This window comes from Rhamphochromis longiceps, linkage group LG13 (genome assembly GCF_057381845.1).
Source record: "Rhamphochromis longiceps isolate RC_006_pf linkage group LG13, R_longiceps_female_GT1.1, whole genome shotgun sequence".
Classification (NCBI taxonomy): domain Eukaryota; kingdom Metazoa; phylum Chordata; class Actinopteri; order Cichliformes; family Cichlidae; genus Rhamphochromis; species Rhamphochromis longiceps.
This window is the reverse complement of record NC_140569.1, coordinates 27,051,137-27,322,777: the sequence shown is the minus strand read 5'-3', so window position 1 is coordinate 27,322,777 and position 271,641 is coordinate 27,051,137. Positions and strand designations below refer to the sequence as shown.

At 40.4% G+C, this 271,641-nt stretch overlaps 8 protein-coding genes across 11 annotated transcripts; 4 read left to right on the top strand and 4 right to left on the bottom strand.

Annotated features, from left to right (window-relative positions):
* Positions 1 to 2,569: 2,569 nt before the first annotated feature.
* vox (ventral homeobox) lies at positions 2,570 to 3,925 on the top strand. Its single transcript, XM_085428835.1, has 3 exons — positions 2,570 to 3,067; positions 3,153 to 3,388; positions 3,503 to 3,925. Exons 1-3 carry the CDS (start codon positions 2,800 to 2,802, stop codon positions 3,755 to 3,757), a joined length of 759 nt encoding a protein of 252 aa, XP_085284961.1. The 5' UTR covers positions 2,570 to 2,799; the 3' UTR covers positions 3,758 to 3,925.
* A 1,235-nt stretch (positions 3,926 to 5,160) lies between these two features.
* On the top strand, positions 5,161 to 6,598 carry ventx (VENT homeobox). Its single transcript, XM_085428049.1, has 3 exons — positions 5,161 to 5,598; positions 5,708 to 5,907; positions 6,134 to 6,598. The coding sequence occupies exons 1-3, from the start codon at positions 5,445 to 5,447 to the stop codon at positions 6,368 to 6,370; spliced, it is 591 nt and encodes a 196-aa protein (XP_085284175.1). The 5' UTR covers positions 5,161 to 5,444; the 3' UTR covers positions 6,371 to 6,598.
* Positions 6,599 to 39,976: 33,378 nt separating this feature from the next.
* hs3st1l1 (heparan sulfate (glucosamine) 3-O-sulfotransferase 1-like1) lies at positions 39,977 to 66,602 on the bottom strand. The gene is made up of 2 exons (XM_085427612.1): positions 66,311 to 66,602; positions 39,977 to 41,438 (listed from the first exon to the last, which is right to left on the bottom strand). Exon 2 carries the CDS (start codon positions 41,270 to 41,272, stop codon positions 40,340 to 40,342), a length of 933 nt encoding a protein of 310 aa, XP_085283738.1. The 5' UTR covers positions 41,273 to 41,438; positions 66,311 to 66,602; the 3' UTR covers positions 39,977 to 40,339.
* A 46,221-nt stretch (positions 66,603 to 112,823) lies between these two features.
* Positions 112,824 to 116,189, bottom strand: LOC146656017 (uncharacterized). Of its 2 annotated transcripts, XM_085427609.1 has the most exons (5): positions 116,066 to 116,189; positions 115,723 to 115,899; positions 113,985 to 114,092; positions 113,659 to 113,866; positions 112,824 to 113,469 (listed from the first exon to the last, which is right to left on the bottom strand). In XM_085427609.1, exons 2-5 carry the CDS (start codon positions 115,896 to 115,898, stop codon positions 113,005 to 113,007), a joined length of 957 nt encoding a protein of 318 aa, XP_085283735.1. In that variant the 5' UTR covers position 115,899; positions 116,066 to 116,189; the 3' UTR covers positions 112,824 to 113,004. The 2 variants fall into 2 exon arrangements, with proteins under 2 accessions (XP_085283735.1, XP_085283734.1); XM_085427608.1 differs by lacking the exons at positions 115,723 to 115,899; positions 116,066 to 116,189 and having other exon boundaries at positions 113,985 to 114,111.
* On the top strand, positions 116,139 to 121,617 carry LOC146656016 (coiled-coil domain-containing protein 106-like). The gene is made up of 5 exons (XM_085427610.1): positions 116,139 to 116,460; positions 116,843 to 117,001; positions 119,176 to 119,376; positions 119,659 to 119,667; positions 120,691 to 121,617. Exons 1-5 carry the CDS (start codon positions 116,325 to 116,327, stop codon positions 121,002 to 121,004), a joined length of 819 nt encoding a protein of 272 aa, XP_085283736.1. The 5' UTR covers positions 116,139 to 116,324; the 3' UTR covers positions 121,005 to 121,617.
* A 9,663-nt stretch (positions 121,618 to 131,280) lies between these two features.
* On the bottom strand, positions 131,281 to 236,364 carry dntt (deoxynucleotidyltransferase, terminal). Its single transcript, XM_085428828.1, has 11 exons — positions 236,171 to 236,364; positions 229,015 to 229,189; positions 225,699 to 225,809; positions 205,175 to 205,345; positions 200,689 to 200,760; positions 200,363 to 200,486; positions 197,669 to 197,801; positions 187,695 to 187,797; positions 170,965 to 171,213; positions 170,537 to 170,620; positions 131,281 to 135,369 (listed from the first exon to the last, which is right to left on the bottom strand). The coding sequence occupies exons 1-11, from the start codon at positions 236,362 to 236,364 to the stop codon at positions 135,283 to 135,285; spliced, it is 1,503 nt and encodes a 500-aa protein (XP_085284954.1). The 3' UTR covers positions 131,281 to 135,282.
* Positions 236,365 to 239,429: 3,065 nt separating this feature from the next.
* blnk (B cell linker) lies at positions 239,430 to 264,382 on the top strand. Of its 3 annotated transcripts, XM_085428823.1 has the most exons (24): positions 239,430 to 239,580; positions 239,809 to 239,871; positions 246,093 to 246,139; positions 251,839 to 251,904; positions 252,454 to 252,500; positions 253,481 to 253,524; positions 253,603 to 253,714; positions 253,983 to 254,074; positions 254,172 to 254,232; positions 254,393 to 254,455; positions 256,509 to 256,534; positions 256,631 to 256,659; positions 257,232 to 257,288; positions 257,406 to 257,433; positions 257,518 to 257,569; positions 260,062 to 260,110; positions 260,204 to 260,231; positions 260,392 to 260,422; positions 260,837 to 260,912; positions 260,998 to 261,026; positions 261,117 to 261,151; positions 261,232 to 261,315; positions 261,401 to 261,556; positions 263,394 to 264,382. In XM_085428823.1, the coding sequence occupies exons 1-24, from the start codon at positions 239,512 to 239,514 to the stop codon at positions 263,508 to 263,510; spliced, it is 1,461 nt and encodes a 486-aa protein (XP_085284949.1). In that variant the 5' UTR covers positions 239,430 to 239,511; the 3' UTR covers positions 263,511 to 264,382. The 3 variants fall into 3 exon arrangements, with proteins under 3 accessions (XP_085284949.1, XP_085284950.1, XP_085284951.1); XM_085428824.1 differs by lacking the exons at positions 239,430 to 239,580; positions 239,809 to 239,871 and adding an exon at positions 245,319 to 245,401; XM_085428825.1 differs by lacking the exons at positions 239,430 to 239,580; positions 239,809 to 239,871; positions 246,093 to 246,139 and adding an exon at positions 251,282 to 251,442.
* znf518a (zinc finger protein 518A) lies at positions 264,332 to 270,116 on the bottom strand. Its single transcript, XM_085428821.1, has 3 exons — positions 269,781 to 270,116; positions 266,765 to 268,988; positions 264,332 to 266,630 (listed from the first exon to the last, which is right to left on the bottom strand). Exons 2-3 carry the CDS (start codon positions 268,959 to 268,961, stop codon positions 265,966 to 265,968), a joined length of 2,862 nt encoding a protein of 953 aa, XP_085284947.1. The 5' UTR covers positions 268,962 to 268,988; positions 269,781 to 270,116; the 3' UTR covers positions 264,332 to 265,965.
* Between the last annotated feature and the right edge of the window lie 1,525 nt (positions 270,117 to 271,641).

Sequence of the window (271,641 nt, the reverse complement as noted above, 5' to 3'; positions counted from 1 at the left end):
ACTCACCAAGCAAGCGTGCCTATCTGCACTGCACATACTGTAAATCATACTGATAACAGCCGTCATTTCAGCCATTTTTTGATCTTAGTAAAAGCTAATATGTGAGATGAATGTGCAGAAATCAGACGACTGTAGAAGTAAAGCTCAGTTTTCCCTCCAACTAGGTGTTTCATATAAATATGAAATGACTGTACACAGCACTGAAATAACTCCTAAAAAACGAAATGTTTCATGTTTTGTGCTCCATTAATTTTGGCAGAAAGTCATTCACTGGCAAATCAGTTTTTAGTATGCTATCCTGCAAACCGGAGGGCACTGAAATTCCATTTTAATCCTTTTGTTAGGCACAAATATTCAGATATTTATGAGCATCCTTTGTGATGAACTGTGTCCTACAGCTGTTGTCTCTGACATCTCGTATGGACGTCTGGGGATATCGGAAACATGTCATCCGTTCAAAGCAAATCTAATATAAGCTCAGTGGGATTTTAAGCATGCAAGAGACTGTGGTGGAGTGTAAGACTGAGGCATAATTTAGGGGTGCTCAGACTTCATACATCTGCTTTACATTTAACTGAAAAAAAAATCTCACTTTTTACTCTATTTAGGATTTTCCAGTAAAAAAAAATCCCAGTAATAGGATATATGGTTCAGTAACACACTGCAGCCCACCTATTACCCACTGGGTAATTGGGCAATAGAGTGTGTCATGGGTAGTTAAACAGTTATCCCACCAGTGATCCAGGGTCTGATGACTAAAGGCTTCATTTAAACCAGAAAGTCCTAAATGCCTTTATTTCCTGTGTGAGTTTTTTTAAACAAAGATTGATGCTCCAGCTGCTCAAGAATAAACTAAACCAGCTGAGTGACTTTATCCAAGCTAGTGACCCACTAAGAAAAAAAAATGAATACAGTCAGTGCGGCTGTTGCTCTGGGACACACAGACACAGAGCTGAGGAAACAGGCTCAGCGTGCAGGCGAGGTCCCGGGCCTTTTTCATTGTTATCTGACGCGATCGGGGCGCATCTTCAAAGCTGAGGAGATAAAGAGACCGCAAAGACTGAATGGACTCCTGCCTTCACAACGACAGATTGCCGATAAAGGAGACAACTAGGACCAGCCTCTTATCTGCTTTGTTATATAACTAAACGATCAGTTTAGCGGCATTGTCACCGAGCTGCTGCCTGTGGAGATATCTCAGCAGAGAGCCAGTCCCACAGGTTTGGCGCTTTCTCTCGGAAAGCTGTCTGTCTGGTTATTTGGCACCTAGCTGACATGACGCAGGACTGTCATTCTTCAACTACTAGATAGTAGACTACACCAGCGAGTAAAAGCGTATCCTACTGGAAAGCGTTTGGATAGTAAACACCCTTTAGAAGTACTTATTTTTATATTTAATATCTATGTGTGGGGATCAGTTGAATTCTTTTCTCTGGGCCTGTTCGCCCTCTCCACAGCTTCCTCGCAGCTTGTTTTGGCATATTTGCATGTGAACGAGGCGACAATCGGCCTTAATTGTGTTGCTACTGTAATGCCTTTGATCTGTAATGTTTGAAGTGCCTGTGCCAAGCGCTGGTTCTTGGGTAACTGGCGCCAGCGCTGGCCGGGGTATCAAACACATGTCAATATGAAACCACTGGAGACCATTGTGTTCTCCATCTGATTGCAGTGGGAGCTTGAGGGTTACAGGCACAAATGTGACGAGAGCGTTAGAAATGGCTCCCCAAATTTAGGTGCTGCCCACACCATCTTGTTTGTTAAATGTTGCTTTCTGCCTGGTTACTATCAGACGTCTCTTAGGGAATTATTGTTTACGCTTCCATCGTGTTAGCAAACTGGATAAGCAGGGAGCTCAGAGGCCCAGCCTGTGATTTCAAATGGAACTGTCATGAGAAATTGAGCAAATACACCTTTCCTCCTTAACAAAGCACCATAACTGTTTATGTTTTGCGCATAAAATTGTCAGAAACAGCTACTAAGTATAACTGAAAATGTACACAATTTGTTTTAACAGTCTTTCCATTTTTATTACTTTATATCGTTTATATTCATGTTTTCATTTTCTTCAGAAACTACTTAACTGAAAGTAATAAAGACCCACTTACACAAATATCAGTATCGAAATATACTTTAGTGCAGAATAATTATAATGTGCGTAATATAATTATCACTAAAGTGTGGGAAGCGGTTTGGGTTAACTGTCATAATTTAAAGAGAATTGGGCAACTTCAGATTCCATGTGCTGTAAAAGTAATAAAAAAGGGTTCCAAAATGTAACAATGTTTAATCACCTAAAGTGAAAGTTGCTAAAGCTCATACACTGTGAATCCTGACTTAATGAATCTAATGGTATTATCTAAAAGGAAAACTGAGCTGTAGCTTAGTCTACTGTCTTCACGCGCAGCAACCTGATTTAGCGCCAAAATGCCTGTTAGAAACAACATGGGTCCTTTAATGTTTGTTTTTTTCAGCTGAAATATTAACAAAATATCATCCATGTAAGCAACTATATTTATACAAGTAGCAAATGCTGAAATATCATTTTGAGTGAGGCTCCTAATTTCACTTTGAGTTCAGAGAAATGCAAGGACTCAAAACAGACTAGACGGCGCCAGGTCTTGACACACTCACAGGATATGTAAAGTCATTATCCCACAATCATCGGAATCGATCAGGCATTAACAAGGGTCCCTACATATGCAAATACGATTAGGGGCTGACCCCCAATAAAAGCCGACCGTGGCCAGCACAGGCCCTCTCAAACTTGGCGGATTTACATGTCACAGCTCCACTGTGAACATGGTGAAATACTTTTCTGTGGACTGGCTGGCCCAGAACCATCACAATAACATTCAGGGGCACTGTGCTGACATGGACACGACCCTTACCTGCAAACCTCACATTCCCTGCATGGTGCAGCCAAGCCCACCGCCCACTGGCAAAGGTTACCTGCAGATAAAGTCCAAAGCAGTTAAACGCTTCGAACACTCGGGGCCAGCGGAGAGCTGCGGGGCCGAGGACTCAACACTGTGCTCGCCACTGGATTCATCAAGCTGCACCCCACCGAGTAAGTACCCAACATCTCCAGGCTTTAAACAGCATAGTCGAGCTTTACGCAGAAGATGAGTTTGTAACGGTTTTCCTTCTTTTAGTTTGTGACGTCAGCGAGTACCTCTGCGGGTATGAGAGCGACCGGGTTTCCCCGGATAGACTCTCCGTGGACGAGGGGAACGAGGGGAGAAAAGACGCGGGACCCCAACGCCGAGTTCGCACAAAGTTTTCGTCCGAGCAGATCAAAAAACTGGAACGGATATTCATCAAACAGAAATATTTGGATTCCGGGGAGAGAGAGAAGACGGCACAAAAGCTGAACCTCACAGAAACTCAGGTGAGACGCGCCAGTAAACTCTTTGACATTTTGGATTTATGAAGACGCAGACATCTCCAATTTGCTCAGTGCTGCGGATGCTGACTGAACTGTTTTTGTTTTTTGTTGTGTCAGGTGAGGACCTGGTTTCAGAACCGAAGGATGAAGCTGAAACGGGAATTCCAAGACTATTTCACTCCCCCAGTCCCGCCGGTCATTTTTCAGCCTCTGTCTCCGGTTCAGTACCACAGCATGGCTGGACATCTACCCCATTACTCTCCTACGGGCCATCCCTTTTACTCATTACCTGTCCCGCAGTTGCTCCACCATCAGCACATGCCTCCTCACTACCCTCATCGAACAATGATACACCACCCACATTTCTACTGAGGAACTGTCACTTTAGAGACTTCTCTTTACACAAATGAGCCGAAGATGCGCAATCAAAGTTGTTTTTTTTATTTGTGTGATTTTAAATATCTGTATACAATGAAAAGTTTTTGTATGTAATTAAAGAAACATCTATTTATTTTTAATAAATTTATCCTTTAAGCTTCAGCAGTTGACTTCTTTGTTTTTTCTATCTCTGTCCAGATTATAAGGATTGAGCTGATGATACATCTTTATTGCAGTATTAGTTCCACATAAATAGCTCATCCTGTCTTTCATCATAAAGGAGGGCGGGTCTGGAAGGACTCAATGACAAAAGGGGGCTAAAGGTCACATCGCATCACTGTATCTCCTCTGATTTGACCATATACACAAATAACAATAGATTAAATCAGGATTCCACAACGTGTCCTGGAAACCCTAAATGACGTCACTTTCTTCTTGTTTTTGTTGCTACAAAGGTCAAATTTATAACAAAAGACCCCCCCCCCCCATTCATACTGACTTTAACCCTCCTCTGTAATTAAAGACTGAACATGTTTGTCCCCACTACTGCACTTCAAATGCAAGGTAACGGGGAGATCATGGTTAACAATTAGTCCTAATTAGGCCTCTCATTGAAGAGTTTACACTTACCACTGGGGCTCCGACCTGGCTCCAGAGAGTCTGGAGCTTTGTGTGGCCAAGGAATCTAGAGGTTAAAACCTGATTGTGTGATGACATCTGGAGATAGTGAGCTCGATTCGAAACTAGTCTGAGATAATTCAATGAGGGGGTCGAGGGCTCCTCTTTAAACTCGTAAATTTACGACAGTTTTTTTTTCTCTTTTTGACATTTCAATTCATAACCCATGTTGTGTAAGAACGAAGGAATTCACTGGTTGATATAAACGTGCTATAAATGCTCAAATGTTTTGAATTAAGCTCGGCAAAAATGCAAAACAACAACCTGCAGGTTCCCTGCTGTGTGAGGTTTCAAGCTGGCCCGAGGCAAACATCTCAGTCAGCAAAGATCAAAGAAACTTTCTCACTTTCTGTCGATGTTCTCTGACTACAGTCACACACACACTCACCCGGTCCCACCCTGACAAAGGCATCATCACCAGGTTGCTCAATGCGCATACAACATGCGCTAAAGAGCCACCTACACCCTTGATCACCTGAAAAAATATAACAATATATATGTGTGTGTGTGTGTGTGTGTGTGTGTGTGTGTGTGTGTGTGTGTGTGTGTGTGTGTGTGTGTGTGTGTGTGTGTGTGTGTGTGTGTGTTTTGATGGTTGATAAGTTGATGGTGGTGGTGGTGGGTAGTTGATGGAAACATTGCGTAACTGTATGTATTTTTCTTCTTGACCGAAGGCGGTTAAACAAGTCACACCTCCCACATTTATAGTTATTCTCATCGCATTTAGTGGCGGATACAGACATGATACTCTTTATGCAGACATCATTCAGTTTGAAATGCCAGGTAAATGAGAGTCAGACTCAGTGGCGCCAGGGCATCCCAGCACGACCTGAGAAAAAGTAGAATCCTGCCTCTATTAACCTCAATTACAACCGCCATCAAGTCCCCATTGTTCCTGTGAGATCGCTTTGCATATGCAAACAAAGAAGTGTGCCCCTCCTATATAGCGGCCAAGAGTCATCCATACAAACACATACTGCTTCAACCGCTGCTTCTATCCACTATGGCTAACTTTTCTGTTGAGTGCCTTGCCAGGAGTTATTATGAGGAGATGACTCCACGGACAAAGGATGCCGCGCTTCATTCGCGAGATCTCAGTGAAATCGTGGAATTTACAAAGGAATCAAGAAGTCGATACTCTGCAACATCGCCAAACAGTAAGTTCACAGATAAACCTTTTGTTTTAAGAGCTGCTGTTGATAGGGCCTTTGTGTGCGTATTGATTTTTGACTAAATGAATTCAACTTCTCATCTTTCTCCCCCCAGACAGATGCGACAACTCTTCTGGGTCCGAGAGTGAAGTGGGAGATGACAGCGAGGGGGAGGCCACCCAGCAGAGGAGACTCAGGACCAAGTTCACATCCGAACAAGTTAGCAAACTGGAGCATACTTTCAGCAAGCAGAAATACCTGGGTGCTACGCAGCGGAGGAAAATCGCCGAGGAGCTGAATCTTTCTGAAACCCAAGTATGTTACATGCATGCTTTCCTCAAGGCCTCCTCGGTGGCACTGCAAAGCTTTCCACAAGCACAAGCTGACAAAGACTTTTATTACTATGTTGCCATCTAGTTACCCGATGTAATTCAGTAAATGTAAATCTGTTTCAAAGACTATATAAACATCATAAAAAGTCCCTTTGCTTTGTGTTTGTGCGTAAAGGATAGTACCTTATGGCCTTTTTTGCATCTCACAGGTGAAAACGTGGTTCCAGAACAGGAGGATGAAACTAAAAAGGGAGGTCCAGGACAGAAGGACGGAGTTCCTGACAGTGCAGACCTCTCTTCTGCCTCCGATGCTGTTTCAGCACCCATTCCTCACCGGACAGCTCCCCGCCAGCTGCGGCTTCTACCCGCAACTGCACCCGCTCCCCGCACCTCTGCACCATCACCCCTCCCACCCCGTTCTTCTGCCGCCGCCAAACTACTTCTGAGCTCCCAGAACTTTTATCCCCCAAATTCCTGTCTAGAATCTAGATATTCCTCCCCTCATTGCTCTCTCTAAAAGAGAGATTTTAAAAGTTGTGAATATAATTGTTTTTATTATGTCTGAAGCACTGCACTGGGTATGTTTTGATGTTGTAAGTATCATTCAAATAATGGAAATAAACTTGCTGCAAGTTTTTATGGTTTATGGCAAAAATAAAACAGAATTAAAGTCTTTAAACTGCTTGTGATGGGTTTTTTTCTGTTTTCGACTTCAGGTTCATAGATCGTCATTTTACATGCGCACACTTAAACAAGTAAAACACAAACCACGACCTTAAAAATTCACATAGATTTTGAGCACATTTATGTAACATTTTAGAAGAATGTAAAATCATGAATAAAAGTTTGTAAATGAGAAGAGAGGTTAAAGGTTTGGCTAAACCCTGATAGATATCCGGGGGAGGGGTGAGACAGTGTGTCGTGTAGAAGCTGTTGTTTTCAGTTTGGATGAAAAGCACACAATAACAAAATGGTTGAATGTCACACAATTCAACCATCCTGTGTGTTGGCATTTATTTCAACAGGAACAAAGTGTGCAGTTCAGTGCGCTTCTCCTCATCATACTGCAGTGTTTCTATCAGTGCCCCTCTCTCACTCCCCTTCTCTCCTGGTTTCCCAGCCTTGACAAGCAGCTGGGCAGTTTTCTAACATCCTCGTTGATACAGAACATGTAGCGACAATGACAGGCCCGTCTGTCTTCTCCGTCTTGTAAATGCAACGACGTGAAGTTGTTGTCCCCTGCTTTTGCCGCTGGCATTGCTCCACGCTGAGCCTGTCCTCCGCTGGTTGTAGATTTTACTTGTTCAAAGGGATATCAGAGCGGATCTAACCGCGAGATCATTGAGCTTCATTGAGATCTATTGTATGACCATTCAGCTGTTCGCACTTACTTGAAAGACAGAGGGAAGGCGCCACTGAGTCTGCCAAAGGTGTATATTGGCTCACCTTAAAGTCATTAGTTGGCTCCAGCTAAATACAGTTAGGTCCATAAGTATTTGGACAGGGGCAGTTTTTTGCAGTTTGGCCTCTGTACGTCACCACAGCGGATTTGAAATCAGGCAACCAAAATGTGATTGAAGGGCAGACTTTGAGCTTTAAGGCAGAACTGTTCAAGAAAGACGTAGTTTTTTTGTCCACAGGACCCCATTTCTAGAGGTTCAGAACTCATGGGACCAACTAGCATTATTTTAAATATGTGACGATGTGTTTCATACATGGATGAAGATGCTTTGGAGTCTGTAACTGCCTGAAGTCTGTCCATGGAACTCACTGAATGCTGTTTTTTCTTCCTTCATATGCTCGGCAATAGGCCTTTGCTGCAGTTGTTTCTGTGGCTTCAGTTTTGTCTTCAGTAACTAAAAAGCATGATCTGTTAGACTGAGATCAGGTGGCTGACTTAATTGTTGGAGAATATCAAATATTTATTTGCATTAAGAAACTCGTGAGTTGCTTTTGCAGTAATCTTTGGGTTTTTATCCATTTACTGCTGTCTGATTCGTTTAGCAGTATTTGCTTGTATCTGAGCAGAGACTATAGCCATTCAGAATAAACACCAGTGGCAGCCCTATGTCATAACAATGTGTCCACCATGTTGAACAGATGGTGTGCTTCCAATCATGAGCCACGTTTTCTTCTCTATACTTTGCTAATAATGGGAAGTTAATCTCTCCTGATCTGAACTCTTTGAGATGTTTTCTGGTAAACTAATCTATAATCTATCATCTGAACTCTAGAATCTACTCCTCATATTTAAAAGAAACTCCTGGTGATCAGACTCGTGATGTATGTGGATTATTGGTTGGCTCTACATTCAGCAGCACACAGGATTTTCTTAGTTATTTGGCAGGGCCTAAAGCCAGCGCACACAAACAATCACCAAAGAAAATAAATGCTGTCATTCCGCACCAGGAGGCACAATTATGAAAAAAGAGATGATTAGACCTGCAAGCATCAGTAACTAGAATAATGAGAAGGACACATTCATTTAAAGGCTTACTGGACCGCTATTTATGCTGTGCCTCTGTTCAGTCCTCCAGACAGAGGAACGCCTCAGTCTGCAGCATTAGCAGGGATAGTTCCTAGTTGAGACATCGACATCAATCAATGATCCATTGTGAGAGGGCAAAGATGTGGTGAATTAAATGACAATGAGTGTTTCCCTGATACCTTTTGAAAAAGGTGAGTAAATAGGTGAAGAGGTGTCAACAGTGGCTGCAGATAGACTGATAGGAGTCCTATTAATGCATTTATCCAAGAACTCCAGCTAATTTTACCCGCTTCCCTAAACCTACACAAGAAACAGCTACTTTTACACTAAAAGAACAACTTTTTACTAATGAAATGTGCTTGACACACGATTTAAAAATGGGAGATCAGTAGTTATCAACCTTTCTGGTTTGTAACCCCTTTGAAAAATACCAAGGGTTCATAATTATTAGTTTTTAAGTAAAGCTTTAAAAAAAGGTCAAAATGTTTCATTTAATTTTCTTTAAGTTTGAGGCCAAGGAGGTGAAGCCTATCATTATTACAGTGCTTCACAGCTTAACACATTCCAAAATAAAAGCAAAAACGTTTGATGCACATACTTAAAAAAAAACCCTCTTATATGCTTAATTATGTCATGACCCAGATTTTGACTCTCATGAATGGCACCAGCCCCTAGAAATCATATTTTTTGCCTTTTAAAGTTCACTACATTTACAGTGAAGTGTCCATGTGATGCTGTGGGTGGCATTTAGATGGCATGGTCTGGCTCTAGCAGCCCCAGCACTTTACAGGGCAGCACTACAGCGAATCGATTCAGTGCCACTATGCTATGAGCAAACATTCCTCTCTGATGGACGAGCTTGCTTCCATCCACTGAGTAAGAAGGGCCGTTCAGCAGTTTGATTAGCATGAATTGGTTGTGGCCTTCACATTCTACAAATCTCCACTGCGGCGAGCGCCTATAGGAGATTTTTGATTGACACATTAGACAGTTCTCTCCACTGCCAGCATCAATACATGCAATGACAGAAAATATTTTGGAATAATCAATGCCTTGGAGCACTAAAACTATGCTGTTACCACTTGGTCAAATGACACTTTCAGCCCTTTTTGGCTTGTGACCTCTTACAAAAAAGTAATAAAAAGCACTATAGTTATAGATATAGTAAAGAGCAACCCTCCTCCATCAAAATCTTTCAGGTTATTTTATTAAAATATCCACTTTCTCGTGTCTCTGAGGAAATCCCCGTATGAGTGTCTTCTTTTTCTCCCTGCTCATTTGATCTATCTCAGACTTGGTAGGTATATTGTTAAAGACCGGACTGTTAATTATTTTACGGCCCCTTTGATTTTTATGACCCTTTTAGTGGGCCTGTGAACCACTGCACAACACCACCTAATTGTATTTATAGTCAAAACAAGTTCCACCTCAACCAGAGAAATGCTATTTAGCTTTTTTTGCTACCTTTTAATGTTTTGAAGAGTGAAAATGTAACTTTAAAAAAGCAAAAATGATGGAAAGATTTATAAAAAGCACAAAAAGGTCCTCTTTTATCGCATGAAATCAGCAATACTGAGATTTTATGAGCTCATGTCATTTGTGCCACAAAAAACATGACTAGTTATTATTATGTAAAATTCTGTACTGTATGATTTAAGTGTCCAATACCACAAAAACGTACAGTGCATGCAAATACTTCAAATCCAATGATTAATGGCCCAACTTTCTTTATTCAGCAAATATTCAGGGCAAACACACATGAACAATAATGTCACAGAAATGCAATAAAACACATATGATTAAGATCAAATTTGCGCTTTAATAAATAAATCAATAATAATCAGAGGGGCATAAAAATACCTGAATCCAGTGTATCACAGTCTGTGCTTTGCAGATTTTCTTTGTAAGCCCAAGACAGGCTGGAATTCCAATGTATGTGTGTGTGTGAGAGTGAGTGTGCGAATGCACACTTTGAGGTCAGCTGTCATGCGGAGAAGATGATGAAATGGCTGTCTGCCTGGTGGAATACCTCTGCAGCCCCATTTTCCCATGCCTTATGCCTCTTTAAAGTTAAATCTCAAAGAAGTATGTGCATAGGAAAAAGGAACAGCGAGTGCAACTAGCCCCACTGCCCCGATTCTGGACACTGGAACCTGGAGGGCAGGGATGACAAAAGGCATAAAGATGCATGACTGGATGCACAACACAAGAAATGACTCTTATATTCTTCTCCTGTCTGACTGGCTAAAATTGCATTACGTCCAGGTATTAAAAATACTGTAATATCAAAATAAAATGCACATACAGCAGTCATACGCTTTATAGTTGCCAAGATGTAGTTTTAATTAAAGGATTAAGTTTATAAAATGCGTGGAAGGCGTGAAGAGGACTTACCCCGTATAGATCTCCATGCATGTCTCCCAGGAAAGCACCTCCTGTTGGCCATTTATCCCTCCACAGGGACCTTGAAGATGTTTAACAAAGACAGAGTAGCTGTTGTGCATGCTCACTCAGCACTTCTCCTCCCTCTTTGGTTTCAAGCCATGGCGACACATCTGGGAAGATGCCTGTAGACACTGAAAAACAAACAAACAAACAAATTCTACAGTACAGTGGCATACAAAGGTTGGTTTCTTCTGCAAAAATACTTTGTCTTGTTTTGCTCCAAATCTTTCAGCTACGAGTGAACTTGTTACAGTTATTATCTCCTATCTGACACAAGCTGGAAGAAGGGAAATATTCAGGACGCCCTGTTCCTGATGGTGGAAAAGTTTCTTATCTGTTCAGGGGTTTTTTTTTCGTTCTCTTTCCCTCTCCCAGAAGAGAGGCCCCCGTGCTTTTTAGAACTCAAGGTCTCTAGACAAGGACTCTCAGGGTGTGCTGAAAGTGAGACACTGACGCACACACACACGTGCACAGGTTGTGTGGTGTGTAGCTGAGGGAGTGTTATGGCATGTCAAGGCCGGTGCACCGGGCTGAAGATGAAACTGCTCTCTTTTCTCTGAACCACTGTGTTTGCAGCGCTTGTGGGCAGCAGTCGTATATCACATGTTTTGGTAAAGAAAGATCTATCTTTAAATGAGCACCCTGGACCAGCTGAGGTCACCTCACATCCCAACGTAGCTGAAAAAAAAATGTCTGGCAAAAATGCCGCTAATGAGCACTGAAAGTTACTTAGAAGCATCTCAGTGTTGAGTCTCAGCCTTGTTGTGTGTGTATGACGTTTTTAATAGAGCATACATTTGTGTTGACCCAACTCAGTGTTTGAGGAAGCTGATATGCCGCATAGCGACAGGAGTCATTTATCTTGCAGCATTAAATCCACTCTTTTTCTTTCATGGCTCTGAATCACGTCTTCAAATCATCAGCTATGTTCTGATGTGGAGAGGATTCTTTTTTCTCTTTCTCTCTCTCTCTCTTTATATTTTATGTATTTAAGTTGTATAAATTTGATGTCATGAGAAGTTAATGAGTCCACAGTGCCATGCACATCAAAGGTCTGGACATTTGATTGAGACTAACCAATTACTTTGCTTCTTGTTTTCTTGGTAGCAGCTGAGGAATCTATATTCATCAAAATGGATATAGATAAATCATTAAGAAATACATTAGTACAACAATAAATCAATGGCTTTTTCTGATGAAAGGGTTTGCATGGCGGGGCATTTGGTTAGCACCGTTGCGTCACAGCTCCTGGAGTGAAGCGAAGCTTTCAATGGGTTGGCTCTTCAGTCTAGAGATATAGCAGTTAGATTCTAAACTCACCATAAGTTTGGGTGTGAGTTTGAATGATTATCTGTATCTCTGTGTTGACTCTGTGATTGGCTGATGACCCTTTTCAGGCTGTACCCTGCCCCAGCACAGATAGGCCCTAGTAGGATAAGCAGTTAAGAAAAACAGATTAATGATATTTGGTGTTTTATCAACTAGTGTTCACAAAAAACAAAAACAACAAAAACATTTTGATCATCTTTACTTGAACTGTGCAGCTATTATGTTCTAATGTGTTTTTGCCACAAGAAAACAGACTGATGACCCGTCCAGGGTGTACCCCACCGCTAACCCTATAGTGGATGGGACAGGCTGAACCCCACCCATGACCCTGATAAGGATAAGTGGAAGTAACACACATTTCTGGCACAACTTCACCGACTTCCAAGGTGCATGGAGAAGATAAGGATCTAACTACACAGAGACTCCAGCAACACTTAAAAGTAATGAGAAAAAACTTTGTTAAGTGACCTTTTTCACTTTTTTTGTCACTTAATAAAGTTGCTTCTCATTATTTTTCAGGATAAGTGGAAGAGAATGAAAGGATGGATGGATGTTTTAGCCACATCCAAGTTCTGAAACTGTTTCTAACTGGTCAGACACATTAATCCTCCACACCACCACTTGGTGGCAGCAGTCTCAAACGTTGACTGGCAGCAGCCTGAGGTCACTGTAAGTATATAATGTAATAGTGTCTATTTGTTTTAAAGCAAATAACTTATAGGTAAGGGTTACAGTATATACAGTGCAAGGAGTCATACTGCACTGAGGTGAACTGAGAGGTTCTGGTAGCTCAGCATTTTTTGTCTGTTTTTTTGGGGGGGGTGAGATAACCACACCAGCATTCAGTCAAGGTCGGACGGGCTGTGGAGTATTAGTGCTCTGATTGTCAAATATGCAGTTATCAGTTTCTCTTATCAATATGTGCCTTACTTGCAGTGATTTAAGGTACAGGATCCTCTACTTAAAAGGCTTTTCAAACAAGGCAAACAAGTGTACTCTATACTCCAGCAGTTCCCTCTACATCAACATGTCAAACTCATTCCCACCATGTCTCACGAGGGCCTGCATGCTTTTAATTGGGTGTACTTTAACATGCGGCTTTTAAAATCCACTCTTGTTTTCTTCGTCTTCTTTTTTCCCCTTTCTTGCAGAGTGTTCTGTTTGAGAAGAGCGAATTTGCAGAGTTAAGCAGAAATGTCTCACTCTGCAGAAAAAAGGCAACAAAAGCTGCTTGTTCATCTAAACAGATCTGCCGCGGAGCAGGAGCGGGTTCTCTCAGAAGGCGAAACGAGGTTTTACATTTTGACACTTTGACAGGGTGAGAGTATGATGTTTCCAGAATCACAACACAACAAACACCTGTAGTTGTCTTTAAGCTTAAATTAGCAATTTGGGAAATCCATCATGTTCATTAGGAGAAAACAGAGGTTAGGTGCACTCTGTAAACACAGTGCTTGTCTCAAAAATACTACCTACTGTGCAGTTTTTATGTCTTTGTAGGAAAAAATGCAAATTACCTCTAGATGTACACTACTGTAAGCATGTGCATCATAAAATAAACTATCATCATGCTTTAGTCAGGTGTCTCTAGTCAGATGGGAAAGTTGTCTTTAAGCAAGATTCAAGTGATTACTTTATAACAGGATCTGTGACTAAGGGCCCAATTCCCCTGCCATTATATTGAATTTCATTGTATTTTATGTGAAATTACAATGTAATTTTACATTCTGTAAGTAATTTTCAGTACTGCATATGTAATTGTAATTCCCACTTAATTTCATGCTAATTTTGTGGAAAAACAAGAAATACAGTGGGGCAAAAAAAGTATTTAGTCAGCCACCGATTGTGCAAGTTCCCCCACCTAAAATGATGACAGAGGTCAGTAATTTGCACCAGAGGTACACTTCAACTGTGAGAGACAGAATGTGAAAAAAAAATCCATGAATCCACATGGTAGGATTTGTAAAGAATTTATTCGTAAATCAGGGTGGAAAATAAGTATTTGGTCAATAACAGAAATACAACTCAATACTTTGTAACATAACCTTTGTTGGCAATAACAGAGGTCAAACGTTTACTATAGGTCTTTACCAGGTTTGCACACACAGTAGCTGGTATTTTGGCCCATTCCTCCATGCAGATCTTCTCGAGAGCAGTGATGTTTTGGGGCTGTCGCCGAGCAACACGGACTTTCAACTCCCGCCACAGATTTTCTATGGGGTTGAGGTCTGGAGACTGGCTAGGCCACTCCAGGACTTTCAAATGCTTCTTACGGAGCCACTCCTTTGTTGCCCGGGCGGTGTGTTTTGGATCATTGTCATGTTGGAAGACCCAGCCTCGTTTCATCTTCAAAGTTCTCACTGATGGAAGGAGGTTTTGGCTCAAAATCTCACGATACATGGCCCCATTCATTCTGTCCTTAACACGGATCAGTCGTCCTGTCCCCTTGGCAGAAAAACAGCCCCATAGCATGATGTTTCCACCCCCATGCTTCACAGTAGGTATGGTGTTCTTGGGATGCAACTCAGTATTCTTCTTCCTCCAAACACGACGAGTTGAGTTTATACCAAAAAGTTCTACTTTGGTTTCATCTGACCACATGACATTCTCCCAATCCTCTGCTGTATCATCCATGTGCTCTCTGGCAAACTTCAGACGGGCCTGGACATGCACTGGCTTCAGCAGCGGAACACGTCTGGCACTGCGGGATTTGATTCCCTGCCGTTGTAGTGTGTTACTGATGGTGACCTTTGTTACTTTGGTCCCAGCTCTCTGCAGGTCATTCACCAGGTCCCCCCGTGTGGTTCTGGGATCTTTGCTCACCGTTCTCATGATCATTTTGACCCCACGGGATGAGATCTTGCGTGGAGCCCCAGATCGAGGGAGATTATCAGTGGTCTTGTATGTCTTCCATTTTCTGATGATTGCTCCCACAGTTGATTTTTTCACACCAAGCTGCTTGCCTATTGTAGATTCACTCTTCCCAGTCTGGTGCAGGTCTACAATACTTTTCCTGGTGTCCTTCGAAAGCTCTTTGGTCTTGGCCATGGCGGAGTTTGGAGTCTGACTGTTTGAGGCTGTGGACAGGTGTCTTTTATACAGATGATGAGTTCAAACAGGTGCCATTCATACAGGTAACGAGTGGGGGACAGAAAAGCTTCTTACAGAAGACGTTACAGGTCTGTGAGAGCCAGAGATTTTCCTTGTCTGAGGTGACCAAATACTTATTTTCCACCCTGATTTACGAATAAATTCTTTACAAATCCTACCATGTGGATTCATGGATTTTTTTTTCACATTCTGTCTCTCACAGTTGAAGTGTACCTCTGGTGCAAATTACTGACCTCTGTCATCATTTTAAGTGGGGGAACTTGCACAATCGGTGGCTGACTAAATACTTTTTTGCCCCACTGTACTTCCCCTTGTTACATCCTAGGTAGACTGTACTTTCTGAGGCAAGGGCAGTATTATGGAGTGACTTAGCCTTGTCTAACTTCCAGCTTTTTAATAGGGAAGGAGAAACTCCTTTCTTCTATTTCGTTTTCAAAGTTATGTTTGAACAGTGATTGTGAAAGAAAGAAAATACGTTAGATTTCACTCCGTCATTATAAGCTCACATAAGCCTGCAGCCTTTGACTGTATTTTGTTTTTTTCTTTTATTTGGTGAGGGACAACAGCCTGCTTTTACGTTGCTAAAATAAAGGGATGAGTAGAACAGCCATCATAATGAACATAATGAGTATAAAAATGTTTTAGCTACCCTCTCCAGTGCAAACATTCCTCCGTCTAACCTCACAATACAAGAAAAGAAGGCCGTCGCTTCCCTGAGCAAAGACCAAAACATCACCATATTACTAGCTGTCAAGGAGAGGTGCACTGTTGTTCTAAACACAACAGATTATCACACAAAAATGACTACATTCCTCAGGGACAACTATACCTATGAAGCCTTAAAACGAGACCCCACAAGCATCTACAAAAACAAAGTCATCAGTTACCTACAACAGCTTGTAAAGGATAAAATCACTGACCGCCCTGTATACCACCATCTGCCCAGGGGATGCTATACCCTGTATGTATGGTGTTCCAAAGAACTGCAAAGAAGGACCCCCATTCATACCCATTGTAAGCAGTATAAAGTCAGCCACCTACAATGCTACTGCCCCTTGTGGGGAATGCACCACATCATATCAAAAACCCCACCGACTTCACCAACATGGTCCAGAGACTTACACTGGATCCATAGTGTCCAGAGTGCATACCTACAGCTGAGGCTGCCTTACCACCACATATTTTAAATGCAAAGAGGATTTCTACAGACAAAAACCATGGATGAGCCATTGGCTCCCAGGTGTCACCTATTGTGGCCAACCTTTAGATGGAAGAAGTGGAAAGTTAAGGACTTGGCTCTTTTAAAGGGGCAGCACCTAGCCACTGGTACAGATACGTGGCTACAAGGATTTCACATCAAAATCCAAACCCAAGAAGGAGAAGCCTTCACTGCTCACATCAACTCAGTGGATAGAAACATAAATTCACCAGGGAAGACACAAAGGATAATAGTTTGCTGTTTCCGGACTGAGCTGTGCACACTGAGGGAAATGGAAACCTTAACACTGAAGTTTACCGGAAGCCCACACACATGGACCAGTACCCACTCTTTGATTCCCACCACCCTGTGGAACACAAACTTGGGGTATCAGGACCCTGCAACACTGGGCAGAAAACACTCCTTCTAAGCCAGAGCGGGAAAGAAATGAAACACACACACACACACGTAAAGAAAGCTCTTTTGGGCTTTCATCAAATCAGCAAAGATGCACAGTTCAGGTCAGACGAAGAATCCAGAGTCCAGCTGATTTTGGAGAACCCCTGACTTTTAAATTTGCACAACCACTAAGTCAGCATGGTAAGAGATTCATCTAATAAAGTGAGACAATAGCTTCACTGAAACAAAACAAAAAGTGTACATTTCAACTATCTTAAGTAGATATGATATCACATCAACTCTGGGCACATTAAGGCTCCTTTTTCAATCAAAAAAAGCATGGTTGACTGGAAACTCCAGCAGATGTTTGCCTGCTGGAAGAATTCAAAAGTTACAGGAACATTTTACTGGGAGAATGCAACAGAGTGTAGCAATATATATAAGAAAAGGTCCATTAGTGTAAAAATCAGTGCGGTACACATCAGCATCGGAGTTGAGACGCTTCTCTGAGCCGCCCAGTAATTCTAATAGCTTGTCAGTCCGACTCAGGATTTTCTTTGGACAAATAAAATTGACAGAGTGCTCATTTCAGTTTATTTTCAGGTTACTGCACTCTCTGAAAACTCATTACCATCTCATGACTCACTTGACAATATTGTTCTAAAACTGCAATTTTAGAGAGGTTCGTTACTCTTTTGTGTGTGTGCGTTGTTATGTCATTTGTCAGAATTAGTTCAGAGTTAGCCTTGGGCTATGCTACTTTTTTCTTTTCTCTCTCTTTCTTTTATTTTTAATACATCATTTTTAACTTGGGGAAAATGTTCTCTGTAATTTGGCCCTGTAGTCAAGGATATTAACACAAAACAGATGAAAAATACTGTATAATGTGACAAAAACATGCCAATGGAAGGAGAAAAAGATATATAAAAATTGAAAGGAATAAAACTAAAAAGGCTGTGAAGTATTTAAAGGTGTTTAGATATTTTTACATTGGAAAGCATTGCTCTTGTTTTTTTCTTCTCCGGTATTCTAATTCTGATTCTGATGAAATTTAAAACAAAAAAAGTTGTTTTTAAACAGAATGAAGGCCATCTTTCAGCTGCTCCCTTAGTTCAGAGGTCACCACACCAACTGTGGATCTGCATCTTTTTGATTGGGTGCAGATTTTGACACCAGATTCTCTTCACGAGGCAACCTTCACAATCACTTGGGCTTGCAATGCCCTTTGACTGGGTATGTGTCTCCTCGCAGGCCTACACCACAGAGTCACCAGCAAACCACCAAACATTTATGGTTACTGAATGAATATCTACAAATAACAAACCCCACTTAAAATCCCCTTTTTACTAAACATACACATTTCTGCTAAATATAATCATAAAAACAACCATTAAGAAAACATTTTCCTCTCTAACTGCGAGTGTGTGAGTTTTACTGCAAATGCTGATTAAAAGAAAATCCAATCTTTAGGGGAAAAGGATATTTTGTTCGAACGAAACAAAATTTAATTAAATCAAAAGCAAAGGAAATGTCTGTAGTCCCAGTTACCGACAATTTGGTCACCTTTCCCCCTAGTACATGGATGAGGAAGTGGGCAAAATTTTTTTCGATTAATAACGGCAAAACAAAAAACTAAAACTAACTAACTAACTAAGAGGAATTCTTTTGAAGAAAAAATGAAGTGAAACAAATAAAATCACCATGGCAACTGTTAAACTGAAGTCAATTCAACCCTATTTTATGCAAAAATTCAACCCTATTACAAAAGGTGATTATCTAACTTTTACACAACAGGATTTGCTTTACTAGCAGCAAAACATTAAAAAAAATGATTTAAAAATTAAATATCTGAGACTTTTTTTCAGCCAGGACACAGATACTTGCTGGACCTCTCCTGTTGCCTGTCAACTTCAAAACAAGTGTAATAACCTCATACACTCTCCTGGACAAACACTTGCTTGCCTTGTTTTTGGTTAAAGCCCAGAAGCTTTGTTGTAATTAAGTAGCACCATGCTGAATTAATTCACAGTGATGTCTGTGTTGAAGCGCACTTGTTCAAGGTCGGAGTGCTTTCAGTAGTGAAGCCCAAAAATCTGCTTCGGTCTGAAAATGCGTGATTTTCGTGAGACTGATACTCCCTCTTCCCTTTGCATCTCTCAACAGTTAGCAAATTTTAACTTCTCCTCCCATCATTTCCCCGTGCTGTGCTTTGGTGCATGATGCTGGAGACACAGTGAAACAGATGGGGACAGGGAGGGTGGGGGGGACTTAGTGCCCCCCCCAAATGGGGCCCAATCTGCATCAGGAGCAGGGACTGACAGAATAAGGCCACAGGGTGGAGAGACAAGCACTGCAACCAGATCCTCCCGGGAGTTAGGCCACCACGAAGCCACCTGGTTCCCAATAGGGGGCTTGTGAGTTCAAGCATCCATGGCCAAAAGTTCTCCACGCCAGCTCTTCTCTTCTGTTCTGCATAGGTGTGTTTGTGCCTGCGGAGGAGGAGGAGGAGGAAATCGATGAAGGATGAAGAGGGGAGGGAAGGAATGGTCAAGGATAAGAATGAGCAGGAGGCAAAATGCACTTCTGAGCCCTGGCTGTGAACATTTTCACTGCAGACCCTAATCTGACATTTAAATAAGTGTCTCCTGCTTAATTTTACTGCTTCTATGTTTTGTAAATTGCCTCTGCAGGTGTCTGTTTGTAGTAGGTAATGGAAACCAGATGCTGTTTGACCACTAGCCCTTTTTCCCCTCTACGATTCCTAATTCATAAGTTAATGCCATTGGCTGGAGATAACGCTGCCTACCACACCATCACCCCCCCCCCTCTCCCTCTCTCTCTCTCTGGCTGTTTACTGGCTCTGACAGGGTTGCTGACAGAGAGAGCAGAACTCTAAACATGAGCTCTGTTTGGTGGAGGCTTTTTCTTCCTTTTGTTCTCTCCATTCATGAGCCGTTCATTCCCCCATTTCTCCTGGAAATATTGGTGTAAAAAGCTAGACATTTTACATCAGTGGACATGATGCAATTAAAAAGTTAGACAAGCAGTAAAAAGGGACACTGATAGTGCTTCATGTCACCACTGTGATACCTTTGGGCTCACTGCCACCAATAACAGTGATTCCTATGAAATTAAATTCAACTATCAATTTGAAATGACGTCCTCTTTGTGTCCTTGTGACTTGCACTTTTCTCTCCCAGTCTCTTCCTGCCTGTCTTCCTCTCTTTCTCTCTCCCTGAAGGTGGCTCAATCAGATGACAACAGTGGCTGTCTGCCATTGTCAAAAGACATTTCAATTTGGCGGCCCTCCCACGAGTCCGGGCACATTACCACTTCAAAAGGCTGCAAGTCCCCAGGTCGCTCCCAGTGAGGCTGGCCTAGTACACGCCCCAACCACCACCACCCCCACCCCACTCCAACCTGCTGTTCAGCAATGCTGATGAGGGCCCAGGCCCCGCTGAGCACGCTTGTCTCTCCAATCTAAACAAGATTCTGTGAAGGAGGAGCGGGAGGATGCTTTGTTATTCCTCAGAATAGAACGATGTCTTTATTCAGGTTAGGCGGGTGCTTAACAGTTCAGCCAAAGACACATTAACTTTTAGGCCAACAAACAAATTTATTATATGTTGACTTGAGTTGTAACTCATGTAGCATTTTCATATATGTTTTTTTAAACTCACTGAACCTTAAAGGAGGGAGGCGAAGAAAAACTCAAAAGATAAAAAAGGGTGAATCTGGTGAGCAGTGGAAGCAAAATGATTTTTGCTAACTAAAATCAGGCTCTCATTCAGGAGACTTTCACAAAACCAGCTCCCCAGGTCCACAGACCAGTGATCACACGAACTCCACCTGCCCTTCAGGATGGTTTTGTTGTTCTGCTTCAGCTGCGGCACCTTGTCTGTGTATTCAGAGATGATTAAAGACCCACAGTCACTGACAACCAGTGCTGGAAGGAGATCCCTAAGACAGCTGGCAAAAATTGACAGCTTTTCTCAGAGTCAAAAACAAAAGTTCAAATTAAAATCACCTAAAAACTACATTAAGCTTTGGGCTCCACACCCTGATAAAATATGTACCCATCATATTGTATGGCTGCTTGTTTCTCTAAACACAGAGGTAAGAAGTGCAAAGTTAACATATTACTGTTTTTTCTATTAGTGTCATATAGAAATGACAAACGTTATACATTTCCACATCCTGTTCATGTACCTTAAAAGGAATGGAGTAGATTTTTACTTTTTTTAAAAATATATATTTAAAGATTGAAAATTTCTGTAGGAGTTTACACACTTCTCTTGATTTAATCATTAGTTATTATTCATCTCTTCCTCTGTTTCACAGTGTGTCTTCTCTTCTGTCTTCCTCCCATCACCCTCAACCGGTCACAGCAGACAGCCGCCCATCAGTTCTGCTGTTAAAAGGGAGTTTTTTCCTTCCCACTGTTGCCAAGTGCTGGCTGATAGGGGGTGGTCTGCATTTTTGTAGGCTTTTTACCTTACAATATAAAGTGCCTTAAAGCGACTGTTGTTGTGATTTGGTGTTATATAAACTGAACTAAATTAAATTGATTTCGCAATTAAATTCATTTCCACAAGGGCTGGTAGGGGATGGTCACCGATCCAATACAGGCCCGGTTAGATGGATAAGGCAGGCTACAAGAGGTGTGCAAACATTCCCTGTAAGTTATATGAATATCTTACTATTGCTTTTAAATGTGAATGCTTTAATATAACCAGGATACTGGAAGACTGAGGTTTTGGGGGTTGTTGACAAAAGCAACTACAGTCATCTGAATAGTCTTGCAGATTAATTGCAGGGCTATTTTTGCACCGTTGATGTTCTCTAACCATCTGTCACCTTGTTTTTAATTAAAATTTGAGACACAGATCTTTGTCTCTTTGTCAGTGCAGGTTGTATCATCTGTTGTTATCATTTTGCATTTTCTTTAAACCATACAGTGATTTTTCTCTTTGCCTCGTGTTTCTTAATGAACGCACATTCAGAATCTGTTTAACCGCTGACAACAGCCATTAACTGGCATTCTGTCTAATAGCATCCATAATGGATCAAGCTCATGTTTTTTAAGTTATCGTACGCAGCTCTCCATTTACACGTCAAAGTGAGATTCTTTTTTGATGAGTTGTTTATTTAGTCAAGCCCATTTAGTGGCACGGACACACTAAGCACTGCTAAGGGTCTCACTTATGTAATGGTCTTGTTGTTTTGGAGACAGGATATCAGAATCTATTTTGCCATATTCCCCTTTTTGCCTTTGTCAACATACTGTCGGTGTTAATCTGGATCAGCGAAAGTCACACTGGCACATTTGCGTGCATGAGTCCTCACTTGAGTTGTTTTTCTCAAAGGTGAGCCTGCAGGCCATAACAGTCCCCGTACTGAAACTGAAGACATCAGCCAAGACCCTAAAGTGTAATATAAGATATAAATGACTGGAGGTATTACCTGTAGCACAAAGACATGAAGTGAAGAAGTAGCTCCCTCAACGCAGTGAGAAGACTGATTTGAGTGATACTTCTGTTGTTCCACTCTGTACGTTTTTGTTTTGCTCTTTAGATGAGCACGTGCAGCTTCTCTTGTAATGTTGCAGAGAGGGTAATAAAGCTTCGCAGTGACTAAATCAGACAGAGCTTGGCAGGGAGCTGACAGTGAGTGAAACGGCACTATTGTCTGAGCTGACTGGCACTCGGCGCTGCCATGCAGCACCACCACTTTAATGTCGCGCACTGCTGTTGAACGGGGTTAATGGCACGTTAATATGGCAATGAAAGATCAACCTCTGCTGAATGAAATATTTAGTGTTGACACGTCCTTCAACCGTGCCCTCTCTGGGCTTTTGACTTGGCCGCTGCAGGTCTTCTAAATCAGTGAGTGAACTGGGTTCTTTTCCTCCAGGTGTAGGCGTGTGAACTGAAATGCAGCATAACACTGTTAAGAAAGCCTGACAACGGAGATTAGTTGTTATTTGACTTGTGTGTATAAAAAAGAAAAACATGCTTCAACATAAATTGGATTAAAATGGGATTTCAGCCAAAATGGTGAAAGCTCATTTACATCCTGCTACAGAAGGCCTGCAGGTAAAACTATGCTGTGTGACCATATTCAGGAACAATGTTGCCTTTGCAACAATAATACAAGTCTGACAAGTCATTTCTGGAAGGTGGGGCATTTGCTGTTTTCATGAGTGCGTGGCCCACCGTGGGCAGCTGTGTAGCCCAGCCATGCTTCCAGGAAATTTGCTTTATCCCCCCAAAATAGCAGTAACTCTCTTATTTGTCATATATTTTACATGTTGACAGCTTTCGTCCCATATGGGGCATTTTCTGTTGATGCACTCTAAGATCAAAACATGACTAATTAATTGTGTAGCTGTACAGCTGATGAATTATCTTCTCATATGCTAGTTGTCATTTCAACATCACAAAGATGATAATTTAAACGATTAAAATGCCTCAAACAAAGCACACACAGTCCCTGCGTCGGTGCTGATCAGCATGTGTTTGGTATAAATCACATGAGTGTAAATCAGGAAGGACAAACATTTTGTTCTCTTTTCACTGATGATCATGGGACAGAAAGGCAAAGTTGTACCACATTACTGATAATTTTGATTCATAGCATTCTAATTTTTTCCACCTTTGCATCACTGAATGCTAAAAATATCAACATTGCTTCTTTTGTCGAACGTTCCTCTGGTCCACCGTGTGTGTAACTCCTGTTGCAAGAAAACTGTATGTTCACACAAACCTGTTTATATATCCCCACTGAGTCCCCACTTATTGACCTAATGCATTCAGTGCCAGTGCCCTCACAGCTTAATCATTAACCGAACCTTAGCCCCTGACCTAATTCCCAAAAAGCGGTCTAGACTCACAAGGACCTCAACTTGTGTCCCCACAGTATTCCAGCTAGTGCTGTAAAATCAACGACAACTAAATGTGCTGACTTTAGGTAAACTAGGAATAAAACTAGGAACCAACCTAGAGCTGTGATAGAAATGGAAATGTGAAGCTCTGCAGGGCTTTGCCTTTCTATATCCAGCTTTATGCAGTGCCCGTGCTGTGCAGGGGTTGCAAAGGGGAGATGTGAGGGTCGTCGGGTTGTTTCTAGTTTTAGACATGTCTCCTGCTTCCTCTCTCTCCCTCCCTCCCTCCCTCCCTCGCCTCCTCTATATGTGAATGTCTCACTCCAAGTGAGGTGTGATCTCTCTCCCTCTCTTTCTCGCTCGGTTTTTGTACGGTGCTCCCTGGCAGGACTGACGATCAGACGCGGGCATGGGAAAGCAGGTTTGTGGCCTTGCGCCGTGGGGGCTCTCACCTCCTAGCTCTCCCTTCCTTTTCCTCCCACCTCCTTCTCTACCCTCTGGTTGACTGATAAGAGTCACATGAAAGACCTTCCTTTCCTCGGGTGGTGGGAACTCTGATGATAAGGTGGGTGATGTGGCAACTGCTGGGCCTTCTCCAGGGAACAGGGAGTTCTCAGACTCCTCTGATACTGTTGTGCAGAGGGAATGAAGGTTGCAGGGCATGCGTTTGCGTGTGTTCACTGAGCATTTGTGTGCGTGCGTTAGTTTGAAACCCTGAATAAATGTGGCATTTTTCTCATGCAGCAATGTCACAGCTTGTCAGACAAAAAAAAAACTTCCCTCAAGTTTCATTCAAACAAATGTTAGCTCCCAAAATACTTTAACCTCAGACTGCCTGCTGCATCCTTGAGTATCTTACAGTGGCAGCACAACACTGTGTATCTGATGAAGGTTAACCAAAACAGAGTTCACGATGGCCCTTCATGCCTCGACCTTGACTTGCTGTAGCCCTCAGTGGTTCCGGGAAGAGCGCTGAAATGCACTGTGAAGGAAAACGAGTGCTTAGCTCACGTATATTTTTCTCAAGTCATACAAACAGTCAGAGTAATTACTCAAGTCAGAGTGAGTGATAAATCACTTTCAGACATATTCTGCCTCAAAGATTTGCCCTTGAATAACTGTGTGGCTTTGGGGGCTAAGAATTAATTTTTTTTAAGTTGTCAGTGATTCTTTTTATAGTCTTATTAACAAAAATATAGACCGTGTCATGGGAGGCTACTCATTAATCTGATCTCTTATCTTGAGAAAATTAAAGTCGCAGAATACAAAAGCTGAGAAGAACAGAGAAGTGAGAGAACACATATCGTCAACCTCTGTGCTCGCGTCCCCGAGTGCGTCTCAGCCTAGCTGGAATACCAAATTTAACGTGATTCTGCCGGCTTTACCTCTATTTTCCAAGGTTGTTGTCTGTATTAAAGGGAGGGTAATGAGCTGTCAATCAAATGACCAGGGTTTGATTCATGGGTTCCTTCCATGGAGGACAGAGTTATTTCTCCAGTGAAACCTGAAATGCACTGACAGCTGATGAAAGAAACAAACAGCCACATTTGCATCACTGTATTGTTTTGAGTGTGTGTGTGTGTGTGTGTGTGTGTGTGTGTGTGTGTGTGTGTGTGTGTGTGTGTGTGTGTGTGTGTGTGTGTGTGTGTGTGTGTGAGCTGCCATCACCTATTCAGTTTGGCAGAAAATGTGATTATCGCTTCCTCTCCTGTGGTTTACCGTAGGGAAAGAGAGACGAGATGTGCGTGCACGGTTGGGCGGCGGCTCACGCAAAGTCTGTGGTCATCTTCATACCCTGCTCTCAGCTGGATGCGCCTTATGTGTCCCTGACACTTTCTCTCATTATTAGATACACCGCTTCCTGCTGGGGGAGGCCAGGTGTTGGTGATGCTGTCACGCACAAACCTCCTGTCAAGGTGCCTCGTGCTCATGTTCTCACAGCGCACAGCCACACACACACGCAGGTAGTTTTAGAGGCGGACAGATGTAATATATTTATCAGCTCCTCACTGCTACACGGAGGAGGTGTTAGATTGCGGTCTGGAGAACAGGAACTCAAAACTTCAGGATCCACTTTTCAGCTAATAGCTGTCCGGTCTGTGTGAAATATCAAGATGTTGACGACAGGCTGTTCGCTTTTCCTAGACCAGCACAATAAAGAGTGCTGCACATAGAGAAAGTCCCTCTGCAGTGTCATCTAATGCTCCTGCCTTTCACCAGAAAAAAAAGTGCTCCTTTCCACTTGAGTAAAAAAAAAATTGAAGTAAAGGCTCAAATTCAATTACATTAAAACAATCTTAGCTTTCATCTTGCATTTTAATTCAACTTGTGTAGTTAATAAAGATAACCAATTACAGCAAGTAATGTCAAAACAATTATGCAGATAAACAGAAACAAAAATGATTAATAGCAGAAGTAATGACCTGTCACCTGCCTGCAACATCATTATAAATGAGATCTTCTAGCTGCATAACATATTCAGGGCCCTGTTGCTGCTGTTAAGTGGATACCATATCTGTGATCACAAATATTTGATATTCTGTTATTCTACCCTGTGGAAGCATGAGTCTGACTCTTCTGAATTCATCATTACCAACTTGCGAAGCAGAAAATAATAAAAATGACAAAGACATTTTATTAGAATATTCAAAGTATGTTGCTCAGAAAAAACTGGAGCTTACACTGGCTGTATACTATACTTTAAGCTCCTTTTCTGAGCATTTATAGTTTTCAGTAGTTCTGGTATCGGTCCACAAAAAAGCACAAATTTACTGCTGATAATATTGTAGGTGTAAGTGCTCTACCCTTATGTTATAGTCAAGCCCCAATACTTTTTCACTTAGGCTACGACCACACTAATGCGTTTTCGTTTGAAAACACATCGTTTTCTCTCCGTGTTGGCCTCCCGTCCACACTGAGACGGCGTTTTCCTCAAGGAAAAATGCAGCGCTTTGAAAACGCTCTTGAAAACGAATACATTTCAAAACGGAGCTGTCCCGTCTCAGTGTGGACACTCGAAAACGCAGACTTTCTAAAACGATGAGCATTTTAGTCATGTGATGCAGTCATGTGACGAATTAAATAAGATAGCAGAGGGCATTATACAGCAGTTGTTTTGATTGCTCTCAATTTTGGCAGACCTAAAAAAGATTAATATCAGTTTGTACATGCTCCAGATAGCTTTTCTTCAAATTCTTTAATTCTCACTCACTTTTGCGCATGTGCAGGACTGGAAGTAAGCGTTTTGGGCCGTTTCAATGCGGACGCACAACTCTGTGAAAACGACTGAAAGCGCTAGTGTGGACGCAGAGCGTTTTCAGACGAAAACGCCGTTTTCAAATCTATCCGGGCTAGTGTGGACGTTGCCTAGAGGTGGGCAGATTGATCCAAATGTCGACAGTATCGATACCAACACTGGTATTGGTGGTGGATCGATACTAGTGTGAAAGGATCAATAGTTTGTTTCTGTCCTCTATGTTCAGTACATAGCCTACTGAATTGTTATTTACTTATTTACTGGAAATGAAAAAAAATCTACCTCAAACATGAACCTTTTTGTGTTGACTGTCGCATCTATTTTAGTGATCACCTTTAGAACATTTAAACAGAAGTTGATGTAAAGTCCTTTAAAGACAGGCACATTTAGATTCCAGCCCACAACCCCCCCCCCCCCCCCCCCCAAAAAAAAACCCAACTAAAAGATGTGTTTTTCATTGTGCTAACTGATTATTGTTGATTTAGTGGTCTTTAAAACGTGTTCAGAATTTGCAAATTGATCATGACTCATGTCACATGTCATGACACACTGCTTTCACTGAAGTATCAGCATTGATATCGGGCCTGTATTTACTTGGTATAAGATCGATACCAAAAGCATCGCACTGCACTAACACAAACTGAGGAAGTTTTGCGGTCTAAGAACAGTTGTTGCCTTTAATTCCTGTTCACTCTTTTCTCTGGCTGTTATTATTTAGATTAAATACTAGTACTATCATTACTACTGCTGGTGTCATAAGTAGTAGTGTATGTGTTTTTTCACAATTTTTATATATTTTTTGAGGTTGATCTTAAAAGAGAAGTGACTGCACTGAGCTGTTGTAGGTTTTTGCTGTTCTACCTCTTTGACATGGACCAATCAGATCTTTGTGTATAGTTTGTCGGCTAGTTTTTACTCAACCATGCTAACCATGAAACTCACAGGTGTTGTCCTATCGGCTTGACTGAAATCCTTAAATATAATAACTAAAATCATGTTTTGATTACATAAAATAATTAGAGGACTTTTAACTGAAGCAAAACCAATCAGGAAAAGTGCTGTTAGAACATAATTCAGTTAATTCATGGTATAATACTTGAAAATATAGGTTTCTGTGCTGTCCAAGTATTTAATCAAACCTGTCCATGGAATGAGTAAAAAACTCCAGAGGAAAAGTTGGCAGCTTAGATTTAGAAGCTCTACAATCCACTAATTTCATTAAAGTCGCTCTCTATTATCTTTTTTCAGTATTTCACCTCAAATTTGCATATCTCTTCTTCAAGACTCATTCTCAACCTTTTCCCATTAACCTTTTTCAAGTTATTTTCCACCAAGGTTCAGGTTAATGCTTATCCTGTTTAATTATTTCAAATTGTGGGCCAAAATCTGAGATTGTAATTATAGTTCATCGATTATCTCATATTTATTAATTGCACAGCTCCCCAATGCCAAAAAGCCTTTCTAATTATAAAAATTCTGGTGAAAATCCTCTCCTCTATTTAGAAAAGGCAACATATCTGAATTACTGTGAGCCAAGGTGATCTTTGGAGAGAGCATCCAGATAGGAAAATAACTAATTTTTGTTTTCTCCATTAGAGTGCTTTTACGTGATCGATTTATTAAAAACACACACATGTGAAAAGCAGTTTGGGCATAATGCACGGTAGGAACAAACAGGCAAAATAAACCACCAAGTAACAAACCTTTTTAATCTGAAGTGCTTGCAAACACCTAAATGTGGACAGATGTCCGCACAGGCTGTGCTCTGTTTCTAGAATCAGACAAGCCGAGTCACCTGATTAACTTTGATAGGAAAAAGGCATAACAGTTTTTACAGCTTGTTTTCCAGAGGATAGTCATTCATAATTTCGATCAATGAAAATCACCTTTATTTTTGGTTGTGCTTTCCCACTGCAAACATCTTTCTCCGTCTAATTCCCAGGATGTGAGCCGCATATTTAGTTGAACGTTTGGCAGCTGACATAGCAATAAAAGAGCTTCCAAAAAAGAAAAAAGAAATCACAGTTTATAATTCTTTATTAGCATTAGTATTCTATTCCATCTTATTTTTATCTGAATTCAAAAAATAAGAATCTCATTAATTCACCTGCATGTTTAATAAAACATGTGCATGAGACAAATGAAGCATCGTGAATCCAGAGTAATAGCTTTAAAATGGCTCATAAGTGAGTGCTGTCAAACATTTATTGTTACGGGCAACATTTCTTTCATTACTTCTGCTCCTACTACAATAACAAATAAACTGTATGAATGTGCTAATTAGAGTACGATATCATCTCGCAAGATTTAGTGAATTTCGAGTAACCTTTGGCTACTTTCTGTTGAACGGATTGTAAGTGATGCATTCTTGTAAAACGCGTCCTGAGATGACCTTGGTTGTCTTCATAAAAGTTCAAATCCAGACATATATGTGGCTTTTAAGGTTAGAGCGTGCTTTTTAATGACAGTTGTTTATGGCCTATTTAATTACAATCGGGTTAACAGTGGATTTGAAGCCAGAGACTGACTCATCTAATCACAACTTCAAAGCAGAATAATTTAGCAGTGGTCACTGAGGACTGGGCGCTGAGCAGTGGTGTGATAAATAAAAGGGGCTCGCCGGTGCCCTCTGTGCCCTTAAAGAGAAGCTGTCTCCCTGTGGACATCCACAGGCCAGCAATTACAGTTGACTGTTAGCTGCTTCTCTTTTTCTGCTCTATCGACATGTCAGCGCCCAACTCTGGGAGGACTGAGGATGAAAGAAGAGGCAGTGGAGACAGCAGCAGGAAATAGTAGCAGAGTTGGGATGAATTCACTTTTGTGCAGTCACAAGGGATGTGGATATTTTGCACTATTTACCACTTACTGCACAGGATGTTCACAGAGACAAATATGGCCAGCCCATCCAATATATTGCCAAATACTTTATAAATGATAGCTTTACAGTTAGAATTATAATTTAGAAGAATACACAATGGACAAAAAAATAAAAAATAAAAAGTCCTTTTCCCCTCACAGATCACTTGCATCTACCAACTGAGGTGAACACTTGACAGATTTATGAGCGCTCTGTTCAAGCTGCCCTTTTTACTAGCAGCTCTGTCCCTGAAAGTGTCTGTGGATGCTTCTGGTCGATTGAATTTAAAGTGTAGTATACACAGCTTTATCATCTAAAGTGTGTGTTTGTTTTCGATTATCTCCACAGCCATTCATTGTAAAAACCTGTCACAGTTTAGGAATCTCAAGACAAACTTTTTTTTCTTCTTATGATGACTGGAGAAGACTGGAGAGTAAGTGTGAAATTGCACGTTGCAACAATTGGGTTTTATGTCGAATTCCACAGAAAAGAAGGTCATAATCTTGGACTCAGACTTCTTTCCCTTCACAGAGAGCCGGGCTTTGCCTATAAATAATCCTCGCTTCCCATTCGCTAAGACTGCTCGACGCCTTGTGATTGAAAAACAGCTGCGAGGAGAAACAATTCTTTCTCCTCATTTCCTTTTTGTTTCTCTTTAATTGACTTTTTAACAAGGCTGTGTTCAAGTTGACCAGCTACACGCCTCCGTTCCAAACTACCACTCACACACACATATATACACTTCTCTTATTGGCTGTGGTTGGAAACTCATTAAAACCCTTTGTGTATGCGTGTGCAAAATGCTCCCAATTTCTGAATCAATGAGCTATGTGCAGAGGAGCATAAATGAACAACATGGTTATATGCATGATAATGGCAACCCCTCGCTTTCTGTCAGGGGAGGTCAAACTGAATAATGCATCTGACTGAAATGAAAACACCCTCTAGGGTGTATGTGGAGTAAATTATTTCAAGCTATTGTTATTAAGTCCTAGTGAGAACCTGTACGAGGACCATCATTTGGAACGGTAATCAACCAATCACTGATTTGTTTGAACGTCCACACTAAGGTTTTCACTTACCGGGTCCAGGCCGGATCACTACTTTATTATACCACAAGGACAACAACAACATAAAGTCACGTGTTTCCATGGGACTCTATGCCATCCTTGCAATAACTTCATGTAATCGTTTTCTAAATGACTTTATCAGTGTCTCACGTGGTTGTGGAGGAATTTGGCCCATTGCTTTACAGTGTGACCTCAGTGCATTGGTGTTTGTGGGCATTCATTTTTGTACAGCTCTCTTAAGCATTCTTGATTCTTCTCTTTTTCAGCCATTCCTTTGCAGATTTACTGCCGTGCTTTGGATTGTTTTGCTGTTACCATGACCGAATGACCCAACATTTATCGCTAGAATATTTTGGTATACAAATATATGCACATGCAGGGTGCCGGGGTCCTGTGGCTGCACCCAGCCTAAATCATCTCCCCTCCATGTCTGCACTTGACAAATAGTATGAGGTGTTTATGCTGATATGCTGTGTTTGGTTTTCACCGAAAATGGCACTGTGCACCAGGGCCAGACATCTTTGCTTTGGTGTCGTCTGTCCACACGACATTCCTCCAGAAGTCTTGTAGCGTGTTCATATTCAACTGTGGAAACCTGAGCTTTGCTGACATTTTCTTTTAAGAGGCTTTCTGTTGTCCAAAAAAAAGCCATACTTGTTTTCTAATCATGCTGTCATAAACTTTAACGTGCTAGCTGAGGCCTGCAGAGTGAGATGCAGGTTTTCTGCAGGTTCTCTGAGCATTGCAGTCTGATTTCAGGGGTGAATTTGCCGGGATGACTCCTGGGAAAACCAGGAGATTATGTAACACAGGAATGCTCCAGACCAGCAAACTGCAAACGCTTTTTTAAAAGTGTTTACACTTGTTGATGATTAATCAACCAAGTGCATTTGATTAGCAGTGATTGGCTGCTACTTACCCTCTTAATATGTATGGAAATTGTAAGGGTGTATTTAGTTTTTCACGTGATCTGTATAAATCTTATGAAAACTTTCGTTTTCACATGACTGTGTATGGCAGAGACTACTGGTTTGAAATACGGTTTTAAATATATCTTAATATGTATCCACTATATGTTTATCTTCTAAATTAATATGAAAGATACATAAAAAAAAAAAACAATGCTACAAACATCTGTTATCAAGTAATGTTGTGACTACATAAAAGATTTATTTTTCCTCAAAAAGTATCTTTGACTGACCACAAATGTAATTTTTTTTTCTAATAAAGCGGCTACATATTAGAAACAAGGCTAAAAAGTTTAGCTTCTTAACTTGAAGTTTTTCTCTTAATCTAAAATGAACCATTTGCCAGTGTAACTTCTTGCTCATACCAAACAATGCTACACTAAAGCGTATTTTCTGATGTATTTAATTTGATTTCAGCCAGTTTTTAAAAGATGCATAAGAAACAAAACAATAGCAGCTTTTCTGTTAGTTTGGTGTCACCAAAAAGAATCAGCAGATAAAAAAACAAACAAAGAAAAACAAATGTTCAAAATTCTAACAAGCCAGAAATCCGACCAGCACCAGCTAACTGGACGCAGTATGTGGCTGCTCTGATACCGAGTGACGCCAAAGGCACCCGAGAGGCGAAAGCTCAAACGTTTGCCAATCCAACCGTCTGTAGATCACTCGCTCGCTGCTTTCGAGGAGACAGTTTTATATTGCACAGCAGGAAGAGAAGATTTCACACCAGTCGCCAAAATGAACAGCAATTTTGAATATCATAAATGTGACCCAGCCGCAGAGGAGCGACGGAAGTTTCGTCCCTGCTGTAGCTGCACTTTGTGGTGTTGTCTGATAAGAGAAGGCTAAGTATTGTGCCTGCTGGAGGTTCCATTAAGTAGAAACTTCAAACTACATTTGAATGACCGTTTATTGCTTTAATTATGCTGGAGTTACATGTCATTTTGAATTGTTTATATGTTTTTTTTTCTTTTTTAAATGCAGCCAGATTAACCGGTAGAACAAAAGTATCATAATGGAAACACACTAATGATGAATTAGCTGAAAGCGTTGCACCTCTGTGTCCCTCAGATGTTTAGCAAGTGCTGCTAGGTTTGATGCCAGCTTTATAAATAAAAATAATTTTGGGAATCATTCTCAAGTAGTGAAAATAAGGTTGATTATATCCTTTTAGCTTCCCTCTCCTTCCATTTGGCTTATTTACCTGTTTGAGCTGCCACAAGGCTGCTGGATTAGCAACCGCCCCAAGGGGTAGGCTGTTCACTTTATATGGTTTCCTCTCAAGTCTGTGCTATGCCTTTGAACACTCTTTATCTTCACATCTCTGCACTTGCCTGCAAATGGAGCACCACACAGGGGCTTCTTTGATATGAATTAGCAATAGGAAGGTGCCCGAGTCACTTGCGAAGCATACTTAATTTGTACAACACAAATTAATGTTCTAAAAATAATACTCTCGCACACCCTTTAAGGGGGCTCAAGGAGAGCTTGAAACAATAAGACTCAGACAGTGATGAGGTGCGACATTGAAAAATTAGCAGAGTCAAAATGTCACCTTCCCCCCTGAAGTGCCACAGCCAGGCAACCAAAAGAACAGAGGAAGAAGATGAATGAACGAGAGAGCCGCTGAGCATCTAACGTTAGCTGGAATCCCAGCTGACCAAAAAAAGGGAGTCAAAAGAAAAAAGACTGACAGACTTCAAGGGAACTCGGGAGACCTTGCTGTTTTAGTGGGTCCCTCTTGCCCACTAAAGCAGGATGGCTAGAAATAGCAATTGTGTGACACTTGGCTCCTGCGGGCCCCGGGTGCTGTGAGCCAGCAGTGAAATGTGATGCTCGCTGCCGTGCCTTTGCACTCCAACTGTTGTTGTTGTTTGGCTGCGGCGGAATCAGAGCGGGGACTCGGGGTTCTACTGTACACCCAAAGGAGAGTAGATGTCATATTCCAGAGTGAAATGCCTTCTGGCACTGTTCCGCCAGCCCTTGATTTGAATAGACAAGAGCTTCTGGGGAGGATTGAGGGATAAAAGAGGCTGAGGGAGGAAAGTGACTGGAGCCTCAAGAACAGACGCACAGTCTATACGCTGCATCAGCAGTCAGACGTATGGAGAAACGGAGCGCTGAGTGTGAAGTGACACTAAAAGAGACTCTGTCTTATTAAGTTAGCTAGAAAACTGAAAATACAATGTTAAGGGAGTTTGTTTACAGCTTTATGGAGTTTTTTCTACTCTATCTCTCTATATAATACTTACTTCTCCTGAATGATAAAATAACTTTATGTTTATATTACAGCTTTATTTTTGTGTCCATCCTGCATGGCTATAGGCTATAATGCATACTGCAACACCCATCGCTAGACTAAAGAGGCCAGTTAGGTATCAAATTGAATGAATTTAGCATAAAATACTTTGGATGCTAAAAATGCTAAAAACTAGACATGTGACACGACTCGGTCACAGTTGATATGTTACATGCAGTTGGGAAAGATTCCTACCTGTTTATCACTCTGTTGCTCCATTTCCTGTTTTTGTTTTTTTAATCTCATTTGTCATTACTGGCATTAGCAAATTTAAATACTGAGAAAATAAAACATTAGTGAAACATACTTGGGCTTTTTCTAGATTAAACTGGTTTATTATGTATACAGAGACAAAACTAATATAGCTCATACAATATTCTAATAATAAATTCTAACTCATGGCTCTGTGAAGGTCCCACGGACGGCTTTGCAGACCATCGTCTAGATGTTGTAGCTGTTAGCGGTCACCAGGGGGCAGTCTCACAAATAGCTGGTTTATGGGCAACTCTCGCTTGTGCTCCAGCCATCGGAAAAGACTGTTGTTGCCATGTAGTATTTTTGTTACTTTCTTCTTTTAAATCACTGATATTTCTTTGTGCTTCTCCCGTTAATGGTAAGCTTTGCTGTTGCTCTCTTCTATGTTACGGTGTTGTGCCAAAAAGAGATTTCTAGTAGTAGTTACAAGATTGCCTGAATTTGAACATATCTCTAATGAGTGATATCAAGTCATGACTTATATCTCCTTTGTTTATCCAGGTAAAACGTGTTAACTACAGTTTTATCAAGATAAGTGGCCAAAAAGACCAAAATACTTGAGAAACAGGGCATCTCTTGATTTGAGATAAAACCCCTTTATCTAAAATCCTGTTGAGTACTGCTTATTTATCGATATTAGCAAAGATATTGCCAAAGAAAACACATAAACATTGGAAATCACTTTTTATGAGTGTTACTTTGTGTCACGACACCAGCTCACTTTTCGAACAATCAACATTCAACCTACGCATAGCCGTCCACATCAAGCTGTAGTCCTCCAAGTACCCAGCGTGTTTGCATTGTTGCATACCTCTTTGTGTAGACAAATGCCTATGCAAAAAGGACACAAACTCATAACACTTCACACTGCTTCTTCTTTATGCTTGCAGATGTGTTGCTATTAGCTGCAGCAACAAGTACGAACGGTACCTCCAGCAATAATATATGGAAGAAGGTAGGGATACTCTTAGAAATGTAATGTTACATAAATGTAGCAGGAACGCTACCAGAGCTCAAAGAGTAAGGAGACACTGTTCTGGCAGGTTAGCAGTGCTGGCAGAAGTCTTCTTTTCTCACAGGAATATAATGATGCAGATCTGTTGTCGTTATATGTCAGCCTACGCATTGAACAGAATTTTAATTTGATGCCACAGTGGGTTAGTTGTACCGATCACTTTCTGTCGTACATCAATGCGACAGAAATATCTGTTTATATCTGACTCCATAACCTAAAGCTATTGGTTTAACTAACTAGTAAGCTACCTGAGTATGTTTAACTATGTTGAGGGTGTATGGGACCTGATTCACATGAACAGAGACTGTTTTAATGGCAAAGCTGGAAAAAATCTGGTGCAAAAGGATGCCAGTCAAGAGTAACAGTGAAACATTGCACCAGTGACTCATCTGTCTCCTCCAAACCAGGAAGAGGTCAACTTTCACAACACTGGAAGGAACATCGGTGTGTGCGGACTTGGCATGTGTGCTTCTCTTGCCACCTCACGCGCTTGCACTGGCAGTATTTACAATGCGATGTGCACTCTTAGACCTGAACACACTTAAGTTGTTTTTTTTTTTTAGTATCCTTTTCATTCTATCGCCTCAAAGGATTAATCAGAGGCTTTTAAAATCCAGCTGCAAATAAGCAGACATGTCTCCTTCTCCTCCCTTTGACCTGTATGCAGCAGAAACCTTCCTTCCCCTTTAGTAAAGACTGCCATGGGAGCACATCAAACACATGCCCTCTGCACCCGAGGCAATGAAAAACAAATCAGCAAACAAATGAATAAGTAATCACAAGGTGTGTGTGTGTGTGTGTGTGTGTGGGGGGGGGGGGGGGGGGGGGGGGGGGGATTTATGGGGATAAAAAACACAAGAAACCTTTAAAATATGTGTGAAAAAATGCATTTTTCTGCACAGTTCTTCTGTTTCTGAGCCTTTTGTGTTTGCGGTATTTTGGGAAACATGCTGGCTCCCTGATCTCATTAGATTTATGTTCATTGTTCTTTTCCTGATCTAAGAAGATGTAAAAAGGCTTTAGTGGGTTGATTTTATGTACGGCAATGTTGGATGCACAGTGTTCGTCATTCCCCACAGGCTTTTTGCATTTGAGCCAGCAATATAGGAGTGAAAACACCTTTTTTTGATGTTGGGTTATGTCTTTGCATGAACAGTTGAATATAGTAGAGGGTTTCTTTCATCCTGCGAAAGAGCTCCGTACCTTGATGTTTTCGAAATAGCTTCGCTGTGATAAGATTTCAGAGGGATCATCCAGATGGTCACACCTATGCGAACGCTGTAATATCATTAAGACTGTAAACCATTCAGTGTGCATTTAATTATTTCTAGAGATACTTCAAATGGCACAGTGTTCAAAAGTTAAAAAAAAGAAGAAACCAACTCTGCTTGTTACTGAGCTGCAGCCAGATTTACTGACCCATGCTGTTTGTAGCTTGTGCATATCTGCTGAGCCATGTCAATCAACTCCTAATGTGCATTAGGTTCTGCTTCTAATGTAAACATGGAGGTCATTAATTCACATCAAGGACACCTCTGTAATAGACTTTTATCAAGCAAATACAGCGGCTGCTAGTTTGCAAACAGCTTAGCAAGCTACAAGCGTTCCTTGTGCTTTGATTTGATGCTAAGTGCTTCATCAATCACAATCCCAGACAGATCATTAGAGGCTTCTAGGATGACAAGACCAGCCAAAACATCTACAGCAGATTGCCCCAGACCAACCCTCAAACCTTTAATTACGCCCGAGGTTGGCAGATATCAAAGACATGCAGTGATAAGTGACTCACTCAATAGTAGCCATTACTTAAAGAAACTTGTTAGTGTCAGAGTTTTAAATGACTTGCACTATGTCGGCGTCCGCCAAAAAACCTGTGTGTTTCTGTATAACAGAAAAGGTAATGCTCGAAGTGGCTCATCGAGGCGATTACTTGCTCCACAGCACAGTGCCGTTTTTAATAACAGAGCTCCAGCTCAATTGTTTCGGGCTTCAGATTTAAGTGGTGGACTTTGCATCCAGATGGTTGCCGCGCTGACGCCCCTGTCAGCGTGGGTTAGAGCCACAAAGATAATGCCGACTTCGGTTTAGCTGATAAAAACCAAGAGTTGCATCGCAGCTTGTTAAAGGTAAATTTCTTAGCATAGCTCACCCTGACATTTGGCACAGATGTTTAATTTCCCTCAGAGTGAGCTGCTGCAGCTTTCATGATTGGCTAACCTTTTATCTACTGCAACGCTCGTTTCAAACTTTGAGCTTTTCAAATTCTCAGCTGTAGTTTGTGTTTAGTGCTAATTAGGAAATATTTTCATGCTAAAATACTAGCATCCGATTGGCTGTGACACAAGTATCATGCTCTTAACATGATTTAATACCTCAGTAACAGTTATTATAGTTTTCTATGTTCATGTTATTATTATATAGAGAGTATTTGTCTTTGAGAGTATATGTTCTTTTAACCGTTAGTCAAATTTTTATTTTTATTTTAGTTAAGTAAAATGTGTTTCCACAGCTTGTTTGAGTTTTTAGCTTAGCTTTAGTTTAACTTTCAGCATGTAAGCATTTAATGAGTTGCCGGTTTCTTATAACACATATAGTAGAGCTTATTCGTGTTTATGTTGTTCATTTATATACATATGTATATTTACTTATCTAAAATTTTCATCTCACTTACCATATTTGCTTTCAAAAAACCAACATGGCTGAAGCCGAGTGCTCCATACACCTTTTTGGGGTATAATTTTGCCTGTGATCATATTTTATGTGGTTAATATGCTGCACAAAGATGAGTACCAGGTAATCATCATACTCAAGCCAGTGGTAAAGGGCTCAAGGATAATATATTCTGTTCAAGGTTAACATAATGAATGCTAGCAGGTCAGTGGTGGTTTCTACCATTTCTACAGTAAGAATGATCAAAAATGATAAATTTGACACGTCAGTACTATTTTCTAATTTTCCTAACATCTACACGCCCCATGATATAACCAAGACAAGATGAAAACTGGATTCTCCTACACAAAAAATGTGCACTCACAGCTTAAAAATATTGTAAGCTCATTCTTACAGGACTCGATGTAAGAGTCACATTTTTACATTTGTTGAAAAAACATGAAAAAAAAGAAAATCTTTTCCTTAAACAACCTCCTCTGCTTCGGGGTCTGAGAATTTGACAGCTACAGATGCACTATGCAGCTCCCAGCAAGCACACTAAGTAAACTTTGCCTCAAACAAATAAAGGGTATAAAAGGACTTTGTTCAGTATGCACTCACATTGCGAGCAAAGCATGCCCTTTTGTCCTTCTTGCCCAACTGTCTAATGGAAACACTGCACTGCGCCAGTGTAACACCTTGGGAATGATTGCTTATGTGCGCGCTTGTGTTTGTGTGTGCCAGGCTGCTTGTGCTGTAGGACAGTTCGTTATCTCTCAGATGAGCGGCTGGGTGATACATACCCAAGCAGACAGGCGTCGGCCAGGGTCACGGGGTGACTGTCACCTGCGTGTGTGCCGAGAGACTAGATCCTAAAGAGATCATGTCCAGACACATTTCCTTCCACCGGGTCCTCCGTCAGTTACTCTGGGGTCCAAGTGCCCCCTGGCGAGCAGAAGCGAGAAAAGTCCCTGAGCGAGATGAGCTAGGGCTGATTTTTATTTAGCACTTTGTCATCAAACCAAACTTGGCTATACACAGAATTTTCCTGCCTAATTATAATTTAAAACCCCAGATGGCCCACGAACTACACTACTAATATAAATATTCAGCATATTTCTATATAGCCCACAGCTTCACACCCCCACCCCTGCTCCGTTCTGGATATAGATCCAGCATAGCATCAATGACTTGTTTGCCTCGGGAGAGTTGTAGTGCTTATTCCAGCAGACAGAGCAAGGAGATCACATGAATATCAGATCCCGGCGGAGCTGTAGCTTTGGCTGCTGTTTAAAGCCCAATCAATGAAAGAAACATGACCCGTGTCTGTCTGTTGTGCATAGGACGACAAGCTGTTTCTTGGAAGACCGCATGATGTGCATGATTCAGGAAAGGGAGAAAATAGGAAAAGGATCCGCAATGGATACAGTATCCTTCGTAAAAGATTTACAGCACTGTTAGGCATATAATTTAATGACTACACTTTACACCTGAGCAAATTGTTGAACAGCGGCAAAACGCAACAGAAGCTCTGTGGATTTTAGCTTGCTGACTATGAAGATCCGACTTATTTAGCTGCAGGCACAGGCTGCATTCAATGTCCAGAGCTATTAGTGATTCTTGTACTACTAAAGCGCTGCTCCGGGGTACCCATTTCCTTGCATTAATGTCTACCTTCCACCACAGCAAATCAAAGGCTTATCTAATGCCTTTGCCTATCTTAGCATACTCTCTAAATATCACAGGTTAGAAGGCTGAGGGGCTATACTATACGATGGTCAGAATGAAACGGAGAACATGCCATTTTTTGTACATTTCAAAGCAGAACAATTTATTATCAAGAACAAGAATATCAAAGGAGAGGGGGAAAAAAACTTCATCAGTTTCATAAACTTGTTTTCACTGAAATTTCACCACTTAACACTTCCAGCACAGAGAGAATGACTTATTAAGCTTGAAGGTTCTTCTTTTTAATCTTACGCCTGTAGTTACAGTTTTTCACATTTTTTGCCGTTATCGTGTAAATATAGAACTCCTCTGCTGAAACCAGAGATTACAACAGTAGTTATTAAGAGGCTATTCAAAAGTTTTTAAACGTCCTTAAAGTGCTTCATAGCCTCCCGCATTTTTTAAAATGTTTTATCCTCGTCACAGACAAGATAGTGGCTCTGTTAAGAATGCAAACTGGGGTTTTTATTGCCAGTCGAAGGTGCGCTTCACCAGCCTGAAGAAGGTGCGGTTGTGTTCTTGAAGGTAGGAGCGGAGCTGCTGGAGCACAGTGCTGTTAACAGCAGGATGAGGTCGTCCCTTAGACTCGTGCAGACAGCGCTCTCGGCCATCACTGCGGATGCAGTAAAACCCTTTGGTCTGATTGAAGTAGAAGTTGGTGGATACTATCCTGGGTGGCAAGTTAAGGAAGCGCTCCACCCTCTGAAGCTCTGGGAGGGGATCACGGATCAGAGCGTCACCGTCTACTATGTGTATCTGTTCTAAGGGAAAGTGGCGCAGCCAGTTGCGCATGTGGACGTCGTACAGGCTCCTCTGAATGGCCTTGTACCTCATATTCAGCGCTCCGTTGCGCACTAGCAGGTTTTCAATGGCCTGAACCGGCTTGTGGTTCTCCAGCCGGTTAAAGTACACCTGGGTGTAGTCGGAGATGACCCGCTCAGCTGGGTCTCGCAAGATCAGCAGCAGCTTAATGGAAGAGTTCATGGCACAGATACGTTCGGGTGCAAGGGCTGAAGTGAAATAGCCTGGAGTTTTCTCTATTGTGATCTGGTGTGGGTAAGAGTAGGGCATTAACTCACGGTACCACTCAAAGCCCTTGGCGTAGTTCTCATCCCAGTCAAAGAAGTGCACCTCGGTGGCGGCGGCAGCCACTTCAGGGTGTATGTCCAGCATCTCCAACAGCGCTCTTGTGCCACCTTTGCGTACCCCAATAATAATACTATGTGGGGCTCGTTTGCTTGTTCCCGGGGGTGGAGATGTGGTTACATCTCCAGAGACATTCGCTAGTAGGCCGGTGTCAAGGTCCACGGTGTCCAGTGTAATCCCAAATCCTGCCTCAGGTGGGGCAGCGTATGTCTGAAGAACCAGGAGAAAGGCCGATGTCAGAAAACAGGCCATGGTGATGGACTGAAGTGGAGACTTGCAAAGAGTCAGTAAGAAAGAAGGCTGTGGCTTAGCTGTGGACCAAAGCTGACTTTCCGAACTCAGTGGTGCTAAGAAATGCAGTCTTTGTCTGCCATTGAATATGAACTGGAGACGGAGGACGAATCAGTCTGCGGTACATCTGCAGGGAAGAACAAAGAAAAAAAAGAGAGAGGAGAAAGGGCTTTTAGGTTTCAGGCATATAATGAAGAATGAATGTCTGTATTATACTGAAATGGCACCTTTCTCATTCCCATGAAAAAGCAATCCAGCCATAAATACAATCCGCGTCTGTTATAAGTGTATGATCTCAAAAGGATAATCTCAATTCATCTTTCTTTGAGTCTCTTTTAATTCTCCCTCTTCCCATCTGCTTTCTCTTCTCACTCTATAAAGTCACTTTCAATTGATACTGTAATTTCTCGGTGCGAAAAACATTTAGCCAGACAGCTCATCAGAAAATGTGTCTGAAATATGCAATTGAGTCTGAAGGCCAAAAGATGAGACCAGAGTTCTTTGTCTTCCTTCAGCAGGTCAAAATCCACACCTGTATCAATACGCACCTACCCACAGCGCTGAAACCAAGAGACTGTAAAGACAAATTTATTGCCGGAAATCAGATGACTTCCCACTCTAAGTGGCTTTGATTTTCTATACGAGCCGAGAAAGATCGATACCAGAGCAGTGAAATCCAGCAAACAACAAGGAGAAGGATTTAGGGTGTTAGGTTTGACTTATAATCTTGCCGAGGAGCCCTTCAAAAGCATGGGAAAATTGAATGTCGCTGCCTCGTCTTTTTTAACTTTTGATCCTTTCTATAAGGCCTTTTAAATATTTTAATATTCGCTTTGTTTTTCTTGCCTTCAACAAGCACTAGTCAAATGGTGCGCCTCAACTTCAGCACGAAAAAAGGGAAAAAAACATCTCTGTAGCAATAAATGTATACATATATGTATATATTTAACGCCATGGAATTAATTGAAATGGCAAAAGTCTTCAGATATTTTTCACGAGGAAAGGCAGCCGAGAGAGCTGCTGCTTACTCTGTGCTAGTCAAAACAACAGGGATGGGCTATGCAAACATCCAGATTCAACAGCAAAGGTCACGGTAAGGCAATCCAAACAAGCACACATATTCCCATCCTGGGAACACATGGCTGCACACACACACGTGTGCGCACACACACACACACACACATTATTTCAAATGCCTACTGTAGACAATTTTTTCCCTACCTCGTCCCTCATAATGTAGACCACAAATGGGTTTCTTTCAAATGCAATTTAAAAACTGGGTGTTTCTGTGGAAGTAACTTCGTCACCTTTTGCACGTTTCAGCACACTGGGGATAATTTCCCTCCCAACTAAGACGCTGAATTCCTGGCTCACAGTCTGTAGATGCCATTTACTGTAATTACATCTATTGGGGTTTTCAAGGAGGAAAGGATATTTTTTAAAATAAATTTGATCTTTCATTTCTTTGATAACAGCAGGGAGGCTGCCTGTTTCGGCAGTTATTTTTCTCAGCAATGTTTTCCTTCCAAGCCCCCCACCCCCACCACCAATGTATATATATATATATATATATGTATGTATATGTATATGTATGTATATATATATATATATATATATATGTATATACATATACATATATATATATATATTTATTTTTTTTTTTTAGAGAAAATCACACACTCAGTAATTTATTTTATGTTTAACGAAAGGCTGAAAAAAGTCCCTTCCCTACCTAATTTATGCACCAAGCCAGCAGTGTGAAACAACAATCAGCTTGACTCCAGAATGATCAGCCATTACAATAATTTAAGATAAGTTTGTGGGACACGCTCATTCCGGACTGATGAAAGTATGAAAGTGTAATCTTTGCATAGAAACTGTCAACACATTGTGAGGGGATCATAGATTTGTGAGGCGCGCATAGACGATCTAAATCTGCGCACTTGAGTTGTTTTTAGCGGGCCAACTGTTATCATTAATCCTCTGCTTGCAGAAATGCTCAGCCTTCAGCACAATTTAATCACAGAAGCCGTCTCTTAATTAAGTGAAGAGTGTAACTACCAACGCGCAGAGCACATTTCTGCGGTGTCACCAGTGGCTTTCTCTCACCTTACAGAGTCTTTCAACCATATAAAGCCTGTGACACATGCCTCCCCCTCCCCAGTTACACATTATGATCTGTGGTCTGAGTGTGGGACTGGGCCCGTGTTCTGAACGCGGGAGAGCTGACCTGCCCTACAGGAGCGGGGATGGTGCGAGGAGGCACTTATGTGCTGTGACAGCCTCGCCTGCCTGTCAGCGTTTCCCTGGCAGAGAGCTGCCAAGTCCAATGCTAACAGCCAGGCAGCCAGACGAGCTTTCTGTCTCATCCAATTCCCCCCACACCTCTCACAGTACAGCACCACCTGGAAGGAGCCATTGTTTCGCATTCCACCGGGCCTTATTGCTTTATTCTGCACTTGATGTGTATCTTTCCAGCTTTTCAATCGGCACATGGCAACCACAATATCTGGCAGACCACTTAACCAAGAATATATCCGCTGAAGACTGCAGGAACCAGTGGAAGGTTATACAGGCTGGCAGGGGATAACTATGGCCACACTGAGTTTTGTGTGCAGGATATAGCATCTGTTTGGTGTCTCATTGCTGCGTCACAGCATCAGAACCTAGATTCAGATTGTAGAACTGGACACATTTTTTCTTGAACACTCAAAAAACAAATTCTGCCTAAATTGCTGACTTTAAATAATTTAATTGCATATAGATTTTTTGTAACTTTGTTCTATAATGTAAAATGTTAAACTGAACAGAATATGCTCAAATGCACAGTCACCCCAAGGTGCTTTATTTTGTAAGGTAAAGACCCTACAATAACTGGAATAAAAATACACCCCAGCAACCACATGACCCCCTATGAGCAAGTACTTGATGACAGTGGGAAGGAAAAACTCCCTTTCAACAGGAAAAAACCTCCATGAGAGGATCAGGGATGGGCAACCATCTGCCACAACAAAAATAAATGTTTCATCTTTTACATTTTAGTTACATTTTACTCAAACTCACTGCTTCATTTTTATTGAGGGTGAAAAATCCAATTTTTTTCAGTGTAGGGTTTTAATGTTTTCCTCTGGCTACCTTTCTTCAGGCACTCTAAAGGCATAACAGTGCCGCAAGGCCATGAATGCCAAGGCGGTGGAAATGCTTTTAAACCTGTTCTGTTGTTTGCATTTTTCATCTTGAACCAGACATATCCTGATTTGCTGTGCTAAATAGACACTGGCACCATTCTGACCTAAGCCATGACGTGACCATCTTTAATCCTTTAGCACTGCAGCGCTACTCCTTAACCTGATGATACCATACATAAGAACGATCCCAGTGGCAATGAGGCATAATAAATTTCCAGAAAAGAAAAAAGTAACATTTAATACTTAATATTCCCAGATAGCCAGAATTAAGGTATCGCAGTATCAGTGCATTACTAATATGAACCATTAATACCTCATGAATTAGAGTCAATCCCTCCCTCTCTTTCAAAATGGTGAGACTTTTTTAATTAGATTGGGGTGGGGGTGGGGGGCAGCTTTGGACGGGAAGCAACGACCACACTTTTACTGAATTAGTTTTACATGCATTAGCTCTGTGAGTGTCCACTCGTGCTGAAGATGTCTCCCTGCCCCGCACACTGGGATATTCTCCATCCTCTTTTTGACCCTGATTATGTATAAGTGGGTATGGAAATTGAACTCGGTAAAGTCGGAGGCACAGTTGCTGAGATAACAAAAATCTAAAACTCTGCACCACACTCGCCACTCGAACCCATAATTCTGAGCCTCCGCACACACGCGTACACACACACACGTACGAGAGCTGCCCTTCGCTGACCATTATCCAGACTTTAAAACTATTCTGGCACCGGAGCAAAAGTGCAGCGTACCACCTGAGCAGACAGCTTCGCCAACAGTTCTGCACTATTCATTATATCCCACCAGGCTAAGAGGAGGGCTCCACAGGTTCCAGGCACCACGGGAAGCCAGGTTCCCACTAATTATCCCAAACAGCCGCCTCTATACATCTACAGCGAAAAAAAAAAGCCTCATTCATATTCAACAGGCCCCCCTGCCATTAACTGTGGCAGGCAGCAGGTATTGCACAGGGTGCTTTGTTTTTTTAACGGCTGCTCATTAGAGACGTTAGTACAAAATAATTATTACTGCAATAAAGCTTGATTACAAAGGGTGGCTTTTGCTATTAAACGGATTCAAGTGAGGAAGTCAAAATTAATCAATATTACTATCCATTTTTCTTGTGTGGTCACACATTTTAAATCATTTAGCACCACAAGTAAACATAAACACACACAGATTGTTTTACTTGTTTGATCTAAGCATAAGAATCTGCCGTTGCTCTTATCTACCGCTTGTTTATTTGACTTCATTCCATCCCACACTCTTGCATCTCCACTTCGCTGTCGTCCAGCGTTGTTAGACGATCCCGTGTGAGAGGCTCTGACCCGTCCGTCCAGTCACTTTGGACACAGAAACACATGCACTTTCACTCTGTTTTTGTTTTGCACTTTCCCACTTCCTTTCCTCGCCCATCCTCTCCAGTAGGCCTTCAGAAACCACTACAATATATTTTTTCCCACCCACCCACATCAAAACTGGAACTCTGAAACTTCACTCCCACATGCAGGACTGATTTTAAATTATGGATGCATTTTGGTTCGCAGTGGGATTCCTGGCTCACTTGATTAATTTCTATTGCAACAACTTCAGGCTTCAGCTACGTACCGAGGACAAAGACAGAGCTTTTCTTTCTTTCTTAACCTAAACTACATAGATGCAGTATAAACAGACGGCATGAAAGCCAGCAGAGCTTTAAGAAACTCACACATTTAGTTTCTCAGATGTAAAATCCTTAACTTCCAACCCTGTGCTGCATCAGCATGCAAAAGGGTTTTGAAGGGACACCTTGAGTCCTGTGAAGCATTCCAATCCCTGTTCAAAGCTAGCTTCATCATGATGTGAACAAATAATGAGTGAGTATTCCCCCTCTGTTTACAGTATATTACAGCTGTTAACTGGTGAGTATAAGAGAAGAAGGCTGTGGGGTAGCTTGAGAACACAGTGTTGCCACTTTTAATCTCCAGGCTGGTAAAGAAAATATAATCGGGGAAGAGCAATGCTTTCTTCTCATTAGAAAGCCAACAGATGTGCCCTACGCAAGGCATTTAACCCCTGACTAGGAGAGAGAGTTTGAGCCTATTGTGATGTTGGCATTATCCAAGGTTAATGTGGAGGCGTGTTCACACGGAGCTGTTAGTATTGGGCGATTGTTGTCATATGTGCTCTTTTCCACAGCTCATTCAATAACTCGAATAGAAGAAGAAGAGGATGATGAATCTGTTTTCATCAGGTCTTTCTGAGAAGACAGTTTGTGGTGATTATGACAGTTTCAACAGAAGCTTTCAAAAAGGAGGATTTGTTGCAGCACTGCTTTACATATAACATATATGCATTAATTTGGGCTAGATGTACCTATCAAAGTGACATTTGGCAGTGGCAAAAGCATCGGAGTAATCCTCTCCTTTGGGGCCACCTGCTGGTAAAGTATCTCTAAGTTATATCATAAGAACTGAGCACTTCCTGTGTTCCAAAGGATCAACACAAGAAAAAAGAAGAAAGAAACTTTCACTGATCATGGTCAAGGAAAGACTTCAACACCCTCTCCAAGCCTTTACTCCTGTAGCCACAGCTGCTGATATAATGAGAAAATCTAATGTCCATTTGGGCTGTGACCAACCTTCCCTCGAAAACTAACCCTACACTGAACAGTAGGAGAGTTTGAAACACTAAGCTAACCTTCGTGATTGTGTCTGCTCGTTGCATGCATCCCTTTCATAATGAAAGTGGTTTCGATGAAATAAGACCCTGGAAGAGTACACTTTTTGAAAGACAAACATAAAAAAGCCTGACTGGTGTTTGGTAGAAATGCATGTTTACAAGCCCCAATGCTTGTGAAAGGATGTACTTTGGACACATGAAACCAAATTAAAGCTTTTTTGTTTCTTTTTCCTTCTGGTAAAACATATCAGCTCTGTATTCTCAGAGGGAAAATTAAGCTCTGTAAATCAGCTTACAAAAGTACTCTTTGGTTCTTTTTTTTTTTTACCTTTTCTTCAGTCTCTCTTCACATTCAGGAACAAAGAGCACACGGTGCTCTCATTATTTTTCCCATGCCAGCCTATGTAGGTGTGTTTTAAACCCTTTTTCTCTCTGATTTCTGTGCCAGCCTTGACTTGTTTTCTGAGTGAACTCACAGGGTTTCTGCCTGGTTTAGTGTTGATGCAGGGCAACTGCCTGATTCAACAGTGTTTCAAACTTAAGTGTAATGTATTCAGTTCATAAAAAATGCACGTTTTAAAGCTATCCGGTTGTTCAGTGATGACGCGACGAATCCTACTTCCGGGTCTAAAGTAGTCTGCGTTTAATATGGCATTTGTGTTGTTAACATGTTTAATGTTATGTATTTTCTTCTATTTGATCTCAAAAAGCTCCTAAAACAGTCAGCGATCACTGTTGACCTCCCTCGGCTTTTATTACCGCTAATCATTTATTTAAGCTCAGTTTTTAAAACCTTAGGATGTAACTACAGCCCAGCCCATGCAGCAGTATATGAATGACTAACCTCGTATTGTGGATGGATTATCTCAGTTGTTCTCCTGGCTGAAGTTTGGTCCGTTTACAGCATCCTGCCATGCGATTACATTTGTTCCTGACCACCGAGAACACTCACGGTAACTTTTATCAAGTGGAAAAAAAGTTAGCTTGTTTATATTATGCTAACATAGCTGTGTCGCTAGCGGTCACGTAGCACATCATTATATACCAGCTAGCCAAACTTCAGTAACCCTACAAACGTCACTGCTGTTTAGTTTTCTGTCTTCATTTATGTTGGAAGTGATAACAGAGCTGTACGTTTTAATTTGTTTCCAAAACCCCGCAGTCAGGACATGCTATATTGTATTTAGATAGAAGCTAGCGAGCTAACTCCCTGCTAACTTCTAACTCCGTTAAATGTCATAAATTCCGTTTTCATGGATGCCTGGATGTTAAACTCAATTGTTACACCTGGTAGAGCAGAACACTGATCATTTTTATTAAAGATGAAAGACTTTAGACAGTTTTTCAACTCTCAGTAATGCCATAGTGATCGTTTGATATATGGACCTGCAGCGGAGTTTAGACCCAGACACGGCTAGTGACGTCAGACTGAACAACCGGATATTAATGGCAGCCTTGGAATGCCATGTTAATTTAATCCTTGCTTAACTTTCAATCTTTAAATCAGGCCCTGGAAGTGTGATAAAATGCCATAACTATGACAAACTATTGATGCAGACAACTCAGCAGCATTTTACAAACACTGATGCTGGAGAAACAATATTTCCCTGTTTTGAGAGGACTGCAGCTCTGATGGGAAGCAGTATCGAGCTATTTTTGGAGCGCATGAGTAAGACAATGACCTAATCCACACCCACATGTCAGCAAAGGCATTCATTAACAGAGGATGTAATCTGTCATTTGCTTTTACACTCAAACGCATGTGGCCTCGGGCCCTAATTACAGTCTTTTATCTGTGATTTTCTATAAGTTGAGTTAAACTTTCTCTGTATAGCAGTCGTTTCAGCTTTTTTTTCCCACCCATTGAGTTGTTCAGTGTGCAACGTAAGCTCTTCCAATTACCAATCCTTCTGCCCACTGCCATCTGTGCACACGAACATGAGCCACCCAACTCGACGAAGGCCTGCGCCACATAAACAAATGTATGTTTCTGCTAGATTGGCAACGTTTGAATAAGGATCTTTATCGACAAACAACGCATCGTAGCATTTTATATAAAATGCTGTTGCTTTTCCCCGATTGCCCGGGTCAAACAATGCCGTGGAGCACTGTCATTTCGCCATGGCAACACCCCTCCAGTTACCCAGCCTAAATGCGCCATTGTTCAACTGCCACGGGATTGCTCTCGCAGTCCCGCAGTCTTCGGCCCAGGCCTCCTCCAGTTTAGCCCTGACATTTGTCAATGCGCTGAGATTTATTTCAAGCACCAACTGACATTGTCTGGATTCCCAGAAGGCATTTTCACAGATAAAATAGGCTGACTTGTTCATCACCCTTGGATGAGTGGAGGCAACCAATCCCAGGGACACTGACTCACTCAGGAAAGTGTTCCGCGGCCCGTCAGAAACAACAACAGACTATGAGAAGGAATTCAATCAGAGTGTGGCCTGATGATCCTCATTCAGCCTGCCACTTCTGATAAAGCACCTATGCTTTCCACAAAATCAAGCTCCCCGCTCCGCAATAGCCTCCTCATCTCACGAAGATAAAGCTAATTTTGCTGTGCCCAAATTTAATGCTGCTGTAATTCTTTTCCCATCACACCTTTTCCTGCTTCTCACAATGAGTCTGATCTTCTCTGTGTAAAGTAATTGATCTGCGGTTCATCGCGGAGGGAACACTGCGAAATGCCGACTTAATCAAAACAAACGCACCGGCTTCGTGCTCCCTTCGTGGGTCTAAGTCTGCGGAATGCCAGCACTTTCGCCCCCAGTCACGCAGGCATCCTGCAAACACCAATATACACATACATTATGGATGAATTACTTCATCAAATAAAAAGCAGGCCATCTTGTAATGAACAGCGAGGATACTCTTAATCTTTGATGAGGCCGATGTGATGAATAGTTTAATGAAAGAAAACTATGGAAGGCCTGCCGGGTACTGACGATGATATCAAAGCTCTGATGAGTAAAGTGAGAAAAATGTGCAACGTTTAGAGAATTTTATGATTATTTTTCTGTACCGTTGTTTATTAAATGGCATCAATCTTACAGCTCATACACAGCATTACAGAATACACTGAACGTAATCCTACCTTGCCAAGTGTTGAGTTATGCAGAGAGTAAACTGTACTCGAGGGCAAAGCGCGTAATACATATTAACTAAGCTGTACACGCACACACACACACACACTAGGGGCATGCTGTTTTCCTCCAAGAGGTCAACTTATATCTTGTGTTTATTTTCCCACACTACAGCTGGTGTGTGCAGTTGGAAAACCTTTCAAGATCTGGCACAGCAGCGTTCTATTGGAAGGCACACGCCACGGATCTGCCAGTGTTTTCCCGCCATCACAAATATGTATTCAGTACTGCAGAACTCGAGGTTTAGTATTTGGACCTTCTGTGATTTGCTGTTGGCTGCCAAGCGCTGGAGTGATTCAACACCAGGCGGCAGTTAGCAAGCTAATAATAACACATTCATCTTAAAACCATTTAGCACAGAGGTGTCCTGCATTCACTTGCATCCAAGCATTATGCAGTTAGATGTGTCAGTAGTGGTTACACTGGGATATCACTGGCGTATGTGCAGTAAATAAACAAGCAGAAGCGCACTCTGGAAACACAGTGAGCACAAATAAAGCATGCTCAGGTAGGAATTCAATGTATCCCATAAGAGGCAATAAAAATAGACACCTGACAATTAGCAAACTGTGATGGTGTTCAGCAAAGTCAGGGAGCAGCGGTCAGCTCGACTGGCTCGGCTATCATATTAGCGCAAAGCCAGGATTGTCTTGATTTGTTTGTGCAGTACGTGTGAATGACGAATCAGTCAAGCGTGACTGAGAGATACGGAGATGGGAAATACAAGGAGCATCAGATTGGCGGTGACAGACGCCCATTTCTGGGATGTCGCTTTAGCCGCAGCGAAGGACCTTGAACTTGAACTTTCACGGTATCGAGCTACCTCATCTGCATAAGTAATTCAAGTTGTCGCCTCAAATGCGGCTCACGGATCGTAACACAATCGGATGGATCAGACGGTGTGGGCTGAGACAGTGCTAAGTTTAAAACCTGCTAAGTCATCCTTTTTACCGACTCTATCAGACACAAAACCTTTAAGAGAGGCAAAATCAACTCATTTTAATGTTGACTTGATGTAGTCATTCCTTCTGTTCATACTGCACACTAAGTGTTTCTTCAGTCTATTTTCTGTGTACAGGCATATTCTAGTTTTTGCTTTTTTAATTAATGATAGGCATAAAAAAAATACTCTCCCCTCCTCCCCCAAGAATACAAAACAAATATTTTTCAAAGGTGCATCGTTCATCACTTTGAGTTCATTTGAAGTGCAGTGGAGAGGCATCTCTTAACTTCCAGAATAAACAGGACGACTGGTTAGAGCAACTCTGTTGTAATCTTCAGTATCATTTAAAATGTGGCATGCCTAGTTCATATTGCATTTAAATATTTATATTAAGATTCAGGCAAGATTTTGTTTATTAACTGCAAAATAACGTATGCTCTTGGATTAAGGCACAAGGTTTCGACTAACCGTTGGTTTTATAATGAGTCATTTGGTTAAATGTGTTATCTCAGTAGACATCATCATGTCAATACCTTATGTTTATGCGAACCCCTGAATGCTTTATTTAATAGAACAGAATGCAAATCTTCATATTTAAACACATGGTATATAGCAAATTATACTGCAGTTGTTCATTAATTAAGCAACTGAAAGGCATCAGTTAAACAAACAACCCCCAGTTACTTTTCTATCAATAAACATCATCCATATATACAAATTTATAAAAGTACTATAAAAAGACCATCAATTTCCCACATGTGACTCAGCATCATTTATTGAGCGCAGTTTGTGACTGTGCATACTGGCACCTCAGAGGCAAATAAAACCAGTTGCCTCTGCGCTCAACTTTGAGCAACATCCTTGTAATTTCCTGGTTGCAGGGCAAACTAGATCGTAAGAGAAGTGTTTATCTATAATAACAATCTCCAGCTCCATTTCCCCGTGCACTGCCCCCTGCTTCTCTGGCAGGGGTGTGCTTCAGAGGCCCGACTGGGCAGAGGTGAGGGAGGACATAAACCACCATAGCTCCGCGCGGCTGTCGTTCGTTCTATCATTACATTGTTTACTGCGTTTGCCTTCGCACCGCTCCACACCGTTGCCCGTGAAGCACCGAGCTGCTTTTTTAGCGTAACCTCTGCAAAATCTTCCCCGTGCATGAGAGCAGACGATAACTCCAGCGCCAGTTGGGCTCCACACGCGCTTTTAAGCTGAGATTCCTCCACCAGTGAGGCACCATTTACAGACATTTTCAAGGAAGGCTAACCACAAGTATTGGCAGCCTCTGTTACTTTATACTCTTTCTGCTCTTGTTCTTTTTTGAGAACACAACACTGGCAGCGGTTTGAATGCAATCTCACCGTACACTTTCTTGTGTTCAGCCTGCATAGCAGGAAGGGATCCACCATCGGTTCAAATCACCAGAGCATGCGCACACTGAAATGAGGTGTGGGTTAAAAAGAAAAGAAAACAAAAAAAAATATGCTATTGAAAAAAAAACACTCTTTGCTTTAACTGAATTTAATGTGTGTGGAAAGAAAACCAGAGTAGGTGACGTACAAGACTTCAGGCTCATTTTAATGGCTGTAAGAAACCTGTCTGCAACTTAATGAAAATATCTGTGCATGTGTAGTCCTGGGTGGGTGACAGAATCAGGTTAAGAAGATAGAGGGAATAAAACGTGTCACTTCAGCAGGGTGACTTTCATAGGAGAGCAGAGCTTTGTCTTCTGCTGGTGTGTCGCTAAACCCACAAGCTACTGTAAGAACCCCCGGTAAAGCTAATGAGTGTGCAATATTATTTTTTATTTCCCTCCCAAAAGAGCTTAAGCACTCTGTATTTTACCGCTTTAAAAATCACCACGGCACACGGTGAAATGAAGCCCGGCGCAAAGATTAATCAACTTCAACTACAAGACGGGTCTTATCGGAGCCACATTACCGCCTGTAGTATGATGACGATGACTTCTCGCTGTCAATTTCATCTGCGCCCCCTTGTTGAGCCGTTCTTCATGAATAAGACATCATCACCACCCCCCACCACCCCAGCCTTTTGGCCATTCCCCTTTGGCTTATTGCTCGTACCACCGCCTCCACAGTCCTGTAAAAACCAACTGAAGTGTTTATGGGAGATAAGAGGCAAAGGAGGTCGCAGGCCCAATAACTCCTTTTATCACCCCACGTTCTGCAGCAAGGCCCGTTTTATGGGCGAATGTGCTGAAGACGAATTCTTAATTAGAGAAGTTTGTGGACCCAGCATCAGAGGCCTAATGGGGGAATAAAAAGAATCAGAGAAAGGGCATCTGCAAGATTACTTGTTGGCTTGCTTTGTTACTGTGTCATGTAGCGAAGATTGGAAAACAGCCTCGGTTTGTTCTCTAAGCAATAGCAATGAAAAAGGCCTTTTAAAAATGTTTGCTTGGGTGCGAATGTTATGTTCGTCTGAGTCCATTCGAAATTAGTTCAGGTTATTGATTTTCTTCAGGGCTTATCTTTATTAAAGGAGCCTGCCTTGTCAATGGAATTATGCCTCTGCCATTAAGGTGAGCTGATTCTATTTCCCATTATTGTAAATTCCTGCCCAGACTTGAAATGGCTTAGGTTAATGGGAAACACAATGTTTTGTCCTAAGCTTATCTCGCTAGTCAAGAAGTTTGAAAGAAATAACATATAGAACTTTACTTCCTGTGCATTTAAAAGTCGATGCCACCCGGGGTTATCATGAATATTTTAGTTTTATTTTACTTTACCATAATTCCTGTTAAATGTTGTCCCCTTGAATTCCGTAGATTAGGCCCATAAAACGATCGGTTCAGTTAGATGTTATATGGGACATATAGATATTTTAAAAATACAAGGTTTTATTAAACAGATATTTTTTGGGTGTTCCTAGTGATTCTTTCACGCGGTGATTATACATCGACTACATCGTTATGAATAGTACATGTAATGCCACCAGCATGATGTAATCAATAAGGTCTCCACATATCCCTTGGCCTTTAACTTAATGAGGACCGGCTAGCTGCAAGGCTGCCTTTAATCTGTGTGTGAATGTGCCGCTTTTTCTTTTCCCTCTGTTTAACTTCCGCACACCTGCATGTGAGGATGAGCTTTTAAAAATCTTTAGTCATTTTATTCTAATATCATGAAGTGCCACTTTTGACTAATGTGAACAGCCTGCAATGGAAGGAAACTCAAATTTTAATTAGCCAACTTGGCAGACACGTTTCACCAGAGCAGACCAGACCAGATAATGACTAGGACCCTGTGATCCCAGTCGTCTGTGTATTAACTGAGGAAAAAAGGAAAAATTTAATTAATCATTTTCCCAGAATAGGGAAAAGGGATTGCATAATTTTAAAACTCCATAATTATCTCAACTCCACAGCAACAATGAAGCAAGGATAAATACACAAGAATTACGATCTCTGAGCAGGATGGGGGTGAAATGAAATGCCTCAGTTGGAAAGTGGCATTAGTTTTATTGGGGGTCTCTTTCTATTGGACTCTATTCTAAGTAAATACGAGAATTGGGAGCATTTCTGTGGTTCGCCCCATAGAATTGACAACTAAATTTAGCAAACAGTGGAACATTAGTTCAGAGTTGTGGTGCAATCCTCCGCCGTATTCGCTCATCAACTTGTGCCGTACAGCCTAGATTAACCATCTTTCACTTCATTTAGATGGAGGATTGTTTGGGGGTTTGCCTGATTATATCTGTCTCGAGCACAGACCAAGCTTCTATTGGTATTTAACAAAGATTAGCTTTAAATTGATGATTAACCTTTGTAATCCTGTGTGCATATTGGAAATGGCTTGCTTGTCTTTACCACAGCCACACAAAAGAGATGCTGCATTATCATTCAGGGAAAATTGAGGCTGGGAAAGCAAATGAGGCAGAGTGTTATCTGCCTGGTGTTTGGCTGGATAATGAAGACAAATCTTCAGACTAGAGAGCCATCTTATAATGAATCCAAACAGATGAATTCTTTTGACTTCTTAGCATGCATCTTTTAATAAAACTTCACTCTGACCCTGACAAGCAATTGCCACCCGTATGCTGCAGAGAAGCAGGATTTACTTGTGGGAATGTGTGGATACCATTGTTTAGATGGCTCTATTAGGGAGTAATCAGACATTAAATGAGTAATTTCTCCATATTTAACTCCAACCGGGGAGGTAATGGTTTAATTTGCTGGGCAATGAGTTTTCCTATGTGGAGTACTTCTTGCATTAAATTACACTGCAATACAACTGCATCTGTTGCTCTGGAAATTATCAATGCACAGATACACCCCTACAGACTTCTCTAACCCACAAAACAAATTTAATCTCCAGTGACTTCAGCCATCCAAAGATATAAAAATCAAACCCAAGCTAGTGGTTTTCTGCAGGAGCTCTCAAACCTTCTTGGGGTCAAGGAGCCCTCACAGGGCACATAAACCTTACATAATCCTAATGTCAATTTAATGAGATTGGGCTTAACGTCACTTGTTGATGTGAACTTACTCAAATAATCTTTCTACGCTTGCTAGCTAGCTTCCAAATAAGCCAAGCTATGCAGCTTTGTAGCATCCTTACAGAGGTTGGTAATTTCATGACACACTGACATGATTTGTCACAATCGTATTAGTCTATATTGCGCGAGAGGGAGTTTTCTTAGCTTGGTATAAATGTTCCCTTACAGCATATATGCACTAGGGTTGTAAAAAAAAAACTCAGATACTAATCCAGACTAAAAATTAATATCATATTAGAAGCTCATTTGCTACAGCATCATCTGCACCTCCTCCAGTTTACACATTATTTCAACCCCACCGACCACTAGGAGCTGAACATAGTATATTCACAATATGGAGCAAACCTCTGTGAGGAATTTCAAGAGGTCAGCAGAGCCCCCACTTTAAATACACTTAAGTATTTAACATGTTAGCCTGGCCAGCTCACACATTAACATTAGCCATTTAACTATTAACAATTACCTGATGACCACATCAGCCTACTGTTAACATTAAGGCTAACAGCCAAATGATAACATTGGAGCTAATCTAAGCAAAGGTTTTCAGTCTTTCCTTACTATAACATTAATAAAGAGTGTTTATTTAACAGTATGATGCGTTTTTTGTGGCTAAAATGTTTTATATTGCACTATTTAGTATAACACCAAAAAACAAGCAGATTGTTCAAAACTCAAAAGATGGATCCCAGTGACGTCTGTCAATTTATTCGACTATTGCTAATTAATTTAATTTCAGATTTTCAACTCTCCCACAAAGCTGAACCAAAAGAATTCATCCTCAGATTGAGTGCCATTTCAGACAATGACTGAAACCACCAGCTCTGTATTCTGACACATGCAGAATGAGAATTGGTAAGTTCTTTGAAACCCTGAATGCCAACATCAAATGCCCTCGCTAATCCTCGCAGTATTCCACAACTGTGGACCCTGCTGCAGTTAACTGAAGAGGATATGATGTAAAGAAGAAGCCATGCGCTGAAAAGTCGTTCTCAAGGTGAGAGACAAACTCTGTCCAGTTTTTATCGAGTCGAGATAGCCTCGAGTTAAATCCTGTTAAATGGCACAGTCTTTATCACACGCTCACTCTTTAAACCAAAGAATAGATCTGCTTTGAAATGAAAAAAAAAATAAAAAATACCCTCCATGTGCACTGTATAATAAATGCTCCACTCTACAAATTTGTACAAATCTGTTTGGCAGCTACTAAAATGTGAGTGACTGTGTAGAAAAATGCCAGGAGCCAAAGTATGCATACAAAATGAACATATGTTTAGCATACATGCCATTAAATATTTACCTGACACTAAAGCGAAGCCTTTTTTAGTGGGTTAATTTACAGTGATGCATGAATATTGATTACAATATACAATTTCAGTGACATGCATTGCAAATCGTCCTCTTTACATAAACACACTGGTAACAAAAACAAAAATAAAGCTTTTTCAAGCATTTCAGGCTGCATGTAATTATTTTTAATCCCATTTTATATAATATTTTGGCTTGTCTATCTAGATGGGAAAAAACTGAAAGCAAATGTAAAAATAATCACCATTATCCTCTTACGCCCTAAGTTATCGCTGACTGATCAAACAATCAAAACATAATGAACATCTGTTACACACATACTGTAGATTTGTGGGAAATAAGCAAATGCTGTAATTACAAGATTAGAAGGAGTGTACAAATGTGCTGTGAAGTGAAATGGAAAATCTGAAAAAGAATATGGATAAATTAAGAAGAAGCTCATGTGAATCTCTCCAATAGTTGAGTGAAATTAGAATTATCCATACAGATTACATCTTTATATCCCCAGATAATGATACGGCACATTCACTAGTCACTGTGGATTTTCATTTCAGGGTTGGAGAGCACTCTGACACTGAAATGTTACCGTGGCAGTGTTACAGAAAAGGGGCTATGGCCTTAGGGTTCAGAAACTAATGCCGAGCCAATTACCAAACACACAACATACACAGCGCATAAGTAAGAATACATGAGTACATTTAGGACAATCAATAGTCAAACATTAGCAGTTTTTAATGGAATTTCTGCTCTTAGAAAACAATGAAATTCTTTCAGCTTCTACAGTGACTGACCCCAAAGATAGAAATGTAAGTCTGTTCAATAGTCCTGTTTTATATGCATTGTTCTGGATACTTAACCTGTTCCACTCTTGAGTTTCCTGTAGTGAAACCAGGTCACATCTTTATTTAAAATGCACTAGCTGCCATTTTTTAAGGTTGTATGGCACCATCAATAAAAGGGCTGCATAGCAATGCTATGATAAAAAATAAATAGAATAGAATAGAATAGCCTTTATTGTCATTGTACAGAGTACAACGAAACTGGAGTGCCACTCCCTTGGTGCAAGTTTCAATAATAAATATAAATGTAAAATATAAAAGGTACAAAAAAAACAATCGTAAGTACTCAAACAATAGTATGTACAATATATACAGGATAGCAGCATTAATATAATGACAGTGACGGTATGGAATAGGTTCAATTGTTTTTGTGCTTATTTACTACGGTGATAGCTCTGGGAAAGAAGCTATCCCTGAATCTGTTTGTCCTGGTTTTATGTGACCTGTACCGTCGGCCTGACGGTAATAGTTCAAACAGTTGGTTGCTGGGGTGAGAGTGGTCCTTGATGATATTGCCAGCTCTGCTGAGGTACCGAGAGTTTGCAGTGACCTCCAGGCTGGATGGATGTAGCATTGTTGTGTTTTATATTGGTTGAGTCACATTTGGGAATTTGTACTGGCAGGTTGTTCTCCTATTTTAGAGTTGTGATCAGGAATGAACATTTGGCGTAAGCAATGTAAAAACCTTCATTATATGTTTCTAATTAATTCATCTATCCATTCTCTTCGGCTTCTGTCAGGGTCACGGGGGGGCCGGAGCCTATCTCCACTAACTGCATGTATTTGGACTTGCAGTACTTAAAATCTCTCTGAAAAAAGTCATTTAAAAATGTTAGCATTATGTTGTCACTGAAATGTTAGATTTGGTGCTGAGTTGTCTACAGCTGTTACATTAGCTTATGCATCTATGTAGCATTTTCCACTGCAAACATTTCAGCCTGTGGAACATTCATTTCACAGCAGCATTGCTAGCTTTTTCAAACAAAATGGTAATGTTTATTTCAGATTAACAGTACAAAGTACCTCCATACTGCCTTTCTTATCAATTATTTGGAGCGACACTATTGTAGCAGCTAATACGCTAATACGCTGTGCTTTTCGAGTTTTGGTAGCAAATAGCTTATATGTAGTGACATCCTTATTCTCACCATAGCCACAAATAGTGCATCACAGAACCAACACTGAAAAACTTTGTGCATATATCTGAAAATTCAGCTGCTTCAAGTCAGCTACAGTACTTTTGTGCCAGTGTCATCAAAGTGTAATCCTTGTCAACTGCTATCAGCTACTTACAGCACTATAAATTGTACTATACAGAGTTCAACAAATATCTTTTTTTAATATTTTTGTAGACGTATTATTCACATACAGACACATAAATCTAAACCTTAAAGTTACGTGTTTACTAAGGTGTAATTAACTAGGAATTTCCAATTTATTAACACATTTTAAATATATTTCATTCTGAAATACGTAATAAGCCTGGTAAGTTTTTGTTTGTTTTTCTGTTGGTTAAGTGTTAGGGTGTTTGATTAACTATGTTTTCTTATAAAACTGGAGCTAGTTATCAATGATTAAGTTGCACTGTAGTAGAATAATTGTGCTGCAACTAATAACCACTTTTAAAAGGTCAATGTATTGCCTATTTATTTATAATTACAGTATTTATACATTCCATTTACAAAAATATTCACCTCAAGAGTTTTTATATTTTAAGCAATGTTAGAGCAATTGATTCATTATTGATTAGTATTAAAAATCTGTTAATTGTTAATTAAACATAATAGTGAAAAAGCACAAATATTTTTTCTAGGGTGGAAAAATAAAAAGACCATGTTACCTTTTACCTTTTGCCTGTAAAATAATAATAATAATAAAAACCCGAAACACTTTATTATCTTTCCTTTGTGACATGGCTTTTATTATTAGCCTTTCAGATTTGTGTTGCACAATAGACTGTGAGTTGCTCGTTTTGAAAGGTTCACAGTCCCCAGCCCCATTATATTCAATTAACCATCCAATAAAGGACAGAGAATGAACCAGATATGGGAGCAATATTTATTTGGCTAAAAAAGGTACTCCAAAACCACACATAAATGATATTGAAAATTAAAAAGCAGGCTTTCAGTACAAGTACAAATGCAAGTTGCATTACACTGCAATGTGTTTCACCCTGGTGATATAAGACTACAAATCACAATAAATAATTGTTTTTAAATGTACAAGCACTGAATCCTCGCTTTTGAATTGTGTCATAATTGTGACTATTTTGAGATTCAGCTTCATATAGCTCAGTAACTACACCTCGTGTCACCCCTTTGCCTTTAAGTCAGAAAAAGAGAAACAGAATCTTTCAAGGTTCAATTTCAAGTTTGAGATGAGCAGTGTTCCCTCTGGAGGTGGAAAAAAACGAGAGGTACTCATCTGGGCTTTCTCTTTTCCAGAACACAAGATGAACAGTCTCATTCAGCACCATGGACAGCTCCCCACATTACCTCGAGAGATTGCTGCTAAACTCTTCGCCAATAAGCACAAGTGAGACATTATTAATACTGGTCAGATAGCTTTCTACTGGGCCATGCTGTGCCGAGCCACTGTTAAATACTCAACAGTGTGTCATTATTTTCATCTCCTCTCCGCTTAACTTTGAAAACATCCTCTGAGCTGCCTTCGTTAGGTGTTTGACCTTCCAACAATAAATCTAAATCGGTGTCTCTAAAGATCAAATTTCATATTTAGACTAACCCAGATCTTCGCCTTTGGAACAAATGTCAAGTGTTGCTTCTGGTGGTGACAAGAGCGCAAGTCAGTAGGACCGACCAATGCTTGACATTTTGTTCTCATGAGTATTCATTTGTTCCTTTAAAATTACAACCAGTGATGTGAAAAGAAAAGGAAACGTGGACAAATGCAGAAAATGTATTCCTTAGAAGTAATGATGTTGTCCACACTGACAGATGACTAACAGCTCAGCAGACTTCTTTGAAAATGTGAACCATAAGGTCGTCTTTGTGTGAATTCCTTCGTTAGCTCCCCAGATTACTTTAAAATCTCTAAATTAATGGTAAAACGTTGTGATGCAGGAAATCGTTTCATTGAAATGTGAAATAATCTGCACTCAGGTCACCAGACGCACACTGGAACCGTGTCACAAACAGAAAATCTCCCTACTACACAGCCACAGGTGCACACACCCACACGTCGACGCGTCCACACAAAATAAATTGATACGTATGGAAAAGGCATCTGAATCAAAGCAAGACTCACTCTACATCACAGGGTTGTGCTCCCTCCAAAGCAACGCAAGACTGACAAATATGACAAGATATTCAAACTATGAGTGCGCGCACACACACACACACACACACACACACACATATATATATATGTGTGTGTGTGTGTGTGTATGCAAGAAAAAGAGCAAAAACTTAATGAATAAATGACTTGTCCCATCATCAAGTGGAATGATAAATCTGCTTCATAACACTCGCCATTGATGAGGGTGTCTGGCTTTCTTGAACCCCTTGATGAAAAAGTGGCTCGTGAAATCTGTTCACTACAAGGTGTCGCTGCCCTCTGCTGTCTCTTCTTTCATCCGCTCTCACCCTGTCCTATTATTTCAGAATTGCAGTAAATTAAGCGGGAGAAAGCCTGTTGTCTGATTCTCTCATCTGCATGCCTTTAATAAGGCTTCCCCAAAGGCAGAGTTCAGACTCTGAAGCTTTTGATGATGAAGACAAAGCTCTCATGTGCCTGGAAAAGACAGCTTCTGTACACCCTTTTAATGTTGTTGGTACGCATGTTGGATATGTTGGATAGATATATATGGTGCTCATCATGTGGACCAAGGTTTGCAGCATGGATCTCTGCCTGCTGCACGCTCATGAATTATGAAATCCGGCACAAATATGCAAATCTAAGCATTAGCCTAGTTATGGCCCTGTACTGTAAGTTACAGTGACTTATCTATTATGTATGAACCAAGGATTGGAGTGAAGAGGTCCTGGCAGCCAGCTTCATGGCCCTCTCTCAGTTACTCATTTTCACATCATGAAAGAACATGAATAGCAGGGGAAGTAGCTCCAAAATGTTAACTTTCTGCAGCTCAGCATCTCCAAAGACTTGGGAGAATTAGAACTTGCTTCCATGCTCAATTGCCAAGCTACTTAAAATAACAATGGCTTCCAGAGGATTTGGAGGCCTGGAAGATATGTAGGGAATAAGCATGAAGTTGTTGCTAATCCTCTAATTTCCCCCCACAAGGCTGATATGAAATGCTAGTCTGATCAGTAATCAGTCCACGGGGGAGGCAGACAGGGGATCCAGCCAATTCTACAGACACACACACACATAAATCAGCCTCTGTATGACATTACCATCACAATGCTGGATGAGTGATTGTACTTGGGTGACCTAATCACAGGGGTGTAAATATCCAAAATCAAAAAGCCAGCAGAACTGAGAATTCACTAGGTCAAGAGGCTCAGTTTTGAAATCATGTGCATATTATATCAGGCTGAGAGCATGACGAGCGATGTCCTACGGCTCCGAGATGAACACAGTGATCATTAGGCAGGATCAAAGTCAATCACAAAGCACATGACAGCTGACAACTTCTATTTAACTGGGTGCAGGGAAATAATGATGCCTGGGTCTTGTAAATCTTATCACTAGCAAGTCACTCCATTCACAATGCTAACAAGAATAAACCACTCCTTCACTGCCCCATATCAGTCAGGAAAACAGCCTTCAATATTTATTAAAAAATAAAGTTATACCTCAGTTTAATTTATGTATTTTATATTATATTCTTTTTCACAACAACACAACTTTTTGGGCCTAATTGGAGACAGAGAGCTTCAGGCCCCTGGGTAGGAAGAAAGCAGGCTAACTGATGACTAAGAGCAACCACTGACAGGAGATGGCCTTATGAACTCTTAGCTGCACTACATAGATAAAAGATTGTTTCTTACTCTTTCCACATTGGGAACTTTAGAAGATTCATTGTGCCTTGGAGTCTGTATTTCACTTTGAAAGTAGCAACCACCGAGCTCGGCTGGCTAGCTTGCTATAGCTAGCTCAGCATGCTAACAATCGCAGCAATTCTCTCTAGAAATGTCTTTTCATGCATGTTATGTTCACACCTTCAGAGTTTCTGGTGACTCCTTATCACTCTGTGATGTTTTTCTCACATTGTACCAAGGAGACTAGTTAGCACCTGTCATAACTGTGCAGTGGGGAGTTCTGCAACCTCTTAACTCAGCCTGTAATTCCAGGATGCAAATCACAGGAAGTAGCTAATATGCAAATGTATTCAGCAGTGCTGAGAGTGCTCAAATCACAGGTGCTACAAAGCAATGGCCAACAATACCTCCAATCTGGTTACCTGCCTGTGCAATATGATAGGGCTATCACCTTTCATAGTGGATACAGAGCCACATATGTCAGTGTGTGTCTCGACAGCTATGTATCCATTCTGCTCCACACGGAACGGGTACACTGCTGGGGACTGAAGGAAGTGCAGCTTTAAATCTGAAGTTATTTAGATGGGCAGTATCTATTGTGGCTAAAAACGGTTGCTGTTACACTTAGTGTTGAAGCGACATAGTTACAGAAAATAATCTGAATTACACTCTCCACTAACAGTCATTGCTGTATAATTAGCACACCAATTCAGGCATATTTCTGACAGAGCGGCATTTTGAAGCCCTTTTCAAGCCATTTTATGACAATTGAAACAGTTAAGACTTTGGGTCACGGTCAAGGTTAACGGTGCGATCGTGGCTCAAGAGTTGGCAGTTCGTCTTGTAATCGGAAGGTTGCCAGTTCGAGCCCCGGCTCCGACAGTCTCGGTCGTTGTGTCCTTGGGCAAGACACTCCACCTGTTGCCTACTGGTGGTGATCAGAGGCCCAGAGGGCCCGGTGGCGCCAGTGTCTGGCAGCCTCGCCTCTGTCAGTGCGCCCCAGGGGAGCTATGGTTACAATGTAGCTTGCCGTCGCCAGTGTGTGTGAATGACTGAATGTAGTGTAAAGCGCTTTGCGGTCCTTAGAGACTAAGTAAAGCGCAATACAAATACAGGCCATTTAACAAACATGCATTTCATACATTTCATGATATTGTCCTGGCCAGTCTGACCATTACACAAGCATAAATTCCATGACTTAAAAATAGAGGCTGTACAGTACAAGAAATGTCGATTAAAAATATTGTTTTGGTCACAATTGTTCACAAATAAAAATAAACAATATGGATAAATAGTTTAATAGTTTCATTGACATTTGACTTTGATACAGAGTTTAGAGCCTTCAGGCTGAATTGTGCCAATTTAAAAGCATTTTAAAAAAATGTGTTTCATAAAAGTTGGATCTCTTGAGGGAAAACCTACATCCTCCCACAACCACACACACACATAAAAGCCAAACACTCGATTTCATTTGCATTTTTAACAAAAGTCTCATATGCCTCAGCTAATAGTTTTCATCCTTTAATTCAGCAAACATAACCTCATCAAATATTAACTCTACGCTCGTGTTATTTTTTATTGCTCTTGATTAGCAAAACTTGAGGAGGAGAAAATTCACTTCTGTTTTATTGTTCTTCTCTTCCTCCACCCCACCCCACCCCTCGTCCCCCGCTTTGCTCAAGTGGAGCCAACTGGATAAACTCCATCAAACACAAAAAAGAAAAAAAAATGTAATAACAGGCAATTGAAACTGTTTCTCTCCCACCTCCTCCTCCTTCTTCTATGCTTACCACACGAACCCCTCATGGTGTGGTGTAAAAAACAACTGACCCTGCGTGTTTGTCCACTCCTACACCACAGAGACACCTTTTGTTTTCTCTGTGGATTTAGAAATCATAACCGCCTCCCTATCTCACCATTGTCTTTACAACCTAACTCGTACACGCTTACTGTCAAGATGATCTCATAGACCGCCCGGCTTCACTGCTTTCTGCAATACTTACACGTTTGGTTCGAGCATAGGATGAAGCAAACAAAATATCCGTTCTGGCTTAGCAACAGATGCACAGTCACCACATTCATGTTGATTAGTCGGGTATGAAAATAATGAGGGTGACCCCTTTTTCATGTCGACCTTTTGGCCTTTAATTCCAATTTTCTAACCAGCTTGCAGAGAACTCATTGTGTAGCCTTTTCACCATTTGCCTCTTGATTAATAAGTGTCCATCTAGAAAGTTTTTTTGCACGCGCTCACTATGTATTTCAAATAAAATCTTTAAAAGGGGGATTTTCAGTGGGAAAAAAATAACAAAAAGACTACAGCACATCTCAATATAATGAGCAGTCTACACCCAAAAAGTAATTGTTAGAACATTAACACCACCACATTACTTTCCAGAGCATGGTTATGCAGCCTAAAGATTGAACCTATTTTAAATACAGAGCAATTAAAGCCCACTTGAAGCAAAAGAGATAGGACAGGGTTTCAGCTGGGGGAAAAAAGCCATTATGTTTCATTTGAATTTCATCACAGAACTTATTCCACTCAAACAACGGTTTATGCCTTGGAGGAAATCCTGCTGCTGGAAGAACCAGCTCACATAAGCCAACACCCACATGCTCATAATCAAAGGTGAATTGCACAGCCCATGGCAATTTGCATCCTGTGACGTTATAGTATGTGGCTGCTGGAATTTCACTTGCTTTGGTTGTGATAGCAGATACAGGAGATGAAATGATGCCGAGGAAAGAAACAATGCCACATCAAGGCTACGTTTCCCCTAGTACAGGAGAGGGGTAATTATCATTAGCTGCTCTTGTCTGATTGAGTTTACACGGCGACTCTTTAAAATGGAATATAAGAGCTTTCAGTTTCAATCTGGAGCTGGGGGGGGGGGGAGTTCTGCAAACGTCTCTGTTTAAGTTCGCATTTTAATCCCTTAAAAAGAAAAAAAAAACACTAACTTCGCAAATTTTGCCCCAAACTTTTAATGTGTTAGAGGTGTTATTGGAAAGCTTACTTTAAATGTCAAAGCCCACAGGGTTTAGAAAAGACGGTGCTCCCGTGAGAGCCTAAAGTTAATTTATTGGATGCAGCGTTTATTTTTTAATTAGTTTGATCAATACTCTATTAAAAAGAATTTAAATGTGAGGTCCAGAAAAACGACGAGGCACCTATTTCACATGAGTGACTAATCATATTTCAAAATGTCAGAGGATCGGCTCGCTGCGAGGCGATAACTGGATTTGTTCGAGCTTGACAACTGAGAAATGAATCACCCGTGAATTGAAAAGAATAAAAATTCAATTTAAAAAACAGCATCCTTTTCTCAGACGCTAGGAGATTCAAGTTTTGCATGAAAGCGTAACGCATGTGTGTGAGCTGCTGAGAAGCAGTGTGTCCTCAAAGTAAGGGGAAAGCTTGAGAGAAAATCCGGTTACCTCGCACGAGGGGGGTTCGTGGGGGATCTCAGCGCGCCTCTTTGGATTTGGGTTGATCTCAGGAGCGGAGGATGGAGACGAAGCCGAACCGGGGCGCGCACTTTTGCGCTCTGCAGGTCCGCACGGGAGAAAAGCGTCCGCCTGTGCTCTCGGCCACTCTCATCACTGATTCACTGGAAAGCCGACACCAGTGCAGGAACGCAGTCCTTGTTTATTCAAAGTGGAGAACTCGACTCCGGTCTCCTGCTCACGTAGACGAACCCCGTGGATAGAAACGCGGGCAGAGTTGTGCCCGAGCCACTGCTTTGCGTAGCAGACAGGAGGGAGCGGGGAGGAGCCGTCTGCCGTCAGATGATCAGGGAAAGGTGCTCTCCTCACTGATGCTCTGCAATCCTGAGCTTTAAGGGAGAGCTCCAGCTCAGACCCGAACACAATAGCCTCCCACCCTAATCGTATTTATTATCTATTATTCGTTTTATTCTTTCTGTTTTGTCAGACTTGTGCCTTTCTGTGACTATAGAAGATTGGGTTTGCCTAATAAACAATAGGCTTTACCATTATACATGCCTAAAGAAGACAGAGCAGTGATATTAAACAGTTATATGACTCTATATTAGTACCTTGAAAAAACAGCAGATGTGCTGGAAAATGCGTAACTTCAGTTTCAAACAGACATATTATACTTCCGACAGAAAAATTCGACCAATGCCATCACACTATTCGCCCTATCACATTATTATGAGAAATGTGCCCAAGACAAAGCACTAAAGGAGCGTTTCGTGAAAGCCTTGGCACCAGACTTAACAGTAGACTGATTTACAATCTATACATGAGGCCTTTTCTTTCTTTTCTTGATTAAAGTCTTGGTTCTGTTAGAAAAGAAGGGTGATGAGTTGTCTAGTCACACTGGAAATCAGACGTGTTTATAGCCGCTCCAAATGGCCATCCTGGCACAGGGAGAAGCCAGATTTCATGGGTGATCATTTAAATATGGAGATGAAGGCGCACATTTTCAGACAGTGTCTCTTGGAAGACAGTCAAAGTGCTGGATTTCATTGTTCAAATTAAAACTACCCTAAATATGAGTGAAATTGTAAAAAGGGGGGAGGGGTAATGTTGTTGCCTTTGGAAATTTAAAGAAACAGATCTTCTTATCTAGAGTTTAAAAGAAGGAGAAAATAAGCTTGCCCCTTACTTGAACCTAAGTGTTCATATTTATTATTAAGTATAACATTTAGATGTCTCATGGTGGATGTACAGTACTGTGCAAAAAGCACCACTAATTTTTTTTTTTTTTTTTTTTTTGCTAGGAAAATAGAATATAGGTGCAGCAATTTACTGAAAAATGTAAAAAATGTACAAACATAAATTACAAAAAGAGATTCTAACAAGTTTGAAAGTCAATATTTGACATGGTTACAATCATTCCTCAACACAGCCTGAACTCTCTTAGGCAATTTCTTTAAAAACGTCTTCAGGAATAGCTCTCCAGGCTTCCTGAAGTACATTTAAATCTCTTCTTTGGATTGTGGCTTTGGATGTTGGCTGTTCTCTAACCACATGACCATTGACTGCTTCAATTATGTCGAGGTGACTGACTGGACATGTTCCATTGTGTGTTTCTATCCAAGTATGGATTTACTGCATTGGCACTGTGCTTGGGATCATTGTCATGCTGAAAAATGAAGCTCTTGCCAATCAGACTCTTTCCAGATGGTTCTGAATGGTGGATAAGAATCCGACAGTGTATTTCTACATTTATAATTCCATCAATTTTGACAAGATCCCCAAATCCACTGGCAAATCATGACATAGTTTCCACTGTGTTTTTACAGATGGTTGTAGATATGTACATTTTTTCTGACCTCCTGAATGCATGTTGACAACAATTTGAACCCAAATTTCGCATTTGGTTTCATCACTCCATAAGACCTATCACCACTTTGACAGTCCAGTTCTTGTGTAATTTGGCATAGCTCAGCCTTTTCTTCCTGTTTCCCTTCTTTAGGAACGTCTTCCTGACGACCACCCTTCCTCTGAATCCATTTCTAACAAGGCTTTCTGCAAACAGTTGATGGATCAACTGAAGGCTCGGGTGCATCTCTCAGGTCCTGTGTCAGGTCTTTAGTGGACTTTGTTTCTATTTTCTATTGTTTCTTCCTTCCTATTGTTCCTACTTCTTAAAGACATGACTTCCAGATACTATCCATCTGCTCCAGATAGTTTGCCACTTCTTCTTTTGTCCACCACCATTTCTTTTGTGAGTTAGGTGTCTCTTTCATGCATGAATGATTCATAGATCAGTGTTAAGTGGTTCAACAAACAATGTCCAAAAAAAGAAAGAAAAACTTTTAAAGACTTTAAGAAACAGAGGAGAACTATTGCTCAAGACAACATAAAAAATTACAAGAAAGTCTGGCTCACTGGAAGCTAATTACAGTAATGAAGACTCAAGACTTTTGCACAATGCTGTATACTTCTGCAGAGATGAACATAGAAAATTCTGCAGATCTGCACATTAAGAAAAATGATTGGTTGATTAAGCTTTTGCTGCACCTTGGCTTTCAAGCTACTGCACATATTCTTTTCAATGACCAGCAGTCCTCATGTCGTCAGTAAAAACATGCAAACGTATAATCCCAGCCTATGAATAAGAGGAAAAAATAAACAATCGGTGCCTAATAATAAGACAACGGGTCACCAGAGTGTTAGTTTAGTGTTTGCTTGTTTTTTTCTGATTTGAGAAAGCCCCGCCTAACACGTCACTCCAAAAACTCATGAGTGCTCAAATGGGTCGCGACTCGAGTCATTGTCGCACTCTATGGAGTGCGAAAATGACTCATGTATGCCCATCCCTATGGATAGGCATACATGCAGAAACCACTCACTTCAGTAAATGTTGAATGCTTCATTATAGACACCTGAGTGTGCGGAAGAAATGTGAAAAGGAAGCAAATGTGTTCATCCTTTGCTTTTCTACATTATTGTTATTATCAGACACCATAGGCGACTCAAAATATACCATCTTTTTTTCCCACCAGTAATTCATTCAGGCTTTTCCCTATAAGACGTCATACATAACAGCATTAGAATGTCTGTGCTGTTGTGGTTACTGCTATTCTCTTGCTCTTCATGAAATATTTCCACATGTTACGGATGTCTCATATTACTGATATTTCCCTTTACAGGAAACATTTAGCCCGCCCTCCCCATCCCTTGTTTTAAAGCATCTGATTTTAACCTAAAACCTTTTCTAACCTCATTTACATGAGAACATAGCCAAATCAAAATCAAACCCTCTTTTTAACATCTGCACGAACAAGTCTAAAAACAGGCTCGCCATTTCACAGCTGGGACATAATGTCTGCAAAAGACAAAGCTCTTTTTACAAAGAAAGGGTCAGATATGCCCGGGAGCATCATGAGAATCCAAAATCCCCATCCATAATTGAAGTGTATGTGTGTGTCTAACATCCCCATTTACTACACTTCCTACAGGAGGCTGTCTCAGAATCCTGGCTGTTGTAGCTGGATTCCTAAAATGAGAGCCAATGCCCTGGCAAGTGAAGGGCGCATTTATATTTCAATAGCTCAGTCAACCTTTAGGGAGAGGGGGAGCGAGGGGAAGACAGAGATCATATTTGAGTGCTTAAAAATGTATGGTGTTTGTAGGACAAAGGATGGCGACTGTATGTAGATTTTAATACAGAGAAATGGGGACGCTGAACAAGTCGCAGCCTAGTCAGCACCAATGAAGCTGACGTGGGAGTCTGACTCGGAAAAAAAGTCACTTTTAGCTCTAATTGAGCACAAGAGAGAGAACTTTCAAGTGATGGGGTAACAGTTTGGAGGAGTAGAAACTAAAATTCTGTCCTTCTTAATAAAATATAGTGCTGTGCTAGATAAAAAAAAATGTTGGGAAATGGGAAATCTAGGACCCCCCCAAGGGGTTCTGACCCTACTTTGAGGAGTACTGGAGTGTAAAAGATGGGAATAGTTGCAGGCTGCACTTTCTGGAGTGCCGATGTATTTGATAATTTATCAGGTGCCTGAGCAGAGCTGCAGTGATTACCTACAGTCCACAGCCAGCCAGACACCTTAAGTCACGAGGTCTCAAGTTCAAAATGAACTTTTCACGCTGACTCAATAATATTTTGGTAGATAAAGGCAATATTTCAACGTCATATTTAACTTTAAATCTTTAGAGGAGACTCGCACATTAAATTTGTAGAGCAAGCTATTATTTATTGAAAGGGGATTTTGTAATGGTTGTAGTAGTTTCACTGGTATTTTAACCACTTTCCCATGCTGGATGGATTATATGTGACACCTCTGTATATGTAGCTCCTCTGCTGCTCCTGTGTTTTTATGTCATTTGAATGCGCAGCGTTTGTCATTGTTGTCTGTTGTGTAATCTCTTTTTTTTCTTCTCCATTTCACAGCCAGAGAGCTGCATTGGTGCTGTTCAGACTTGTCCCATCATGGCCTGGAAAAGGCTCCCGCTGATGAAATTTTCATTGAGCAGATGAAGCGTGAGCGTAGTTTCATAATTCCCCAGTGAGTTGCATCAGCTCGTACTGATATCGTTCTATCAAGACCCACTAAAACCAGATCTGATGTCTTGATAGCCAGGGGAACTTATTCTGTTTGAGAGGGGGGGATCCTTCACATTGCTGGGGATTTGGACACATGATTGAGATGTTATTTTTGTTAGAAGTGACAGTTTCTCGTTCAGATCATTTCATTGTGCCTCAACCACCAACACAACGACGCTTTCTGGTTGATGTGACTAACTCATGACCAACTTTGAAGACGCAACAGGCTGGTATCTGTCAATAGCAGGTGCATATTTTAATAGCAATTGTTTCTTTAAAAAGAGCATAATGGTGGGATCCATCTTCTGCTACTTCAGGGTTTTTAATCCCCCGCTGCTCCTTTATGTATAGTATTTACTTGTGAAATCCTCGAGCAGTGTGTTTAAAATTTAATGCTGATTCAAACCTGCAGAGATGCTTGAGATTTATAGTTGGCTCGGGCACACATCAAGATGTTAGTTTGTTTACGGACGCGATAGAGATACCAATGACTCGTTTTGCCCTATTTCCTATTTTTTTTTAAACTATTTTGAAAATTAAAGTATCTTTTTACAACACTTTGAACATGTTCAGTAAATTAAACAGTGGAGTAAAAACAATGCTGTGTTTTTAGTGCTTTCGGCATCATGTGCCTTTCCAAACTGTTACCAGTGTTGATTTAAAACTCTGGATGTCAATGGAAGCGCTTGGTCGACACTGAGCCAGTCTTATTTTTCTTTGCATTTCATGTTTATGAAAGCTGGAGCGTCATTCTTCCTCAGTATTTGGACAAAAAGGCTTCAGATTATTTTTTTTACCTTAGTGGCAACAAGGACCCGATCAGTAGACCACAGATTTTCCTTTTTATTCCTCTACATTTTTTATACAGTATGTATAAAAACTTTAAAAATAAAAACAACACTAATAAAAATGTAATTAAAATGATGTATCTCAGTTTAATTCTACAGTCAAAATCACGGAATTACACTTTACTATATTTATTTGCTCCGAATAACCCATGGCCCAACTGCACACAAGATAGCTGTCACTGGCAAAGATGTCTCAGCATATTGACAGTATGCTGAGATATCAACAAAAGGGCAAAAACAGAGCTGTTTTCAGAAAATGTCTTCTTTTTTTTGGTACTACACTGGTTATGAAAATTTTATTTAGTGTTATCTCATTTGGAGAATGTACTGCAGTGTCATACGGTTGACTTTTAACCATGTATGTCCACTGGCACTGCTGACAAGCACAAAAGACTGTGAAGGCTCAGTGAGAAACTGAAACACCTAGGTCATCTATGTTCATTAAAAAAAAACAACAACAACAAAAAAGCATGTAATCAGCTACTTCTTGACATGGCACGTTATCTTTCTGGAAGCAACCGTCAGAAGATAGATACACGGACATGGTCAGCAACAATACTAAGGTTCCCCCACACCACTATAACACCACCACCCTGAACCATTTCTATAACAAAGGATGCATCCATAGTTTTATGTTCTTTATACCTAATTCTGGCCTGATGTCACAGCAGAAATCAAGACTCATCAGACCAGGCAACATTTTTCCAGCCCTCTACCGTCCAATTTTGGTAAATTTGTGTAAGTTTATTTTCCATAGTTCATTTATGAGGGGAAAATAACTTGTGAGAATGCATCTTAACTTTGGGGCATCAGTCATAGGATCACATTATGCATTAAGGTCATGTCGCTAACTTGTTTGGCAGAACTCCAACACAAATAAAGAATTTCATTCTGTCTCCTATTTTTCTGATACTAAAAGTGAAGTAGCAAGAAAGAAAACCAAACTTTGATTAGTATAGCTTTAATCTATGACTCCTGGGATTACTTTGCATCTGTCAGCATTTATTGCTTTTTTATGGAAATGAACTCGCGCTAAACCTTGGTTAATGCTTATCTTGAACCCAAAGAGCTTGGATATTTTGAAATAACTCACACCTCCATTATGAGTCCAACTCCAGTCTTGGGTCTTACTATGAATTTCTACGAGAGAAAAAAGTCAACTCTCCAGGTCAGTCATTGTGATTGCTCACTGCTACACACTGAGTATGAAGGGAACAACTCTGTGAGCTGGAGCCACCTCCTAGCGTGAGGTGACTCAATCACCATGGTGACAGGGGAGGCCAAACCATCAATCCCTTGCTTGGTGCTGAAATGTTTTATTTGCCTGGCAAAGAATGGGATGGAGAGCTTTGACCTCCCACCTGGCTTTTCATTCACCCACGACTGATGATTCAAAATGCACAGAGCCCTGATTATCCAGCGAACAAAGCCAAATCACGTAGGAGACTGAAGTGTTGACCTATGCACGAGGTATATTTGAAGCCACGTGTTTCACCGGAGGAGCTGAAGATGCATCAAAATTGATTACAGAGCTGTGACTATGACTTCAAAATAACTGGGCAATAGGTTTGAACTGGTTAGAAGCTCTTAAAAGCTATTTAAAAATAAACACTTAGCTTGAAGAGAAGATGCCACTTTCACATCAGTGAAGATAAAGAAATTGCTTAGCCTTAGCATAAATCCTGGAGACAGTTGGCAAACAACAAAAAACGCAAAACAAATGAAGTGTTGTTTTTACTTTTTTGTGTATTAACTATGAAGATTTGGAGTTACCTGTAGATTCTGTTGGCTTTATATGGAGTAAAGCCAACATTCAGCATGATCCCATCTCCCTATTTCAATGCAAGTTAACAAGTTGCTTGCTATAGCTTCATATTTACCATCCAGACATGGCATTTAGTCATCTCGCTTTACTCTCGGCAAGCAGGCAAAGGGATGCATGTACAACCTACTTTCAAAAATGTCAGTAGCACAAAGTATAGTTTTTAACACTCATCTGTATAATAAAAAATACCACTTATATGTCCAGACTAAAAATACAGAGGGTGGTTACTTTAGGGCCCAGTCACATAGGGCTAGAGACCAATTGGCAACAGCCTGTTGAAATGGAAAATAATGTGTATTCCCAGCTGATCGGAAAGGGGTTGAAGGAAGTTTCTTGTTGTTGCAAGGTTAAATCAATCACCTTGAGGGATACCGTGCGGTACTGAACACCTGCTTGTGATTTACCTTGATTGCCAGTAGATGGGCGTGGTAAGTGGTAGTAGTTTGTACTGAAGATGCAGACTTGTGAGCAAATACTCGCTAACTACTGGCTAAGCAATTTTTAAACTGTGAAAAGTGAGCAAACTGACACATTTTGCCTTCAAAGTAGTTTGTAGTACCTTTTCACATGTTGGTTTCAGCGATGAAGCACTTTTAATCTGGAGGTGAATAGACCATGTTTCTGGTTTGTGTAGCACTTTTTCAAGTTTAGTTTGGCTAGTTAGCTAGTGTCCACACTAATCTGCTAGCAAGCAAAGCATAACAAGGAGGCTTTGGGAGCAGCCCCATCTTTACAACTAGAAACAAATGGAAACTTCTAGTCAGGGAATAGAAGTGACCAGGGGCTACTGACTGACCTTTAGATCTGTGTGACTGAGGCCTTAGCCTAGCAAAACACTGTAACTTACTCAAACCCCATCATAAGTAATACTTTGTAGGATTGTTGTTGTTTTATAACTGTTTTCTGTCTGAATTAAACAGTATAAAATTATTAAATAGGGAGTTTTTGGCTGCTGTTTTGTTTTGTGAATAGAGATAGCTTAGCTTTCTTGTTGCTAACCAGTTCGTACTGTAGTTTGATATTTGCTCCACAGATATAGCAGTGGTGCATCTAAGCTAGCAGTTAAAATGAGCATATTTCCTAAAATGTCTAATAACTCCTAACAATTGCAAATACTTGTTTTTTTGTAGTAAATAAGTATCTGAAAGGTCGAAGTTAACATTTTTATATATTACTACTGAGGAACATCTCAGTGTTCAGACTGTGCAGATTTGTTTTGCTACTTAAGGATAAACAACATTATAAACAAGTCTTTGTTTTGGAAAAAGAAGAGATGTCTGGCTTTAAATGATTCACTTTTTGTGTGACAGAAACAATTTCCAAGCTGTCATTTTCTCTTTGTGTCCAGCAGCAAGGATAAATCCGAGGATCAGCCAAGCTAATTTGGAGCAGGTGATGTGGGAAAGTTATAATTGTGCTTTTGTTCACACATTCACAGCTGACAATGTACCACCTGCCACTGTGTGAATCGCACGCTGATAATACACTGCCTGTACTTGCCATGTAGTTTTCACCTAGAATTAGTTACACATTACATATATGGTACTACTAATATAACAATTCAGAAATACTTTCCAAATAGACTCATTAGACGTTAGGAACTCGATCTTTGCTAATAGTGGCATATTAAATGTCTTGGGACTAAGCATATTTAAATATCAGACTGTAAATTCAAGCTATCAAGATATTTGAAATCTGAAATTACAGCCTTCACGGTGTAGAAGTGTATCATTTCACTATAATATGAAATGTGGCCTAGCTACTGGAGTTTGTTATCCTTGGCTTGGTGCCGTTTAGAGAGTCAACCTCTGGGAAGGTTTTAGCTCACTTTCAGATGAGCATGAGCTTTCCACACAGTGGCAGGCAGTGAGATCAGATGACCACACATCTCCACACAAGTTTAACTAATTTACAGCAGCATATTCAGCTTCTCCATGAGCCCCAGTTTGTGTGCTATTTTTAGACATGTTATTTGGAAGTGACTAAAGTGAACAGCTTCCCTGTCAATCAAGCCTTAAAAAAACACACAAAAAAACATAAAATGTCTTCCCTGATTGAAACTGATTAGGCCTACAACTTGAATTAAACAGAGCTGCACGTTCCTGAACTTATCACCTGCGCAGCTTCTTGACAAAAGCAGCGGCGCCAAAAGGTATTTTGTTTCTCATCTTAAAAACATACATCCTTCAGCATATTTCCGTTTCACACCTTGGCTCCTTGGGGAAAAAAAGGACACTTCATCAACAATAAACAGGCTGACAGGAGTGTGATGTAGGCCCACTGAGAGCAAATTCGACAGGGCTACACCAAACATTTCCCTCCTGACTTATTAGCATCCTGAAAAGTAGGTCAATCAAAGGAGGAGGGGAGAGGCATGTTAAGAAAAGCACATAGTGCTGGGAATGCTTGCGGGCAACATAATAATGAAATCGCGAAACAAAACAAGAAAAAAAAACAAAAAACATTTGCATTTCAGAAGCACTTTTATCATGATAACAAAATTCTAAATGATCAGAAATGTTGTATTTGTGGAACAGTTTGATAGACGAGCTGCAGGGGCGTTTTCACCTTTACATTAGTAATTTCTCATTAGTGTAACGTCTTCTTTGCTTTTAACTCACTGAGGTTTTTTACATGCTAATTGCTAATTAATTCATGTAGGAGCCTTCCAAAAGACTCATTCCCTACAGAGTCTATACTTTGGGTTTTTTTGGTTTTTCACAGTTGTTGCCAAGCACTCAGTAGGGCATGGTACATCCGCCTTAAAGCCAACCAGGCATTATTGCTTAGATTTGTTTCGTTATTTCATTACATGATGACATTTAAACAGCTATTTTTGCAATCAGGCGAAAAAGTGTAAATTTACAGAGAAAATTCAACATTAGGAAAAGCAAATTGATAATAAATGAGTCGGAGCTGAAAGATGTCATATGTTTACAGTATAAGAAAAGAATAAGGGATCAGGTGTGCTATTTAAAAGGAAAGAGCATCATTAAAGAGAGCTAATGCTGTACATTGTGACATTTTGCTAACGGTGACAGTACTGTCGCTTCCGTTTGATTAGAAGCCCGTTTGAAGTTTGACGCCCATAAAAGTTTTCTGCATTAATAACGGTAAACATCATGTCAGCTGCCGCAAATGACAAATGGTACAGATAAAGAGAAAGGAAGCGGGAGAGTGGATAAAAGGCCTAAATACACATAAAAAAAGACCCAGTGAATACATTTACTGCAGGAAGTTGGAACTGAGAGTACAGCAGATTGCATGTGTAAGCACTTGCTCACATTTGTCTTTTGTTTACATAGTGTATAACTATTTTATGCAGAGGATCTAAATATTTAATGGTATGTAAAGGCTTCTTTCTGGATATGATGTGTTTGCATATTTATTTGCTTTTAAGGCTCAGCAAACAACTGTGTTGATGGCTCACAGATTCAGTAAAGTTGTGATTATGGGAAAGTATTGGCCTCTGCAAATGCACTAGTTGTACATTTATCACTCATTTCACTGGGTCTATAACTCACTCTGTGGCCCGTAATTTGACAACACAATGCACAACACCATAATGCAAATGCGCGTATGCAAAGGCTTTTGATGGATTTGTCTTATAATATGCATACAATATCCTAATTATTCTGGCTGCTGGAAGGGCAGGATTGCCAGAGAAATGCAAAGCTAAGTCATATCGATAGTAAAGCTTTGCCTCGGGTTAACTTTTTTCCTCCTTGTCTTTTGTGGTCAAATTGTTCTCGTGCTGGAGCTTCGAGCTGTCCACGCTCACTTTGATCACTTCTATAATCACCAAATCACCAAACATGATAGGTTTGTCCTGCATTCAGCTCTGGAAATAAAAGAAGCACAAAAAGAGGTAGGGTAGTACATTTAAGAGGGGGGAAAATCACATCTTTGCCTTTTCTCTGACAGATCTTTGAAGTTATTTGTGTCCTCAGGCAAAGCAAAAGTACCAAGTGTGATAGCTTTTTATTCGTTGTAAGATTTCGTTTTTGTTTTGTTTCTTTTCGCAACTTTTTTATGCAGCACAGCATATTTTAGATACACTGATGGCAGCTGAGCCTCAGGGAGTTAGAGCTCGTCTGCGTGCCAAGTGCATCCTTTAGGGTCTCTAGGTTATACCAGTAAAGATCAAAATAGCACTGAGCAAAAAGCCAGTGAAGGGATGAAAGAACATGGCAAAGCCTCTTGACTGTCCTGCTCACAGGGTTCATTTTTTTGTTTATTCTTTGTAGACTTATTTTCTCTCTAAAGTCTATCAACTTTAGACACAGGTTTCTTGACTATTTGTTGTAGAAAACCTCCAAACCTTTTGTTAGGCTTGACTAATATCATTGAACTTTGCACTGGAAGCTTTAAGCTGTTTGTTCTCTCTGCATTGCATGAGTTTTTCTTTTAGAAATATCCACACCAGTGCTTAATATCAGACAATCATGACGACGAAGCAAGATAATGTAGTAATCAGATAACAAATCAGTTAGTCAGGTTGCCAAGATAGAGTGGGAATTACTTGGTGTCCATGTAAAACTTTGACATTCAGCTGGTAATCTATAAATAGATAAAACATTTGTTTTCACTCTGGTTTTTGTTTACCTCTGCAACATATTTGGCTAAATTCCGCCATCAATGTGCTGACTTTCTTAACATGGCAGTGCTTAGCTGGTAATGTTAAAACGTTCACCATCAGACCAATAATATACTAACAATTCCAAGGGGTTTCATATTTTACATTGGGTTTCACACTTTAGGTACCATGGACAGCGATAGAATTTGATCTAATGGTGGTGAAAATCTTTCATTAAAAACCAAAAATTGTTTGGCAATTACAAGAAAGGTCACAAGAACACCAAGTTCAGGAATGTTCAAGAATGTCAAACTCATTTTTACATTGTGGGCCACATATTGATCTCCAATGAAACAACCTTTTCTGATAGTTTTACTACACATTTAGCTGAGATGTCTTAATACTGTTAGTATTTTTTAGTTTTTCTGCATGCTAAGGAAGTGCTCCTTGGGCATAAACTGTAAGGAATAAATTTACATTTATTTATTGATTTATTTTTAATTGATATTGAGTTAATCTAGCATTAACTATGAACAGTTAATTGACTTATTTTGTCCAGGAATGATATGCACACAGTAATCTGTTGTCCTGATGGATTGGTAAAATAAAAAACTGTACATATCTGTGAATGTGAACGAAGAAACATTGACATTTGTATGTTTGTGAATGATCATGATTGAACTAGCAGGGATTTTAGATCAAATGTCTCATAATTAGCTTGTAAACACAGTTTTGGTTAAATATCATCTCAGCAGGGGGACTCACAACAAATACAGTTTTAATCAGCGGATCAGTTATAATCGAACCCATCCTGTGCTATCAACTTAAGAACGCGCTTCATACTCTACAAACCTTCCAATCTAGGTTGTTTACAGCAGTTTGATCAACTATTTCCCGAGTCTGAAAAAAAAAAACCCTTCAGAGCTTTAAAGCGTATTGAGATTTTGGCTTTTATGTGTCTCAGTGGGTTATTTATAATCAAAGTTCAAAGGCATTTATTGAACATACTAGTATAAATTCCATCTTCATCAAGGTTGAGTGCAGTTCTGATCAGCACTGAGATTGTGTATAGAGAAGATTTTTAAATGAATGTTAAATATGCCACTTTATAATGCCTGAAACGAACCTGTAACCTATGACATAACCGCAAACCCCTGTGAACCCTACACCGTAACCTACCGCATAACCTGACCTGCACCTCCTGAGATATTTAACTACATATCGGGTTGATGCAGCCCACATATGTTGTGATTGTTCAGTTCAGCACTGTAATGCACTTCTGGGTATTTTTTCACCACAGTTTTTGAATTTATCAGTGAGAGAATAATGATCATCGCCTCAGTATAAGGACTTATAATCACAGCATTAATATAAGGATTAGCAAATGGTAGCAAATTCCTAGAGTGAGATTGCTGAAACTATAATGTACAAAGCAGTATAAATACTAGAGGGACAAATATACGTATCCCCTAAACAAACTCACCACAACAAAGAGCAGGACCCAGGAGTTTATTTTTTTCTTTTGGCTGACACAGTCAATCATGTGACCAGCACAAGCATAAATGCTGGCTATGATTTCGGCCACTTACGTAGGTTACTTCATAGGCATACACAGAGATTCTCCACAGAAGAGGGGAGCCTTTGCACAGACCCCTAAACAGCTCAGTGATGTTGCACTTTAAAGTGCCTTTAGTAGAAGTTTAAAGTGTTTTGCAGGTGTTTTTGTGTCACTGAGAATCTTTTTTGGGTGTCGGCTGTGCAAGCATTTGCTTGGCTCTGGATGACCCAGCCCTTCTTTAAACAGCCAAGCGTGGATTACTGAAAAGGCCTGTATGTGTAAAGTGACAGTTAGAGAGCAATCATATTCTTTTGTGGTCACAGACAGCTGAAGATATCACAGTGAAGTATTCATTCTTCTTAGACATCTTTGAAGTGCGCTTGAGGGGTGCAAGTATAGTTGGTGCAGAACGCTGCCGCTCGCCTGTTGACCGGTTCAAAAAAAAGAGACCACATCACTCCGGTTCTCTGCTCTCTCCACTGGCTCCCAGTTGCCTTTAGGATTGATTTTAAAATCTTATTGCTGGCTTTTAAGGTTTTAAATGGCACTGCACCTTCTTACCTGTCAGAACTCCTTAGTACTTATCGCCCCAGGAGATCTTTGAGGTCAGCCGACCTGATGCTTTTAGATGTTCCCAGGTATAAATTAAAGACAAAGGGAGAGAGGGCGTTTGCTGTGGCTGCACCCAGACTGTGGAACAGTTTACCTCCTCACGTCAGACTCTCCAAAAGCCTAGAAACTTTTAAAACCGCTCTTAAAACTCACCTCTTTTCATTGGCTTTTAGAAAGGTTTAATTTATTTGTTTTATATATTTTTATTTTATTTTTATCAGCGAGGTGTTATTACGAAATTGTGTTCTATTGTATTTTTATCTGTATTTACTGTACAGCACTTTGGTCAGCCTTGGTTGTTTTTAAATGTGCTCTATAAATAAACTTGACTTGACTTGACTTGACTTGGTACATTTTGATGTGAGGTCACAGGTACGCTCCCAGACTGAAGACAAAATTCAGACCCAAGCCGACTGTAATAAACTCAGAGACACAGGAACTCTACAGCTTAATTAAAAGAGCAGATAAAATGAGAGGCATCCTGAATATGCTTTTTTTTTCATTTTTAATATTAATCAATATTTAACACTGAAGATCTGCCAAAGTGTGTCTTTAATTTCAATGTTGCATAGCAACCCTGAACTACAAAGGGGCACAAATGGCCAAATCATCTTCAGAGACATGTAAGACACTGCAAAACACAAACAACTATATAAGGTGACCATATCTCAGAGACAAGAAGCACACAAATTTCAATATTAAAATTGTATATTTACAATAAAAAACACAATTTTGCAAATGAAAACGTCTCAAGTCACAGATTCAAGAGATTTTGTTTTCCTGTCAAAGCACAACATGTTTCACTTTGTACTTTGATCTATCAAACCAATGTGCATGTGGTGGAAAACTTCAGCCTGCTTTGCAACCAGATCTCATAAAAAAGAAATCATGACGCTATTAGAATGGCTCTGGAGGAAAAGTGTCATTGTGTTCTAAAAACTAAATGTGATGCACCATGTTCAGTTAAGAATAAGATTGACGGCATGCGTCATGATATTCATGATATACAGTCAGATTGAGAGGGCAACTGGAATCTACCAGTTGTTTTGTGCCTGCTAAAACGCTGAGTCTCCTTTCCCACAAAACCGACTCCCACAGTTTATAATCCACTTGATTAGAGAGTGATTGTTGCCTGAACTACAAAAAAATCAAAAACAATCTCAGTTACCACCCTGTTGTATAACTGTAAGTGCTATTGACTTAGCTATTTCAGTGATGCGTTTATTACTAAAATTAGACTCAAAAAGCCTCAGTCAACTGCTTTTCTTCTTCCTTCAACTTCATCCTCTTGTAATCATGTACTCCTTCACATTAGAAGAAATATAGCATTTTAACAATTTCTTTACCTCACTCCAGTCCACTGCCATTCAGGCTTCTTCCCACAGCTGGCTGAGGCCAAGTTCCACAAAGATGAAACTTTGAATCAATGAAAAAAAGAAATCATGTTCAGTATACCTTCCCCCAGCTTATCACGTCATTAATTAATGGGGAACTTAACAAAGAAACACTGTAATGAAGTTACAGAAAATAATTAATGCTCGCTTAAGCCTTCATTCATTTTTAGCAATTAGGATTCTTTGATTAAAAAGTGGTGTGGCTTGTCATTCACTGTGCAAAGAAGTTGGGCAATAAATTTTTTTAAATATCAAAAATATAGACGTTCTAGTGCGCGTGTCAAACAGCATTAATATTATGAACGTTATTACTGTTGTTGTTGTTGCCGTTTCCTTTTCAAAGAATGCTTCTAATACAGCCACAGAAAAGCTCGCCGTAAGCGTAAGGAAGGACATCAAAGAGGATGTAGCAATCATGCAGATAGGCTAGAAACATGTTTCAAGCTCAGTGCGCTTCTTCAGGCACCAGGGGCGATGAAAAGGGACGCTATGAATATGTAACGAAGAAGAAGAAAATGGGCGAATGTGACGTAAACTGACCAGGAACAGATCACATGAAAATATAATTTATGTACATTCATATGATTGTGTGATATTACTTATCGTCTAACACAATGTTTTTGAGGCTCTGGAGGAAAATGGCTAACAGCAGAAAAAGGTGAAAGACATATACAATACCAAGAAAAGAAGATGCGTCTGCCATTTTGGTGCTTAACATCAAAAATCCGTTCAGCTCATTCCCTACAGCAGATCACGGTTGTAGGGGTTTGTTTATGAGCAGAATTTCAATTCTGCAAACACAAGTAGGTATTCTAGGAAGTGATTCACAAGGGTATTATTAATACTACTCTAATATTCAACAGTGCATGTTTTCAGGGCAAACATTGAATTTTACCCATAAATTGTAGGTAAGGACACTGAATAGCATGACAACACTCTTTTCCGCCTTAAGGAGGGAAGTAAAAGGCTGGTATAACATGGTGTTACAATGCTTACAAATCACTTGTAAGCTGTAAGTTTTTACTCATAAAAGCCACTGCTGAGCAATCCCTGATGTTTATGAAGCCAGTGTCATTTACAGTTCATAGTTTTATAAAATGTAAATACAGTACATTAACTAGTTTTTGTCAAACAGCACTTTGTTGTGTCCGATTTAGGGCTTGAGTTTATGAAAATAAGAAAGTAAAAAATGTAGGAGGAACAGCATCTATTTGATTCAAAGCTTATGTATGTATGTGTCCTTCCACCAAAATGTCATTACTGCTCGATGTGTGAAAGAAACGCAAGCAAATGCGCTGCACACTGCACTGCATACTTTCTGGTGTACTCGTGAACAAAAGGCTTATTCAAACAGCAAAGATTCAAAAGCCTGTTCACTTTGACCGCAAACAATTTGATGCTGCTCATGCAAACACCCACACAGTCAAATTCTAATTAACAGGTGCCAATAGCCCCTCAGGCTATCTGCGGGCGTTTCAGAGTCCACCTGTGCAGAGCAGCTAGGTTGTGAACTCTACGTGACACCAACGTGTGAATGCGCCGCGGCATTCATCCCTGAATAATTTGTGGGCTGCCAGCTCAACTGGGCTAAATAGTCTCCTAGCCCTTCAGAGAGGCACTTTGCTCTGCAATCTCAACTGGTCCACATTTCATGCATCTGGGGCTGCTATGATGAAAGAAAAAAGACAGTGCATGTGTTTAATAAATTATACGCCGCTCTTCGGGTGTTTTCCAAACCATTTGGTTTGACTGATTTATACACATATGCTGGGCTTATTCAAATATTGGTCATTGTAAACATTGCACGTATCATCAGCAGCAGGAACATCATCTGTTTATGCTCCCACTGAAAGAAAAACTTCTCTGAGTGGAATAAATGATATGCCGTTTGTAAATATTAGTCTTTGGATCCTGTATTTTGTGATTCAGACTAATAGTACATGCCTTAGGAAAAAAGACTAATATCTTGACATATACACCTCGGCTCTAAAAATTGGACTTGCTAAGGAATGTCTTTGTTTTTGAAAGAAAAAACTTTTTTTTTTAATGAAAATAATCAGAAATTTCAATACCAATTCATATTTAATTGAACTGGTCAATCAGAAATTACTTGATATTTTTAATGGAATGTCAGCATAGTAATATAAAGGCCAAAATTAAGGACTCGTTCCTGTGTTCCAGTGGCACATTACATCAAACATTACATTTTGATTGTAGTCTCAAAGTCCCCCCGAAATCTATCTATAGAGTGTCCATTCAGCAAAGATACAAGCTGCATATTGTAGAACATCTTTGGATCTTTGACAACTGCTGGTCTGGAATAGCAGCAAAACAGAAAGCATTATCAAACAATTATTTTGCCTAATGAGATATTACTACACAAGGAAGTCTTAGTTAGAGCTTTGTGTTGCTCTGCAGAGAAAGCGATGCACACTGCTTTATAATACCTCTAGTACTTGGGTAACTTCTTGCATGGAATACCATTCATTTCTTATAGCAGCACAAGATGAACCATTACCAAAAGATTAAGGTGCCTAATGAGATATTACTCCATAGTAAAGTATAATCAGAGCTGAGTTCATTTCCACCACGTAAGCCTATACATCACAAAGATGTAAAGTGTTGTTGCTTTTATACTTTGTGAATTGTAGCACATCCATTGCCGGTGTTTTCTCCACTGATATTACTGATCCATGCTTGACTAAGTAGGAACAATGGGATTATCAATTAAAAAGGGTCTCACCCACCTGTCTGGATGCCTGATCAGCCTGGGCCATCTGCAGGCTTAAGCAGTCTCACAGATAGATCTTCTGGTGAGCCAAAGCTTAGAGAAAAATGTTGGGTTTACAGCCCATTTAACCCAATATTAACATAAATCATTGTGGGATAAACACCTCTACTAGGCAGAATTGCAATAGAGCTCACCAGTCTGTGGTTTCCCACTTTGCTACTTCCATATGTTTTTTCATTTTTCTGTATTATTGATGCATTTCTGTAATTCAGAAGAAACTTTTAGTCTTTTTTTTAGTTAATGAGCAACAATGGAGCTCAAAGGTTTACACAACTTTTGTCTAGAACTTAACATCCAATAGAATCCACTGTTTCATTTCTTTGAGGCTTAAACAAGTCGTTTATATCGCTCGGTCGCTTTCCTTTTTAGATAGCATATATAACACACATACACTTGAGCAAATGAGCACCAGTTTAATTGCTTTGAACATTACAATCAGCATTCACTATGAATGCATTTCAAAAAAATGAATTTAGGAAACAGGGATCTCTTGCTAACATCATAGCAAATGAAATTTGATGCTGTATGACCTCAAGGAATGTTAGAGATAGATGGTTTAAATACCAGGCATATATTGTGCATTTACTCCCCATAGTGTTCGAGATATTACGCATACCAAATGCCCATCATGCTCAGCAGATACTGTGACATTCACTTCAGTTCATTTCAATTCTATTTTATTTCTATAGTGCCAAATCACAACAACAGTCACCTCAAGATGTTTTGTTTTGTAAGGTAAAGACGAAACAGTAAAAGAGAGACAATCAGACAACCCCCTATAAGCAAGCATTTAGTGACAGTGGGAAGGAAAGACTCCCTTTTAACCCTTTAACGCACAGGTGTCGAACTCCAGGCCTCGAGGGTCGGTGTCCTGCAGGTTTTAGATGTGTCCTTGATCCAACACGACTGTCTTGAAGTTCTCCAGGCCTGGTAATGAACTAATCATGTGATTCAGGTGTGTTGACCCAGTGTGAGATCTAAAACCTGCAGGACACCGGCCCTTGAGGCCTGGAGTTCAACACCCCTGCTTTAATGCGACCTGGATTAAGGACAAAAGACACACTGTGGAAGAGAGCCAGAGATTAAGAAAAAATAATGAATAAATGCAGAGCGGTGTTTAAAATTACATAATGGGAAGCCCCCAGCAACCTAGACCTATTGTAGCATAACTAAGGTGGGGTTCAGGGTCACCTGGTCCAGCCCTAACTATAAGCTTTAACACACTTGTGTTTTATAGAAAAAAAAAATAAAAATAGCCTGTAAAATGTGTTTCTTAGGTGAGTGCATTTTTCCAATTATGAGTGTCACAGTGCCTATAAGTCAGAAACACCATAATCGCATCTTATCCGTCTTGTTTTTCGAGATGTAAACTTTTACATCACTCAGACTTTTACATAACTTCACTCAGATAACGGAAATGATTTTTCTGTTATCTGAGTGAAGTGTTGAATTATTCATGTAGATATTGTAAATGACAATAGATTCCATAAAAGCTTGCAGGCTTGTATTGTCTTTCCAAGAAGCAAGAATAACCAAGGACAAGTCGTGCTTTTGCAGCCACTGGGCAGTCTGTGTCACGGGTGTGACAGCTACAGTGACACAGGAATGGTTTGTCCTTTCTTCCTGAGTGACAAACATGATTTGGGTTTGAATTGCAAACATGTGTGTCCTGAGGTTTGTTCTAGGCTGTTTCAGCAAGTGCTACAGAGATATACTGTTTGCATGTGGTTGGAATAAAATGGATTTGTGCATCACAGGTGTATGACATGTTTACATTTATTGAAACCATTCAACCATCCATAAATCTTCTTTGTCATTCATCCAAGTTTGCACGGAGGCTTGATCCTGTCCCAGCTGACACAAAAACATGGTGTACACCTTCTTCAATCCAGTTTTGAACATAAAGATTTAATAATATAAATTTGCGTTCTTCTTCCTGTTTTTGCGGAAGCTTTTTCCAGGAGTTCCTTCCACATTACTGGCTCAGATCTGGAGGGGGCTTGTCTATTTAAAAAAAAATCTATAAAAATACCAGATTCTGTTATAGATCACACATTGCTGACTTATTCCAACAGTCCTATATTAACAGAAAGATGGATAGTGAAATACCTAGTGAGGCTAGCCTTAGCCAAAGCTACTTGTAGCTTCTCCTTCCAAATTCATGCAAGCCAATGCTGTTGTGATAGGTAAGCCAACAAAATGTGTACCTTGCCTTGCACCTAATGATCCATGACATTTAAAAACGCACTATGAACAAAATTGGGTCACGCCTTGAATTCTGTGTCATGCAGTCTCCTTTTACACAATTCTAAAGAGGTCACTGAATGTGGTACTGCAATAGCATGGCACCATTGCAACAAGTTTGTGAAATTACTTGCCTACTACAGATTCTATGGAAGCATTTAGGAACCGCACCAAAAAAGCCACAGAGTGGCACATCACATAAAGTTACACCGAGAGTTGAAATCCTGAAGTGCATAGTGCTTAAGAGTCACCCTCTCAGTAATTCCTAAGCTTTTTAAACCTCCTCTGTCATTAACATCAGCACAAAAACTGTGCACCAGGAAATTAATGGCATGACTTTCCAAGGACAAGCAGCTCTTGTAGGTTTCCATGTAGGCATGTAGATATAGCTAATGCGTATACATATGCATATACATATAGATTGAGAATGTAGTTCTTATTGGCTATGTACAAATGGCATACATACTAAATAAACATATCCTAAAAATAACGCAAAGATCCTTTGTCATAATATTTTAAATTCAAACGAAATGGGTTTATTACTGTAAACCAAAACAATTTCATCCTCCAGTTCAAAACAGAAAGTTTAGAGAAGGCTTCTCTTTCTTCGGTGGGAGTCAGCGTTATCAACAATAGGCAAGATGCCTGCAGGGTGAATTATAGTCTGTGAAACACCTTCATTGAAGCACACATGCTGTTAAAGTCTCTGAGCTGTTCAATCTAGAGAATTAATCACTGTTGTTGTACAACATAATACAGCTCATTCTGATGATCCCCGGCATATTTCCTCACATCATCTTCTGGACCCACCAGCTGGCCATCTATAGCTCGGTGGATCTGCCTGCCTTGCTCTAAAACACAAAAGGGGTCAATGCATTCAACTCCACAGTTTTCTTATTGCTCTACCCTAAAAAAAACTTCAAATCCTGAAGCTAATTTATTCATATTCTCAATTTCTTCCTGGCCTCCCTTTGAAAACGGAGAAGGGGGCGACGACAGAACTGCCGTATTCTCCTCTTTGAAAATCTTCCATTAAAAATGAATGGTCCTCTGATTTGGTGAAAAGGAGGCTGGGATTGGGATCGTCTCCCAGACACAGATGGGCAGAGTGAATCCATAATGGGTCCAAGTTAAATATCTGCTACTCCCCCTTTTTTCTATTTTAGGCATTTCTTAGAAAGAGCATATATACTCAGCAAAGCCTCAGTGGTTAATGGTTTAAAAACGTGGTTGCTTAGCTTTAATTGTGGTTGGCATGTAATAGATGAGACTGCAACAGCTTATTCTTCTGTGTCCCTTCAATATTAAAAAAAATGTCCCATGACTGAGTTAACGTCAGTCAGATTAAAATCTTTTAACAACGCTTCATTTCAGCACTGTGTGACAAGCCAGCAGATCAGAGAGTTAGAATTGTCACAAGATTGTGCTTTGATTAATTCTGCTTTGTTCAAAGAGTCACATAAAAAAAAGTTTATACTCGTTCCAAATGCAGTTTTATCTCGTGGTGTGGGGGGGATGCTGGATGTGGTCAATAAAAACCAACCCTAGTAAGTTTTATTTGTGCAGTGTTTCAACTTGGCTGTAGAACTTTGGTTGTGTGTAACCTGGAGAAGATAGAATAGAATAGAATAATTTTTTAATTGTGCCACAAGGGGTAATTTGGTTGTAACAGCAGCAAGAAAAACACATATACAAACAAACAGGACACAGAGCAGAAACACACAAAAAATATTTTTACATATTTACATCAAGGACAATAGTTACCAAAAACAGAGTACTGTAAAGTTATTAAAATTAAATAAAATTAAATACAGATAAGAGGCAAACCCAGGTTGTAGTGTGTTGACATAGTGCATTGTTAAAAGTTCCTCCACAGTATAAGGTAACAAGTAACCTGCTTCAAGTAGGTTTTTATTCACCAGTTTCCTTTCCTCCATTCGAAAGAGGCAGCACAAGTAAAAGTAAAACATCTGCTGCAAGTCACAAATTCTTAAAAGCATTTGACACCCTTAAAATTAATTATATAAAAAACATAGTCTATGTTTAGATGATGACAGTGCTTTATATTGTTTCCTCGAGTCCCTTTTTAAGAGAACTCATTGTGATTGCAAGGCAGACATCACCAATAATGGTGTTCCACAGGGATCTCTCCTTGTTCCATTACTTTTTATACGAGTGATGAATAACATAAAAATTGATGACATCCTTGGTCATTAATTTTAATGCAGATAATTTTATGTGCTGCTTGTTCAAGCTCAGGCTCCTTAATATAAGGAATTAATGATTTCCAGATACCTCTTTCTAACCATATACCTATTGTTCCATATTAACAAAATTGTATTTTCTACAGCTTTAGGTAGGAAAAAAAACCAACAATAACTATTGTTGGTTTGTAAACTGGGCTCTCATTTATGTATTTATCTCTGTGTTCCTCTCACTGATTTCCACCAATTAAGATCCAGGTTAATCTTAAATCCAAATCTGATGATGCAGCAAACCACTGTCAGTCACATGTAGTCACACCACAGACCACAGGGTTTGTTTGTTTTTTCAAAACTATATCTCCATCGATTATTTAGGAGATAAATATGTATTGATGGCACTTTTCTGTCACAGGTAGTCTGACTATAACTATGACAGTCTTGTAGCCATGGGCACTCAAATCTATGGTGTCTCTGCAAAAGAAAAAAAAAAAACACTGTAAGAGTTCCTCAGTATGATTATGAATGTATAGGATGTTCTTCCTACCATGTGCACTCACCGAGCATAGAGACATAATGACAATGACATCAGGCTAAAGTGTATTTATAGGTGTGAATAAGTAATAAATTCTGAAGATTTAATGATGTGTGCATTGTAATGGATGGAGGATTCCTGGTCAGTAAAGGTCCAAACCCCTGCCTGCATCAGGACTAGAGCAGAATGCCAAACAAGAATGGTAGACTGAGGATGCTGGTGTTTTGATCAGTGTGTTTGAGTGTATATGTGTGTGCGTGTGGCACTTGGGAGTGGTCCTAAGATCACAAGCTGAAGGATGCAAGCAAAACACATCTTTAATTCCAACACTGTTTATCTTTCCTCCTTTTAGAAGTGCAAAAATCTGAAAAATGTAAAGCGATTCAGCAATAATTTTGCTGAGATTCAGTTGATACTCGGTGGAAAAGGCTTTCGGTAAATCCTGAAAACAATTTTCAACACCCTCAGAGAAGAGTATTTACATCAAAGCGGTATCAATAAATCCTCACTGAGACTAATTTCCTACAGGTTAAGCTTGTGTTTGTCCCTGGCAAGCTTTGTAAAGAAGGCACAAGGGTAAATCACACAGAGAAGTAAACCATGTCCAAGTGTTTTAGATATTAAGCAATTTTTAGAATCTATTTACTTCATGCTGGGGAAACATACATACAATGCAGCAGCAGAATAAACATAACAATCCTTGTTCTTTTTCTATACAGCCAGCAATAAGTAGGGAATCCAAGGGAGGAAGCCTCTGTGCCTGTAACTGGATTTACTCTGCATTTGCATGAGCCTTTTCCACACTACATTAGGCAGAAAGTGGAGATAGGCCTAATAATGTGAGCCCCTTCTTTTACTACAGTGATGAGCTAATTTCAGCCATTACCCTTGAGAAATCTTTTTTTATTACCTTTAGGGAGAGTTTGCTGAGCAGGCATGCTCTTATTCACATTCAGCGTTCTGTTGAAGGATTCAAACACTTTGACTCCTGGCAACTAACCAGTGAAACCACAATGTGGTGACTAACAGAGGGCTGAACTCTTTCCTAGTATTTAAAAATAATATCTTACATCGCTAATATTTGAGCTACAGCTACATTTATAATACAGTAAATTATAATTACAATGCAGTAAAATTGCTTTTCATATAAAATTTGAATGATATTTGTTACATCTGTTGTTTTGAGTCTTTTGAGACCTTATAAGCATCATTTTGGATTATTTGGTTTATTTTGGTTTTATTTCATTCTCCAATTTAAATGATAAATTATAACAAATGGTTTCTATATTCTGAATATTAGAGTAGACCATGTTATTGCCATAGCTGGACTTTACTTTTTTCTTGTTTTGGATGGTCCCTTTCCGTGTCCATCTGCCTGCCTCCATCTCACCCTATATTCCTTGCATCCTCCTCTCTCCCAACAACCCCCTGCATGTCCTCTTCCACTACATCCATGAATCTTCTCCTTGGTCTTCCTCTTTTCCTCCTGCCTGGCAGCTCTGTGTTCCACAGGAGGCTATATCTACTATTCCCTCCACTGCACATATCCATTATCTCTAACTTCGTTTTTAAACCACTCAACCTGAGCTGTCCTTCTAATGTACACATTTCTCTCCAGAGTGTACCTCCACTTCCCGAGGCTCTTTTCCACTGTTCCACAGGTTTGTTTTGTTTTTGCAGTTTCTCCAGTTATTGCATAGTCTGACCTTGCAGTAAATTTTATGGGATCTCCACTTGTGGTAAAATTGTGGTATTTTGTTAGCACATATCTAAAGCAGTGAACTACCAAAACTTATGCTCACACTTAATCAGATGTATTTGATTACCTGCCTGCTACTTACCCTCTTCCTATGAATGCAGTAAGGGCGCACTTTCTTCTTAAATGTATCTAAACCTCCAAACTTCCCACAGAAATTACAGGAACATGAAAGGATTAACGGAGAGATGGATCTTTATGATTCAAATTCAATCTTTGATCATGAATGGTTTCAAAAACTGACTATGGCTATTGTATACACATGTCCCACAGAAAAGTGCTGCACAGAAAACAGCCTAAAACTGCATGTTCTGAGTGATATTAGGTTCAGATCACAGGTTCGGTGATACCTTAGTGACAGCATTATTTGTCAGCTCATTGCATGCGTAGCTGAGATATAATATATTGAGTGTGAACTCAGTATATAATGAGATCCTGAGACATACTTATCTTTATTCACTGTGTGCAACGTTAAGCTAATGTTTAATAATAACGTCATTAAATACCATCTGTTACAGCTAATGGAAATCAATAGTTTTGGAGTTTTTATAGTTGAAATCCTTCATCTATCACTAACCACCCTGTGAAAGTCTTCACTTGATACAGCTCTATTTTGGCAGCATTAGTTTTAGGACGTAGAGGTGGGGGTGATGTAATCATTACCAGAGCATGTCGGCAATTTTAGTCCCGTCTGAATCTGCCATGACAGTAATTTTTATGGACTGCTAATGCTCTCACCAGTAGAAATTCTGCCCACTTAACCTGCTATACGATACCCAGTGAAGAATTACCTGAGGAAATACAGCCCAGTTCAACGTGACATCTCTGAGATTGTTGCCAAATATTGGGTCATTTCCTTTGGGAAGGCACTTCTTGTGTATGGTAGTGGACCATCTGCTCAAATTGCATGTGGCAGCAGGGTTTTTCCTAAAAGTAGCATTGACCCAGGGTCTCAAATCTACTCAGTCTGTGACTTTTTCTGCTTGTCGTTCTCTTCAAATTGCACATCTGATGATTTAGTGGCCATTGTCCTGCAAACAGACTTTAAACCTTTAGTATGTTTAAACAGCTAACACAATTGCATATCAGAGCCCAAATGTGCTCTATGAGTCTCTGTGATAAAGCACATAAAAGTGGAACTTAATATTCCTTAGGCCTATTAGTTTTTTTCACTTTTCACATTTTTTTGTTATTATTATTCTCTGAAGAAAAAGACTAACTTGAGAAATTTTAATGACTCTAGACAGCAATTTCATCAAGATGAAGTCAAAGCAGGCAGGGGACTTCTAACAGGTTTGAAGCTGTTTAATCTCACAATGCGTGCCACAGAAAGTACTGCAGTAAACAGATATCCTTGTTAGTGAAAATTCCATTACTTTCCATTTTCTCACCTTAATTTTATGTGTCACTAAAAGGCCCAGAAGAGGCCTCACAAATAGTGAGGACAGCTTAATGCCGGTCAAATTGAGAGACAAAGATGTAATTATTCCACCTAAACTGCAAACTGCCGTTGAATTAAAGTCATAATAGGCAATAGCTGTTGAAGAAGCCTTCATGTCACACATTTATATCAGATAAACACAGCATGAAACAGTTCTGGAGAGGCTGGTGTTGTTTATCGGTATCTCTTCTGGAAGGCTGTGTGTCTGCAGCAATAGAATTATAGCCATTCTTCTTATTTCAGTCAATAAAACACATTCACTTGGTGATCAGGTTTATAACACTCTAATAAAATGGCATCACGTGGACATTTTTACGGGTTTGAATCTTTTGTATAGATCTCTGCCTCAGTGGCATCGGTTCTCTTTATCCTGTATGTGCAATGGGATATTTTATTTTGCACATGTTAATGTATTGATGATGCATAAAGCAACGCAACAAAATTCCAATAAACAATCTTTCCTACATTAACAGTCGCACGAGTCTGCTTGTTTTCCACTGTTCGATTTGTGCAAGAACAGCATAACAGAAAACAGGAAATTACTTTTTCTCCCATTGCATAAAATGTCCAAAGTTGTCAGAGTTTCTCGGGGTGCTGTGCAGTGGCTGCAAAATTCACTTTCTTTATATCTTATATATTTTCTTTATATTACTTTCTTTTATAAAGAACATACATATGTATACATAAAGCAAATTCCACAGAGGAAACTGAGCTGGTGACAATTTTCTCTGTGGTGTTTTTACTAGAGCAGGTTCACCAATACCACTGAAAAGAGATTACTATGAAAACTACACTATTATCAAAACAGCACCAATAATATTTAATCAAACTGCCATAATTCATATTTAAACATGTCGAGAGTAATGGTTTGTTTTTATTACCTAGGAGGTTAGTTATCCTTTTTTGGGGTAGATTTTGAGTGCGGGCGTGTCATTCTGCTTGAAAACTTTTGAATGAATTCTCATCAAACTTTGTAGGGGTAGAGCGAGGTCGCGTTAACGATCCATTAAAATTTGGCTTACATCCACCGTGCTCTGCAAGGTCAACTTAATGATTTGTTGGTCAAAAATGGGCAAAAAGCCTTATAACTTATAACCGTGTCAAGATTTTAAATATCATGTCACATTTGACCTCTGACCTCTCCTTCAATGTCAATAGATTGATATGAAGGTTACGTGATAATCGTAATAATAATGCTATACAGAGTTATTTTAAGAAAATATTGTCCAGAGAAAGGGAGTGAGCATGACGGTTAGTTAGAAATATACTGTATTAATATAATAATATATAATAAATTCGAGTTATGCATGTCCAGTTATTTACAAATCAGTCACTATCATCCATGATCTACTCCTACATAATGTTTGTGTAGTCAGAGTAAACATCTGTCATGCACACTCTTATCTGATCTTATCTTTACTGCACTGCAAACATCAAGTATATTTATAAAGACCAAACAAAACTAAATGAATATATATATATCAAATACATTACTATTAACTTAAAAGTAAATACTGCCCACAGAGTTAGCTTGGCTTGTGCTCTCTGAGCATCTCTTATTTTCATTTCTTATTTTCATCGGCTTGTCTTTAAGTGTGTGTGTGTGTGTGTGTGTGTGCGCGCGCGCGCGCGTGTGCGTGCGTGCGTGTGTGTGTGTGTGTGTGTGCGACTTTAACATTGAACTGCTGTCAATGACGAGTTGAATTTTAATGTTGAATGTTAGATTTTGGCTGCTATGTGATTCCTGGTAAACCATTTTACAAGTAATCACACACCAGTCAAATAAATCATTTCTTTATTTACTTCAGTTTCTTGTGTTATTTATTCATTCTGGGTTCTGTGAAACTGCATTGCTCATTGGTGGGATAAATCAAGTTTTCGGAATCTAAAATGTATTTTCCCATTATTGCAGCTTTATGGGCCATGCTGAATTCTCTACCTTTGTTGTTAAGATTGCAGAAGTCACACACAACATGACATTTAGACATACTGATGGATATAGTGAAACATTTACAAAAACATCGTTCTTTTCAGGAATCACAGTCAAACTTCCAGGACTGGATTCTAAACACAGAAATTAGTTTCCTGCAATACGGATCTCTACACCTGGAACACTTGTTCAGTCATGCAGTGGCACAGAAATCTAATTCTTATGCGAGGATGGTGGCTAATTTTCTAATTGGCATTTTTTTCCTCATAGTTTCTGCAATGATCTGCAAATGATTTTTTGGATGGGGGGGGGGCTTTTCGTGTGGACATTGCAGTCGGTCAGACAGAGACCAGGATGTACTGGACGATTCGAGCTCTCATGCGTCATTAGCTCCTCTCCTGATCAAACAGAGCTCTACCCAGCCCTTTTTTGTGTGTATCAAAACAGTTACACCCGTTTATCTAACACGGGTCGGGTTTGGTTTGACGACTGTAATGACCAAACTGAATGTGTGACCCCATCAGGACCCATAATGTTTTGTATTCTTCTCCCTTATTCCTCTTATTTGCTCTTTTATATTAGCATTCCCCCTTTTCTTTCATTCCAGGTCCTTCACTTCCTCTCCCTCCTGTGCTTCCTGCCTGTGTGATTACCTGCCCTAATGTGCTGCACCTGTGTCTAATTGTCTCCCCTCCTCTGTGTATATAAGCTGTGTGTGTGTGTGCATTCCCCTTATCCTCTGCCAGATCATCTTTGTCATGTACTTAGCTTTCCAGCACTGGTTTTCTTGTGTTAGGATTCCCATGTGCTCGACCTTAATGTGTTTACTAGCTTTTGTCTCAGCCTGTTCCATCTGGTTGTATTTGCCCAGCTGGATTGACTTTGTGTGTATTGCTGTCCTTCAGGAAAAACTGCCAATTTTCACCTGGTCTTAAAAAGTTTTGCATTCAGGTTCTTTCTTTCACTTTCTCTCAGGTTGTCGTGCTGAGATTTGATTAGGTTTTATCGTCCCTGTGACAATGGCGCTTTTTAAAGCAAGAGAGTAAGCTGGTTTAACTATAGGGAAGCTGTGCTTTTTAGTAATTGTGCTGTGGACCAAATCTGTCGGTCTTACATTTTTAGGCAACAGCTGTACTTTCAGTATTCTGACGGTGAAAGATAGTGGTGCACCATAATTCAGAGTAATTTGATCTGATTACAGTTTTTAGACGCTTGCAGGCGGCTGTCTGCTCTCATGCAGCAATTCCATTTCACTCAAAACTTCCTGGGCAAAATTAAATAAATAAGTAATAGGCTTATAATAGTTCAGGTTTGATTCCTAACAACACAAGACTGCTACTGTGCATGCTGTCCTTTTATTCTGGGTGTTTACATGAGATGCCACGCTGTATGTGTAGGAGAAAACCTGAAACGTCCTGTTTTACTGCCAGTTATCTCTGAGCCTAATGTATTCTCAGCAGCCATCCAGTTACGTAACTGACAAGCAGATCATGATTGATGTATTTTCACCTCTACCTAATATGCCAAGTCATACTGAAACCCCGAATCTCCCCTGAGTTTAAACATGCTGAGCGCTGCAGTCTGAGTTTATTCAAAGCGAGTCAGGCGTCTTGTTTTATCAGTTGATAATTGGCATAGAGATGGCATCATTTGGTTTTCTAAATGCAAATATATATGTATATATACTTATATTAGGCACTATAGCAGCAGGGCGGCAAACACAGTGGGCTTCAGCCATTTGAATATTAAAAACAAAAACATGATCAGAGTTGAGCGTTAGGAGCTTTAGATTCTAAATGCAATTACAAGATGAAATGCGGCCAGGACAGGACGCCTCGTTGCCTAAAACACGGGACAAGACAAAACATGATCAGAACAGCAGATGCTAAATTGGACTCCAATCCCCACTGAGCATAACAGCTCTGCACCGCAGTACAATTAGAGTTATCCCAAGACCACTGGGAGGTAAAAGGCAATTCCATACTTTTATTCCGTCCTGTGCTATAAGGGTGGTAGATTTTTATTAGATCCAGATTATGAAGCGACACTCGTGTTATTAAACCTTATCGACAGTTCTCCCTGGTAATATGAGAGCTTATTTATCCACAGCAGCATGCACTGGAGGAGGACCAGAAGCACGGGGGTATACGGGATAAATATTTGGCTTTCTGAGTTTACACTGTTTATTGAAGATTATGAGTTTGAGAGAGCAAACACTTTGTATGTGAGGTTATGTCTTACGCCATCCTCCTGATTAAACTTGTCACCCACCCCCACCGATCCACCTCTCAGTGGCCACAAGTGCACACACGTGGTGTGAATTCCTGTGATGTCATAATTACTCTGTACGACTCCAAATACGTTTCGCCAGCGGTGTATACGTGCAGATAATCCTGTAGTATTTGACTAATATATGAGGAGAATAAATTTGTCATTCATTAGCACAAACACTCCAGCAGTATTAACTGGATACACACACATCCTCAAAGGAATCAGGCTGCAGCAACTCAGATGATGTAAATTGAATTTTTTTTTTTTCGCTCCGTAGAAAATAAACCTTAGGTTGTTTTAACCCCATAAGTAACAGGCACCATTCATCTGTGTCACTTATATTCCCACTGAATTACTGACACGATTATCTCCACTGCTCAGATTGCCAACGTTATCTGTTAAAGGTCTCTCACAGCCAGAGCGATTGACTCATGATGTGATGAGGGCGCTAATCTATTACAGGCTTCTAGGTTATAAAGGTATTTTTCCTTTTTTAAAAAAATGTTGAGATATTTTATTCACAAATCTTTCCTTATTTTGGCAAACAAACACGTAAATAGATCAGCTCTACTGTCCTACTTGTGCTCCATCTATATTTGAAGTCACAGCGGAGACTTCAAAACTCCATCAGTCATAAATTTCCACAGTTCACTTAAGTGGCCCAAAGAAGTCAGAGGTCACGCTCGTTTGTGAATATTTAACAACATATTTAAAAAGAGGAGCTGAGCAGGAGTGCCATGCAGAAACAGTTACTCCTAATTACTGAGGCATTTCTTGCCTCATTTTCATTTTATGGGTATTTTCTGAACCCGACCAAACTGCCCATTAACTTTTGACCCTGGTCACTGGTCATAAAATATTTTTTTTGTTCTTCCAAGATTTCAAAAACAATAATAAACCAATCAGCTGAGTGACCTTTAAAAGAGTCTTATCATTAAGAAGTAATACATTTAAAAAGATAATTACTGTCTGTCTACTATGTTGAAGAAAGCCATTAAAAAGAGTCTAAAAAGAATCTATTGCACATTAGCACAGGTAGGTTTGTCATATTTTAGCTTGTTTGTTTTGAGTTTTTATTTGCTCACAGCTTTGTGATTTTGATTTGTTCTCATAGTTTCCGTTAAATACAATGCCAACAGCAAGAGGCAGTTGCTTTCATCTATACGATTTTAATAACCCCGCTGCACAGAAGCTTTCCAACACCAAACAGCAGATAGAATTTAACACTTTGCTGGTGAACATACACACAGCAGCCACAGAGAGCCTTTTAGTGCTCTCATTGGTGATGTTGTTGATGTTAATGTTCATCTGTGCCAGCTACCAGTGTTAACAGGCAACAAATAACATATTTCTGAACAGGGATGTCCATCCTAGGACAGGATGATTATGGGGTTTAAATTCTGGTCAGCCACATCAGGGGAATAGATCGGGAATGGCGACACCTCCAGATTAAAGTGATCAGGGAAATGGTGATGTGATTAGCTGCAAACTGGACACTTTTGAAGCTCTGAGGAAGAAAACGGTTCCTGGTCAAACTGTGATCCATCATTGATAATCCTGACCACCTTCTGCACCACTTGCTGGATATGCAGAGAAGCAAATTCTCTAATGGTTCGGTCACACTACAGTAAAAATATGAATCTATCTTTAACTAGGAACCATTGTGGTTGCTCAGTGATTTTACTTATTTAGTTTTTGGGAGATTATTTCAAGTAGTCAGTTTTACCGCCCAAAATCTGAGCATGCAAATCTCATATCCTCTAGGAGGTTGCCAGACATGGGCCATGTTGCCATTTTGCAGTTAAATCTAACTGCATTTGTAGATGAATTTCAGTTTCAAAGCCACGAGGTTGTGATTGGACTCCTTAAGTATACTAGTAGGGCTGCATGAAACTTGGTGCAGCTGAGAATTTTAAGGAAGACACATTTAACTACTAACAATTTAAAACCATTAGGAATAGTGAATTCTAACACAGTCTTCAGCTATTTATGTTGATCATTATACATAAATTTTCTGTTAATTTTATAACGTAGAAATTAAGGTGGAAATGCCTCAAAAGGCAACACTTTACCTCTAAGGAATGAACAGCCACACCTGCCGTTCACAGCTCCTTTTATGTCCATCGTTTTTCTTTGGATGTAGCATGCAAATGTCCAGAAAGACTCACCACTCCCTCTATCATCTGTTGCGACCGTCTTTCACCTTCAGCCAACAAGATCACTGCGCATGGTCACAACACCAACCAACATTTTTTATTTGTGTGTTTTTGTTAATAGCATTACAGAATGATTCAGCTCTGCTGCCACCAGCACAGACACAGGAAATCTTTTACACCACATGCTATCACTGTCTGTAATACAATATATTTCTCTAGCAGAGACCCATCTGCCAGATGATGTTATTATTATGATTATTATTATCATCATTTCAACTGCTGAAACAAAAGAAATTTCCCAAATATGAGATACAAAAACTGTTTTTTTTTTTTGTCTTAATGTGTTTACTTACTGCAAAATAAGACCTCTCCTCTTAACCATAAATCCGCTTGATCTTTATTTATTGTCAACCCACTGAAGGGACTCTGTATACAGTGCATAGTGATATATCCCCTCAGATCAACATTATCATTCCATACAACTGCTACTCCTACCGACTTGCCTATGAACTCATTAATATTTATGTCAGCAAGACTCTAAGCACCGTGTCAAATCCTGCCAGATATCACAGGCAGAAGAATGAAGAAGTCCTGCTGCTTTCAGTATCTCATGATTTTACCTTGTAAAGACACTGATTAGGAGAGATACGGGGGAGATGAGCCTTTGATGCCACTACTCTACAAATGCATCATAAGCTGTAGAATTTGGAGGACCTGAGCAGGAATGCAGAGGATATTTACAAGGGGAATGAAAAAGCTAAGCATAAAGGAAATCCAATTGTTTTGTGTAACTGTATGTGGGTTTTCTATTGCCAGGGCAAAATAGTTTCCTCCCATTCTGTGCTGTTCTGTTACAGCAAATAATAACTGTCAAGAAAGTCTCATTATTTTTCTGTCTTGCCTTGATCTTATAGATTTGAGGCAAATTAGGTCTGGAAATGTGTCTCATTGAAACCAAGACTGGCTTTTATAACATTATACTTTAGTAGCATTGGGCCAATTTGATTCCCTTTATAATGTGTTTAACTGGCAGGTGTGTTATATTTAGGGTGATAAATGCAGGAATAAAGGATTAAAACCTGGATCGTCTTGTGCAAGTTAGTCGCACATATCAACATTTGATCCTGCAAGAAATTAAGCATTTTTAAAGTTATACAAATACATTTTATACAAACAAAATGCATCATTTAGTTTGCTAAAATATAGCATTATTTACCTTTCATTTAAATGTGAAGCGTTACAGATATTATGCGCACTAACCTTTGCAGGAGCTATCTGTCCACTCTCGTCCTCATTTTACCCTTCTTACAGTTGAGGAAACAAAAGATTTGATCCCCTATTGAATTGTAACTTTGGGGTCATGTCATGACCTTAATGTGCTTCTTCTTTAGCCACTCCTTCATTGCCTTAGAGGTCTGTTTTGGATCATGTCATGCTTGAAGACCCATCTGTGACCCATCTTCAATGTTCTGACTGAGGGATGGACGACCTCGTCCAAGATGCTGCACTATGCCCTCAGCAGAAAATCAGCCCCATAGCATGTTTCCACCTCCAAGCATCCCCATTCAACGAACAGTGGGGATGCTGTTCTTTGGATCATTTTTCTTCTTCCAAACACAGCAGGTCAAGTTGATGTCAAAGGGCTTGATTTTTGTTTTGGTTTTTTGTTGACCACAGCACTTTCTCCCAAGCCTTCTCTGTATCATTTACAGTAGGTGTTCATTGGCAAACTTGAGATAGGTCTGCACATGTGATGTGCCTTCTTGAGCAGGGGACCTTGTAGGCGTGGCAAGATTTCAGACCATTACAGTGTCAATATAAGTATCATGTACGTGATACTTACTAAGTATCACGTACAATTTTTGTATCTAATTTTATGCTTGTAATTAATGTGTTGAATGTTTTTGAATAAGCTTCATTTAAGTGGCCTGCAGTTATCTGTGTTTTATTTAGTGTGAGTTCTGTTATGTGTGTGAAATCATGCTGTAGTATATCAGAACAGAGTCTAGGGTTGAATTATTCACAGACACAATACCTGAAACAATAAATCAGTTATTTTGTGTGTTGCTTTTATGTTTTTTTAATTGAAATACGTTACACTCTGTCTTTTAACCTTATCATTTTTCTTCTAGCACTCTTTAAAAAATGAGACGTGCCAGATGCAGTGTGCTAATCACACTATCCATTTTCCATGGCATACTACACATCTGATTCCACGATATCACATTTGATTTAAAACATTTCCTTCTCGTGTTTGAGCCATCAGAACCTGATGACTTGGAGATCCATCTCTGGGATGTGCTGTCCAGGAGATTTAATGAATAGCATTTTTGCAGATCCATGTTTGGAAACTGCGTTAAAGTCAAACCTAAAGATTTTTTTTTTTTTTTTTTAAAGGAAAAAAGGGAAAACATTTCCATTCTCCCTCCAGCTGATTGTGCTGAAAACGATCCATGTCCTAGATCCTGCCAACACTGTTTTGTTCTTTGATGACTTTGAACACAAAGGGCAAACTTGTCCAGTGTTTGAAATGCTAGACGTGACTTTACACACACTGCTAAAGGAGCAACATTGCCACCCACCTTCTCTTCAGGAGATAAAACTCACGACAGACCAGGTATGCGGATTTGATCAGCGAGCAATATCTACTGAAATATACATCGATGGGAGAGGCCAACCAATATGTGGACAATAAAAGTCAGCCTTCATTTCTTCCTCTGTCCCTCCAGCTGCTCCAAAGACTGCTGGCATCATTCACACAAATATTAAACCAGCAATAATATCATGTTGGGAAACCAGATAGTCCAGCTCTTAAGAGTCAAACTTGGCTCAGTCATCAAAGCTGCTGGTGTTGAGCACAGCTCCATCGTGCAGCCTGTTTTGGTTGTTACTTTTGGTCTTCTGTGGGTAATCTGATCGGTTGCCAACATCATTTATATGTAAAACTTTGTAAAAAAAAAAAAAAGGATTCAAAATACCCATTCTTGCCTTCCACACTGAGGAATCCTGATGTTGTTCTGGGTCTTTTAGTATCAGAGGCAATAGATATGTGATCTATCTGTGCTTAGCCAGTATTCACTGTTGATATACATCAAGCCTAAATGTATATAAATGCTTGGGAAATATAGCCCAAGTTGCACTCAGTGTTAGCCACAGGCTTATCAGTGGAAGAATAGAAAAACACTGTAAAGCTACAGTTAAAAGGCACTATGTAAGTGCAGACCTTTTACAAGTATCCAGGCTCATAGCAGGCAAGAGGCAGGGTGCACTCTGAGTTTAGTCCACCACAGTGATCTTCTAAAATTCCTTGGATTTAATTTAGCATCACTGATGGTGTACTGTTGTATTTTCTGTCTGGCATTCTCTTCCAAGATGAACAGTTCAAATTTCCACTCTGATCTTACATAGAAACGCTCAAATCAGTCTGTGTACAAATCCGTCCAGGGCTAAATTATTGCATATTAATTTTTAATGGATCTCAAATGCGTTGTCTGCTTTTTAGATGCCTGAAATTACAGGGTTGGGTCTGGATTCACACCTCAGAGAGACAATGCAACCAAGTTCAACAATCTGTTTGACCTGGTGATGGTAGGTAGTCTTTGTACTGTGGATGTAACATCTAATTTCATTCATCTGTAAGTCAGGAAGTGGGTGTTTTTAGATATATATGAAATGTGTTTCCAATTCCAGCTGTGCCCAAATATGAGAAGTTTATCAGATTGTTGAGGAAATAGCTACTTACCTCTACGACTTTAACCACATGGACAGAGAGAGTTTTCAGATATATTTTTCTGTGTATGCTGACCTTTCATCCACAAGCAGACACTTTTATTTCACTGAAATTTGGCATTTTGGAAGATTCCTCACAGTGTGCAGAAGCACTGCTGTCTGGATGAAAACTAACAGTATTTCTGACGCACCAAAGAGGACAGCTGTCAGTAAGTTATCATGCTTTTTGTGCATTGTACTTAAATACAAAGGAGAATGATTTATTAGATAAAATGTTCAGCTTCATATTGATTTTTGCGCTTATTCTTTCACTCACTCATTTCTCGTCATTCCTCACACTGACACAAACTGAGGCACTCTATGAGTGTGTCAACAAAAGTGGCATCGGCAGCAAAGGAAACATCTCTGTCACCTCCATCCGCACTGATGAAGAGACACCTAATGATAATGGTCCTTCAGCTGCCACGGCTTCGCTTGACAAAGCATCCAGCAACTGAAAGCTTACCTGCTGTTCACGTAACTGACAGAGTTTCAGGCAGTGGCTGGAGAAGTGCACAAAGGAGGTCACTGAAAGGGATCAGAAGATTTCTCAGCAAGATCTTTAAGATATATGTGCTGCTGTGAGTGTACGTGTTGAAAAAGTCAATGTGTGACCTACCAAATAACCGGTGGAGTTGTAGCAGTGGTGAAAGTGGCAAAGAAAGTGGCACTGGAGGTTGTAGCTTTAACAGTACAAGAATCCATCAGTCTTATTCTGAAATTTATTACTTTGATAATTGTGGAAAAAAAATGCCTTTATGCCGTCACTGGACCATTAGTGTTGCAAAACAAGCTGAGTGTTTAGGGCATCTGCCCATCCAGTAATGTAACAGATAAAATACACATTTGTGAGTGTCACAAAATTATTAGTTTGAGATAATTTATGTAAAATATTATGTTTGGCACATGATAGTTATGCAGTGTACTTGTGCATTTAAAAAAAAAAAAAAAAGATGAATAACAGACCAATTGGAGTCCCAAAACCAGATGTCAGTGACTTTGTTTCTTACCTATTCTTGAGTTTCTTTAAATTGTGGCTTGATGTGTTGCTTTTTAAGCATACTTCTCTTTGTCTGACAGGTTCTGTTTAATTGATTTCTTGATTCCACAGGTCTTGCAGTAATCAGGCCTGGGTGTAGCTGGTGAAATTGAACTCAGCTTTCCAAAAAACGTGGTTAATCACAGTTAATTTGTGTTTTAAAAAGGAGCGCATTTACTTTTTCACACAGGCCAGGTAGGTTTGGATAGCTTTTTTCACTTAGATAAAATAATCATTTAAAAACTACATTTTATATTTACTCAGATTATCTTTGACTAATACTTGTTGAAACATTTACATTTGAAAAATATGCAAAAAAAAAGAAGAAATTAATAAGGGGGTAAACACTCAGTAAAGCAGCAGGCTGTCCACTGATCACACACCCTGTGGTTTGAACCCTTGCTCCCCAGTTCACTTGTTGAAGTGTTTTCCATGCAAGACACTGACGGCCTAAAAATGAGGTCAGTAGTGTTGCAGTCATCACTCAAAAAAGCAATCTATCACAAATTATACGTTCATGCATTATGTTACTTACCTCCACCTCAGAGAAAGTAAAGGCTTGTGTCAGGATACACTCAGCTTTAACATCACCCTGGGTTGTTTGCTAGCATTGTGTTAGCTTGCTGTCTTTGCTGATGCTTCCAAAGAGCTTTGTGTTAGCAGTATAATGCAAGTATATCATCGTGCTTTTGTCTTTCCACGCAATAAAAATCAATGAAACATCCATATGGCAACTTTTCAAAAGTCGTATTGAACTCTAACACATAATGTGACTAAAGTAACATGTTACTTTGGAACACGGTACACCCAACACTGGAGGCCAGCACCTGGTCACTTGCATCGCTGTGTGAAAGTGAGTGAAGTGGAAGTGAGAGCTTGCATTGAATAGAAACCCTATAGTGTGTAGTGAATAGGGCTGGGTATCGTCACTGATTTCTAGAATCGATTCAATTCCGATTCACAAGGTCCCGAATCGATTCGATCCACGATTCGATTTAATTCGATTTAATTCGATTTAATTCGATTCGATTCGATTTAAATCTGGGAAATTTTGACAGTCAGAAATATTATAATTCAGATCAGTACATTTACATATTTTTGTATCAATAAAAAGGAAGCTGACACTCGCAAGACTTTATCAAAGGTGTGAGCATCACAGCAGATGCTTTTGTGTCAAAGTAGCTGAAGATAAAACACAGAAAAACATGAAGGTGATTTTCCTGTTCTGGGATTTTATAAAAATATTCTGCAGTACATCAAAAACGAAAGAAAACCATTAATCAACATATGAACATTACCTCTGAAGTTACAGCGGTTTTATTAGAGACACGGCTAAGCATTTTGCATTTTGAATAATTTTAAAAAGTTTAAATTTATTCAGTATTGAACAGCAGAAATGAGGTTTTCTTTTCGGAAGAATGTAAAAGGGAAAAAAACAGCGGCCGACAGCCTGTAAACAACAGTAGACTTGTGCGTAACAAGCAAGCGAATAATGCAGAAAGGGAAACTGTTCTTGAAGTACAGAGAGGGAGAGAGAGAGAGGGAGAGAGAGAGAGCTGTGCATCGCGGTGGAAGCAAAACAGCAAAAGTCAGAGTGAATTCATGACGATGTTTATGTGAAGCGTTTGGATCTTCTTCTGCTGCTGGTTCGTCAATATTGTTTGGAGAGAGATCAAACTAACAGCTTTAGAATCAGCGCAAAAAGGGCGTAAACACAAAGCGCGGACCCGCCGACAGATCAGAATCAGCGAGCTGTCGGCTTTCAGCCCCGACCGTGAGAAAGGCGACATCTCACTGATTCTGATCCGCGGGTCGCGCTGTGTGTTTAAGTCTATGTGCAGAATCCCTGTACCTGCTCTCATTTACTGTCTTAACTGTTTGGTGGTTCTTGAAATTTTGTGAGATGTCACCAGAGATTCTGGCATTTCGGGCAAAATAAATTTATATTAAAAAAATCGATTCAGGATTTTAATGAATCGATTTTACGTTATCCAAGCCAGAATCGATTTTAATCGATGAATCGATTATAAAAACCCACCCCTAGTAGTGAATACAGTCCATTTAGAAATATGAGATACAACTTTCAGGTTGAGGGGGGCAAAAAAGAATAAAGTTGGGAAATAGAATGCATGGAAAAGCAGCAGCACCTCAAACTGAAAGAAAGCGTACCTCTGAAGCTCTGATCAAATGTTCCCAGAACTGTGTACATCTGATAAAGGGGCTCACTGACTCTGCAGCTCTCACACAGCACATACTGCAAAGAAAGACTGCCTTTCTCTGCAGGATGCAGTCATAAAAAAAGGCCATATTTCATCGGCTGAGGGTATTGACTGTGTATGCTTGTCTTCACACATGATCAGTAGCGATGTATAATGCCTGCTCTCCTCCAGTCTTAATAATGAGCACCGACCACAGCCAAATTCTCATTTTGTTTGGCTTTGAAAGAATAACAAGGTTGTTAGTTTCAAAGGTTACATTGATTAATATCCCTTCTCGCCCATCAATGGATGAGTAATTCTTGGTAATGGAACATGCTCGAACAATCGATCGGGATTCATGGAAGTGATGAAAAAGTATCTGGCTGATATGAGATAAATGAATTAAAGGACAATCACAGGGGGCCCAACGAGCCGCTGCCTTTTCTAGATGTCTTGACTTGACGGAGCAGAAACAGATGTAACGTTAAAAAAACAAAATGCACACACACACACGCACACACACACTAGCAGTTGCTATTTTTTGCCCCAAATGTAGAAAATCTACACAGTTAATTCTTCCAAACAGCTTGATGTGCAAAATTCTACTGTACGTGGGCAGCTTGCATCCAGCCCACATCCTGCTTGTGGACAGATTTATAATGAGTCATTTGATTTGTAGCCAGAAGTGATTATACATATGGTAGATAATGCACACTGCACCTTTAGATAAACCCTCTACTACACATTAAATTCTGCTTTATGAAGCATGTTTTGTTGCATGCTAACAAAAGAAACTGGGCTTTCGCGTTATTTTAAAGAAGCCTAAAACAGAACATTCCCTTCTGGAATCCATGTCACATCCCTCTTGAGGTGAGGAGATGCCATTCTGATCACCAATCCCCCCCCCCCCCCCCACCGCTCCAGTCTATCTCTGTGACTGAGGTTGACACCGGTGGAGGGGCCAGATGGTGCGTGTTTCACTTGTTTTGCCGTTGTGCCGCTGTTATTTATTCGCCACATAGGCAGCGGCAGCGGCGGGGCCCCCTTGACGAAAGCTTTTGTTTTCGGAGCTTGAAAGGAAGAGAGGAGGCAAAGAGGCAGGGAGCGAGCAGGAGACAAAAACAAATGTCCCTATTAGGTTATCACCTTAGCTCCCGAGGAAGAACTCTCTACTCTTGTCGTGTGTATGTGTGCGTGTTGTGCTGGCGTGGGTGTGTGCCCCCCATTGCCAGGGACAGAAAACAGAGGTTTGATATCTCAATATCACTGGTATTAGCCTGAGAAAGAGGCCATGGATTATTTTAATGCCATCCAGTGTACAGGAAGCCCAGAGTAGCAGATCGATGATACATGTCCCCCAGCCACCCATGACACCTACCAACCACAGACACACACATCCCTCCACCCTGCCAGGCCTTTTTACTCTGTCACACACACACACACACACACGCACACGCACACACACACTCCCCTCCCATATTCACTCAATAAACTGTGAGAAAAAGCAATATCTCTCTTGAAGGCAGAGAATATGATTAAAGCTCTTTGCACTTCCGTTATCATCCCATGAGCTGTTAACAGCAAGCAAAACGAAGCAAAGTGAATTACCTCTAGCTGTCGCACGTAGCCTGCAGACCCACAGTCAAGGGCCCATATAATGTTCAAAGCATAGTTGACACTTATAATGATGGATAGGAGTCAAGAAAACCGAAACCAGCGCCAGTGGAAAATTTTTGACCATATTCTCACTGTTTTCACTCTGAAGTTAAAGACGAACAGGAAAAGGAAAAAATTCTATACTGCTACTGAATCTTTACATTGAGTGTTGAGAAGCTGTATGCTTCCCTTACTCACATTCATGAAATCACATGTTTCCTCTACCTGTACCATTTTCGAATTAAAAGTCTAAAAACTTATCAGCAAGCTTTTAATTTAGGACATCTGCAAGAAAAGTTTTAAAATACCAAAAGACTGGAAGCAATAAATATACTTTTAACTTTAAAATATACTTAAAAAACACATTTCTTTTCTTAAGAAGAAGAAGAAGAAGAAGCCTCGTGCTGATGGAATTAGTGCTGTAAAAATGGAGAATTCTAATCTTGCCTCCTCTTAGGTTTTAATTGTAAGCAGACTTTGTTTATTCATGCTTTTTCTTGAATATTAGCTCTCAAGTATGCGGAGAATAAGCATTAATTTAATTTTTTTTATTAGACTGAACTCAGCATCTTCTTGTGTATTTTCAACAAGATCAAATAACCTGACATTATGTTTTAAAACAGAGTTTGAGCCACTCTGTCAAGAAACTGAAAACAAAATCAAGCATCCATCATAAAATATTTACTATACTTATACTGTATGCCTTTAGTTATATTGCTATGGTAACTGTGCTGGGCCTTAACTTTGAACATTAACACTGTCAAAAATGGGATAATTTATACTTTCTCTCATGCTGATTTTGGAAAAGCATGATTAATTAGTGTAACACATTACTTTAGCACTTCACTGCATCTATTTCAACACCGAATCAAATGAAAAAATTGGATATTACTGCATATTTTGCTGACAACAAAGCACTCAGAGCGCTGTGGTCAAAAGATTGTGGCTTTCTTAAAAACCTGAATGAGATTTGTATCTAGTCGGGATATTTTTGGCTGCTTTGATTCAAAACTTTTTATAATTACTTTCTGCTACTTTTTTCATAACCATGTGCTATAGTTACTCTTATTGCTTATTTTTTATTCCTTTAAGTCACTTTTTATAACCCCAGTTTAATCTAAATGTACTAATGTTATCAGGAAATGAATATAATGGATCGAAAAAAGTATTGGACCTGCTTCACCATTAAATAGTGATGTTAATGGGTCACTTTACTTAAATTACTAAGATGATAAAGAGTCATTTCGATCACAACGTAGATGTAGCAGAAGTCGTTTCCTTTGTACGAACAGATTTGACCTGCCTGAGATTCTTGGCAGGGAAAAGCCTTTGCTAAGCAAAAAGAACATTAGAGCAGTACATTGCAGTTTTTCAGCAAACATACAGGCAAAGAACTGGCCATCTGGAACAATGTGCTCTGGACAGATGAATAAAGGTTAGAGTTGTTTGGCCACAGTGACATGTTTGGCACAGACTAACAACAGTTTTTCAGAAGAGCCTCAAACCAACTGGCAAGCATGGTGAGGGGGGGTGTGGATCAGTGTATCATTGTGTTTCTTCTGTGTGTTTCTTCAGCCATCATGTATAATACAATAAGCACAGGTAGCATTAGCAGTAAACAAAGCCTACAATCTGTGTATTGAGTAGTGACTGAGGAGCTGTTGATCTGGATGTTACCGTTTTAAAGTCACTCATCCAAGTGACTTTTTAGTCTGAGCTGGCAGAAAGTCAGTGTGACTTCCAGTTTGATTATTAATATGTTGATATTAGCACCTTTAGTATTCCTAGTTGCATGTACTGTTAATATAAGAGTTTAGTTTCAGTTTCAGAGTTAGAGTTCAGTATATAAGTTTTCCTTTTGTGTCTCCCTCTGTCGTTTCCTCGTATTAAGGTTTCAGTTGTGTCTGAGTTTCTCTGTTTACTTGTTTCCTATTTTAGTTTGCTTGTTAGTTGTCTCCCGTGCTTTGCGTTTAGTGTTACTCCCCCTGTGTTGTTATCCTAATTAGTTTCATCTGTGCCTCCCCAGCTATGTCTCATTCCTTGCTTAGCCCTCTGTATGTGTCACGGTTCTGGGTCTGTTGGACCCAGTATTTTGAGTTTATTATATTTCGGTTTAATTCTGCTTCATGGATTGTTTTCTTATTCTCGTAGTGATGATGATGATTATTATTAGTTTCTTGTTTCTGTTTATCCGTGCTTAAGGATTTGTTCTCGGTTATATCTCACGTTTATTTTAGTTCAGGTTCCATGTGTCATTCTGTCTGTCTGTCTCTCAGTGTCAAGTCTGCGTGCTTGTTTAGTAATTCATGTTTCCTGTTTTATTGTGAAAGTCTTTGTCTTATGTTAGTGTGTGCAGCTTGGTTCCCCCCCCCCCCCCGTGTCTCGTTAACCCTGATCTCTCCCAGCTGTGTCTCCCTCCTGTTGCCCATTCCCTGATTACCACCCTGTGTATATTAGCCCTGTGTTTTCCTGTGCTCAGTGTCGCGTCGTACCCTCAGAATTATGCCTGTGTGTTCAATTCTCAGTGTCATTGTTCAGTTCACGTTTTCGTTTATCACCAGCAATAAAGCTAAGGTTCTCAGTTTCAATTCAGTCTCAGAGTCTCGCATTTGGATCCTCCTCTCCCTCCGCCTGCACACAGAGCCCTGACAGTATGTGTGTTTATAGCCCCTATATCACTTTATCTTTTCTCAGGGCATCTATTGTGTGCCTGTATATTTTAAATTCTGTTTTCCTTCGCCTCTGGACTTTTACATTCTGAAGATTCTGTACCAGTTGTAGTAAAAGGCTCACTTTTAATTATTCTGTCTGTTACAGAATCATGCATTTAGTTCCTAAGCTGGGAACCCTTGTCAAACAATGACCTAGGATAAGAAGTATAAGCTATCCATAAACTATATGAAATGCTCGATACTTTAATTGAAGTTACCATGTAATACAGCCGACATCCTTCCTCCCAGAGGATAGGTGTCGTTTGTCTCTTTTTTAATGTGGGAATGACCTTTGTTTATTTAATATCTTCAGGGAAAACACCTCTTTGTAAATGTTTATTAAAAACCTCAGGTAATAATAGATATCTTTTATATTTAGAAATAAATATAAATAGTTTCCATATATATGGATGGAAAGTTCACCAATTTCTTTTAATAAATCTGTTTGAACATCTGGTTTCACAATTTGACGTCCAAAATTTTGCCAACATCAGAAAAAAAATTAATTGTAACCTTTACTATCAAACATAACTGGAAATTTTAGATGTTTTTAACCATCTTGTAATGGATTTAAAATTCATTTAACCTTATTTACTTGTATTTTAAGGTTTTAACACCCTAATGCAAATGGTCATGCTTACTCAAAATAAAGACAAATAAAAGCCACTTTAGATTCGGTTCCTTTCATACACTTGTCTCCTTTTAGCATTATTCCAAAGCAGATGGACAGGACCGGTATTATTAGCTTGCTCAGAGTGTTCATTATCACCTCTGGTTACGTGCAAAGTGTAAATGGTTATTCCTGTTTTACGATCTTGTGGTGTGTTGAGCCACTGAACGCTTTGCTGACTTTAAAAAGGCAGCAATGTCAGACCAAACATTTAGTCATTCAGAACATATCATTTACTTTGTTAATCTCACCTAGACTGTTTTTATGGGGCGGGCTGGAAAGATAAACACTGTGATTAGAAAATGTTCACTGCGACCTCTTGAAAAGTCAGAGATTCAGCAATCCCTCAAAGTTACCATTACAGTTCACCATTACACAAAATTTCATCTGCTCTGGCCGCCGTGCTAATCGGAAGCAATGAGACGAGATGGAGACTCTGATGAGGAAGAAAATGAGATATAAGGACGAGGTAAAAAAGATGAAGTCAATTTTGAGTATGAGACTGATTGGGGGTGGCTATCTGATCCTTGTCGGTCTTCCTCTTTGATTGCACCTTGTCATCGTGCCTCAGATCTGCGTTTTTGAAGTCGATGGATAATATAATGGTTTACTTTGTGATCAGCACTGAATGTAGGAAGCGGCGCATGTAGAGAGGTCTTGCATTAGAAGTAGTGAGGAGGCTAAAACTGATTCAGTGGCTGCAACAGCTCCCATGTGAATGGAAAGGCAGTGTGTTGATAAATTAAGCCAAATAAATTAGGACGGGGACTCATTTTGTGCCAGACTGACAATTAAAGATGCCTTGGGATTCACCCAGTGATAACATCCATCTTCTCTTTTACTCCATTAAACAGGCAGCAATCAAGGAGATTGACACAATGAGTGCTTATGAAAAAAGATCACATCACATGTCTACTTGAACTAATGTTCAATTATCTAGTTTCCTCTGTCTACTGTGGAAAAATACTTTGGAAGTTTAGGACATAGGTTGACAGATGACTTATACGGGAAGATTGATACCGCTCTTAAATCTCATTAACCAATTATAAAAAAAAAATGTTTTTGCACTTTTATTTATTTAGTTATTCATTTTGTTTTGATATTTTTCCATACTAAATTTGAAGCATGAACAGATCAAATTTATTGTTGAATCTGAAGTTTGAGGGAAGCGAGCAGGAACTCTGGAAACACAGATGGTCTTTGAATCACGGGCATCTTTCATAAAAGCCATTTGTATACTCTTCTTACATGCACATTGCTGATGATGCCAGCGGTACCACTTTACAATAAGTCTCCCCTTATAGAGGCTAATAAATAGTTTATAGCTATATTATTAATTAATCTGTAAATGCTTTATAAACCATTATTAATGGTTTATTATGCATTAGTTAAGGGTGAGAAAAAGAAAAAAAACTGACCGGTTTCTTGCCAAATAGTGAGCCAAATGTGTTCACCTATATATTTCATCTAGAGTTGCTATATTAAACATTTCAGACTAAGTTACTATCCTGTAAGCACAATCAGCATTTGTAAACATATTTTTTATCATATAAAATTGTACTTCATAAATGCATTATAAATATCCACAACTATCAATCGGAGCTTTGTTGTAAAGTGTAAAGCATAAAACCATTTATTAATGAATAATAAATATTTATAAATGCCACATGGGAGCCTTATTGTAAAGTGTAAAGCATAACAACATTTATTAATCACTAATAAACATTTAATTGCCAAAAGTGAGTCTTAAATGTATAATGTCACCATTTATAACACTTAGACCTAAATTACAATCAGTGCTTGAAATAACATTTAACTACTGTCAAAAATGTATTGTAAGAGTAACACATGTAACATTAAATGTGTTTTTTAAAACACCAAACAGTCACCCACTCCAAAAAAAGTTCATGCCAGACTGGTTCAAACTGGAAATATTTTTTGTATGTCCTTAAATAAGCGTCCCAGTGGTCCATCAGGGTGTCGCGAACCAAGCCAAGATGACCACTCAAGAACCATCAGGTGTTCCTCCAGCAACTTCTCAGTGCGATTTCCTCTTAGTCTACGGACATGTCCTTTGATGGTCATCCAAACCCTTTCGATATGCTGTGTATGACTGCCAGATTGAGGATCTACAAACCACCTGCTGTGATTTACAGTGTAATGTCTGTACCCTATGTTTGTCAAAACATTCTTGTAGGCTCTCCACTCATCACTGATAATGGCACTACCCAACTTAACATGCTGTCTGATCAGAGGAACAAGGTGGCGCCTTGATCGTTTTTCAACAAGTTTTAACACGAGCCTTCGCCTTTTGTCTTTAATTCCCATCATTCCAAATACCCATTTCTTCCTTTTCCATGCATTTCCAAAGCGTCCACGTGCATACTGAAAACAAAAAGAATAAAATTAAACAGAATTAAAATTAAAAAGAATAAAATTAAATATCTACAAAGAAACATTCAAAAAGATGGTTGCTTCTACTAATTTTTTTTACTTATGGTAAAGGTTTCCATGTTTAGAGGACACATTCAGATCTGCATTGATTCTAACAAACCTGTCTGAGAGTTTACCAACCTTTCGCTGATGACGGAGACAGCTTTCATCTATAACCACAAATTCTCTGTCACCACCAAGACGGTGTCCATTGTTTATTCTGTGTCTTTTAATTGCACGTATACAAACATGTCGAATGTGTCTTGCCATGCTACTTAGTGTTCTGGAGCTGCCAGCCACTTCATCATCGATCATATCTATTTGTCTGAGCCTGAGCCCTTGTGAAAATCTGTGATAGAAATTGAGGCAATTATTACTTACTGAGGCCCTAATTTTATTTCACAAGTCTCGTATTGGTGTTCAATTATGAAAGGTGCATTGCTATTAATGTCTACATCTACATATACCTGTAAATGAACTTCATCCAACTGAAAAGAGATGTTTTTGATTTCTCAAAGAGGGAGCTAGTTCTAATTGTTCTGGAAACTTTCCTATGACTTGCTCTTTTGCAGCACCTGAGAACATATCAATGAGTTAAGTAAAGAAATTGACCCTTAAACAAGAGCATTAATTGAAAAGATAATCACAAAATTAAGTATGAAGAAAATAATAATGAGAAGAGGTTAATGCTCCCTCTTGCATTGATAACCGAAATATTTTGTTATATTTACTACATGCACTACATTATCATGCATTATACATACGCAGGGCTCTAGAGTGCGACCAATTTGGTCGCAAATGCGACCAAATTTTTCAGTGGTGCGACTAAAAAAAATATTTGGTTGCACCTGTGCGACCAAATGTTCGGGTAGCAAAAAAAAAAAAATCTGCAACCTTCCCTGTGGTCAACAACAGACACACATTTTGCCCATATCGTGGACTAAACCAATCAGAGATAGTAAGGGGCAGGACCTCTCTGATTGCCCGTGGTCCAGTTGAAAGTGCAGGTGGAAGTGGGAGGTGAGTAGCTTGAATAAAGCGATATCAATTCATTAAATCCTGAATCGACTTTTAAACATAACTGTGTTTTGCCAGAAACGCCAGATTCTCAGATTAAAGCTCACAAAACCAGTTCAACAACAACCAAACAGCAAATGAGAGCAGGTACACGGACTCCACACAAAGACGTAAACACAGAGCGGACCCGACGCATCAGAATTAACTTTGTCTTTCTCGGCTTTCTCACCCGACGGCCCGCAGACGGACACGCTGTCGGAGCTTAGCGAATCTGATGCGTCCGGTCCGCGCTGTGTTTACGTCTTTTTGCGCTGATTCTGAGCTGCAGGTTTTGTCTCTCTCCAACCAAAATTCACCGAGCTGAATTTTGCCGTTTTGCTTCCACGACTATTAAAATCACACTCCATGCACAGCTAGCTCTCTCTCTAGCTCTCTCTGTACTTCAAGAACAGTTTCCCGTCTCCAATCTCTGTTTTCTGTATTATTCATTCGCTTATTACCCACCAGTCTACCGTTGTTTACAGCGCTGTGGCTGCTGTCTTTTTCTTTTCTTTTTTTCACTTAAATGACCTCGGACAAGAAAGCCTATTTTTTCTGTTGTTCAATACTGAAGAAATTTAAACTTTATATGCAGAACATTGTAGAATATCTTTAAGGTTATCTGCTATAAAAAGCCAGACCAGGAAAATCTCCTTCATGTTTTTCTGTGTTTTATTCTTAGTTACTTTCACACAAAGGCATCTGCTGTGATGTTCACAATTCTGATGAAGTCAGTACTGATAAATGATCAGAATTATAATATTTCTGACTGTCTGAGGCTAAGTTGAATCGAATCGGGACTTTGAAAACCGGAAATCGAATGGATTATAGAAATCAGTGATGATACCCAGCCCTAGTGAGCAGCCAGGGCACGACAGAAGTGGATGTAGCTGTAATAGGAAAAGAACTATTGCTAACTTTTCTGTTAAGTTAAGGCCTGATCCTTCTGAAATTCATAGCCAGTGCTCTGACACGGTGTCATCAATCTTTGAATGCTGAAAAACCACAGTGTATCCAGAAAAACACATTATATTATATAAATTATTATAAAATTTGTGTGCGCCTAACTTTTGTGCCGGTACGCCTAACTTTTTAAAGTTAGGCGTACCGGTACGCCCATGGCAAAAAGTTAGTCTAGAGCCCTGATACCACATATATTGGTCTTTCTTCACCACGGAAATCATTTTTATCTTATGGTGACAAACAGGACATCTAAGCTTCTTTTTTAGCAGGTGTTTCTTCTGCAGCCATTTAATGAGCCTTAGTGCCTTATATTTAGTTTGTTTTCCTTCTATTCTGGCGCGCAATCTCATTCCCAAAGACATTCTGGTGGGAAAAAATGAGTAATTTATTTTATTATCACCTCGAAACACCGTAAAATACTCTATGGGAGTCTAGTGCAAATCGGTTCAGAGTTAAAGAACTTCACATACTATATAAAACAAGCCCTATAATCAAAAATAGTCCCACGCAAAAAAGAGGATTGTCTCACCTGTTATAATGTATCTCCGACTTTGTTATGTAGATCTAACCCGCTGGATTCATGCTAAAGAAATATGTTCTGCCGCCAAAGGGAGGGAAAACAAATTTAATTTAAACGCAGAGGAGCTTATACAACCATCCAATCACAGTTAACTTTATTAAGGAAAGCCCCTCCTCTCAGAGCGCGACAGGCAGTGGAGCGCTCTGGAAGGTCAAGCCAAAGGGGCACGAACAGACACACTGAAGGCGCTCGTTCAAGTTGCTGCGCCATGGATGGAGCAGAAGATAAAAATTTGTGTGCGTCTGCGACTTACACAGTTAGCACACGTTCGAAGAGATACAAAAAGCAGAGACTGGATGATCTAGATTGCACTAAGCCAACGACGTCAGCAGTTAGACATGAAGGTGAGTATAATGCTAGCTAGCTAGCTACCGAGCCATTTGGCTGCTAGCTACAGTGGCTAACTAACATCACATAACATGTGAATAGCTCTATTACTATTGGTTATTCCAAACGATTTATATCACTTAGTTGTATATTTTTAGTTTTGTTTATGTGCATCATTAAATTTATATTAAACACCCTGGTAAGGCAGTACACATAAGAATTATTTGCCTTGTTTTAGAAATGCCTGAACCACCACAGGTGTATATAACATAATTTTTACAAAGTGGCTTTTTATAAATTCCAGTTGTAACCGTTTTTAATCAATATTTTATTTGAGTTTCCCAAGTTTAAATTATAAATTATTTTAGTATTGTAATTTAATAATTGTTTGTTCTTTAGATTCTTCTTCTAATCCTGCCCCTACTGCAACTGCCCTTCTTAACAAGGAGCGAGAGAAACTGACTTTTCTTAAGGAGAAACTGGAGTGGCAAAAGAAGAGAATTGAAGAACTGGAAGGAGAGAGAGATTTTCTCCGAAGTCAGCTATCATCCCTTACAAGTATGAAACTAGACTTGTTCCATGAACATTGTTTTTATTTTACAGTCTTCAAATAAACATTAGATAATTTATCAATCCCAGTGAAGTTCCCTTATTGTCATTGTGTTGATTAAAAGATTTTAGTCAGTTAACTTTAAGTGTTGTGCTAGTTCATTCCTAAAGAGATCTGGTTCCAAATTCAGTTCAGCCAGGTCTAACTTGATTGATTCAATTTCATAGTTCATAAGATCATAACTCCAACTTGAACTAGTAATGTAACAGCCTTACAATCAGAATTAATATAGGTTTTATATATATATGTATGTATGTATATATATATATATATAAGGGGTGCAACGATATTCGTATCGATATTGAACCGTTCGATACAGTGCTTTCGGTTCGGTACGCATATGTATCGAACAATACAACATTTGTAATTTATTTTATCAACTTTCCTTCTGACGATGCTGTCTGTGTTGAGCGCTCAGTGAATCTGCGTTCGACTACTCCGCCTAGGCTGCACTGTCGAGCGCAGATCCACTGAGCGCTCCACACAGACAGCATAGTCAGAAGGAAGAGCGCAGGGCACCTCCCGCACCCTCATTCAGATCTGGCGTTTGGAATTATTTTGGTTTTCATGTGACGTATGACCCTGAAGGTAAGCGAGTCATGGACTAAAGTAAAACAGTATGTTGGATGTGCCATGCAATGCTCAATTACATGGGTGGGAACTAGTGTGTTAGCGCAGTTAGCTCGTTAACGTGTTGGCCGTCTAGCCCCATGCACGGGGCGATCGGCGGTAGCTCGTTAACGGAGATTTGCCGTGTTGTGGCGTTAAGGTCATTTCAACGAGATTAACCTGAAAGCACTAGTGGGAACACAACGAATATGACTGCACATTTACGCCGACATCATCCTAGTGCAAAGACAAAAACAACAAGCATGCTACTAACTTTAGCCGAGTCATTTAGACAGCTGTTAGCACAGGATTCTCCTTATGGGGACCTGATATGTTTAATATGCTGCTGAGAATATAGCCCAGAAGAAGCGGATAGTATAGCTTTTATTTTGGAAAGAGACATTTCTCTGTAATAAACTCTCTTTTCCAAAGATGCATGGTTCCTTAATCAGATACAGGGCTTGCAATATCGCTAGCCCGACGTCCCGGGGCTAGCGATTTTTTCAGTCGGGCTACCAAAATCTATCTCTTCCCTGCCCGTTGGGCTATTGTAGGAAGGAAAAATATATGTCAATGCTTTTGCATTCTTTCAGAAATGTAGCTGGGTAATTATGTCATTGGCATCGGTGAGCCACTGTCAATATGTGACATATTGAAATCGTGTTTGAATTTGTGCTTGTTTTTTTGCTTTCACTTTGCAATCGTGCGAACTGTGTATAGAGAGCAACAGCACTGACCTGTGAGTGATGATAATTTGTGCACCAATTCCTCTGACATCGTCTTATTAATCGTTAGCTTATATGCAAACATGACAAGTGAAATCTCCCGCAGCTTAAACATGTGAGAGGTTGATCGCGCAGAGAATCGCTGAGCTTATGTGAGTGCCTGTGTAAAAGCAGCAGAATATATATTTTAGTTCTGCTGAGCCAAATAAGACAGGTCAGGGTGAAGAAGTGACAGCCAAAGAAAAGCTTACCACAAAACGGAGAAGTTATGACAAATCAGACTATGAGGCAAAAAGAAAGTGCAGCTTTATGGTTTCATGGACAAAATAATTTCTGTGGCTGCAATATGACGAGCTAAATAACCAGGGCTGCACATAAGTGGTCCACAGGTGCACATTCGCTGTCAAAATAAAAAACACGCACAAGGGTTAGGGTTAAATTTAAAAACTGTACTTTTGAGTTAAAATATATATTTATAATTTTAATAAATGACAAATTAAAAAGGCATGAACATTTTTTTTGTATCGAAAAAATATCGAACCGTGACACCAAAGGATCGAACCGAACCGAACCGTGAATTTTGTGTATCGTTGCACCCCTAATATATATGTGTGTATATATATATGTATATGTATGTGTATATATGTACACCTTATTCACATGATGATTTTCTATAACAAAATCCTCATTCTCTTTAAGCACATAAGCTTACTAAATCATCAATTGTGTAATTGAAAAACAGGGGACTTGTTTCTAAAACCAGCCATTTTGTTGTTTACATCCTGCAGAGCAACCTAAAGACGAACCATTCAATGATCCATTTTCCTCGAAGGCTTCTGAAAACTCAGATTCATCTTTCGCATCTTCATCTGTATCGTCTGTGTGGTCATCCTCATCTTCATCCCCAAAGAAGCGAAAGCACAAATACAACAAAAAGCATTCAAGAGCCAAGAAACCCAAGAAGGAGCAGAAGAAGCTCCGGCAGCGTGGTGAGCAAAAGATTTTGGAAGAGAAGATTTTACAGAAGAGGATACTATAAATGTGACATAAAAGATAGTATTATGATTTTAATTTGTTCTAAAAATTACTCTGTGTTCACTACGACATATATACATATCTATCTATCTATCTATCTATCTGTGTGTGTGTGTAGATAGATAGATAGATAGATAGATAGATAGATAGAGAGATATAGAGATATATATATATATATAGATTAGTATGCTTTGAGCATTTGCTTTTCTAATTATTTGCTTTGTTTTCATTTTTAGTTCAAACGCCAAATGACCAGTGTTGGTCAAGTTACTTGAAAAAAGTAATCAGTAATTAATTACTGATTACTCCCCCCAAAAAGTAATCCCGTTACTTTACTGATTACTTATTTTCAAAAGTAATTAATTACTTAGTTACTTAGTTACTTAGTTACTTTTTAAAAACACGATTTACAACCTGAAGAGGTGATAAAGTGATAGATCTTTCAGCCCAATTCTACTTTTTCTACATAATCCATCATACAAAATGTAATCAAATGGAAAAGTCTCTTTTTTTAACTTGTTTTATCAGTTTTAATCTTTTAACTTTATGCATCAAGCAAAACATTTAATTATATGCTACATTCTCTGACTTGAATAAATTAGTTTAACATTTAAACCTATTTTCTACACATTCCAGCACATAAAATAAAATATTTTTTGTGTTTTCACTCACTCTTTCAAACAGATGCAAGTAAAACACAGCAGAAAATAAATAAAGTCAAAGACTCAGCGGTCCTTTTGCTCTATTTTCACCTGTAAAGCAGGAGCAGGGTAGGCGGAGGGTTACCCTGGTGTAGGTGTGCTGCGGTCAGTTGAAGAATCCGCGCGAGTGTCTCTGTGAGTTTCCCATCACGTCGTAGCTACTCGGTGCTTGCTCGGAAGTTTAGGGGTTTTTTTCGCTGTAAAAAGAAGTTTTCTTCCCACGCACGATGGACGCTAATGTTTTTGTCACTTTTTATGGAATCAAACTCAAAGTAAGGTCAGTACTTCCACACTTTAAACGCTGCACGCTCATACTCTCTCCCGCACTCGATATATTATCCATTGTTGATCTGCACACAGCTGCTGTCACCAACGTCGCACTTGCTTACGTCACTGTCATGAGACATTCTCGCAAAAAAAATCACGGTTTTAGTAACGCAGTAACGCAGCGTTCCTACGGGAAAGTAACGGTAATCTAATTACCGATTTTGCAATAGTAATCCCTTACTTTACTCGTTACTTGAAAAAAGTAATCAGATTACAGTAACGCGTTACTGCCCATCTCTGCAAATGACATTGTGCAGCGATACAAATCCCTCCTCAAGACATTTCCAAAGACGAAGACCATGACCAAAGCTTTTCAGAAGCATGGGCTCGACAGGAACACTGTTGTGTCCACTTCATCAGTTGGGGAGCTTGCTATTGCGGTCCCCAATGTCTACCAGGAGCTACTGTCCAACAGGCCTAGTGGAGAGACGGTACTAGCTTTTGCTAAGCGATGTGAGGCTGCAATTCAAGGCAGTGATGAAGTAAAAAACAAAATAGAAAGTATGAAGGCCGCTGGTACTTTGCTTCCAATTCGAAGAGGGAAATCTGTCTGAAACCCTAATTTGTTCTAAGTGGTTTTGTTTTTTGAGCATATTGAACTGAAGAAAAGATCTGCAAAACCAATCATTTTTCAAAGATCTGTTCACATATGTGTTGAGTTTCCACACAACTAAGAGATTTACCTGTTAGTTTATTTTATTGTTTTTTTTTTAATGTTTTGATTTGTATAAATGTGTGTAGAGTAAATAATACAGCTGTGCAGTTTCAGTTAAGGTATAATAATTTATTATATTATAATTATTATAATTTTCCTTTGTTTTATGCCAGTGGTGAATTTAGGGATGGGATTTGTTTCCTTAATATAGTTTTAGCTATCTTTAAAGGGCTTGTATATAAGTTTAGCAATGCTAAATAACTGTTGGTGCTTTATACTTTTTATAGTAATGCCCAGTAATACTTAGAAATGTTTGTTGATCATAAATAAATGTTGACATGTTTTAAACTTTACAACAAAACTCTCTTTTGTCATTTATAAATGTTTAGTAGTCATAAATAAATGGTGTCATGCTTTACACTTTACAATAAGGCTCCCATTTGGCATTTATAAATGTTTATTTGTCATTAATAAATGGTTTTATGCTTTACACTTTACAATAAGTCTCCCATGTGGCATTTATAAATATTTATTATTCATTAATAAATGGTTTTATGCTTTACACTTTACAACAAAGCTCCGATTGATAGTTGTGGATATTTATAATGCATTTATGAAGTACAATTTTATATGATAAAAAATATGTTTACAAATGCTGATTGTGCTTACAGGATAGTAACTTAGTCTGAAATGTTTAATATAGCAACTCTAGATAAAATATATAGGTGAACACATTTGGCTCACTATTTGGCAAGAAACCGGTCAGTTTTTTTTCTTTTTCTCACCCTTAACTAATGCATAATAAACCATTAATAATGGTTTATAAAGCATTTACAGATTAATTAATAATATAGCTATAAACTATTTATTAGCATCTATAAGGAGAGACTTATTGTAAAGTGGTACCATTTGATATTTATTCATTGGGCCCTGGTGTAGCCCATCAGTGCACAGTGCACCGTCTGAAACAAGCTGCTTTATATCTCTGACAGCCTCTTACTAACAAAAGATGTGAACAGCAGGTAGGTGGAGCTTCTGCATTCACAGCTGAAGCTGTGTGCCTCAGATGATCACAGAGATTTTGGATTTCTGCTCTCAAAGACATCATATAGAGCCCAAACAAGAAGAAGAAAATTTTCAGTAATGGAGCATTTAGAGCAGTCTGTAGCCCAAGCTTTAGACTCAGAGGTATTACTTGTGCAAACACTAAACAGTTTGCATATCATGCAAACAGATCCACAGAAGACACCATCGCCATAGCCCTCCACTCTGTGCTGAGCCACCCAGACCAGTGGCAAAGCTATGTGCAGATGCTCTTTGTGGACTACAGCTCAGTCTTCAATATAATCATCCAACTGGTCACTCTTGGCCTCCCCCTTCTCACATGTGCCTGGGTAAAAGACTTTTTTACAAACTGGCTCCCGACTGTGAGACTCAGACCTCATGTCTCCTCCACTCACACGCTGAGCACTGGCTCCCCACAGGCCTGTGTGCTTAACCCCCCTTATGTATTGTCTCTATAGCCACTACTGCAGTTCAAGCCCACATCATCGACCTCATCATGAAGTTTGCTGATGACACCATGGTAGTCGGACTCATCTCAAAGGGAGACGAGGCAGCCTACAGGGAGGAAGTCCTGAAGTTGGCAGCATGGTGTTCAGAGAACAACCTGCCACTGAACACCAAGAAAACCAAAGAGGTCACTGTCGGCTTCAGGAGGCACAGCACTGACTTAGCCCCCCTATACATCAACGGGGAGTGTGTCAAGAGGGTCCACACCTTCAGGCTCCTCATCTCTGCTGACATCTCCTGGACAGACAACATCACAGCGGTCATCAAAAAGGCCCAACGGCACTTCCTGAGGGTTCTCAGGAAGTACAAGCTGGACTCCAACTTGCTGCTGACCGTCTACCGCTCATCCATAGAGAACCTGCTGACATACTGCATCACAGTATGGTACGGCAGATACACTAAGGCGAATAGAGTGAGGCTTCAGAGAGCAGTCAGCGCAGCACAGAAGATCATCGGCTGCCCTCCCTGATGGACATCTATTCCTCCCACTGCCTCAGCAGAGAAACAAACATTACCGGGGTCAGTTCCCACGCTGAGAACTAATTTTAACCTGTTCCACCTGCTTCAACCTGCTTCCCTCAGGGAACAGCTACGGGTGCATCAGCACAAAGACTCAAGAACAGTTTCTTCCCAAAAGTCATAACCAGCCTGAACTGATCAGCTCCATCACCTAGTGGGGGTGGGGGGTCATAGTTTGGTCCCGCCTTCACTGTTGTGATTGGTGTGGGGGTAGGGACAGGCTTAGGGCGTCGGGGGGTTCCCCGGAGGCATCTTCCTTGGGGGGCTCAACCCGGGGTAGCGGTCATGTCCGGTTAGGGGCTCTGTTGGCTCTCCGGTGACTGTTTCCTCGCGGCTGCGTGCAGCGGGGCTAGGGGAGGGTCTGTGCTGACGGACGTGGGTTACTGACCTGGTAGCCTGGCTGCCCCTGGGTGGGTCCGGGATGGGCGTGAGGTTCTGGGGGCGCTCCGTCTCTGGGCTGGGACCCGGACCGGGCCTCGGGGGCTTGGGTCCTGGTTGGTGTGTTGCCGGGGTTGTGGGCGGGTGGGTGCATGGGGGCCCAGCCCTGGAGCAGGGTGCCGCCGGTGCGTCGAGCCACCTGGGGGGCTCTTCAACTGGTGGGGGAGATTGTCACATCTTGCAGGAGCTTTCCTCTCCTCAGGAGCTGCCTCTGCAGGAGGGGGAGATACAGGAGAGGTGGAGGAAGATCTCAGCCTGGGTGTTTATTGTCTTATGTAGTCTGGAAGATGAGTGGATGGTGGGGTGGGTGCAGTTTTCTCTGTGGTGGGGTTGGGTGGACTGTCCCGGGCTCTGTGGGGCCGGGCGGCGCTGCTGCACTGGGCCCGGTCTGGATGGGCCTGGGCCCCCTTTCCCTGGCGGGTCGCGGAGTATGGGGGTGCCTACTGGGGTCAGCGGGGGAGCTGGCCCCAGGGAGGGGTCACCTGCCCCTCCCTTCCTTCCCTCTCCATCTCCAGCTGCCTCCCTCTTCCCGCTCCACCACAACCACCCACACATGCAGGGCCTTGGAGTAGGGGTATGTCACCAGGGTGCAGAGGAGGCTACCCCCCCCTCTGTCCCCTTCTGGCTGCCTCTGCCTCAATTTTATCCCACAACTTAGACATTCACATTACTCACACTCTCATTACACATACATATAGGATCTTGGGGGTGGGCACGATACACGGAGTCCAAAGTACCATCAGGGTGTACACCCCACCCCTGGCATCGTTGCCCACCTCTCAATTTTAAATACACGTAGACATTGAGGGCTAGCAGGAGGGACCATGCGCTTACCTGCTGCTCTCTGGCAGGTAGCTCCAAGCCCTCCTGGGTTTTAAATGCACCTTAGAACACACATGCATCAACATTACAATGAGCGGGTGGAGGGAGGTTCGGAGTCTTCTCTCACCCCCGTTCTCTGCGACCTGCTGGAGCAGGGGGGCTAGGACTAGGAGGAGGAGTTGGCCGTCCGACTGCGGTCTGGAGTGTGGAGCCTTCCTGCTGCTGCGGAGTCGGGGCGGTCTGCCTCCCCCCACCGCAGGGAAAAGGGAAACACCACCTGGGTCTGGGTGCAGTTCCCCCCTCCAGGGGCGGGGGCACCTAGACCCGGTTTGTAGAGTATGCTTGGGGAGTGGGATCGTGTGTACAACGTCTCTTTATGTATGTCTCCACGTTGGTTGAGTGTGGAGTAAGTGCATATGAGAGCATGAGGGTGGGAATGGATGTTTGTATCTGTGTGTGCCTGTATGTCTGTGTCTATATGTCAGGTTGGGTGTCAGGCGCCACCTCTCTGGGGACATCTCAGGCCCTCCAAGGTTTGGAGGCCTATCTCCCCCTACCACCACTTCCCCTGCCAGTGGCGGACCCCCTCAGACATCGGTGCGTTGGTGGTTCTTTGTGTCCGGGGATGGGCGTCCAGGTACACACCGGCTCACTCCTTGGCGGCCGCTTATCGGGGCCTGGAGCCTGGGGCTCGCTCGGGCCACTTCGGAGGTGGGGTGCCCCCGGCCTCTCGGCCTGGGGCTCGGTCACTCAGGCGCAGCTGGCTGCCGGCGGAGCTCACGGGCGCGTCACTGCAACTCCCCCTGGCTTCTGCTCCGCGGCTGCTGAGTGAGCCCTCATCTGGGACTCTCCTCAGCTCTTTCCGGGACAGTGGCGCAGCTGCCCCTCTGTTGGTCTTCCTTGGTCTCTTGTGTTCTGGGGACCTCTGGATGTCTGGAGTTTTGATCTCCTCCACACCTGCTTCACGCCCTGGAGGACGGGGCTGTGGCCCCCCCACACCCTCTAGCAGATTATTACATGAAGGAACCTTTTAAAAAAACAAAAAACAAGCGTGTCCATGCTCACAGGTGTACACACGGGTGATCACACCCACAAACTACACCCTTTTTGGCTCCTACCTCAAAGCACACTGTGTTCTGTTGATCTTATGTGCTGCACAATAATGTTTAACATTTAGTATTTACTGTCATATTCCCATATATCATTGTGATGTTGTTTATTCTATTACTCTTGTTCTCTTCTGCTTGCTTTCTTTTTTCTTTCTCAGCAGGTGATCCAGGTGATTGATATATGCATTTTTTTTCTCTGCCCGTTCTGTTGGTTTTTGTCTTTTGCCCTTCTCCCCCGTCCCTCTTCTCAGCTGTTTCTCTTTCCCTCTTTCTTTCTCCCCTTCTTTCCCCCAGTCAAGTCTGTCCCGTATTCAGTAAGTGAAAATAAAATAAACAATAAAAGGTGAATCAAATGGGAAAAAAACAAAAAAAAAAACCAGCCTGAACTCACACATGCACTCGTAACACAGTTCCACCCCTCATTCCAAGGACTTCCCACTATAAACCACCACTGTGCAATACTTAATTTTGCATGCAATAACCCAAACTGTAAATCTCTATAGTGACACTAAAGGCATTCTATTCATTTCTAACCTCAATATCAGAAACCTTAAAACTGTTTAATATGAGCAACAGTGATAGTAATGTATGTAATATATGACAGAAAGTACAGTAGCATAACAGCTCCTGTTTAAATCTAGCTTATTTTAAGGGATACTCTACCAATTTTACGCACAGAGTATGTTTTGCACTTCTTATGAAAGCAAAAAGTTGTATAAAGTCTTTGGTGGATCCAGAGGGAGTTCCGTGAAGTCTGCTATATCCTCAAGCAATGTCACTTAGCATTTGAGGGTCTGAAGACAAGTTTTAAAATGGAAAAGATCTAAGGGTGTGGAATTAGACAGAAGAGGGCTTTCCAGATCATCGTAGCCTGCTCCTTATCTCTGCTAAAGGCAAAGAGGCCTGAGGCTATGTTAGCCGCTACTAGCATTACACGCCTAAAAGTCTGATCAAACTGACTGAGTTAATGTACGTAAAAGAGGAAGAAGTAACATCAGCAGTGTTACAGTGTTACATCAGTGTTACAGCTCCACAAGATTAAATCAGCGTACTAATCTTTTAAGCATTGAGACCAACCAGTGCTTCTTTTTGTGTGTGAGGATAACGTTAGCCTTTGCAGAGGACAGAAAACGTTGAAACTGATCAATGCAACTTTAGGTTAAATTAGGTCAAACTGATAGGATTATAACAGTGGGACTCAAACAAACATTAACTGAAAAATCAAAGCTGTTGCCGTTTTGTAATGCAACAGATTTCACACCTACTCTCCCTCCATGGAGTAAAACTGACTACGCAGAAGCTGCCAGACATGTTGACAATGATCTTTTTAAAATGATGATTTAGTGATGGTACATTTTTAAAGTGCTGCCTTTAGCAAGCTAGAAATGCAAGAAAAGGAAGAAAGCAAAACTCTAGATGTTGCACCTTTTTCCCTTGTGGAAAAGTGTTCTTATCCAAGAAGTCTAAAGGTAGTATTTACCAGATTTTGTCAGCTTGCATCATCAGCTCAGTCCACTAGGAAGCCATGTGGCGTGGCCCTCGAGGGTGTCCAGACATAGGTGTTTATTCAGCATGAAATGAGGTGAAGCCTAAAAATACATGGGGGTCATGAGGGCAGCTGGGCAGGGTTAAATGGTTGGCCCTCCATTCAAAGAGCCACAGAATGAAGAGCGCCGCCTCATTAGCAGCCTGATACGGAAGCAGGTCCATCTGGAATAGCGGGAAGAGCAACGGGAGAGACTGGGACTCAGCACAGAGGGAGAGGGGTCAGAAATAGCTGAAAAATGAACAAACTGACCGCAGTGCACATACACACACAGACACACACAAGAACAGAGAGAAAAAAGACAAAGAAAGTGATAAGAAGCTCAGACACGCTCATTTTCAGTAACTCAAGCACATTTGCACATAAAACATAGGCAATAATAAATTTACTGATTTACTCATTTTTCCAGTCCAGAATATTAAAAATGTGATTGTTTTTTTGTTTGTTTGTTTTTAAAATATTCTAAGCCACACAGTATCATGCAGTTTTCACAAATACTGAATGTGCCTTCCACTGATTTCTCTCTCTGAGTTGTCATGCTTGAATAGGGTCACAGCGGCAATTAATTGTTGCACTTCAGTAAATTGGAGGTCTCATGAGAGACAGCTTTTTAAAAGTGCTATATAAACCTGACGAAGCAGGTGCTTAGATACTAATTGTACTTCTTAATTATAGGTAGAAAAATCCTTGATCTTAGAACATCTTGGAAATGTGTGCTTGCTGCACTGATGAGAACTAATTTTAACTTTCTAAGAATGATAAGGTGAAGATGAGGTGGATATAGTGCTGGCTATCATTACCAACAGCTGTGGTCATTTTGTAACAAGTAGTTTTACAGACTTTTTGTGGAATGACCTGGGATTATCCACAACTACTCGGGAACAGTCCCAAATCACCTATCTCTCTAATCTTCATTCTTCCATTCCCTCAGCATCATCAGTAGTACAGGTACACCAGAGAGTTTACTGTAACTATTACGAGTACAGCAGCAACATTAATTCAACACACACACACACACACACACACACACACACACACACACACACACACACACACACACACACACACTCACCTGCACTACCTTAATCTTGTAAGCTCCACATCCGCCACCCACCAAATGTGGGTGATTTTTTTTTCCTTACAAACCCTTCAATCACGTTGGCAGATAGCCTTTAATGGGTCTGACAGGACTGGAGCAAAAGCTGCAAGAATTCCAGTATATGCTGTGCAAATTGTGATTTCACACCACAGATTGAGTATAGAAAGAGTATTTGTTTTTCCCACTCCATTTCCATCTTCAGTCTGATACTCTAGCTCATTTGCATGAGGGAAGAGTTTCAGTTTTTCCTAACCAATCACTATAGACCAATATATAGTGAGTCTCAGGTCATCTTAAGTTAACACTGTGAAAATGCTGATATACTGGGTGTGAAAGTCAAATGAAAACAGTCCAATATACAGCCACAGCTCAGGGTTGTTGAAAAGAAGTGAGCTCTGACCAATAGAAATATCACTGTGGCCATAACTGCGAGAGGTGGGTGGATCAATCCAAATATTGATAGCGTCAACTCTGGTATTGGTATCAGAAAAATACTAGTCTGATAGGATTGATACTTTGTTTCTATCCTCTAAGTTCAGTATGTAGTCCACTGAATTATGTTAAATTAAAAACTATACCTCAAGGATACTCTGTGAAAAATGTCTGAACCTTTTTGTGTTGACTGTCACGGCTGTTTTATTTATAGCCTATAGAACATTTAAATAACAGAAGCTGACCCAAAGTGCTTTAGAGACAGACGCATTTACATTCCAGCTCTCAAACAAAAGCCCAGGTGAATAGCTGGAAACAGATGAATAGCTTAAAGGTGTGTAATTATGTGGAAAGTAAAAATCACAGTGATTTCGTTGCTATTAAAATGTATTTAGAATTTCCAAATCGATAATATTTCATCACTAAAATCAGGACACACTGGTCTCCCCTACATACGCTGCATTCATAAGTTAAAAGTATTGGTATTGGCAACACTGACCCTGAATTTATTTGGTATCAATCCTGAAATTTACAGTATTACATACCACTGGTAACTGCATATATTTATAGACTTTATGTAAAACATGCACATAACCATCATATCAGTGTCATCTTACAGTTATGGACCACATATTTTGGAAGTAGTGGATTCATCAGTGCTGTCAGGGAGAAAATGATGCAAGGTAATGTGTGTTTTAATCATATGATTCATATAATAATACTGTAGCTGCATGTTTACCGTTATTGTTAGCTTGTCACTTCCACAGCTCCTCCGGCACATTATTGTCTTCAGTTGTGTTTGGCTTCTTCTTTTTCTGCTTTTCTTTTGTTTTGCTTGTCTACTTCCATTGTTTTGTGTGCTTATGCAGAATTTTTCAATTAGCTGGTTTTCTTCAGTTGCAGTGCATCTAAACTCTCAGCCATCATAGTATATAATGTATTAGCATCTTTAAATAAGGCCATAATTAACTTAAACTTCCTATCATTAGTTTACAGGCTTATTCTATTCCATTTGTACATTTACTACAACATAGATGCTTACAGTTTATTTTTCTGGAATTACAATGAGAATTATTAATTCATTGTAGCAAAATGTTGCTCTCCGTTAGTTAGTGACAGATGCACCCTGGCAGAGATTATACATCAGTGATCTTTACAAGACAGACAAAAGCAAAGAGCAAAGAGACACAGGCTGACATGTGGATGTCCTCATATATGCATTCATAAATGCTGATGTAAACAACCATTAGGAAGGACTTTCATTCACTGTAAGGGAAACTGCGTGCGTGTGTGCACACAAATATAAAAATGTGCAAATGCATAGAAAGACAAACAGATGAGATTCTCTCCCACGCCTGTTTGCCACAAAGCAGAAAGCACAGGAAGGAGTGGAGTGCAGTGACATGTTGCAGCAGATGGCTAATCTCCTCCTCTTCATCCTCCTCTTCTCCTCCCATTCCTCTGCCACCTGTGGAGGAGGACACACACTCTCCGAATCCGTCCGCCCTCCCAGAAATCAAGGATGTAGGTCATTTATCATGAAGGGAGCGGGTCACCTCGAATTAAAGTTTCTTGTGAGGGAGTGCATGATTTTTCTCATGCTCTCTGTGCATCACTCTTGATTTTATAAGCCTGAAGGAGGCTGAAAGTCACTGTGACACCAGTGGAGGGTATGCCTTTGCGAGGAAATTATCCCCAAGAATCCAGCGTAAACATCTCTGCTGATCACCCACGTCTCCAATTTCATTTGTTTTTCTAAAGCAAATTAAAATTGCTCATTTTCATCAGAAACTCAGGAGAAATTCAAATCCAGTTTGAACCAGTCGTCTTGCCAGACAGTATTAGCTTAAAATAGAAATGTTTATCATGATGGCGGCCTTTAAAAGTCTTTCTAATGTCTGTTTAATGCAGATGTCTCAGTGCTCTTCTCTTCTCACTCTTTCTTTTTTTTTTTAATGTTTCAGAGTCGGCCACTGCCATGCATCGGCTGATTTGACGTTGTGACAGGCCTTGAGAGGCAAGGATACACAGTGTCCTTATTCTGTCACCTTCCCCCATTGGCTTTGACTGGCCCTAACACTTGCATTCAAGCCCCTACAGCACAGCCAATAAATCACTGTCTTCTGATACAATACAAGAGAAAGTTTGCTCAAGGAGCTCAGCTCAGACGTTATCAGTGTTTGGTCCTGATCTATTTTGGTCCTCTCCTTTTCAGTTGCTGTATGCCTGGCATGAAAGGATAGCTGCGCCAGTGGCTCAAACTGTGATGAAAACTGATGTTCTTTGCTGCATTAACGCTGTGGACGATAATCAAAGAGCTCTTTCTTTTTGTTTCTGGCATTTCATCCACAGATGCTTGCTCTCACCTCTGAGGAATGTGTCCACATGATTATTCACATGATGTGCACACACTTACACATCGTGACCTTTTGTCATGTAACCGAGATGAGAGTGGCACTTCATATTCTATCTCAAGACCATCCCCAGGGAAGCTTTATGGCTGATGGATGTTCCCCCAGGTACATGTGTCCTCCTCAAAGAGTCACCCATTAATCTTTGAGCACTCCCCATCTATGCAATATCATCAGCTCTCACAGCCAACCTCATCATATATGCAGTGACAAATTGGTAGAGCTGTAGAATGACCCAATGTCAATTTACATTGTAATGTATCCATGGATGACTTATGAGACATGAATAAGAAGGAGGCCCACTAGGAGGAAGACACCCAGACTCAAAGTTGCAGACGTTTTTATTTATAATGGGTTTTGGCCTACACTCATACTGTACATGGCATTAGGGCTTTAAAAACAAGCTTGTGTTTCTAACTTTTTGATCATTTATAGCTCCAATGCATTTCTTTTGTTTGCACTTTCCCTGCCCATCTAATATTTTGTGTCTTTGCTGATAGTTTTTGCACTGTTGAAATTAGTTCTTTGTCTCTTTCGAAGAGTCCATTCAGTAATCCATCCATGAATGTATTACAAGGCACATGCTAGTTAAAGTCAGGAGTTGGGCTGCAATGCAGCAAATGAATGAGACCCGGCTGGCATATACCATCAAAATGTCAATACAAAGCTCCTGTGCCGTGATGGATCTGCTCAACTTAAAAGAATGGGTGTCAGATGGAGATGAAGGTGTTTGGAGCTGGAATGTCACCGAGAGAAAACTGGGGAATGGAAATGATTGCATAGGTAGAAATGAAAACCGATTGGATGGCAAAATACGTTTTTGTCAGCAAATCAAGCACTTTTATGCAAATTCGGGCAAGCAATTTTTCATTTATTCACACATCTGTCATCTCAGTCAGACCTCAGACATCAAGCATGCAAAAAAAAGGCAGTGTTTGCCAGACAGCGAGGAGCCAAAGGCGACAATTTGCATAGAAAATGGCCACATGCGATTGGCTGAAAGTGATGAATAAACAAATTAGCTAGATCTGAGGTTTAAGGGTTGGACCTTTGCAAAATCAGTCTCTTTGGACAATAGCTAGTTAATACAAGCTGTCAGAACACTCCTGTGTTACTTTGTGAATTTTTCCATTTTTTAAATTTGTGCAGTGGTGTGTAATAGTTTCCTTCAGCTAATCTTTTAACCATCCTAAATATGGCTAATATATCCTTGTCCATATTTAATCAATTCATGGACTGGTCAGAAATTTGCCTTATATCAGAGTTTATAGTAAAATCTGTCAGTCACCTGGCTGTGCTCATTCTGTGGCGGTTCAGCTATAAATGCCAGGATTTTTTCAGATAATGAAATGATCATTTACACTGTCAAACAAGCTGGGCAGACTGTTACTGATTTATCATATAAACAACATCCCCATTGTAAAACTCCATACTACAAAACCCCAACCTGTGAAGTGCTCATGACAGGTGGGAAACATTTATGCTACACAACTGGCATCTATGGGGTATTTCTTCAGTTTTCTCCGGGTACTCTCACTTCCTCCCGCAGTCCAATGAATGCATGGGATTAGGTTGGCTGTGGGCGTGAAGGTGAGCATAGACGGTCATGTTATGTCTGTCTGTGTTAGACCTACAAAAGATTGTTAACCTGGCCAGGGTGTACCCTGCCTCTCACCCTATGACTGGATGGTGTATTCATACTATGCACTTAAATTATGTATAACCTGACTGGACTGATACTTGAGCCATAAGTCTATTCTTAGGCACTCAGTTTCAATTCAGTTCAGTTCAGTTGTATTCATATATAATAATAATATTATATATTTATCACAACAACAGTCATCTCAAGGTGCTTTATATTGCAAGGTAAGGATGCTACAATGATACAGAGAAAACCTTAACAATCAATTGACCCCCTCTGAGCAACCACTAACAGTGGGAAGGAAAAACCTCCTTTGAACAGGAAGAAACTTCCTGCAGAACCAGACTAAACAAAAACTGTTTAGTTGAGCTAGTTTTCAAAGTAGTCTCCTCATACATCTTCCAAAGCAGCTTCTACTTTTTACCCAGTGGAAGGTGTGAAACTGGAAGTTGTTGACATGATTATTTATTTTGGAGGAAGAGAAGACGCAGAGGACCAAAGCATGCTTTCTGGTTGGGTGGTAAACTGTTTATGTTTGATAGGTCAAAGTAATGTAAGAGGGTACACACGATGCTCTCCACAATGCGGGCCATATGTGAACTGTTTTGCTCCAGGTAGAAAATAGGTAGCCTGATTTCTGGGGACAAATTTACTGTGCAAAATCAATGTTCATGTCAAAAAAAACAACTAGCTCATGCTGCTCTTATCACATGACTGCTGACTCTTTCATTTACTGTGCAACTGCTGTTTGATTAGGACCATTGCAAAGTTGCAGGTGAACTCATACAAGTGATTAGACTTCCAGGGAGCACTTCAAATATAACAGAAGCACTGGAAGTCGTCCATATGTGTGCAAAGAAATGAAAAACTGATTTTTAAATTTAAATCAGGTATGGGTTTTGATTTTTTTAAGAAACTTTTGATCAGACCTTGTATTGCTCCACAGAAAATTAACTCTTATAGGAGCACGCAGCATTACCCCGCTGTACTCAAATCTTTGCTTTTCAGCTTTGCAAACAGTTTAAGGTCTTCTGAGAGCACAACAACAATGCTGTTGTTAAATTGAGAACTATAGCCTTTTAATCCCTTTACACTTGTGAATTTTTAATGTGAAAGTAGCAGAAGATCCAATTTGCACTTGAACAACAATTAGGAAAAAGAGAGCTGAACAAATGTACATTTATTGAGGTCAGCTTGGTTTTTATTTTACTCTAGAGAAATTTAGAGACGATTTCTGTGGGGCTTGGGGCAGAGGGGATCCGCCTTCGTTTTAAAAGTGAAAACATTAGATAACCCTGGAGATCAGGGAGCCTGTTCCATCTGGTTAACGCTGCAGCTCAGAAGCTTTAGAGTTTGTTTTGTGTCAGCAAGGTTGAAAGAGCAGCTCAGCGGGAGAGAAAGACAGAGGCCAAGAGGGAGAAAGTAGAAAGAGGTGGGAGAAGGGGAGGCCTGGGTCAAGTCCTCAAAGCGCCGGACTGTTCTACTTAAAAATCTTTAAATAGGGTGATTCACTAGAATGCTTTGCTCTCATCTGTCTCTGCTCTTGTTGCAGCATCCTGGGATAAACCGGAGGCTGAGCATCAAGAGGAAAGTGGGTTGGGGGATGAACAGCAGGGCAGGTCATGTCATCACTAAAGGAGCAAATCAGATGTACCCAAACAGCCCGCGGGGATCAATAAAGGTTCTTCATTAGAGGATCACCGTCCTGAAAAAAGGACGCAAATCCTGATAAACAACCGCCATACATAAAACATAAGCAAAGTCAAAGCAATAAGATAATGGATGCTGGGGAGACAGAATCGCTTTGGCAGCCAAACTCCATTTGTGTGTTCAGCAAGCTCGTTTACCTTCCTTCTGAATTCTTCCTGATTTCCCACTGTAGCTGATTGCCTCTAATTTCAGCCAAGCATCTGGGGAAGTGGATTCATCGGGGAACAAAGAAAGGAGACGACTGGTCTTTGGATAGGGGAATGCCAGCTAAATGATCTCCAGTGGACGTAGGCTTAAATGGAGGCTAAATGGCGACGCGGAACGCTCCTCTAGCTGAAGCTCATTACCCGCCTCTCAATCCCCCAAAGACCTGGCTCAGCTTCACACTGAGCACTTTCCTGCCAGGAGGAGGGTGATTACAACATTTTGCTCGACAAAGAGCTCCCTTCCCCCTCACTTTTCTCATCGTTTCCTGTCTTCTTCCTCTCCCTCCCTTTTTCTCAGTGGTCACCCCCTTTACTGCCTTGTTTCTTTCAGGCTCCCTTTCTCCTGCACCTCACAGGCACCCCAGGCGATTCATACTGACTGATTAGTCTTTTTATCCTGCCTATGATTACAACACTTAGAGACAGGAGCCTGTGAATGGTACAGGAGAATGTTTATTTGCTGGCAGACAATAGTGAATAAGCAGAATTATGAATCACACGTCATCATGTAATCTAGACAACAACAATATTGGCAACAACAACAACACAAAAGTGTATGGAAATCAAAAGCTGTTTGAAAGTGAATCACAGGAGAGCCACATAACAGCAAGCAGATGGGATAAACACTGATGTATGCACAGGGTATCATCCAGCCAAGGAGGAGCGGAGGCCTACGCATTTCTCTGCCAAGGCTCGATGTACTCGAGACCCAGATGGGCAAAGATGTCCTTTTCAGTTGTAGCTGCCAGGAACTCTTTCTAGAGAGAGGACACACAAACACAAAGTCAGTGACTTGTGCAGGAATTTGTCTCTAAGTCACCAGTGCAGATCCGTGGATTCTCAACTTGAAGTTTCGCCATTCCACAAAATGTTCGTGCCTTGCGCTCACAGCCTCAACTGTGCTTGTATTTCAACTCATATCTCCACCACAAGCTGTCTTTCGATTTAAGATTTTATTCGCCTAGTGTGTGCCAAAGCTCAGACATGCTGTGATTCTGCAGATTTACATTTGAGCATCCACCTCCCTTCTAAACCCATAAAACCCCAACCTTGCTCTAAGTGATTGCTCTCTTCAGCAGATGAGTATTTTCCCTGGCGAATCACAACAGGGCTATTAACTACTGGCCATCTACCAGCGCCATGTGATGGGTTATGTCTTTATAGGAGTGGTGACAAGGCCTGACTCACCTTGGGTTCGAGACAGCCTGGAGAGAGAGGGGGCTGTGATTCTGACACGTTCTGCCCTCAAGTGCTAAACTGGACCTGACACGTTGCTGAGAGATGGTGTAAAAATCAAGAGCAAGTCAGCTCCCACAGCCAGCCAAAGGCAGAGATAACTGAGAGCAGCAAGTAGGAAGTGAAGAGAAGGGAAAACACTATAAGGCACAGCTCCCTTTATAATGGCTCGTTATTTATAATGCAAATGACACGTTTGGGTGGACTTTTTCAACTTGCAGTTTTTGCCATCATTTCTCTCAGGAATGGTTTCTTTGTTCAGCAAAGTTTAAAATGAAACAAGCAGTTTAAATAGATCACCTTAGCCACTCTATTTGGAAGTTAAAGTGTCAGTGTGCACATTGGAAAACTGTGATTACCCAACTGTCAAATAATGCACTAAAAAAAGTATACCAATGTTTTTGCCTTTCACTGATCTACAGTATAAATTTTCAGAAGTGGTTTGCAGTCTATGATCCTCAGCTAACCATAGACTGCAAGTAAGATATGTGGAGTCGCTTCAATTTTATTTATATAGCACCAAATCACAACAACAGTCACCTTAAGAAAAAGACCGTACAATAATACAGAGAAAACCCCAAGAATCAGACGACTCCCTATGAGCAAGCACTTGGCAACAGTGTGAAAAAAAACTCATTTTCAAGAGGAAGAAACTTCCAGCAAAACCATACTCAACATCTATCTGCTGCCAACCTCCAGTTAAAGGGGAAATATGCAGATTCCCCAACCATATGACATTGCTGGAGGTTAGTGGCAGTTGCCAGGTGAAATTAGAGGCAAAGAGCATGCTACATCAAAAACTTTGTGCACCATGGCAAATACGTTCCCTTTGACTCTCTGAGCTGTAGTGAAACTACAGGGTGAAAATCAGAAATTAAAAGTGGAAGCTGTGCCCTTCTGCTGAAAAGATGTGTGTGCTGTATGCAAACTACAGGTGGCCAAAGTGATTGCAGAGGTTGTTGATGCTGTACCTTTATTGTAACCAGTTTTACGCCAGTGACTGCCAGCAATCTCCAGCAACCACTCTCCAACTGGCTGCAGATTTAATTTCCTATCAACCAGTGGTTACCGGGGGTCACTGACAAGTCTAGGCCTGCATAAATGGGACATTAGCAATTGATTTCACAGTGACTACCAGCAACCATTTGTATCCAGTTTGGGAAGTTTTTTCCGTCATGACCTGTAGTTTCAGATGGTGCTAAGCCTGTGCAACTAAAACCTAAGACACCACAGCACCAACTTTACATTCACAGACTGGAGGCTTGTCATGTTGAGCCATACTCTGAATTATCCATCTTTTTGGCTCTAACTTCAGATGAATGTCTGAGACTATGAACTCATCAGCAGTGACTGAGCCTGACGGTAAAATAAAATAATGTAGCTGTTTCTGTGATGGATGAAGTTTGCATCACCTGTCTTTTCGTGCATTCAACAAAATAAAAGTAATGTCCATTCCCCGAAAGTTATAGACCCCTCAATCGCCGTCCTCCTCCCTTCACACAGACCAAAATCAGCAGATTTTACTGCAAGCGCACAAGAAAAAAGACACATTTTCTCTTTTTAGTCATTTTTTTAGTCATTTGTCATTTTTTAGTCAGGTTGGAGCATCTATTATCCTCTGACATCTTTAGTTCCTTGTGTTGTTGGTCTTGATGTTGCAGTACCTTGGGGATGATTGAAAAAAAATGGGCAAAACAAGTCCAGATTCAATAATCATGTTTCCTAAAATTAGATTAATATCTGTGGCTAGTCTCTTCAGTAGCACTCATTTTTTCTCTTGCACAACACATTTAATCAGCACTGTCCAAAGAAATATTATCTCTCTTTCCCAAATAAAAGTGTGCTGTTGGTGAAACTGTATTACATTTCAGTAAAGCCATCCTGAGGCCCATTAACCAGTCCACCATTGCCTGTATTTTTCACTGTTCTCATAACCCTGAGCCCATTTATTGCTCTAACCACTCAAAACACATGAAATGCAGACGCACATCGCTGCAGTTTATGATGTGGCAAGCTATAGTGTATTAAACATACAGCTGATAAAAACTTAGAGGCAGGAGAAGAAAAGAGAGAACAAAGGAGAGTGTCACGGTCCGCTGTGACAGACCGTGTGGAGAGTGCGTGGAGGACTCAGGTGCGGACACGAGTGACACGGGAGTAAACTTTAAACAAAAGCGAGCCTTTTATTGTGGCTGGTAACGCAAGAGAAACAAACAAGAATAAGGGCAGCTCAAAAGCAATAACTAAACAGAAACCTAAACTGGGAATGAACTAAGGTAAGGCTATGAATACAACAGACCGGGCATGGAAACATGGAGGGTGGGAACACAGATGACGCGACACAGACTGTATGAAACACAGAGACTAAATACACATGAGGGATGATCAGGGGAAGTGGATGCACACGGGGAACACAGGTGACACTGATAATCATAACAAGACACGGCAGGAGTGAACGTAACACTGATGGGAGATGGGCAAAGTAAAACAGGAAGTACACAGAGGTTCAAACAGGAGGAGAGAGAGCACGGGGAGAACGCAGACATAACGGGCTGGGGAAAACATAGAATAAAACACAAAGAGAGACGAGGGCTCATAAATACACAGAGGGGCACACAGGGGGTAAGAGTCACGAAGGGAAAACACATAAGGAACAACGTAACAGATCAACCCAGGAAGCATGGCCTAAATAAAGAACAAAATACAAAAATACATGAAAACTAAGAATACTGGGCCCACATGGCCCAGGACCATGACAGGAGAGTGCTGAACAAAGCCAATGTGATTTGAAGTAAATACATATTTCTAACAACACATGGCAGGATTTATTGTCGAGAGGAAACAGAGGACAACTCGAAAGATCCGACTAAAGGAGAAAACACAAGACACAGATGAGATTCTCAACATTATCATTTTAGCCACTGTGCTGGATCAGGGCTACTTTTCTCAGTTCCTACAATCCTTACACGCCCTCAGGGAGACGTTGCTTTATTTACTTACCACAACACAGTGTGGTTCTCAGAGAGAAATCCACAAGCCTCGTGCACCTCTGGGTTCTTCCATTTGAGCAAGAAAAAGGAAATAATACTTGAAATGGCAAGCTTTATTCCAGAGCTGCTTGATGGACAAAAAAGGAACTTGGAGTTGAAGAACAGAGAAGCAGTTAATTAGAAAGAGAGGTTATCTGTCTGAGGCACTCATGTTGTCAGTGACTGGCAAGCCATCAGCACCACAAGCCAAAATGGCACCGGTGTATGTTACTGCGAGCCAGTGTCCTTGACTTAATAAGGCGCTAATCAGCTACATGTTTCTCTGTCGGCCGCGTAATGACATCCCTCATGGATGTGAGAGCATATCAGTTCCTGCAAAACATCTGCCCCTTCTCTGCTGCCCGTCATCCTCTCTCTGCCACCCGTCCCACTGCTTGATGGATGGAGCTGATGGATATGGCTGCCTGCCCTACTCCGGCCTTACTCAACTGACACATCAAAGAGAGAAAGGGAGACCGAGAGACACTGAGACAAAGAGACGAGAGGGAAAACTTGGATAGCTGTTCACACCTACCCAGCCAGCAAGCATCCAAAGGACAGAATCATGAAGGAAGCTCAATATCACTCCGAACTGGCACAATAGTCTCACCACTGAAAAATCAAAAACCTCCACAGCTACAACATACCAGCAGTAAAATATTCAAAGTTAGGGACATCCAATAACTTTACCTCATCAAGTGAACTCATTTGCATATGCTCTAAAATGTGTACTTCATCTTGTTTGCTTAAAACCAGATGTGGTGAGTAATAAAGTACAAATATTAGGTTAGAATCTCCAGGTATCTGAACTTTACTTGAATATTTATATTAACTTTTCAGTTTTACTTCCTATATTTTCAGACAAATATCTGTACTTTCTACTCTTTACATTTTTACAACAAGCTTGTTACTTTACATTCAACACATTTGATGGAAGTCATTTTTCCGGACTATTGTGCACTTTAAAAACATCAAATCGATTGAACCTAAATGGAGGGAACAATAATATATAAAAGACAATCCTATTGGTGTATCCATTATCAGGACTTATTACGCATGACTGACATAAAAGACACAGAGATGAAAGAGACACAGAATACCTAATTGATACATTATTTATTGCACTATGGAGCTGATGGAGTTGAAATGGGCCGGAATGATCCGGAATAAACGAAGCTTTTTCAAACGGCTCAACAAATATCAGCAAACAAACAAACGGGTTATGTGCAGTTTGTGTATGCTAGCTAAAGCCATAGCTGTTGTATTTCACAGGGAGAGAAGACAATGAGACATAAATTCATTCAGCGATGGAGAAAGAGGAAAATCGTTTGTTTTTAAAGGTAAAGACTGCTCAGTCACATTTTATAGACTGGAAGTTTAAAGCATGCATAAAATTTCTGATTTCATTTTAGAGTTTACTTTTTATCATATACAGTAATGGATCAGTACGTGATGTGTTGTAGACGGTTTTTTCATATTGTGAAACATCCTGAAAAACAAATTGAAGTCTGAAAAGTTTTGAAAAGTGAATATTTTACAGCTGGATGAAAATACAACACAGGTTACACTGGTCACCTTTCAGTACTGTGCTGAAGTTTAGAGACTATCTTAGACTGGTGTAGAGAAGCTGTGGTGTGATCATGATCAGTGTTTGGTTTCAATGGTTACAGACACCAATTTGAATTTAAGATGATAATTAGATAAACTCAATGAATTCCACCTTTATACTAGCTTCATATTGTCTAGCAGTGATTAATTAGCCACAATAGCTCGTGTAGCATCTGCCTATATCTTGCTGAATTTCTTTACACAAAGTGCAGGAGTACAGCTCACCTATCACAGCCTGTACACACACAAAAAAAAATCTATTAAAGCACACAATAGAAATTATTGTGGCCCATTTCTAAGTGATTTCTTTCCCCACACAACACTAGTACTATACAACCATTCTTACGGATCCCACACCTGCCAAATCTCACTTTAACCTTTGACTATTCTTATTTTCCTGTTTGGTGTGAAGCCAAAGTCATCCAGTATAAAGTATCTACATTACAGGCAACAGTAAATGGAGCTTTCTTTTGTATTTCCTTTTAGTTTTTCTTAGCTTGTGTTCTCCCCATTAGAATTATATTAAGAGCTTAAATAAGATCGTATTCTTTTATTATTATTTATTATATTAATTTAACTTGAGGGCCAGTTAGCTTTGCAGAAAGATAGATGGTAGAAATATTATCCGAAGCACCATCTGTAAAACAGGCTCCGTCATCATTTGTGGCTCCATTTCAGCCAGTAGTGTTGGGGATCTTGTCAAACTTGATCGAATTTTGAATGTGAAAAAGTACAATCAGGTTTGATTCATCATGTAACACCATATGGAAAGTTTCTGACTGGCAACGGCTTCGTTTTTCAGCATCACAATGATCCCAAACACAGCATCAGTGGAGTAAACGCAAACCTAGATAGAAAACACACAGTCACTGTCAGCCATGGATTGGCCTCCCTTGACGAGGACGTCAAGACTAACAATGTGGTATCATGTTGACAGATAACACAACAAAAGGCAGCCAACAATCAGAGAAGAGCTTTGAATGTCCTTGAAGAAGCCTGGAGAACTATTATTAAACACTACTTAAAGAAATGACGAGAAAGCTGCCAAAGCGAGCTCAGTCTGTTTTGAAGAATAAAGCTAATTGGAATTGTGTAAGCTCTGCGTTTGCCTGATATAGTGTGTTTTCATGTATGTTTATGCATATTTCAATAAATCACTTGTTTCCCATTTTTCTAGTAAAAGAAATGAAAGGTGGCCTAAGACATTTGCACAGTGCTCTACATCAAACCCTTTATGAATGAAGCCCCTGCTGCTCATCTTTCCTAACGCTTTTTGATTAACACAAGAATCAAGAGTTAGTGAAGTGGAACTACATGAGTTCAGTCTCATACGGAGCGACTGTATGTCAAAGCAGTCCAGCTGCCAGACCATAATGAGTTTGAATGGAATTTAAAATAATAAATGTTGCAGTTCAACGTAGATCCTGCAAGAGCTGGACCTGCTTATAGAAATAAAGCTTTTACTACTTAACTACCAGTTCCTTTCAGCTTCAGCCTATTTGAGCCTGAAAATTCACTACCACGTTTTAGTTACTGTGCTTATTTAAGTGCTGCAGCAAGTTGGTTCTTTAAAAAAAGAAAAGTGCGGTTTGCTTCACCAAAAAATACAAAACCAGGTCCCAAAAAAGCTGATGTTGGATAACCATATGGCCAGAAAGTTGCATCTAGAGGAGTTCTATCATGTCATAGTTGAATGTGTAAACAGTGTGTAAACAAGCCACAGCTTTTAAACCAAACCCTTTACAGGCATCATCATGTCAGTGTTTCGCAGCTTGTTGAGCCACTTGACAAAAAACATTTGATGCAGACATAAAATGTTTCATAGTGCAGGTGTTGATTGTTGCACCCAGTGCTTGGTCAGCCACTGATGGCTGTTCAGCTAGCAATGTCAGCTATTAGGACATGCAATTAAGAACTTAAATCATAAATAACAATTTAATATGTGGGAAATTGTCTTACCTAACTCTACTCTATTAGACGGAAAAATAGCTTTAAAAAAACAGAAGAGAACTGAGCTAAAGGTCATGCAGACAAGTATGCAAACACGACCTGAAATCTATGCAAATTCACCCACGTTGTATAAGCCCTTTAGTAGGGGAAATGTATCTGAACAAAACCTGACAGTGCTGTCATCTCACTTTCAGTACTGACTGTCTGCTCAGCCACAGGAGCAATGACCATGTATCAAGAACACGAGTGTGGAGGTCAGACTGAATGGCAGACACAGACAAAGCTTTCAAAAGCATCCGTTTCACCATGTTGTATTTTCACGGCTCTAATGGTACAATGAGCACATTCAGAGTAAAGAATTTAATGTGTGAGTCCATCAACCTTTGAATAAAGAGTACAAGGATTCCATCACAGAAAGCACACTCAAAGGGCAGAAAGGAAGAGGACGGCTTTTTCCCCCGCATAAATTTAAGATTATGAAATCAACTAATGTTCTCAGTCTGCTTTTTTTTTTTTTATTTGCACTTTCGTCTTTTCTCTGACAGTTAGAAATAGTTAGAAATAGATCACTGTATTGCCAAGAGATCAAGAAAAAAAAACTATGATTGCCTCTAAGTTAATTTGTCTTTATTGCAGCACAAGGGAAAGGGCTGACAGGGGCAGAAAAAGTGGGAAGTCGATTACGCTCCTGTGTCTGCCTCCCCCAACGATCCGCACACCCACACTTCCCCTGTGCTCCGGTCTGCAAGAGCTCAGTGCACAGGACAGCCTGAGCAACCAAAGAGGGCACAGACACCTCACTAATCACACCAGCAATTAGTGCAAGCATCATAAAGCACCGCTGCCTATAAAACAGCTATTGAGTTTAGTGTTATCGTCATTACCCATCCTTCCCCGGCTTGCTAATCAGCTCGTGCACTGGGCAGAGAGGCAGACGGGTAGAAAATAATAAATTCCTAATCAGAAACAATGGGACTCTCACTCGACGTCCCTGGTGTTATGGCTCTCTGCTCCCGTGGAGGAGTAAACATTTGCAAATCAAAGTTATTTAGTTGATTAGGCTGCCAAAGGCAATGAAAAGACACATCAAAGAGTCTGAGAGAAGTGTTGGATAAGATTTTTTTTTTTCTGTGCACTGACAATGTTGCAAAGCAGCAGCAGTTTGACACTTTAAAAATTATATTTCCATTTGCCTATTTTGCCACTGATTATAGGAAGTAGCAATGACAGTTTCTAACAAATGTTTGCACAATGCTACACTTGAGCACTATTGTGTCTTGCTCAGCATGAATGCAAGATAAATCATTAGTCAGCGCATTTAACGTCTGCCCAATTTTATGGATAGCGTAACCCATTTAAAACAAGCTTCAAACATTCTCAAGTGCCTGTATGCAGAAAAATCCACATGAACAGTGCCGACATACTATATGCATGAAAGTGATATAATGTTAAGACCCCGTTTTAAGATGACTGAAAGCTTTTCTACTCTTTTTTTTTTTTTTTGCTTTAACATGTCATTATAAAGTAAATGTTGTTTGCATTGCTATGAAATAATAACACCATCGGCCTCTAGACAGGGTCTCTGTGAGCCTTGCTTTCATTACACAATTCTGTCTGCCACCAGAAACAAAATCCATCCTTCCATTTTCTTCTGCTTATCCAATTCACATTTGCGGGAGGGCTGGAGCCTATTCCAGCTGGAAAAATCAATAGCGCAGCCAAACTAGGAAGAGGGAGATGTTTTTTGATTTTCTTGGTAGTTATGCACAGGTAGCTGAAATGGAGACTGGGTGACGAACTGAAGGAATTGCTAAAAAAAACCCAAAATATCCCTGCTGTTGGACGAGGCAAAGAAGGCTAAAAGGGAGACTCACAATAACCTAAAGCAAAAACAAGCATGACGATTTTATAGTATAAGTTGTACAGATAGTATTCACACCCAGAATTCAGCTGGCACATAGCACAAGCGAGTTATAAAACCTGTCTATTTATCCTCCTACTTGCAAGCAGGCATTTTAATATGCTGCAGATACTTCAGTGGGCATGATTTCCTTCAGCAAATGTCATAGCAGTATTCCAAATATTTGCCTTTAACATTACGGAAGATGACTGAATACTTATGTACAGTAATGTGCTCTCAGATGTACTGGCAAAAGGCAACGAATGAGAAAAAAATCCAAAAATATGCAAAAGTTATGAATGCAGTACAAACAAAAGCCTGACTAGGAACACAAGTAAATGTGAGAATGTTCAAAGACAATCTGGTAATGTAAATTATTTTCTTAGCCGCAGAGGCAACATGCTTAGTCATAGAAAATCCTTTGTTTTTCTATGCTACAGTTAGCATATTAAATCTAAATTAAAAAATACTTCACCTCTAATTAAAGTCACACTAAGCTCATGAGTACAATTCAGTGATTTGCAATATTTAAAAAAAAATAAACAGCAGCTTTTCTTGCACTTCTCGAGCCACAATGAGGCGTACCAGGAAACCAGTTTGTCAGTTTTGAATTTGCTTAGCATAGAGACTGCATAGAAACTAGTGATCACTACGGAAAGACGCACCTGACCAATTGGCAAGTGGTTGCTGGAGATTGCTGGTAGTTGCTAGCTAAATGTGGTCGTAAAAACTTTTATGGAGCTGCACTGATAAAAGAAGATTCCCACGTTCACTCGTAGTCTCTATGCAAGATGCTGACTTCTCTATGATTACTCACCACCACTGAGCGGTATTGAAATAAATAAAATATTGAAATAAATAAAAGTAAATAAAATAAAATAAAAAAGTAAATCTAACGCAAACTGGAAACAGTATCCTTCACCTTCAAACTAAAAGTCGCATCTTTTGAAGGATTTTGTGGTGATGGTAAGCTAAAACCTTTATTTTGAAGGTAAATATTCTGCAAGCGACCATAACAATCACAAAGACATTTTTGTTACACTAACCTATTTTTGACTATCTGCAAACCTTCAGCAACCACTCTCCAACCAGTCAGGGAATACACATTTTTTCCTGGTGACTGCAGATTGGCAAAGGGTGTCTGACTAGTCTGTGCTACTGAGGTCTTAGTTATTGACAACCAAACTGTTTAGATAGGTTAGAGAAAAAATTATGTTTATATGAGATCAGAGAAGTGACACTATAGTGTGATGCCAAGGGGATCTTGCTCAAGGGTCCTAGGAAGGGAGATTGAGCTCATGCAACTGCCTGAGTGATAGGTTTGACTCCTATGTCTGACATATGTTGGGCCTTAATTTTCTTTCTTTGCTCTTTTCTTCTGTCCAGTATCTACTGTCAGTTTGCCCCTCGACATTTGTTAGGCACTGAAAATATCATGCACAGCTAAACCCAACAAAGCCAAGCCACATGTGAATCACATTTAAAATATTATTTTTCTTTTACACACAAATAATAATAACACTGCTGGCCATCTAATAGTATTTTAAAACAACCTTTGCACTCCTTGATGTTTATTTGCTGCCAGGCATGTCATTTCCATTTGCTCCATAACCACTGACACGAAGTTCATCACTTGGCAGGTGTCTTGTGGATTGTAGGAGATTTCTCCCACAACTGTACAAATTTGCAGCTCCTGTAATTGTAGCTTGACTCATCCTCATGTGGACCCAAACAGAAACCTCTTCTAATGATAACAATAAATTAAGTTTTTCTGCTCCACTGAAGCCCATAAATAATTAATTGGTTTGTTGACGAGGGGATGGTTTAGCATGACCAATTTGCTTCCTGCTACAGACAGTGTGATCAGATGCTGCTGACTCAGCAATCCGCTCATTCTGGTCAATTAGAAACAGCACATTAGCAAAATATGAGCTTTGTTTAGAATGTTTTTATGACACATTTTCTCATTGATAGGAGCCGAGAGCTCAGGAATCATTTCATTGGGCACTACACTGAAAAAATGGAATGTTATATAAGCAGAGAACATCTGAAGGTTAGACATGCTTTTTATTTGTTTTTGTTTCTAATGTCTCTGTAAAGCACTTTGAATCACCTTGTTGTTGAATTGTGCTATACAAATAAATTTGCCTTGCCTTGCCTTGCCTTGCCTTGCCTTGCCATGTAAGCATCTCTATACCTAATCACAGTTTTGGACATGCATCCAAGCCATCTTTGCTTATATTATGCACTGCCAATATTACACTTTATTGGGTCCATTTTTGTCTTCAGAGTTGCTTTAATTCTTCGTGGAAGAGATTTAGTGAGGTGATAAAGGGTTGGTGCTAATCTCCTGTTCCATTACATCCCAAAGGTGTTCTGCTGAGTTGAGATCTGATGGCGGTGGAGGCCATTTAATTACAGGGAACTCATTGTCATGTTCAAGAGGGTATGAGATAATTTACAATTTGTGACATGGTGCATTATCCTGCTGGTAGCAAACATCAGAAGTTGGAAACCCTGTGGTCATAAGGGGGTGGACACGGTCAACAGCAATACTCAGGTAGGTTGTGGTGTTTAACAGATGTTCCAAAAAATATGCCGTATGCCATTACACCACCAGAAGCCTATAAGCCATTGACTCAAGGCAGTGTGGATCGGCATGTCTCATGCTATCTATTCTCAATTCTAACCCCACCATCTGAATTTCACAGTGGACTCATCAGACCAACAAATATTTATTTTTCTAATCTTCTGTTGTCCAAATTTAGTGCTGACAAAAATGCCGATCATGTTGTTGTCTTCTGCTGCTATAACCCATCAGCTACTCATTGGATATTTTTTGGACTGTTCTCTTTAGATTCTAGAGATGGTTGTGCAGGAGAATCCAAGTTGATCAGGGATGTCTGAATTACCCAGACCAGCCAGTCTGGCACCAGCTGCAAAGAAAATCACTTGAATCCTATTCTGATGCTCATTTTAAACTTCACTGTGTTGTCTTGACCATGTCTACATGCCTAAATGCATTTAGTTGCTCCCATGTGACTGGTTCTTTAGACATTTAGGTTAACATAACAACAGTACCTAATGATGTGGGCAGTGAGTGTAGAGTACAATGCAAGTATTGAGCTATTTGTCCTCTCTTTATTTTTCAGTTCAAAGGCAGCGGCAGACCTTTCTAAAAGTGGTCTTGTAGTTCTCCATGCTTTCTGAAGATCCTTCAAAGTTCATCTTTGGAAGCTACTTAAAGATATTACAAGAAAAGTTCGACTAAGAGACTTCAAGCTGTGTTGAAGAATATGGTCATATCAAATATTTACTCTGAAGCTCATTAGAACTGTACAAATGTCATACTGGTTTTCCATTAATTTTGTGGGTTTCAATAAATCACTGCAGCTATTTCCCTTTTACCTAGAAAGGAAAAGAGGGGCATCTCAAGACTTGTGCACAGTACTCTATATATTACTAATATCATACTATTATTACTGCACACTCACCCCCTTTATACTGAAAGAAAACCTGAAATAAAATTGAGTTCTTTCTATAAAATCAAGGACATCATCAGAAAGGCTTAATAAAAACCCTTTTTACATCTAGGTTCTGCTGATTAGACAATAATGTAAATGTTTTACCATTCTTAATGCAACTTTTGAGACTTTAAAATGAAAAATTTGGACTGTTGAGTGTTAATTATTCACTGTGATTAACCCTAGTGCCTGATTCTGGATGCGGTGAGACCAAATAAATCAGGCATGAGGGCACACGGGGTTCTGTTTTTATAACAGCGCACTGCCGTGTGCATTTTTCCCAGATGCCCATTGCTGTATTTTGTTAATAGAACTCATTTTGTATTTTGGGAAATCATTGTGGTGGTAAATGTACCACTGGAGAGTCAAAGGTGTGCAATATTGTGTGTCAGTCATAATCATGCAGTGCAGGGTAATTTGGATGTCAGAGCCTTGAATCGTGCGCTTCCGGAGAATCAGAGTTTCATGAAAGTGAAGGCAGCCATTTTCTATTATTTTCATGGCTTTAGTCTGCATATCAATTGATTCTAACAAACAACATGTTTAATTCTACAGCACTTCATCATCCAATGCAGAGCATCATGACGCCCAGAGTTAACAGGCTGTCGAGCCATCCTTCGTCTTGCAGCTCATGTACAGTTTCCTACTCTTCTCTTGGGATCTGAGAACATGTAGCCAAATATGTTATCTCCTCTAAAAGCGGTTTGATTTAAAGTACCATATATGTACCTTAGAGTCCCATTGGGAGAATCATTTATGGCAGTGAGTCTTTTGTGCTAGAGTTTTACTCCATTACAAAACTGCCTCAGTGCGATTGATCAAAGCAGACTCCTTTTAAAAGCAATGAAAGCGTTCTTATTTGACATGTTGAATCCAATGCACGGCCGGATTAATGGATTCCTCCTCATCACACCCTGGTTCTAATACAGTGTCATTGTTCCCAAAAGGTGACAAAAAAAAATCAGTCACCACATCCTGTTTCCTACATCATTACACATGTGGAGCTCTGGAGGAACTGTAGCTTGTCATCTTTGCTTTGCCCCCCCATATTTTGTCCAAGTGTTGGTTCTGCACACAGAAAATGCATCACCTCTGAGCAGGAGGACTCTGATCAACAAACAGTGCTCAGAATAGCTCCTAAATAACCCTTCATGAACTTGGTACAGGCTGAATCATCACATTACATCTACTGACAACAGAGTTGCTTAACACTTTTTACATAAATTTCTAAGCCTTGTTTTTCAAACCCTTGCACTTATATCACCATTCAGTGCACTTTACAATGTACACTGGCACCTAAACACATCGCAGCCTATAATACCAGAACATTTATGTCTTTCAATTCAGTCAGTAGATTTTTTTTTTTTTTACCTGTTACGTTTGTTCTTTACAAACCAGCTCCATCTGGAGCAAACATCTGAAAGTAAGTGACACTTTCTCTCAAGCAGGCAGCAATGCACAGCTTTATCAGACATGGAAAGTTAACCAGATGTGCGAAACCATTCAGTCCATCTGCACCCTTGAAACTTTTTTCTTTTCTTGTGGCATTTTGTTTGAAAAAATGTATATTGTACAAAGCGTAAATAGAATCTTTGCACGGTTCATTCTAGTTCGTTCACAAGTCATAAATGGGCTAATTGCTGCCTCAATGGGAAAATAATGAACACTACAACTGAAATCAAACAGGATAAGTTAACCTCAACTATTTTCTAATGACTTGTAGTCATTAGCAATAGCAGACAATCTGTAGCGCGGTGGGGCATTTGTGGAAGCAACCTTACTGACGACAAACAGTTTGCAGTAACAGCAAAAGGTGTTTTTAACCTGTCCTGTTATAATTTCAATAACAACAGTAGCCTTCACTTAATGACTGTGCTCTCAAAAGTCAGCACAGCTTGGGTCAAAGTTCAGCTAATTTGAATAGATGGTTTCGCTGCTCACACGTAGACTTGACCCTGGCACAACCACAACAGATAATATACGCAATTAGCTAACTACCTCATATAAACACCAAAAAATGCTATTGCACCACATGCTACTCTGTGTATGATGGTCTGCTGAAAGTAAAGCCTGGACTACATAACACTGCCGTCTACATCAGTCTTTTAAAGTGACAGCATGCTGTGATTCAGTTATTCAGATATAGATCACTTGTATATTAACATTCCCAATTTAGATATACCCACGGCACTGACATAACAAGACAGAGTGCATGAGTAATATTGTAGTACGTTGTGCAATTTTTGACCGTAAATCAAAGCAAGATTAAAGTTGGGATTTCTTTTGGGTTTTTTTTTTACCACGGTAAGTTTATTTTGATCATTCACAAAGTCATCCTACATGTAAATTTAGGGTAAGCAAATTTTTACTTTCATCATTCTGTCACATTGCCGCTATTATAGCACAGCAAATGCACTTAACTCTTGTTTGAAAACACTTGCATGTGATGCTGCAGGTATGTGATAAACTACAAGCGGGACCATGAGAGGGAGACTGGCATCAGGTGTCTCATGTTCTTGCCGTAAAGAGCGTTCTCTTGAAGAACGGTGTATTTTAGCGAGCTGAACAATTCCAGATGCTGGAGAGACACATGCACAGTCTGAGAAAGTCTATTAATGTGAGGCACGCGTCGGGACTTAATGCTCCGTTGGATGTGATGCAAAAATGGTACAAGGTTACGAAAAGTAACCGCGGTGCACATTCAGACTGCAACTGACATGATTACATGCTATCGGAGTGCATGTCTAGAAGGGGTTGGAGCTGACAGTAACTCAGCCACTAGTGTGGAGCTCCACTGCAGATTCATTTAGTGATAATTGAGATTCAGCAAAGCCACTTTACTGTGAAAAATATGTTTATACATATCATATATGACGCTGTTGTGCAGTGAATCCTCCCACACTTTTTACCACAAGACAAGGCTAGAGCATCCCAGTGACTTTTTACTCAAGTGTCCGTGTAAATAAATCATCGGGTAAACTGAAACGAGAGCCTGGATGGAAGGGTGCCTGCACCACCGCAAGGGCTGTGTCAATTAATGTTAGATGACAAGCAGACAAGGTCCAACACCAGGCCTTCCTGAAACCTACTGCCATTCACTTTCATCAATAATGGACGAGGATCTGTCTCTTGAGTGAGCCAGCACATCCTGGATCAGCTCTCTCATTATTTTCTCTTTTTTTGTCCCCTTGTTCCATCTCCCAAGTTTACAGAGCAACTCATTTCTTCTCTTTGTGTAATTCCAGGAAAATAGTTTGCAGGTTGCAGGATTCAGGGATAATAGCCTTCTATTGAATTTTTTTTTCTTTTTTTTTTTTTTTAGTAATGCAAAACACAGCCTCAATAGAATCTATAAATACTTCCCATCCTTTTTTCCACCAATTAAGCGCTGGTAACAGGCACTGTGTGGGTGGATGGGAGGCTGGAGAAGTGGAGGCAGATGTACACTGGTGTGGTGGTGATGGTGAAAAGGGTGTCAGGGGGAGAGAGGTAAGAGAATTAAAATGCAGTAAGTGAACAGATAATATTCATGCAATTATCCTGGATGTACTTTTCTTCTTTTAGAAATGCTCCTTCCTCTAAACATGTCCATCACTCGTTTCACCCCTAATTCCCCTTAATTTCAGTCTATTTTTCAACAGTTCCACATTCCCTCCTCTATCATTACCCCCTTATGTCAAGCAGTAGCTGTCAATATGATTTATCAGTGATGCTAACTGATGTAGTTGTCCTACTGTGAAGGCTGATTAGATGACCATCCTGCTGCTACAGCCTTGTCAGGGACTACAGTCTTCAGGAACGGTAACAGCATTGCCCTGTCTCTGCCCTTCTCTTCATGTGTCACTCTTGCTTTTTTTCCTCCCTTGTTTCATTGTCATTGCTGTTTGCCTTCCCTTTAGCGAATTTCCATATTGAGTGTTAACATCAAACATCAGCCTCTGAAAACTGTCCGCATAAATTGAAAATTACAGCTGATTTTTTTGAAGCACGTTCCCCTTCTTTACAGTGCTGTAGATTTGCCCTATATGCCCCAGAAAAACTGCAGGTGTTAGACATAAACAAATTCTACTCCATCTACAGAAAATGATAAATTGGAACACAAGACCAAAGCACAAACTGTTTGTCAAGAAGCACTTAGAAGCACTCCATCACCGGAAAGTAGGATTCAGCATTGTGTTGCCCTTTATAGCAAGCATTGCATGGCTATTTATTTATGGCTATTTTATTTATTTATATAGTGCCAAATCAAAACAACAGTCTCATCATGGTGCTTAATATTGTAAGGTAAAGACCCTACAATAAGACTGAGAAACAGCAACAATCAGATGCAAGTATTTGAGACAGTGGGAAGGGAAATTAAAGAAGCCTCTATTAGAACCAGGCTCAGAGAGGGGCAGCCATCTGCTGTGACTGGTTGGGGGTGAGGGGCAAAAGAGACACTTTTGAAGTTAGCCAGAGACTGATAATAACTATCTATCCATTCTCTTCTGCTTATCCTTATGGGGGGTCTGAAGCCGATCTGAGCTGCCATAGGGCGAGGGGCGGCGTACACCCTGGAGAGGTCGCCAGTCTGTCGGAGGGCTAACATAGAGGAGCAGACAACCATTTGCACTCACATTCACATGGGCAACTGAGAATCAACAATTAACCTAACCCCACTAACTGCATGTGTTTGGACTGGAGTTAATAATGACTAATGATTCAATAATATGAAACTCATAGCGGCTCGCATCAAATTGTGATTTTCTTATATCTCAACTTTTGGGCCTCATTCACTAATATTTGCGTAGCAACATTCCTACACTAGGCAAAAAATGAATTTGCACACGCGACTGGATTCACGCCATGTGTGCGCTGGCCGTTTTTTCTTCAGTGTCGCCATCACTAAACTTCTGTGTTCAGTGCGATGATGTTGAATATTCCTGATAAGTTCTGTCCCTTCTCATTTAGTCAAACACCTTCTCAGTGACACTAAGAGCAATATATATTGTTTAACAAAATGTGAAAATATCTTTATCTTTGGTTAACCAAAGACCATCTTCCTGATTTGGAAACAGGCTCAATTTTTCATCAAGTGTCAACTTGGAGTTGACAGTTATTTAGTAGAACCGTTTTGGACGAAAACTAATGACATTTACTTCAGCTTCAGCTATTTTTTTGTATCTTATACTTATTACATATTGTTATATTGCTAACTTAAGCTGGAGAACTGTAGCGATTTTTCCTGTTCTAAAATATTGTCAGCCTGTTAGGATTTAGCTTAGAGCTTTGCAGTGTCCTGAGCTCCACTTCAAAGGATCACAAGTCTTTATTCTTTTCTCAAACGCTTTACCAAAATTCTGAATTTAAATATAAAAATACATTTTAAAAATACATACAAAAAAAGCAAAAATATCTAATACAGTACTTCCATGTGAGTAAAAACAGATAAAATCATAAACTGGTTGACTACTTTTTAACTGGCTCTGCACCACTAATCTTCATCAGCTTGGACCATTATTATGCCAGCCATCCCACTCCACACTCCCCAGTTCATCCCATTAAAGTCCCTTAATTGTTTCCCTGACCTCTGTGTGGAATGACCCAATCAAATAGCCAATGTATCCTGAAATGAATGTCCATATTTGCATTGTTCACTTTTCATTAGGGTGTCATTAATTTAGTGGCTGGAGAAAGCAGGGATCTTATTCAAGGGGAAGGAGGTCAAAAGAAGACCTTTCACAATGAGAAGGTGGCCAACTCATTTTTATTCCACAGCTCTTCAAGAAATATTAGTTACAATTGATTAAGAAATCAAAACTCAGTATTTATACTCTCTATATATACACAAACCACATGTGCTTCAAATATAACAAACCAACACAGAATAAACTTGCTTCCAGTTTTGTATTACAGTTTCTCAGAAATCCTCAAATGTCTATGGACTGGTCAGAAAATATCTGGAATGAAATCAGACATAAATGTAACACCTTCACATTACACTAACTGAATGCTGCCACTGTATAATTCATGGTGAATTCACCCCGATTTAACTGTCTGCATTCCACCACAGTTAAAACCTTTCACGACCAACTCAGGGACTTGCCAGAGAAAACATCCAAACTGATCAAAGTAAATCCTTAAAATGAAAAATTCTTTGAACCCTTTTTGACTGTCAGAGAAAAAATTGGAAATATGTGCTGGGCTTTTATGGCAAACATGCAAACCCCAGTCTTTGTAATGCTGAGTGTCAGCTCCCTTAAAGGAGAGCAGGGTTTTTAATCAGAATAAATGCAAGAAGACACTGAGACTTGTTGTGTGAGGCATTAACACGGTCAGAGGATCGGCAGGGAAATTTGAAGCTCTTAGTGGAAATCCTAATTACAATGCCTGGACACAGACTGGAAGCAAATGAATATCAACCAAAGATAAGAAGCCAGGCAAAGTGCAGCAATACATGGTCAAACCAAAAGCTTTTGTCTGAATTGTCTTTTAGCAACTACTAAGCATTAAAGGCAATCCCAGAAATATGCTGTTTACTGCTGGAAATACCATATGGATCCGGATTTAGTAAAACATGAACAATCTGATGGTATTTGCTGTTATCTTTATTCCATCTCCATTGTTTGACTTGTATTCCGTCTACAGTGCAAGGCAGGTGAAAAGGTTAGATGGTGAGGAAGAAAGTGGCATTTCAAAATTAAAGGCCGTGCAGAAAGGAGCGATTTGTTTAACAGTGAAATTTACCCTTGGTGATTTTTAATTTTTGTTTTTAGGCAGAAACAAATGATAGATGTAATTACGAAGTGTCGTGGTACCATAGAAGTGAACATATAAGGACGTCTTACCATTCTGACACGTATGAAACATAAGTAAGTACTCGGGGACCAACAAAGTAAAAAATCTGCTCCATACTTAAATATCCCACCACCTGATATGGTAGTATCTCAGAAAAGGGCCTGGAGTACCCTGTTTTTAAAAACGATGATGACAATATCAGATTTGATGGGCATATGCTACTTTCCACTTGCTTCATTCAATTTCATCCCCAGTTGTGTGCTAGCACTGACATCAGAGGAGTGTGGTGGCCAGGTCAAACTGGCTATTATATCCCACAACTGCACTGTGATGTTATCTTACTTCTTATGACCTGAGCCACTGGATCCATCTCTCACATCCATCTTCCAAGGGCAGCCAGCCACAGAAGCAGTATTTTGCAAATGCCACCACAAGGTTCCCAAGCAACTCGTTTGCATTGTGACACTCAGACCTCTCTGGGACACACAATCCAGCAGCAGAGTCATCCTTTCTTTAGTATTAGATAGAATCTGTGAATGCTGACGCTTGCACATGCATGTGGGACTGGTGGACTTCCTTCCTTTTTGTTACCTAGTATTTAAATCTAAAACAAGACAAAGCAAAGATACCAAAACATGATAACATCCAAGTGGTCCTTAGATTGATAATTAGAAATGTTTAATGCTAAATTCTGCACCGTTCAAACAGCCTCATAGCTGAACAACTATGAACTGATCTTCTTGAAAGGTGTTATATAATTAAAATTTTACTCACCTACAGTGCCTCTATGTGCCACATGTGAATATTCTACCATATGCACATTAGCACTATATTTAAAGCAGCTGATAGGAATGTGAGTGCTGTATGTATTTGTTTATAAATCACACTAAATAAAAATAAATACCTAAAGATGGAACTTTATGAAAAATTGTATCAAAGTTAACAACATTAATAAAGAGGTGGACATAAATGAACGCTATGGTCACACTAGTGGGAAAGTTCGGGTATCATCTGCATACATGGAAATGTATCCAGTGAAACCTGCTTGCCACATTTTAGATTTAGGTTAGAGCTTACTGGTCATGCAATTAGGTTGTCAAGGCTAGCTGTTGCAGGCAGGAGGAAGGACCCAAATGCAGGACTCGGTACGCACGGGGATGAGCTCAAAAAGGCAGCTTTATTTTGCTGTAAAACACTAAAATACTACCAAACAAAACCCAACTCGGAAAACTTGAAACTAAGACTAGGGAACAGGAAACTAGGAGTTACAAGGCAACATGGAGTATGGAGCATTCTGTGGCCATTAGGAATAGTTAATTCTTTGTGCCTTTTGAGCCTTAAGATTGATTAATATCAAATATAACAAATGCATCATAAAGTAGAATAGCTACTTCAGGAAGAGTAAATAGTAAGAGTGAAAAGAAAAGACAGCTATGGAAAGAAAAGCTAAATAAGAATATAAGTTTCTCTATTCGCTTCTTTTAAGAACACTTATGAAAAAGTATTCCCACAGTAGCTCCATGCTTGTCTTGAGTTTGTCACCACACACTGCAAAAATGCACATGTGTGCAATATTTGGGACGGTCCAGTTTTCTAAATCCTATTTTCAAATCCGAATGCATCTTGTAATCTGTCATTTCCTGTCCTTATCTCCCCAGTATAGGTGGGAGCTTCTCTTGGAGCGCAAGACGAGGTTTTATGAGAGAAATCTGCAGCAGACGGCCTGTAAATACAAGATATGTTGAGACTTTTTAAATCCTGAAGTCTGATCCCTTCTTAAGAAGCCATTCCTCATCCAGCTCTCCTCTGCTGCAAGATGTCTTCATGCTGTATGTCAGTCTTTTTTATAACTGCCTGATTTTTTGCGGGCAGTGCTGCCACATCAAAGAGCGTTTTTTGTTGCTCCACAGATGATAATCACCCATTTACAATAAATGACTTGGTACTTTATTGCCAAACATGACGTTTCCACGTGCAGTGATGACATTTATGTCTGCATAGATGGTGTTTCCACCTACAGTGATACCTACTTCCCCCATGATGAGGATGCTTCTGGTCATTTGACATTTCTGCATTGTGTTCAAGTGACAAAGATTTTTATTGACACGTTTTAAATCAGGGTTGGTATAAAACTAATAGTTGAGTCAGATCATGATGTGTAACTGGATTGCCAGTGTTCTGCCTCCAGCATACTTTACCCAGACATAACCCTTTGCCAAAACTGAATGGGAGTTTTTCCAGAAGAATGTCTCTGAAATATCTTTTATTTCTGCTGCGTGTACATCTGGTCCTGATACTTCTTTCATTACTCTTATTCCAAGTGTGAAAAGCTTTACTGTAAAGCGTCTAGATATTTCAGAATGCACATTCCTTTTTTCATTTTTAATTAAAAAAAAGAATGCATGTCGCTTCAGAAAGCCACTTCACACTATTCAATTTAACAAAATTTACTGTGTTGCAGAATAGTTATAAATGAGACTGATTCAGACTGATGAAAAGGTGAAAAAAGTCAAATGTCTTATATAAAAATGGATTCAGAGCCTCACTGGTTTATAAAGGCTGTTTTTAGAAGAGGCAGTTTTTTGTTCTTGGGTAAAGCTTAATTTTTACTTCTGCAATAAATCTATGCAGAACCTACAACAGCACCTAAGCAAGTGGCTGATGATTTTGCTAGGTGTGCATGCATTGGTCTGCAGTTTTAATGCCAAAACACTGGTTGGGTTTTGGTCGCACTCTTTGAGGTGATTCATTCTCTACCAGCTGATTTGAAAAATAGTAGCAGAAGAGCAACTAGCTTGAAATGTGTAGGAGGAAACAACAGCACCAAACCGTTCAGTCAAAAGCTTTGCAGGCTGTGTTGAGGTAATGTGTAGTAACACTTCTAAAGAGCTGTATTTCAGACAGTTTACAGCATAGGCTTTTAGAAGGGTTTGTGGTTACAACATATCTGCAGAACAACTTTAATACAGAAATATAAAATCCTATTTAAGTATACAAGCTTTGCACATGTGGATTTGGGCAATATATCCAATTCTTCCAGGCATGTTCTCACCAGCTCTTTACATTAGTAATACTTAGAGTTCAATTTCTGTCTCATTCAAGGTTTCATTCAAGACTTTGGAGGCTCTGTTACAGTGATTGTTGGCTTCTTTTTCACCTCCTTTATTAAATCTTTAGATAGTTTTTCAGCTTCTTCCTGATCAATGTACATAAATACTGATAATTCTAGTACCTACGGGTACTTCATCTATTGTTTTATCCAGATTGATTCACATGTCTAGGAGGAGTTAGTGCAATTTAATCATTACAGTAAGAAATAATGAACTTAAATATAAAAGGTTTTACCTGTCAGTCCTAATCACCACTAAACGTGCTGTTCTTGCATCAAGTCAAACACAGTTCTTGGATGAATAAGGGTTAAAAGTAAATGAAAGCAAAATCCAATAGTGGTTGCAAAATAAACAACTAGCAACCCGCTCACAGCTTATAACAAAACAGACCATCCCCAAACTAGAAGTTAAATAAAAGAAAGAAGAAAAAAATGAAATTAATTTCTGTATCTGAAAATAGAACACCAAGTGTAGCAATTACTGGAATAATGTTCCTGGGATGCTCTGTTTCCACAGCAGTAATAACAAGTGACTATAAGGCAGCCTGTAATCCTCTTAGTGTGTATAAACATATTGTTTATACCTGCGTGAGATGAGGAATAAATAAACTTTTCCTCTTAGTTGCTTACCTACACTCATCCTCCTCAGCTTTTTCTTGTTCAATAAATGCTACTATTGCTACTGGTTTTTTTTTTTTTTTTTTTAACAAATATGGACAATAAACAGGAATAGTTTAAGATATTTTTAATTGTAAAAAACTGAATTCGATTGTAATCTAAAGGTTTAATGAAAACACCAGTGAGATGAGTGTGAATGGTGCCACATTCTCAACATTATAGGTTGAGAAGGAGGACTTTATGTGTGCAAATTAGAAATTGGTTCAGAACCACATTCACCTCAGGTTTACTGTCTTTTCCTAAAGCTCTTCTTTTTATTATCACTTGTCTGCATCACCAGTAAGAAGTTTCTGTTTTACATCAACCAAGGGTTCAAGCTAATAGCTGAACACCAGGTACTGAACTGAATTGGAACATCTGACCTTGGGAGAAAAAAAACATCTTGATGTGTTCTTTCAACAGAAGCTATCAGGTCTATTCATCTACCTCTGTTAATTAAAATTCATAAAAACAGACGTGCCACCAAGGTCGACAAGAAACATTTGCAAATGTGAATAGTAAGAGAACAGCTCACCACCATCCCTGCCACTCACTCCACAAATGCTTCCCTTTAGAAACGGAAAGTTTCCCAACTCTGTTCACCTGCCAGCGGGATGTTTAGAGGACAAAGACCTTCCCGCTCCTCGGCTCAATTGTCTGTCACAAAGCACGTTCGAGCATGTGTGCGTATTACACCGCGGGCCGCCCTGAGGGTCCACCATCGCTAAATTAAACCTCTACTCCCCCTCTCTCTGCTCATGAAAAGGGGCCTCCTTCCAGGCAGCTGCCTGTTCTCACTGCAAACACTGCCTGTGAGCGTCAGCCATCCGGCCAGGGGAGCTTTCAAAACCACGGCTCCCCAAAGCCCAGTGCAATTGCCCTGTTATTGTCCACTCATCCACTGCTCACAGGGTGGAGGAGGTTGGGAGGGGCGGTCAAAAGAGCTGTGAGCACTCTACATCCAAGATATTGTAATTTGACGGCGAGCTTTGTATTAAATTCTGCTCTCACCCCAGTGGTGAAGGAAAGCATGTGTCAGATAACACAACCATCATGAATTTATCATCGCATTTAAACATTTTACGTTTGTCAAAAAGAGTTAGGAGAGCCACCTGCCGAAATATTTTCATTTATGTATATAAACCACTTTAAAAAGGACTCTCCTGTGGACCTTTATACTACTGTTTGTGCTGCAATGCATGTGCAACCCCCTTCCTTTTTTTACACATAAAAATCTATCCTTGAGGAATCCAATAATGGTACAACCAAAAAAGAAATCCATTTGAATTTTTTATGTTTCCTTCAGGTCTTTTGAAGAATGAAGGCCCTCCTGGAGGTCAAAGTTAATGCTATATTTGCAATTACATTACAGCTGCAAAGAAGTTCTTCGTGGACCCTCTTTGGAGTCAGAGCATGTGCAATATTTTTCTAATTAAAGCATTTCCTTCATTTTTCTAAGAGAATGAATTTTGACCTCAGAAATTGCCGGTGAAAATTAATATTGTATGTATGTATCCTCACAGCTCTCATCACAGAAAAAGAAATCATTTAAATTTTCGTATTTTGTACCTTCTGAGGTTGATAGATGAAAGATAAATACACCCTGAAAAGGAAACGAGTGTAGGTGTAAGCCTTTCTTAAATGTTTAACACTGTTATTTCAGTAAAATGATCCCACTGGAGCAGAGATGTACAATATCTACTAGGCGCCGTCTTCTCGTTTTGCTTAACACTGGGTTGGTGGAGGCCTACTGTCCGCTGGAGTGTGGTGTAGAGCTGCTGGGTGTCAGGTAGAAAGAGAATATGAATGGCCCTCTCATATCAGTATCTGTGCTTCAGGACCAAAGCCAGGACATCTATGCTCCCAGCCTTTTGACCAGAACCTCATTAATCACACTCCACACATGACATAGAGTAATTACCCTCTGAGAAAGACACATTCAGACACACACACACGCTCACGCTCGCAGTATATAGCACGCTATGAGAGCACACGCCAAAGTATGCACAAAAAGGCAGAACAAACGACAGTGAGTTTGATGTACATGAACACATTTTTAACAGGTGTACTGTGGTTTGGAGACTGCAAACACGCCGCACATTCACAACACACACTCGGTAATTTCAAGGGTAGATACTGCTACACATAGAGGGGCGAGGGTTTTTTTGGAGGTGTTGGGCTGGGTCATAGATCCCTCCTGCCCAGGGAGGGAGTCAGTCTGTCTAGGCATGATGAAATCCTCCACCTGTCCTCATTCATCAAACCCACTACACATATTAATTATCACAAACCTTCAGACTTACAGCAGAGGACACACACACGCACGCAGACAAACACACACACACACACATTTCCCTCCCCAAACCGCTCCCTCCGACTTGCACCTCAGTTAAAATTCAACTGTGGTGGCGAGGAACTGATGCTGGGTGTAAGTGCCTGTGGCAGTACAAGTCAGCAGAGTATTTTCAGAGGACGACTAGATGTCAGTTAATGCTAGCAGGGTGTCGCAACCCAAACTTGACAGTGGAGGTGCAGTCATATCGATCACACCGGGGTGCCAAAGATTTCCTGTGTTTTGTCCATTTCCCTTCACGCTGACCAATTACTAGAAAACCCAACTGACTTGGCAGCTTCTTTATTGGAAAAATAGGCCTTTTCCACAGTGGGGACATTTCTAAGAAAACCAGACAGCCAAGGATCTGAGACAACTTTTGACATTTTGCAGTAGGAAAACCAAAGATGTGGCACTGATCATTTCACAGTGGATTCACACCAGGAGCAACATCAATGACTTCTCATGAAAGAATAACGCCTAAAACATTACGTGTGTAGAGAAAAGACACCTCATATGGTAAATCAGTAGGTTAATTACAAATTACAAGCACCAGTTACTCATTACTCCTTTATCTAGCTACTTCATTATTCAGAATTCATTTAGGTTTTAGTGAGTTTAACTACACATCTTAAAAAATATCATCACTGTATCTTGTCTTGTTGCAACACTGTTGCATCAGCAAAACTTGTCCCCTGACAGACAGGCACATAAAGACCTGTAACCACAACTGCTTTTTTTTGGACAGTAGGTGTACAATAGCCATAACGATACACACCCACTGCACTGTTGTAGTGATAGCTGAATTACATTTAGGAGTTTCAGTTTGCTACTCCTGGAATTGCTCATCCAAGTTCACTGACACACCAACAAAAAAAAGACCTTCTGGTCTATAGTCGTACAGCATTCGTTAACACAATAAGCAAGTGTTAGCACCCAGTTTGATTTAGGGATTGAAACAGGGCTGCAACAACCACATACAGGTCTCATTTAATGCTACCAAGCTTTACAATGATTCATTAATCTGTAGGACACGCCCATATTTTTTTCAAATCTATTTTCAGAACAAACATTACAAACAAACCAAAGAAGCAAATTGGTACCAGAAGTATTAACAAGCATTAAAAAGCAACCCATTTCCACCAGGAAAAAGCAAAGCTAAGTAAGGGTAAATACAGGACACACACACACACACACACACACACGCAACTTTAAATCAATGATACTGTTGCTCACTGGATAAGGAGATAAGAAGCTGTTTGCTAACACGCAGGTTCACCATATCTGCTGAAAAGGCTGTATTATGTCAGTGCATGGTGAAATATTACCAGCACTTCTTCAGAAAGCTCATGAAGGCATCTTTAATTAAAGTGCTTGCTTTCTCTGCCTTGGAAAACAAATCTCTCAAGCTGGATCCAAGAAATGTTTGTCATATGTTGACTGACACAAAAAAACAAAAATAAATAAATAAATTTGGTCTTTGTTATTTACTTTTCTTGCACAATAAAAGCAGGAATAACAATGATAAACTGATCACAACACACATGCCTTGTTATTTAGGAGACCGGCATGTTTAGAAGCTCTCTCCACTGCTCTACTGCTTATGTCACAACGAGTTACAGAAAACCACTAAAAAAAACCCAACATGACAACTCTGTCACTGTGTGTGAAAATGGCATCTCCCCCTCTAAAGCTGCATAATCTCAACAGTTCTTCAGATGTTGTGTGATGGAAACACTGATTAGTTCTGTCTTAGGGCTCTTTATTTCCTTGGACTGTCTGGGAACGAAGAGGGGCAAATGTTTGGAAACCTGTCAAGCTGCCAGTTCACAGGATTGAAAATAAGGGAAAATGTAGCTTAACATCTCAATAGAGCGATGTTTCTTTTAAGAAGCAGTGAAAGTTGCTACTCAGCCCTTCTTTCCAGTGTAGTTTGGCCCGCTGTGTTATGTAAGGCCTTTTTTTTAACCATGAGGAGCTCCAGCTAACAACACCTATCACCTTACATCAATAAAGCAGATAAAGAATGTGTTGTTCCGTTATGTCTAATAAAATAAAATAAAAATTCTGTCTAATAAAACTTTGTTATGGCAAATGTTTGAACCTGGAAACATCTGTCGTGTACATGAACCCTGAATGACTGAGAAAGTTGTGAAGACCTCTCCCACAGTGACTCATGGATTCCCCCTGAGCTTAGTCTTAATTGGGAAGAGATCATTAGCTTGAGCTTCACCCTCTAATCTTTTTTTAAGCATTTCATAATAAGACAGAGACCAGCTTGTGTCCACTGAGAGCCACTCTGAAGCTCGCAAGATTAAAGTCCTCTAAATGACCGCCTTTAGTCCTAAGCACGGATGTCTACCCTTTTAATCAGACATCAGTCCTCATCGCTCCCCTGTTTCCTTGACACCAGTCACACTGGCAGTGCAGAACCTCTCCAAATCTGCTGGCCAATTACAAGGGACAGGAAAAAGATGAAAGCCCTATTACCGCCCTGTCCTCAGCCATACGTCGGACCAATTAACAACGTGAGTGTGGACAAAATAACACAAGGGGGAGGATGCTCTTCCTCTCCTGGTCAAGTCGAAGGCGTGAACACAGGGAACAGTCAGCGTTGTGTGAAGGCAGCAACAAGACACGGGACAGTTAATTGATCTTCATTACGTTAATTATGGTGGAAAAGTGGAGCGTGGAATGAAAAACGGGTCACACTGCTGTACAGTTCTGCCTGGACGTTCCCCTGTTAAGCTTTGTGACGACCTTGAAACTACAGTCCTGGCAAGTGGTGACACGGCTTCAGTGACAGAGTGTGTGTTTGGCCTGTTTTTACCACACTTTGAAATCCTCAGCAGGCTGATGAGTTCCCTTGTGGTTGCATTTTGTCACCTTTCTCACATACTAGAATCTGAGCCTCTGTTTTGTGTTTAACGTACCATCTTAGCGAATCAAACTCCAAAAAGAAAAACCAGCATGCAAGGTTTTTCCAAGAATTACTGTGCGTGCGTGAGTGTGTGTGTGTGTGATTTCCCCCCGTCCACACCAGTGCATGGATGGCTGCACTGTCAGCAAGCCTGGTTCTGCCCTTGCATTTAAATAAACACCATCTGAGTTGGCTGGATGCGTATATTAACTGTCAGGAAGCTGCCACCCAGTGATCTCGGGGACTTTGACCTCTTTCCCCAGGGAGCAGCTGACGGGACGTTGCGGTGACAGGGTGTCTTCCCTGTCGATCTGCCCGCTGATACGCCTTACACCCTTGTCCCGCTTGACTCGCGACTCAAACGGCTTGCCTGTCTCCCCCATGCATTGGAAATGAGCCGCGGGTGCCTTACAGGATGCAATGAATAGTAGCGAGGATAGGATAAACACGAGCTTCGAAGACGTCTGTCATGAAGATTGATGGTTCCCTGGAATTTTTGTTGTCGTCTTGTCAGTACTATAAACTTTTCCCTGAGTCCTTCAGCTGAAGAGTCATGTCAATCTCTTTTTTTAGGATTATGCTGAGGCACTTGTACTTTTTTAGGAGCGTAACTCAGTCTGAGCTGTGGCTGTAAATCCGAGGTTTGCGTGAATAAATAAAGCCGCGATAGCGCATTTCCTGCTGGTAATACAACGTGCATGTGATTAGGGTTCACAGGGTTCACAGGGTTAAAGGCACAAAGTCATTTTAGGGTTGGTTTTCACTTATGTATGCATTCAAACACCCTCACTTGTTGCTGCTGGCCTGGAAAATGTAACTATAACCCAGCTGTCTGTCACCACTGCCTACCTGCGATCTCATCAAACGTTGTCACAGCCAATTTTCACATGTGGAAAATGACTTCTCTGCGTGCGTGAAACAAACCCTATAATATATCTCACATGCCATGATGGAAGTGGATTCTGTCACAGGTTACTAATTATGACAGCCCATCTTATCATCTCGCTTTTACCACCACCACATGAGACATTCAGCTTACAAGATGAAGCACACCTACTGTCCTCTTCTGTTCTTCCTAAAAGCCAATTAGGTACAAAGTTACAACAAAGAAAAGTTGTTCCTAAGCAAATTTTAATTAGATCTACCACTGTAGGCAAGAAAAGAGTTAATTGGTTGTTAAATTGCATAGGTTATGCTGTGAATTAAGCTTTCCCTCTGCACCGTGCACCTACATACGACTGTGCCAAACATAATGCTGTTTATTTAATTTGGAAATGTGTAAATGAACCCTGAGCTCCCAAATGCAATTACCTTTACTTTAACAAGGTTTTTGCTTTTGTATACTGAAACATTAAGATATATTTTTGCTCACTCAACTTGCTCTGATGAACTCGAATATGCAGCGCGTTTATTTGTTTATGCGTGTGTGATGGAGATGGAGCGCGGCGCTGCATCGAGCCTGCCAAACTCTGCCCACCTCCCACGAAGCGCAGTGCTATAATTAAAAATTGTTGTTCTCGCTCTTGTTCTAACTTTCTTCTTGCTCAGAGAAGAAAACTCGTGTTACAGTAAATAACTTTGAGCTTTCTTCGCTGTAGCTGTTCAACACAACAGCTATCATCCACACTGATCACCATCCAAATAAAAATCGTTGACCAGTGAAGTGAGCAACAGTGTAACATCGTCTCATTACAATACAGCGTTCTGCTCCGTAAGCTTGGGTGTTGCTGTTTGTGTAGATGATACTTTTGATCACTTTGACTTTTTTATTTTAAAGTGCTTCCAAATGGAAGTTTAGATTAAACCATGGTTGTGTGCACAAATTGCACAAATTGCATTACATGTATTTCCACCCAAGCACATCAAGTCTTCAGACAAAGCACATCTTTGTTGGTGTTAGCAAACAGGATCAAGAAGTACTCATTACACCAGCACAGCAGCAGACCGTTGAAATAAAAAAGCGGGCACAACACAGCAAAGACCCATTACAGGCAAATAAATCAAATTCGGCTTATGGTAAAATAATGTTGAAGCTATGGCGTACTGATGAGGTAATTTCCCTTTTCTTCAATTTTATGTGTCGACAATTACAGTTAATATGATAGCCAATATATAAACGACTTCCAAAGCAGCTTGACTGATGTGCACAATATAAAAATGTAAGAAAAAAAGCAGAATGAAATGATTTGTGAATTTCATAGAGCCATATTTTGTTCACAATAGAACACGGAAAACAACTGAGAAAATGTAGCAGCAACATCTCCTGGAATCTGGGACAACAAAAGGCTGAAACGTAAGTGGTGCTAAAAACAACAGCAAGAGGAATGTTTTGTAACGAGTTAGGCTAACTGCCAACAGGTGAGTAACATGATTGGGGGTATAAAGAGCATCTTGGAGAGGCAGAGAAGTTCACCAAGTTCACCAAAAAAATAGGTGTCATCGAAAGATTCAAACATTGGGAAGAAATCTTTGTGTGCAAGGGACAAGGTTAAATATCAATATCGAATGCCCACAGTTCTTAAAACATTAATACAACATTAATAAAACATTCCTGGATAATTGAGAATGCATCAAGACGAACACAAAAGGAAGTTCACAGCTTTTAGCAGCTCCCCCCCACCAGACAAACAAAGAGGCAGTTGGCAGTTAGAAATCAGCAATCCTTCACACACCCCCACTCCCCTCCAGAATTCTCAGGTAACAACCTAATTTACATATGAATGACTAGCCAATTTAGCTTCCACTTGGCTGAAGCTAAAGCCTAGCTAAAAGCCTACCAGCCATTTGGCTGGAAGGCGGGTTTTAAAGGTAGAAAGTTAGAAGCCTGGGACTTCCAGTAGCTTAAAAAACAGGCAAGATTTTAATGTCATCGAAGTTCTGTTGTTGCAATCACTGCACAGGCTCAGCAAAACTTACAGAACACAGTTTGCTTTGCTATCCACACATAGAGATGCAAAAGAAGAAGCCATATATGAACAAACTTCTTGGTGCTGCATTAGTTCCTATGGAAGCTTGTAAATCTGAAAAGGCGCAACAGCATGGCTCTGTTGTAGAAGAGTCCAAGTGCCGAACATTCTGCCTGCAATCCAGACCTTTCACCAACTCAAAACATTTGGTACACCATAAAACATGGTAGCAACTCAGTACACTTAGACATAGTCCAAACCACCTGTTGAAGTTCAAACCGAGCACTGAAGTAGATGTGCTTCAAACAAGTGCCACTCCTGTCAGCTAACAGGAAACTGAGGCTGCTGTTCAAGTGAGCTCACCAAAATTGGACAATAGAAGACTGGGAAAATATTGCCTGGTGAGTCACAATTTCTGCTGTGATGTTCAGATGGTATGCTTAGAATCTGGCATAAACAACATGAAAGAATGGATCCATGTTGCCGTGTATGAACCACTCAGGTGGGTGGTGCAATGATGGCACATTTTATTCCCTTCAGTACCAGCTGAGTGTCATTTAAATGAAACAGCCTGTCTGTTGCTGGCCAGGCTCATCCCTTTATGACCAACGTCCACCAATTTTCTGATGTCACAAAGCTCAAATCATGTTAAAGCTACAATTCTGCCTGGTCAGAGTTCAATTCATCTAAAACTGGTTTCTTGAACATAAAGCTAGTATTCAAATGGCCACCACAGCAACTAGTTACATCAACTTGCTGAATCTATGCCACAAAGAACTGAGGCAGCTCTTAAGGCAAAAGAGGGTCCAGTCCAGTACTAGCAAGACGTACGTAATGAATTTTCCTGTGAGCATATGCGTTTGCATATATAAATGAATTATGCAAACTGATTTTCTAAGTAGATAATTGATACCAAAAAAGCTTATCTCACTTTGTGTAATGATATGGCTGTGATGGTTATTGCTAGAACTGTTAACTTAGCTGGAATGCTAAGGGGAGACGTTAGCAGAACAAGGCATAACTATTGCAGGTAGTCGACCAGCATTTTGAGTTTCTTATGTTTTGGTTTATTTTTCCATTATGGATTAGCTCTTATTCTCTGGTGATACGGTTTTGATTATAATTATATTCTGATTCTTTAGCTATCTGATGATGATGATGATGATGATGATGATGATTATTATTATTATTTCTGGTTTAGGTTTTGTTATCTTGCCCTCATGTTTAGTTTAGGTTGCCTGTGCTCCCACTTCTCTGTGTTCCCTCCGTCTGTCTATGGTGTCACACTGTCTGCTTGTGAATCTGTCTGTTTAGTTCAGTGTCTTGCCTGGTTCTGTGTCTGAGTTTCCTGTTTTATTCTGAAGGTCTTTGTCTCATGTGAGTGTGTTCCATTTACGTTTCCCCTGTTCCGTCAGCTTTGATTTCCCCCAGGTGTGTTCCCCTCCTGTTGCTCATCCCTTGATTGCTGCTATGTGTATTTAGTGTCTGTGTCTTCCCCTACTCGGCGGTGTCGCGTCGTTAACGTCTGTTCATCCTCTTACCCTCAACTAGCTGTGTGTTCTGCTTCCATGTTTCTAGTGTTTAGTCTCCTGCTCCAGTTTAGTATTTCTTTTCCAGTGTTTCAGTCCTTGGTTCCTCTGTTCAGACTTTTGTTTGTCTTTTGGTGAGTTTAGTTAGTATGAGTTTTTTCCCAGCAACAAAGCTGCACTTTAAGTTTCACTTCCGTGTCTGAGTTCTGCATTTTGGGTCCACCACTCCTGCTTGCCTGCCTGCCACACAGCAATTCATGACTAATAGTCGCGCAACACATGATATGTACAAGGCACGCACACAAGCAAAGTTAATTTTTTCAGCAGAGTTTCCAGTGTTTTGAGTTTGTTTCACTAAGGCATCTATTACATACATAAATACTTACATAAATATTTTTTTTATAGATACACTAGTTTGTATGTGCACATGACACACTTATAGCAACTTAATTATCATGTTGTTTACTCAAGTCTTAAAGGAAATAATGTTTTACTTTTGTCTTTACACAGATTTCAAGTTTAGACAGCAAATTTGTTTTTAATCAGGCAGCCCTTCTCTGAATGAGTTTTTATCAGAGAATGCCTGCCCCAGCCTCCACAGTCTCCATCATTTCACCCTGATGAAAACACAATTTTCCTTCTTTAGTTCTTTGGTCCTTCTTTAGTTTGGCCTATATTTATATATTAGTGCATTGTTAGAAGATCAACCAACCTTGTTTTGTGTGGGTTTTTTTATTTGTTTCAATTGAATCATGCAAATTTGAGACTGATTCCTTTGCTTCTTCAAAGACAATACTTAATGTCAGTTCATAAAACCTGTGCACAGTGCTTTGTGAGACAAAAAAGACAGAAAAAAAAACTTCCTTTTAACAGAGAGAAACCTCAGAGGGAACCTGGCTCAGGGAGGATAGCCATCTGTGTCAAACTGCTGCAGTGAGAGAAAAGCAAGGAAAAGAAAAGAATAAGATACAATTTAACAATGGCTTCGTGGTTAGTAATTAAGTCTACTCACTGCAGTATTAATTTGGTTGAGACATCTCTTTGCAAACAACTTACAGACAAGCTGTTTGTGGTTGTCTTCTAATTAAATTTGCAATTCATCATGGATATTGTGGGCAATGTCAAAAACACCCAGAGATTTTTTGTATGCAGAATATTAGGACATAATTATTATTTTTAAAAAGACATTTAAACTGAGATGAGTTAAAACAAAGAATAGAAACACTGCACGTGAATTTGTTTCATCTTCAACACTGGTTACGCTAATTAAGCAGTTATGATACAACTAATGCTAAGAGATGGTAACCGGTAGATTGAATAGTGCACTTTAGGGTGTCCAGTACATTGCATAGTAACATGCTGTGCGTCTTAGGTTAGAGACGTTTGACTGAACTCATTTGTTTGACAGTGTTATATTTAAATAGCTGTCTGTTTTAGAAAACCTTGTATGCACAATTAAAACTATCGTATTTCAAGTGTGGTCTGCATGACTTTAACTTTTATCTGTGATCAGACCTAACACCTCTTTATGGGCTGTCTTGATTATAAGAAATAATTCAATTGAAATTTTAATTTCTGTGCCGATGTCCTCCATGGTGACCATTCTTTACAAAGATTTTGAAATGCAAGGGAATGACACACAAATCTCTTGACCTTTGATGTCTGAGTTTAAGACTTGGTAGTTATTTTCCAGGACAGTTAAATGTTAATTTTTCACAGAAATGAATTTAAGACTTTTGAAATTTGCAGGAGACAATATCCAGGACTAAAAATACCTAACTTACTTTCTGCTGTTTTCTAATTATATGACTTGTAGCTTACACAGGATGGGTTTCAGTCATGTCTACATCACATACTGTCACAAATACTGACACTGCTCTTTGTTTATCCTTTAGATAAATGATTTACAGACCCTGCCTTATGGTAAAATGCCACTTACCTGCAGGTGACAGAAAAAAGAGGCATGCATTATATCACATTCAAAACGGTCGGTGCAAAAAGTTGAAAAGACCTGCAAAACGCAAATCAGTGCATTTCCCCCTCATTTCAGAAATGTTCTGTGAAAACTCAACATCTGTAGTATCGCAAGTAAAAGATGAGTTGCTGAAGAAGTGGACGCCTTCTTACAGGGGATCAACAGCAAAATAAGCTGACTGTCAATGCGTCATAAAGCTAAATATTGTACATGTGTGAATTAACTACTCCAATCCATTATTGACATTAAAAGTAAAGTGCAGTTAGAATTTCTTATTTTTACAGTTATTTACCAAATATTTTTTTAAATGAATGAATAAATATAAATCACTGATAGAATGAATATAAATGCAAAGCACTTCATGGAAATGTACTAGGTTTACGTTGATCATGCAGTTGAATCATATGTTTATCATAAAAATGCCCAAATTTAAAATTATCAGCTAAAAATGAAATGTTTTAATTTAAATGTACCTTAGTTTTGTCATACAAAGCGTGATTGTCCAACAGCATTCGCCGCTCCATTCGAGCAAACCTCCTCAGGTCTCTCTCAAACTGCTGTGAAAGGAAGAATCGATAGTCTGAAATTAAATACCTATTTTCCTTGTCAGCCATATGACTTTAAAAGGAAACAGCGATGTCTAAATGCATTTTGTATTCCTGGAGAACTTCTATGTCTTTTCATTATTGTTATTAGCAAGATGGTTATAGGATATGAGACTTTGCTGATATGAAATCATATTTTCATCATGTACACTTGGCCTTAGATACCAAATTGTGGTTTCAAATTGTGGTTCAAGCACCTCTAAGATGTACTGAATAACTACTAGTACATTTCTTTCTACTCACACCTTCTTCCTGCAGCTACCTAACTTTCATTCATTCTCTATAATCCTTCTTACCCTGGAGCCGCTCCAGCCAAGAAGAGTAAAGGCGTAGCGATCCACAGGTGGAGACACCAAGTCCACGCGTACAGCCCTCCAGCCTCTCCTGTCTTCCTCAGCAGTTTGGAGACCTCCCTCTACTTGGCTGTCCTCCAGACGCAGGATCAGGAAACACTTTGCAAAGTGGTCCATGGCCTCAAACCTGTGGCTGGGAAGCTTCGACTCATCAAAAGTAGAGGCCTGGTATTCACAGTAGAGAAGAATGCCCTGTAGAAAATAAAATAAGGATGTGTTCACCGGTCTTTTCCATCTGCTTCTCAAAGATACAAAACAGTTTATAAAATGTCATCTGTAATATCTTAATATGTTGACCCGGGCTTCAGAGCAACCAATACGTGCAGGCGATGTCTAAGATGCATCGCTTGCACATGTTGCAGGCTCACTGAAATAAAATAATAAAGTATTATTCTAAATAATCTGATGATTAGATGTGCAGGATAATTCTGGTTTATTTCATACAGAAATCTTAATCTAGAAATATTTTGCATAAAATAATATTAGCATGACCTATAGAACCACAATGGCCACATTAAAGGAACATTCACTGAAGTGAAAGAAACCGAACTATTAAAAACTCTAAGACTGACATAAGAATGTAACATTTGTAGTATTTTGTCCCCTTAGTCCTAATACAAAGCCACATTCTTGTCAGAATAATAATAATAAGAATAATGTCTTGTCAGCGTTCCAGTAATTAAGACGCACGGACATAAAAGCCTCCATTATTATGTGTTCCGCTGACTGGCACGAGCTATCGAATTTTGTAATTTGTATTTTAAAAAGACTCAATTACTAGAATCCTGTTCAGTGTTTAAACCTGGATCAAAAAGCACAATTAGAGTGAAATGCTTCAGTTCACGGTGAAATGTTTTTTTCTTAATAACCAACAGATTTTTTTTCCCCGTGCAAACTTCTCTGTTAATGTAGATAAGCTGGAGAGTTTTCTAATATCTTTGCCAAAAAACAGTTCAATTTGTGTTGATATAATTTGGTAAAATATTTAATTGGAAGATTTTGCTGGTGTATCATTGACAGCAGTAATCGCATCCCTGTCTTACCAAGAATTGAGTCTTTAAGCATACTGAAGCTATGAAGAGAGCCAGGTTTCATTCCCAACTCTTCAAATAAAGATATCAGATCGGGAATTTGATGTGACATTTTCCTCATTCGGTATTATTTAGCTTAAAGAGTTCCATATTGTGCATTGACCAAACTCTTTTATTTTTTCAATGCTTTACCGCCACCATATTTCTGATATTATCAAAATGGTTCAGCACAGGGTGAGTCAAGTAGTTCTCTCTGAAATCTGAATGAAATTCTAACAAAAAGTATTGCTTTACATGAACAACTTGCTTCAGAACCTGATTCTTCATAAAAGGCTGCTTAGACACAGGCCTGAGGGTATTGAAAAGACTGAGTCATGGTAATGTCTCTTTAAGCAGTGTTGGATTTTTGCTCTTCTTAAAATAGTGAGCTGAGGAATGAGTATATTTTTCTTGACATGACAAATTGCTGCATGCTCACACTTGATGTAAATTTCACACACAAGTGTTGAAAAATATAGATGATAGCCATGTGAAACTGATGGCCAGAGAATAAGAGTTAATATTCAAAATGACTGAAGGGTCATTCACAAGAATTATTAGTAGTGAAACTTGCACACAATGATCACCTAATGGGTCTTCACCTAAACTGTGATCAATGTCAGGGTCGCATTTGTCATTTTAAGGGAAGTAACCTATGAACTCCTGATTTGTTAAGTGTCTGTTGGACAGGCTAAACATTTCTGTGCAGACCGGATTATTAAAAATTGTTTGGCCCATAAATTTAGCAAAAATATATATGGTCCCCATAGAAGGAAGGCAAGGCAAGGCAAGGCAAGTTTATTTGTATAGCACAATTCAACAACAAGGTGACTCAAAGTGCTTTACAGAGACATTAGAAACAAGAACAAATAAAAAGCATGATTTAAAATTGATTAAAACAAGCAAATAAACTAACTAACTAATTAACAAACAAACAAACAAACAACAGTATATAAAATCAAAACAGATAAAATCAGAACAGTAGATAAAATCAGTAGTTAAATGTAAGTTTTGAAATTTAAGCTTAAAGTGTGGATTTGGTGCTTTATTCAAATGCAGCTGAGAACAGGTGAGTCTTCAACCTGGATTTAAATAAACTGAGTGTTTCAGCTGATCTGAGGCTTTCTGGGAGTTTGTTCCAGATATAAGGAGCATAAAAGCTGAATGCAGCTTCTCCGTGTCTGGTTCTGACTCTGGGAACTGATAAAAGACCGGATCCAGATGACCTGAGGGATCTGGATGGTTCATACTGGGTCAGGAGGTCATTGATGTATTTTGGTCCTAAACCATTCAGAGCTTTATAGGCCAGCATCAGAACTTTAAAGTCTATCCTCTGACGGACAGGCAGCCAGTGTAAAGACCTCAGAGCTGGACTGATGTGGTCCACTTTTTTGGTCTTAGTGAGGACTCGAGCAGCAGAGTTCTGAATGAGCTGTAGTTGTCTGACTGATTTTTTAGGTAGACCTGTAAAGATGCTGTTACAGTAATCAAGCCTACTAAAGATGAATGCATGGACTAGTTTTTCCAGGTCCTGTTGAGACATCAGATCTTTTATCCTTGATATATTCTTGAGGTGATAGTAAGCTGACTTTGTTATTGTCTTAATGTGTTTTTCTAAGTTTAGGGCTGCATCCATCACTACACCCAAATTTCTCGCCTGGTTTGTGGTTTTTAGATGTATAGATTGAAGTTCTCTGGTGACCTGTAATCGTTTTTCTTTGGCGCCAAAGACTATTACCTCAGTTTTGTTTTTGTTTAGCTGGAGAAAATTGTGGCACAACCAGTCATTGATTTCCTCAATGCATTTACCAAGAGCCTGTACAGGGCCTCGGTCTCCTGGTGACATTGTGATATATATTTGTGTGTCATCTGCATAGCTGTGATAGTTTATTTTGTTGTTGTTTATAATCTGTGCCAGTGGGAGCATGTAGATGTTAAACAGAAGGGGTCCCAAGATGGAACCTTGGGGAACTCCACATGTGATACTTGTCTGCTCAGATGTGAAGTTACCTATTGATACAAAGTATTTCCTGTTTTCTAAGTATGTTTTGAACCAGTTTAGTACAGTTCCTGAAAGACCTGTCCAGTTCTCCAGTCGTTTGAGTAATATGTTGTGGTCAACTGTATCAAATGCTGCACTGAGATCCAGTAAAACTAGGACTGACATTTTTCCACTGTCTGTATTCAGACATATGTCATTAAACACTTTGGTCAGAGCGGTTTCAGTGCTGTGGTTCTGTCTAAAACCTGACTGGAAGGCATCGTAGCAATTATTCTGTTTTAAGAAGTAACTGAGCTGTTGAGAAACTGCTTTTTCAATGATCTTACTTAAAGGAGGACGAATCGTAATGACTTTGGTGAGCTCTCCTGTACCATCACATCCATTAATACAATTTTCTTCCTCAAGCCAAGATGGGGAAACAAAAAATACATAAGAAGCAAGAATCATCCCACTGACCTTTACAGAACCACATGAAAAGACGTGCAAAACACTTGAAATTTCCTGACATGACACATTATGTTCTTAAAGTGGTACACCTTTGTGTTTCATGTTTCACAGTTTATTGCCAGCAATGTAAAGATTTAAAATTGCCCCATCAGATTAGCTTACGTTCACATCAAGACAGCAGTGATTGAAAGAAAATAATTCTTACCTGGAACTTAAATCAGAGGTAATAATTGAATGTTAAGCATTAACCCACATAGCAAAATTGGTATGGCCCAGATCTGGCCCACACAATGTGCTTACACATGGCCCACATACCGCAAAGAGTGACGGCCCTTTGGTGGCCCAGATCTGGTTTGCCAGAGGTGGCCCACACATGGGCCAGCAAAAGGCCAGTTGCAAACACACTGCTGGTTCTGTGCTGGCCCATGTGTAACCTCTGGCAAACCAGATCTGCGCCACCAAAGGACCGTCATTCTTTGTGGGATGTGGGCCATGTGTAAGTTGTGTGCAGCCACGGGCCAGTTGCAGACACACTGCTGGCCCAGAACAGTTTCAGCTCTGGCCCCAGATGTCAGCCTAATGTGTACCTTAATCAAGCCATGTAATAACAACATGTGCCAGAACATAATAGTGTAAAAGTAACATGAGGAAACTCTGTTCAGACAGTGAATGGACTGATTCCTATATAGCGCTTTTCTACTCTCATGGATTATTCATCATTATTAAGTGCTCTACACAACATGCCACAGTCACCCAATCACACACTTTCTCTAACTTGAGTGCTTCCTAACTACATTCATACACATTCACATTCTTGAGATGTAGACGGGAGGAGCCAGTGATTGAACCACTCATAAGCTACAGCCACCCAGTGCTAAACATGAGTAAACCCTCACTAGGTTTTGGATAAAGTGTATACTCACAAACCTGTCAAACCTGCATTTGAAAGTTGGCTACCATAGCAGTATAGTATTGCAACATGGCATTTGGGTCTTCTAACTAAAATAAAATTAGGAACATAAATAGTGCCATCATTGCCAGACCTGACCCACATTTGGTTGACATACACCCTGCCATGACACCAGTCAGTCAGAAGTGCCAGCTTGATCTGGGCCAGACCTGTTTTCTATGAGCCTGGGCCACATAAAACAAACCACAGTCGGGCCAGATGTGGCATGCCATCACATAAACAGCGCCATCTGTGCCAGGCCTGGCCCATATCTGGATGACATACCACTTACATTGCCAGGAGTCAGTCAGCAGGACCGGTTTGACACCAGATCCGGGCCAGACCTGTCTGCTATGTGGGAAATATGTCTGTTTTAAATAATCTAATAGACCAGACTGAAATGACAATTTAAAACCAATTTGGTAAAGGGTGTGAAGTACAGTGATTCTATGGTTTTGAGCAAACTAATTTAAGGTTTTAATGGACAGAATGCCATGAACATTGGTATAGTCATTCACAATTTCCTTAAATTAAATGTAAATGCCTCTGAGATTTTCTGACTTCTGATGCCAGCGTGATGAGTTAGAAGTTACGTGTAATTTCCGTTCAGAAACTGTAAAAGGATTCACATCAGTGCGATCTTTACACCCACTAAAGATCGCCATTTATTGTGATGGTGTCAGCAACATTATCATGTAGTGTCAAATGTTGTGCTGAGGCATAGTCTCACAGGGCTTAGACCAAGTCAAATAGCAGTCAAAGGACACATTTGGCCCCAAAAACAGAATTCAGTGGTTACAATTTCATGGATTACCCTTTTCATACATCTTCTGTGGATTTAAAATATACTCATAATACTGGAACATTTAAAAATGAATAACTAATTTCCATTACAAACATTACATTAAGTAGTGGCAGTTTAGCACAAATAAATGGCATAACTGGGAAAACCTCACAAATCCTAAAAACCTGAGGTGCCCATCTACACTAGTTCTTGTCCGTCAGTTCTCCAAGTACCTTCTAAGTGTCCTACTTAGGGAAAAGTTCATTCAAGGCACATTCTTGATGCATTGGGATGCTAGCATCACATGTTGATTGTCTGTTTTTGTTGTTGATCTGAATAGTTACATATCAAATGTACTCTTTGTACACATATGACTGTGTGGCCACTACCAGCTCCACCACCATCATCAAGTTTGCTGACGACACCGTCGTGGTGGGCCTGATCTCTGATGACAACGAGACGGCCTACCTGAAGGAGATTAGGAATCTGGAGAACTGGTGCCAGAGGAACAACCTCCTTCTAAACGTCAGTAAGACAAAGGAGCTGATAGTGGACTTCAGCACTAAGCAGGAGAGGAACTACCAGACCCCTGTCATCAACGAGTGCCCAGTGGAGAGAGTGGACAGCTTCAAATACCTCGGAGTTCACATCACGCAGGACCTGTCATGGTCCTGTCACATCAACACCGTGGTGAAAAAGGCCCGTCAGCGTCTCTACCACCTCAGACGCTTGAGAGACTTCCAACTGCCCTCCAAGGTGCTCAGGAACTTTTACTCCTGCACCATAGAGAGCATCCTGACGGGAAACATCTTAACCTGGTTCGGGAACAGCACCATGCAGGACAGACGAGCTCTACAGAGGGTTGTGCGGTCAGCTGAGCGCACCATCCGCTCCGAGCTCCCTGACCTGCACTCAATCTACAGCAGGCGGTGCTGGACCAAGGCCAGGAAGATCACACCACCACACAGTACTGACCCACACATACAGTTCTTACACACACTGGACATTCTGGACATTATTTTCACTTCATTACTTAAATCACGCTGCTGTTATTGTGTATATATTTATTTATATTTCTTCATACATTCTTATATAGTTCTATATTGTGTATTTTGTTGTACAGTTATTTTATTTTCAACTTTAATTTATATATTTTATCTTATTCTCCCAGTTAAATTTACCCTTCATTCTAATTTGTGTTGTACAGTTATTTCATTTTTAACCTTAATTTATATTTTATTCCTTCCTAGTTAAATTTACCCTTTTTAATTTTTCATATTTATTTCCTATCTTATTCATAGCCTTTTCCTTTTTTGTTTTCTTTAGGTCACGAGCAGTTGTCCAAGCATTTCACTACATATCGTACTGTGTATGACTGTGTACGTGACAAATAAAATTTGAATTTGAATTTGAATTTGAAATGTTTAAAAATCTCAAAAGGAAAAGAAACAGAACTCTAAATCTGTATAATCTGACGTTAGACGAAATCCTGAGAAATTGGTTGTCATTGTTAAAAGAAATAAAACACTGCATCATCACCAAGCCTGTAAAGCTTCTTCTTTCAGTCTTTTGTTCCTGCTTTTAAATATTTACATTGATTTATTGAAATTTATACTGTACGATCAAAAAAAAGCACTGACTTTGAGTTGTGGTAATCCATCAGGTTAAAACTCATAAAATAATTAGAGAATGAAATATGTCTACTGGTTAAACTGAGAGTCTTAGTGTGAAAGTCTCAACTGTTTCAATAAAGCTCTAAAAAGTAGCTCTAGAAGGTAACAGTGGTCGTGAATGTGCACACAGGCTTTCATCAGTAAAGCTATGAATACCAGGGAAAGAACTCGGGCCAGTGTGTGAGCAAGTTTTCAGACTTGTCATGGGCCTAGAGAGTGCTAAAAAAGGGGGGATGGATGAGTGTAAGACCCAATAGAGAAACAAGCTTTCAGTCAGCAATAGTAGATGGCTGGAGCCCATTCTCTGGTAAATGGCTCCACTCCTTAGATAATGAAAATCTCTGCCAAGTAAGATGTCAGTGCGTTGAAGAGAGAGGATCACTGATGAGAAACAAAGCCATAAGAGTAGAGGAGAGTGAAATGGAGTGAGTGCAAGAGGGTTGGAGAAAAACGAGTAGATAGGGGAAAGAAAGAGAGGTAAAAGACAGATAGTCCATGAATTGATTTCCCGGGACCTCGCCCTGGCCGAATTCGCTTCTCCCTGGGTGTAGCAGTGTTAAGGCGATTAAGATTACAAATTGTCAATTTAATTCCAGCACCCAGAGTAATTGTTGGGATACTACTCTCCTCTCACTGGCCATAAATTTGCTTCACTCTCCTTAAAGAGCAATAATTGGGGAATAGAGTGCAGTGAGCAGCCACTCTGCCTGTCCAACTGATGACTGAGGTTAATCACGAAACATTAAACACCTTGTCAGCATAGCCCAGATAGCCATTACTAAACAATCCTGCCTGACCGCCGAACGGCACGAGTTATCAGACGAGGACAGCTCTCCCCACGGGGGCCACCGAGATGGAGGGCGCTGAGGTACCTTAGGTGGTGACACACCAGGGAGCAGATCTCAAAGAAATCACCCTTTTCCTCTAATTATCTTTAGGAGTGAGCTCATGTGTTGTGCAACTGCAGGCAAAAGAAATCTACGATGTCACCCGCTGCTGCACCCCTGGACCGCTCTCCCTGTGCAATTACAGATAACCGCTCGCCTTCTAATAAAAGGCACGGACAGGAAAGTTCCCTTTCCATTTAGTAATAGCTTAGCTACAGGCAGTGACAGTTCTCACTTGGATAATGAGGGCAGAATGACAGCATAAAAGCACTTAAATACTGACTAATCTGAAATTAAAATCCCCCTGAGCCACACTTGAGACGAGCTGTGGGAGAACGTCTGCAGCGCATCTGATTCAGGAGGCCGCAAATGTAGGTCACTGATTCCGACCCCTCCTGAAAAAAGAAATTTTTTTCTCCAGCTTTGAATCACGCTGATGCCTTCAGAGAAAGCATTAATGAGCTATGGTGACAGTTGCACAGACCATTAAGTACCTGAATGCGGATGCCCTTCGCCGGATGAGGTTTGCGGCCCTGCTGCCTACACACATGCAGTACAGTACAGCGGCACTGATTTCTCTCACTCTCTCCCTTTTCAGCCTGACACGCAGACACACACAAATCCAACATAAAAACAGGATGTCATGAAGTTCCCCGTCTCAGCATCGCCGGGGGCTGTTTAGCCCAATAGCGCTCTGTAATCATCTCCTACACAGCAGGTACTGTCAGCGAGCATCTGAGAGTAAGCTTATTCCACCAGAACTGTTTACAGAGGGAATTACAGAGGAGGACAGCAGGGAGATAATCTTTCCCCTGAAAGCTTTTGCCTATGAGCACTGGGTGGAGGGGGGTTCAAGTGAACATGACTTTTGAAATTGTGATCAGAAGGTTGAGTGTTTTTCTTATTTGATGATTTACACCAGGTATTTTCTTGAGAGTGTGATGAGTGGACGCAGAAGCCACCTGCATCCAGAAGACAGCAGCATCCTTATCGGGCACACTCTGATCTCATCTTGCATTCTTTCTGACTCGCAAAAAAGAGACATCAAACCCTGCCTTCAAGTTGCAGATTAGCGTGTTAGCCAGGACCATCTGAAATGCACTTTGACTTTGATACAGGGCCTCACCAGAATGAAAGAAACTGATTTGTGAAATGAAAGCAAAGCGGTTTGTTCATCTGTCCGCATGTGCGTCCTCTCAGTGTCAGTCGGAGGAGCCATTACTGATCCAATTTTATTTAGATCTCAAAGTGACTAAGCCTCCGTGACTGCCGAATAACCTCGGCCGTATGGGCAGCTCTGTCTGAATCACTGATTTAGCCACAGGGAAAACTCTCCAATTACCAAGCATGCTGACCAAACACAGAACAATAAAGCCTTAGTTGAATGGCATCATAATGACTGCAATGCATGCAGACCTCAGCCTTTGCAAAGCAGTGCTTAAACAGTATTTAGAGACAGAAATGATAGATGGACGAAGGATGAGGCATGGCCCTCTCCGTCTCTTCGTCGCTATAGCCGGGGCCAAGCTGAATCTCATCTGTCTGCCACAGAAGCTGGTGGCTGACCTTGCTTCTGCCCCCAAGTTATGCTTTCAGAATTTCAGCAGTAGAAGGGGGTGGGCAATGAGGGGGGGGAGGGAAAAAATGATGAACCCCTTTTTACAAGGACGTTTGGAGATGGATGTATTTTTAACTCCCTTCAGGCTGTGGAGGGGTGCTGGATGAAGGGGGGATGGGTTGGGTTCCAGGGGCTGCCTATGATATTAGGCCTGAGTGAAGACATGTCTGCCCCCAGGGGCTCGATTGCAGATGACAAGGTTACACGACTTAGAGTCAACCTCTGCTACCTCCACTTAATCACTGTCTCTTGTGTCCTCGTCCCTCCAGACGGTCCCCTCTTCATCCCCATTCTGCCCACCCTGCTGAGAAGAAAGCTTCCGGTCTTATCACGCCGTCCCTTCTTGGCTTTCTAAAGCCTTTTCTAACACCTGCCCTTACCTGCCTAATTCACTGTCTCACATCCATTCTGCCTCCTATCCCCGTACATTCGCACATCCTTTCACACCTTCACCTCGCTGCCTCTGCCTATAGTGGATTTAAGTGGCTGCAAGTGGTGAGAGCTCCGCGTGATAACATGCAATAAGTAGGAGGTAATTATCGTCAGGATGGACCTCTGAAGGAGTGCAGAGATGCGGAGGTGGGGATGGAGGAGGGTTGGAGGGTTTGGAAGGGTTTATTTTTAAACCCCAGCTATGTCAAAAAAGAAGTCAGTGACTAGACTAGACTAGAACAGGCAGCGTGATTCTGCTCTTTATCAAACACTCATCTCTTTTTCATGACCCTCTTCAACTATGCATTTATGCAAGGTTGAAGACAGTGTTGACAAAGAAAAGTCCTTCCACAGCCACATTTTCTTGCGCTGCCCGTTTTTATCTAACCGGTCTAACCAACACTGTCCATGATGGCCTTTTACAGATCAAGTTTTTCTCCTGCATGTGTCACCCTGCTCAGAGGAGAGGTATCTGCCTGCAATTATACTAATAGGGACTTTTTAGCAAGCAGCACTGAAGGGAGGCATAATGACTGGGATGTCATTTAGTCCTGTTAGTAGGAAATGTTTTCTTGGTGTTTTCATGGGCAGTGTCTCTTTGTTGGGGAGTATCAGACAAAACACCTGCAGCAAAACATGCAATTCAGCTAACTCAGCTTCATGTACAGCCACTGATGAGACTACTGTATGTACTCGACATGATTTTTAAACCAAGACAGAACACCACGGATTTCATTCATTTTCAGCTCAATAGACTTAATATATGTGTTTTTGATGGGGGATAAAAAACAATAACATGTTTGACTTTTATGCTTCAAACCAGCAGCAATCTCTGGGGTTGACCAGAATATAGCATTAAGGAAATGCCAAGACCTGCAGTTCCTTTAATGGCCACTTGAGGCTGACTCCAAAGGTGAATCCGTCACCTTTGACTCAGTGTTATTATGCCTAACTAAACAGCATTAAAACCATGTTTACAGCTGAGTACAAGTATACAGTTGATTGAATGACTGAAAGTTAACCACACAAAAACATATCTCCAGCTGAAACTAGCTGCGTTTTCCGAGCTAAAAGGATAAAGCAGCCAAGTTCCAAAGAAAAACTTGAAAAGGCATCAGAACTATTGCTCAACACCACTTTTAAAAAAATTATGAGTCTGGCTCATTGGAAGCAAAATATGAAGAAATGAGAAGTGGTTTTAAACTTGTACTGTACGTGCATCGGTTTATAAATCCAAGCTTGCACACCAAGCTAGCTTGTTTTCACTGCTTACTTACCACTTTACCCTCTTCCCCAAATAAAATTAATTCTGGCTCCAAAAGAAGAACTTTGCAGCAGCAAAAGGACAGGGCTTTGGTTTAATTAGTAAATTTCCCCCAATAAATTTGGAAACGAGGCAAGAAAAGGAAAAGTCCAGTCTTAGGAAGAGTCAAAAGTGATAGAAACAACATGAAAACAAGTGACACTCTCAGATATGTACAGACTGGAGAGAGCTTCAGGATCCCGCAAGGACACGTGTTAAATCTGTTAGATCAGTGAGAAACAACACCTGTGTTTATTGGCCTCGTATAATCAGGTGTTTTAAAATAATCTGGCCCTTGTGACATCGGCGCAGTGAGGCAAGATGTGGGAGAAGTTATTAATGTGAGTCGCAGAATTTAAAAATGTCTTCTTGTGTTAATAGTTTTATTCAAGACTGTTAGGTTAGTAAAAATCTCATGTGTCTCTTGGCACCGTGACTTTTCACAGTTTCTAACTAGGCCACTAGAGAAAGTTAGGAACTACAGCTTTAAAGCCTGCTGCTCTTCAATAATCACGAATCACAAGGACATTATTCATGGATGAAAAAAAAAAGTTTTCCATCACATTTGAATTTTATTCCTGTTTCTCAGAGTTATCTAACTATATATCCAATCTGTTGAGCAGTTCCATAACTGAATGAACTAGTAGACGGTGAATAAACCTGGCCTACTTCATTGATTTCCTCCTCCCATGCACAGAATAAAAACTTCAAAACTAGAGGAGGTCGGTGTAATACTGCATACGTCTATCTATAATTTAAACACCCTGGATATTTGTTTCAATTGTTGTGCTTAACACCCCAGTTTCATGTAATTGCAAATGTCTTTTATGCAACAAGTTGAAGTAGAGCACTTCTGGAACCCACTGATATTTGTCACATTACCATGATATTAGCAGCAAATAATTGTTGTCATTTGAGTACAGTCAGTAATTAAATCACTGTGTTTATGTAAACATAATCCGACATTAACATTGTGTCTCTCTGTTTTATCTCCTGTTCGTATATTTCCTCACTCTGCTCACAGTCACTGTCTGTTTCTCTGTCTCTCTTTTTCTTCTCCCCTCTCAGCCACTTCTCATTTTTTTTGCCCATTTTCCATTAAAGGCTCCATTTTCCACCATGGGGCATCCAGTGCTGACCATGGTCCTTGAAAGCCCTAAAAGAAGTTCTTAATGTAACTGCTAAATTGTACTTTTTTGTTCCTAGAATCACTCACACCTTCCAAATCTCTTTTCATTGCAGGCAACTAAATAACTTCTTTCTCTCTAATTTTCACAAAAAAAGGGAGCTGTGTTTCCAAGGACACAGCTCTGAATCATGAAAAATTGACCAACTCCTTTAAGTGATTTAGTTTTGAATCATGCTGAAAACTTCAGTATCTTACAGCGACCGCGAGTGAAAGACTGGCTTTTGGTTTCAGGAGGTTTTTCAACATATAGTGCAACAGTTATATATATATATTATGTACCAGAATATGCATATGTCCCCTCTGTGACTTGACTTATGGTGGTGGAGGGGTCCACAGGAGCTATGTTGTCGGGAGGCTTTTGCCCACTAGTACGGTCTCACTTGGCAAATTGGTCCTGGGTGAGGGACCAGACAAAGAGTGATTCAAAAACCCCTATGAGTGAAAGATCTAGGGAACAGTTCACACTGCCCACAATAGGGATAGGGTTAGATGGGATGGTCTATTTTACAAACTGCTGATCTACCTTGATTTTTCATCTCTAGGATTTACAGAGAATGGTCTGAAATAGGGAACCTATCCAACAAGCAGGATTTCTCTGGGTGAAAATCCTTTGTTGATGCCAGAGGTCAGAGAGAAATGGCCAGACACCTAAGGTGATAGTTAGGAAACAGTAACTCAAGTAACTAGCAGTAACTCATTATTCCCACTTATGCAGAAGAGCATCTCTGCATGCACAACAAATCAAACCTTGCAGCAGTTGGGTTAAAGCAGCAGAAGGAACCAGGACCACTACTGTCATCTATGAGCAGTAGTGAATGAAGGTACAATGGTCCCTGGTCAGAAAGCTCATTTCCTCTCAAACTAGTTTATTAAAAATGGAAATGAGTTCACTGGACTCCTCCACAACCATCAGATCCCAATCAAACAAAATTGATGTAGGTCACACAAGCATAGGAATAAAGTCAGGGGAAAATGTTCAAATGGGTGCCAAGAATTAGCCCTTTTTTACCCATATTTGAAGATATTCCATTAAATCATACATATTCATACAAGCACCTTTTCTACATCTACGTACTTTCTATCTAACGTCCAGACTCTCCTGAACACGCTGGGAGCAACTTGGGTTCAGTATCTTGCTACAAGGATACTTAATCAGCAGCTGATTTGTATGAATTTTATGAATTAGTTGGGTGTGGTTTTGGTCAAGGAGGTGAGCCACAACCACTCCCAAGTAATAAATCACAAATAGCTGTGTGTGTTGCTGTTTGTGTGTCTGTGTTATCTGCCATACCATGCATTACATATAGGTTTGTATGTGTGATTGTATGTGTTTCTATGTGTCTGAATGTATCTAACTAGTCTGTATGGAACTTTATGAATCAGAGGTGGATGTCACATATCTGTCATTTGGAGTAGTATTGCATCCTGGTACCTTCATAAAGTCTGCTCCAAACTACCGATTCCCACACACACATGAACATGAATACTATTGCTTCCCCACACACATCACATATGTATAGCCTTTAACTGACCCATAATCTCAGTTAAAGTTATCTTTAAAAAAGTGTTCCTCAGACCTGATTCTGGGATCCTTTCATACTCGCTGTCCTCACCAAGGCAGTGACCTTATGACCTTAACTGTTCAATCAAATTCTTTCCTCCCATAAAATGTCCTCGTCCTCACTTCCTGCAACTTTCTGCATGCTTTTCCAGTGCATGATTTGCTTACACATCCCAGGCAACAAACTAAGTAGTAAATACATTAAATCAGAATCTGTCTATAAACAACATAAAATACTTCTTCAGATGTTTTTGAACATGCACAATTTTTAAATATATTTCTGTTTCAATTCAAACATGCATAAAAATGATATTCTTCTCAGCAGTAGATGGCACTCTGTCACATGTAGTTTTGGCACCTAAAAAGATTGCTCCACCCCTAGGTCAAAAGTCAAACCCTCTGCTACTCATCATTTAACTGAAGACTGAAATGTTTTATGTCACAAAATAAATAAATAAATTTGAAAAGATTAAGGGACAGTGTAATAAACAAAAATTTGGTTTGTTGCCAGAATTTTAGGAATGTGCAAATTGGTGTGTAAGAAACATATTTTATTCTCAACCTAGATTTTGTGGTGCATCCTTTTTTAATTTAGCAATGTATTGAGCTGCAGTATAACAGTGGGCTTAATATGATCTTATGAGAAGCTTGTTTGTTACTCTTACTGTTATTCTCCATGGTTACAACTGTGGTTATGTTGAACATGGTTGCATTGTTTGGTGCACTGATGTTTGTGTGCACCCTAAGCACAGCTCTTTGGGGGGGTTTTCTGTACTTCTTTTTCAGCACTGTTATAGCCTTGAGGGGTTCATCATACCGATTAGGAGAAACCATGCTATAGGCAAAACACAAATAATACAACCGGCTGCAAAACCCAGAGATTACAATTCAAATCTATTTCCAAAGCAGCACAAAAATTCCTGAATATGTTCAGAAGGATGGATGGATGTTCACGTGGTGTTAGAGAATGAGCGAACATGTTGAGTTTTTCAGCACTTTGCCTGCTATGGCCTGCCAGTTAAAACAGTCTGATGAGATACACAAATGTAAGCATGAAACAGAACCCACAATATGTGATGTCATTGGGTTTATCAACCACAAACATATGGTTTATTAAACCAGATTTTGATAATTCATCTACTACCTGACTATTAAAAACTTTAAAAACTTGCAGATATGTTTTAAAAATTGCAACATGGAGGACACAATCCATCCTCACTGCAAAAGCATCAGATGCTGCTGTTTCATAAAATCCACTGATTTTAGATTTGCAAGATATCCTTTGATGTTTAGTTTTGTTGCTATTTGGCTAGACATCTTGGTAACTACATGGTTCCATTTCATCACTGAAACAAATCGGTTAGGGCTGGGAAAACAGGTGGCTGATGTACTGTTCTTTTACCGTGCGCACTGAAAAATGATGTCAAATGTGCATCAACATATGACAGCAGTCAGTCCTGAGCAGGGATTCAGATGCAGTAACTTGGATACCAACGCAGGTTATTACTGATGACTTTGTCTTAAGACATTTTTCACGTGATGTCATATGTGCATTGCTTAAGAGTTGTCCAGCGTAGTGGAAGTGATACAGCCACAGAAAACAGACAACATTCACCTTCAAAGTAAAACTAAACCTTTTACTTTGAAGGAGTAGTTTCCAAGTGTTTGAGCTCTCCTAGCAACCATAGCAATTGCAAGGAAGTTTTCGACAACTGCTTGGGAAATACACATTTTTCCTAACCAGCTAATGGTTGCCAGGAGGTCACTGATTGGTCTCTAGGCCTGCATGACTCAGGCTTTAGCAACTGATTTCACAGCAACTGCCATCAAACTCCAACAACAATTTACCAACGGGGGATAAATGTTTTTCCCTCAAGACCAGTGGTTGCCAGATGGTTGCAGACCAGCCTGTAGGCCTGGGTAGCTCCTTATTCTTTTGACCTTACAGCATCACGCTTCCATCATGGCAGACAAGATAACATGTGGTTAGAAATCACATGACTGCAGAACCTGAACTGAGCTATGAATAATCTCAGCAATCTAGGTTAAGACTTAATATAAGCATAATTACAGATGTCTGCAATGACGTATGAATCACGCCACCAGAATGTTAAAACAAACAAAAGCCTTCCACATTCTCACATTTCCCACACCGCCGACAGATAGCTGGCTTCAGTATCTCTATTACTCAGCATGCAGCAACAACAAGCACTTGTCTCAGCTGTGTCTATCACTGTTTTGGTGCTGCTCTGGAAACACTTGCCTTGTAGTCTGAACTACCGCTCGCACCTTCATGTATTTCCTTGGGAATTTTTGCATTTGCTCATTTTCCCCCCTCAAAGCCAACCTTGCGTTGTGCAGTCAATAAAGATGTTTTCTGTATTTGCATGTGCCTCATCACAGTGCAGTGGTGCGAGCTTGCTGTGCCACCATGGCCCAGGATGTAAGGTGGGTTTAATTAAAAAGGGATTGTTTATGAATGCAGGATATAGAAACACAGATGGACACCTAAACCAGTCTCAGTGATTTAACATCAAATGCAAAGCAGTGTTCAAACGTTGCTCTGAACTCCCGCTTATTAAAAATGTAACACACAGGCACTCCACAAACACAGGTTTCAAAAAAAATATTAGCATTGCTTTGTTTAGTCTATTGTTCCTCTCAAGAATATTGGATCTTTGTATTTACTTTAGCCTATAGTGTGTTCATTCAGGATACTAATACTATGCTTTAAGAAAGACCTAAACAACATACTTACTTGCTGTTTTAGTCTATCAATAACGCTGGTGAGAAGACGCTCCTCCTTCCCCAGTTGTGGTGTGGTCACGATAAAGTCTACATCGTGGCCAAAATCCTTCCCCCTGGAAACAAAGACATAGCACAGTTACCCACTCACTGTATCCTGGAAATAATAAAATGAATTACCTTTTAGTCATAGCATTTAACTGATGAAGAGGGAGGGTGGCGGTGCTATTAAAAGAACAAGCCAAGCTAATGGCACTGTCTCTTTTTTTTCATTATTCAAACAAGTAATTTTTTCCCTTCAGTAGCTAAGTGTAAAAACCCTTTTTGTTGCCTCAGCTGTCAGAGCTTTAACTTTCATGAGAATCATCATTTTCTACTTGGATCGGTGTCATAAAGCGGACCCATATGGACCCTGAATAGGCTTGCACAATGCATTTACTCTGTCAGCACAACTGCACAAGAGATGTTGCAGTACTGAGTGATTATCAAGTGATTATCTGGCAGAAGAAAAAGCTCTGGACGGAACCGCTGTATGGGCAGAAGATATGTGCACAAAAGGCATATCAAAGCTTCTGTCTGGCTCACTGGATCCATAGGCACTTGAGCAGAGAAGCAAGAAAAGCAAAAGCATCCCCATTATTTAATCAGGAGGAGCAAATGTAGTTTTTTTTTTCCTACCCTACTTTTCTGTCGCTTGAAAAGTAAATTATCATACACTTCTCTGCAGCGTTTTTATTAGAAGCCTATCCTTTTAAGTCACGGCACAGCAGCGAGTTATTCAGACTAATCAGAGGAAACGCGAGAAATATGCAGAAATCTATTGTAGACTTACTGAAATTTATCCCCGCTCAGAGGAAACCGTCCTGCTACAGAAGTGAGCGTCACAACATTTGTTTATCAAAATCTTTTGAATGTCAAATAAGCGTGTTGCACTACGCGTAAATCTTTCACACCCAACCACACTAGGGAAGCCTGATCAAACAGTAAGGACTGTCAGGCTGACTGAGTGACCAAATTTAAACATGTGGACCCAAGCAAACACTGGGGTGCTGGCGTCACTGGTCAGTTTGTGTACACTTTGAGCAACTGTTTTTATTTCGATTTAGTTGTTGGCTTCTTCAGAATACACATGGTTCGGAGTTAGTACTAAACCCGGGCTTGATGGTGCGAATGCGGCGTGTAGATATTCTTTGGAAATTACAGTCCATATAGTCTAAGGTGCTTGGAAAGAAAAGCATCTGGACTTCTTTAAGTTACTTGAAGACATTTCACATCTCATCTGAGAAGCTTCTTCAGTTCTAAGGTCAAATGATGTTGAGTCCCAGATTTAAGCCCTAAGGGAGTGTCCAACAAAAGGGACACGGACCCCCTATTGATCCTCCATCTAATCACACGAGCCAAGGTGTGAAAACGGGTGTAGGTCACAATCAGCCAAGGTTTCGAGTGAACTCACTGTGAAACCTAGCCCCAACCTATCATGTGATTTCCTGAGGTCCATGTCCCTCTTGGGGGTCACTCTCATAGGACTTAAATCTGGAACTCTCCACCATTTGACCCTAGAACTGAAGAAGCTTCTTGGATGAGAGGTGAAACATCTTCAAGCAACTTAAAGAAGTCCAGATGCTTTTCTTTCCAAGCTCCTTAGACTACAATGACCTGGATGACTGAGAACCTTCACAGACATACAGTCCCATATAGTTTTCTAACTCCCAGCTATAGACTAATTTTCACTTTTTGTAATGGCCAGCAGGGGGTGACGTCAGTGAGAACTGCTGGTTGAGTCCAGCCGTATTGGAAACCTGCTCCTGTGAACTATGAGTCTACAGTCTCAGTTGCTCGTTTCAATTCTTACTAAATATAACAGGATTGAGGCAAAAAGCAGAATTAAGCAGGGTGTGCTTCACTATGCGACTGACACGTCAGTAGACTGTAAGTGTGCATTATCAACCGCAAACAAGCTTTGTGAGGTTTCACAATGAGACTAACCAAAGGGTGTTGTCACAGTGGTGGCACCGTTCCCCTTTGACTAAGCCTTGAGTTCTGGCATTTTTCCCATCTCTATATTATAATTTAATTTTTGTTTGTTTGATTGATTTTTGTTAGCAATAACTCACTGTAATATTAAAATCCAATTTAATTTTGGCTAGCAAAAAACTGCCATACAGGACACCGGCCTGTGAAGGGAATCATCTTTCCACGGCAACCTTGTGGCATTTCCAGGGGGCTTTATTATTTTCCCACTTATCAGAGACATAGAGATCAGAGAGCATTTGTTACTCTGATCACCTGCCTAATCTCCAGGAAACTGTCTCAACTTATTGAACAGGCTATTACTAGGAACCACTAAATTCATATCTTTGGTTATCAAAGCCATACGGTGACCACAGATATGCTGAAGAAAGTTTCGGTTCAAGAATTATTTCAGTTTTAATGTCTTCAGAAATTAGCATCTCCCTCTTGTTTTTGGCTGATTTTTGCTTTCTAAAACCCGGTTGCCTGTTTTCTGTTTGAGGACCACCCACTGTCCGATTTTCATACTTGAAGCTAAAAAACATTTTCAAAAAATTTTCATTATGAGTGAAACTGATTTGATACACACGGCAGGCCTACAGTTTAACACACATAGAGCTTATGTATTATTAGTTACATAAATCGACAGGATAAAAGAAGTGCGTGTACAAAAGTAGGAAGTATATTGCTGCCATTCATCAGACAGAAAGAAGACGTGGGATTATATAAGTTTATGCCTGTTTCTGCTTCTTTCAGAACATAAAATTTTAGTTACTTATATATATATATAAGACAGTACTATATATTGGGTATTTTGTTTTGTTATATATACATGTTCTATCTGTCTAACAGCCTTTTCACAATGTATATGGGGAGTGCTGGTCTGCATTAGTATATGAGTAGGTGATAGGTGTCAAAGTAATATCAGAGTGAAAGCCAGGAGCCATAGCTTCCCGGCAGAACTGTGCATCATAATTGGATGATCAATGTTATTCACCTGTAAGTGTTTTTTATGATGTGGCGGTCTGGTTTATGTACTATATTTCTGCATTGAGTATGCTATCTTATTACAGTTATATTACATTTACAATGTACATATGCAGTCATGCACATTATAATACTGATATATTGTTATCATATCCGTTTAATAGAAGGCACTTTGGACTGCCCCGTTATTTCCCAGGGGGTCGCAACAGCGAACAGATCTGCACATTTGATTTGGCACAGATTTTACACCAGATGCCTTTCCTGACATAACCCTCCCATTTATCCGGGCTCGGGACCAGCATGAGCAATATACGCTAGCTTGTGACCCACTCGAACTGGGTTTCATCATATCAATTTAGTAATATTTAATCATATATATCCATTATTATTTAACTTTCAAAACATAAACTGATGGGAATTTACGACTGTCCTTGAAAGGAGGTTTATATCTGTGCTTTGAAGCTCTTGAGAGGAGATCAATTTAGTGGCTGTGGCTGAGGTCCACTCCAGTTCCACCTGCTGATAATGCATTCCTCCTACGAGCAATATATTTATCATCCTCCAGCCAGTTAAGATCAGTCTGTGCTGTGCCAGGGTTTCAGAGGCGCTTCCAGTCAACACAATCACAAAAGCAGTTGGACACACCCACGTGTGCCTTACACCACGAGCAGCATCTGTGCTTACAATCATATTCACAGAAGCATATTCACTGCTTTGAGGTTTCCTTTAAAATTCTCAATGACGTAGGTGTATCTACCAGTAATGATGCTCTGAGAGTACTTTGGCGTGCTCATTGGCATTCAAGCCAGACGATAATAAAATTAAGCCTTCAAGACAAACGATGAGCTGCTCAGAAGTGTAAATATGACTGCAAATGGGTTTGAATGTACGCCCTGCGATGGACTGGCCCACCTGTCCAAGGGGTTTTCCTTCCTTTCACACAGTGCATCCTGTCACAGGCTGCAGGATAACTCAAAAACAGCAGTCAGACAGAATGATGAAAAGAAACTGTGAGTTTCTGGCGATTATAGTAGCTTGTGTGTGTAGACACAAATACACAGAAACAAACCAGGGCTAAAGTTGTGCCCTCAAATAACAGAAGATACCCCCGACCGTCGTCAAGTTTAGCTCTGGCACTACCTGCCAGAAGGCCTTGCATTATTTCACCCTAATCATTGCCCAACACCCACTCACACACACACACACAAAAGCTTTTGAAAAAACAACGAGCGAAAAATCCTACATACGTAAGCACCAGTGTCACAGCAAACAACAAAGCAAAGTGACAATGAATGTTGGGGGCGATACAGCTCTAAAGAAGCCTCTGCAGGCACGAGGCTCGGTGTTTGATCTCTCTTTGCTGCTGCTTGACAGCAGCGAGAGTGAAGAAAGGTGCAGAGGCTGTGAATGGCTTGCGGGAACGCTTCAAAGGTCACTGTGGCTAATTCAGGGAGCAAGGAAGTAATAGAAAACAGCCATTAGAGCTGCAGAAGGCATGATAATGTTAATGGTTAGCATTAGCAGTAGACAGCGTGTACCCCTGTGGCATTTACAGAATCGAGCACCTGGTTTACAGGTTCACTCTGCAGCTGCGTCTTTGGTAACACTTATTCAATTTGCCTTGTGAGCCTGTTTTATTTTGTATTAAATATCAAAAGCTGTTAAGTGAATTCATTTTAACACTTGTGTTTAGACTTTGCAGTATATACATACACATATATAGGCCTCGATGTGAAGAGTTGGCACTTCTTTAATGAGTTGACTGTTAGGACAGCGCTACTTGAGAATGCATCACAGATTTCCATCTGCTGACTGAGCAACCTTTGCCTATGAAATCTCCCAACACTCAGCTTTAATTGGCAAAGCTGAGATTCCACAACACTTCCAGCTCGTACAGTGCGCTTAAGTTGTTAAGTGAGTCTCGCTGTTAGCCTCTGCTGCGCCGGCAAAACCCACTCGAGTGCACTGCATAAATGTGTGCCGAGAATAGCAAAGAAACCAAAGCGGGAAGGAGACAGAGAGAGATCATCAGCATAAATTGGGTTTACCTCCTATCAGAGCTTAAGAACGACCTAATCTTGTCAAATAGTGGTTTTCCGTGTCTGTGTGTGTATGTGTGTGTGTGTTAGGGGATAACATGGGAAGGTTATTTTAGGGGAAGCGGCATTTACGCTTTTCAGCTCCCTCCCATTTGAGCATCAGTATGTGTCAGGTCAGTGCAGATAATTCAGCAGCAGTCAGCGGAAAGGCGGATGACAGCATGTCATGCACATTCTTCCAGCATACCAGGGGTTCTCCTTCTTCTTCTTCGTCTCTGCCTTTAGCAGTGCAACTTCAGAGCTCTGTTCCTGTTTAGCATTGGACACCTACTCCTGCTCAGTGGGATGGATGGATGTGAAGATGTGGGTAAAAACAGAAGAATTGATAGGCGTTCGGGCACAGCTGCACGTCGATAAACACCTGGTTTGAATTTAGGCCATCTAGTCTTTTATCGCGTGAGGGAAAATGCTAAATTATTAAGTGTTACTGCACAAAGACAATGAAATACACATGGTTATTTACAGTTTTGTGTGGACGACATGACGACACGCATGAATAATACAGATCTGCGAAGTGTTAGGCTACGGGCGTCTGCAGGCTAAGCTCTGCAAAACTTAGGTCACAAAAAAGCAACCAGGCTTTGTTTGTGACTATGCATCATTTTCCCCTTCTATCAGCCTTCCCATCCACATTTCTTGCTAACACAGCAGTGCGAGGCGATAATCAGGAAGATATGAAATGAGAACAGGAAAAAGCAGCTAAGTGTGGCCTATTCTTCATGACCAGATGGCTTGTTTTGCTCTTTCCTCCCCTGCAAGCTGATAATGAGGTTTGTTTTAGAATCACGACACCCCGAACTAAGCCGATAAGGAATACTTATCTCAGCTGTTGTTCAAGGCAAACTGTGCGGTGGGACTCGGCGGCTGTTTGCGGATTTGAGAGGAGACACCAATGCCCCCCCCCTCATCAGTGTCACTTTGAGTCATATTCCAGACAATTTGATGTCCCTCAGTAGGGACTTGCCTGCCTCATACTGAAATAAACACAGTGTTCCGCTGACACTGCGTGAGCCTTCACATGCAGTTGTGGAAGAAGCTGTATTTTCAAGTGTAATCTATTTTTAATCCTCCCCTCCAACAAAACCGCTTTAAGACTTGTCACCCGCCTTCCACAGCTGTCCTTTCAATAAGGCTAATGTCAGTGGCATCAACAAATCCTCGCCACGCTGTTTCTCTCTGAAGTGGATGACAGCCTGAGTTTATTCCAGCACACGAGTTATTTTGTGAAACTTTTGGGAGTCGTGGTATCTTTTTGTGCATCTTCTGCCGAGATGAAAGATTTGCCAGAGCCGGGTGCAGCTATTTAAGGAGGTATATAGGATATGCACATTTCCATTTTTGACAAGGGGTATCGGCTAGAAAGATGAAGCTAATAAGAGACTCTACACCAGGCTCAAAATTATAGGTAATTAAATCGAGCTTTGACAGGACTTTAGAAGGGAACATTTTCAAATATGTCACCGTGAAACGAGTAAGTGGATTATTAGTGGTACTGCTGGCATCTTAGAAAGCATATGAACTATTTTGGTGTAATAGACCTCATACTGCCTCCCACTGTGTTTAAACCATGTCTGGAGAATCAGCCTTTCAACAAGATAAAGGTAAATTACTTACTTGCTTCCTGATAATGCACAAGTTATCGTTCTTCAATTATAGCGCCGCATGATTCCAATTAGGTCTATCTCGCTCTCTCTCTCTCTCCAAAGTCTGCACCAAATATGGGGTGAAGTAAATGTGTGTTTCATTTCCCCGAATTTGAAGCCATAAAGGCGCTCTTGCAGGCCCCTTTACACTTTGCAGCAGACTCCTGGCCCATAAATCTTGAGCTGTTCCTCTCCCTCATTCTTGAAGTTAACTATCCATGATGCTCTAATCACCTTCCTCGACTCTCTTACCACATTTCCCCTCTGAGCAGTTATTTACATAATCAGACATCATTCCAGCTGTCATTTAACAATTTGAAGATTGGAGCGTTTTTTTTTTCCTTGTGGATTTTCACAACATCCTTATTTAGGAAATTTGTGAATCTTTCCCATTTACACATTTGCCCACCCCTCCTGATTTCTTAGGTTGTTCTTGTTTTTTACATATTTGCCACATTTACATGCTTCAGATCATCAATCGAAATTTAATATTAGACAAAGATAACCCAAGTGAACACAAAAAGCAGTTTTTAAATGATGGTTTCATTTGTTTAAATAAAAAGTTATCCAAACTTACCTGGCCCTGTGTGAAAAAGCAGCTGCTCACTAGACCCGACACCTGGTTGCAAGATCCTGGGCAATCAAGTGTTTTTGATAACTGGGGATGAGTCTTTCACATCAGTGTGGAGGAATTTTGGTCTACTATTCTTTTCAGAATTGTTTTAATTCTTCCACCCTGGAAGGTTTAAGATCATGCCAAAAATCAGTCTGATTTAAGTACAGACTTTGACAAGGCCACTCCAAAACCTTCATCTTTTGGTGTGTTTTGGATTATTGTCCTGCTCCATAACCCAAGTGCGCTTGAGCTTCAGGGCATGAACTGGTAGAGAGCAGAAGTTATGGCTCCAGCAATTACAGCAAGTTGTCCTAAAGCAGGAAAACACACTACAACCACGGCTGGTATGATGTTCTTTTTATGAAATGCTGTGTTGGTTTTGTGCCAGATGTAAAGGGACTCAAAACTTCCAGAACGTCCAAAAGGTATTTGGTTTGTCAGTCCACAGAATTTTTTCCCAAAAGATTTTGCTTTGGAAATGTCCCATGCATGCCATTTTACCCAGCGTCTTTCTTTTTGTTGAATCATAAACAATGGCTTTAACTGAAGCAAGAGATGTCTGCAGTGCATTAGATGTTGTTCTGGGTTCTTTTGTGACTTCCTGATTCTTGGAATAATTTTAGTCAGCCCAACACTCCTGGGAAGGTTCACCACTGTTGCAAGTTTTCTCCATTTGTGAGGCTTACATCGTGGTTCACTGGAGTCCCAAAGCCTGAGAAATAGCTTCGTAACCCTTTACAGACTGATAGATGTCAGTGATTTTGTTTCTTTAGTGGCATGATGGTTTTTTGTTTGTTTCTTTTTAATCTTTTAATCTACTTCACTTTGTCGGACAGTTTCTACTTAGGTAATTTCTTGATTCAACAGTTCTGGCAGTAATCAGGCCTGGGTTTGGGTAGTGAAATTGGACTCAGTTTTTCCCAAAAGAAATGTTGTCAATCACAATTAATTCATAATTTAACAGGGGGGGGGGGTAATCAGAGGGCTAGGTACATTTGGATAGTTTTGTTTTTTATGTAATGTATGTTTTGAGCAGAGAAATAATACCATTTCCTTAATAAAATTAAGTTAAGCCATCCCTAATAAAGTGCCCACTGAGTGTATATATCATATTTTTCACAGGTGATTTTTAATAAAACACTCGTGTGATTCGTGTAGGCAGCAGGTATTTCTTTGATAAAGGCGTCCTTGTCTGCTAGTTTGAGTGTTAAAGGTTACTTTGTATCAACCTCTGGTCTACAAGAACTGCAAATAAAATAGATTTCATTTACAGTCTCAACACTGGTCTAAAAATCCATGAAGGGACATGTGTATGGCCTACAAAATGATTTTAGGGTTTGGCTGTTGATTTACAATTTTTTTTTTTTTGCAATGCGCAAAGAAAATGCTCACAGCAAGAGAAATCAAAATGAACAGTGGACGTGGTTTAAACGGCTTGAGGTAAGAAACAGATTTCAGGAAAAGCACCATGCTGTCTCTTTGTTTAGACAATTGTGTCATTCTGGAGTTGCAGTCGGCATCTGGTGCTGCAAATATTTCCTCCTAGTATAAAATAGTGAAGTACTCTGATTTCATGCACATTTGCTGCCAAGCTAGTATGCTGTAAGGATCAGCATGTAAATCGGTGTTGTATATTACAAAGTGTGTTGAATTTGCAAAGCCTTTGGCTACACCTGACAAATGTGAGATAATGCCACGATACCGGTCCTGTAGCTAAAGTGACTTTTTTTCCCCGTTATAAAAGTTAGCGTATAGTAATTTTCTACCAAACTCTGACAAACAGAATACAGCAAATGCAGAAAAGGAAAACTTTAATAAGGTTTTAAGGGAGCAGGAATAACTCCAGTAACATGTGATGTTTGCAGTCCAGACACTATTAAAGACCATCAGCAAAGCCGCGGCAGCTCTGTTACCCCTGTAGAGAGGCAAGCGCCCATCCTTACTGCCAGACTGCTTTTGAATTATTTACCTCACACGCCACTGGTTACGGCTGGATTTTTACAACACCACAGAGCGGAGTGCTCCACACTTACTGAGCCACAAAGCACTGCGCATAACAAAATAAACAAATAAATAAATAAATGAAACAGCACCACAAAGACGTGCCAATGGAGGGAGGCACCGGCTGCGAGCGAACAGTGGCACTCAGCAGGTAGCTTTACAAGCGCACTCACTGTGCACTCTGAGACTGACAAATGTAATGCACTTTAGCATCTTAATGTAAATGCAAAACGTTAGTAACCCGTGCTATCTGGCGTTCTGTTTTACTGTCAAGAACAAAGGCGTGAGATGGGGAATATTCTGCGGTGGTAAATATCAAATTAATCCGTTTTGTCTAAGAACTCTCGAAAACTGCAAGATGCAATTAGACACCAGCGGCTCTGACGCTTCTACCCAGACACTCACTCTGTGACTTCTATGCTCTGATATCAGATAATAATAATAATAACAGTAATAAGATCCACCTGGGAATCAAGCAGACCTCTTGAGGCTTTGCTAATGTCTTTGCTTTCCCTGTGTATAATATGAACAGAACAATAATGGGGGATGGGGAGGGGCGAGGAAAGACTGAAGGTGCCGTTGTGTTTCATCTTCAAATATCAACACTGAAAGGAGGAGACAAGTCTTGTACCTGCGAAAGCCACCTGTCAGTGTGAGTATGGCGTCCGGTGTGATCGCACGGACAGCTTCGTCAATAATGTTTCCCAGGGCTTGGGCCTCTGCTTTACTGACAGCCCTGGAGATGTCTCCATAATGCAGAAAACCTGCAAGGAAAAAGACCACGTGGTTATTAGTCTGGAAGCCAGCCATCAATCATAGCCATTTGCTCCGGGGAACTGGAGAGTCAGAGTGAATTAAAGGTAAGGTAAAAATGGGATGTGTTCTCCTGGCTGATAGAAGACGGCCGCCGGTGTTCGACCGCTGCAGACACAAAACGACTGCAGCGAGCGCAGAAACGGTGCAAAAATTATAATTCGTGGATCAATCGGTATCTCATTGATTTGTATGTTCCTCTGTCTTTGTGCTACACGAAAAGCATTAATTATCCATTTCTTTTTTTGTCCCCCACCGAAGAATGGAGCTTCCCCCAACAATTAATTAGAAAACCTTTAATGATATTTCTGCTTCTAATGAAGTAAATTAAATGGGGTTATTCGTGTTTCTGCTCTTTTTCAAGACTCGTCGAGCACGACGGAGGGTTCAGGGTTCAGACAAATTTTCCACGTCAAAAACTCACACGGTATTTCTCCGCACGGAGTCGACACCGCAGTGTTCCAAGTGATCGATTACGACCAGTTTGATGAAGGTGTCTGTCAGCGCAATACATTATGGGACGGAGTTTGAAAGTGAATGGAAACCTGCGAGCGATGCAGTACAGTGTTTTGAATTACCATCCAGCTACACTCCAAGCAGCAGAAGAAGCAGAGAAATGATGCAGACGAATGAAAAGCTGAATATCAGTATTTTGTTTTTCATATGTGAGAGCACTGTGGGGTATATGTCACTGTCGAAAGCTGATGCTATCTGCATGTCTGGCTGCTTCTGTCTTGGTATATTTCTTCATATTTCTCACTCACGTATTCCTTTCACATTTGATCACATCTGTTTCTTTTATATTTTTTAGAGAGGCACTCCAAACACCTTTAATTCTGTCTGTTTATGGTTTCTTAAGCATGAAGCCTAAGCAAACTTTTTCCTTTAGCACCACAAACAGGTTCACATTTGTGGGTTTCATCTCTGTGGATTGTTATATTTGTTGCGGGCCCTCGATTTTCATCAGGTCATCATTTTAAACTTTACGCCGAGCACTTCGGTTTATGACCGCGGAAATTAATGACGTTCTCATCAGCCTCGGCCGACCTCAGCTCCCACTTGTGAGTGAAGCATCCATCAAATCTGCGTTTCGTAGTCAGAAACTCCTCCGACAAAAATAAACAATGAATTTGAGATTAATGACAACGGCTCACGGAAAATTTGCACGGAGGCTCCGAGTTCATGTCACGGCATGTCGTAGAAGCACACGAGAACAGAGCGCTCCACCTGAACTGAAAAACATCTAAGGCCACACAAACCTGCGCTCTGTATGTTAATTAGCAAATGCTAGCTTTCTAACACAAAGATGGAGATTCACAAGATATTTAATTACCAGGGGACCTCGTGTGATCGCTAATACCAGAAGCATCTAATAATTTGCTCATTTCACAGCTCTTACTAGTACTAGAGGTCAAATAAGTGTATGTTATCTCCTTCATGGAAAACCTGGATGCTTTATCTGTTTTTTTCATCATAAATGAGAGGCCTCATCGTGTGAAGAGCACGGCAAATCCTCACAACAACACACATCTGTGCGCCGTAAAAAAACGTTGTTGTAAATTGCAAAGTGAGCAGCAGGATGGAGCGGTGTCTCCGAGCTGCGTGCTTGCTGATTTTTAAGTGGCATAAAAGAGTTGTTCATCTCAATAATGTGTGACATGCTCTCGGTTGTAATTTCACTCAAAAGCCAAACGAGCCAAACCAGTGGACAGAATAAATATTGAGGGGAGGTGGGGGTATATGCTAAAATTTATGCTGTCGTATACCACAAATACCGGCCTGGCGACAGTTGCTGGAGGTGAAGTTAAACTGTTTAGAACACATCATCTGCGCTTTATGAAAACCAAGACAAGACGAAGCGTCAATCCATGAAGTATTTCACAGGAGAAGTAAAGAATCTGAGCTGCTGTTGGAGCTACGAACAAAAGCAGGGCGTCCTCGCATTCAGAATCATCCTCTGTGCATAAATGCATGAAATATCTCACCTTCAGAAAAAGCATCTTTGTAGAATGGCTCAAAAACAACTAATAACTACCACAAATGAAAAATAAATTTTCAGCTTTTGGCCAGTTTGCTTTTCTTTTAGCCTCACAGAGCCACTCTTGTGGCCGTGGGCTGTAAATTGTTGAAAAAATCTTAGCACCAACTTAATTCGATGGCGCGACAGAGTGGTGAGACGTCTGCACCATGCCTCCCCTTCAGAGTCACTACTTATTGATTTAGGTTGTTTTTTTTTTTGTAAGAAAAACTCTCCTGTTGTGGTTTTTTTTACAGTAAACTCCCTGCTGATAATATCTCACTTTAGAGAAAACACATTACCGCTAGAGGCTCACATCCTTTGGGAGTAAACAAAAAAAAGGCACAAATAAAGTCCCAAACGACATGCAGCCCCACCCCCCGCAGGGATTTAACAATTAGGCCTTTGAGTCTCTCTTGGAAGCGAGCTCGACTTGAAATTTTTCCTCTATAATTTGTAAAGTGGCGGAGCGAGGATGGTGAGATGTTGATGTACCACTTTGTTGCATCCGGTTGAGATGAATGCCGGGCTCCGCCAGAACGTCGCTGAATGAGCGCAGCCCTCTGCGGTACCACTTCTCAGCTGTCTTAGGTCCAACCCCAAACACACTTGTGAACAGCTGGCAGGAAACGAGGTAAGTATGTAATCAAGGAGACATGCTCTGAAATGACAGGTTCTTCTGAGAAGAGGTAAGCATTCAAAGTTTCCAAGAGCTCCGAGTCCTTAAGAGGGAGCAACAGAGCGCATCATTTTCACAGCGAGTTAAAAGCTCCAGAATGGAGAAAGCGAGCCATCGACTGAGTTGTTATTCATCCACTGACCTTTAGTATTTGATACCTTTCATCCGAGAGTATTTTCTCGACTTCAAACGAGTGGCCGTGTTGAAGGATCTCCTGCAAAACACAAAGGCGGATGATATTATCATCAAGGAAAGCAATGTCTGTGTCAGCATCGGCGTGTTTTCCCCTGGGTTCCCCCCCAGCCGGCTATTAACAAATGGGCCCCAAATCGCTGCTTATTTGAGAAACCATCCACTTATATCAGGCGTCCTTATTTCCATTTCTTTTCCTTTCGACAAATAATGGCTTTGTTGTTGCGAAACCTGGGATTAATACCTGTTTTATGGCAATCATAAAAAACCCCAAGGTAATGTTTTCCCCCAGATTCTGTTGTTTGCTCCAAAACCGCTTTGTTCTGCATTTAATTGCCTGCGTCTCTCAGTGAGAGTGCCGCCAATTTTGCTGGTCACATTTTAACTGTCTTCATTATGCGAAGAATCAGGTAGCAGCTATCTGGTTAATATCGGCCAGGGGGAAATGAGCCTGCATGCTTTTGCTCTGGGATAAGTATCCGTGTGCATTTTGAGCTTGTGCATGAATGGATGACAGCCTGTATCGGTGAGCCAGTGAACCTAACATCCACACTGTGAGTACAATGCAGTTTGAAGCAGCCTTCACTGCTCAGTGATGCATCCACCCGTCCACCTCTGCTTTTCAAGCCCCCAGCTAAGGCCAACCTCAAAACGCACGGATAATGCTTCAACATACTCCCCGCTCCGGGAAAGACACACTTCTTTACATGCACGGCTCCTCTCCCTCTCTCACACAAACACACACACACACATACAGCAAACACATATACTGACTATTCATCCCCCAACTCTGCCTCAGTGCTCCCAGACTTTCATGTCAGTAGGTTTATATATTTTCCCCACTTTGGATGTTCAGTCAGCAGTGAGCAGTTCAGTCGCTGCTGACAGAGTGTCGCTCCGATGTTCACAGGCACATCAAGCATTTTGTTTTCACTCTGTTTGGTTTCACTTTGTTTTTTGTGTCATGTCATTTTTGGTGTTTTGAGCAGCAAACTGTTCAAAGAGACAACCCCAGCGAAAGGCGTGCGTCTGAATTGTGCAAGGAGAACAAGAAGGAGAGGTCACTTACAGGCAGTCTAATTTGGTCTCCCCGGGACATTTATGCTATTTTGTTTAATGAATCTGACTCGGCGCTGACAGCTTTGACAGATTCGGAAACGCGCTGTGAGTCGCGCAGCGTGTATGTTAGGTTTAACGTGTCAGAGAGAGCCGGGTTGCTGAGCTCACCTTGTTATCCTACAGGGACCTGGCGTTCTCTCAGAGCGAGCATCCGCACTTTCCCTGACAACCTGCCATGATTCCTGCCCTGAGCTCGAGTGTAGATGTGGAGATGTAGTGACCCAATAAGACTTTTTTTTTTGTCTCAGAGACAAAATATATTTGTCTGATACCCATCAACGTGTGCTGCATGTGTGCAGCAAAGTTTTTATTCATACATCTGTACGTCTTTCTTTCATATATTTCTTAGAGACTGAACTCAGCATTGAGAATCTCCTCCAGAAAGGCTTATGTGTGCAGATGGTTACTGATTCAGCTACATTCTTCTTGCTAGCACAGAGGGGAAAAAAAACTATTTCTAAGTAATGGAATGCGTCATATACAATAGAGCCAGCCTGTTTAAACTACTTCTGTCACATAAGATAAGATAAGATAAGATAAGATAGAACTTTATTAATCCCTCGGGTGGGTTCCTCTGGGAAATTCGATTTCCAAAAAAGCACAGCACCGACAGAAGTTACAGAGTTATACACACACACATATATATAAATACAGAGACAATATAAATAAAATATACGAAGGGGATAAATAGAATAAATAGGAATAAAAATAAAAATACAAGTGAATTGCACATTTCAAGTATTGAGTCTATTGCACCGTTGACTATTTACAAAAGTATTGCACAAAAGGTATTGCACAGTGAGGTGAAGAGGCACTACAGCTTAGTTGTTCCCCCCTCCTTTGTCCTCCTGTTTCCCCTCCCTCTCCCCTCCAGAGAGGAGTTAAACAGTCTGATGGCGTGTGGGACAAAGGAGTTTTTAAGTCTGTTAGTTCTTGTCTTTGGGAGAAGCAACCTGTCACTGAACAGACTCTTCTGGTTGTTAATGGCCGTGTGCATCAATGCCTCCTTATTTAAAGTGGGCCTATTATATTCATTTTTAACTCCATATTTTGCTCTTGAACTCCACCGCAGACGCTTTGCATGATTCACAGTCCTTATTAAACCTATGCTGTGCCTTGGTGCAGCCTCTCAACAGACATTTTAACTTCCTTTCATCAGCCTTTAAGTTAACTTTTTTCTGATTTCTGCCCCTCGCAAGCAAATGGTTCGGACAGACGGTGGGTCGGGATACTTTGCTCGTAAAGAATCCCCCACCAGATCATCTGATCTCACTACATACGTACAAAAAGGGAATAAAACCTTCTGAAATAATACACAGCGCTGTGCAAAAGTCTTGAGCCATCCCTCATTTCTTAATGTCCACAATAAGAAATGTGGACATTAAGAAAAAGAAAACTGAGGAGAATGGACAAGCAGAGGGTAAACGATAAGGTGTAGGTCTGACAAACAAACTACAGCAGATGAACAGAAAAGACCTGACACAGGACCTGTGAGATCCAACTGGCCCTTCAGCTGATCCAGCTACTGTTCACTGAAGCCTCACCAGAAATGGTGATCTTGAGGAAGGGAAACAGGCTGAAAAGGCTGAGGGATGTGACATCACACATGCAGTGGAATGGCAATTGTTGGCAACAGGTCTTATGGAGGAATTCAAATTAGATTTTCTTTGCATTTCAGACTGTAGGTTTGGAGATCACAGTTTTAAATAGCTCTATATAGCAATATTATCACTTTGACCTTCAATTCAATCTATTGACCTTGAAGGAGAGGTCAAGTCATAGTGATATTAAATCTTTTATATTTATATAGTACTTTCTACATGTTGACAATACACACCACACTGCAAGAATCATAGTTATAAGGCTTTTTGTCCATTTCAAACCACTAAACCATTAAGTTGACTTTGAAGACCTTGGTGGGCATAGCCAGATTTAATAGATTGTAAACATGACACCACTACACACCACTACAACGTTTGACCTGAATTCATTCCAAACTTTTCAAGCTATCGTGTTTACAGACAGAATGACACGCACGTACACAACCAAAAATATAACCTCCTCGGCGGAGGTAATGAGGAGTGGCTTTTGCCAGGTTTTGTATTTGTCCATCTCTTGATGTGGTGTGTCTTTTTTTCTTAATGTGAATTTTAATCTAATGAAGCTGGAGAAGTTCATTCGTTGGAAACTATTTCCAGCAGCACATTAATAAAGATAGTGATTTATCGAACGGGTCCTCATCAATCGGCACTGAAATTACACCCCCTCCCCGTTATGTGCTGCATCTTACTTTATTTTATTTTGATTTATTTCAGAGCCTGGTGTTTACAGAGGTGACATTTGGTAAAACATTAATTTTACAGTAATGTAATGTCAAACCCCAAAACACGTCCATGTATTGAATTTATGGCAAACTACTCAACCTGGAAAGTTTGCAATTAGGGAAAAGAAATGCCGACGCTTTCGTCCTCATCATCAGTGAGCTGATGTCGCTTCACATTCACAAGGACTTAGTGATCACGTGTGTTATACAGTTCAAAGGCTTAGAGCCTAACTACTGTCAATCCCCCACACACAGGTCCGTGGGGATATTGTCAATATGTAAACAGTCTATTGGCCACGCAGAGGGTTGGTCACGGTCTTGTTCACTGCAGTAAATTCTTGGGTTTTTTCTTGCCTTCCTTTGCAGAGGAGCAAAAAATACGAGTAGTAATAGTTGTGAAAACGTATCGTATTTGAAGTGAAATCATTTGAGGCCGTTGCCAACATGCGCTACTCAATTAGGTGTTTTAAACAAATGGCTTTATTGATCCCTTATTTGCTAGTGCAAAGGATCAATCAGTGTCAATATTTTACGCTGGTGTTAGTTAATTCTGTCACTTCATATCACATAAGCATAAATATTAATAATGGCCATTGGTTTCGAGTGCTTTAGCTCATAAATCACATGCTGCGTGTTTCGAATCATCGCCGACGTCTTCCAAGCGTGTTTCCAAAATACTAAACTGTATCTTCATGGCAGCAAATTATTTTAGATCATTGCACAACTGCATAAATAGGGTCCGGGAAGTTGCGTGAGTTATGGTTTGCACACCTAATCTGAAAGCTTTGATTTTGCGACGTTGCATTCAAAAGACGTGTTGTCAGAAAATCCAACCCAGACGATAAAATGAGGGGAACAGTTTCAGTTTTCAGGGCATTTGACATTTCATTATATTTCGTTTTTAAGTGACACATGACACCAGAACCAAAATACAGAGGGAAAATGCATTGGCTATTAACTGGACTGCTGTGGATTAAGTGAAACTGGGCCTTACCTCTATGACATACATAGAGTGTTCCCCCAGGCAGGGCAGGTCTTCTGTGACCCGTAAATTCTGCACCGTCCAGGGCAGACTCTTCAGCACAGATGCAGCCCTCCTGAAGGCCAAGCACGGACCCTCCATGTCATTGAATTCATGGCTCTCTGCCAGCACTTCAAATGCATCCTGCAGGTGAAGGAATAATTAAGAAAGCAGATCTTATGCACATCTAAAGGATGTAGATTAAAAAGCATAACAAGGCAAAATTGTTGCAAATAAAGGAAGAGAAAACTGGGAAGAAAAAGAGAAGCCAAGTAAAAATATGTCAGGTGTGCATTCACATGCGAGATGCATTGACCCGTAGAAGGAAACCAGACAAAGAGAGAGGTTTCCTCCCCCCCATCCTCTATCAGTACTGGCTGTCTCTGCTCCTGTCCCTGTCACCGTCCCTGTACAGTAGAAACCTGCTGCATGTTGTTTTTCTTCTAGATGACTGGACAGAGACATTAGAGGCTGGCAAACACCAGACAGGAGCCTGTTATTTTCCACTTGTTTACCACAGCCTCCCATGGGGCAAGCCACAGACTTTCTCTGTACAAAGGCAGGATTTTTGGACCCTGGATTGACAGAAAGGAAGGATCTACCACATTTACAGCTCTCTAATTTTGAAATCAGAATCTGCTTTAATCATTATTTCATCATTAAAAATCAAATTGATCAAGAGGCTATGAGTGTTTTTCATCCTGTTGTCTTTTTTTTTTTTTTACTCATGGGGATTGTTCGCAGACACAGGAAACAAGGCTGATGCAGGCACGTGCATAAATGATGGGTAAATATACTGTACATGTTCAAGTTTGCCATATCCATCAGACAAACTATTAACAGTTGTTTTAAAAAAAAATCTGGTAATTGTTTAAGGAACAACAGTACTCTAATGCCATAATTGGCCACTTTGTACGACAGAAACCGAGCACAGTTCAGTTTTGCACCCTTAATTATACAGAACCAAAACAACTCTGTTCCCAGCACTTTTCTGACATTTTATCAACAAGCTGTTTATTGTTTTTCCAGGAAAAATGCTCAAATTAACTGATAGAAAAAGTAATAAGTGCCCTATATGATTTCATAAAAGTAAAATACACTACCTGGTCACTTTATTAGGAAATCTTAATCATCTTGCTACAGTTACAGAGACGTTAATGAAACAATTACTGACGAGAGTGAAGGGGTAGCACTTTAAAATAATGCCACACACTATTAAGCATTAGTATGTGCTTAACTCATCATTTGTTTATCATTACTCATCCATAATAGTGCATTTATAGATACAGTTATTTTTATCCATCTGTTCCTATACATAGTTACACCATATACAGCTATCAGTGCTATTACATCACCGCTAGTAATAATCATAATCATAGTCATTATATCTGTATTTATAAACGGTGTGTCATTAACAAGGCTCACTTCTCTTTCCCATCACCCGCCAACCAGTGGCTGCAGATGTCTGACTCTTCGTGACTCTTGGTGCTGTTCGAGATCTCTTCCTGATAAAAGGGAGTTTTTCCTTTCTACTGTCATCAAGTGATCCTCATAGGGGATCGTTTGATTGTACAGCTTTCTTTAGTATTGTAGGGTCTTTACTTTGTCATTTAATGTACCTTGAGGGAAATGTTTTGAATTGGCACTACATAAAGAAAGAAAAAGTGAAATGAAACAGATCTTCCAAATACTGCTGTGCAACATATAATTTACTTAAAACTAATAGGGTGCCTCGTCTGACTTTAGCAATACTACTTAAGCTCATGCGTGTGCTTTAAGAATTTTTTTTTTGTGGCGTCTTAACTCAAAAAGCTTAGAACGTGGTTAATAAATGGCCACATGGTGGTACAGTCATTGCTAAATCCCAAATAGCCATTCATTATTATTATTAGTATTATTTATATTGGTTCAATCTCTCAGAAACTCTATAGTGGTTTTTAAAAAAAGGGGGAAAGAAAAGGTGGAAAAGGAAAAATACACTTGATCTACATCAGTCACACTCAAGATTTAAGCCTTTAATTAACATTAACAGAATGACGAGAGAGAGAAAAGAGCTCATGAAACAAGTGTCACACTTTCTAATATTGGAGTAAACTGGCACGCAGCAGTACATTTGGCACCATGTTCAGCTGGACCGCTTCACAGTTTGAAGTGATGGGCTACCGTTGCGGAACCAAGCGGAGGAAAACATGTCACCACAGGAAAGTTGGACCATCATCATTATTGCAGTCATTCATTAGCTAAAACAAGCAATGCTGTTGTGTCGGTTATGATAAAACATGTCAAAAGACTCAGAGATGCAGCAGGTTTGGTGCAGTGAGGAGTGAAAAGAGCAGCAGGTGGGACTGGACTCAAAATGCTGTGTGTGAATTACTCTTCTTTTAAATATGGATCTCTTTTTCTGAAAAAATAAGATAAGTTTATTGAAGCAACATGGCATTATTCTTTAAAGCACCGTGTGCTTTAAAGATGCTCAAAAAGGCATCATGTAACTTGTCTAGAATGACAAGGAAACATTATTTGATGCAATTATCACGATTAACTCATTTATAGAAGCAGAAGATACAAAATAGAAATGTGTTGCTGCATGGAAGTCCTCTGAGTATTCTTCCTGCCAAAACCCCAAAGCATGTGCTACTAAATCATATAAATGTGATAATTGCCTTGTTTAAAGAAAAATGTTTAGTTTTTCAGCTCATCCCTGTTCTGTCACTGTTTTACTGTGCATACCTCCAAAAACAATGCCTTGCTCACTAACTCAAGTGCTGTGTTTTGATATCAAGTCATTGTCTATCTATTGACAGTAATGCAAAACTGAGACAATGTGCAAATCTGCTACCTGTACAAAAAAAGCTTTTATTATATGTCACAGCATGCATTTCCAGCTGCATGTACAAAGGGCAAATCGAATGACTTGAATGAACTGATGCACACTGTGAGTGAAACTGGAGTGCTCAATTAAATTTGTCCATTTGAGTACTCTCTTCGCCACAGCAAGGGCCAGGTTTGCTTAAAAAGATCTGGTTACACGTGACTAAAGTGGCACATTTTTTGACAGACAGGGCCCTGTAGTTTTGAATTCATTTATCACCAAGTGACTTGCACATTTGTAAAGAGTCAAATGTGAGAAAGAAGTTCAATTCAGGATATCTTGGACCAATTACTCTATAAAGCGAGCAAGGTTGTTAGAAATTGCCATATTTAACTGCTAAAGAGCCATTCAGTCACCAACAAGTAATCTGACTCATTGCTACTAAATTCAGTATTACATTACAGTCACAATTATGTTATTACTTTAGTTACAAAATGTCTTCAGTTATCTGCATGAGAAAGTAGGAAGGTGGAAATCAAATTGTGTGTTTTGGTAAAAAAAAATAACGAATGGCTTGTAACAGTATAGTTGGGACAATATGTAATGTAGCATTTATAATTTGGCAAACTCTTGCAAAGCTGTTTTCTATGTAAAACAGGTTTCAAAAGAAGGATGCATGCAGACACCATGCCATTCACAGAGGAATATTTTATTCAGTACATTCACACGTGGAGTTTTTTTACTTTGTTTTTCATTCTAAGCACATTGGTTTTTTCTAATTTCTCACGCATCCATCTGATATGCATCTTAAAAAACACAAAAAAATATCTGTGTCTTTTGGAATCTTTCTTTTTACTGACCTGTGCACTATCAACAACACTTCTGAGTGCTGTGAAGAGGTGTGTAGTGTAATAAAAGGACCACAGATGCTTCTGTTTCCCTTTTTTTATGCACTACCATAAATTTATCCTTTCATATTACATTGTTCAATTCAGCATTAATAAGAAGCTCTTAACTGGGTTATTTTAGGTCAGTTTTTCATATTACACTAACTCTAATGTGTTGCGATACTGCCATTTATGTGGTGCATGAATCAATAATGTTTAAGAATAATAATAAAAGCCGATGCCGCTTTAATATCATATAGCCTATCCATCTTCCACCCACCACCCCCCCTCCAAGGACAGATATTGAAAAGTAAGGAATTTGAAATCCTAGACCTGAACTTTAATGCAGCTCAGTGTTATCAGAGCTCAGGGCAGACCTTCATTTCCTCTCCTCTAGTCAAGGCGCTATCTGAGGTCAATGCATCACCCGCAGTTCTGTGCAGACATGCAGCATCAGGTCAGTGAGCAGCAAGACTTTAGCCCAGCTCACCCAGGAGACGCAATGACCCGTTTACTGCAGCACATGGAAAAAGAATGACCCTTTACAGCACACAAACACACACGCACACGAAGCTAGGTTCTCCTCACAGCATGCGACAAATTGGAAAAGCAAGCTTGTTACTGGATAGGTGAAAGGGCACATTGGTATTGTGCAAGTGTTTAGTGAGAAGGATGTGTTACTAGCAGTTTAAGGAGATGTGTGTGGAACAGTGCTCTGAGGCTACCTGAATCTGACTTGACATAAAATCCACAGGGTAAACTTCAGATTATCCAAAGTGTAAACAAAAGTTAGAAAAGACTTCCTTCATTTCATCATCGAATGAAAAGCAGGGAGGATTCAAAGAAAGCTTTCAAACATCTCGAAGGAATTTTGCATCAAAAAGTGATCAATAATTGTTGGAAAAATGAACACGACTTAAATCAGAAAATATTTAGCAGCTAAAGAGCCAAATATTTCCAAATATTTAGTTGGTGGAGACCAAAACAGAGCTAAAAATAAAGAGGGTACTTTTCTGTATTTTTGCCTCTGTACACCACCACTTCAAACAATCAATATGTGACTGGAGTGTAGACTTACAGCTTTAACTCAAAGGTTTCCTTAGGTTCTCTTCTTATTTCTTGACAAATTCAGCTGATTTTTGAGCAAACTTTTGCGGGTGGAATGGTTGTATCGCACACGTTTTTATTGTCTTGAAATAACAAAAGTTGGGTCTACATGTTTGAATTTTTTGTTCACATGAAGTCAAAAGTACATTCAGGTTTAAATATACACGTACACTCATTTAAATCTTCTGACAAGCGGTGCTGAAGATTCCACAGTGTCTCATAATTTGACACAGCCAAGACCTATTAACTTCTGGTAAGTCACCATGATTGACTGCAAGTGGAAGATTCTCTTTGCTAGAATAAAAAGGATTTATTTAAAATAACTCCCTGGACCGACGTACACAAAGAGTAAGGTCAAGAAAAGTGATGATCTATAAAGGACAATTGTAGATTTATATAAGTAAGGAAGATCTTATGAAGCTATTTCTGAACAACTGCAGATACCAAAGTCATCAGTTCAAACATTTGTATATAAGTAAAAGTTATAAGTTGTTTAATTGTTTAACCACCTTTCCCAGGTCTGGAAGAAGATCCAAATTGTCACCCTCAGACGAGAGGAAATTGGGTAGAATGTTGAGGAACAGCCCAGGGACTACTAAGTCTCAAACCAGTCATGAACTGGAAACGGCTGAAATACCTCCATCCCTGTCCACAGCGAATTGAGCTTTAGCTCACCATAGACCAGTGGTTCCCAAACTTTTTTTACTAGGCCCCTTGTTAATGGCTACCAAAAGTATCTGATCGAGGTGCAACTCTCTAAGGGACATTTAACTAAATATTGGTGGAGATGTATGTATATATTTGAGCTTGAAAATGGTCCTCAGGGCCCTGAATCATTTACTTCTTTTTCTCTAATTGCACTAAATGACTTAACCACAGTAATAGGCAAGATGAAACCCTCATCATGCTCATTAGAGAAATTACCTCCCTTCGGGACTTTCAATAGCATTGGTCCATTGTTGCTGTCTATTATTAACAGTTCCCTGAAGCAAGGCTGTGTTTCCTTCAATATTAAACATGCTGAGGTAAATCCTTTACTAAAGAAATGTAATCTTGATCCCTGCGCTATTGGTAATTTTCACCATATTTTGTAATTTCCATTTGTCTGCAAATTATTGTAAAAATTGTAGAAAGTCAATTCAGAGCCTTATTATACAGATTGGAGATTTTGTATCCATTTTGTCTGGTTTTCAAAAGCAGTACTTCATTGAGACTATTCTTTTGAAGGTCTATAACATTCATCATATATCATTCGACTTGACCTCAGCACAGTCTTTGATACTGTTGACCATATGATTTTACTAAACAGGGTTATGGTTGGCTGGTATGTGACTTTCCATTAGACTGTTTTCCTTCATGTGTATCTGATAGGACTTTCTCTTTTAGGATAAACAAGTTCTTCTCTGACTTTGCCTCCATAATATGTGGAGTTCCACAAGGTTCAGTCCTGGGACCTTTATTATTTTCTTTCTACATTTTTCATTTGGCATTATTCAGTGTTTTTCTTACATTTCTATGCCAATGACATTCACTTGTATATGTCTTTAAGCTTCAGGTTTTCTACCTGAGTCCACTGTTTACCCGAATTAGGAACTGGCTCCCTGTCTTAAACACCAACAAAACTGAGACAATGATCCTGAATTTTTATCCTAAAATCAGTCAGGATCTTGCTTCTTTTTCATGCAACTGCTATGTCCAGCATTTGAGATATTAGCATAATATTTGGCGTTGATTCACATGTAAAATCTACTTCTCCTTTTCCTTCATGCAAGGAACTCAAGAAAGTTATTTGTGCATCTGTGTTATCGTGTTTATATTACTGTAGTGTTCAGTTAAACAATCTCTTTTAGCCCTTTTTCATTAGTACCTAGTTTCCATTAGATCTGCTCGAAGAATCTCGATGGGGCTTGACTCGTTTTCCATTACACTTAATGTGCGAGGGGTTGTTATAGCAATGCAGCTGAATGTCTTTGTTTTTCTATGTGACATGAACACCACAACATAGGAGGACATCATGGCGATGGTATACCTGCTGCTTGGTGTATGGCTTGTTGTCAGACTCGGGGATCACGGTGTTGTTTTTGTGCAGCCATTTCTCTTGTTTCCACATTTCAAAAATGTTGCTTTGATTTTTGTAAAGGAGATACTCTAGTGTAGCCACTGACTTGCCAATTGGTGTTATGCAGTCTGCTGACATCACATTTTCGGTTCATCTTGGAACTCTTGCCGAGTAGGTACTAAAAAAGTACCTGGTACCAGGTACTGCCACCTAATGGAAAATCCTGACAACTGTGTCGAGCCACACAGAGTTGACCTGAGCAGGTACTAGTGGAAAAGGGCCATTTGATATCTTCAAGTGATACAAAATGCAGTGGCTCTACTTGTACTTGCAAAGACTTTTACACAGAACAAGTCTTTAATCAATGTTCCAAGATACTGGAACGTTCTCTCACTACAGCTGCGTTTAGCTGACTGTGTGAAATCTTAAATATCAGTTTAAAACTTTGGTGTTTAGCCATTTTTTTAGTGTAAGTTTTTTTATTTTTTTATGTCTGTCATTCCATGTCTTAACTTTATTTTGCATTGCTATTAAAGTACTTCATTTTTCTAATTTCTTTTATTCTCTTTTGTTGTATACCACTTGCAACAACGTGTCTATGAAAAGTGCTTTAATAATAAACTTTATGTACTCACTGTATGTACAGTAAGTAGATTATGTACAATTATTTGATCTCCTGCTGAATTTGCAAATTTGCAAACAAATAAACATGTCTCTAACTTTTATGGTAGTTTAATTTTAATGGAACGAGACCGCATAAAACAAATAAAAGAATTAAAGATGTATGCTTAGTAATTATTCCACCCTTGAAAAGGATTAGTTCAAAAAATTTAAAAAAAAACATTCATGCCCATGATAAAGTTTTGACCACAACTGCATAAAAATGGCTCTAATTTCTAGTCATTATATATACAATCATCTCACCTGTGGAAAACTAGAACTTTAAAGTGTCATATACAGAAACACACATAAACATGCACGGAGCCTTGGCACCAGTCTGTCAACTGTCATGTTGTCAAAGCAGCTGTGTGGAATCAGCACTGCAGGCTTAAAAATCCACCCTACAATTGCGTTCATCTAATTAATGAGGAGTTAAGTCTGATAGGGAGACTTGGTGTGCAGGGACGTTGATATAGCACGCCGATTTACCCCCCATCACCGACTATCATGAACATGCCTGCAAACCATGTTCGCACAGCAGCCCGCCTCACCGCATGCTCAAAAAGAAACCATGAAAGAAGGTCAGAGAACCCACTGAGAAGAGTTTTAACACGATTAGCATCTAAGAGATGGATTTTATCTGTCCCATATCTAATGAATGGGTAGCGGGCACATGCCTCCATCTTTTTTTTTTTTTCATGTAACATTAAGTTTCATGGTTCGAACAATGAATAAAAAAGAATTTACTTTTTATGCATGCTGTGAAAGAGATGTTTAAGGCATTTTGTAATATTTATTATCTTTAGTCTCTCTAAAACTCTAAAACCAAGCACAGACAGGGCCTCGCTGTTTGCTCCAGCTTTGATCCTCTCTGAGCCGTTTCTTTGTTTCCTCTGTAAGTTGTGAACTCCATCGGGTAAAGGATGTATTCAGTGTGATGCATTTAAGGTTCAGTGCTCCAATATCCCCTCCAACCATCTCCTCATCTGTGACATGTCAGTGTTATCAATGCACTTGAGGTCTTGTACTGCAAGAGAAAGAAGTCAAGATGTTTAGCTTCCCTGCCTCTCTTCCCCTGTGTTTGCTGGTATATATCTGCTTGAGGTTATACACCAGTCAACCAGAGCATTAAATGGCAACTGTACTCTTTAACAGCAGCAGCCAACTTCACCCCATACATCACAAAAATTGCCCGGGAACCAACTCCCAAAACACAAAAAAGAGCCCAAGGTGTTGATCCAGCTTCCAAAATTCCCTATATCTCGATCCAATTAGTATCCAAGCGATGCACAAAAGGGGCCGATAAGTGCACGCATGTGTGCTACCATCAGAAAAAAAATAACCGATGCTCACCCAAGACACAAGTGTTGATTTTTTTTAACACTCTGCATCAGACTTATAGTGAACATATGACAGCAGAAAAATGGAGGCTAAGCAGATAGAAAAAAGAGAGAGTGTAAACTTGACTTATGTGCGTAAGTAAGCTGTGAATTTCCCAGTCACAGCAAGACAGCGAGAGTGGGAGAAAGCACAGGAAGAATGGGTAGGTGGCTAGGGTGGTGTTATACATAAGAAAAGGGCATGTAGAAGTAATGTGGGAGTAAAAGAGTTTGAGGCAGAGATGGTGAGAGATAAGAAGGGAGCAGGGTTGAATAAATCAATAGTGCATGGCTGTGGAATGAAGGGCCGTTTGCTGCCAGCATGTGGTTGACACCTCACTGGGGTGCTGTTGCTGGGACGATGCTCATCCTCTCTTCATGACTCTGACACCACTCTGAACCACCACTTCCTCCTCCTTCACTAACACATACACTGCTCCTCCGGATACGCTCCTTCATCCCTGCTTCCTGAGATCACTGCAGGTTTTCCCACACTTCCTTTGTTTGTCTAACGGATTACCCTATATAGAGAGCTGTAAGAAGAAACTGCATCATTTAAAGCCCCTGGGTGTTGATTATTTGCTTCACCACATTGTATCTTTTCTAAATAAATTGGTTTTGTCCGATTAGAAAAAAAAAAAACAAAGCTTTTGTGTAATAGTGAAATATGACCAACTTTCCTCTGTTATTGTTTGGGTATTACTACAAAAAGTAAGGGTTTTTATTTCAAAAGGGGGATGTTAAGACAAATCCAGATGTTGTTCACCCACAGTGTGCCTCATCATGTGTTGCAGTAGTCAGAAGGGAAGTGAGCAATAGTTTTAAAGTTTAGTAAAAAAATTAATCCCACCCTCTCACAGAAACTGGGATTTAAATGAAATGATGGCTTCCTATCCATTTTTTCACATTATATTTAGTGGTAATGCAACACTCCACAATTCCTGAATAGAATGAACTAATGGGATACTTCCATATTTGGTTCCACCCAAAAATTTCCAAAGAACAACAACAAGATATCAGCCAGTCATGTTACCTGTTGCTCTAATATATCTTCACAGAAGTCATGCCTTCTAAAAATGTTCAACAATTCAGGCATCTTATTAATGTATCCATCCATTTGCTTCCGCTTATCCTTTTCAGGGCTGCAGGGGGCACTCGAGCCTATGCCAGCTGTCATAGGGCGAGAGGCGGGGTACACCCTGGACAGATCGCCAGTCTGTTGCAGGGCTAACACACAAAGACAGACAGCCATTCACACTCACATTCACTCCTATGGGCAATTTGGATTGATCAATTAACCTATCCCCACTAATTGCATGTCTTTGGACTGTGGGAGGAAGCCGGAGTACCTGGGGAGAACCCACGCAAAAGACGCAAACTCCACACAGAAAGACCCCAGCCTGAATTGAACTCAGGACCTTCTTGTGGTGTAACGACAGTGCTAACCACCATGCCGCCGTGCTGCCCTACATGGTGGGGAGCATCACATGTCTGTGTGTTGAAGTATCCTTGGAAAAGATAGTGAACCTTGTAGTGGAAAATCCTTTGAGTGCTCAGTAGACAAGTGGGGTGACCGTGGCTCAGGGGGTTGGGAAGCGTATCTGTAACCGGAAGGTCGCCGGTTCGATCCCCGGGCTCTCTGTCCTGGTCGTTGTGTCCTTGGGCAAGACACTTTACCCTACCGCCTACTGGTGTTGGCCGGAGGGGCCGATGGCGCGATATGGCAGCCTCGCCTCTGCCCAAGGGCAGCTGTGGCTACAACTGTAGCTGCCTCCACCAGTGTGTGAATATGAGAGTGAATGAATAGTGGCATTGTAAAGCGCTTTGGGTGCCTTGAAAAGCGCTATATAAATCCAATCCATTATTATTATTATTATAAGTACTAGTTTGTGTCTGCACCCAACTGTCAATCAAGGAGGCCACAATCGCAAGAAGGGTAAACCTTTCTAATTAAAACAACAACAAAAAAAAGTGAAAATTTTAAAATACCTATTGTGACAAAACCACATCTGTACCAGGCTGGGAAAGTACTTGTTTCCACTGCAAAATTGGGTATTTTAACAGGGTAGTCTATGTGGACTGACTTGCTTGTGGAGACTAAACTGATCACTCAAACACCTGCTGCTTTCAGCACTCTTTTTAATACCTACAGATTACTGCTTGATTGCAACAGTTAATTTAATATCTCAAACTGACGGCAGACATAAGGACAGTATGCATTCAGTTAAATGAAAACTGCCCACCAAAGCCACAATTTACCAGTATCTAGGTTTACTTTTGTGTTGTGTGGCCTATTGTAGATTTGAGTTAAAAAAAATCCCACTCACCCTATATTCCTCATACTCTGTATGTCTGTACTTTACACTGGGTAATGATATCACAAAATTGCATTTCTGGGCTTTTGGAACATTTTCCAAATATCCAAAGAATAATTGACTTTATAATTGGTTTGCACTACGGAGGTTAAATAACCATATGTCTTTTCTTCCTTAATGAACCAAATCCATCAAATTTAATGAAAGATTTATTTTACCTACTTTGGGATGCTTTGTGAGGAAAAATGTACTGACTGTTTTTCAGTGACTGCTTGGAAGAAAAACCCTTTTCGGGCACGTATGTGTTTTGGTAGCTCTCATGACTTTAATAGCAACGCCATAAACGACACTGGGACAGCTCTGTCTTATCGTGGCGACTCCCTTTATTGCCAAACTGCAACATACAATACACACGGCACAACCACCAGAGGGTGCTGCATGAACCCTTGAGTTAGTCCTTACCATAACATCCCCCTTTCTGAGTACATTATAACCATAATGTTTCCTGTGCTAATCCACATTTATGTCAACACTACATTCACTGCAACTTAACTTGTAGCTGAATATTTCAATGCTGTTACGTTAACTTTTATTCTGTAACGGACATTTATTGTTTCCACTTTATAACAATTATTTTATTTAACTGTGTGAACTTATCCAACTATGAAGGTGGGGTAGACTTCCCAATCCTTCCGCTGAGTGAGGGGATTATTCTGCCCCTGGCTGGTCACTCAGGTGCTCGAGAGTACCTACTACCTACTTCAAAGTCTTTAAGGTACCTCGGTGGGTTTCTGTCTCTGGTGGGATATCTTTTCTCAGTAATCCGGTCATTCGGTGGTGTAAGACACTGCTGTGCCTGGTTCGAAACCGGGCTGCTGCTGTCTTCTGGTATGACAGGGATCTGCTGTTCTGTCGGTTCCGTCTTGGTCTCTTTTAGTGTGATGAGATGGCTCCTGTTTCGACGTAGAAGTCCTCTCGGGGTCTCAACAAGGTAAGAACGCGGCATCTCTGCTCTGCCTGATATAGTTCCATTTGTTTTCATGTCTGTTATCCAGACTTGATCTCCTGGGTGTAGTCCTGTGAGGTCTTGTGCTCTGTGTCTGTTGTTGAACCATTTCCACTGTTTTTCTCTCTCCTTCCCTTCTCTCTCTCTCAGTTTAGTGATGTTTGTCCAGCCTGGGTTGAGGCAGGATGGAAGTATGGGAACTGTGGTACGAAGTTTCCTCCCCATCAGAAGCTCTGCAGGGCTATGTCCATTGGCAAGTGGTGTGGCGCGATATGCCATGAGAGCAAGATATGGGTCTCCTTCTTTCTGTAGAAGGCTCTTTACTGTTCTCACTGCTCTTTCAGCCTCACCATTGCTCTGAGGGAATCTCGGGCTGGAAGTGGTGTGGGCAAAGCCCCACCCTGAAGCAAACTTTTGGAAATGTTCTGAGGAGAATTGTGGACCGTTATCCGACCTTAACTCTGTTGGAATGCCGTGGCGTGCGAATATGGACTTTAAGTGGTCAATCACTGCTGCTGATGTGGTAGAGGACAGCTTAGCTATTTCTATGTATCGTGAGAAATAGTCCACTGCAACCAAATACTGGCTGTTACTCCACTCAAAAAGATCAGCACCAACTAACTCCCACGGCCGTGTAGGAAACTCAGTTGGCATGAGTGTTTCTCTGGGTTGCTGTCTCACCTTTGCACACGTCTCACATTCTGCTACCAGCTGTTGTAGTTGAGAGCTCAGTCCTGGCCACCATACCGACTGCTTGGCTCGTTCCCTGGACTTTACAATGCCCTGGTGACCTGTGTGCAGTCGTGTCAAAACATCTTTTTGTAATATTTTTGGGATAACTATACGCATACCTTTTAGGAGAAGTTCATCTTCAACAGTCAGGTCCCCTGCATGCTGGTGGTATGGGAAACATGGACCTGGTATTTTGAGTTTGTCCGGCCAGCCATTCTTGCAGTAGAGTTTGATTTGTTTTAGTGTTTCGTCTTTGTCTTGCTGCTCTCTTATTTGTTGTAGTCTCTCCTCTGTTGCAGGAAGACCTGAAATCACCTGATGTGCATACAGGTTCATTTCGTCTCTTAATGTCTCGTCACAAACAGTTTTTTCTGGTGCTCTGGACAGCACGTCTGCAGTTGCGATGTGTTTGCCTGGGACATGTGAGATGGTGAAAGAGTACCGCATTAATCTCATTCTCAGTCTTTGTACTCGTGGTGGCAGTTCGTCTAAGTTCTTGGAGCCCAAAAGTGGTACTAAAGGCTTGTGATCTGTCTCAACATGGAACTCAATGCCTATAAGAAAATCAGAGAATCGCTCACATGCCCAGGTTATGGCTAACGCTTCCTTCTCTATTTGAGCGTACCTCTGTTCCGTGGGGGTTAATGCTCTTGAAGCGAAGGCCACTGGTTTGGTTGCGTCATCCTCTTGTTTCTGAAGTAGCACCGCTCCTAGTCCATAGGAGGATGCATCAGCTGATACTGTTGTTTGTGCTTTGGGGTTGTAGAGTGCCAAGTTCGGTGGTTCACTCAGTTCTGCCTTAATGTTGTCAAATGCTGTTTGTTGAGCCTCACTCCAACACCACATGTTTTTGGTACTGAGTAGTTCTCTCAACGGCTGTGTTTTCTCTGCTAAGTGGGGAAGGTACTTGCCTAGATGATTAACCATTCCTAGGAATCGTCTCACTCCACCCACATCCGTGGGCGCTTCCATGTTGCTGACTGCTTTCACTTTCTCCGGGTCTGCTTTGACTCCTGCAGCATCGATGATCTGTCCGAGGAACTTGATTGAGGTCTTTGCAAACTCACACTTCTCACTTTTCAATGTCACCCCAGCTTTTGTGAGCCGTTCCAGGACTGCGATCAGTCTCTTGTCGTGCTGGATTTGTGTGTCAGCATAAACCAGAATGTCATCCATCTGGCAGACGACTCCTTCCAGCCCCTCTAAAAGCTGAGACATTCGTTTTTGGAAGTGTTCGGGGGCCGAAGATATGCCAAAACAAAGTCTATTAAAACAGAACCTTCCAAATGGCGTGATGAAGGTTGTGAGAAGAGCTGACTGTTTGGACAAAGGTATTTGCCAAAACCCTGAGTTAGCGTCGAGTTTTGAGAACAACTTTGCGCCCTCTAGCTGTCCTAGGGTGTGCTTAACTGATGGCAACGTGTCTTTCTCTTTTCACAGAATTATTTAGTTTGGTCAAGTCCACGCACACACGCACTTCATCTCTGTTTGGTTTAGGTACTGGAACCATTCCTGCACACCAGTCGGTAGGCTGCTCTACTCTGGAGATTACACCTAACTCTTCCATCCGAGCAAGCTCTCTTTTGACTTTGGGTAACAGGGGAAGCGGGACTCTTCTTGGAGTTGACAGGGCAAACGGTTTGGCGTCTGCTTTAAGCTCAATTTTGTATTCCCCCGCCATCCGGCCTAACCCACTGAATAGTGTTGGAAACTGCTGCTTCACTGTTTCTACTGAAGTGAGTGACACAGTTTCTATTCTAGCCACTAACCCGAGTGCTACGCTCGCTATGCGGCTTAGTAATCCTTGTGTCAGGTCTGCTACTACATACACAGGCTGTACTGTAGCTTTGCTTGGAGTGCTCAAGTTAGCAGTAAATTTCCCTCTAACTGTTAATGGAGACATTCCCACCCCATATAGTTTCAGATCTGTGGGTTGCAGCTGCGGTTTTTGTGCTAGAGTGTTGTACTCTTTTTCAGGCAAGACGGTTACGTCCGCTCCTGTATCAATTTTTAGCCAGCAGTCTGCATTGTTAACTTTTACTTTAGTCAACCACGCATCCTCTGTTCTATCTGAGGCTACCGTTCCCAGAAATGCTATTTCTCTTTCTTCTCTGTTACCACCCGCTGCACGTATTTCTCCCACTGCCCCAGACCTACATACTCTTGCGTAGTGACCTTTCTTTTTGCACTGATTGCAGAGTACCTCTCTGGCTGGGCACTGGTGTTTGCTGTGAAAGGGTGTCTTTCCACATCGGTTGCATTGGCTTTTCACATTCCTCTCCGTGGTTTGTGGTACAGTCTTTCGTGGTTTGAAGTGTTTCGTTTTTGCTTTAACGATGTCCACGTTGCAAAGATTCTCGTGCTTGAAGTTGTTTTTAAGAAGATCCTGTTGTTTCTTAACAAGTTCACTTTGGCGAATCCGTATCACTGCTTTTTCTAATGTGAGCTCCGCATCCATTTGTAGTTGCTCCGAGAGTCTCTTGTCTCTTATTCCGACAACGAGTCTGTCTCTTATCATTTCACTGTGCAGCGCCCCGTAGCCACAATGCTCAGCCAAGGCATATAGGGATGTAATAAACCCGTCTGCAGTCTCTCCTGCTTCTTGCTGCCTTTGGTTGAACTTTGCACGTTCAAAGATAACATTTCTTCTGACTACAAAGTGTGCCTCGAGTTTGTCTTTGAGAGTGTGGTACTCACTCGCCTCCTCTTCGGTCAGGTTCAACGAGGTGACCACGTCTTCAGCTTCATCGCCCATTGTATATATCAGAGTGTTAACCTGGTTTTCGTCCGATTGTAGCTCGAGTCCGGATGCTATCCTGAACCTGTCGAAGCGTCGGATCCATTTCGGCCACTCTTCCGGCTTTGAAAAATCAAACTTCGACGGCGGTGATACTTGAAAGGCTGCTGGTGCGGCCGCCATGTTGCTAGTCGCGAGATGCTAGTTAGCGCTTCTTGCTAATTTGTTAGCTTAGCTCTTACTGTGGCTGTTATTGCAACCTTGCAGGGCGAGTTCTCTCCGGTGAGGAAGTTTCCGTGTTCCGTTATGTTCTTCTTCTCTCCCGAGCACTTCTGACACCATGTTTTGGTAGCTCTCGTGACTTTAATAGCAACGCCATAAACGACACTGGGACAGCTCTGTCTTATCGTGGCGACTCCCTTTATTGCCAAACTGCAACATACAATACACACGGCACAACCACCAGAGGGTGCTGCATGAACCCTTGAGTTAGTCCTTACCATAACAGTATGCATCAGGAGGGGAATTTAGAAGTCTTAGAAACATTTTTAAACATCCACGCAGATATGTTTTTATTGTGAACGTGATCCGACCCCGATCCGAACCAACTACCAGGTGTATGTTACAAGTTTGAGCTAAAAAAACATCCCGTAACAGCGTCTGCTTTGTATTCTCAATGCAAGAAGGTACTATGGATGTGCAAAGGGATGTGCAGGAAGGCAGCTAGCCGTACAATGAATGCAAACTCTCTGTTTTCTTACACACCACCTTCTTATATTTACTTTTGTTGCTCCTGCTCCAGACACATCTGGCCAATAAGCAGGCTGAACACTCTTACGTGGCTTTTAGTGATGTAATTTGAGCCACTTGGATTTATTCATGTGTAAAAAAAACCAAAACAAAACAAACCACGGGGAAAAGCTACAAGTTTACAAACTCATTAATGCCTTTGGAGCAGATTAAATGAATTATAGGTGGGAAAAAGTCCTTAGATCACTCCCAGGAATTCCCTTTATAACCATTTCCAATGGCGCGTTTGGCATTATCACCTGCATTGTGTCAACTTAGGGAAGGATAACTGTGAGGGATCCAATCCTGCAACTAGTATATGTACCATGAGCAAGCCCAGCATGCCACAGTTCAGGTCCTCTGTTCTCAGTGTTCCTCTTGAGGCCTTTCAGGACATTCAGTAAAACTGAGTTTGGCAGTCCGACTGTAGAATTTGAATCTAAAGTTCAGAAATCTGTGATGCCCCCGATCCTAACCTTCTAACCTTCTTCAGGATTGGTAACTTTGGGCTCTTTTACTGCTGTTTGGTCTCTGGGTCACAGCTGGACACCAGGCACTTATCACCAGTTACGATCCTCGAAGGTCGGGTCAGATTGAAACTGATATTTGCAGAAGTTGGAGGTATGTAACAGTCTTTAGAACTTGACCTCCAGGGAGTGATCTGAAAATAGCACCAGCACTCGAACTGGTTTAGACCTGTGCAAGGATATGACCTTGAAGGGAACAGTGGTAAAAACATTAAGTCAGATAATGTTAAAATATTATATGTAATATGCAAATCTTCTGAATAATTGCTAAGGTGCCATAGTGAAGCTCAGATTTTGAGAGTCATGCAAATGCTTGACTGGTAGAGGCTGTCTTTCACTTTTATTTTTGGTTACAAGGTATTATGTTGCTGAGTGACGGTAGCACTGGCTAGCCATGGCACACAGCAGTGTACATACCAAACACAATAACTCGGATTCACAACGACAGTCAATTGACAGTTAATTCCACATAGAAAGGCCCAAGACTGGATTTGAACCCAGGGCCTTCTTCCTGCGACCTTCTTGCAGAGCAAAACACTGCGCCACCATGTCGGCTGCTTTATCATCTGATAATAATGTGAGTGTGTTCTGTAGCTGTTCTGCATATTAACATCCCTTTATAAGAACATTACAAAAGCTTTAGAGTTACAAATTCTCCTTGCCTTTATACAAGCTTCTCCTCTGAGACTATTTGACAACACAGTGCTGCCAGCTGACATCTAACTCGCTAATGAGTAAGAGTGAACTTTTCAAGCACTTGTTATTGAAAACGTCCATGAAGGAGCAACATTGATCCATATTTGGCCACTTTCCATCAATGCAAGGCAGACAATTTAATGCCAAGGCTGCCAACCAACAAATGCCACTGTGCAAATTGTTACATGTTAAGTAACATAATACCTCAGATTCTCAGGATTGGAAGATTGAAATTTCCCTTTGTGACCAGTCACACAGGCATGGAGACTGGTTAGTGACTGCCTGGTAACAGCCAGTAAATAGGAAAAAAAATAAGCGTTACTCCACCAGCCTTACTCCCCAAGGTTGCTTGCAGTCACTAGGTAAATTTGGTCACAAAAATGCAAACAAGGTTTCACCAAAAAAACCTCCCTGTAATTGCTTCGGTAGCAGATTGTATTGAAGATGCCCAAATTGCCTGCAAACACAACAAGTGGATATTATACATGGTTATGCTCAGGATATGTCAGCCCATTTCTACTTGAAATGCCTTTTGGTTAAACTTTCAGCAAGGAATTTGCATTTGCACTGTTACATTTTTATATAGCTTTAATGCACATAAATAACAGCTGCATGTTTAAGTGAAAATAAATGGATGGGGGTTTTTGCGCTAGTAAAGTTGTGGAGTTGTATTTTGTATCGCACCAATTATATCGTCATCGCAAATTTTCAAATATATGTCGTGATAAATATTTTTGGCCATATTGCCCTGCTCTAATACTGACCACTGCAGACCGGGAACACCCCACAAGAGCTGGAGATTTGGAGATGCTCTGACCCAGTCGTCTAGCCATCACAGTTTGGCTCTCATCAGACTTGCTCAAATCCTCATGCTTGTCCATTTTTCCTGCTTCTAACAAATCAACTTTCAGGGCAAAATGTTCGCTTTCTCCCTAATATATCCCACCCACTAACAGGTGCTGTGATTAAGAGATAATCAGTGTTATTCACGTCATCTGTCAGTGGGCATTATGTCATGTCTGATTGGTGTAGTTGTTACCACAGTCGGGTTCATAGTCAGTACTGGTATCAAGGGCAAAAGTCCTAATTCACACACTCAAAGGCTTTTTCATTAGATGGGTATTCACAAGGTTACATCATTACTGCCCCTTGCAATCAGGCAGACAGCAGGACCAATCAAGGATTACGTCACCAATGTGGATCAATAGCTTGCTGCTCTTTAGCACTGTCACTACAGGTGATTGGTTTCCAGTCACGGGACAAGGCAAAATTTTATTATTAGTATTGTTATTTCGCTACAATTTGGATAGTTAAAATATTTCTTAACTATGGGGAGTTGTACCTGTGGTTTTCCTCAGGTCCACAGCTAGAACAACCTTTTACTTTAATCAGAAATTCTGCTTTGATGTGGCCTTCCTTATGCAGAGATAATGAGTTAATCCCTGTGATAGGGAAATTGAGTGGGATTGCTAATTATGCAGTTAATGCTGTGGAAAGAATTGGGGAGATAAGAAATTGAACAGCAACGCTCCCCAGGTGAGACGCAGGTGGGTATGCACATCTGTAACTGCTCGTCCATGTGGGAAAACACATGTGCTTTTGTGCGTGTGTGTTAGAAGGTTGCAGCACACGCATGAACGTACATGCGGGCCAATATCCATACACGTGTGTGCATCTTTTATGTACATTTGCCATCAGTGGGAAGTAAAGAGTCATTATGAAACAGATGCTCCACAGGCCCTCTGCGAGCTGTACTTAATACGTCTTACGGAAACTCATCAGTGGGTCTCCGCAGTCCCACATAAACACACACATAGCCACTCAGTTTACGGTAATATTGCACATTTTAAAACTTCAAATTCATATTCACATCCAGTTTTAGTTACAAAAAAGTCCTTCTGTGACAGCCCCAAAAAAGAAAAGAGGAAATAAATAATGATGTGTTTCTGCATACATTCTCCATTTCTTCTTTTAAGTTCCTTTAGGTCACAGTAGCACTATTAAATTTAGAAGTAATTGCTATTTTCATTATGGATTAATCTGCCATTCATTACATGGCAAATTACTTGTGAGATTCATTGTTTAGCCTACAAAATGTCAGACAATGTTGCTCAGAAGTTAGAAGGCCCCAACTCAAGCTCTTTAAACTGTTTTCTCTGAGCAAGGGTCAGAACCCCAAATGCGTTCCACTCGACAATAGCTGACAAAGTTTGGTAAATGCAATGTTTGTTGACACTGGCTTGTTTCTGTTTTCTGACTGATGCTCTCAACACCTACATTGCTGTTATTAATGCAACATCGTTTCTTCCTTTCACACTCATCAACACTTACGCCAATTAACTACTTTCCCATTCTGTTGGGTACCCTGAGCGAACCCTTCTTCAGCAGCCCAATTTACCCACCCCTCTGTCCTTCCCTCCTTCACCCGCCCACACCAGATGGCGAAGGGATAGATCCATCATCGCTTGTGAGGAGTGTCACGTCCACTGCCCATTTCAGCGTAACGCAGTGCCTCTGGGCGTGTCCGTGCCAGCCCCCGTGCCAGGGTTCGCAGGCATGTCAGCTGTTGCACCTCGAACGTGCCGCAGCTGCAGATGCTACTCATTTGCAGGTTAATGTATTTTGGGGGAGAGCTGTGTCAGAGCGCCCGTGAGTGAAGCGAGCCAGCCATCCAATTAGAGCAGAACAGATTAGGGGAGCTTTTTACATTGCAAAGTAAGAGCGACGAGCCTCTGGTGGCTCAACATGTAAAAGCGTGGTTCAGAGTGAGGCCGGAGAAGCAATTTCCCACCGTGAAAATCTTGTTGTTGTTCTTTGTGGTGGTCCGTCTCTGGCAGGCATATTGAGACACCGTGGACACGGGTGTGGGTGTTGTAGCTTCTGGCGATGCAGCCAAGGTGTCCTGTGTGCAAAAGAAAATAACCGGAGAAGCATGAACCAAACACGCACTGTCATAAAGTGCGTTAATTTCTCAGCCCAAATTGTTGACAGGCTAAATGTGTAAATGTGTGTGAGGCTATTCCTGACGAGCGCAGAGCCAAGAGTTCAAATTGAATTACATAAAAACGTAGCCATTTGCCTTGGAGAAGTTATTTTTATGACTGTGTCTCCAGGGCAACAGGCTAATGACACTCATCTCACAGTCTGGTTGCATCCAAATCCATTATGCTGCCTAACCCGTGGCATTACAAATCTGCTTGCCATCATCCAATTTGCCTCCTGTAAATTGCCTTTTCATTCTATAAGAAATGGTTTCCCATTTGTAATATATGTGTCAAAAGGATTACCAATGTAATATTAATATTCTTGGAGACAATTAGACATCACAAAAAGGGAACATTGTGTCCATAAAATTGCCTGTGGATTTGGCAGGAGAGTGACACAGAGAGGGGAGGAAGAGGAGGAAGAGAAAGATGGAGGAGATTGTCACCACAGAGCGTTGACTGGTACCGATGCTGCAGGAGGAACAGTGGCGTCTTGAACAGATAATGAAAAGGAGTAGTACCTCTCACACTCCTGGGCTGCATCAACAGCTAAGGGATTTTTTTTTTTTTAAACGTTCATCATTTATTCTCTGCCAGGAGCCTTTCCTGTTCTCCAAAAAAAAAAAAAAATTGCATAACTTTGAATATATTTCACGGTGAAAATTTTCTGCCAATCAAAAGTGAAACTCTCTAACTGTTTTCCTTCTAAATACAACACGGGTGTTCTTCATCACTTTTCCACCTCAGCTGCAGCTCGTTTAATCCAATATGAGACTGTGGGTCCATGGAGACCCAAAAAAAAAAAAAGCGGCTGTGCATCAGCATGCAGAGGTGGGTTCCCCCCCTCCCATCTGGGCTCGGTTATTACACAGGCCTTTAACTGTGTGGAAGTTAAAGCTCACACACTGATCTCAGAGGCGCCGTATCCCCTCCTGGCTTTCTCTCCAGCGTTCTCTCCACCTTTGCTGTGTGGCTTTAGATGTTACTAAACTAATGTGTGCAGTCTGCACACTGGGGCCTCATTTCTTCGCACACCATCTGCTGAGATGAAAAGGTACGGCAAGAATCGCAGAACCTCTACGCTGTGAAGCGTAGAGACACTTCCGGGCCTGCTCCTCCCCTCCACGTTAACGTCTGTCACACGGTCAGATGAGGCCACTTGGGTGAGTTAATAAAAGCCACTTGATCCAACGTGCACCACAAAGGTCACAGAGGTCGTACCTCATAAGGGAAACTGCTTGGCCTTTTGCGCACACGCTAACCCACAAACATCATCCCCAGCCCACCTATCTCCTAAGCATGAAGGCAGACACACGTTCACAATCTCCCTAGCACCTGCTTCCACTTTTATTCCTTTTGAAGCAAACTATCCTCACATCTTACCACATCTCCACTCAAACACACTAAACAGCTTCTCTGCGAGCCAGGAAGTAATAGAAAATATTACATTTCAATGGGCTCAATACTTAAAATTCCTCCCTGACTTGCTGCAGAATATTTATGATAGCGAAAAACACATTGCATCTTCAGACTATCATGACGAGCCGCAGGCAAATGTGCCCAAGAAGTAGCCTGTTTGGGGAATATTTTATCTCCTCCTGGTAGCTCCTTAAATGGATTTATCACTCATAAAAAACAATCTACTGGAAGCACCACACGCATAAATGCCACTGCGCGTTAACTCGTTTGCTTCAGAGAGGAGCTGCATCACAAAACAAGCAAGAGGAACGGGGCCTCGCCGGTTACCTGGGGAGATGGGTCAATAAATGTCAGCGTGGCATCATTAGCCTCGTCTCCTAATGACGCAGCAAGACAAGAGTCGTGCCATTGATGTGCCACGCTTACGTGGGCCCCGAGGAAACACTGCCACAGCAGTCTCTCACGTGGAGGCACAAACACGGCAGATTTCATTGTGACCATTAAGGCCGTCACAGGCTGTTAGGAGAAAGCATAGATGGAGCCTGGCAAACTGGCAGAACTTGACTGTGGGGGGGTTTTTTTCGCTTTGTTTTGTTTTTTACCCCTCCTGCTCCACGGTGGAAGAAAAAGAAGACAGCATATTTCTTTATTTTGGATACATATGCCGCCAAGCTCTCGTAGAGCCATTCACAGGGGGAAAATATGTGCGTCTGTGAGCATGTGTATGTGTCTGTGTTAGTGGGCTGCTCTGAGCCCTGACATCCAGCTGATGGGTTCATTTGACACTCCTACGCAATATGGAGGATGTTTCTCTTGCTATCAGCGAGGTGAAGTGCAGTAATATGAGCAGAGACAGAGGGAGAGTTAGTGTCCTTTTTATATGAGCTCCCTGTTAGGGGGTTGACGTTATAGATTTGCAGTGGCAGGAAAAACCTAAATGCAATATATCCAATGTATACCTTCACAATATGAGTGTATTTCTTTTCTTTTTTTTTCAATGTATCACATTAGTCCACACACAAATCTTTTTTACGCACAAACAAATTCTTTTTACACATACAAATCCTGATTTACAAGTACAAAGCTGATTTGCAAGTACAAAATATTTATGGCCACATTTTGAGCCCATACAACGGACCGGCAACGCATTTCAACGGACCAGTAACCCATGGCAACGCATGGCAATGCATGGCAACGCATGGCAACGCATGGCAACGCATGGCAATGGACCGGTAACCCATGGCAACCCATGGCAACGCATGGTAACGCATGGCAACGCATGGCAACGGACCGGTAACCCATGGCAACGCATGGCAACGGACCGGTAACCCATGGCAATGCATGGCAACGGACCGGTAACCCATGGCAACGCATGGCAATGCATGGCAACAGACCGGTAACCCATGGCAACGGACCGGTAACCCATGGCAACGGACCGGCAACGCATGGCAACGGACGGTAACCCATGGCAACGCATGGCAACGCATGGCAACGCATGGCAACGGACCGGTAACCCATGGCAACGCATGGCAACGGACCGGCAATGGACCGGCAATGGACCGGCAACGCATGGCAATGCATGGCAACACACGGCAACGGACCGGTAAGTTGTTTTTCAGTACGTAATCATATCCGGTTTTGTTTGTAGTGCCATCTAGTGCTAAACACTTATTAGCCATTGTGCCTGATTTGCAACACACAAACCTGTATAAGGTGTCTGGTCTCCACAGCAACAGGTTTCCCCTCTCTCATGCTGTCAGTGAACCAGCTGATGTCCAAAACGTGCATGACGGGCAGATTCTTCACAGGCCCTCCTTTTAGCCACGCCCAAAGAGATGAGGCCTGGCTATCCTCCGACACCACGTGAGTCACCACATCGCTGTGGGGAAGTGGAAAAAGAGCCGTTTCAGAGCACGTTTGGCAAATTCTATACAGCGAATGCCGGAATTATATATATATATATATATATATATATATATATATATATATATATATATATATATATTCTGCTCCAAGAATATTCATATTCTCATTTCAGAGACCTTAAAATCTATTGCTTTTTTTTTTTTATTGCAATTGATAAAAAAAAATATGCTACGGTTTGCCCGGGTTGGTTGAAAATAGTATAATGGTGGTGGTGAGAACGAAACACCACAGAACCAAAAGAAACATTTAAAACAAGCTAAAATGCTGAGAGGAACTGCAGAAATCCTGTTATTACATGCAGAAATGCAAACTGTGTCAAAATCTAAGCAGCCTCTTGTGTTTAGGGTTATTATAGTGAAGTAACACTTAACTCAAGACTAAAAATGTAAAATGGGTTTTTAAAACTAATAAACTGTTGGATCCTGTGTAGTATTTTTCTGTAGATCAGGTCATCAAACATATCATATTAGCAAAAGCCAAAACTAACACTGAACTAATAAAAACTCAACTAAAACTGAACAATAAGCGCTAAACTGAAATAGACAAACTAGAACTGAACTGACCTGAACAACTTTTTTCACATTTTTGAAGTGGAAACACTACTTTGTGAATTTTTGGACATGGAAATCACAGATTAACTCAAGATGTGATACTAACACAACACGCTACTTTTGCCCCTCTGAGTTTCTTCTCCTTCACTAAAGGTTAGCTTAGCATCACATTCAATTGTTAAGCACCACCACAGGTTTAATGAAGTCGTGACTCTGGTAAGTTAAATATAAAATATAACATAAATACCTTGCAACAATAGTTTAACTGCAGAATGGCATGGACACTCTGCAACTTTTCTTTTATACTGGAATACAACCAGAATACAACCAACGAATTGCCTATTACAAAGAAGCACATCGCACCAGTGCAGATTGCCTCAGACTGATTGCAACATGATTACAATCTGCCTCTCTGTTTAAAAACCGAATAGCTGTTATTTGGAAACCTTTGCCAATCTGTCTGAGAGTGGTTGCAGTGTGTTCAAATAACAGGCAGCTGTTTGGAGAAAGGTTGCCTCCCACCAGGTGACCTTTGCAACACTTTAAACCAGGGGTGTCAAACTCCGGTGCTTGAGGGCCAGCATCCTGCCTGTTTTTGAGATATCCCTAATTTGCATGTTATCCAAATTTGACCAAGAACCAGTGACATATCATCTTTCATGAATTTTAGCTAATCTTTGACAAACATTTTCTAACCACAAACAACAACAAAAATCACAAAAGCAAATGTCAAAACTGAACGACACGGGAGCTTTCTGGGACTTTTTATGGATTAGTAGGATTGCTTCACGGGATGCCTTCATCTTATTTGATCGAAAGGTTTCCTTCGCTGCTTGTCTTAACAAAAAAATGTTCACGTCTAGGACTCGGCAGCTTTTAGAAAGAGCAAGGGGTGCAAGCGAAGCTTTTGAAATGCAGCTCAGATGTCAGCATTGCAGTCTAACTTGTGTCATTCTGGGATCGACACTGGGTAAACAACAATCACCACAGACCCCCAGTGCCTCTCTCGATTGTTTGATAGCTGAACTCATTCAGCCAGTGCATCTCCACCGAGACCATCTCAACAGGCTTTTTATCAAGGCCTCCTCCCCTGTGCTTCCTGCCTCAGAATATACAACCAAACCCAATCAGGCTGCCCAGCTGTGCATAATCACACTCGGCATGCTCCTCCTCTTCTTCTTCTCTCTTAGCATGGATAAAACGGTGGAAAGACTCCTTATGGGAGGTCCCAGCAGAGCTCAGACTGAAGCCTAATTGGTCAAATCACTGGCAGTCTGGCCACTGATTGTTAGTGTTTTGCAGAAAAATCCTCCTTGTCCTCAGTGCAAAGACATGCTGAAGGAGCTTCTCAAACAGACACATTTGAGCGGCACAACTATGATCTCCAAAGGCTCAACGTGAATGATTGTCTAACCACAGTCATCAATATTTGGCTCTTGGGTTGCTTTCTCTCAAAAATCAAAGTGGTTTGAATTGTCTGTTTGGACCGAGACTTAAGATTATGAAGAAAAAAAACACTCTTTTCCTTCAAACTATGTTTGTATATCCCCAAAATTCAGACCCTTATCTTAATATGTAGCTGAACAGAATGTGAAATGGCAGATTGACATGCAAATGAGCAAGAAAGCAAAGCCAGAACCAGACTGTTCTTCCCTGAATCACTGGGACTCTGAGCTCAGACACAAGGACAGGCCAAAGTCAATGGGCTTTGATATGGAGAACTCTCTTGAGTCATCTTTGTGCCCAGTTCCTGTCAGCAGCTTCCCTCTGTCCTTTCCAAAAGTGAAAACAAGCTAATCAAAGACTGCGAATGCCCGGAACAGACTTTTACACCACAGTGAGGTTTTTGTTTGCATATACATGATCAGTAGTGCAATATATTTTCATTATAATGATAAAATAAATGCATCAAAGAGATAAGCTGTGGACTTGGCTAATTTGATTTAGAGTTTTATCTAACTTGTTTGTTGATAAGAAGCCTAAATAAGCTTTTTAAAATACAAACTGTTATTTTTAACTGAATGAACAGAGGCGTAGTTATGGAGCAGGTCTCTGTACCCACCTAAAAGGAACTATCTGTAATAAAATCTGAAAATAGTCTTGGAGTTCACCATTACGCTTTGTCCATCCAAAAGTCCAAATATCTTAATTATGATCGCTACTGGAAGGAAAATAATTTTTCTTTTATTAATCCACATTTAAAAAGCTGGAGCTCTGAAAGGTTAGTCTTAAATAAAGTATAAATAGATTAGATCAGTGCACTGTATTCCCTGTGGGACCCTGACGCCATGAGAATGGTGTCAACCTTTAAATGTAGGAAATGCACATGAGGAGAGGAAGCTATAAGAGGAAGATATTTTTATAGTACTTTTCAAGCAATGGCAGTTGTTCGAGGCTCTTTGCCTAGTCTGTCTCTGATGGCGAAATGGCCTGAAAATGTCAGCTGACAATATAGTAACCATCCAAAACACAGTGCTCAGTAATATAGTAACTGCAGGGCATCAATCCAACTTATTTATTCAAGAACTATTTGTTGCAAATCTACAATGCAATACAATAACTTTATTTATAGAGCACATTTAAAAACCAACGGTAGATCTAGGTGTGACCTACTCTTAAAACAAAAACTAGTGAAAAATGTTAAATGTATTGCTAAAGTAACTCCTGCCATCACTCCAAATAACTGACAACTTTTTTTATATAAATAAAAATATCTCTTATTGAAATAAAAGCTGGAGAGAAGCATAGTAATTGACCAAGCCATGACTTCCAAAGTGCATTTCAAGAACACACGATACAGTATATGTAGTTGTATGACAATAACTTTTAAAAAGAGACTACACTCAACCCAGCTGCCATCACCACCTCCATGCTCCTCGATTCATTTATGTCCATATCTTTTTGGATGTTGACACAACTTTTGTAGTTTTGACACAAGGAGGAGAGAGAAAGACTGGGAAGCACTGCAAAACTGTAGTATAGCCGCAGAATTCCTCCTGCTACCTTGTATCAGCAGCCACATCATCAAGAAACACTAGAGATCCAGTTCCACATGCTAGTCGTACATGCCCTTTCTATACCCTTACCATTTTTAACAGATAATGTGGTATGCTTCAGATCATGAGACGTTTCTCTCCTTTTCCATACCTTTCTCCTTTTCCATTTTTGGTAAATCTCAGTTGCAACTGCCAAAACCATTGTCCAATTACTTTTGAGCCTATGAAAGTGGCGGTAAGTCTTAAACAGCACTGCTAATATAGCGCTTTTGTTGCCCGAAGTTAAAAATTCTCAAATTCAATTGCATACAAATTGTTTGATTTAAAATCCAGTGTGGTAGTGTACAGTGAAAACAAATAAATGAATAAATGTGTTAGTGTCCACAAAAAAAGTAACAAAAAGAATGTGAAGGTAGCCTGCGAAGTGATTGCTAGCTTGCTAGCTTGACGTGGGTGTCGAGGTAAGGCTTTCATTGGGAATGAAGGTTCAGTGGGAGGGAATAGTTAGTAGTGGAACTCGGGTAACATATGTTAGAATACGAGCATACGATAAATATTGATGCATATTGAGCTAAATGTTTTTAATTCTCTGCCACTGATTTTTGTTTTACTTTCGTCGTGTAGTATATGTGGGGTAACGAGAAGCGATTAACACCTCACGACCAGCTCCCGATCATGAATCGCTCGTGAAGGTGTCACCACAGGCGCTCACACTGCTCACGCGCAAACACGTAAACGTCGGTGAAAAAGACGGAGCAGCACAGCAGTGCAGCGTGTGATCTGGACACAAGCGATGGAGGCACAACTTGTAGAACTTCGAAAAGGCTCGGATGAGCTTTCCAATGTGGCCTCAAAAAATGATCACGACCACAACAACCGTGAAAATAGTTGGATTTACATTGCTGCTCAATCACAGCTGCCTGATCAATGTTTTTCATTAGCAATTTAGCAAAGTTGATGGTGGTGGTGTGTGTCTGTGTGAGTGAAAGACAGAGAGAGAGAGGGAGAGCGACAGATTTTCTGTTATAACCTTCATGTTATGGAGGCACAGTGTGAGCACTCAGGTCGCATCAGAGCATCGGGCGGTATAGTGTGAGACCTGCATCGTGACCTACCAACTTCTAACCCCTGCGAGTCAATCGTGCAGTTTGAGCAGGAGCTGAATAACGTGACTGAAAAAATCGCACAGTGTCTGCCCAGCTTTGGGTGTACTGTCATCCGAGACTTGCACCGCAGTGTCAGCGTTTGTTTTCCTGTTGGCCATGCTTGTTGTTGTGGTCATCTGTTGTTTTCCAGTATTTTCTCCGTAAGCGACCTTTCCTCGACCAATGAGATGCGCGGTAATCTGAATTGTCATACTCGAATTGTCATAAGTGTGGTGTCAGCTCATTGGTCACAAAGCAGGAGAGGGGCTGGGAATTATGTTTTCAAACAAAGCGTTAATTCCATAAACATTTATAGACTACTTTTGATTCTCACTGTATTACGGGACAAAGTGCGTCCCTTATTAGCTCAATACGGGACGTGTACTTTTGTTTCGAAATACGGGACGATTCCGTATTTTAAGGGACGGTTGGCAACCCTAGTCACATCCAACATCATATCTAACTGCTGTGACAAATTCAAGGATAAAACATCGTTCCTCAGAAAACAAAGCGTTTGGAAAATGGTGCCTATGACCTAAACTTATGGGGTAAGTACGTGTCTGTGTGTGTGCGTGTGTGTGTGTGTGTTATTCCCATTTGCGAAACAGCATGTAATGCAGCTCATTAGTCACCCAGGACAAACATGTCAATATTTTGATCCATGTTCATGCACGCAGGACTTGAAATTCATACAGTGTGGAAACTTCTGTGCATGTGCGTCGTGTGATTGTGTGTGTCTGTGTGTACGGGCGTGTTCCTTTATGCTCGGAGGAAAGCAGGCAGCGCATCTGACCATATGCTGGAGGCAGCCTGCCTATAACGTGTGTAAGACTAGGCACGTGAGGTGTTGCTATCAAACTGCAGCTGATAGCAGTTTTGTCGGCTTGCAGAATTAATGTCAGTTTGAGGCGGGCACGCTCTACTTCCTGTCGTTGGTTTCAAACAATTGTATCAAGCCAAGTGTAACCGTAGGAGCGCTCAAGCTGTGTTTCTGGGAATGCTGCCATGGCCAAGCTGGTGCACGGCTGGCAGGCCCACTTAGACACGCATTTAAACATGCTCTCTCTGTCTCGCGCACAAACACACACAGGCTCTTACGCTGGTTATAGCATACTCATTGGGACCCTTTGCCTAAACCCTGTACATACACCCTACATCATATGCTCAACTTCAACCATTTTTCAACCTTGAGCTAATGTTAACTTAGAAGGAGAAATTGCCCTCACTTTACATGAAAGCAAAGCAATGAAAAACACAAACAAAAACACCTGCTCACCAGAGGAGCTCAAACTCTGAGCTTAACGCCCAGCACTGAAAACAAAGTCGACTTCTAAATAACGGGATGTTGCGTTAACAAAGAAGCCTGACTCTAAAGCATCTCTGGTGTCAAGCGGAGGACTTCTGCTGTGCTCACAGTTTGGGACTTTAAAAAGATACTTTCAATTAGAGGCAGAAAAAACGACGGAGGCACGCTGCGTCTGTAATTACCGTGCAATAGATGAATCATCATCCCAAGGAACAAGCTCACAGAACATCTCTTCTTTAGTGAGACTTAACAAAAAAAAAACTTTCACCAAACTCATTAAAAAGTTTGCGTGTGCTCTGTTTCCTTTCTTCTATTGTTTGTAGTTCTCTGGCTGCCAACAAGCTGCAGCTGGTTTAGCCAATTTCTTGCCCCTGCTTTTAACGTATTTATGTGTGGAGCTGTGAGTAATGGCTCAGGGGGGGGAATCCACTAAGGTGTAGAGGAAGCAGGATGGATGCCCTAACCCTTCTTAATTAACTATTCATGAGACAATAGTCGCTCTCTATTTAGCTAATTGGACCATAGCTTCTAAGAAAAAAAGAAGTTTGCAGGAAAGTGTCAAAAAGTAACTTTGGATGTCTCAGTGTTGAAGTCCTGGCATGTTTTTCCCACTCCAATCAGTCAAAAATTCTGTGAACAGGCAATTATTCCACAAAATTGTAATTGTATTTTTTTTTCAGATTATAATAAAACTTTTTGTAGGCATGGAAAGTATTTAATTTTGAAGTCATAAGCTTGACTGCCAGAAAATGCTTCTGCTGAATGCTTCTAGGGTTAAACTAGAGGCCTCAAAAGTCAACCGCCAGGTCAAACCACTCTGTTTGCTTCCAGCAAATACAAACCCAGAAAATAAAAGTGTACCCACTCCCCTCCTCCCCTTACACTAAAGCTCTTTTCAGCTTCACATTGAGAAAAGCTTTTTTTTGGTTCCCAAACCTGAGGACGTCTTCCACAATAAAGCCCTTTGACCTGGCCAGCTCGGTCAGAAAGCTTCTCCTGCTGCGGCCCATTTTCCTCTCCACCAGGTACAGCCTGACATCCTCAAACTTCACCCTTTCACGCCTGGGAGCGCTTGCTTCGGCCGGCCTTGACCTCTTCCTCGCGCGAGGCACAATAGGAGTGTGGAACATCTCTGAGATGAGCTCTCTAAAGTATTTCTGCACCTCTAGGAATCGCCGCTTTTGTGAGTTTGTGTCGGTGTTGTTGTGCGCCACTTAACTTCCATCCAGGAAAAAAAGAAACACCTACTTTGGTAATGGTGCAGTTGTTTTTTTCACTTGTGGCTCTCTCTCTCTCTTTTTTTTTTTTAATATTTGGGAGCAGAGTTGGTGAGAGCTGGCAGACAGGAAAAGCCTCTGGCAACAGGTGTTGAGGATTTGGTGTTTACCAAAAACCACCTGCCAAGATCGAGTGATTGAGGATGTGAGCGGGAGAAAAAAATAAAAAAAAAATTTCTTTTTTTGAAAAACACTGTGCTGACGTGGTATTACTCATTTCCAGTGGAGCATTTTCAACAAACACACACTTGGAGGAAGTAAACAATTACTGATCCAGTAGCTGCTTCTTCCTCTTCTTCTTAAAAAGCTGCTCATAAAGTTTTCATGGACTTTAAATTCTGCTCCTCTCGACTGCCAGCGAGGCCTCTCGCTCCTGGGAGACGCCTGAATTCTGGTCACCTCACAAACCCCTCACAGCTGTCCTGCCATGTCCAGTTCGTCTCGCCACTCACCGTCTCATTATGTCCGGACCAAGCCTGCACCATCTGCTCTGCCGCTTTAATTAGCTTACTGCCTAAAACTGAGAGCCGTTGTGGGCATTTCCCCGGAGAGCCCGCAAGCTCGTGCACGGCCTTTGCACACATACAGGTACTGTATACGCAAGCCGTTGATGATTAGGAGCGTTTATCTGGGGAATACGGCTGCATATGGATCAGACAGAAATGCAGACTGAAAATAGATTTAATCAGCTGAATTCATCTATTCCTTTTGTTTCCAAAGAGGTAATTACAGCATGAGCCGTTGTCTCCTGTTGTTATGATTCCTGTGCTATGGCGGTGAGGAATGTAAAAGAAAAGGTTTCAGCGGGTCTTTGCTGTAATTGTCTGCAATAATGGATCTGCTTCAGTAGACCAAACAGCAATGATTTGTTGATTTAGGCGAGGGTGATGAAATCATTACAGGCCTTTATTCTACATCTAATTACCACAGGCTCTGTTCATTTCGTCACTTTAATAAGCACACCTTGTTTCTGTCTGCTACACAGAAATTATTACACAGATCTCATTACCACCAAGTTCTGGGGGTTAACGGGTGTCACGGGGCAGACGCCACTAATTGTTTGACTGTTTACCCCCACCCATCCGCCATCCCAATCAGTCAGTTGTATATGAGGGTGCTGGCCCCCATCCAAACGTGAGACCGATGAAATTCTAACATCACTAAGACAAATGGCTCTCACACTGCCAGCAGCAATCGTTGCACGAGCAATGAATCCAATTTCTCTTTCACCTTTCTTGTGTAGCTCCGTGGGTGCAAGAGAAAATTGTCTAATAATTACAATTATGGTGCATATTCAGTTCCATTTAGAAAGGACAAAGTGACAGTCATATCTTGATTTTTTTTAATTTACCCCAACACAACTCTTGTGTTGGGGTTTTATAGTCTTGTTAGACTATAATAAGCCATTACAAGCACACAAATATTCAAACAATGCATGCTGTGCTCAAAGAAAGTTCACGTACAATACTGGAATCAAAAGAAATACAATAAAAAAGTAGCCAGACCTCCACATATTAGACAGACAGACAGACAATTTGTAGCTAGCAACCTTTTGCAACTTTAACTTAATTTAAGTTTCAAAATACCAGTTTGACATGATGCACTTTGTGGTGACATGTGCATTGTTAGAACCATCAGAACATGGGTGCATGCATGGACAGCGTATGCAGTAATACCCAGGTAGGATTTGGCCTTTGAACAATGCTCAGTTGACACTAAAGGGTCCAAAGAGTACCAGGAAAATATTCCCCACAACATTGCACTACCACCCTGAGCTCTTGATACAAGGCAGGATGGGATACATGCTCCAATTAGCTTAAAACTCGTTTTAACTTCTTTCTGCTAAGACGACAGTATAGTCAGTTTATCAGAATTTTTTAACTGCACTGCTCTGCTGCTCCAAAAAAATGTTAAAAATGGTTAAAACATACTGAAAAAGCTACACAAGTCTTTAAAAGCTCAAGAACAGCGGAATGGAAGCTCCACTTTCATTCCAGGAAGTGGGTTTTGATGGCCGAGCAGCTGCATCCAAGCCTTACATTACCAGGCCAAATGCAAACCATCAGATGCAGTGGCACAAAGAACGCCACCAATGGACTCTAGAGCAGTGGAGAGATGTTCTCTGAAGTGATGAATCACGTATCTCCATCTGGCAATCTGAAGGACGAGTCTGGGTTTGGTGGTCAGCTGTTATAGCTGCAAACCCTATGGTTTAAAAATAGGATGTTACTGAAGTTCATATGCGTGCGAAGGCATATGAACATTTACGGCAATACAGTGTATCATGCAAATAGCAAATATTAGCAGCAGGCTCTATTAAGTTACATTCCACCACTTGTTCTGTCCATGTCCTCATCTGATATCACTTTGCATTGCAAGAGTAATTGCACTCTAGTCAAATGGCATTGGTAGGATGGCAAGTAGTGATGTCTGACCTGAAAGTATCTCTCCCCCCCCCCCCACACACACACACACACACACACAAAAATATATATATAACAAAAAACGTAATTAGGTTAACTTAAACTTATCAAAGTTTCCAAAAAAAAGCTGAATGAAGGAATGCACTCTATTTGTGGCCATCTTCAGAGAATAATGCAACCTAAAGAGTCTCATGAGTCCCCTGAAATCAAAATCCTTTATTTAACTGTAAATGAAGCAGGCATGAGCTAGGATGTAAAAAACTAAGTCCCACTGTTATGAAACTTTTGTTTCAGAAGTATTTATATAGAACGAGGAAGTCCCCGCTTCCCTATTCGTTAATGGCTCATTGTATTGTATGGGACAACTTTAAAATTTATGAAGACATAAATTGCCACACCACTTATGGGTTAAGAGAGAGAGAGAGACGGGAAACGTGTGTTGGTTTTAATGAGGTGACCTTGCTGTGTGTACTTCTCCCTGCTGAAGCTGCGCTAGAGCCGCGGTGCGTGACGGGTCAGTCTATTACTGTACTTCCAAAAGCACACTCGTACTCAGAGGTTCCCTGTAGAGACAGAAATGAACCTGCCGTCCAGAGAGGAGTGCGAGGGGTGGGACCAGGCAAAAGTAGCCTTCTTACTGTATAAGGTGAGTCCACTGGAAATGGGAGAGATGCTTGTGTTTTGTCGCACTTTAAATATTCACCAGTTCATTCTGAGGGTCACGTATAATGTTAATGTTAATGCACATAAGCGGCTAAAGTGTTAAAGTAAGACCAGGACATTAGATGACTGGAAGTTAAATGTTTGTTTGATTCAATAAGTGTGTGTAATTAGTCATTTAAAAATAGTGAATGGATATGTTTACTCTCCTCAGAATAATATGCAAGAATGCGCCGTCACCGTAAACAGACTGAAAATTAATGGACAGAGATTTCTGGTGAGTCTTTCCTCATTTGTACCTGAATAATCCAGAAATGGCTCTTTCTCCCACACAGTTACATAATCTACGAATCCACCCAGGATCATATCAGGGTTGTGGTTGTGTTCAGTTTGTTATTCTAATTAAAATGGTCAAATCCTGGCGAGCAGTTGTTATTATTGTGATTATGACATTAACAGCAGCAGAATAATTACATTTCCTCGAGCTGTTTATGCCATTTTGCTAGAAAACACACACACACACAAAAAAAATTCAGTTGAGGTTGGTTTATTTGTAACACTCTCACTCTCTGTTACTCTGGCAGACATTTTTTTTATTGTTTTCTTGTTAAAATGTCACTGCTTGACGAACACACTTTTACTATGAATCTAAAAGCACGTTTCAAGTTGAAAAACAGGAGAGTTCACAGGATACGAAACATGACAAAAGCCGGTTGCATTACTTCCCACACTTGCTCTTTGTGTAAACTGTGGCCCTGCTAATGTGGAAGTCTGTGTATCTGTTGTAACTTCTGCTTTGGTTTCACCCTCGCTGCTCTGTCTCCATCATCCACGCCTTGCGTACAATCTCTGAGGCCTTTCTCATAGCTACCGAGAAGCAGGCTGCCAAACTGAGCGCAGCTGAGTGCCCCTGTTCGGGAGAGAGTAAGGAGTGTGAAATGAGTCTCATGGCTAATAAAGCTGTAATCCCCACTTACTTAAGTAAGTATCTCTAAATCTGCTTCAGTCATGAGGGGGAACGCTGTTTAAAGAGGATTTTATGCAGCAAATAACTGAAGTGAGGGTTTATAACTCCCTAATATTTGGTGTTTTGGGGGATCTTTATAATACTTCAGTAAAAACCTCCCACACACTGCCAAGCCTGAAGAAGCTTTCATTCATATCCATCTTTTAAGTGGACGCTTATGCACACTTCTTGCCACGCTCTAAATTAGAGCAGCGGCCTAGTCGCCTATTCATTATTCAATGACCCTGAGCTAACTCTACTTTAGGTGGGATATTGCATCACTGAAGTGCATAGTTCAAAAAAAAAAGATGCGGATTTTATCAGTCAAATTGATTAATACTTCAGAGCAGAGGCTTTGATGTGCACGTTAACATCACCAATCTGAAATATACATATACATACAGTATGTGTATCGATTGATAGATCTCCTTAGCTATGGATCCAGCCAGTGCACGCTTAAGTAAACCCATGCTTTTATTGAGTGGCTGCCCAGCTTTGTAGTTTAACTAGCTTCAAGGTTGCGGTGTCTGACAGACATTCCCCAGTCAAACTTTTAAGCTTTTTTTTAGCCAGTATTTTTACTGCAGCAAAGGAATTTGATCTATAAATAAAATCCCCAACCAGCTTCTCGATGGATCACTTTTGGATGAAATTTCCTTCTGCTGTTCGGTGTCCTCAGAGGCTGAATCACGCTGACTTTTGTAAACCTCTAACTTTTTCTCCAGTGCCGCAAGAGGAGGTCGACATTTGTGGTTCAGAGCAAAGTGGCTCAACAACAACTGGGTTCACGGGCATAAAATTTGCAGCAAATATTCTGTGTTTTGTTTTGCTCTTGACTTTATACTTTGCTCCACAAGCAGGTTGGCATTTTTAACTATTGTGTAGCATATGCAAGCAATTTGCACAAATCATAGACTGTATATAATACTTCATGTTATATAATTCGCTATTTTAAGTTCTATAGTACAGATATTTGTGGTTTGATTACCTCCTGGTTGTCCCTCCAATCAAATGCTCCCATCAGTATCATCTTGTTAGCATTGCTACTAGAATATATTAGCAAGCTGATTTTAGGCTGTTTTGACTGTATATAAAATATGGACACCTGCTAGTTTGTGAAGGCTTTAAGCATGTTGGCTGTCACAGTGAAGTGGGGTGTGATAAGCAAGGGCCTTGACTGAAAAATCTGAGCACTCTTGTCAATCACAAGGTGGATCCTGAAGCATTAGTGGCTCTACAAGTAACCATAATTTACAAAACAACCAGACAGAGAAGATTTCTAACTCACAACTTATACTACAGCCCAGTCAAGAAACTGTTTTCTGAAGTTATTAGTGGAATCCTTTTCCTATAGACAACCAGTCTTTGTCAAACAACCAGGAAGGTCGCCCCCTAATGGTAATGATAAAGAATGCAGAAGCTTCACTTTTCAGATCTGGAACGTTACAGAAGAGTTATGGCACTACATGTTCACTGGTGTTTATGAGCATGCTTACAGAAAGTGTATAAAGTTGTCTGTGTTTGACTGAATAGCTTCATAGATACATATATTTGGAAAATATCTGAAAAAAGTCATTACTGTAAAGACATTTGTGTCTTTGAGAAAGGTTTTGTTTGGATTTTCAGTTGACGAAATCCAGCAGATGGTGCTCTTTACTTTCTCTACTACGAGTGACGCTGCTCATTGCAACTATCCAGTTCCTCTTCTATTTTTGACAAACATCCTGAAATTGCCCCTGGCAGTGTAATGTCACTTCCTTTATTTTACAAGAGCAACCTTTTTTAAAGATTCAGTGGTTGAATCATCAGTGTGCTTCCGAAAATATGCGAATATACGTTTTTGTATTGTTTGAAGGGGTTGTGTTTGCCTGTGTTGACCTAAAATCACATTTGACAACAACTGCAGTGTTGTTGACGCTCCAGCGACATCACTGAAACAACTAATTATTAATAAACGGAGAATTTTTAAAGGCATTATTTGCCTCTTCTACAGGTTTTTAAAATCCAGCAAAGAAGAAGAAACATTTGTAGTAAGTTATTTTTGACTCATCAGGAGCTCAGCGTGTGTCCAGAAGCAGAGCAGGGCCTGCACTTTGGTATCTGAATGTCATCCAGCGAGCATGCTTCTGCTGAGCATTGCCTTTGGCTTATTTTACATATTCATGTGATGTACAGTGGCTGGAGCAAAGGTCATAAAATCCTTTTTTTTTTTTTAAAGTGTAAGCATGCAACACAGATCTGAACTGCTTTCATATGGAAACGTCATCGTCAGCTCCTGCCTCGAATGCATCTTATTCACATTGCACCCACAACGCGTGGTCACGATTTAGCGGTAAGAATGAAAGGTGGGAAAAGAAAAACAGTTTTATTCCGTATGAGCGGTGGATGGCTGTATAATACAGTACGGAGCGGAATGACAGACAGTCAGCGCAGCGCAGATAAAGGTAATCTCTGTCTTTTTGATGCCACATTCGCTCACACAGGTAGACAGGTTAAAAGCGATATGTGGAAGCAGAAGATCAAAAGAACTGTCAGCTTCCATCTCTGTAATGCCGCCTGTGTGTGGCGGCTATGTGGGGAAGCCACTTTCAGCTTCGGTGTATCACATTGACATTACAAACAAAGGCCCCTCGAAAAAAAACCCACATATGCTTCCATTGCAGATGCTTCCTATGGAGCACATATAGCACATCTGCATATAGTTGCCACTTTATTAGGTGCAGGGTTGGACTGCTTTTTGCATTCAGAAGTGTCTTGTGCTGGAAACATACCTCAGAGATTTTAATCCATACTTACATGATAGTATCACAGCTTCGTGTCCGTAATGCGATGCTCCCAGTTCCACCTGTTAAAGAGCAGCTGTAGGGTGTACCTAATAAAGTGACTTGTATACGGGCCAGCAGTATATATTTCTGTTTTGCCGTTGGCCTTAAAAATCTACAGCGGCACTCTGCAATAATATATCCTCAGCGTAATAAGCAGTAATTCTTTAGTCTCACTGAATCTAATTTGAATTTTGACACAGCTGCCTCGTAATGGATAACAGAGCCACAAAGCAGGAAAAACACCTTAAACCAGAATTAGCTTGTCGACATCCAGTGTAGATTTGTGAACATGTGGAAAGTCTCTCACCTAATGACAGTCATGAGACCTTGTGCAGCTGCCGTGAAAGAACCGAGGGGTAATTTTGTGGCCGTGTAGCTGCGAAGCTGTTCTCTCTATCGTGAAATGAAACTCGTTTCAACGAGAAGTATTAACAAATGTTCGGTGCGTCAGACCCTTGCCCTTGCTGTTTGCCACTCCGACAGCAAACCACTCATGAACAGAAACAAGAATAGTGGTCGGCTGTGCACCTGGTTTAGGGTGAAACCGAGATTTCACACTGACGCAATGTAGACTTTCCAGTGGGATATTCTGTGATTTTAATGTGTTTATTACCATCAATAGTTTTGAGTCACTTTTAAATAACAGTTGGAAAATTTCCTCATTTATCTTACAAGAAAAAACCCACCCTAGGGTTGGTTTTTGCCAGGCCTGCTTGGCTTGTTTGCTTTAAACATGCTCTCCACCTTTTTAGCAGTTTTAGCTCCCTTCCACCTCTTAAATGTGTGTATTTATTATATAGATTATGAATGGTATTGATTTTGAGGGCCATTACAAACTAGGTTAGACTATAAATGCTATTGTGTGCTGCCTGGTTCATGTGACATACTTGTCCCTGTTTAAAAATAAACTACTTCTACAAATGAAAGCTAAAATCTCACTTTGGTTTATTACATACGCATGAATGACTGCACAGGGAAGTAATTTCAGATATAGCCTTTATCTTGCTAATGCTACTATCAGTATCGTCAAGGTTAAAAATGTCACATCATGACAATGAAAAAATGGTTTACAAGAAGACTGTGAAAAGGAAAAATGCCCCATTCACATTTACTAACAGGCCTGACGGAAGATCTAAAAGCATGTAAAGCATTGCAGTGTGACCATGAGCATTTTTAAAATGATAAAACGTGGACTCTGGGCCTACTGGAAAAAAGGGAACGGATGCACCTTGTAGAGCTGTTGTGTCTCATTTGAACAAGCACAGACACTCCTATAAATAATTCACTGTGTGAGCTGTGCCTGAGTATCCACTGGGGCAGACTATTTGATATTTCATTCGGTGTCAAAAGGCTAAGTCTGATTTTATACAGATGTTTTTTTCTTCTTCCTGTAAGACTGCGTGATGATCAAGTGTGTATCTGCGAGGGCAAGGATCAGTGCTTTGAAGGAGGCACAGTCTTTCATATTAAGCGATCTCACTTTTAAATTTACAGATGATTAAATCCCAATCTCAGTCTTAAAGTGCTTCAGCTATGCTATGGGCTTATTCCTAGAGGTAATGCGGCTTTTTGTTCAACCGAAACACACACATCAAGGTAGTGTGAGCTGAATTACTAACTCCCCTCCCTGTTTGATTTCTCTTATAAATAAACAGCTACTGTTTAATCAGCTTAACAGCATATCATTACACAGGTTTCACATCATACTTATTGAATAAAGGACCAATTATACATCATTCTTACGCTAAATTCAGACGCTTTATATTACAGCCTGTTATGACACGCCTCCGTCGGGTCACGTGACGTCTCGCAAACTAAAATTCCCAACTTTTCCCAAACATTTGTGGCCGTGGATCCTCATTACATTACAGCAAATTTAAAACGGAAGAGAGACAGAGCAAGTAACGACCTGGAGCAATGAATTATGAATGAAGAGGGGAATACATAATTTAGCGGAATTTGTTGCATATTTTATGGTAATCATTTTCCTTTCATTTACAAATCACAAACGCCTTACTGCAACACAGACATTATGAATACGACAAAAAAAAAAAACCTAATACAAGCGCAGTCGGCTAAACTTTTTTTTTAATGTGAGATCATTTAGAAAATTGGGTAATATGATAATATGGTTGGGACTTGTTTGTATTAAGACGAGCGAGCCAAACCTGAAGGGCGACAACAAACAAAACAGCCAACGTTCATTTAATGTTGATTTCAAAATTATTTTCTATCAGCTTTTAGTTTAGAATTAATTCTTATAAAAGCACTCTGTTAATAAAAAAAAAATATGTTTCTCCTGTGTTAGTAGATATTTGGGCTCATAAGCAAGACGCTCAGCCCACAGCTTTCCTGTGAAATTACTGGAGTATGTTACCAACAGCACTTTTAGGTTCGTGTCTGAATGTGGCTAAACTGTGCCCTTTTTTGAGCTACAGCGAAGTTTGAGCACATGTGCCTCCAAAAAAGGCCCTAAGTGAGATGCTGCCATCTTTTGTTCCTAAAGAGGTAATGCATTCATGTCTCTTCTGCTCCAGTAAAGGTGACATCCTCGCCGTATCATCTCTGCTGAAAGGAATCACAGCGATCTGTGATCTCTGTAGTCTTTTATTTTCCTCCCATCCTGTCACATTTTTTTAACAGTTGATTTCTCTGATGTTCTTTCAGAACCTGAGTGAAAGTGACTTGAGCAAGTTTAGTCTCATCCACCAGCCGTAAGTAACACCCTCGTACCTCTGTCATCACACCCCTCAATCATATCCTCCTTTTCTCTCCCCCCGTCTCCGTCCTTCAGTTCTCCTTTTCTCTCATTTCTTTTTATTGTTGCTGCTGCAGTTTGACAAAACAAACCACAGGCTGACTGATCTCTCTGTCCAGAGCTACAAAACATTTCACAACAACACTAGCTGGCCATTTCATTAGGTACGCCTGTTCGACTGCTCATTAACTCTAATATCTCATTAGCTGATTGCATGGGCAGCATCATGGATGCTGGTGCCAAACTGCAAACCATAAGCATTTTTTTTCTCTTAAAAAGAGAAAATATCCAGTGAGTGAATGTTCTCTGAGTGAAAAGCTCTTCTTGAGATCAGAGGTCAGAGGAGAATGGTCTGACTGCTTTCAGCTGACAGGAAGCTCCAGTGGCGCAATCGGTTAGCGCGCGGTACTTATATGACAGAACACTGTGCTGTTGCCGAGGTTATGAGTTTGAGCTTCATAACCTCGGCACCTGGAGGACAGGTGCAGCTAAAGGCTAGGTTTGTGACCAGTGTTGGTCAAGTTACTTGAAAAAAGTAATCAGTAACTAATAATGATTACTTCCCCAAAAAAGTAATCACTTTACTGATTACTTATTTTCGAAAGTAATTAGTTACTTAGTTACTTTTTAGAAACATGATTTACAACCTGAATAGGTGATAAAGCAATAGATCTTTCAGCCAAATTCTACTTTCTGCCTAATCTATCATATAAAATGTAATCAAATGGAAAAGTCTCTTTTTAAAATTTGTTTTATTAGTTTTAATCTTTTAACTTTATGCATCACGCAAAAAATTTTATTTTTTATATAGTGGTTCTGTTGCTCTATTTTCACCTGTAGCAGGAGTGGGGCAGGCGGAGGTTTGCCCTGGTGCAGGTTTGCCGCAGCGGTCAGTGGAAGAATCCGCAAGTTTGTGAATTTACCATTCCGTGGTAACACACTCGGTGCTTGCTCGGAAGTTAAGGGGTTTTTCCGCTGTAAAAAGAAGTTTTCTTCCCACGCAGTGAGCAGCGGACGCTAATGTTTTTGGCACTTTTTACGAATCAAACTCAAAGTAAGGTCAGTACTTCCATGCTTTAAACACTGCATGGTGTTAAATCCTCCCAATTCTTTGATCTTTGGGCTGAAGGAAGAACGGTGTATAAATGCTCAATCAACAGTCATTTTATTCCATACAATTCTCATTATTTCATACAACACTTTTGCGCAATACATCCGGATGGGAGATGTGCCGATGAGGGTAACAGCAGATCTCGAGGTGTATGACCATTTCTCACATTCTTATAGCTTCAGCCCCCCTCCAGCGTCATAAAACCTAAACATCCACATTCTTTCTCTCTCAGTGAGCCTAAGTTATGACCTTGGCTTCCTGTGCAGTATGTTCTGTTCCTTTCTAATCAGACAAATAAGGCCATGATTCTCTGAAAACAGTATTTCTTATAATGCCGCAGTATCATACATCATAAAACAATATCACTCATTCACAATAAATCAGCAGTCTAATGTAACACAAATCAGTTTATTAAATGTAATAGTTATCCCCTTTTTCTAAGTCAGGAGAATAATGCAAACTAAAACTACATAATAATTTCACAATCTTTAATTAGGGGTATAACATGGCATAAGATGATATAATAACCTCAAAATTTATCATACTCTCTCCCACACTCGATATATTATCCATTCTTGATCTGCACACAGCTGTTGCCACGAACGTCGCACTCGCTTACGTCATTGTCATGAGACACTCACAAAAGAATCCCGGTTTTAGTAACGCAGTAACGCAGTAACGCAGTGTGCTTACGGGAAAGTAACGGTAACCTAAATACCTTTTTTGCAATAGTAATCCCTTACTTTACTCGTTACTTGAAAAAAGTAATCAGATTACAGATTACTGCCCATCTCTGTTTGTGACTCCCACACAAGTTCGGTTCCCTCCCGGTATCCAGTAAGGGTCCTGGCTAGAGCTCCATGCTAAAAGCCCTGGAATGGCGCGGCTATGTCTGCAGCTCGGACACAAGCATTTCGCTACATGTTCAATAAATGTTGTACTGTGCATGCGACAAATAAAATTTGTATTAAGGAAGGTAACAACAACAATATAACCACTCATTACAAAGTGTGCAGGAGTGCGTGTCTGATCGCAGAGCACATCAGACCTTATTGCAGATGGGCTACATTAGCAGAAAACCACACTGGTTGCCCCTCTTGTAAGTAAGTACAGGAAACCAAGGTTACAATTCACCCAGGCCAACCGAAATTAGACATTAGAAGACTGACCTATAGAAGCAGTAGACTCCAAATGATAAAGTGTGACTGCCCCAGATCTGCTTGTATTCATGTGTAAATAAGAGAAGGAGCAGAAATGAAATTACAATATTTGTGTGTGTGCTCGTTTCCGAGCTGGATCTGTGTACATGCACAGATGTGTTTGGGGAAGTTAGGGTGTCTGACTGCACCTGCACATGTGGCTGCATGTGTGTTCTTGTTTGTATGGTATGTACCCGTTGATGTATTCCCGTGTGTGTGATATAAACAGACACCATTAAGCTACAATTACTTGTTTCAACCGGCATGCTCTGTAAAAAAATTAAACTAGAAAATAAAAAATTAAATTAATTATTACGTGTTTCTTGAAAATTATGCATTATTAAAATCTAAGTGAAACTTTTCTTGCGTGGAAAATTCAAATATTGTAACATAAATACAACATATTGTACTTAAATCTTAGAGTGAAATGTAAAAATATTTATCTCATCATTTTAAAAGCATGTACAAAAGTCATTAGCTGAAAAAAAACACATCTTACCAAATAACCACTTTAAATCTGCATCTGTAGATATTCTTTAGACATTAGCAACAAAAATAGACAATTTCTTCCCATTTGTTTAGTGAAATATACCAAGAAATGCCAAAAATAACGCAGTTTGACAGGGTTAAAATAGTATTTTTGCACCAAGAAGGTGATTCACAAAGACTTATTAGCTAGAAAGAAAACTTGGCTTATTTCTGTGTGAGTGTACAGTGTGTCCACCAACACTGATGCATCACTGGGTTAGAAAACACACTATGAGTCATGGATTGGCCTCCCCAGAGCCCGGACCTCAACATTATTGAAACAGTGTGGGATCATCTCGACAGAGAACGAAACAAGAAGCAGCCAAAGAAGAGCTTTGAATGTCCTTCAAGACACGTGGAGAACTACTCTTGAAGACTACTTAAAAGAATGACATGCAAGTTTTCTTAAGAGAGTTCCTGCTTTTTTTTTTCTTAAATAAAGGTGGTCATACCAATTACCGATTAGAATTGTTCAAACTGCTTTGCCCTATATACTGTGTTTCCATATGTTTGCACTTGTTTCCATAAATGGGTGCACTTCTTTCCTTGCAAACTATAAAGAAATGAAGAGTGTCTCCAGATATTTGCACAATGTAAATATTTTATTTACCAATAAAATTGGTAAAAAATAGCAACTACAAATTCAAATGTAAAACTGGAAGCCCTGAACTTCCATACTTGGTCTTTTATTTTCTTTTATCCCATCACTCATTCACTTGTCAAACCATAAAGTTACTTTGAAAAAAGCAGCACCGTGCAGTTTGTAGGTCCACACTATGCACAGTATGATTCAGAGCACACGAAATCCAATCTGAAAAGCCACTTTTTGCAACACTTTCACATGTTATGTAACATGAAATGGACACACGCTTCCGTATATAGAAAGAAAAAAGTGACAAAGGTGAAGTGACAGACTAAATATCTCATACTGTGTTCGCATGTATTTTTATACACTCACTGGTACAACTGCGTGCTACCACAAATGTTGAAACAGCCAATCGCATGGCAGCAACTCAAAGCATTTAGGTATTCAAGATATCCTGCTGAAGTTCAGCTAGTGTATTCAAATGGGGAAGAAATGTTATTTGAGTGTTTCTGTGGTTGTTGCTGTGAGATCAGGAGGGTCTGACTATTTGAGAAACTGCTGCTCAACTGCGATCTTCCCACACAACCATCTCCAGGGTTTACAGAGAATGGTCCAAAAGCAAGAAACTGTGTGACAGGCCGTTCTCTTGGTGAAAACTCAACAACTCAATGCCAGAGGTCAGAGATTTGAGCTGATAGGAAGGTAACTGTAACTTAATTAACAAATCGTACCAAGCAAGGTGTGCATTCAGATGGTTAGGTCATGGATCCGTCCTGCCTTGTTCAGGCGAGAGGTGGTGGTGTAATGATGATGTCAGATATTTTCTTGGCTTCTTTGGGGCTTATGGTATGACTGTCCTCATACAGTATGCTGACTTCTGTTCTCATTGCGAGATCTGTTTAGATATTACCTTAAAAGTCCAAAGTTGTCTCTTTACTTCTTGGTATTTTCTTACCATGCACAACTTCCTCATATTACATCTTCCTCTGACTATGATTAAAGGCAGAGTAGACGTTTTTTTAGCAAAACAAAAACCGAGAAAAGAAATTCCCATGATGATCGCATACATGCTGTAGTAAATCAACTTCCTTCCAGGCTAACATGAGAGGCAGCATACTTGTTATTTTTCCTTCTTCTTTATAGAACAGGGTTACAACATGGTACTTTCCATGACATAATGACCTTAACAACAGATCATTTTTAAGGCTAAAAGCATAAGTTAGACATGCATTAACAAAGATATATTAGTTGAAACAGAGTGTTAAATAATAAAACACTCTGTTAGAGGAAGTTAGCAGAGTTGTACGTGTAATTGTGGCAAGTTCCAAGTCACCTTTCAATCTGTTGTATAACATACCGATAACTCGAAGTCATTCTCTAGAAATTTCCTATATATGAAGTTATCTACAGTTGGTAAAATATCAGTGTTTGGAAGGGTGGAATTGAAGTGAGTCAAGGTAGATGTGATGTAAGACACTCTCACACTTTTTGAGAGTGTGTGTGTGTGTGTGTGTGTGTGTGTGTGTGTGTGTGTGTGTGTGTGTGTGTGTGTGTGTGTGTGTGTGTGTGTGTGTGTGTGTGTGTGTGTGTGTGTGAGAAGGGGAGTGGAAAAGAGAAGTGATTTGTCTGACAGAGGTGGCTCGAGCAAATTCCCTCCCCTGTGTGAGAAGGACGTGACTAAACAAAGGCAGGGTTCATTTACAATTCTGCGAAAAATTCGGCAGTCGACCTTTACCGCATGACAGGAATGTGGCCCGAAAAATGTAAACTTTTGGATCAAACATGAACATGGATACGTTAGGTAAACTGGCTGCTCCTGCCACAGCAAAGATCCGGTAAGAAGATGGGTTTTGTTGTAAATTTCGCGTGAGCGTTGTTGCTTTAAGCCAATTTTTAGTTTGTTTCAAATGTACAAGGAGTATAATTAGCAACAAAAAAAAGAAAAACAAAGCTATGATTTTTTTTATGTATCTTTTTTATGTTCTGCTTGGTAATATGTTCTGCAATTCATTACAAAACACTGTAAAACTACAAAAATGTCCATATAGACTTGTATTCATTGTATTCAGCAAAATGCCTCTAAACTCTGTCTGGAAAAGTGAAATGAGGAACTTATGTGAATGCTTCTTTGGAAAGTACTTTTTAAAGCTGAGAAACAAGACAAATTACATGTGCATGTACAACTGCATTTATTTATGACTTCTGTATGAAACCTTATGTTTGCGTTCCAGGCAGCTTCAGAAGATCGTTCAAGATATCAAGAAAAATGATGGCAGCTTCCTGAATAAACTAAAAAGGTCAGTTTCTTAGAATGAAAGCTTTGATTTTCTGCATGGGAAAGTTACACAGTTGATCAATTTATCTGTCCTGCTACAGTCAAAGAAAAGAAAAGCCTGGTGATCTAAAAGCAAAAGAAAAAAAAAGTCCATGCGGTTTGTGTACATGCACCAGTGGAGAACGTCGATTCCTCTTTCACAACCGTTGGAAAAAGAGACGCAAAGCAAAAATAACTAAAACAGATGGCATCTCTCTCACTTTCCTTTCCTGAAATGAGTCCCCTCAAAACACGCTAAGGATAGAAACTGACACACAAAGGCCATTTATTCAACTCGTGTCTTATGTTTGCAAAAGACTGCTAACTGCATTTGTGCGTGTCATCCTTTTGTGGTTTTACAGCCTTCATGAAGTGAACACACATTTGCTTAAGTTTAAGTGGTCAATGAGTGCACTTTGTTCCACTGCCGAGTTGTCTAATGACAGCGTGTGTGTGTGTGTGTGTGTGTGTGTGTGTGTGTGTGTGTGTGTGTGTGTGTGTGTGTGTGTGTGTGTGTGTGTGTGAGAGACAGGCTGACAAACAAACCGGTGCCCACAGTACCGGCGAGAGACTACAGAGGTAAGAACTGAGTCATTAGCCCATATAGTACACTGAAGGAATCAGACATGTAGATTACAGGTCACTGTAATCTACATGTCTGTACAGGGCACAAAGATTCACCTGAGCGGGGCTCCTTGTGTTATTCCTATCCCAGTACAGAGACATCAATGGGACACTTGCTACAAAAAAATATATAACTTTGACGTTTCTGACTCATCTCATTAAGACTCACAAAGTTTCTTTTGACTTCTGATGCTCTTGGACGGGATTTTTATTTTTTGTACAGCGTGGGGGTTTCAGACTTTGTCCCACGTGTCTCCTTTGTGCAACTGTAGGAATGGAAACTTTTAAAGAAATCAATCTGTACACATACAGCCATATGTATTTTTAACTCTAGAAACACAAATTTGACATTTTGAAAGAAGAGAAGTTTGCTATCACTCTCCAGTTTTGATTTGCCGATACCTGCTAGCTTTCTATGAAATAATCTCCTGAACTCTATCACCACATTAGACATAAACATTTACATCTGAATTACAAGTCATCAGGCTGGATTATTATTTTTTAACGTACATCTTTGATTTTTTTGCCTCCGTGTCCATGCTTGAAGGTACAAATTTACTATTAAACAAACTGCAGCTCAGTCAGATCACCTGTTTTCAGATATTGGCTTGATAACCTCTTTGCTTAATTGTATAAAACTTACACAAAAGTAAAGTGTAAAAGTACAGAATGATAAAATTGCATCATTTTAAACGACTGAGAGACTTTAGTCTACAGTTCAAGAGGTGAGGAGACACACATCACTGGCTCCACAACCGAAACACTGAGTTTTGAGGTTTTACTCTAAAATTGTGCTCTAACACCTGCTGAGTTTCGTTGGTTGCCAGGTTTTACTGTTTTTAGAAATTTGGCTTTAATAACAGCAACGATTGCGTTTCCACATCTTGATTTCTTCCTCTTTGTTACGAAAATGCCTTAAACCTCTGTGTTTACAGATGACCACAGGGAAAGCGACGATCAGCTGTCGGATTCTGATTACGTAAGTTAGAAAAATGCTCATTTTAAATGATTCTTACACTTGCTGATACGCTTGCTATTAAAAGCGTGTTTATTCCAGGACAATGACACATATGAGGATCCACGTGATGATGACAGCTACGAACCTCCTCCTAGCCACAGAGTCTTCACCGCACCTCCCTCTGGTTCCTTCCCAAGGGGCGAGTATGTCGGTCAGTAGTCCTTTGACCTTTTTTGTCACTATACATACATGCTTTTTTTTTCTTTGCTTTTTTTTTTGTTTGTTTCACTGATGATGCTTTTGAAAATTTACGCAATGTTGACTTCTTTTTATAAAGTTTCTATAGCCTTGAAACTCACTCTTTTGCAGTCATCCCTACATTTCTGCAGAAGTGTGACAAACACACATTGAGTTGCAATACACCAAGCTGTCTCCATGCAAATGATGTCCCTTTTTCTGGTTCTGCTTCTCCTTTTCAGACAGCCCGCCCAAGCGGCCACCCAAGAAGCCCCTCCGCCCAACTAAGTTCAAAGAGCTACCCCCTGAACCCCCAAACGTGGGAAGTGATGAAGTAAGGCCACTTTGATGTGTCATTTCAGTTACATTTCACTACATATTTTAAAATATCTTCCAACGAATGTGGGGATGTTGTCTCTGTTGCTTTTTAGGAGGACTACATAAATCCAGAGGACAATGACAACTATATAGAACCTTCAGAGAATCCTAGCAGTAAGCTACAAGTCAAACATAGAGAAGAAAAAAAAAGATCTGTGCTTTGCAATATGCTGAATAACAGCTGGAATTTGAATTAAACCAGAAAACAACATAAAATACAAATAGTTACAGGAAAAATAATAACAGTCCTTTCTATGCTTTTCCTCATACGCAGTGAACAGTGGGAACAAAGCTACAAGAGACCTTCCCAAGTTACCACAGCGGACTCCAAGTCCCGGTGGGTAAAGCACATGGCCAGAGGGGTGTGCAGTGGTCCATCGTTTATCACGGGGGTTACGTTCTAAACGTATTTCGCGATCAGTGAAATCTGCGAAGTAGCCAACTTTATTTTTTACAATTATTATAGATGTTTTAAGGCTGTAAAACCCCTCACTACACACTTTATACACTTTTCTCACACAGGCATGAACATTTTCACACTTTTCTCTCTTGTTTAAACACTTTCAAAGTTCTAACCTTGGTAGAACAAAAAGTCCAGTATTATAGAATGAAACCAAAGGCACCCACGGTTGCTTTGATGGTGCAAAACGTCTCGTCAACATTGTTGTTTGTTGGGGATAAAACAAACATAGAGTACTGCACTTCCGAGTCACACTGCTAGCTTATTAAGATTTATGTAAATTTGACAAGCTGAACACATTCTGTACTGTGCAGGAGACACGGCACGAGATTGACTGACAATGGTCTACAGCCAATCAGAACGCAGAATAAAATGTGCTGTTAAAAAAAAAAGAAAGAAAGAAAAAAAAGAGAAAAAACGTACAAAATTACACACAAAAAAAATCTGCGAAACAGCGAATCCGCAAAAGGTGAACCACATTATACCGAGGGACCACTGTACTACAAAGCAAGATTAATGGGTTAAAACGGTTTGCGCCAAGTGCAATGTACATTCTTTGCTGAGTGAATACATTTTACATGTGCAAGCAGTTAGGCTTTACTAACATCATGAACAAAGCCCAGCTGTAAAGTTGCAGCGGTGCAAACTGTGCACCTCATTGTCATGGGACTTTACTCATACGATGATGCAACAAAAAGTGTAAATGATTTTGTACTTGATTAGTATCTGCTGCTAAACGCTAATGTCAGCTTGACAACATGTTGTGTGCTAGTACCTCTTGTTGCAAAAACATTAGTTTGGGCACTTGTCAAAACGTTAGCGATTAGAGGCTAGGCTGCTTTGTTATTCTATCTTACTACATTTTTTTTAGTAGTAAATAAGTTTTGCATGTGTTTTGTAAACTACATTATCAAGTTTATTAAAATTAGAGCCTCACTATGCACTAGATTCAGTTCAGTTCAGTTCAATTCAATTCAGTTTTATTTATACAGTGCCAAATCACAACAACAGCTACCTCAAGGTGCTTTATATTGTAAGGTAGCCCCTACAATAATATATACAGAGGAAAAACCCAACAATCATATGACCCCCTGTGAACAAGCACTTTGGCAACACTGGGAAGGAAAAACTCCCTTTTAACAGGAAGAAACCTCCAGCAGAACCAGGCTCAGGGAGGGGCGGGGCCATCTGCTGCGACCGATGGGGTGAGAGAAGGAAGACAGGATAAAAGACATGCTGTGGAAGAGAGACAGAGATAATAAGTATGATTCAGTGCACAGACCTCTCTATGCATCATGGGAATCCCCCAGCAGCCTACACGTATTGCAGCATAACTAAGGGAGGATTCAGATGAAAAGTTAAAAAATCTTAGAGGGTAATGAACCAACCACATCTCAACCACATCTCTATTCCCTTTGAATAGAGGCATGTATCTCACATTATGTAGTTGCTTCAGAGTTGTCCACAATATTGGTTTTAATAAAACCACTCCCCACAAGGGAAAGATGCGATAAGTGTTACAAAGAAAGTGCTGCACAAAAAACCTTGTGAGTAATTTAGTCGATAGCAGATTGCTGCGGTGACCCATAGTTTGCATGTAAGAACTCGGTTTGTCTGCAAATGCGAATGAGCAGCTGAGCAGTGGTAAATGGTAAATTCTTTTTCTGGCTTAAGTGTCACACTTTTCACAGTTTTATTTGGTACCTTCTGTGCAAACTACACGCAACTGCGTCAATCTGCTTTTCCAGCCTAAAGGCAAGAACAAAAAAGAAGCTCTGTCGTGACTCCTGTATTTAACAGGTTATTAGTAAATGCATGCAAATGCAAAGGATAGTTAAAAAGCAGCCGAAGAGGCCGATGTAAACCAGCACCAAAAGGTGGCTTTTTTGGTTCTGCTGCCTGCCTAATTGATGCTGTGGTTATTTTTCAGATTTTTATGAAGTTCCTGACAAAGAGGTAGGACATTTATGTAAAATGTAATTACACATTTTTTACATGAATACTTGAATACTTGAAGCTGAACACTGTTTGCATTTTATGCTACCCTCACAGGACAATTCTCCAGCTCATCCAGGAAGCAGGTTAGTTTAATACTTTCCAGAGTTACATTCATTCATGTAGACAGACGTCCAAATCTGTGGTGGAATGTAACAAAGTAAATTTACTCAAGTACTGTATATAAGTGTAATATTAAGATTCTTAGATAGTAGTTTTTTTATTGCCATATTTTTGTAACACTTTTACTTTTTCAGTACTTTGTTATTGACTTGATATATTGAAGAACATGCATTTAATATTATAACAAGTGGTTAAATGTTAAATCAGTGTTCCTAACCTTGCTACCCTTCAAGCCCCAAAGACATAAAACTGTTTTGCAACTCTAAAAACTAACCAGGCGTATGTATCACTAATGCCTAACTCTTCAAGGAATTGTTTATACTAAATTTAAGTGTATGGCTAATACACTTGTACCTAAATATGATGTTAAATATAGAGCATTAATTCCCCTTTTATTTAATATTGGTACTTTTACTTGAGTAAATTATCTGAGCACTCTGTTATAAAGTACTTGTTATAAATAACAAATAAATAACAGTATTTGGAAATCATTTTGACTGCAACTATTAATAATTTCCTTGGATTTTTCTTTTAGATTATGTCCAACCCCAGCAAAACACTCATCATCTTTACCACCAAAACCCAGCCCCAGGTACGACTACCAAGACTCAAATTATGGCATGACCAATACTTTGTCATTACATTCTATTCTAATATTTGACGTATAGTGATGTTTTGGAGATTTCCTTTTCTTCTTCTTGTTTTTTAGAGTGAACATGAGGAAATCTCCCACGCATGTAAGTGATTACAAATTTTTAAGGCGCATAAAAGATACTGGACATTAAGAAGGATACCAATGGATTGGTGTTGTTATTATGCAGGTCCAGGAGACAACTGATGGGGATGAATATGAAGTTTGCGATCCAGACGATAGTGAGTATGAAATGAAATAAAAGAACTATTTGTTCAGAAAGGCCAGTAATATGTACTAGTAGTGTTGCTGTGGCAGGGTTCACCTGAAAGACCTTGGAAGTGTTTCACTGCTTATCAAAGTGATGGAGTTTTAGATTAGGTGTTCCCTTTTATGATAAGGTCCCCCACTCTGTATCATTACGAACAAACTGCCTGTATGCACACTGTGTTAGGTATATATAACTTATTGGACAGAGTAACACATTTTGTAGTTTTGCCTCTGTACACCACCGCAATGGATTTTAAACCAAACAATAATTATGTTAAAGTGCAATCAAGGTTTTTTACAAAAAAGATATATTAACTAAGAATTTAAGAATTAGAGCAATTTTTATAAATATTTTTTTCAAACATCCAAAATTGTTTGGAAAAACTCTTTTTATATGCAAGTATTGATTTCAATACTTGGATTAAAATCTTTAATTTAATTTTCCCATTAGGCTAGAAACCACAAACATCACCAAATGCTGTGTTTATTCCTTTAAGATGCTTTGCCACTGTAATTTGTTGCCTATTTGTTCATTTTTTCACTCTGATCTATCTTCAGTAACTGAAATATATGCTTTATTAGGTTGGGATCATGCAACTCACTTGACATTCGAAGAATATACCAAGTTTTTGCCTTGAGAACCTCTTGAGTTGCTTTTGCAGTATGGTCTGGGTGATTATCCATTTGCACTGTGAGGTGTTTTTTAGCATTTGGCTCAATCTGAGAGTATAGCCAGTCCTCTACACATCACAATCATCCTGTTACTTCTATAGTCACATCATCAAAAAACACTAGTGACCCATTTCCACTGGCAGCCATGCATGACCATGCCATAACATTGCCTCCACCAAGTGTGACAAATAATGTGGCATGCTTGGATCCCAGCTGTTTCTCTCCATCTTCTTACTTTTCTCTTCTGATCTTTCTTATACGAATTCATCGCAGTTTAATCTGTCCAAATAACTGATTTTAGTGCCATGCAGGCTCTTTTAGATGTTTTCTAGCAAGTATGATCTGGCCTTCTTGCTCTTTAGTATAGCCAAAGGTTAGCACTTTGTTGTAACCCACTGTATTTGCATTAATGAAGGTGTCTCTTGAATTTACAATTTTCCAATGTTACACCGCCTACATAGTGTAAATAATGGGTGCTTCTTAGCTATGGAAATAATTCTGTCAATTTTGACACTTTGGGTGTCATCAGTGGGCTTTCAGGTCTTTGTGACCTTTATGAACAAATTTTTTATTTTAGCATTTTGGCTGCTGCCACGTTGGTTTTTAGGGCCAGAACTTTCCATATACAGGTGGCTTGAGTGCTAAGCTAACACTAGCAAGCTCAGTAGAAAGCTACACCCAAACATGGTACAGTTACAGACGCAAACATACTGATATGATATGTCTGTGAAGGTCATCCAGGTCATCGTAGTCAAAGGAGCTTGCAAAGAAAAGCGTCTGGACTTCTTTAAGTTGCTTGAAGACGTTTCACCTCTCATCCGAGAAGCTTCTTCAGTTCTAAGGTCAAATGGTGGAGAGTCCCAGATATAAACCTAGTGGGAGTTTCCCCCCACAGAGGGACAAAAGGACCCCCTGATGATCCTCTAATTGCCTGAGCCAAGGTGTGAAAATGGGTGTGGCTCACAATCAGCCAGGGTTTCAGGTGAACTCATTGTGAAACCTGGCCCCACCTTATCATGCGAATTCCTGAGGTCAGATGGCCCAGGATGTGAGTGGGCGTTCAGGCGTCTGGGGAGGGATCTCAAAACTGGATTATAGATGGCAGACAGTTGGTGTCGTAAACCCCCGCCTCTGTTCAAAGATGGTCGCTCACAGTGGACATAGATGCTTCTTTCACTCCTCTTTCAAACCATCTGTCCTCTCTGTCCAAAATGGGAACCTTGGCATCCTCGAAAGAGTGTCCTTTATCCTTAAGATGCAGATGGACTGCTGAGTCTTGTCCTGTGGAGGTGGCTCTTCTATGTTATGCCATGCGCTTGTGAAGTGGCTGTTTGGTCTCTCCAATGTAGAGGTCTGGGCATTCCTCGCTGCACTGTACAGCATACACCACATTGTTAACATACACCACATTGTTACGCTTTTCTTTGCAAGCTCCTTTGAATACTGATATGATACTAGACTTTCACTCAACAAAGTTGAAGCACAAACCTTTTAAGGAGTACCACTGTAATCCTTACTATCTGTAAGTTAATCCATTGAACTGCTACAAAAGGCATTACACCACAAACAGGATCAAAGGTTGCAGTTCAGGTCATTCGTATTAGTCAAGATCAGGCCAAGTAAAAAGCGTCAGATGCAGTGGTGTAAAGAACGCCACTCTCAAGTGACAAATAACTTTTCTACGATGGAATGACTAATTTATAATTTCAAAAATACTGACATAACTAGCATTTATACTGTATAGGGAACCCAGTAATACACTCATATAACTGCTTTGTATTTGCTCTTCTAGGTCCTGGGAGGAATCGTCCTCCACGTCTACCTAAACCTATACCCAGAGAGTAAGCATCACTTACCCTAACATTATTTCAGTTAACATAAAGCTATGAGCTAAAAAAAAATAGAATAAGTGATCATTTCATTGTTTTCCACAGGAGGTCACCAAAACCACCTCTAGGACCGGTAGGAATTTAATTTAAATGAAAGCAATGCAAACAATGTTAGAATATTATAATTATCTGATTAAATGTCTAGTTTTTCATATAATACACTCATCCCTGTCAACATTACACACTTTCACTGATGACGGTGAAAGAAATACTAAATATGACTTTCATTCCAGAGGCCAGATTTAAAAGCAAAGGACTGTGAAAGTAAGTATTTTAATTAACTCCCATTATTAGCCACACCTGACTGAGCCTTTAATAAACACTGGACAATCAGCCAATTAGTGCAATCTGCTTCCATAATTGTGTGCACAGCTTTAGCACACATCTCATTTCCTCTGTGGTTTCCACTTGCTTTCCCATTATCACTTAATTGCAGAAGCACACGAGCAGTACAGACAGTGCATAAGAATGACAGACGAGTTGGACTGTAGTAGATTTTACCGTCATTTACAGATTTTTCACATTAAATCTATTCCAGTTATAAGGACTTAAATATACAGACTGAAAATGCTTTGTTGACAAATTTTACAAACTGCTGATTACTGAAAAATTATCTTTATTTTCTACTTATACCTAAACAGTAAGCAGACTAATTTCAGCATGTCTGTATTTTTCAAGGCAAAACACTGCCTTTGGCTCATAATGAACAGAAGACTCCTCCAAAAGCCTTTACACTGGACTTTCAGCGACCAAAGTAAGTGGTAAAAAAATGTCTTTAAGCACAGCTTTGTACTGTGCACTCACTGACGTCTGCTCTGTTTGTGGACTCTGTCTTGCAGAATTCCTATTCCACAGTTTACCTCCCCAAGTAAGTGTGGGCCCCCCTTGTGTCTAACATCCACATACATGGGAATTTTGCACTTCAATGTAAAATGACATAAATTCTTTATTTTCGCAGAGCCTCATGAAAATGACACAGGAGATCAAGATAAGGTGTGCTCTTAAAACAGTAGACTGCAAAGATGTTTTTCATAATATATTTGTAACCCTCATTTCCCTTCACTTTATTTCAGGATGCAGACATCTATAGGAAACCCTGGTATGCCAGTGGGTGCGACCGAAAAACTGCTGACGATGCCTTGTTTCGCTTGAATAAAGTGAGAATCTTCTTGGTGAGAAGAGAGAGCTGCTGAGCCGTCATTTTTGTAATCTGGGTTTGACGCTGAGCTTTTTCTGTTTCAGGATGGAGCATTTATGGTGAGAAAGAGCTCTGGTCATGACGCACAGCAGCCGTATACGTTAGTGGTGTTTTACAATGGCAGAGTGTACAACATCCCAATCCGCTATATACCAAGCACTCAGCAGTATGCTCTGGGAAGAGAGAAGAAAGGGGAAGAGGTAAATATACGTCTTTGATAGGTCTGTTCAGTTTAAGTGTATCTGTACTTTAGTAAGAGCCCTTTTATGCCTGTCTAGGCTGCTGTTTGTCAGAATTGTGACACTAACAGTTCCATACACTTTACAGGTAACACATTAGTGTGGCAAATACCACAAAACTTACTATTTACTGCACTACTTGGTACAATAAATAACAACAGATATACTTTATGCTTCATTTAACCCACATTTAAGAAATTCTAAATAGGATGAGGATAGTAAGCATGCACAATAGTAGTAGCGTAAATGCTAAAGAAACGTGGCTATAGCTGGGAATTCAGTTAGAATTCATTTTGTTATTTAAACGTCTACTTTTCAAAATGTTTGGAAATTTTCTGCTTACTTACAGCGTTTACGGTAAATGGACAGATTTTTTATATAGTGTTTTTCTACACTACCTAAACACCTTATACAACTTGCCTCATTCACACAAGCATATTTTTCTGTGCGTTTTCCTACGTAAGTGTTTTTTATCTAATGTTCACACACATTTATGCTCTGATGGATGCATCGAGAGCAACTTGGGTTTGTGTCTTACCCAAAGATATCATTTTCCCAAGCAAATGATCTGCCTAGCTGATTTGGCACAGGTTCTGTGCTGGCTGTCCTACCTGATGATGAAACCCTACCCTTTCATCTGGGCTTAGGACCAGCACCAGAGGTGTATTGGCTTGTGAGTCCTCGTGGGCTCTTGCGTGTCAGGCAAAAGCTAGGGGAAATTATTCCTTTTTCAAGCTACATAAACCAAAAAGATTTTCCAATTTAATCAGTAGTGTTATGAATTAGAAAGGTACCCTGCTTTATTAATAATTATTAGACTCATATTAAAGAAACAACAACACTATGACTGTCTTCTTAAAAAACGAATCACCTTTTTTGCAAATTTCCCTTTTGAATAAACTTCCTAAATGAAAGGTCCCATATTAAAGCCTTTTTTAACAAGTTCATTTAACTCACCTGGCCCCAGGGCCTACAAACTGTAGACATTATTATTATTATTATTAAAACGCTTTCTACCTGTCAGCTTGTTTTTTCACCTAAAGGGTCATCCAGTGATTCGTGAAGTTGGCCGCTGTGGTTAGATAGTAGATAGTAGTATTTACCAATCAGATTGTTGGTAGGTTAATCCGCAGTCCATTAGTCAAAGCATCAGGTTTGTGTGTGAATGTTAGAAAAAGGTTCTTAGACATAGATAAGAGCTGTATGAATGTGTGTGACTGAGTGAATTACACTTGTAGAAAGTGTTTTGATTGCTTAAATTGAGTAGAAAGGCAACACATAAGTACCAGTCCATTTACCCTTACCATTAATTTATAGTGCCACAAGTCTGTGGCCAAAAAAGAGCAATGATATGAGAGTCTTATGAAAATTCCGAAATCCTGCTCATCATGAGATCTGGCCAGCATGAGATTTAAAAAAAAACTCCTGCAAACCTCAAGAACCTTTTACTTCCACTTGATCAATGGAATCGATTCCATTAAATGTAGCATTTCACATTATACTTACGTAACAAAACTACATGAAAAACTTGCATATAATTAAATTACTTTAAGTCAGCATTTTGGGAATAGATATATTTTTGTCTTTAGGCAGCATCGTTGTAAAATGTGCCATATTCAAATACATTTTCAAAAATGGCATCAACATGCACGCATAAAGACAAGGCCATGTCCTAACACAGAGACCTACACAGTGGTGGACAGGGTTAAAATGATCTCAAGCCTCATCCTAATGCTGTAAACATTTTCCTTTAGTCTAACAGAATATTCTCCTTTGTGGGGGGTTTTTCTCATTGCAGCACTTCAGCAGCATCTCTAAGATCATTGAGAACCACCAGAGAAACCCCCTGGTGCTGATTGACAGTCAGAGCAATGCCAAAGAAGCCACCAAGTTATGCTACCCAGTGAAGCCCTAGGCGACCCTCGGTGACTCCAAACAGCAGAGTGATTGGTGCCGAGCGACTCGGTCCACTGTGTTTGCTGACTTTACAGAGGTCACTGGGGGCTGTTGCTCTGTCACTTAAAAAGGCAGGTTTGAAACACACCCGAGTGCAGAGCTTGATTGTTTCAAAACAAGCACAGGAGTCACCCAGTGCGGGCGTGCATGAGAACCTCACCAACACGGAAGCTTCCATCGTGTTATGTTAAAGATTATTTAGATTGACACCCTGGCGAGTGATGTGACATTACAGTGTTACACTGATAATGAATCATCTTTCCCCAATTTTCTGAGAACTTATCTTGACAGAATTCCTCACTTGTGATAATTCTTTTTTTCCTTTTGACCTAATGCAGCATCAAGTGGTCTGACACTATATGATATATGATTTTATGTATGCATTTCTGCCAAACTGACTAAGAACTGTGTGTGAAAAGCAATCCTTTTTCTACTGTCCACAATGACACCTTGAACTGTAAATCTACAATTATAACTTGCCGAATTGGCATAAATAACGTACACAGAATACTAGAATGTGTCTAGAGCTGGACTTTGAGCTCTACAGGGGACACCAACCAGGTTCAGAATAAACCGCAGGAGCACGCAATGGGATTTCAATAAGCGTGTGAGCCAGACAACACAAATTCAAACCCATCCCAACCCTTAATCTGTGGTTAGGATGTTGTGCAGGAGCAGCAGCCCCATTATCTTTTTCCCCTTCTTCAATGGTGGAAGGACTGCACACTGGACCTGCCTGCACTGCTGGCCATGCAGAGCTGAAGTAGCACAGACACAGAGAACTTTTAAACTCATGTTTTATTCACTTTTTTTTAATGCTCAGTTGGTAAACAGTGTTTTAAAATGAATCAAGGAATGAGACAGCTTTGCTGTGAGCAGAAAGAAGCAGGAAGCAGTAGGTTTATGATAGCAATACTTCAAGGAGCAATTTCTACAAGGTTGTATATTTGGTTTTAATAAAAAAAAACTTTTCTTGTCTCGTATATTCAGTCACAACAAAATGCCACCAGGAACTTACAAAGTCTTCCATTTATTCTCTCTTCAACATGTAATGCTATCACACTCGTGTACATTTGTTGCATAAAAATAATTCCTAGGCACTTTGTGAAAAATTCTCAGGTTATATAATATTTTGTACCTCTAGCAGAACTATGTACAATTATAAATCTCAGAAGCTAAACTGAAAAAGAATTATTCACACTTATGAAACGGAGATTCATGCACAATTTATATACATACATCCATTCAATAGTCAGACACAAACAAACACAAGACAGCAGGCACACGTTTCTCTCTTTCTCTCTGTGAATACTGAGTGATCACGGCTGCACGAGGAAATGTCGAGCCACAGTAGGACACCGGTTGAGATTGTCATAGGCTTCGGCCTGATAAGGTGAGGTAACGGGAAATGTATATCCTGCTTTCATAGTGCAATCAAAGGATAAGATTATCATCATTTCAAGTCAAACAGAGGAAATGCACGGAGGACCAAAAAAAATTTAATTAAATAAAAATCATGATCAGATCATCGAGGCCTATTTAAGTTCAAAAATCTAGGTTTGATTTTTTTTTTTAAGAACTCAATTTGTCACTGAACATGACAACACAGGTATGTTTTGAAAGTAGTCCTCAGTGTATTAGCTCCCACTGCATGAACAAATGCATCAAAATATTCTCTTGCAGTTAATACTATATTGGAACATAATTTGGAGTTTACACAAAAGGGGAAAAAAAAAAAAAGCAAATACACTTATTTTGCTAATGGCCTGGGGAGGAAACGCATATAGGAAGCACATAAAGGCTAAACCGAAGTATCATAAATAAATGTTTCATAAAACAGCTTATTGGGGTTTTGGTTTTTTTGTTTTTTTGTTTTAAACACACAGTTTTGGTTTATCTGAGTAACTTGTGGGTCCCTGTGACCCATTCCAAAAAACATAAATATTACAGCTACCACACTGTATAGCCTACCCGTACATAAACTGATCCGTAAAACAGATGGTATGGCAAATATACATATTACAGTGTTCTATAAAGATTTCATACAACAGTGTACTTATGTCACCTTAAATAAAGCTATTGCGTAGACAATAAGACAAACAAAGAACAAAATTATCAACGCCACTTCCTTGTGGCTTTACAAATAATCACTCATCTCCAAAAAGAGGTGCATCAAGCTACTCAGACTGGGAGAGACAATAGGTAAAAATACCCTGAGAATGTGAACCCTCCAGGAAGCATGACTTGATTCTTATCAAAGAAAAGAAGAAGAAAAAAACAACAACAACCTTTTAAACGTAAAAATAAAAATGGTTTCCATTATTGCGTTCTCTTATTGCAAATTCACCTTTTTCCAGACTATTTTAAGTTTGCTTTGGGTTGTTTTGTTTTTTTAAATCCAGTGTGTGCGACATTTAAGAGTTTTCGCAGTTTGGCCTATTCCACTCCATCAGGTGCCGCTGCCGGTGGGCCAGCCACATTTCCTGACTGGTGAAGACCCTGCCACAAAACCAGCAGCGAAACTTCGTCACGACGTCTCTGCTGGGAGACATCACGCCCACCATTTCGTACTTTTTCCTGCTCAACCTGCGAAGTTTGAACTTCAAAGAGAACCTTTCCTGCACTGAGTTTTTACCGCTCCATGCGGCTTCCGTTAGGTCGTCTGCCGCAGGGAGCTCGCTGCTCAAAGCCGAGAGCGCGTTCAGAGTCCTGCGTGACAGTATGACCTTCTGCACATCTCCTCTGTACCTGTTCACAACCTCCATGATCCTGGCCACCTCAGGAATGTCAGCATCGGGATGATTTAGCACTACAACAGGCTGGTCTCCTGTTGGACGCTTTAGCAGCTGAGAGGGATTTAAGGCTACCAACTTCAAGGTCCTCTCCAGATCTTTTGGGACGGGCTGCCACCAACAGCCAGGGGCTGATGAGGGCTCTTCTTGGATGGCTTTACCAGCAGGTGAATGGTTTTTGTTGAGGATGTTTGTGAAGGAGTCTACAGGTACTTCTCCAAATTTCACCCCTTCAATGCTCCGATCACTCAGCTTTGCAGATGGGCCACAGCAGGAACCCATCTTATCTGCAAAATAAAAAGTAAAAAACACTCAGCATATTTAAAATTACAACTCAAAGTTCAAATATTGGGAATAAAATGCCGTTGGAAATTAAATCTTCAGACATTTTATGTAGAGAAAGTAGAAATTCTAATTTTACCTCGTGTTGGAAGAGCCGGTTGGGAAATAGAGGAAGACTGGGCGCTGGTTTGAGGAGTCACTCCATCAGCAGCAGAACTCATCTCATCATTCGACTCAGGGTAGCGACTGCCATTCTGCGATGGCTCAAGCCCTACATTCTCAAGGCTTGCTTCAGTCACTGACCCAGCCTTTGGATTTGTTGGACTCATCCAAAGGGCTGAAATGCTCTTGTCAACTTCCATGAAGTTCAGCAACTTCTCTGCATCGCCCTCCAGTTCTTGATGTGCCGGAATCAAACCTTCACGTAGATCTGGCGTGTTTGCAGTCATATTTCTAGAACTTGTTGGTTTTGCAGTGCATCCTGGAGTGAAGTCCTCTTTTGGCTTTGATTGCTGAATTGAGCTAATGGCTTCAAATTGGTCATAGAGTTCAGTCTCTGAACCTTTGGTCCATTTCTTCTGGTGTACTTCTAATGGGCACACGGTTTGGACAATCTGTACAGTCTCCTCCATTGCCGTATGAGGATATTGCAGTCCATGCTGGCCACTGCCCTCTGATGGAGACAAAGAAGTTTGTGACACCCACTGCTTGTCCTTCACAGGATTTTTTTTCAATACTATCTTTAAGGACAGCTCTGGTGACCTTTTATTTGCTTTTTTAAACCTGGTCTTCCTTTTACGCCGTCGACATTTCCTCTTGTTTTTTGGCATGACTTTATATTTGGGCATTTGCTCCTCAGCCTCCTTTGTCAACTTCAGATCACTGGAAACATGATTGCCATCACCATAAACAGGCCCCTCCACCTTTTTAATATGCTCTTCAGTTTCCTGAACAATCTTTAGTTCCTGATTCTCTCGGTTTTCCTGGATGCGAGTGCACTCCGTTGGCTCAGTGTGGGCTGATGCCGGGACATCATTATGTAGTTTATTTTCAGCATGCAGACACGGAGCACACTCGTTCAAAGTCGAGTGACATCCATTTTGGTTGACCACGCACTGAGCATCGCCAGCAGCACTTTCAGCTTCCTTATCTGATGATGCCACCGTTTTCAACCTTTTGCCGTAAGCAGCACCGTTCTGAGCTACAGTTATCTTGTTCTTCAGCGTCAGAACAGTAAGATCTGATGACACGATGCTGTTCTCCTGCATGGGGAGAAGATTTATATCTTGCGGGATGTTTGACAGAACAGTTTTCAGGGCCTTGGTCCATTTCTGGTCACCGGTTTCTCCTGCAACAGATTTCATCAGAAACTTTTGAGTCTCCTCTAGTGTCGTTTGTGGATCTGACAGATGGCAGTATTTATCCAAGAATTCTTTCCCGGGCAGAGAAAGGCAGTCCGGCGTCAGCCAGCGCATTTCCCTAACTGCACTTCTTGTTCTGGGCTTCACATTGGGGATTGTATCATTTGGTTGTATTGCTAGAGAATGAACCGCCTTCCTTTTTTTCTTCTGGTTGCCATTCTGGCACATATGGGCAGTCTTAATGTGCTTAGTTATCAACCATTTCTGAGATGCCTCAAAGCCACAGAGATGACAGTGTAACCTTTGAGTAGTTGATAGCTGATTCACGTCCTTTGTTTGCACCAACAGATCATCGGCTCCTTCCAGGTCCAAATTATGTATGTACACATGCTCTAAAAATACTCTAACATCACCTGTGGAGAATTTCTGGCACATTTCACATGAGTATTTGCCGTTTGGGCAGTGATACGCAGTCAGGTGAGCACTGAATTCAGGCCATGTGCGTCTAATGTCATCATTGCATATGCTGCAGCTAGAAAAAGTGTCTTTGTGGCTTAATAGGTGGACCTGAAGATAGGAGAACTTGTCTGTGCTAAAACTACATACATGACAGGAAAAAAATGGGGCAATCCCTCTGTGTTTTTCCTCAAAGTGTCTCATTAAGTCTTTGGGAACATATTCCAAATTGTCACTGCACTGAGAGCAGGTGAACCGGAGCGCATTCCCATGGTTATTTGTCCCGCACTGGCTTTGCGGCACTTCCTGCGAGGGCTTCTTTGATGAAGGCCGCACTGTGCTCTGCTCCCACTCCTCTGATATCTTTTTTGGTCCACGCTTATCTTCATTTTGCATAGCTAGGGGCTGAACGGCATTCTTCCTGAGGTGGAGCTGTTTGTGGCGGTCTCTGTTCTTATTGTTGGTACGCTGTTTATTATCTCCTGCAGATGTAGCTGTGCAGATACCCACCGAATCCATGGTTTTATTTTGTTTTTTCCCAGATTTCTGAAAGTGCAGAAAAACACAAGCAATTTGGTCATACTGTACTTTATTCTCTGTGCTTCATCATTTTACAGCTGCTGCATTCACTGTCCTGCTCTGCATCCTAATTTAATACAAGTCCACCTGTTGCTGGCCATGGTTCAAACTGTGTCTACCTGGATGTAAAATTACACATATGGTACAATAATAATAAACTATTTGCGACTACCAGGTGCAGGAAACCCACCTGCTCCATTTATGAACTTTCATGCGCTGCATAAACCCAGCATATATGTGCTATGCTAAGCGATGCAGCTAAAAACATCCCTCTCGACTCAAAAAATTAAATAAATGACGCACATAAACAAGAATAGACTGAGCTAGCACTTTTTAGCAGATTAAACAGAGGGGTGCTGCGCGGCCATTGTGCAGTTTGACTTGACCACAACAAAGTGACAAGACTCGCTTTGTAGAGAGACAACGACCGCCTCGGGAATAAAGTTAGACAAAACCGTAGCACCCGAGTCTCTCCACTATCGCACAAACAGGAGTGTTTTTAATTTGGTGACCAAGCTAACTGTTAAAACTGAGGCGGCGTTTAACTGATTTGAATTAACGTGACGCAGAAGTGCTTACAAAGACGGAATAACTTGAGGGATACAAAGCGTGCCAACAAAGTTACACCGCATCCGTTTATTCATCTCGCGTCGACTTTTTACTGCACAAAGACCCGAGCGGTTGAATAAATCATTAATAAAGCCGTAGCTGTTTAACTAGTAGTCTCTGAATTTTTTTCTTTTTTTTTCTTTTTTTTACCTTTTCTTTTGTGGAGAGCTTGACAGCTCAGCGAGTGGCAGCCATGATGGTTTTTCATCCGGGGATTACAGCCTCTGAGCTGCTTTTAGCCTTTAGCCGGGTGCCTCCGTCCTGTCCCGGGCCTACAGCTAAGCACAGACGCCGAGCTGATTTAATGGGGAAAACAGCTCTCAGTGTGCCCACGTAGCGTAGTTTAAAAAAAAAAAAAAAAACTTCTGCTAGCAGAAGACTAGAAAACCGAAAATAGTGGAAATATAACAAGGCGTACATGAAAACACGTATTTTCCAAAATTGTTTGCAAAATAATAATAACAACATTAACTGGTCGCGGCTAACTACTGCAGCCCACAGCTCGCATGCTGGCTTTTGTATGACGGTAACAATTCCACTGAGTAGTCTTAAATGTTATTATGAGCTTTCATACAATATGTTTCTATGTGAATGTAAACTTCTAAGGAAGCTGTTCGTGTCCTTTCCAACATGAACATTTCTAGAGTTATTTTTCTACAGGAGTGGATTAAAGTGAAGCAAATTGTTAAACTGCCCCCAAATAGGACCTTCACAGATTGGTCCACATGGTCACAAAAAACCTAATCTCCACACACCTTCACGCTCACCATCCAATGAAGACATTTACATCACTCAAACCAAGGACACCCTGGGAATTGAGGAATAATCCCAGGCTACTCACAGCAAAATTTCAGTTTTAAAGATTGTTTACATTTCTGCCCCCAAAGTGTGCTGCCAACTTTTGCATTTATGTTTCTTTTTGAAACAAAAAAATGAAAAATTTGGGCATTGCTCTTGGTTTTGGATACTGTGTCAAATACAGTGAAAATACAATGAACTTTATTTTGTGCATTTTTAGAATGATTCGACAGCCACACGTTGTTAGACAACAGTTATGCAATGTCCTCAATTTCACAGTCGCATCCACACCTTGTTCCTCACATCCAGTTTCAACATAGAAAGTTGGTAATTGTGAAAATGCTCAACTCAAGTCTTTAAAATGGGACTTTAAGAATTATTGATTGATGGCTACATCAATTTTTTTGGATGGAGCAAAAGCAAGGTGAGGATTATTACAAAAATAAAAACTATGTAGGAAATTTGTGTCTTTATATTTTTTATTTAAGTATTTAGGTCTCTTCGATCATATATAGTGTGTTACTGGATCATAATTATTGATTCATTCATGATTTTAACTTCTACTGAGTATCCAGTAGACAGTCTATATGTCTATGAAGTGCTGTGTATACAATTAACAGTGACTGAAAAAAAATCAATGAATGTTACACAATGTAAGTATAATCTGATGGTTTTGTTTCTTTCGGTTTTGTTTTGTATAAGAAGTAAAACCCTGTGGTAGTCAATCAACACAAAAAGATCTGAACTGGTGATAGCCTCAGTCAGACTCAAGCAGGGATATGTTTGTATTTGTTATTCCAGGCAGGTACAGCGTTGAATGCAGTCTATAATACTGCAAAACACTGAAGAAGTGAAAGTTTAGGTTGCCTCTACTCTGCCTGCTATATCCTTTGGGTTTGTGGAGCACTTCACAAATTTAATTAACACACAGTGAAGGGCTTCGTATAGTTCAATAGCAGCTATAAAATTTGACCACTGGGCCTGGAGTGGAGCAAATGTGACACCCTTTATTGCAGCTACTTAATGGGCTGTAGATTCATTCGCACTTGTGACCTTTCGGCAATCTTTAATAAGACTCTCTAATTTGAATTGTAAATGGACATAATCACTATAGGGATTTTAATAAGTGACTTTGTGTAGGTACAAATTAGTATGCCATCTTTTACTGACTGACTTTTTAAGTATTAAAAGTATGAGACAGTAGAATGCTGAC

What these genes read in the sequence shown, in the direction of transcription:
- vox (XM_085428835.1), top strand. Translation starts at nt 2,800, where the DNA reads ATGGTGAAATACTTTTCTGTGGACTGGCTGGCCCAGAACCATCACAAT. An exon ending in ATCAAGCTGCACCCCACCGA is followed by an intron (nt 3,068 to 3,152) that starts GTAAGTACCCAA and finishes TCCTTCTTTTAG; the next exon opens with TTTGTGACGTCAGCGAGTAC. An exon ending in TGAACCTCACAGAAACTCAG is followed by an intron (nt 3,389 to 3,502) that starts GTGAGACGCGCC and finishes TTGTTGTGTCAG; the next exon opens with GTGAGGACCTGGTTTCAGAA.
- ventx (XM_085428049.1), top strand. Translation starts at nt 5,445, where the DNA reads ATGGCTAACTTTTCTGTTGAGTGCCTTGCCAGGAGTTATTATGAGGAG. An exon ending in CTCTGCAACATCGCCAAACA is followed by an intron (nt 5,599 to 5,707) that starts GTAAGTTCACAG and finishes TTCTCCCCCCAG; the next exon opens with ACAGATGCGACAACTCTTCT. An exon ending in TGAATCTTTCTGAAACCCAA is followed by an intron (nt 5,908 to 6,133) that starts GTATGTTACATG and finishes TGCATCTCACAG; the next exon opens with GTGAAAACGTGGTTCCAGAA.
- hs3st1l1 (XM_085427612.1), bottom strand. Translation starts at nt 41,272, where the DNA reads ATGGCCTGTTTTCTGACATCGGCCTTTCTCCTGGTTCTTCAGACATAC.
- LOC146656017 (XM_085427609.1), bottom strand. Translation starts at nt 115,898, where the DNA reads ATGTCTTTGGGAATGAGATTGCGCGCCAGAATAGAAGGAAAACAAACT. An exon ending in AAGAAAGACCAATATATGTG is followed by an intron (nt 114,093 to 115,722) that starts GTATCAGGGCTC and finishes ATATGTTCTCAG; the next exon opens with GTGCTGCAAAAGAGCAAGTC. An exon ending in TGGATGAAGTTCATTTACAG is followed by an intron (nt 113,867 to 113,984) that starts GTATATGTAGAT and finishes TTTCTATCACAG; the next exon opens with ATTTTCACAAGGGCTCAGGC.
- LOC146656016 (XM_085427610.1), top strand. Translation starts at nt 116,325, where the DNA reads ATGGATGGAGCAGAAGATAAAAATTTGTGTGCGTCTGCGACTTACACA. An exon ending in GTCAGCAGTTAGACATGAAG is followed by an intron (nt 116,461 to 116,842) that starts GTGAGTATAATG and finishes TTTGTTCTTTAG; the next exon opens with ATTCTTCTTCTAATCCTGCC. An exon ending in TCAGCTATCATCCCTTACAA is followed by an intron (nt 117,002 to 119,175) that starts GTATGAAACTAG and finishes TACATCCTGCAG; the next exon opens with AGCAACCTAAAGACGAACCA.
- dntt (XM_085428828.1), bottom strand. Translation starts at nt 236,364, where the DNA reads ATGTTCCACACTCCTATTGTGCCTCGCGCGAGGAAGAGGTCAAGGCCG. An exon ending in ACTCTATGTATGTCATAGAG is followed by an intron (nt 200,761 to 205,174) that starts GTAAGGCCCAGT and finishes TGTGTTTTGCAG; the next exon opens with GAGATCCTTCAACACGGCCA. An exon ending in TTGGCTGGAGCGGCTCCAGG is followed by an intron (nt 170,621 to 170,964) that starts GTAAGAAGGATT and finishes TTCCTTTCACAG; the next exon opens with CAGTTTGAGAGAGACCTGAG.
- blnk (XM_085428823.1), top strand. Translation starts at nt 239,512, where the DNA reads ATGAACCTGCCGTCCAGAGAGGAGTGCGAGGGGTGGGACCAGGCAAAA. An exon ending in CCACCAAAACCCAGCCCCAG is followed by an intron (nt 257,289 to 257,405) that starts GTACGACTACCA and finishes CTTGTTTTTTAG; the next exon opens with AGTGAACATGAGGAAATCTC. An exon ending in TCCACAGTTTACCTCCCCAA is followed by an intron (nt 261,027 to 261,116) that starts GTAAGTGTGGGC and finishes TTATTTTCGCAG; the next exon opens with AGCCTCATGAAAATGACACA.
- znf518a (XM_085428821.1), bottom strand. Translation starts at nt 268,961, where the DNA reads ATGGATTCGGTGGGTATCTGCACAGCTACATCTGCAGGAGATAATAAA. An exon ending in ACCGGCTCTTCCAACACGAG is followed by an intron (nt 266,631 to 266,764) that starts GTAAAATTAGAA and finishes TTTATTTTGCAG; the next exon opens with ATAAGATGGGTTCCTGCTGT.